The 288,358-nt window shown below is 44.4% G+C and overlaps 1 protein-coding gene across 3 annotated transcripts; it reads left to right on the forward strand.

The window, feature by feature from the left end:
• The first annotated feature begins 4,534 nt into the window (after positions 1 to 4,534).
• On the forward strand, positions 4,535 to 229,772 carry LOC139279963 (ETS homologous factor-like). 3 transcript variants are annotated; one of them, XM_070899326.1, is made up of 9 exons: positions 4,535 to 4,904; positions 22,854 to 22,959; positions 31,678 to 31,971; positions 39,931 to 39,990; positions 212,391 to 212,453; positions 212,558 to 212,626; positions 213,272 to 213,328; positions 224,941 to 225,136; positions 228,752 to 229,772. In XM_070899326.1, the coding sequence occupies exons 2-9, from the start codon at positions 22,857 to 22,859 to the stop codon at positions 228,849 to 228,851; spliced, it is 942 nt and encodes a 313-aa protein (XP_070755427.1). In that variant the 5' UTR covers positions 4,535 to 4,904; positions 22,854 to 22,856; the 3' UTR covers positions 228,852 to 229,772. The 3 variants fall into 3 exon arrangements, with proteins under 3 accessions (XP_070755427.1, XP_070755429.1, XP_070755428.1); XM_070899328.1 differs by having other exon boundaries at positions 224,941 to 225,168; positions 228,752 to 228,771; XM_070899327.1 differs by lacking the exon at positions 212,391 to 212,453.
• The last annotated feature ends 58,586 nt before the right edge of the window (positions 229,773 to 288,358 follow it).

Below are 288,358 nucleotides of genomic sequence, written 5' to 3' on the forward strand. Positions count from 1 at the left end.
GCAAAGCTAGGCAGGCGGGAGTGCTGCCCTGAGACATGCGATAGCTGGGTGTGTAATGGCAGTGAATGCAGGAAATCTGACACCATTGGGTAGAGTTTCGGCACAATCGACAATTCCGTTGCAAATTGCGCCCAAAACTGCGCCCATTTTCAAAAGTGTTCCCCCGCCCAAGTTTTCGCTCAAACTCATTTGCCCATCACTGAACGCAAAATCTGCCATGAACCAGTGCAATCGGGCAATGTTTTAAAATTATTTTTTTTTAAAATTTGCTTTAAAAAAAATTCCTTGATATATTTAAGTGGTAATTAGGTCAAGTTTGATGAAAACAGCTGCAAATGGGTTTATCAAAAAATATAAGCATTTAAACCAGTGTCAAACCACCACCTGTGAGTCATCATCATCATCATAGGCAGTCCCTCAAAATCGAGGAAGACTTGCTTCCACTCTAAAAGTGAGTTCTCAGGTGACTGAACAGTCCAATACAGAAATTACAGTCTCTGTCACAGGTGGGACAGACAGTGGTTGAAGGAAAGGGTGGGTGGGGAGTCTGGTTTGCCGCACGCTCCTTCTGCTGTCTACGCTTGGTTTCTGCATGCTCTCTGAGGGTGTCCTTGAAACGTTTCCTCTGCCCACCTGGGGCTTGCTTGACCTGTAGAAGTTCCGAGTAGAGCGCTTTGGGAGTCTTGTGTCAGGCATACCAACATCATCGAACTACAGTACACGGATGACGCTTGCGTCTGCGCACATTCAGAGACTGAACTCCAAGTTATAGCCAACCTCTTCATCGAGGCATATGAAAGCATGGGCCTTACACTAAACATCCATAAGACAAAGGTCTTCCACCAACCTGACCCCGCCACAAAGCACTGCCCCCCAGTCATCAAGATCCACGGCGCGGCCCTGGACAAGGTGGGTGACTTTCCATACCTCGGGAGCCTATTTTCAGCAAGGTCAGACATCGATGACGAGGTCCAACACTGCCTCCAGTGCGCCAGCACAGCCTTCGGTCACCTGAGGAAGAGAGTGTTCGAAGATCAGGCCCTCAAATCTGGCACCAAGCTTATGGTCTACAGGGCTGTAGTAATAACTGCCCTCCTGTATGGCTCAGAGACGTGGACCATATACAGTGGACACCTCAAATCGCTGGAAAAATACCACCAACGATGTCTCCGCAAGATCCTACAAATCCCCTGGGAGGACAGACGCACCACCTGTGATAAACGAGATTTTCAATTACTGAAAAAATATACAAGACTATTTGCAAGTTATATTGAAGAGTCAGTTCCTTCATATTTTTTTTAAAACTCATTGAAAACCTTTGAAAACTTACCGACTCGTGTACTTGTGCCCGAAAGATCTAGCTTAATTCTTGGAGCCTTCCCCAAGACCTGAAAACAGGTGCGATTAGTGGAAACTCCCCGTGGTGATTGAGTCATCCTGGGGGAGGAGCCGGCTTCTAGTGCCATGTTTTACAACCCAGTGCTAAAGATGGCGGAAACTCCAGTTGCACCAAACGCAATTTGCGCTTAAAATTCCACGACCTTTTGCGCTGGCTGTTCCGATATTGGGGAATTGTGCAATAAAAAACCAGCACAATCGAATGGAAAGTCCAGGCCCATACCTACCCTGATCATGGTGACTAGGTGCGTGATATGTAGCGCATTCTGCCACTGGGACATCGACACACTGTGCACAGGGCCTGATGGGCCTGGGGCAAACTGATCCAATGGGCCGACAGTTCTGTTTGTTCATGTTCATTGCATTATGGATATGATTCTGATTCTGAGTATATTCAACAATGAAAACATATATTCTGTATCAAGTAGGTATATATTCTGGTTCTGGTAACATTGCAATACTAGATTCCTATACATATATGCAAATTTCTCTCAATAACATGTGAAATAAAACAGGCTAGTCCATATTCTGTTTGTATATCGGTACATTAGTGTATATAAGTACTTCTGTAAATAGGTACATTAGTGTATATAGGTACTTCTGTATTTCAGTACATTAAGTACATAGAGCAAGTCGCAGGTCGGGGCTGCCACGCTGTCCAGGAGCCGCTCGCCGGCAGGGGCTGCTGCCCAGCGGCAGATCGGGGCTATAAAAGGAGCGGTGAGCACCCCCGGGGACAGTGTGGTGGCCATGACCACTGCAAGGTATAGTGCAAGCTGGTGCAGAAGGACTCCGGCAGAAAAGAGTGACATCATCAAGGTCCAGGTCAGTGATTGGAGCGTGGGCAGATACAGCAGGAGCGGCGAGATTGGGGCAAAGGAGTGGCAAGAGATTGTAGAGGGATGTGATCAGGGCCTGGGAGAGGCGTGAGTTTGAGGCCCAGAAGAGGTGAGGGCCCAGGGGCAACATGGGCCAGCCCACACTGCGATATGTGTGCACTAGGTCCGTGCAGCAGAGCTGGTCTCCAGTTGTCTTGGATAATCCTTGCCAATGGACCAAGACCTAGCTCTGTCAAGCCAGTGTGGTGGCTGGTGTGCAACGGCCATCACACGTTAAAAAAATCCACACATAGGTATCTTCCACCCTTCAAGATGTAATTCGGGATCTGGAATATTAGATCCTTCATTGAAATACCAATGAACTAATCCCTTTTTGCTGTGGAAGCAAGTCATCCTCATTTCGAGGGACTGTCTATGAAGATGACATAGAGCATGCAGAAAACAAGTACAGGCAGCGGAAGCAGTGTGCAGCAAACCTGTCCCACCCACACTTTCCTTCAACCACTGTCTGTCCCACTTGTGACAGAGACTGTAATTCCCGTATTGGACTGTTCAGTCACCTAAGAACTCACTTTTAGAGTGGAAGCAAGTCTTCCTCGATTTCGAGGGACTGCCTATGATGATGATGATGTATATAGGTACTTCTGTATTTCGGTATATTAGTGTATATAGGTACTTCTGTATATAGGTACATTAGTGTATATAGGTATTTCTGTATATAGGTATAAACAACTGTTTTCCTTGGTCTTGTTTTTCCTCTTATTGCCTATTCTACTTGGGAGGCCTTATATTTTTTTTCCTACATTTATTTGGTGTGTCTATGTTCTTTGGTGGGCCTGGGGCTGCAGCCCCATCCGCCCCTGCATGGTGATTAGTTTGTAAAGAATAGAACAGGCAATCCTCTCCTGACCTATCTGTGGATGTAGACTCTGACTTGGACAGATAAAAAGGTGGGAGTTTCAGCACCCTTGTTGCTCTGTTAGGGAATCGTCTGAATGATGTATCGGCTGCCTGTTCAGTTAATACAGAGAAACGTGGGCTGGAAAACAGGAGTCATCACTGCACCCGTTGGGAATTATGGGCCGCTGGACTGGCAGGTTATCTTTTGCTCCTGCTGCACTGTGATATACCCAACAGGGGCCGTTAGATCCACATCCTTATAGTGATTACTGCACACTGTTCACTCCTGTCACGCTAGTTCTAGTCATTCACCTCACTAACTTCTGGCCTGAAGACAAGTAAAATATTCACTTTTCTACATGATTGCAGAGCTGGGAGTGCTACCCAAGCACATTCGTCCTCTTAAAATGAGAAATTCAACAGTCCCTCCTTTTTTCATTGATATTCACGTGTGTTTGTTGTGTAATGACACAGAGCAGCACGGCTACAGGGAAAGGGCGGGGGAGTGGGACTAGCTGAGGTACTCTTGCAGAGAGCCGGCATGGGCTCGACGGGCCGAATGGCCTCCTTCTGTGCTGTAACCATTCTATGATTCACTACTACGGGGTAAATAGTGTTAGACTGGTCACACCCCAATGTTTGCTTCACTAAAATGAGTGCACAGGCGAAGATATGGTCCCGGGTGAGGGCAACACCAACTTGGTGCTATGGGAGGGGATGGCTGGGACATGGAACACATAGAATCAGAGGATGTTTACAGCATGCAAGGGAGCCATTCGGCCCGTCGAGCCTGTGCCGGCTGTCTGCAAGAGCACCTCAGCTAGCCCCGGAAATTTCGGCCAATCAGATGTGATGCTGGAGGGATAGTAGCCCGTCTCAATGAAGCCCTGCCCCGGGGGTCAACACCTTCTGGAGAGGAGTGGGGAGGGAGAACATGGGCAGAAAAAAGGAAAAGAGCAGAAAGAACCTAGCCATGTATGAAAGCACCTGTGAGGATCCTGCTTACCAGGGTCACTCACATCATATGGGAAGGGGATGGGGGGGGGGGCTCAAAGCAGGACTGAGAATGTTCACCCATCCACTTTTACCCCTCCCGATTTGAGGTCACCAGCTCACAGGAGGAACTGTATTTTTAATTAGAAATCTGACACCTATTTATTCCTTAATTCGAACATGACTCAGGCCAACCAGTCAGACGGGTTTTAATGTTGATACGGTGACAGGTTAACAATTAACCATTTGTAGTATTGCCACTGTAAAGATTTGAATAGTTAAGTCATTCCACATACACCTCAGGCACAGCCAACCCGTCTTTTTATTTTAATCACCTATTTCCTGCACAGGATATATATTTATTGAAGAAACTTCCTCCAGTGGAGCTTAGTGACGGAGCAGGAGGTTCGGCAACCTGTACTCAGTGGGCATGTCATGAACAGCAACTGCAGTGTTTGTGTTAACTAGCAGTTATATGTTTATGTAAAGCAAAGCACATGGAAATGAACAATTCCTTTTTGTTTAATTTATAACTGCAGCCAATTGAATGAAAAGGAAGTGAAAGTGGGGGAAGGCCCTCAGGAGTGGCAAAGTCCTTCACAGGCCTCCGAATTATTTAATTACTTCTGGCCCAAACATCGTGTGATCACAGAGAAACAGGGATAACTTTATTTATCAAACCACCTCCTCGCTCAGTGATAAGGGAGTTTCTCCGTCTGTCGTCTTACCCATTGCTCAGGCGCTGCTGGAGACACACATCTGGACCTGCGTCACGTAAGTCTGTAACTGTTTAATGGGGCTTTATCTGCCCACTCTTTTAGCTGTTCTGATGAACTGTTTGCTGGAGATTAATGTGCCAATATCCTTCATAATGCAATAGTCAAAAAAACATTTGAAATATTGAACACGTGTATAATAATAAAAGCTGGCTGAATATCTGGTTAGGAAAATGACTAAGGGCTTTGGCCATCAGTCGACTTCGAGATAATTATGTGTGGACCATGCTGCTTCCTCGGCTGCTGGATCATTGCAAATGTCTGGTCGAGAAAGGCGAGCCTTCATGGATGTGTAATATAGGTGGTAAAGAGAGGCATCCTCGGGCTCGGTTCATTTAACTTTGGGGCAGTGGGGCCCAGGGAGACATCTTGCAGACTATTTTCTCAGATAATTAAATCCATGCTATCAAGTCCACGCCAGGGGTGGATTGTATGCGGAAGGAATCTGTTTGAAGGGTCAAGTGGCATTTTCTCATTGCACTTTCCCGCACATTCTAAACTCTCCCAAAAGCAACTACAGTTTAGGATCTGGGGCCGATTGAACTCATGTCTTTGCTTGATTGAGCTTTGTCCCTCCATGGTACCTCGGATTCTGACCCTGGCTTCCCTACTATTGTCGCCAACCTATTCCCTGCCTCCAGGAAATAGGTATCCCAATAATCACTACATTTAACCAGTCCTGTGTAACCTGAGCTTTTTCCCTGTGTCCATTCGCATGTGCACTTTGGCTGCCATTCCGGACACGAGCCGTTCCATTTCTTTTTCCACTTTTCCTCCCCTTTATCCCCGCTATCCCTCCCTGACTATTCTCTCCTGTCGTCATGACTCCTCTCATCTCGGTTACTCTGCCTTCCCAAATCCCTACCCCAATCCTTCATTACTCTTTGACATTCCGACTCTCCTGCTACTGTTCCTGGTTTGACTCACTCCCAGATAAGCCAGCAGCTTCCCTCTGTGCCTCTCTTGGCATCCTCCGAAGAGCCCACGTCATTGCCTCCTTGCATGTCGCCACCCCAACTGTTCCACCCTATTCTCTCGCCAACCTTCCCGCCCAGCGTGCCCACTGGGAGCTAATCATGGCAATCTCCTCACCGTCCAACTAACTCCCCCACCGCCCCCCCCCCAACCACAACAAGGTTGGCCACCACTGACCCTGTCATCCATGAGCTTATCGGGGATGCTGGCATGGACATCATGGCCCGGACTAAAATTTGGCTGAGGGGTGATGACACCTTACCCCTAAATGAAGCCTCCCCGCCCAGCTCTACCTTCCACCACTTGCCCCTCCCTCCCAGACCGCCATGGTGACGGTGTGGTTCTCATCACCAAATCACACCTTGGTCTGCCCCCCTACTCCTCCGGCACTTTCTCTTCCTTTGAACATCTCACCTTATTCCACCCCTCTCGCCTCTCATTTAAAATTCTCGTTCTCTCCCACCCACCCAAGTACAATAAAAATATTCTCACCGAGATAGCTTCACTGTTTTCTTCCCTCAGCATTTGTACCGAGCAACTTCTCAAGCTTGGTCATTTCAACCTCCACTTCAATTCACCATGCTCTCTCTCCTCTGAGTTCACTGGTCTGCTATCCTCCCTTAATCTCTCCCTCCATGTAAACTCCCCAACTCATATTCACAGTCACCTCCTCGACCTTGCCATCTCTCGTGGTCTCACTACTCCCATCATGTCAATCACAGATAAGGCCATCTCTGACCACTTCCTCGTATCGCTCTCCATCCAGATCCACCTTCCCCTCCCAACCCTACTTCCTTCTGTGTCCACCCGTGGAAAACTCTCTCCCGACTCTCTTACAACTCCTGTGTTCGCCTTTGGAAAAAACTCTCTCCCAATTCACTGACAACTACACTATGAACTCCCAACTGTCCAGCCTTTGGCCCTCCATTCACCAGGAAAATTCTGCAGCCACCGATCTGCTCAACCATACCCTCAACACCACCTTCGATGCCCTAGTCCCTATTAAAACCATTACTCCCTCTCACCCTGGCCATTCCCCCTGGTACAGCCCTCATCTTCGCTCCCTTAAGTCCAAGGGGTGCAGACTTGGTGGACAACTGGTTTAGCCATTCACTGCCAGAACTGGCTAGACCACATAACCACATAAAGCATCATCGGGTCCTGCTCTCGTCTGACAAAACTGCTCATTACTCCAGGATCATTCTGGAATGCAAAGATAAATACCGGCTTCTATTCTCCACTGCCAGCAGTCTTCTTTAAACCCCTGCCCCAGTCTAGACCCTCACCTCCGACAATAAGTGCGAGGAGCTCATGGACTTCTTTATCTCTAAGATTGAGACCGTCTGTTCAGCTGCCTCTGTCTCCTCCCTTCCTTCCCCTAGCCCAGCGGGCTAAACTTCCTCTAAGGATCATCCCTATCCTAGCCCTGAATTCACATCTTCCTCCAGTTTCTCTCCAATCTACCCTATCAACCTTTCCATGCTCATCTTCTCCATGAGACCCACTTCCTGCTCCCTCGATCCTATTCCCACCAAACTGCTGACCACCCAACTTCCTTTTCTGGCTCCAAAGTTAGCTGACATTGTTAATAGTTCTCTCTCCTCAGGTACTGTCCCCCTCCCCTTCAAATCTGCCACCATCAACCCTCTCCTCAAAAAAATAACCCTTGGCCCTTTCGTCCTTGTAAATTACCGCCCCATTTCCAACCTCCCTTTCCTCTCCAAAGTCCTTGAACGTGTTGTCACCACGCAAATCTGTGCCCATCGTTCCAGCATCTCTATGTTTGAATCCCTCCAATCAGGTTCTGCACTTGTCACAGTATCAAACCCTCTCAAAGTTACAAATGACATAGAAACATAGAAAATAGGTGCTGGAGTAGACCATTCGGTCCTTCGAGCCTGTACCACCATTCAATAAGATCATGGCTGATCATTCACCTCAGTACCCCTTTCCTGCTTTCTCTCCATATCCCTTGAACCCTTTAGCTGTAAGGGCCATATCTAACTCCCTCTTGAATATATCCAACAAACTGGCATCAACAACTCTCTGCGGTAGGGAATTCCACAGGTTAACAACTCTCTGAGTGAAGAAGTTTCTCCTCATCTCAGTCCTAAATGGCTTACCCCTTATCCGTCGACTGTGTCCCCTGGTTCTGGACTTGACCAACATTGGGAACATTCTTCCTGCATCTAACCTGTCCAGTCCCATCAGAATTTTATATGTTTCTATGAGATCCCCTCTCATCCTTCTAAACTCCAGTGAATAAAGGCCCAGTCGATCCAGTCTTTCCTCATATGTCAGTCCAGCCATCCCGGGAATCAGTCTGGTGAACCTTCGCTGCACTCCCTCAATAGCAAGAACGTCCTTCCTCAGATTAGGAGACCAAAACTCAACACAATATTCCAGGTGAGGCCTCACCAAGGCCCTGTACAACTGCAGTAAGACCTCCCTGCTCCTATCCTCAAATCCCCTAGCAATGAAGGCCAACATGCCATTTGCCTTCTTCACCACCTGCTGTACCTGCATGCCAACTTTCAATGACTGATGTACCATGACACCCAGGTCTCGTTGCACCTCCCTTTTTCCTAATCTGCCGCCATTCAGATAATATTCTGCCTTTGTGTTTTTGCCCCCAAAGTGGATAACCTCATAGTTACCCACATTATACTGCATCTGCCATGCATTTGCCCACTCACCTAACCTGTCTAAGTCACCCTGCAGCCTTTGACACTGTTGACCACTCTATCCTTCTCCAACGCCTCTCCAGCATCATCCAGCTGGGTGGGACTGCACTCGCCTGGTTCCATTCTTATCTATCTAATTTTAGCCAGGGAATCACCTGCAACGGCTTCCCTTTCCGCTCCCACATCGTTACCTCTTGTGTCCCCCAAGGATCTATCCTTGGCCCCTCATATTTATATAAGAGCTAGGAGCAAAATTAGGCCATTTGGCCCTTCAAGTCTGCGCCGCCATTCAATAAGATCATGGCTGTCTTCTACCTCAACTCCACCTTCCCGCATTATCACCATATCCCTTAATTCCCTTAGTTCGCAAACACTTATCGACCTCTGCCTTGAACATACTCAACGACTGAGCATCTGCAGCTCTCTGTGGTAGAGACTTCCAAACATTCACAACCCATTGAGAGAAGAAATTTCTCATCACAGTCCTAAATGACCAACCCCTTATTCTGAGACTGTGACCCTGAGTTCTAGATTCCCCAGCCAGGGGGAAAATTTTCTCAGCATCAACCCTGTCAAACCCTTAAGAATTTTATATGTTTCAAATGGATTACCTCTCATTCTTCTAAACTCATGGGAATATAGGCATAGTCTACTCAATCTTTCCTCATACGACAATTCCCTCATCCCACGAACCTTCGTTGCACTTCCTTTATGGCCAAGTATGTCTTTCCTTGGGTAAGGAGACCAGAACTGTACACAGTACTCCAGGTGTGGTTTCACCAATGCTATGTATAATTGTAGTAAGACTTCTTGGGGCTGAAATTGCCCCTTCCGATAAGGCTGCCTGAAAGCGGCGGTCATAGGGCAGCGCGGAATGGCTGCTGACTCTCCGTGGAGGGGCTGCCATTTTGGAAATTGCCCTTTATGAGTTTTGGAGCGGTGCCTGGGAACGCCCTGTCCGTTTTCCCACCGCGGTGTGCACTCACCGACCCCTTAACAACTGGCGGGGAACCCCTCACCAAATTGCACTTTGGGAAATTCCCCCTTGGGAAATTGCCCTGTGGGAATGGCCCCGCCGATGATCGGTGCCCCCGACAGATTTTGCTGTCCGTACTCTCTCTGTGGCATGGTGGCCCAGCCATCAAGGCGCCGCAAATGAATGACAGCCTCAGCTACCCAACCCCGCCCACTTCCACCCCCCTATTTATAGCCACTCTGCCCCGCCCCCACTCCCCCCCCCCCCCATTTATGGCCACTCCGCCCCACCCCCATTTATGGCCAATTCCCCCACGCCCCCACTTCCCCCCCATTTATGGCCACTCCGCCCCGCTCCCACTCCCCCTCCCCCCCCCTCCCATTTATGGCTACTCCGCCCTGCCCCCACTCCCCCGCCCCATGATGAGGCCACTTCCGCCGCGCTCAGAAAAAATCCTCGAAGTGCTGAATTTCGCTGGTTAAGGGTGGCCAGAACACATCGAGATTGGTGGGGCCGCTCCGTTTCGGGCACTCGGCAATTTCACGTACCATTTGCTTTCCTAATTGCTTGCTGTACCTGCATGTTAATTTTCTGTGATTCATGTACAAGGACACACAGCTCCCCCATTTCTCATCTACATGGTGCCCCTTGACGACATTATCCAAAAACACAGTGCAGTTTCCACATGTATGCTGATGACACCCAGCTCTATCTCACCACCACTTCTCTCGACCCCTCCATGGGGCTAGAACCGCCACTTTTTTTGCCTGCTTAACACCCACTTAATACCTATTTAACCGATGAAATGACGTATAATGCCCCGATACAGACCATTTTGGCACAAAATGGAAACTCACGGGCTTTTTTAGGAGACTTATCGCCGAGCGCCATGTGCTTAACGCCGAGAAAAAATATTACTGCCCGCCCACTTTTTTGGGGCGGAATCAGCAGAATGGGCAATTTCAACGCACATAATATCGCCCAACGTTACTTAATGCAGAGATTCAACAATAACGTCCGGCGACTGTTTTTTGACGTAAAGAGCATATTTACCCAAACTAGTGGCCATGGAGATCGGCCACCATCAATTTCACCATCTCGCACACATATCGGCCACTCAAAAAACCATCCACAAAATGTGGAACTAACTGGGACGGACACCAGCGGTGTGGCTGGCATTTGTTAAATCCCACACTTACGTGAGGAGCTGATATCAGAAAGATTTGTCTGAAAGGGTGACAACGCTGACACACTGCTGTGTGTGTGCAACTCAGACATCAATGGTGCCCATCACCTTGGTGCCAGTTAAAGTTTATGTTGATTGGTGTTAAGTTGTATTTAACCCTTACACGGTAAGGAATCACCAGTGTGTAACGGTTCAGCTACAAGGTTATGTTCAATAACAGAAGTTTAATACCAACATTGGTCTGAAATCATATGTAACACAGCCAGTAATACCCAACCCCTGCCCACATCCCACTTTTTCCACCATTGACATCAATCACATGGTCAACATGTCCAGCAAAACAGAATACAAAGGCAAAACAGGGACGTGGTCCCCAGCCACCATACATTGCAACAAATTGCATACACCCAGATGGAGATATAACACAGCCATCACCTGCAGACATGCACCTCATTTTCCTTCCCCCCTCTCTTTCTGCACCCCACCTCTATCCCTTCCCCTCCTCGCTCCATGGTGCCTGGCCGAGGAGCTCCTCAGGCGGTGCCTCATTGGGGGGATGAAGGCAGACGCGGTGGTTGGACGGGTACGGGAGTGGGGGGTGCTGTGGGGGCAACATTCTCTGATGCAGAAGCAGGATCTTGGTCCTTGCTCTCATCTGTCATTCGCAGTGGTGGTGCAGAACCTAGGGGTGGAGTGCCGCGCTCGGGGACCACTGGGAGGGCTGTGGCAGCACTGTTCCTGGCTATCGCATCCAGGGACTCCGCCATGCATGGAATGTACTCGGCCATGATGGCCACGTGTCGGGATATGCCCCCCAAAGCTTCGATGAACTGGTCACCAATGTCTACAGTCCTCCTGGACAACTGAACCATCTCTCTGCTGCCATGTCGCGCTCGTGGAACAGACCTGCCGCGTCCACGAGGCCTCTGCGGGGTTGGTGCCGTACTGGGGACAAATGGGGTGCCCTATGGAGAGGTGCTTGGAGCCGGCACCTCCAGAGTGGAGACAGGAATGACCGGAGGCCCACTAGATGGCCTTGGGGTGGAATGGGTTCTGGAGCGTGGCGATGCAGGTTTTTCGAAGTCCGCGCTCTCATCCATCAAGAACAGACCCAGCGGATTGACGGGCGAGAATCGGAGCTCCTCAGCACCAGATGTAGTAGGATCGTCCGCCGACTCCTGCCCCGCGCCCCCACCTTCTGGCCTCTGTGGTCTTGCCTGGGGCCGCGCTGCTGGCTGAGCTGCAAGACACAAACGAGGTTATTAGAGGAGAAGGTGGTGCTAGGGTGACAAGGTGAGTCAAGCGCTACCCACCGCATATACACGACAAAAGCACCATCTCTCTCAAAATCATCGCAGACATCACATTTCATGACCATCAACACATTGTGGATTGCAGTGATTTTCATTAGGCCAGCATTATTTCTATGACACTTTTATAAATCATCTATCATATATGAATGGTCGGATATGATTTGGTGTGGCATCTATTGACTTTACATCACGCAATAGTGTAAGCTTTACACACATGGCATCATTTCAGGGTCTGCAGATGCGACCATGGCTGTCGGGGGTGCTTCCCCACGAGTGCGAGCACTCGCTCCTCCATCTCAGTGATGTCGCTGGGCACTGGTGGCCCCCGACCCGTTCGCCTCTGCACGGACCTCATCGTCGATAGCTCCTTCTGTAAAAGGTGACAGGATGACATGTCATGAGATCATTGCGTGATATCATTGTTAGGTACTGTCACAGAGACTGATACAACATATAACCGACAGATGTAATCATGATTATTATGATTATTATCATTCTTTACCTAAAGACGTAAACCATGACCGCAGGCTTTGTGTAAAACATTCCCGGTAAAAATGGAAGACCTCACATCTGCTGATAGTCTCTCATGACTCTTACAAATTAAATTATATAAATACATGAGTACATGTAAATCAATGTAATACTTACTCTTGTGGATCCCACAAGGTCGTTCCATTGTTTGCGGCATTGGTTGCCCTCACGCACTTCGTTGGTCGCCGACGAGACCACCTCTGCTATCTCGGCCCATATCCTCTGGTAGGCCTTTGGGGTGGGCTTCCCACACCCTCCCTGGGTCAAATCACCCCAGCGTAACTCGACCTCCTGCAGGAGAGAGGCATTTGCCTCGTCCGAGAACCTCCTGGCTCTTTTGCAGCCTCCAATGTGCTACTCTCCCAGCTCACTGCTCTCTCCAGCGTCAGTCTCCACAACATGCTGTGATGCCTCCTCCTCTCCCTCCATTATAGGGCAAATTCGGTCAAATATGTGGCTGTTAACAGCTACTTTTGGTTTGCCTACTTGCTGTAAAGCTCTAAAGTCTCCCTCCTTCCTCCCAAAGCAGCCACACTACACCCAGCCATGCCTTCAGTCCCTCTGAGCTCCCTCTCTCTCTGTCTCCTCTTCTGCGCATGTCATGGTGACCCTTGACCTCCTGAAACACGGGAATCGAACGTTGCCATGCCGTTGCTAAGAACGGCCACACCTTACGGCAGAAGGTCAAAAACATTTAATGCTACCGCCCATTTGATATCGCTCACGGTAACGTCTATTTTCAAAAATGTAAACTAGCTGTTTTGAGAATGAGCAAGAAGCCGGCGATCTGAAAACCCATTGTTACCACCCATGCCGGAAATAACGCCCCATTTTGGGCGATAACCACAAAAGTGGAGGTTTTAGCCTGTGTCTCTAAATTTGTAATCTGTTTGTCCGACATCCAGTTCTGGATAAGCAGAAATATTCTCCAATTAAATACTGGGTAGACTAAAGCCATTGTATTTGGTCCTCGCCACAAACACCGTTCCCTAGTTACTGACTCCAGCCCTCTCCCTAACATCTGTCTGAGGCTGAACCAGACTGTTCGCAACCTTGGTGCCATATTTGACCCTGAAATGAGTTCCTAACCACATATCCACGGCATAACTAAGACCGCCTATTTCCACCTCCGTAACATCACCCGTCTCTGCCCCTGCCTCAGCTCATCCGCTGCTGAAATCCTCATCTATGCCTTTGTTACCTCTAGACTTGACTATTCCAATGTACTCCTGGCTGGCTTCCCACATTCTACCCTACGTAAACTTGAGGCCATCTAAAACTCGGCTGCCTGTGTCCTAACTCGTACCAAGTCATGATCACCCATCACCCTGGTGCTCGTTGACCTACATTGCCTCCTGGTTAAGCAACACCTCAATTTCAAAATTCTCATCCTGGTTTTCAAATTCCTCCATGGCCTCACCCCTCCCTTCCTCTGTAATCTATTCTAGCCCCACAACTGCCCCCCTCTGCCGCCCCCCCCCCCCCCCCGGAAATATCTGCGCTCCTTTAATTCTGCCCTCCTGAGCAGTCCTGATTATAATCACTCCACCATTGGTGGCCGTGCCTCTGTTGCCTAGGCCCTAAGCTCCGGAATTCCCAATGTAAACCTCTCCATCTCTCTAATACAAAAGCAAAAGACTACGGATGCTGGAATCTGGACTAAAAACAGAAAATGCTGGAAATCTCAGCGGGTCAGGCAGCATCTGTGGAGAGAAACAGAGTTAACGTTTCAGGTCGATGACGCTTCGTCAGAACTGGAGAGTGTTCAAAAAGAATACACTCTTCACAAACACTGAAGGGGGGGGGGGGTAGAAAGAACAAAAGGGAAGGTCTGTGATAGGGTGGAAGGTAGGAGAGATTAGAGACAAAAGGGACGATGTCCTAAATTCAAATGGTAATGCCAGGAGTTAGAAAAACATTAGTCAAGATAGGGTGTGAATGGTGGGATAATGACCAGCTGCCATTAGAGGTGGGAGGGGGAGGGGGGGGGGGGGAGGGGCGGGGGGGGCGGAGGGGCGGGAGCCAAAGATTGGCAGCGGTTACGCTCTAAAATTGTTGAACTCGATGTTGAGTCCAGAACGCTGTAAAGTGCCTAAACAAAAAGATGAGGTGCTGTTCCTCGAGCTTGCGTTGAGCTTTGTTGGAACAGTGGAGGAGACCAAGGACAGAAAGGTCGGAGTGGGAATGCAATGGAGAATTAAAGTGACAGGTGACCGGAAGCTCAGGGTCACACTTGCGGACTGAACGGAGGTGCTCCGCAAAGCGGTCACCCAATCTACGCTTGGGCTCCCCAATGTAGAAGAGACCACATCATGAGAAGAACTCTCTCTCCCTCCTCCTTTAAGACGCTCCTTATAACCTACTTCTCCTGATTGAGGATGGGTTTCCTGTGCACATCAGTTAAAGGCATTGCAGTCAGAGAGCTATAGAAGGTTCATATTGGTATCACTGTTCCCCAGGCCACTTACTTCCTCCCCCTGCTACTGAGCAACCAAAAACAGTTGGGAAGAAGATTTTTATTTGACCAATTGCTGGAGGCCCTGGAACAGTTGCTGTGCATTATCGAAGAACCACTGCACAAAGTGCAGTGTTGCTAATATCTTCCCTTCGAAATGCTGCAGGTTACCAATAACTAACTACTGACACTACCAGACCCAACCACCGCTCCACATACTATTTACAATATATATCAATGATTTAGATGAAGGAATTGAGGGTAATAGCTCCAGGTTTGCAGATGACAGTAAGCTGGGTGGCGGTGTGAGCTGTGAGGAGGACGCTAAGAGGCTGCAGGGGGATTGGACAGGTTAGGTGAGTGGGCAGATGCATGCAGGTGCAGTATAATGTGGATGAATGTGAGATTATCCACTTTTGGTGGCAAAAACACGAAGACAGAATATTATCTGAATGGCTGCAGATTAGGAAAAGGGGAGGTGCAACGAGACCTGGGTGTCATAGTACATCAGTCACTGTAAGTTGGCATGCAAGTACAGCAGGCGGTGAAGAAGGCAACTGGCATGCTGGCCTTCATAGCTAGGGGATTTGAGCATAGGAGCAGGGAAGTCTTACTGCAGTTGTACAAGGCCTTGGTGAGGCCTCACCTGGAATATTGTGTTCCGTTTTGGTCTCCTAATCTGAGGAAGGAGATTCTTGCTATTGAGGGAGTGCAGCGAAGGTTCACCAGACTGATTCCCGGGATGGCAGGACTGACATATGAGGAGAGACTGGATCGACTGGGCCTGTATTCACTGGAGTTTAGAAGGATGAGAGGGGATCTCATAGAAACATATAAAATTCTGATGGGACTGGACAGGTTAGATGCAGGAAGAATGTTCCCAATGTTGGGCAAGTCCAGAACCAGGGGACACAGTCTAAGGATAAGGGGTAAGCCATTTAGGACCAAGATGAGGAGAAACTTCTTCACTCGGAGAGTTGTTAACCTGTGGAATTCTCTATCGCAGAGAGTTGTTGATGCCAGTTCATTGGATATATTCAAGAGGGAGTTAGATATGGCCCTTATGGCTAAAGGGATCAAGGGGTATGGAGAGAAAGTGGGAAAGGGGTACTGAAGTGAATGATCAGCCATGATCTTATTGAATGGTGGTGCAGGCTCGAAGAGCTGAATGGCCTACTCTTGCACCTATTTTCTATGTTTCTATACCCCCGCACTAAAGTAGTGCCAATTTGGCTCAGCAAGCTCAGTGTAGTCATAAACACTGAAAGCTGTCACCTCCTTACTGTGTCGACTTCTTACTCTGGCTCATAGAATCATAGAATAGCACAACACAGAAGGAGGCCATTCGGCCCATCAAGTCTGTGCCAGCTCTTTGAAGAGCGATCCAGTTAGATCCATTCCCCCACTCTCTCCCCATATCCCTGCAATTTTTTTTCCTTCAAGTATTTAACCAATTCCTTTTTGAAGGCTACTATTGAATCCACCACAATATCAGGCAGTGATTCCAAATACTAACCACTCGTTGCATTAAAACAAAGTTTTTCCTCATGTCGCCTCCGGTTCTTTTGCCAATCACCTTAAATCTGTGCCCTCTGGTTATCAACTCTTTCACGGCCATCGGACGTCCCATAAGTGCTTTACAGCCAATGTAGTCGCTGTTGTAGTGTAGGAAACGGCCCTACAGCCATTGGAAACAGTTTCCCCTTTATTTATTTAATCTAAATCTTTCATGATTTTAAACACCTCTATCAAATCTCCTCTTAGCCGTCTCTGCTCCAAGGAGAACAACCCCAGCTTCTCCAGTTAATACACGTAACTGTAATCTCTCATCCCTGGAACCATTCTGGTGAATCTCTTCTGTACCATTTCCAAAGCCTTCATGTCCTTCCGAAAGTGTGGTGCCCAGAATTGGACACAATACTCCAGCTGGGGTTGAACTAGTGTTTTATTCAGGTTTAGCATAACTTTCTGGCTTTTGTACTCTATGCCTCTATTAAAAAGCCCAGGGTCCCATATGCTTAATTAACTGCTTTGTTAACTTGTCCTGCCACCTTCAAAGATTTGTGCACAGCACCACCAGGTCTTGCACCCTCTCTAAAATTGTACAATTTAGTATGTATGGTCTCCTCATTCATCTTACCAAAATGTATCACCTCACACTTCGCATTGAATTTCATCTGCCCTATATCCGCCAGTTCTACCAGCCTGTCGATGTCTTCTTGAAGTCTTTTACTATCCTCTTCACTGTTTACTACACTTCCAAGTTACATGTCACCTGCCAATTTCCCATTCCAGGAATCGTAACTTGAAGGAAAGGGTTAACACCACAACTGTCGTAGTTCAATCTACAGCCGTATCGATCGAGTGGTGTTCAAGTAATTGGGGCCAGGACATGAGTCCGTCTACTAAGAGGCAATGAGGAGGGGAACCGTGTCATTGAAACTGGCTCATGGATTTAGATCTGGAGACTTGAGCCCGATTTTAACGTAACCCACTAGGCAGACACCACTGGTGGGTTTGGGCCAGTCGGCCATTTTACACCCCAACCAATCTACTCTCCATTCAATTCCTTTGAAAGTGAAGTCAGATGGGGCATAAAGCGGGAACCCAACTCAAACCTATCCCGCTCCGTTCTATTCCGCCAGGCGGGTTAGGATAAAATCGCGGTATCGCTGCCATCAAAGAGCTAGTGATGTTATTTTTCATGGTTTGAAGTTCCTGTTTATCCAAATGCAAATTATGTTTTGTGATTTTATTGCATCACGAGATGAAATCTACCCATGACTGATTTCTTTTTCACTCAATGCAATGAGATGAAAAACTGACAATGAACCGAACAAAAAGTCAGCCAATCGGCAGGTTGCTGTGCAGCGATTGGTCGGGTCAGCTTTACCATCGATACCCTATGGCACAGTGAGGGCCATTCGTCTTGCCTGGCCGATGGATTGGCAGCAACAGGCCCCTCCCCCAGATTTGAGAGGACGAGGAGAGTCTGCGGTACATCAGAACGTATGTTAAATAGCACACACAGACTTTCCCCACATCACCCGTTCGGGTAATGCTCTGCTCAATCACCTGATCATCAACCCTCTTTCCAGTCTCTGCATTTGTTTTGCTCCCAGTTTTTGGATAGTCTGGCAATTTAAAAAAAAATCCCAGCTGCATCCCTTTAAAGGCTGCTAACATGCTCAATAATCTGCCCGCCCCCCACCACCACTGCTCTCCCGTACAGTGTCAGCCATGGCTCAGTGGTAGCATTCACCTCCGAGTCAGAAGGTGATGGGTTCAAGTCCCATTGCAGAGACTTGAGCACGTCATCTATGCTGACACTCCAGTGCAGTACTGAGGGAGTGCTGCACGGTCAGAGGTGCCAGCTTTTGGATGAGACGTTAAAATGAGGCTCTGTCTGCCCTCTCAGGTAGGTGCAAAAGATCCTAGGGTACCAATCAAAGAAGAGCAGGGGAGTTCTCCCTAATAAACTGGCCAATACATATCCCCTAACCAATATCTAAAAAGCAGATTATCTGCTCCTGTTTGTTGCTATTTGTGGGAGCGTGCTTTCTGCAAATTGCTGGCTGCATTTCCTACATTCCAACAGCGATGACATAGAAACATAGAATCATAGAAAATAGGTGCAGGAGTAGGCCATCCGGCCCTTCGAGCCTGCACCACCATTCAATAAGATCATGGCTGATCATTCCTTCAGTACCCCGTTCCTCCTTTCTCTCCATACCCCTTGATCCCTTTAGCAGCAAGGGTCATATCTAACAATGACAATTCAAAAGTACTTCATTAGCTGTAAAGCATTTTGGAACCAAAGACCAAACTCAAACAGAAAGTGCCAGAAGCACTCAGCAGGTCAGGCAGTTCCCGTGGTGGAGAAGTGGCAGGCTGACGTTATCATGTTTGGATCCTTCATCAGAGAGGAAAGCCTGCTAGCTCACAGCCCTCACTCCTGTTGAATTCCTCATCCAAATTCTACAGTATTGGCTCTACACCATGTGTTGCCTCAAATGATTTCAGAAATCCACATAAAACCGAGGCGACACTTTCAAATAGGTACGGAATTGAAGCAGTTCAGTATTAAAGGAGAATCGTTTCTTGGTGTGATTGGCATCACTCTCCATTCTCTGCCCCCCACATCCCCTGCCCAAGAAATCAGCATAGACTGGGAATGGACATAGAGCACAGTGCACTCTCTGAGAAGTTGATCCGGAGTTGCCATCGATGACACTTACAAATAGAAAGGGTTGTAGTGTGACACAATGATCTCCAGGCCCATCCCACCCTTTCTGGCCCCATCTCAAGTTAAATATTCCAGGCTGTTGCAAGCTGCTGTCAGATTTAGCTTCTACCTATACTGAGTCACCCGAGATGTGAAACTGAAGCTATGCCAGTGCATTTTTGTATCATGACATTAGAAAACTGGCTGCACGACGATCCCCCAAAACCCCCCACCCTCTCTCGCGTGACGTGACGATTTCCAGGACCCTCCCGTGACTTGCTGATCACTGGACCCCCCCCCGTGACACAGTGATCCCCAGAACAACCCCCCCCCCCGTGGCACATTGATACCGAGACCCCCCCCCCCGTGACACAGTGATCCCCAGAACACCCCACCCCCCCCGTCACACAATGATCCCCAGAACAACCCCCCTCTCCGTGGCACATTGATCCCGAGACCCCCCCCCCCCCCTGTGACACAGTGATCCCCAGGACACACCCCCCCACCCCAATAACACAGTGATCCCCAGAACAACCCCCCCCCCTGCCCTGCCATGGCACATTAATCCCGAGACACCCCTGCCCCCCATGACACAGTGATCCCCAGACCCCCCCCGTGACACAGTGATCCCCAGACCGCCCCCCTTGCGTGATACAGTGAGGAACACTGTAAACCATTGTAAATATGTGCTGACATGGCGTGCAGGAGGAGCAGCAGATGACACGGTGTGTTGGGAGAACGGAGGGTAGAAGGGAGCCATCTCTGAGCCTCCTGATTCAGAGACCCGGACACTGAGCAAACATTGGTGCTCGCTCACGCTAGAAGATCCTGTCTGTGGCCTCTAATGATAGTGATTGTCCTTCAGCTTTTACTGCTTTATATTCCACACAAACAATGGAAATGTAAATAATGAATGAATGCCTTACTGTCTACAACCACTCCCTTTGTTATCTTTGGAAGTAGTACAGGTTATTACGCTGCTAAGCAGGTTCGTTTAACACCTTATTCCAGGGACTGGTGCAGTGAGTGCAAATGCCACAGTTCAGAGCTTTTTAACGACAGAGTGATCAGAATTAGAATCCTTGAGAACTGGGATGCACAGAGCCTGTACATGTGTGTGTAAAATGTAATTGTCCCATTTCAGGATTTTAGATCAAGCCATCATGGGAATGCTGTCATCATAGGCAGTCCCTCGAAATTGAGGAAGACTTGCTTCCACTCTAAAAGTGAGTTCTCAGGTGACTGAACAATCCAATACGGGAATTACAGTCTCTGTCACAGGTGGGACAGATAGTCGTTGAAGGAAAGGGAGTGTGGGACTGTTTGCTGCATGCTCCTTCCGCTTGATTTCTGCATGCTCTCGGTGACGAGACTCAAGGTGCTCAGCGCCCTCCCAGATGCTGTTCCTCCACTTGTGGCGGTCTTGGGCCAGGAATTCCCAGGTGCCGGTGGGGATGTTGCACTTTATCAAGGAAGCTTTGAAATGTTTCCTCTGCCCATCTGGGGCTCGCTTGCCATGTCAGAGCTTCGAGGAGCGCTTGCTTTGGGCATGCGGACGATGTGGCCCGCCCATCGGAGCTGGTCGAGTGTGGTCAGTGCTTCGATGCTGGGGATGTTGGCCTGAGCGAGAACACTGACATTGGTGTGTCTATCCTCCCAGTGGATTTGCAGGATTTTGCAGAGGCAGCGTTGGTGGTACTTCTCCAGTGCTTTGAGATGTCTACTGTATATTGGCCATGTCAAGCAGCTCCTTGCTGTAATATATGTTTAGAATGCTAATACTGAGCTAAACCTAGCTCTCGAGAGGTTAAGTCCACAAGACAGCAAGGCCAACAGCTAGATAAAGAGTCAGGCGGAACCTGAATCCTACAAATGATCAGAGATAATATGACATTCCAGTGACTGTTGGCATTCATTGCTGCTTTGTCACTTTGCCAATTTTATTCATTTGAATTGAGCAGAGGCTCATTGCCAAGATAGGCTGGTGGGCTAAAGTTCCTGGGTAGGGAAGAGCGAGTGGGATTTGACTGTAAACTGACACTGGAGTCAGGCTTTTAAATAAAGAGAGACACAGACACCAAAATGGCAGCCTGTTTTTAGAAATAGGATACAGAACAGTCGGGAGGCAGTAAGCTATGAAAGCTGGGAGTCTGCAAGGAAAGGAGGTTCTTCCCTGGGCTGTAGGACAGAAGCAAGGATCTTCCCACCCACATCCATGAGTCTTCCGATGCCCCCCTCCACTTTAACAGTTTCCTGACCCCAACCGTCTCCTTTTCACTATGGACGTCCAATCCCTCTACACTTCCATCCCCCACCAGGACGGCCGGAGGGTGCTCCGCTTCTTCCTCGAGCAGAGGCCCAACCAGTCCCCATCCACCTCCACCCTCCTCCGCCTGGCTGACCCTGTTCTCACATTGAACAACTTCTCCTTTGACTCCACTCATGTCCTCCAAATTAAAGGTGTTGCTATGGGAACTCCTGGCTATGCCTGCCTTTTCGTGGGATGTGTGGAACATTCTTTGTTCCAGTCCTACTCGGGTCCCCTTCCTCGCCGCTTTTTCCGGTACATTGATAACTATCGGTGACGTTTCCTGCTCTCGCCCTGAACTAGAAAATGTCATTCACTTTGCATCCAACAATGTTCCAATGAAGGTCAACGCAAGCTCGAAGAACAGCACCTCATCTTTCGTTTAGGCACTTTACAGCCTTCTGGACTCAACATCGAGTTCAACAATTTCAGAGCATAACCACTGCCCATATTTTTTTTTGTTTTTTCTGTTTTTTCTCTCTTTCCCACAGCAGCTGTTGATGACTCTGCCATCTCCATTCACACCCTATCTAGATTCATCTTTTGTTTCTTAACTTGTCCCATTACCATCTCCTTTTGCCTTGCACCATCATCCCTTAATCTCTCTTAATCACTCCTGCCCTCCACCCTATCACAGACCTTCCCTTTTATTCTTTCCTCCCTTCCCCACTTTCCCTGCCACTACACCTGCTTAAAAACCTGTTACAGCTCTAACTTTTTCCAGTTCTGACGCAGGGTCATCGACCTGAAACATTAAATCTGTTTCTCTCGCCACAGATGCTGCCTGACCGGCTGAGTATTTCCAGCATTTTCTGTTTTTATTTCAGATTGCAGCATCTGCAGTGTTTTGCTTTTGAAGAGGGTTTATTCGATGGGTCGTTACTGTGAATTACATAGAAATACCTGGCACAGAAACAGGCCGTTTGACTCAACCAGTTGCGCAGTGTGTATACACCACACGAGCCTCATCCTCGAATTAACTCTTCCCACCCTTTCTTCCTCACGTTGCTTACCGAATTGAACCAAGCCTCATCTCATCTAACTTGTTCTGTCATTAGTGAGATTAAAGAAATACACTGTTCCTTATCCCACTGTTAACAATTTAAAATCGCCTTAAGCAAATGTTGGGAAGAAAGATATCCATTCTTTGCTGTGTTCTTCTGACCTGCAGCCAGAATGTTACAATTGCCCTCTGTTTGACTGCATGAGTTTACAAGCAACTACAAATCACTTCCCTTTTGATTGCCTTAACTTTAAGCTTGTTAATGAGATCATTATTTCCCTCCGTTTCCAGATCATGATTCTGCAGGACAGAAGTGTAATGAATGCTCAGTTCAGAAGCCACCCTGTACCTCAGCAATTACCACCCACATGGAGCACCCTCGGCCCTGAAAGCAACGGTAAGATTTAGAGATGACATTTACAAAAATGCACATTTAAAAACGGCGGGGGTAGATTTTGATTTTGTCTCATGGTGTAAAATGTGTCTGTTTTCATTTCTATCAATTAGCCCGTTATACATCGTTCCCAATTAGCCCATTATACATCGCTCGCTACCAGTTAGCCTGTTATACATCTCTCCCAATTTCTAGTTCCATTGAATTCAATTTCTGTTGGAAATAATTATTGGGAGAGATGTAAAACAAGTTGCTAACTCCCCTGTTTTACACAAGCGCACAAAGTCAAGATCTACCCCAGGCAATTTTAGAAACAGAAAATGGACATTAGGTCCACAAAGCCACCCTTTTCAGTGACCAACCCACCTTCTCCCCTTATCCTTCAATCCCTCTTTGTCAAAACACATCTTTTCAACTCATTTATACTTCTGCGTTTGCTTTTCCTTATAGTCTATTATACAGTCAGCACATTGGCCATAACAATTCAAAGATAAGGGCTCATCATCATCATAGGCAGTCCCTCGAAATCGAGGAAGACTTGCTTCCACTCTAAAAGTGAGTTCTCAAGGTGATTGAACAGTTCAATACGGGAATTACAGTCTCTGTCACAGGTGGGACAGACAGTGGTTGAAGGAAAGGGTGGGTGGGGAGTCTGGTTTGCTGCACGCTCCTTCCGCTGTCTGCGCTTGATTTCTGCATGCTCTCGGTGACAAGACTCCAGGTGCTCAACGCCCTCCCGGATGCTCTTCCTCCACTTTGAGCGGTCTTGGGCCAGAGATTCCCAGGTGTCGGTGGGGGTGTTGCACTTTATCAAGGAGGTTTTGAGGGTGTCCTTGAAATGTTTCCTCTGCCCACCAGGGGCTCACTTGCCGTGAAGGAGTTCCGAGTAGAACGCTTGGTTTGGGAATCTCGTGTCGGGCATGCGGACGATGTGGCCCGCCCAACGGAGCTGATCAAGTGTGGTCAGTGCTTCGATGCTGGGGATGTTGGCCTGAGCGAGAACACAGACGTTGGTGCGTCAATCCTCCCAGTGGATATGCAGGATTTTGCGGATCAGCTGCTCTGCTTTCTATAAGAGGGGATCTCATAGAAACATATAAGATTCTGACAGGATTGGACAGGTTAGATGCAGGAAGAATGTTCCCAATGTAGGGGAAGTCCAGAACCAGGGGTCACAGTCTAAGGATAAGGGGTAAGCCATTTAGGACCGAGATGAGGAGAAACTTCTTCACCCAGAGAGTTGTGAACCTGTGGAATTCTCTACCACAAAAAAAGTTGTTGAGGCCAGTTCATTAGATATATTCAAAAGGGAGTTAGATGGGGCCCACACGGCTAGAGGGATCAAGGGATATGGAGAGAAAGCAGGAATGGGGGACTGAAATGCATGATCAGCCATGATCATATTGAATGGTGGTGCAGGCTCGAAGGCCGAATGACCTACTCCTGCACCTATTTTCTATGTTTCTATGACCAATAATCACACAAGGATATGAAGCTGAAGCATCATGAAGTCAAACGTACAACAGCTTTACTAAATGTGTCAGTATGTCAACTTTTGAAAAGCCAATGACAATGTTTCTGCTTTAAAGAAACTACCGACTATGGGATTATCTGCTTAGAAGGGCCGAATGGCCTACTCCTGCACCTATTTTCTATGTTTCTATGAAATGCAGAGTGATCTACTCTGACACCATAAGATAGACAAACTTTAGTGCACATTTCCTACCTGTTCTCACACTGCACACAATAGGACAAATCTATGTCACACTTTGAAAGGTAGGCAATTCAAATGTGCAGAAAAACTCTCCGGTGGCCGCTGTTAAGTTGCCTCCTTTATCCGGAAACAGTTGGTGCGAGGAATTAAAATCGTCAGACTCCATTTACCAGCCCAAGGCCGAACTGCCCCGCTCGACGACATATTGGCCCTGAAATAGCGGCCTCTCCGGGTGCGTACGATGTGCGCATGCGCCCGAAGAGGCCCCGCAAAATCCGGGTTTAGGCACGCAAAGCACATGCACCTGAACCCGGCTCTTGTGACCTTTTGACAGATTGTTGCATCCCCAGGAGAAGGGCCTTCGTGGGCGGAGAGTTGGGGTATTTGCCCAACTTTTTCCCAGCGAATGTCCTTCAAACTCTTACACCTGGTAAAAACAGGCGCAGGGCCTGGATTTACCAGTGTAAGAGTTTTAATAGATCGAAAAAATAAATGTTATTACTTATTTTTATATTAAAAACCCTGTGTATAAAGGCAAGTTTATTTTTCACACTATTAAAACATTTTTTTTAAAATTCAAAAAAATAAATTTTTCTCTAAAACATTTAATTTAATGCAATTTCTATTATTTTTTTAAAAGTGAAGTGTTTTTTTAAATTTATGTTTGTGATTTATTTGATTTTGAGTGTATTCTCATTGATAGTAACAGAGCTCCCATTACTATGAATGCAAATACTACATTGTGATTGTTGGGCCAAGCCCATGTGATCCCAGGATGCACTGGGTTGTGCATCTCGGCCTCGGAGAGCAAGTGCTCATTCTTCTGGGATCACCAGTTACTTACATTAAAAACATTTTGGTCAGAGGCATCTGTCCGCGGGAAGCCTCCAACCGCAATTTTTTGCCCCTTACCTTTGCCGACTTTGAAGTTGTCTGAGGCCCCTGTTGAAGGCAAGAGGGAGCCTGTTGAATGCGATGCTAATCGGATCCGATCATGTGATTGGGATCCCGAAGCTAACACACAAAGTCCCGCCCATTGGCCAGCTCGTTAGGGGAAACCTGATGGGAGTGATGTAGAGTCAATAGTCTGAAGGATTAGAAGTGATCATGAGTTACAGGCACTCAGATCAGCTATGTGTGATTGTGACTGAGCTTGTTGGATTATAGAGTGATCTGCAACTTAACTAATCGGTGATTTTGGACATTGACTTCCATTTGAAGGGACTTCCGGTTACTTGCCCTCAAAGCAGGAAAACCTCAGGATGGGTGATGCTCTGGCTACACTGTACTGGCTACAGGAGGAGCATGAGCAGCAATTACAGGAGCAGCATGTCCAAAAACCTGGGGGACACCTTATCCCCTCCTTGCAGCCATTGCCTAGAAGCACCAAAGTAATTACGGAAGCCGAAAGCAGTCTCGGAATTGAGTAAATGCCACTCCTTTAGGAGGAACATTCACCCTTTAAATAATGGCCTGGGAGTCCTGTTGGAAATTGCACGTCCTAGGTGGGGGGTGGGCTTGCTGCCAATTTGATTGACCAACCAGGCCGCCAATCTCCAGCCAGTCCTCGCCAGCTTTACGATGTCCTGGTGCGCTGCCTGATTTGGGGGCCCTCACGTCCCGATCCCATCCCAAGTTAAAATCGACCCCAGATTGTCTGCATCGTCTAAAATGACTTAAATTAACAGAGCCACGAGTCTGAGCAGCAATTAACCTCTGAATCTTCTTCTTTCGTACGGTAGTAGCAAATCAAATATCAGTATCTAAGCTGGAGATCCAGGCCAGAGCTCCCGGTGTAACCTCTGAATGAACTCACCGATGTTTCTTTATCAATTAGAACTTGGTGGAGTTAAAGGAACTCGTACCCACGCTTCATCACCACAGTACGACACTTGTCCCTATAATGCAGCACATTCTTCCTATGAGGAGCCTCACTGCAGATTATATATATTTTGTGATGCAGCAACACCACTAGGTAAACCTCTGTCACACTTGGAAAAAAGATTGCTGGTTTCTCCAGCTACCAATATACATAGAATGTTCTCCATTAATTGTCCTCAGCACATAACTAACAGCTTCTAATTCGCTTCAGGTCGTGCCTATTTATAACAATTAGATGTTGACTTAAAGGGAGAGGGCAGGTTATAAACAGCATCCACCCTGAACAAAAAGAAAAGAAAAAGCGCTTTGGGTGTGAAAGGCGCTATATAAATGCAAGTCTCTCTCTCAACTTAGCAGCAGAATAATACAATGTGTATCATTTGAACTAATGTTCTTGAATTCTGTGGCTGTCTTGCCAAACTTCTGTTGCAAGTTCAATGGGAGCTTCAAACGTGGTTGGGACCCAGATGCACTGGGGCCGAAATTCAGCCTCCTGAAAAGGCCTCTTAATGCCAGAAAGTGGCGGCCAAGCGGCAGAGTCCATGGGCTGCCGATTTGGAGTCGACTGGCCGCCGCTAGCGAAGTTCACCTTGCTGGATGTTCCGGCGGTTCCCATTTCTGCCCCGCTGCTGCCAACCGGTCCCAAGTGCGTAATCAAAGCGCACACCGCTGTCTAAATTCAGCTTGATAACTCTTCGCTCCGCCGCTCGGTGCCCCCAACAGCCTTTTCTGTCAGTGCACCCTGTTGTGTGTGTGTGGGACATGGCTGAGCCGCGGTCATTCAAGGGGAGGGCACACTGTCGCGGCTGCCATTTTTTTTTTTTGCCAGCCCACTTCCAGATTGGCCGGACAATTATGCCCCCGGGTTCGGCCGGGCCGCCAACAGGCAGTCCGGCACCCTCTCTTTGGGTGCCAGGTGGGTGGCCTGGCTGAAACCCTCCCTGGTGGCCGGGTGGACCTAACTAAAATCTTCGCAGAGCGCACAGCGGCCCTCCCCTTTAAGTGAAGGGGGGGTGAGACGTGGTGGCGCACAAGCCTCATGACATCATCACTGCTCTGCTGATGACTGACAGCAGCGGAGACTCTGTCCTACCTCCAGCTCCGCCTCCTTATCAATCTTCTGCTCTCCGCCCCACTTCCACCCCCATCATCAGCGACTTCCGCTCCACTTCAAAAAAAACAACAAAGAGCTGGATTTCACAAAAGAGGCCACCTCATCCGATGCGGCGGGAAAAACACTTCAGCAGCGGTACGTGCGACCTGTTTCGGGTGGACCTGAACTTTTACCCCACCAGGTTTCGGCCTTGCACTGCAGTTTTAGGGATGGCTTTGTGGTGGTGGAGTCTCTGCTCCTCTCCACAAGACCATTGACATAAGGGGGTCGGTCCAGGGGCAGGGACTGCCTGTGGCAAGCGTTCCTGCCTCTGAGCCCTCACGTTGGGACCCAACATACGATCGGCACAGGTTTCCCGGCATCAGTGGGGCTCACCTGTCAGCATCGGGTAAGGTGATCAAAGGGATTACCCAGCTTACACGTCTGGGGGCAGGGGGGGCGGAAAGGGAGGCATCTGACGACCCCCCCATGGTCAGCCAGCTACCACCTGTGCTCCTTGTGTTTTGTAACGGGGTCCGCCACAGGTGCACCCCACTCATGCAGAACCCTCTCCTGGACACCATGAATTTCATTGGTGTCAGTGAAGCAGTTCTGCAACAGATCCATGGCAAAGGAGTGGCAAGAGATTGTAGAGCGATGTGATCGGGGCCCAGGAGAGGCGGAAGAGGCATGGGCCCAGGGGCAGTACAGGCCAGCCCACGCTGCGATATGTGTGCACACTGGGTCCGTGCAGCAGAGCTGGTCTCCAGTCATCTTGGGTGATCCTTGCCACTGGACCAAGACCTAGCTCTGTCAAGCGCCATGGCCACCACATGTTAAAAAAATCCACGCACAGGCATCTTCCACCCTTCAAGATTTAGTTCGGGATCTGGAATATTAGGTCCTTCATTGAACACCTGTGAACTCATCCCTTTTTGGCGTGGAAGCAAGTCATCTTAGACTCGAGGGACTGCCTATGATGATGATGATCTGCAACAGATGCGAACCCCTATAGCATGCTGAACCCATGGCCCCATAGAATATCTATGCCAATGTTCTTGTCATTACAAAACACATGTCCACCAAATTATCCCATGGCAGATGATGTATTGGTGATGTGCACCACAGTTAGGCATCATTATTCATAGAATATAGATTTTAGGCCAATATTGGGACATCTCATCAGTCATATTGAGATTTGGTATTTTGATAATGTGCCTATCACAGTACAAAAGATTTAATATTTCCAGGATGTGAAAACAAAAGTTAACATGCTACATTTCATGAAATTAATTCAAGTCCCCTCTAATATGCAGCACTGTAAAGGAAACATTTCAGCCATCCCAATGGCAAGGAACACCTTGAGGCTCTCACTATGCAAGGTCACTGAACCAATCCCAGACCACTCTGCAAGGTCATTGAACCAATCCCAGACCATGCTGCAAGGTCACTGAACCAATCCCAGACCACTCTGCAAGATCATTGAACCAATCCCAGACCACTCTGCAAGGTCATTGAACCAATCCCAGACCACTCTGCAAGGTCACTGAACCAATCCCAGACCACTCTGCAAGGTCACTGAACCAATCCCAGACCACTCTGCAAGGTCATTGAACCAATCCCACACCACTCTGCAAGGTCATTGAACCAATCCCAGACCACTCTGCAAGGTCACTGAACCAATCGCAGACCACTCTGCAAGGTCACTGAACCAATCGCAGACCATGATTTTGCTGGACAGCACGGCGGCTAAAGAACCAAGACTGGTCTCCACGTGTTGATAATTTTAGCAAAATAGTCAGCTTGAGCACAAAATGCTCACTGTGAGAACCCAATTTTAAAGGGGATTTATCACTGATTCAGCACGGAAAGAAGTTAGAATAAAATGTTATTTTACAGCACGTATAGAAAGAAAGACGTGAATTTATATAGCACCATTCACAACCTCAAGATGTCCCGAAGCACTTTACAGCCAATGAAGTATTTTTTGAAGAGTAGTCACTGTTGTAATTTCAGAAACGTGACAGCCAATTTGCGCACAGCAAGCTCCCACAAAAGCAGTGAGATACATGACCAGTTAATCTGTTTTAGTGATACTCTTTGAGGAATAAATTCTGACTAGACTAAGGAGGACTCTCCTGGTCTTCTTCAAATATTGCCCTTGGGGTCTACCTGGGAGAGCAGACAAAGCCTCAGTTTAACATCTCATCTGAAAGATGGCACCTCCGACAGTGCAGCACTCCCTCAGCACTGTAATAAAGTGTCAGCCGAGATAGTGTGCTGAGGTGTCTGGATCATGACTTGAATCCATGACTGTCTGATTCAGAGGTGAGAGTGCTACCATTGAACCAAGGCTAACACCAATAAAATTAACTATGGACTGCTGGACAGTGCTGGAACATTTTTACACTGCTATTCCAGCACGTCTAACATCATACTGTTCCTTATCAATTGATTTTTGTTTTAAATCTATTTTCATTTAAATAGTAAGAGCTGCTGACTTCACTGGGGCTGCTGGCTTGGAGCAGATCCTGAGATTGAGGCTGGGGATAGACTTGAATTGGCAGCTACAGTGAAAGAAATCCTGCCTGGTTCAGCCACTAATATCTCCGATGAGCCAGTACCTCAAAAACAGCATCAGAACTCACCATTCAAAATAAAAATCAGTTCAAAAATTCAACAAAATGCAGCAGAAGCAAACAAAAAGCACATGTTGATAAAGGGAAACTACTTCATGCTCCGCCAGCCTTTGTTACGGATTTCTCAACACTCATCAGCTGATGCTTTGAGGAGTCCTATTAGCGGCATCCCAGTAGATGTTTGCTTTGACGGGAATGTCCCATCATAGTGTCATGGAAGGAAGCAGTTGGTTGGTGGCAGCATTCACACCTGGTGTCGCCAAGCAGAGCAGAATTTCACCGTCCTACCTCAGCAGGAAAGAAAGACTTGCATTTATATAGCGCCTTTGACGACCTCAGGACATCCTAAAGTGCTCTATAACCAATGAAGTACTTTTGAAGTGTTGTAATGTAGGAAATGCAGCAGCCAATTTGGGCACAGCAAGCTCCCACAAACACCAATGTGATCAGGACCATATTTAAGGAAGGATATACTTGCATTGGAGGCTGTTCAGAGAAGGTTCACTAGGTTGATTCCAGAGATGAGGGGGTTGACTTATGAGGAAAGGTTGATTAGGTTGGGCTGATACACATTGCAGTTCAGAAGGAACCCTAACCCTAACCCTAAATACCGAGATCTTATTGAAACTTATAAGATAATGAGGGGGCTCAACAAGGTGGATGCAGAGAGGATATTTCCACTCACAGGGGGAACTAAAGCTAGGGGACATAGTCTCAGAATAAGGGGCTGCCCATTTAAAACTGAGATGAGGAGGAATTTCTTCTCTCAGAGGGTTGCAAATCTGTGGAATTCTCTGCCCCAGACAGCTGTGGAGGCTGGGTCATTGAATATATTTAAGGTGGAGATAGACAGATTTTTGAACGATAGGGCAATAAAGGATTATGGGAAGTGGGCAAGGAAGTGGAGCTGATTCCATGATCAGATCAGCCATGGTCTAATTGAATGGCGGAGCAGGCTCGAGGGGCTAAATGGCCTACTCCTGCTCCTATTTCTTATGTTCTTATGACCAGAGAATCTGCTTTTAGTGATGTTGATTGAGGGATACTTATTGGCTAGGACACTGGGGATAACTCCCCTGCTTTTCTTCAAAATAGCACCATGGGGTCTTTTACATCCACCCGAGAGGGCAAACAGGGACCTCCGTTTAACGTCTCATCCAAAAGACAGCACCTGCAACAGTGCAGCACTTGTCAGTATTGCGACTGGAGTGTCAGCCTAGATTTATGTGCTCACATACCTGGGGTGGGACTTGAAGCCAGAATCTCCTGACTCAGAGGCAAGAGTGCTACCCACTGAGCCATAGCTAACACAGCGCTAAGCGCGCAGTGACTCTGCTTCTATTACAGACTCTGACTTTTGCCGTAACCATTCACGTTATTTTTGTATCCTCCAGCTTCAGGTGGGTATGGTGGAGGCTCATGGCATCACACTCTCCCACATCTGTGGACCAAGTACCATGTGTGGGCGTGGCTCCAGCACACGCTGGACGCCAATCAGTTGGACGCTAATTGCATTCGCTTTCATGATTTTGACGTCACCGGGGAACAGCTATGTGCCATGTCTTTCCAGGACTTCAATCAGGTGACCGGCCCTCTGGGTCCGCTTCTCTTCGCCAACCTCGAGAGCTTAAAATGGAGCAGCAAGTACCTGCAGCCAATTGAACAGCCCTTGATGACGGTGCAGAGAGGCAAGTACCTTTGTGACAGATTCCTCTAATCTTACTTACACACTCGGTGCCGGGTAACTAAAGAGTACGGCCACTGGACTGGATGGGGGTAGTTTTATTAACCTACTTAAACTTAAATGTTACTACCAGTTTCAAGTAGTAATATAAGGCAGACATAGCTTTAAGCAACACAACCTCAGTAACTGTGCCAGGACACAAAGTAGATCAGACTTCCTCCTATCAGCACTGAGATCACGAAGCATCGTGAGAATTCTGCCGACCTGGGGGCTTGGCTTTTCCTTTACTGGATTTTTCGGCATGTCTTACACAATTACCCACCCCACCTTTTTGGCCCAATACAGTATTATTCTTTCGTATGGGGATGTTTGTCTTATCTGGAACACTGTGTACTGGGACTGGAGGCATGAAGATCTCACCCACCAGGTCAATGAAACCTAACAACCAAATGGTCTGCTTGTTACAAATAGTATTCATTCAGTTAAGTTACAGAGAACAGATCTTGAGCTGATAACACATCAGATATCCCTACCTTTTTGTATAAGATACTGGGTTGGCAGCTAAAAACTGGTGGGTTTAGTCACATGCCCCACACATGAGCCTTTGCTGTCCAATTTGGTGTATTTTCCCAAAGCATGCTGGATAAAGGTACCGGATTCCTGTCTCACACTCTGTGGCCATCTTTAGTCAGCAGTTGGAGAATGATCAAAATGGATGAGGGCAGTGGGCAAGATCAGTGGAGCTGGGAATGCAGATCAATCTTACGATTCAGTTGTAACCCAGAGCGGGTTTCAGGTGGAAGGAGGGCGGGGAGAATGCGGCATGCTGATCCTGCAGCCCTTGGTACCCACCAGCTTTCAGGTAAGTGGTGGGGGTGGGGAGGTGGGGGGGGAGTGCAGTGTCGCACAGGAGTGGGGGGGGGGGGGTCTGTAGGGCCACACAGGAGTGGGGTGATGGGGGGACTGCAGGAGGGTGGGGTGAGGGTCTGCAGGGTCGCACAGGAGTGTGGTGGGGGGGTCTGTAGGGTCTCGCAGGAGTGGGGTGGGGAAGGGAGGTTCTGTTGGAGTGGCATTCCTGGCCTCACTTACCTGACTTACCTGGAGTGCATCTTTGGTCTTCCCACTAGCTGTTGGCCTGTCGGGAAAGTTGCGGAGGCTTCCCCACTCAGGCCCTGGTTAACATCTCATCGGGGTCCTATTGACATCATCAGTGGACACCTCATCCCCCACCAAAACCGGAGAGCGGCGGGCACAGAACGACAAATGGAGCAGGTGCAACTTAACAGATGGCCTGGTCCTGCTCTGCGGGAAAAGTTAAAATTCCCCAGTAGGTTTTGTTTAATATATGCTGGACAGAGTGTGGAATGATGCCACTGGTCAGACATTTTGTCATTTGGGGCAGAATTAAATATTCTCAGGTCAACCACAACATGGGTTAGATGTTTGTTCTCCCAATTCACAACGCACATAAACAACGCCCAATGACTGCCTATTATGATATGTCATTTTGTGGTCCTTTTCAGTAACCTTGTTGAATTGATGCCCATCCTTACCAATGTTTAGGGAGATTTGAGTCATTCACCTGCAGACAGGTCTAACCTGTTCAGAATCATTTTCTGGTTGTGTACAGCTATGAGAAATGGACAGGCATTTCATGGAATCGATTGCTCAGAGTATTTTATATTGAGGTACCAAGGTCCTACTTGCACTAATACAGGCTTCAGTAACCCTGCTTCAGTGTGAGATGGCTCACTTTGCATCTGTACACCAGACACAAGAACATAAGGAAAAATGAAACGAGAATTGGCCCATCAAGCCAATTCCTCCCACAAACCTTCCACAATCTGCCCCATCACTGTATCTACCCAACCCATTAAATGTCCTGAGGAAAACATAAGGACATAAGAAATTGGAGCCCCTCGAGCCTGCTCCGCCACTTGATAAGATCACAGCTGATCTGATCTTGGGCTCAGCTCCACTTCCCTGCCCGCTCCCCATAACCATTTACTTTTTTATCGTACAAAAATCTGTCTATCTCCACCTTAAATTTATTCAATAACCCAGCTTCCACAGCTTTCTAGGGCAGAGAATTCCACAGATTTACAACCCTCTGAGAAAAGAAATTCCTCCTCATCTCAGTTCTAAATGGGCAACCCCTTATTCTTAAACTATGCCTCCTAGTTCTAGATTGTCCCACGAGTGGAAACATGCTCTCTGCATCTACCTTGTCAAGCCCCCTCAGTATCTTATAAGTTTCAATAAAATCATCTCTAATTCTTCTAAATTCCAATGAGGAGAGACCTAATCTGCTCAAACTTTCTTCATAATTCAATCTCTTCATCTCAGGAATCAACCTAGTGAACCTTCTCTGAACTGCCTCCAATGCTAGTATATACTTCCTTAAATAAGGAGACCAAATACGCAGTACTCCAGATGTCGTCTCACCAATACCTATACAGTTGGAGCAGGATTTATCTGATTTTATACTCCATCCCCCTTGCAATAAAGGCCAGCATTCCATTTGCCTTCCTGATTACTTGCTGTACCTGCATACTAACTTTTTGTATTTCATGCACAAGGACCCCCAGATCCCTTTATACTGCAGCATTTTGTAATTTCTCCATTGAAGTAATTATTTGCTTTTTTATTTTTCCTGCGAAAGTGGATAACCTCACACTTTCCCACATTTTACTCCAACTGCAAAATGTTTGCCCACTCACTTAGCCTGTCTATATCCCTTTGCAGATTCTTTGTGTCTTCCTCACAACTTGCTTTCCCACCCATGTTTGTATCATCAGCAAACTTGGCTACATTACACTCGGTCCCTTCATCTAAGTCATGAGAAACATAGAAACATAGAAAATAGGTGCAGGATTAGGCCATTCGGCCCTTCTAGCCTGCACCGCCATTCAATGAATTCATGGCTGAACATGCAACTTCAGTACCCCATTCCTGCTTTCTCACCATACCCCTTGATCCCCCTAGTAGTAAGGACTTCATCTAACTCCTTTTTGAATATATTTAGTAAATTGGCCTCAACAACTTTCTGTGGTAGAGAATTCCACAGGTTCATCACTCTCTGGGTGAAGAAGTTTCTCCTCATCTCGGTCATAAATGGCTTACCCCTTATCCTTAGACTGTGACCCCTGGTTCTGGACTTCCCCAACATTGGGAACATTCTTCCTGCATCTAACCTGTCTGAACCCATCAGAATTTTAAACGTTTCTATGAGGTCCCCTCTCATTCTTCTGAACTCCAGTGAATACAAGCCCAGTTGATCCAGTCTTTCTTGATAGGTCAGTCCCGCCATCCCGGGAATCAGTCTGGTGAACCTTCGCTGCACTCCCTCAATAGCAAGAATGTCCTTCCTCAAGTTGGAGACCAAAACTGTACACAATACTCCAGGTGTGGCCTCACCAAGGCCCTGTACAACTGTAGCAACACCTCCCTGCCCCTGTACTCAAATCCCCTCACTATGAAGGCCAACATGCCATTTGCTTTCTTAACCGCCTGCTGTACCTGCATGCCAACCTTCAATGACTGATGTACCATGACACCCAGGTCTCTTTGCACCTTCCCTTTTCCTAATCTGTCACCATTCAGATAATAGTCTGTCTCTCTGTTTTTACCACCAAAGTGGATAACCTCACATTTATCCACATTATACTTCATCTGCCATGCATTTGCCCACTCACCTAACCTATCCAAGTCACTCTGCAGCCTCATAGCATCCTCCTCGCAGCTCACACTGCCACCCAACTTAGTGTCATCCGCAAATTTGGAGATACTACATTTAATTCCCTCGTCTAAATCATTAATGTACAGTGTAAACAGCTGGGGCCCCAGCACATAACCTTGCGGTACCCCACTAGTCACTGCCTGCCATTCTGAAAAGTACCCATTTACTCCTACTCTTTGCTTCCTGTCTGACAACCAGTTCTCAATCCATGTCAGCACACTACCCCCAATCCCATGTGCTTTAACTTTGCACATTAATCTCTTGCGTGGGACCTTGTCGAAAGCCTTCTGAAAGTCCAAACATACCACATCAACTGGTTCTCCCTTGTCCACTCTACTGGAAACATCCTCAAAAAATTCCAGAAGATTTGTCAAGCATGGTTTCCCTTTCAGAAATCCATGCTGACTTGGATCTATCATGTTACCTCTTTCCAAATGCGCTGCTATGACATCCTTAATAATTGATTCCATCATTTTACCCACTACTGAGGTCAGGCTGACCGGTCTATAATTCCCTGTTTTCTCTCTCCCTCCTTTTTAAAAAAGTGGGGTTACATTGGCTACCCTCCACTCCATAGGAACTGATCCAGAGTCAATGGAATGTTGGAAAATGACTGTCAATGCATCCGCTATTTCCAAGGCCACCTCCTTAAGTACTCTGGGATGCAGCCCATCAGGCCCTGGGGATTTATCGGCCTTCAATCCCATTAATTTCCCCAACACAATTTCCCGACTAATAAGGATTTCCCTCAGTTCCTCCTCCTTACTAGACCCTCTGACCCCTTTTATATCCGGAAGGTTGTTTGTGTCCTCTTTAGTGAATACCGAACCAAAGTACTTGTTCAATTGGTCTGCCATTTCTTTGTTCCCCGTTATGACTTCCCCTGATTCTGACTGCAGGGGACCTACGTTTGTCTTTACTAACCTTTTTCTCTTTACATATCTATAGAAACTTTTGCAATCCGTCTTAATGTTCTCTGCACGTTTCTTCTCGTACTCCATTTTCACTGCCCTAATCAAACCCTTTGTCCTCCTCAATATATAGATTGTAAATAGTTGAGGATCCAGCACCTATCACTGTGGCACTAGTTACTGTTTGCCAACCGGAAAATGACTTATTTATCCGTACACGCTGTTTTCTGTTAGTTAGCTAATCCTCTATCCATGCTGATATATTATTAACAACCCCGTAAGCTCTTATCTTGTGCAGTAACCTTTTATGCGGCACCTTACCGAATGTCTTCTGGAAATCCAAATACACTACATCCTCTGGTTCCCCCTTATCCACCCTGTTCGTTACATCCTCAAAGAACTCCAGCAAATTTGTCAAACATGATTTCCCTTTCATAAAACCATGCTGACTCTGCTTGACTGCATTATGCTTTTCCAAATGTCCTGCTCCTGCTTCATTAATAATGGACTGCAGTATTTCCCAACAACAGATGTTAGGCTAACTGGTCTATAGTTTCCTGCTTTCTGTCTCCCTCCTTTTTTAAGTAGGGGTGTTACATTTGCAGTTTTCCAATCCGCTGGGACCTCTCCAGAATCCAGGGAATTTTGGTAGATTGCGACCAATTCATCCACTATATCTGCAGCCACTTATTTTAAGATCCTAGGATGCAGGCCATCAGGTCCACCTTTAGTTCCATTATTTTAGAATACTTTTCCTTTAGTGATAGTGATTGTTTTAAGTCCTCCCCCCACCCCACCATCCATAGCCCCTTGATTGTCTGTTTTAGAGATGTTTTTAATGTTTTCTACCATGAAGACCGATACAAAATATGTGTTCAAAGTCTCTGCCATTTCCCCGTTCCCCATTATTAATTCCCCAGTCTCATCCTCTAAGGGACCAATGTTTATTTTAGCTACCCTCTTCCTTTTTATATACCTACAGAAGCTATTACTATCTGTTTTTTATATTTCTTGCTAATTTACTCTCATAATCCATCTTCTCTTTCTTATTTTTTTAGTCATCCTTCGCTGGTTTTTAAAAATTTCCCAATCCTCCCACTAATCTTGGCCACATTGTATGCCATTGTTTTCAATTTGATACCATCCTTTACTTCCTTAGTTAGCAACAAATGGTTCTCCCTTCTCTTAATGTCTTTCCTTCTCACTGGAATATATTTTTGTTGAGAGTTATGAAATATCACCTTAATGTGTGCCACTGCTCATCAACTGTCTTACACTTTAATCTATTTTCCCAGTCCACTTTAGCCAACTCTGTAATCGCCCTTATTTAAGCTCAGGACCCTGGTTTGAGACCCAACTTTCTCACCCTCCAACTGAATTTGAAATTCAACCATGCTATGATCACTCTTTCCTAGAAGATCCTTGACTATAAGATTATTTATTAATCCTGTATTACACAGTACCAGTTCTAAGATAGCATGCTCCCTGGTTAGTTCCACAACGTACTTTTCAAGGAAATCATCCCGGATACACTCTATGAACTCTTCCTCAAGGCTACCTTGGCCAATTTGATTTGTCCAATCAATATGAAGATTAAAATCACCCATGATTATTGCCATACCTTTCTTACAAGCCTCCATTATTTATTGATGTATATTCTGTCCAACAATGTAGCTACTGTTAGGGGGCCTATAGACTACGCCCACCAGTGACTTCTTCCCCTTATTATTTCTTATATGTATCCAAACTGATTCTACATCTTGATCTTCTGAGCCAATATCGTTTCTCGCTAATGCACTGATCTCATCCTTTATTAACAGAGCTATCCCACCTCCTTTACCTTTCTGTCTACCCTTCCGAATTGTCAAATACCCCTGAATATTGCAACCACGTCTCTCTAATGGTTAAAAGGTACTACCTGAAAGGTTCTGCAGTATCTCCTCACCTCCCCCAACCAAACCTTTCACATTCTGAAAGAAAAGAAACAAAAATAGAAGTCTTTCACATCCTCATGACATCTCACAGTGCTTCACAGCCAATGAAATACTTTTGACGTGTAGTCACTTTGTAATGTAGGAAACGTAGCAGACAATTTGCACACGGCAAGGTCCCATAAACAGAAATGTGGTAATGACCAAACAAAACTGTATTAGTGATGTTGGTTGAGGGATGAGTTTTAGCCAGAACACCAGGAGAAGTCCCCTGTTATTCTTCAACATAGTGCCGTGGAACCTTGTGCAAGAACCTGATAGGTTAACATCTCATTTGAAAGACGCACCTCTGACAATGAAGCACTCCCTCAATAGTGCTCTGGAGTCAGTCTAGATTTTTACCCAAGTTTATAAAGTGGGCCTACGAACCCACAACCTTCTGACCCCGAGGCTAGAGAGCTAGCACTGAGTAAAGTTCCCTCGTCATTCAGGATCAGCCATCATTTGTTGCTCAGCATAATGAACAATGTTTGATCATTGTCAATAAATTTATCCAATGTATTTTTAAAAAACCTTTCCAACAAAGATACATATCCATGGGTCACTGTATTGTCAATTTGAAATCTTGTTGGTTCTGCTAGGGAACGAGGAAATGCCAAGTGGAAGCTGCTTGCTCACAATAGGCAGGAGGAAATATTGGTAGGCCGGTCAGTTCTCACTTATCTCTGAGGCAAGAACCTCAAAAATAGCCCGAACTGCGCCTGAGTGACGTCTCCCTGTGGCAATTCAGAGGCAGCAGGAATGTGAATGAACTGAGCTCTTCGCCAGAATGAAATGCTTGGATGATTGTTTTTTTCACATTTTCCGTGATATAAGCAGACAAAGGACACAAAGTCAGAGCAAATATTTTCTGGTGATTTTCAATATAAAATGGTTAAAGCTTGACGTGGAGATTGTTATCCAGCTGTAAGAGAGAGATGTTCATCCAGGTTGTAGTTGAACCTGGACCCAATATTGAACCTACTTCACATGCAACATGTCTGGATAATCTATATCCAAGGACCCTATTCTTCCTGCATATTTCAAATAATCGGGTACCTATGACCTCTGGAGCGATGATTCATGCCCGAAGATGTGTACTGCCCATCACCAGCAGTGAAACTGTCAGCTTCTCTGGTGTTCACCCTGTTCTGGTACCAAGTGTGGAAAGCCTCTGCACAAGAGAATTGATCACAGCAATGACTTGGAACCTATTATTACGATCATTTTAACAAAGGACCAATTAGTGTTATGATTGAGATCATGGATTTACTTCAAGACATGACTAACGTTGTCCCAAAGCTGGGAGAAACAAGGAAATAATTTCTTTATCTTACCTTTAGGTTCCTTTATCACTGATATGCTCCTCCCAGTCAATGCCACTGTTAAATCTCAGGCAATCGGTAAGTACCTGGTCAATCGGCCATGTCATTTTGAGTTACATATTCAATTCTCGTTTATCATCCCCGCCCAAACACAACCATCTCCTCAATCCAACCATAACAATCTTCCCAATCAACAAGAATAACTTGTATTTATATAGCGCCTTTAACATAGTAAAACATTCAAAGGTGCTTCACAAGAGCGTTATAAAACAAAATTTGACACCAAGCCACATAAGTTGTTATTAGGCAGATGACCAAAAGCTTGGTCAAAGAGGGAGGTTTTAAGGAGCGCCTTGAAGGAGGAAAGGGAGATAGAGAGGCGGAGATATTCAGGGAGGGAGTTCCAGAGCTTGGGATCGAGGCAGCTGAAGGCACGGTAACCAATGGTGGAGCGATTAAAATCGGGGATGTTCAAGAGGGCAGAATGAGAGCAGCGCAGACATCTCGGAAGATTGTGGGGCTGGAGGGGATTACAGAGATAGGGAGGGGTGAGGCCATGGAGCAATTGGAAAACAAGGATGAGAATTTTAAAATTGAGGAATTGCTTAACCGGGATCCGGGAAGTACACAGCTTATGAGTAAATGGGACTTGTTGCGCATTAGGACAAAGGCAGAAGAGTTTGGGATGAGATCAAGTTTAGGGAGGGTAGAACGTAAGAAGCTAGCCATCTCCTCACCTCAAACAAAACAAACTTCCCAATCCAAACACTATAATGTCCCCAATCCAAATGCAACGATCTCACCAGTCTCCACATGTCAACATCCCCAATCCAAACACTGCACTCACCCCAATCCAAACACTGAACTCATCCCAATCCAACCACTGAACTCATCCCAATCCACAAACAAAACTCATCCCAATCCAAACACTGAAATCATCCCAATCCACAAACTGATCTCATCCCAATCCAAACACTGAACACATCCCAATCCACAAACTGAACTCATCCCAATCCAAACATTGAACTCATCCCAATCCCAACACTGAACTCATCCCAATCCACAAACTGAACTCATCCCAATCCCAACACTGAACTCATCCCAATCCACAAACTGAACTCATCCCAATCCAAACATTGAACTCATCCCAATCCCAACACTGAACTCATCCCAAACCAAATACTGAACTCATCTCAATCCACAAACTGAACTCATCCCAATCCAAACACTGAACTCATCCCAATCTACAAACTGAACTCATCCCAATCCAAACACTGAACTCATCCCAATCCCAACACAGAACTCATCCCAATCCACAAATTGAACTCATCCCAATCCAAACACTGAACTCATCCGAATCCCAACACTGAACTCATCCCAATACAAACACTGAACTCATCGCAATCCACAAACTGAACTCATCCCAATCCTAACACTAAACTCGTCCCAAACCAAACACTGAACTCATCCCAATCCACAAACTGAACTCATCCCAAACCAAACACAGAACTCATCCCAATCCACGAACTAAACTCATCCCAATCCAAACACTGAACTCATGCCACTCCAAACTCTGAATGTGGTATATTTGGACTTTCAGAAGGCTTTCGACAAGGTCCCACACAAGAGATTAATGTGCAAAGTTAAAGCACATGGGATTGGGGGTAGTGTGCTGACGTGGATTGAGAACTGGTTGTCAGACAGGAAGCAAAGAGTAGGAGTAAACGGGTACTTTTCAGAATGGCAGGCAGTGACTAGTGGAGTGCCGCAAGGTTCTGTGCTGGGGCCCCAGCTGTTTACATTGTACATTAATGATTTAGACGAGGGGATTAAATGCAGTATCTCCAAATTTGCGGATGATACTAAGTTGGGTGGCAGTGTGAGCTGCGAGGAGGATGCTATTAGGCTGCAGAGTGACTTGGATAGGTTAGGTGAGTGGGCAAATGCATGGCAGATGAAGTATAATGTGGATAAATGTGAGGTTATCCACTTTGGTGGTAAAAACAGAGAGACAGACTATTATCTGAATGGTGACAGATTAGGAAAAGGGAAGGTGCAACGAGACCTGGGTGTCATGGTACATCAGTCATTGAAGGTTGGCATGCAGGTACAGCAGGCGGTTAAGAAAGCAAATGGCATGTTGGCCTTCATAGCGAGGGGATTTGAATACAGGGGCAGGGAGGTGTTGCTACAGTTGTACAGGGCCTTGGTGAGGCCACACCTGGAGTATTGTGTACAGTTTTGGTCTCCTAACTTGAGGAAGGACATTCTTGCTATTGAGGGAGTGCAGCGAAGGTTCACCAGACTGATTCCCGGGATGGCGGGACTGACCTATCAAGAAAGATTGGATCAATTGGGCTTGTATTCACTGGAGTTCAGAAGAATGAGAGGGGACCTCATAGAAACGTTTAAAATTCTGACGGGTTTAGACAGGTTAGATGCAGAAAGAATGTTCCCAATGTTGGGGAAGTCCAGAACCAGGGGTCACAGTCTGAGGATAAGGGGTAAGCCATTTAGGACCGAGATGAGGAGAAACTTCTTCACCCAGAGAGTGGTGAACCTGTGGAATTCTCTACCACAGAAAGTAGTTGAGGCCAATTCACTAAATATATTCAAAAGGGAGTTAGATGAAGTCCTTACTACTCGGGGGATCAAGGGTTATGGTGAGAAAGCAGGAAGGGGGTACTGAAGTTTCATGTTCAGCCATGAACTCATTGAATGGCGGTGCAGGCTAGAAGGGCTGAATGGCCTGCTCCTGCACCTATTTTCTATGTTTCTATGTTTCTATGTTTCATGCCACTCCAAACTCTGAACTCATCACATTCCACAAAGAACTCATCCCAATCCAAACACTGAACTCATCCCAATCCAAACACTGAACTCATCCCAATCCACAAACTGAACTCATCCCAAGCCACAAACTGAACTTATCCCATTCCAAGCACTGAACTCATCCCAATCCACACACTGAACTTATCCCGATCCACAAACTGAACTCAGCCCTATCCAAACACTGAACTCATTCCAATCCAAACACTGAACTCATCCCAATCCACAAATTGAACTCATCTCAATCCAAACACTGAACTCATCCCAATCCAAACACTGAACTCTTCCCAATCCAAACACTGAACTCTTCCCAATTGAAACACTGAACTCATCCCAATCCAAACAGTGAACTCATCCCAATCCACCAAGTGAACTCATCCCAATCCAGCACTGAACTCATCCCAATCCACAAAGAGAACTCCTCCCAATCCAACCACTGAAGTCATCCCAATCCAAATACTGAACTCATCCCAATCCCGAGACAGAGCTCATCCCAATCCAAGCACTGAACTAATCGCACTCCAAATACAGAACTCATCACAATCCAAACACTGAACACATCCCAATCCACAAACTAAACTCATCCCAATCCAGACACTGAACTCATCCCAATCGAGACACTGAGCTCATCCGAATCCAAACACTAAACTCATCCCAATCCAAACACGGAACTCATCCCAATCCACAAACTAAACTCATCCCAATCCAAACACTGAACTCATCACAATCTACAAACTGAACTCATCCCAATCCAAACACTGAACTCATCCCAATCCCTAAACTGAAGTCATCCCAATCCCGACACTGAACTCATCCCAATCCCGACACTGCACTCATCCCAATCCAAACACTGAACTCATCCCACTCGAGACAATGAACTCATCCCACTCCAAACACAGAGCTCATCACAATCCAAACACTGAACTCATCCCAATCCAAACACTGAACTCCTCCAATCCAGACACTGAACTCATCCCACTCCAAACACAGAACTCCTCCCAATACAAACACTGAACTCATCCCAATCCACAAACTGAACTCATCCCAATCCACAAACTGAACTCATCCCAATCCAAACATTGAACTCATCCCAATCCACAAATTTAATTCATCCCAATCCAAACACTGAACTCATCCCAATCCACAAACAGAACTCATCCCAATCCAAATACTGAAATAATCCCAATCCACAAACTGAACTCATCCCAATCCAAACACAGAACACATACCAATCCACAAACTGAACTCATCCCAATCCAAACACTGAACTCATCCCAATCCATAAACTGAACTCATCTCAATCCACAAAGTGAACTCATCCCACTCCCGACACTGAACTCATCCCCATCCCGACACTGAACTCATCCCAAATAAGATACTGAACTCATCCCAATCTAAACACTGAACTCATCCCAATCCAGACACTGAACGCATCCCAATCTAAACACTGAACTCAGCCCAATCCAAACATTGAACTCAGCCCAATTCAAGCCCTGAACTCATCCCAATCCAAAAACTGAACTCATCCCAATTCAGACCCTGAACGCATCCCAATCCAAAGGCTGAACTCATCCCAATTGAAACACTGAACTCATCCGAATCCAAACACTGAACTCATCCCAATCCACAAACTGAACTCATCTCAATCCAAACACTGAACTCGTCCCAGTCCACAAACTGAACTCAATCCCAATCCACAAACTGAACTCATTCCAATCCAAAGATTGAACTCATCCCAATCCCAACACTGAACTCATCCCAATCCACAAACTGAACTCATCCCAATCCAAACACTGAACTCATCCCAATCCCAACACTGATCTCAGCCCAATCCACAAACAGAACTCATCCCAGTCCAAACACTGAACTCATCCCAATCCACAAACTGAACTCATCCCAAACCAAACACAGAACTCATCCCAATCCACAAACTCAACTCATCCCAATCCAAACACTGAACTCATGTAAATCCAAACTCGGAACTCATCCCATTCCACGAATAACTCATCCCAATCCAAACACTGAACTCATCCCAATCCACAAACTGAACTAATCCCAATCCAAACACTGAACTCATCCCAATCCAAAATCTGAACTCATCCCAATCCAAACACTGAACTCAGCCCAATCCAAACACTGAACTCATCCCAATCCAAACACTGAACTCATCCCAATCCACCAACTGAACTCATCTCAATCCAAACACTGAACTCGTCCCAGTCCACAAACTGAACTCAATCCCAATCCACAAACTGAACTCATTCCAATCCAAAGATTGAACTCATCCCAATCCCAACACTGAACTCATCCCAATCCACAAACTGAACTCATCCCAATCCAAACACTGAACTCAGCCCAATCCAGAAACTGAACTCATCCCAAACCAAACACAGAACTCATCCCAATCCACAAACTCAACTCATCCCAATCCAAACACTGAACTCATGTAAATCCAAACTCGGAACTCATCCCATTCCACAAATAACTCATCCCAATCCAAACACTGAACTCATCCCAATCCACAAACTGAACTAATCCCAATCCAAACACTGAACTCATCCCAATCCAAAATCTGAACTCATCCCAATCCAAACACTGAACTCAGCCCAATCCAAACACTGAACTCATCCCAATCCACAAACTGAACTCATCCCAATCCACAAACTGAACTCATCCCATTCCAGGCACTGAATTCATCCCAATCCAAACACTGAACTCATCCCAATCCACAAACTGAACTCATCCCAATCCACAAACTGAACTCATCGCAATCCAAACACTGAACTCATCCCAATCCAAACATTGAACTCATCCCAATCCAAACATGGAACTCATCCCAAACCACAAACTGAACTCATCCTAATCCAAACACTAAACTCATCCCAATCCAAACACTGAACTCATCCCAATCCAAACACTGAACTCATCCCAATCCACAAACTGAACTCATCCTAATCCAAACATTGAACTTATCCCAATCCACAAACTGAACTCATCCCAATCCAAACACAGAACTCATCCCAATCGAAACACAGAACTCATCCCAATCCAAACACTGAACTCATCCCAATCCAAACACCGAACTCATCCCAATTGAAAGACTGAACTCATCCCAATCCAAACACTGAACTCATCCCAATCCACAAACCGAACTGATCCCAATCCACGAACTGAACTCATCCCATTCCAGACACTGAACTCATCCCAATCCATACACCGAACTCATCACAATCCAAACACTGAACTCAACATAATCCACAAACTGAACTCATCCCATTCCAAACACTTAATACCAACACTGAACTCATCCCAATACCAACACTGAACTCATCCTAATCCAAACACTGAACTCATCCCAATCCAAACACTGAACTAATCCCAATCCAAACACTGAACTACATCCCAATCGAATCACTGAACTCATCCCAATCCAAACACTGAAATCATCCCAAATCACCAAATGAAATCTTCCCAATCCAGATACTGAACTCATCCCAATCGAATCACTAAACTCATCGCAATCCACAAATTGAACTCATCCGAATCCAAACACTGAACTCTTCCCAATCAAGATACTGAACTCATCGCAATCCAAACACTGAACTCAACATAATCCACAAACTGAACTCATCCCAATCCAAACACTGAACTCATCCCAACACAAACCCTAAACTCATAACAATACAAACACTTAACTCATCCCAATCCACAAACTGAACTCATCCCAATCCAAACACTGAACTCATCCCAATCCAAACACTGAACTCATCCCAATCCAGCATTGAACTCATCCCAATCCAACCACTGAACTCATCCCAATCCAACCACTGAACTCATCCCAATCCAAACATTGAACTCATCCCAATCCAAACACTGAACTCATCCCAATCCACAAATTGAACATATCCCAAACCAAACACTGAATTCATCCCAATCCTAACACTGAACTCATCCCAATCTACAAACTGAACTCATCCCAATCCAAACACTCAACTCATCCCAATCCACAAACTGAACTCATCCCAATCTAAACACTGAACTCATCGCAATCCCAACACTGAACTCATCCCAATCCACAAACTGAACTCATCCCAATTCAAACACTGAACTCATCCCAATCCCAACACTGAAATCATCCCAAATCACCAAATGAAATCTTCCCAATCCAGATACTGAACTCATCCCAATCGAATCACTAAACTCATCGCAATCCACAAATTGAACTCATCCGAATCCAAACACTGAACTCTTCCCAATCAAGATACTGAACTCATCGCAATCCAAACACTGAACTCAACATAATCCACAAACTGAACTCATCCCAATCCAAACACTGAACTCATCCCAACACAAACCCTAAACTCATAACAATCCAAACACTTAACTCATCCCAATCCACAAACTGAACTCATCCCAATCCAAACACTGAACTCATCCCAATCCAAACACTGAACTCATCCCAATCCAGCATTGAACTCATCCCAATCCAACCACTGAACTCATCCCAATCCAACCACTGAACTCATCCCAATCCAAACATTGAACTCATCCCAATCCAAACACTGAACTCATCCCAATCCACAAATTGAACATATCCCAAACCAAACACTGAATTCATCCCAATCCTAACACTGAACTCATCCCAATCTACAAACTGAACTCATCCCAATCCAAACACTCAACTCATCCCAATCCACAAACTGAACTCATCCCAATCTAAACACTGAACTCATCGCAATCCCAACACTGAACTCATCCCAATCCACAAACTGAACTCATCCCAATTCAAACACTGAACTCATCCCAATCCCAACAGAGAACTCATTCCAATCCAGAAACTGAACTCAGCCCAATCCAAACACTGAACTCAGCCCAATCCACAAACTGAACTCATCCCAATCCGAACACTGAATTCATCCCAATCCAAACACTGAACTCATCCCAATTGAAACACTGAACTGATCCCAATCCAAACACTGAACACATCCCAATCCACAAACTGAACTCATCCCAATCCAAATACTGAACTCATCCCAATCCAAACACAGAACTCATCCCAACCCAAACAGTGAACTCATCCCAATCCACAAACTAAACTCATCCCAATCCAAATACTGAACTCATCCCAATCCACAAACTGAACTCATCCCAATTGAAACACTGAACTCATCCCAATACCAACACTGAACTCATCCCAATCGAAACACTGAACTCATCCCAATCGAAACACTGAACTCATCCCAATCCACAAACTGAACTCATCCCAATCCAGACACTGAACTCATCCCAATCGAGGCACTGAACTCATCCGAATCCAAACACTAAACTCATCCAAATCCAAACAGGGAACTCATCCCAAACCACAAACTGAACTCATCCCAATCCAAACACTGAACTCATCCCAATCCAAACACTGCACTCATCCCAATCTACAAACTGAACTCATCCCAATCCAAACACTGAACTCATCCCAATCCCAATACTGAACTCAGCCCAATCCAGAAACTGACTCAGCCCAATCCAAACACAGAACTCATCCTAATCCACAAACTGAACTCATCCCAATCCGAACACTGAATTCATCCCAATCCAAACACTGAACTCATCCCAATTGAAACACTGAACTGATCCCAATCCAAACACTGAACACATCCCAATCCACAAACTGAACTCATCCCAATCCACAAACTAAACTCATCCCAATCCAAACACTGAACTCATCCCAATCCACAAACTGAACTCATCCCAATCGAAACACTGAACTCATCCCAATACCAACACTGAACTCATCCCAATCCAAACACTGAACTCTTCCCAATCCACAAACTGAACTCATCCCAATCCAAACACTGAACTCATCCCAATCCAAACACTGCACTCATCCCAATCTACAAACTGAACTCATCCCAATCCAAACACTGAACTCATCCCAATCCCAACATTGAACTCAGCCCAATCCAGAAACTGAACTCAGCCCAATCCAAACACTGAACTCATCCTAATCCACAAACTGAACTCATCCCAATCTGAACACTGAATTCATCCCAATCCAAACACTGAACTCATCCCAATTGAAACACTGAACTGATCCCAATCCAAACACTGAACACATCCCAATCCACAAACTGAACACATCCCAATCCACAAACTGAACTCATCCCAATCCAAATACTGAACTCATCCCAATCCAAACACAGAACTCATCCCAACCCAAACAGTGAACTCATCCCAATCCACAAACTAAACTCATCCCAATCCAAACACTGAACTCATCCCAATCCACAAACTGAACTCATCCCAATCGAAACACTGAACTCATCCCAATACCAACACTGAACTCATCCCAATCCAAACACTGAACTCATCCCAATCCACAAACCGAACTCATCCCAATCCAGACACTGAACTTATCCCAATCGAGACACTGAACTCATCCGAATCCAAACACTAAACTCATCCCAATCCAAAAAGGGAACTCATCCCAAACCACAAACTGAACTCATCCCAATCTAAACACTGAACTCATCCCAATCCAAACACTGCACTCATCCTAATCTACAAACTGAACTCATCCCAATCCAAACACTGAACTCATTCCAATCCCTAAACTGAACTCATCCCAATCCCGACACTGAACTCATCCCAATCCTGACACTGCACTCATCCCAATCGAGACACTAAAATCATCCCAATCCAAACACTGAACTCATCCCACTCGAGACAATGAACTCATCCCTCTCCAAACACTGAACTCCTCTCAATTGAAACACTGAACTCATCCCAATCCACAAACTGAACTCGTCCCAATCCACAAACTGAACTCATCCCAATCCACAAACTGAACTCATCACAAACCAAACACTGAACTCATCCCAATCCAAACATTGAACTCATCCCAAGCTCAACACTGAACTCATCCCAATCCACAAATTTAATTCATCCCAATCCAAACACTGAACTCATCCCAATCCACAAACAGAACTCATCCCAATCCAAATACTGAAATCATCCCAATCCACAAACTGAACTCATCCCAATCCAAACACTGAACTCATCCCAATCCACAAACTGAACTCATCACAATCCAAACACTGAACACATACCAATCCACAAACTGAACTCATCCCAATCCAAACACTGAACTCATCCCAATCCATAAACTGAACTCATCTCAATCCACAAAGTGAACTCATCCCACTCCCGACACTGAACTCATCCCCATCCCGACACTGAACTCATCCCAAATAAGATACTGAACTCATCCCAATCTAAACACTGAACTCATCCCAATTCAAGCCCTGAACTCATCCCAATCCAAAAACTGAACTCATCCCAATCCACAAACTGAACGCATCCAAATCCAAAGATTGAACTCATCCCAATCCCAACACTGAACTCATCCCAATCCACAAACTGAACTCATCCCAATCCAAACACTGAACTCATCCCAATCCCAACACTGAACTCAGCCCAATCCACAAACTGAACTCAGCCCAATCCAAACACTGAACTCATCCCAATCCACAAACTGATCTCATCCCAATCCGAACACTGAATTCATCCCAATCCAAACACTGAACTCATCCCAATTGAAACACTGAACTGATCCCAATCCAAACACTGAACACATCCCAATCCACAAACTGAACTCATCCCAACCCAAACAGTGAACTCATCCCAATCCACAAACTGAACTCATCCCAATCCAAACACTGAACTCATCCCACTACCAACACTGAACTCATCCCAATCCAAACACTGAACTCATCCCAATCCACAAAGTGAACTCATCTCAATCCAAGCACTGAACTCATCCCAATCCAAACACTGAACTGATCCCAATCTACAAACTGAACTCATCCCAATCCAAACACTGAACTCATCCCAATCCCGACACTGAACTCACCCCAATCCCGATACTGCACTCATCCCAATCGAAACACTAAAATCATCCCAAACCAAACACTGAACTCATCCCAATCCACAAAGTGAACTCATCTCAATCCAAGCACTGAACTCATCCCAAACCCGACACTGCACTCATCCCAATTGAAACACTAAAATCATCCCAATCCAAACACTGAACTCATCCCACTCGAGACAATGAACTCATCCCACTCCAAACACAGAGCTCATCACAATCCAAACACTGAACTCATCCCAATCCAAACACTGAACTCCTCCCAATCCAGACATTGAACTCATCCCACTCCAAACACAGAACTCATCCCAATCCAAACACTGACCTCATCCCAATACAAACACTGAACTCGTCCCAATCCACAAACTGAACTCATCCCAATCCAAACATTGAACTCATCCCAAGCCCAACACTGAACTCATCCCAATCCACAAATTTAATTCATCCCAATCCAAACACTGAACTCATCCCAATCCACAAACAGAACTCATCCCAATCCAAATACTGAACTCATCTCAATCCACAAAGTGAACTCATCCCACTCCCGACACTGAACTCATCCCCATCCCGACACTGAACTCATCCCAAATAAGATACTGAACTCATCCCAATCTAAACACTGAACTGATCCCAATCCAGACACTGAACACATCCCAATCGAAACACTGAACTCAGCCCAATCCAAACATTGAACTCATCCCAATTCAAGCCCTGAACTCATCCCAATCCAAAAACTGAACTCATCCCAATTCAGGCCCTGAACGCATCCCAATCCAAAGACCGAACTCACCCCAATTGAAACACTAAACTCATCCGAATCCCAACACTGAACTCATCCCAATCCACAAACTGAACTCATCTCAATCCAAACACTGAACTCGTCCCAGTCCACAAACTGAACTCAATCCCAATCCACAAACTGAACTCATTCCAATCCAAAGATTGAACTCATCCCAATCCCAACACTGAACTCATCCCAATCCACAAACTGAACTCATCCCAATCCAAACACTGAACTCATCCCAATCCCAACACTGATCTCATCCCAATCCACAAACAGAACTCATCCCAATCCACAAACTGAACTTATCCCAATCCACAAACTGAACTCATCCCAATCCAAACACTGAACTCATCCCAATCCAAAGATTGAACTCAGCCCAATCCCAACACTGAACTCATCCCAATCCACATACTGAACTCATCCCAATCCAAACACTGAACTCATCCCAATCCCAACACTGATCTCATCCCAATCCACAAACAGAACTCATCCCAATCCACAAACTGAACTTATCCCAATCCACAAACTGAACTCATCCTAATCCAAACACTGAACTCATTCCAACCCCAACACTGAACTCATCCCAACCCAAACAATGAACTCATCCCAATCCACAAACTAAACTCATCCCAATCCAAACACTGAACTCATCCCAATCCACAAACAGAACTCATCCCAATCCAAATACTGAAATCATCCCAATCCACAAACTGAACTCATCCCAATCCAAACTCTGAACTCATCCCAGTCCACAAACTGAACTCATCCCAATCCAAACACTGAACACATACCAATCCACAAACTGAACTCATCCCAATCCAAACACTGAACTCATCCCAATCCATAAACTGAACTCATCTCAATCCACAAAGTGAACTCATCCCACTCCCGACACTGAACTCATCCCCATCCCGACACTGAACTCATCCCAAATAAGATACTGAACTCATCCCAATCTAAACACTGAACTCATCCCAATCCAGACACTGAACGCATCCCAATCTAAACACTGAACTCAGCCCAATCCAAACATTGAACTCATCCCAATTCAAGCCCTGAACTCATCCCAATCCAAAAACTGAACTCATCCCAATTCAGGCCCTGAACGCATCCCAATCCAAACACTGAACTCTTCCCAATTGAAACACTGAACTCATCCCAATCCAAACACAGAACTCATCCCAACCCAGTGAACTCATCCCAATCCACAAATTAAACTCATCCCAATCCAAACACTGAACTCATCCCAATCCACAAACTGAACTCATCCCAATCCACAAACTGAACTCATCCCAATCCAAACACTGAACTCATCCCAATACCAACACTGAACTCATCCCAATCCATAAACTGAACTCATCTCAATCCACAAAGTGAACTCATCCCACTCCCGACACTGAACTCATCCCAAATAAGATACTGAACTCATCCCAATCTAAACACTGAACTCATCCCAATCCAGACACTGAACGCATCCCAATCTAAACACTGAACTCAGCCCAATCCAAACATTGAACTCATCCCAATTCAAGCCCTGAACTCATCCCAATCCAAAAACTGAACTCATCCGAATTCAGGCCCTGAACGCATCCCAATCCAAAGACTGAACTCACCCCAATTGAAACACTGAACTCATCCGAATCCAAACACTGAACTCGTCCCAGTCCACAAACTGAACTCAATCCCAATCCACAAACTGAACTCATCCCAATCCAAAGATTGAACTCATCCCAATCCCAACACTGAACTCATCCCAATCCACAAACTGAACTCATCCCAATCCAAACACTGAACTCATCCCAATCCCAACACTGATCTCATCCCAATCCACAAACAGAACTCATCCCAATCCACAAACTGAACTTTTCCCAATCCACAAACTGAACTCATCCCAATCCAAACACTGAACTCATTCCAATCCCAACACTGAACTCATCCCAATCCAAACACTGAACTCATCCCAATCCACAAACTGAACTCATCCCAATTATAACACTGAACTCATCCCAATCCAAACACTGAACTCATCCCAATCCACAAACTGAACTCATCTCAATCCAAACACTGAACTTATCCCAATCCACAAACTGAACTCATAACAAGCCAAACACTGAACTCATCCCAATCCACAAACTGAACTCATCCCAAACCAAACACAGAACTCATCCCAATCCACAAACTCAACTCATCCCAATCCAAACACTGAACTCATGTAAATCCAAACTCGGAACTCATCCCATTCCACGAATAACTCATCCCAATCCAAACAGTGAACTCATCCCAATCCAAACACTGAACTCATCCCAATCCACAAACTGAACTCATCCCAATCCAAACACTGATCTCATCCCAATCCAAAATCTGAACTCATCCCAATCCAAACACTGAACTCATCCCAATCCAAACACTGAACTCATCCCAATCCACAAACTGAACTCATCCCATTCCAGGCACTGAATTCATCCCAATCCAAATACTGAACTCATCCCAATCCACAAACTGAACTCATCCCAATCCACAAACTGAACTCATCCCAATCCAAACACTGAACTCATCCCAATCCAAACATTGAACTCATCCCAATCCAAACACTGAACTCATCCCAATCAACAAACTGAACTCATCCCAATCCCAACACTGATCTCATCCCAATCCACAAACAGAACTCATCCCAATCCACAAACTGAACTCATCCCAATCCAAACACTGAACTCATTCCAATCCCAACACTGAACTCATCCCAATCCAAACACTGAACTCATCCCAATCCACAAACTGAACTCATCCCAAACCAAACACTGAACTCATCCCAATCCACAAACTGAACTCATCCCAAACCAAACACAGAACTCATCCCAATCCACAAACTCAACTCATCCCAATCCAAACACTGAACTCATGAAAATCCAAACTCGGAACTCATCCCATTCCACAAATAACTCATCCCAATCCAAACAGTGAACTCATCCCAATCCAAACACTGAACTCATCCCAATCCACAAACTGAACTCATCCCAATCCAAACACTGAACTCATCCCAATCCAAAATCTGAACTCATCCCAATCCAAACACTGAATTCATCCCAATCCAAACACTGAACTCATCCCAATCCACAAACTGAACTCATCCCAATCCACAAACTGAATTCATCGCAATCCAAACACTGAACTCATCCCAATCCAAACATTGAACTCATCCCAATCCAAAAACGGAACTCATCCCAAACCACAAACTGAACTCATCCCAATCCAAACATTGAACTCATCCCAATCCAAACATGGAACTCATCCCAAACCACAAACTGAACTCATCCAAATCCAAACACTAAACTCATCCCAATCCAAACACTGAACTCATCCCAATCCACAAACTGAACTCATGTCAATCCAAACACTGAACTCATCCCAATCCACAAACTGAACTCATCCCAATCCAAACATTGAACTCATCCCAATCCACAATCTGAACTCATCTCAATCCACAAACTGAACTCATCTCAATCCAAACACTGACCTCATCCCAATCCACAAACTGAACTCATCCTAATCCAAACATTGAACTCATCCCAATCCACAAACTGAACTCATCCCAATCCAAACACTGAACTCATCCCAATCGAAACACTGAATTCAAACCAATCCACAAACTGAACTCGTCCCAATCCAAACACTGAACTCATTCAAATCCAAACACCGAACTCATCCCAATTGAAAGACTGAACTCATCCCAATCCAAACACTGAACTCATCCCAATCCACAAACCGAACTCATCCCAATCCACGAACTGAACTCATCCGATTCCAGACACTGAACTCATCCCAATCCAAACACCGAACTCATCACAATCCAAACACTGAACTCAACATAATTCACAAACTGAACTCATCCCATTCCAAACACTGAACGCATCCCAATCCACACACTGAACTTATCCCGATCCACAAACTGAACTCAGCCCAATCCAAACACTTAATACCAACACTGAACTCATCCCAATCCAAACACTGAACTCATCCCAATGCAGCACTGAACTCATCCCAAGACACAAACTGAACTCTTCCCAATCCAGATACTGAACTCATCGCAATCCAAACACTGAACTAATCCCAATCCAAACATTAAACTCATCCCAATTGAAACACTGAACTCATCCCAATCCAAAAACTGAACTCATCGCAATCCAAACACCGAACTCATCCCAATCCCAATACTGAACTCATCCCAATCCACAAACTGAACTCATCCCAATCCAAACACTGAACTCTTCCCAATCCAGATACTGAACTCATCGCAATCCAAACACTGAACTAATCCCAATTCACAAATTGAAGTCATCCCAATCCAAAGACTGAACTCATCCCAACACAAACCCTAAACTCATCCCAATCCAAACACTGAACTCATCCCATTCCACAAACTGAACTCATCCCAATCCAAACACTGAACTCATCCCAATACCAACACTGAACTCATCCCAATCCATAAACTGAACTCATCTCAATCCACAAAGTGAACTCATCCCACTCCCGACACTGAACTCATCCCAAATAAGATACTGAACTCATCCCAATCTAAACACTGAACTCATCCCAATCCAGACACTGAACGCATCCCAATCTAAACACTGAACTCAGCCCAATCCAAACATTGAACTCATCCCAATTCAAGCCCTGAACTCATCCCAATCCAAAAACTGAACTCATCCGAATTCAGGCCCTGAACGCATCCCAATCCAAAGACTGAACTCACCCCAATTGAAACACTGAACTCATCCGAATCCAAACACTGAACTCGTCCCAGTCCACAAACTGAACTCAATCCCAATCCACAAACTGAACTCATCCCAATCCAAAGATTGAACTCATCCCAATCCCAACACTGAACTCATCCCAATCCACAAACTGAACTCATCCCAATCCAAACACTGAACTCATCCCAATCCCAACACTGATCTCATCCCAATCCACAAACAGAACTCATCCCAATCCACAAACTGAACTTTTCCCAATCCACAAACTGAACTCATCCCAATCCAAACACTGAACTCATTCCAATCCCAACACTGAACTCATCCCAATCCAAACACTGAACTCATCCCAATCCACAAACTGAACTCATCCCAATCCTAACACTGAACTCATCCCAATCCAAACACTGAACTCATCCCAATCCACAAACTGAACTCATCTCAATCCAAACACTGAACTTATCCCAATCCACAAACTGAACTCATCCCAAACCAAACACTGAACTCATCCCAATCCACAAACTGAACTCATCCCAAACCAAACACAGAACTCATCCCAATCCACAAACTCAACTCATCCCAATCCAAACACTGAACTCATGTAAATCCAAACTCGGAACTCATCCCATTCCACGAATAACTCATCCCAATCCAAACAGTGAACTCATCCCAATCCAAACACTGAACTCATCCCAATCCACAAACTGAACTCATCCCAATCCAAACACTGAACTCATCCCAATCCAAAATCTGAACTCATCCCAATCCAAACACTGAACTCATCCCAATCCAAACACTGAACTCATCCCAATCCACAAACTGAACTCATCCCATTCCAGGCACTGAATTCATCCCAATCCAAATACTGAACTCATCCCAATCCACAAACTGAACTCATCCCAGTCCACAAACTGAACTCATCGCAATCCAAACACTGAACTCATCCCAATCCAAACATTGAACTCATCCCAATCCAAACACGGTACTCATCCCAAATCCCAACACTGATCTCATCCCAATCCACAAACAGAACTCATCCCAATCCACAAACTGAACTCATCCCAATCCAAACACTGAACTCATTCCAATCCCAACACTGAACTCATCCCAATCCAAACACTGAACTCATCCCAATCCATAAACTGAACTCATCTCAATCCAAACACTGAACTCATCCCAATCCACAAACTGAACTCATCCCAAACCAAACACTGAACTCATCCCAATCCACAAACTGAACTCATCCCAAACCAAACACAGAACTCATCCCAATCCACAAACTCAACTCATCCCAATCCAAACACTGAACTCATGAAAATCCAAACTCGGAACTCATCCCATTCCACAAATAACTCATCCCAATCCAAACAGTGAACTCATCCCAATCCAAACACTGAACCCATCCCAATCCACAAACTGAACTCATCCCAATCCAAACACTGAACTCATCCCAATCCAAAATCTGAACTCATCCCAATCCAAACACTGAATTCATCCCAATCCAAACACTGAACTCATCCCAATCCACAAACTGAACTCATCCCAATCCACAAACTGAATTCATCGCAATCCAAACACTGAACTCATCCCAATCCAAACATTGAACTCATCCCAATCCAAAAACGGAACTCATCCCAAACCACAAACTGAACTCATCCCAATCCAAACATTGAACTCATCCCAATCCAAACACGGAACTCATCCCAAACCACAAACTGAACTCATCCAAATCCAAACATTGAACTCATCCCAATCCACAATCTGAACTCATCTCAATCCACAAACTGAACTCATCTCAATCCAAACATTGAACTCATCCCAATCCACAAACTGAACTCATCCTAATCCAAACATTGAACTCATCCCAATCCACAAACTGAACTCATCCCAATCCAAACACTGAACTCATCCCAATCGAAACACTGAATTCAAACCAATCCACAAACTGAACTCATCCCAATCCAAACACTGAACTCATCCCAATCCACAAACTGAACTCATCTCAATCCAAACACTGAACTCATCCCAATCCACAAACTGAACTCATCCTAATCCAAACATTGAACTCATCCCAATCCACAATCTGAACTCATCTCAATCCACAAACTGAACTCATCTCAATCCAAACACTGAACTCATCCCAATCCACAAACTGAACTCATCCTAATCCAAACATTGAACTCATCCCAATCCACAAACTGAACTCATCCCAATCCAAACACTGAACTCATCCCAATCGAAACACTGAATTCAAACCAATCCACAAACTGAACTCGTCCCAATCCAAACACTGAACTCATTCAAATCCAAACACCGAACTCATCCCAATTGAAAGTCTGAACTCATCCCAATCCAAACACTGAACTCATCCCAATCCACAAACCGAACTCATCCCAATCCACGAACTGAACTCATCCGATTCCAGACACTGAACTCATCCCAATCCAAACACCGAACTCATCACAATCCAAACACTGAACTCAACATAATTCACAAACTGAACTCATCCCATTCCAAACACTGAACGCATCCCAATCCACACACTGAACTTATCCCGATCCACAAACTGAACTCAGCCCAATCCAAACACTTAATACCAACACTGAACTCATCCCAATCCAAACACTGAACTCATCCCAATGCAGCACTGAACTCATCCCAAGACACAAACTGAACTCTTCCCAATCCAGATACTGAACTCATCGCAATCCAAACACTGAACTAATCCCAATCCAAACATTAAACTCATCCCAATTGAAACACTGAACTCATCCCAATCCAAAAACTGAACTCATCGCAATCCAAACACTGAACTCATCCCAATCCCAATACTGAACTCATCCCAATCCACAAACTGAACTCATCCCAATCCAAACACTGAACTCTTCCCAATCCAGATACTGAACTCATCGCAATCCAAACACTGAACTAATCCCAATTCACAAATTGAAGTCATCCCAATCCAAAGACTGAACTCATCCCAACACAAACCCTAAACTCATCCCAATCCAAACACTGAACTCATCCCATTCCACAAACTGAACTCATCCCAATCCAAACACTGAACTCATCCCATACAAACACTGAACTCATCCCAATTCAAACACGGAACTCATCCCAATTGAAACACTGAACAAATCGCAATCCATCACTGAACTCATCGCAATCCAAACACTGAACTAATCCCAATTCACAAATTGAAGTCATCCCAATCCAAACACTGAACTCATCCCAACACAAACCCTAAACTCATACCAATCCAAACACTGAACTCATCCCAATCCACAAACTAAACTCATCCCAATCCAAACACTGAACTCACGCCACTCCAAACTCTGAACTCATCCCATTCCACAAAGAACTCATCCGAATCCAAACACTGAACTCATCCCAATCCAAACACGGAACTCATCCCAAACCACAAACTGAACTCATCCCAATCCAAACACTGAACTCATCACAATCCACAAACTGAACTCATCCCAATCCAAACACTGAATTCATCCCAATCCTAACACTGAACTCATCCCAATCTACAAACTGAACTCATCACAATCCACAAACTGAACTCATTCCAATCCAAACACTGAACTCATCCCAATCCAGCACTGAACTCATCCCAAGACACAAACTGAACTCATCCCAATCCAAACACTCAACTCATTCCAATCCACAAACTGAACTCATCCCAATCCAAACACTGAACTCATCCCAATCCCAACACTGACCTCATCCCAATCCACAAACTGAACTCATCCCAATCCAAACACTGAACTCATCCCAATCCCAACACTGAACTCAGCCCAATCCACAAACTGAACTCAGCCCAATCCAAACACTGAACTCATCCCAATCCACAAACTGAACTCATCCCAATCCAAACACTGAACTCATCCCAATCCAAACATTAGCTCATCCCAATCCACAAACTGAACTCATCCCAATCCAAACACTGAACTCATCCCAATCCCAACACTGACCTCATCCCAATCCATAAACTGAACTCATCCCAATCCAAACACTGAACTCATCCCAATCCCAACACTGAACTCAGCCCAATCCACAAACTGAACTCATCCCAATCCCAACACTGAACTCATCCCAAATCAAATACTGAACTCATCCCAATCCACAAACTGAACTCATCCCAATCCAAACACTGAACTCATCCCAATCCCAACACAGAACTCATCCCAATCCACAAATTGAACTCATCCCAATCCAAATTCTGAACTCATCCCAATCCAAACACAGAACTCATCCCAACCCAAACAGTGAACTCATCCCAATCCACAAACTAAACTCATCCCAATACAAACACTGAACTCATCCCAATCCACAAACTGAACTCATCCCAATCCAAACACTGAACTCATCCCAATCCAAACACTGAACTCTTCCCAATTCACACATTTAAGTCATCCCAATCCAAACACTGAACTCATCCCAATCCACAAACTGAACTCATCCCAAACCAAACACTGAACTCATCCCAATCCACAAACTAAACTCATCCCAATCCAAACACTGAACTCATCCCAATCCACAAACTGAACTCATCCCAATCCAAACACTGAACACATCCCAATCCACAAACTGAACTCATCCCAATCCAAACACTGAACTCATCCCAACCCAAACACTGAACTCATCCCAATCCAACCACTGAACTTATCCCAATCCAAACGCTGAACTCATTCCAATCCAGCACTGAACTCATCCCAATCCACAAATTGAACATATCCCAAACCAAACAATGAATTCATCCCAATCCTAACACTGAACTCATCCCAATCTACAAACTGAACTCATCACAATCCAAACACTGAACTCATTCCAATCCAAACACTGAACTCATTCCAATCCAAACACTGAACTCATTCCAATCCAAACACTGAACTCATCCCAATCCACAAACGGAACTCATCCCAATCCAAACACTGAACTCATCCCAATCCCAACACTGAACTCATCCCAAACCAAATACTGAATTCATCCCAATCCACAAACAGAACTCATCACAATCCTAACACTGAACTCATCCCAATCCAAACACTGAATTCATCCCAATCCACAAACTGAACTCATCCCAATCCAAACACTGAACTCATCCCAATCCCAACACAGAACTCATCCCAATCCACAAATTGAACTCATCCCAATCCAAACACTGAATTCATCCCAATCCCAACACTGAACTCATCCCAATACAAACACTGAACTCATGACACTCCAAACTCTGAACTCATCCCATTCCACAAAGAACTCATCCCAATCCAAACACTGAACTCATCCCAATCCAAACACTGAACACATCCCAATCCACAAACTGAACTCATCCCAATCCAGACACTGAACTCATCCCAATCGAGACACTGAACTCATCTGAATCCAAACACTGAACTCATCCCAATCCAAACACGGAACTCATCCCAAACCACAAACTGAACTCATCCCAATCCAGACACTGAACTCATCTGAATCCAAACACTGAACTCATCCCAATCCAAACATGGAACTCATCCCAAACCACAAACTGAACTCATCCCAATCCAAACACTGAACTCATCACAATCCACAAACTGAACTCATCCCAATCCAAACACTGAATTCATCCCAATCCTAACACTGAACTCATCCCAATCTACAAACTGAACTCATCACAATCCACAAACTGAACTCATTCCAATCCAAACACTGAACTCATCCCAATGCAGCACTGAACTCATCCAAATCCACAAACTGAACTCATCCCAATCCAAACACTGAACTCATCCCAATCCCAACACTGACCTCATCCCAATCCACAAACTGAACTCATCCCAATCCAAACACTGAACTCATCCCAATCCCAACACTGAACTCAGCCCAATCCACAAACTGAACTCAGCCCAATCCAAACACTGAACTCATTCCAATCCAAACACTGAACTCATCCCAATCCAAACACTGAACTCATTCCAATCCAAACACTGAACTTATCCCAATCCACAAACTGAACTCATCACAATCCAAACACTGAACTCATCCCAATCCAAACATTAAACTCATCCCAATCCACAAACTGAACTCATCCCAATCCAAACACTGAACTCATCCCAATCCCAACACTGAACTCATCCCAAACCAAATACTGAACTCATCCCAATCCACAAACTGAATTCATCACAATCCTAACACTGAACTCATCCCAATCCAAACACTGAACTCATTCCAATCCACAAACTGAACTCATCCCAATCCAAACACTGAACTCATCCCAATCCCAACACAGAACTCATCCCAATCCACAAATTGAACTCATCCCAATCCAAACACTGAATTCATCCCAATCCCAACACTGAACTCACCCGAATACAAACACTGAACTCATCGCAATCCACAAACTGAACTTATCCCTATCTTAACACTAAACTCGTCCCAAACCAAACACTGACCTCATCCCAATCCACAAACTGAACTCATCCCAAACCAAACACAGAACTCATCCCAATCCACAAACTAAACTCATCCCAATCCAAACACTGAACTCATGCCACTCCAAACTCTGAACTCATCCCATTCCACAAAGAACTCATCCCAATCCAAACACTGAACTCATCCCAATCCAAACACTGAACACATCCCAATCCACAAACTGAACTCATCCCAATCCAGACACTGAACTCATCCCAATCGAGACACTGAACTGATCCGAATCCAAACACTGAACTCATCCCAATCCAAACACGGAACTCATCCCAAACCACAAACTGAACTCATCCCAATCCAAACACTGAACTCATCACAATCCACAAACTGAACTCATCCCAATCCAAACACTGAACTCTTCCCAATCCAGATACTGAACTCTTCCCAATCCAGATACTGAACTCATCGCAATCCAAACACTGAACTAATCCCAATTCACAAATTGAAGTCATCCCAATCTAAACACTGAATTCATCCCAATCCACGAACTGAACTCATCCCAATCCACAAACTGAACTCATCCCATTCCAGACACTGAACTCATCCCAATCCAAACACTGAACTCAACATAATCCACAAATTGAACTTATATCATTCCAAGCACTGAACTCATCCCAATCCACACACTGAATTTATCCCGATCCACAAACTGAACTCAGCCCTATCCAAACACTGAACTCATTCCAATCCAAACACTGAACTCATCCCAATCCACAAATTGAACTCATCTCAATCCAAACACTGAACTCATCCCAATCCAAACACTGAACTCATCCCAATCCACAAACTGAACTCATCCCAATCCAAACACTGAATTCATCCCAATCCAGCACTGAACTCATCCCAAGACACAAACTGAACTCATCCCAATCCAAACACTCAACTCATTCCAATCCACAAACTGAACTCATCCCAATCCAAACACTGAACTCATCCCAATCCCAACACTGACCTCATCCCAATCCACAAACTGAACTCATCCCAATCCAAACACTGAACTCATCCCAATCCCAACACTGAACTCAGCCCAATCCACAAACTGAACTCAGCCCAATCCAAACACTGAACTCATCCCAATCCACAAACTGAACTCATCCCAATCCAAACACTGAACTCATCCCAATCCAAACATTAGCTCATCCCAATCCACAAACTGAACTCATCCCAATCCAAACACTGAACTCATCCCAATCCCAACACTGAACTCATCCCAAATCAAATACTGAACTCATCCCAATCCACAAACTGAACTCATCCCAATCCAAACACTGAACTCATCCCAATCCAAACACTGAACTCATCCCAATCCCAACACAGAACTCATCCCAATCCACAAATTGAACTCATCCCAATCCAAACACTGAATTCATCCCAATCCCAACACTGAACTCATCCCAATACAAACACTGAACTCATCGCAATCCACAAACTGAACTTATCCCAATCCTAACACTAAACTCGTCCCAAACAAAACACTGAACTCATCCCAATCCACAAACTGAACTCATCCCAATCCAAAAACTGAACGCAACCCAATCCAAACACTGAACTCATCCCAATCCAGCATTGAACTCATCCCAATCCAACCACTGAACTCATCCCAATCCAACCACTGAACTCATCCGAATCCAAACACTGAACTGATCCAAATCCAAACACTGAACACATCCCAATCCACAAACTGAACATATCCCAATCCAAATTCTGAACTCATCCCAATCCAAACACAGAACTCATCCCAACCCAAACAGTGAACTCATCCCAATCCACAAACTAAACTCATCCCAATACAAACACTGAACTCATCCCAATCCACAAACTGAACTCATCCCAATCCAAACACTGAACTCATCCCAATCCAAACACTGAACTCTTCCCAATTCACAAATTGAAGTCATCCCAATCCAAACACTGAACTCATCCCAATCCACAAACTGAACTCATCCCAAACCAAACACTGAACTCATCCCAATCCACAAACTAAACTCTTCCCAATCCACAAACTGAACTCATCCCAATCCAAACACTGAACTCATCCCAACCCAAACACTGAACTCATCCCAATCCAACCACTGAACTTATCCCAATCCAAACGCTGAACTCATTGCAAGCCAGCACTGAACTCATCCCAATCCACAAATTGAACATATCCCAAACCAAACACTGAATTCATTACAATCCTAACACTGAACTCATCCCAATCTACAAACTGAACTCATCACAATCCAAACACTGAAATCATTCCAATCCAAACACTGAACTCATTCCAATCCAAACACTGAACTCATTCCAATCCAAACACTGAACTCATCCCAATCCACAAACGGAACTCATCCCAATCCAAACACTGAACTCATCCCAATCCCAACACTGAACTCATCCCAAACCAAATACTGAACTCATCCCAATCCACAAACTGAACTCATCACAATCCTAACACTGAACTCATCCCAATCCAAACACTGAATTCATCCCAATCCACAAACTGAACTCATCCCAATCCAAACACTGAACTCATCCCAATCCCAACACAGAACTCATCCCAATCCACAAATTGAACTCATCCCAATCCAAACACTGAATTCATCCCAATCCCAACACTGAACTCATCCCAATACAAACACTGAACTCATGACACTCCAAACTCTGAACTCATCCCATTCCACAAAGAACTCATCCCAATCCAAACACTGAACTCATCCCAATCCAAACACTGAACACATCCCAATCCACAAACTGAACTCATCCCAATCCAGACACTGAACTCATCCCAATCGAGACACTGAACTCATCTGAATCCAAACACTGAACTCATCCCAATCCAAACACGGAACTCATCCCAAACCACAAACTGAACTCATCCCAATCCAAACACTGAACTCATCACAATCCACAAACTGAACTCATCCCAATCCAAACACTGAATTCATCCCAATCCTAACACTGAACTCATCCCAATCTACAAACTGAACTCATCACAATCCACAAACTGAACTCATTCCAATCCAAACACTGAACTCATCCCAATGCAGCACTGAACTCATCCCAAGACACAAACTGAACTCATCCCAATCCAAACACTCAACTCATCCAAATCCACAAACTGAACTCATCCCAATCCAAACACTGAACTCATCCCAATCCCAACACTGACCTCATCCCAATCCACAAACTGAACTCATCCCAATCCAAACACTGAACTCATCCCAATCCCAACACTGAACTCAGCCCAATCCACAAACTGAACTCAGCCCAATCCAAACACTGAACTCATTCCAATCCAAACACTGAACTCATCCCAATCCAAACACTGAACTCATTCCAATCCAAACACTGAACTTATCCCAATCCACAAACTGAACTCATCCCAATCCAAACACTGAACTCATCCCAATCCAAACATTAAACTCATCCCAATCCATAAACTGAACTCATCCCAATCCAAACACTGAACTCATCCCAATCCCAACACTGAACTCATCCCAAACCAAATACTGAACTCATCCCAATCCACAAACTGAATTCATCACAATCCTAACACTGAACTCATCCCAATCCAAACACTGAACTCATCCCAATCCACAAACTGAACTCATCCCAATCCAAACACTGAACTCATCCCAATCCCAACACAGAACTCATCCCAATCCACAAATTGAACTCATCCCAATCCAAACACTGAATTCATCCCAATCCCAACACTGAACTCACCCCAATACAAACACTGAACTCATCGCAATCCACAAACTGAACTTATCCCTATCCTAACACTAAACTCGTCCCAAACCAAACACTGACCTCATCCCAATCCACAAACTGAACTCATCCCAAACCAAACACAGAACTCATCCCAATCCACAAACTAAACTCATCCCAATCCAAACACTGAACTCATGCCACTCCAAACTCTGAACTCATCCCATTCCACAAAGAACTCATCCCAATCCAAACACTGAACACATCCCAATCCACAAACTGAACTCATCCCAATCCAGACACTGAACTCATCCCAATCGAGACACTGAACTGATCCGAATCCAAACACTGAACTCATCCCAATCCAAACACGGAACTCATCCCAAACCACAAACTGAACTCATCCCAATCCAAACACTGAACTCAACATAATCCACAAATTGAACTTATCCCATTCCAAGCACTGAACTCATCCCAATCCACACACTGAATTTATCCCGATCCACAAACTGAACTCAGCCCTATCCAAACACTGAACTCATTCCAATCCAAACACTGAACTCATCCCAATCCACAAATTGAACTCATCTCAATCCAAACACTGAACTCATCCCAATCCAAACACTGAACTCATCCCAATCCACAAACTGAACTCATCTCAATCCACCAAGTGAACTCATCCCAATCCAGCACTGAACTCATCCCGATCCACAAATTGAACTCCTCCCAATCCAACAACTGAAGTCATCCCAATCCAAACACTGAACTCATCCCAATCCCGACACAGAGCTCATCCCAATCCAAACACTGAACTCATCCCAATCCAGTACTGAACTCATCCCAATCCTCAAACTGAACATATCCCAATCCAAGCACTGAACTCATCCCACTCCAAATACAGAACTCATCACAATCCAAACACTGAACACATCCCAATCCACAAACTGAACTCATCCCAATCCAGACACTGAACTCATCCCAATCGAGACACTGAACTCATCCGAATCCAAACACTGAACTCATCCCAATCCAAACACGGAACTCATCCCAAACCACAAACTGAACTCATCCCAATCCAAACACTGAACTGATCCCAATCTAAACACTGAACTCATCACAATCCACGAACTGAACTCATCCCAATCCAAACATTGAACTCATCCCAATCCACAAAGTGAACTCATCTCAATCCAAGCACTGAACTCATCCCAATCCAAGCACTGAACTCATCCCAATCCAAACACTGAACTCATCCCAATCTACAAACTGAATTCATCCCAATCCAAACACTGAACTCATCCCAATCCCTAAACTGAACTCATCCCAATCGAGACACTAAAATCATCCCAATCCAAACACTGAATTCATCCCACTCGAGACAATAAACTCAGCCCACTCGAAACACAGAGCTCATCACAATCCAAACACTGAACTCATCCCAATCCAAACACTGAACTCCTCCCAATCCAGACACTGAACTCATCCCACTCCAAACACAGAACTCATCCCAATCCAAAAACTGACCTCATCCCAATCCAAACACTGAACTCCTCCCAATTGAAACACTGAACTCATCCCAAGCCCAACACTGAACTCATCCCAATCCACAAATTTAATTCATCCCAATCCAAACACTGAACTCATCCCAATCCACAAACAGAACTCATCCCAATCCAAACACTGAAATCATCCCAATCCACAAACTGAACTCATCCCAATCCAAACACTGAACTCATCTCAATGCACAAACTGAACTCATCCCAATCCAAACACTGAACACATACCAAACCACAAACTGAACTCATCCCAATCCAAACACTGAACTCATCCCAATCCATAAACTGAACTCATCTCAATCCACAAAGTGAACTCATCCCACTCCCGACACTGAACTCATCCCCATCCCGACACTGAACTCATCCCAAATAAGATACTGAACTCATCCCAATCTAAACACTGAACTCATCCCAATCCAGACACTGAACGCATCCCAATCTAAACACTGAACTCAGCCCAATGCAAACATTGAACTCATCCCAATTCAAGCCCTGCACTCATCCCAATCCAAAAACTGAACTCATCCCAATTCATGCCCTGAAAGCATCCCAATCCAAAGACTGAACTCATCCCAATTGAAACACTGAACTCATCCGAATCCAAACACTGAACTCATCCCAATCCACAAACTGAACTCATCTCAATCCAAACATTGAACTCATCCCAATCCCAACACTGAACTCATCCCAATCCACAAACTGAACTCATCCCAATCCACAAACTGAACTCATTCCAATCCAAACATTGAACTCATCCCAATCCCAACACTGAACTCATCGCAATCCACAAACTGAACTCATCCCACTCCAAAGACTGATCTCATTGCAATCCACAAACTGATCTCATCCCAATCCAAAAACTGAACTCATCCCAATCCAAACACTGAACGCATTCCAATCCCAACACTGAACGCATCCCAATCCAAACACTGAACTCATCCCAATCCACAAACTGAACTCATCCCAATCCTAACACTGAACTCATCCCAATCCAAACACTGAACTCGTGCCAATCTACAAACTGAACTCATCTCAATCCAAACACTGAACTCATCCCAATCCACAAACTGAACTCATCCCAATCCTAACACTAAACTCATCCCAAACCAAACACTGAACTCATCCCAATCCACAAACTGAACTCATCCCAACCGAAACACAGAACTATCCCAATCCACAAACTCAACTCATCCCAATCCAAACACTGAACTCATGCCAATCCAAACTCAGAACTCATCCGATTCCACAAATAACTCATCCCAATCCAAACACTGAACTCATCCCAATCCAAAAACTGAACTCATCCCAATCCACAACCGGAACTCATCCCAATCCAAACACTGAACTCATCCCAATCCAAAATCTGAAGTCATCCCAATCCAAACACTGAACTCATCCCAATCCAAACACTGAACTCATCCCAATCCACAAACTGAACTCATCCCAATCCACAAACTGAACTCATCCCAATCCACAAACTGAACTCATCCCATTCCAGACACTGAATTCATCCCAATCCAAACAGTGAACTCATCCCAATCCAAACACAGAACTCATCCCAAACCACAAACTGAACTCATCCCAATCCAAATATTGAACTCATACCAATCCAAACACTGAACTCATGCCAATCTACAAACTGAACTCATCTCAATCCAAACACTGAACTCATCCCAATCCACAAACTGAACTCATCCGAATCCTAACACAAAACTCATCCCAAACCAAACACTGAACTCATCCCAATCCACAAACTGAACTCATCCCAACCGAAACACAGAACTCATCCCAATCCACAAACTCAACTCATCCTAATCAAAACATTGAACTAATCACAATCCCGACACTGAACTCATCCCAATCCAGACACTGAACTCATCCCACTCAAAATACAGAACTCATCCCAATCCAAACACTGAACTCATCCAAATCCAAACACCGAACTCATCCCAATCCAAGCACTGAACTCATCCCAATCCAAACACTGAACTCATCCCAATCTACAAACTGAATCCATCCCAATCCAAACACTGAACTCATCCCATTCCCTAAACTGAACTCATCCCAATCCCTAAACTGAACTCATCCCAATCGAGACACTAAAATCATCCCAATCCAAACACTGAATTCATCCCACTCGAGACAATGAACTCATCCCACTCGAAACACAGAGCTCATCACAATCCAAACACTGAACTCATCCCAATCCAAACACTGAACTCCTCCCAATCCAGACACTGAACTCATCCCACTCCAAACACAGAACTCATCCCAATCCAAACACTGACCTCATCCCAATCCAAACACTGAACTCCTCCCAATTGAAACACTGAACTCATCCCAAGCCCAACACTGAACTCATCCCAATCCACAAATTTAATTCATCCCAATCCAAACACTGAAATCATCCCAATCCACAAACTGAACTCATCCCAATCCAAACACTGAACTCATCTCAATGCACAAACTGAACTCATCCCAATCCAAACACTGAACACATAGCAAACCACAAACTGAACTCATCCCAATCCAAACACTGAACACATAGCAAACCACAAACTGAACTCATCCCAATCCAAACACTGAACTCATCCCAATCCATAAACTGAACTCATCTCAATCCACAAAGTGAACTCATCCCACTCCCGACACTGAACTCATCCCCATCCCGACACTGAACTCATCCCAAATAAGATACTGAACTCATCCCAATCTAAACACTGAACTCATCCCAATCCAGACACTGAACGCATCCCAATCTAAACACTGAACTCAGCCAAATGCAAACATTGAACTCATCCCAATTCAAGCCCTGCACTCATCCCAATCCAAAAACTGAACTCATCCCAATTCATGCCCTGAAAGCATCCCAATCCAAAGACTGAACTCATCCCAATTGAAACACTGAACTCATCCGAATCCAAACACTGAACTCATCCCAATCCACAAACTGAACTCATCTCAATCCAAACATTGAACTCATCCCAATCCCAACACTGAACTCATCCCAATCCACAAACTGAACTCATCCCAATCCACAAACTGAACTCATCCCAATCCAAAGACTGATCTCACCCCAATCCACAAACTGATCTCATCCCAATCCACAAACTGAACTCATCCCAATCCAAACACTGAACTCATTCCAATCCAAACACTGAACTCATGCCAATCTACAAACAGAACTCATCTCAATCCAAACACTGAACTCATCCCACTCCACAAACTGAACTCATCCCAATCCTAACACTAAACTCATCCCAAACCAAACACTGAACTCATCCCAATCCACAAACTGAACTCATCCCAACCGAAACACAGAACTCATCCCAATCCACAAACTCAACTCATCCCAATCCAAACACTGAACTCATGCCAATCCAAACTCAGAACTCATCCGATTCCACAAATAACTCATCCCAATCCAAACACTGAACTCATCCCAATCCAAAAACTGAACTCATCCCAATCCACAACCGGAACTCATCCCAATCCAAACACTGAACTCATCCCAAGCCAAAATCTGAAGTCATCCCAATCCAAACACTGAACTCATCCCAATCCAAACACTGAACTCATCCCAATCCACAAACTGAACTCATCCCAATCCACAAACTGAACTCATCCCATTCCAGACACTGAATTCATCCCAATCCAAACACTGAACTCATCCCAATCCAAACACAGAACTCATCCCAAACCACAAACTGAACTCATCCCAATCCACAAACTGAACTCATCCTAATCAAAACATTGAACTAATCACAATCCCGACACTGAACTCATCCCAATCCCGACACTGAACTTATCCCAATCCAAACACTGAACTCATCCCAATCCAATAACTGAACTCATCCCAATCCAGACACTGAACTCATCCCACTCAAAATACAGAACTCATCCCAATCCAAACACTGAACTCATCCAAATCCAAACACCGAACTCATCCCAATTGAAAGACTGAACATCCCAAACCAAACACTGAACTCATCCCAATCCACAAACCAAACTCATCCCAATCCACGAACTGAACTCATCCCATTCCAGACACTGAACTCATCCCAATCCAAACACCGAACTCATCACAATCCAAACACTGAACTCATCCCAATCCAAACACTGAACTCATCCCAATCCCAACACTGAACTCAGCCCAATCCACAAACTGAACTCAGCCCAATCCAAACACTGAACTCATCCCAATCCACAAACTGAACTCATCCCAATCCAAACACTGAACTCATCCCAATCCACAAACTGAACTCATCCCAATCCAAACACTGAACTCATCCCAATCCAAACACGGAACTCATCCCAATCCACAAACTGAACTCATCCCAATCCAAACACTGAACTCATCCCAATCCCAACACAGAACTCATCCCAATCCACAAATTGAACTCATCCCAATCCAAACACTGAATTCATCCCAATCCCAACACTGAACTCATCCCAATACAAACACTGAACTCATCGCAATCCACAAACTGAACTTATCCCAATCCTAACACTAAACTCGTCCCAAACCAAACACTGAACTCATCCCAATCCACAAACTGAACTCATCCCAAACCAAACACAGAACTCATCCCAATCCACAAACTAAACTCATCCCAATCCAAACACTGAACTCATGCCACTCCAAACTCTGAACTCATCCCATTATACAAGGAACTCATCCCAATCCAAACACTGAACTCATCCCAATCCAAACACTGAACTCATCCCAATCCAAACACTGAACACATCCCAATCCACAAACTGAACTCATCCCAATACAGACACTGAACTCATCCCAATCGAGACACTGAACTCATCCGAATCCAAACACTGAACTCATCCGAATCCAAACACTGAACTCATCCCAATCCACAAACTGAACTCATCTCAATCCAAACATTGAACTCATCCCAATCCCAACACTGAACTCATCCCAATCCACAAACTGAACTCATCCCAATCCACAAACTGAACTCATTCCAATCCAAACATTGAACTCATCCCAATCCCAACACTGAACTCATCGCAATCCACAAACTGAACTCATCCCACTCCAAAGACTGATCTCATTGCAATCCACAAACTGATCTCATCCCAATCCAAAAACTGAACTCATCCCAATCCAAACACTGAACGCATTCCAATCCCAACACTGAACGCATCCCAATCCAAACACTGAACTCATCCCAATCCACAAACTGAACTCATCCCAATCCTAACACTGAACTCATCCCAATCCAAACACTGAACTCGTGCCAATCTACAAACTGAACTCATCTCAATCCAAACACTGAACTCATCCCAATCCACAAACTGAACTCATCCCAATCCTAACACTAAACTCATCCCAAACCAAACACTGAACTCATCCCAATCCACAAACTGAACTCATCCCAACCGAAACACAGAACTATCCCAATCCACAAACTCAACTCATCCCAATCCAAACACTGAACTCATGCCAATCCAAACTCAGAACTCATCCGATTCCACAAATAACTCATCCCAATCCAAACACTGAACTCATCCCAATCCAAAAACTGAACTCATCCCAATCCACAACCGGAACTCATCCCAATCCAAACACTGAACTCATCCCAATCCAAAATCTGAAGTCATCCCAATCCAAACACTGAACTCATCCCAATCCAAACACTGAACTCATCCCAATCCACAAACTGAACTCATCCCAATCCACAAACTGAACTCATCCCAATCCACAAACTGAACTCATCCCATTCCAGACACTGAATTCATCCCAATCCAAACAGTGAACTCATCCCAATCCAAACACAGAACTCATCCCAAACCACAAACTGAACTCATCCCAATCCAAATATTGAACTCATACCAATCCAAACACTGAACTCATGCCAATCTACAAACTGAACTCATCTCAATCCAAACACTGAACTCATCCCAATCCACAAACTGAACTCATCCGAATCCTAACACAAAACTCATCCCAAACCAAACACTGAACTCATCCCAATCCACAAACTGAACTCATCCCAACCGAAACACAGAACTCATCCCAATCCACAAACTCAACTCATCCTAATCAAAACATTGAACTAATCACAATCCCGACACTGAACTCATCCCAATCCAGACACTGAACTCATCCCACTCAAAATACAGAACTCATCCCAATCCAAACACTGAACTCATCCAAATCCAAACACCGAACTCATCCCAATCCAAGCACTGAACTCATCCCAATCCAAACACTGAACTCATCCCAATCTACAAACTGAATCCATCCCAATCCAAACACTGAACTCATCCCATTCCCTAAACTGAACTCATCCCAATCCCTAAACTGAACTCATCCCAATCGAGACACTAAAATCATCCCAATCCAAACACTGAATTCATCCCACTCGAGACAATGAACTCATCCCACTCGAAACACAGAGCTCATCACAATCCAAACACTGAACTCATCCCAATCCAAACACTGAACTCCTCCCAATCCAGACACTGAACTCATCCCACTCCAAACACAGAACTCATCCCAATCCAAACACTGACCTCATCCCAATCCAAACACTGAACTCCTCCCAATTGAAACACTGAACTCATCCCAAGCCCAACACTGAACTCATCCCAATCCACAAATTTAATTCATCCCAATCCAAACACTGAAATCATCCCAATCCACAAACTGAACTCATCCCAATCCAAACACTGAACTCATCTCAATGCACAAACTGAACTCATCCCAATCCAAACACTGAACACATAGCAAACCACAAACTGAACTCATCCCAATCCAAACACTGAACACATAGCAAACCACAAACTGAACTCATCCCAATCCAAACACTGAACTCATCCCAATCCATAAACTGAACTCATCTCAATCCACAAAGTGAACTCATCCCACTCCCGACACTGAACTCATCCCCATCCCGACACTGAACTCATCCCAAATAAGATACTGAACTCATCCCAATCTAAACACTGAACTCATCCCAATCCAGACACTGAACGCATCCCAATCTAAACACTGAACTCAGCCAAATGCAAACATTGAACTCATCCCAATTCAAGCCCTGCACTCATCCCAATCCAAAAACTGAACTCATCCCAATTCATGCCCTGAAAGCATCCCAATCCAAAGACTGAACTCATCCCAATTGAAACACTGAACTCATCCGAATCCAAACACTGAACTCATCCCAATCCACAAACTGAACTCATCTCAATCCAAACATTGAACTCATCCCAATCCCAACACTGAACTCATCCCAATCCACAAACTGAACTCATCCCAATCCACAAACTGAACTCATCCCAATCCAAAGACTGATCTCACCCCAATCCACAAACTGATCTCATCCCAATCCACAAACTGAACTCATCCCAATCCAAACACTGAACTCATTCCAATCCAAACACTGAACTCATGCCAATCTACAAACAGAACTCATCTCAATCCAAACACTGAACTCATCCCACTCCACAAACTGAACTCATCCCAATCCTAACACTAAACTCATCCCAAACCAAACACTGAACTCATCCCAATCCACAAACTGAACTCATCCCAACCGAAACACAGAACTCATCCCAATCCACAAACTCAACTCATCCCAATCCAAACACTGAACTCATGCCAATCCAAACTCAGAACTCATCCGATTCCACAAATAACTCATCCCAATCCAAACACTGAACTCATCCCAATCCAAAAACTGAACTCATCCCAATCCACAACCGGAACTCATCCCAATCCAAACACTGAACTCATCCCAAGCCAAAATCTGAAGTCATCCCAATCCAAACACTGAACTCATCCCAATCCAAACACTGAACTCATCCCAATCCACAAACTGAACTCATCCCAATCCACAAACTGAACTCATCCCATTCCAGACACTGAATTCATCCCAATCCAAACACTGAACTCATCCCAATCCAAACACAGAACTCATCCCAAACCACAAACTGAACTCATCCCAATCCACAAACTGAACTCATCCTAATCAAAACATTGAACTAATCACAATCCCGACACTGAACTCATCCCAATCCCGACACTGAACTTATCCCAATCCAAACACTGAACTCATCCCAATCCAATAACTGAACTCATCCCAATCCAGACACTGAACTCATCCCACTCAAAATACAGAACTCATCCCAATCCAAACACTGAACTCATCCAAATCCAAACACCGAACTCATCCCAATTGAAAGACTGAACATCCCAAACCAAACACTGAACTCATCCCAATCCACAAACCAAACTCATCCCAATCCACGAACTGAACTCATCCCATTCCAGACACTGAACTCATCCCAATCCAAACACCGAACTCATCACAATCCAAACACTGAACTCATCCCAATCCAAACACTGAACTCATCCCAATCCCAACACTGAACTCAGCCCAATCCACAAACTGAACTCAGCCCAATCCAAACACTGAACTCATCCCAATCCACAAACTGAACTCATCCCAATCCAAACACTGAACTCATCCCAATCCACAAACTGAACTCATCCCAATCCAAACACTGAACTCATCCCAATCCAAACACGGAACTCATCCCAATCCACAAACTGAACTCATCCCAATCCAAACACTGAACTCATCCCAATCCCAACACAGAACTCATCCCAATCCACAAATTGAACTCATCCCAATCCAAACACTGAATTCATCCCAATCCCAACACTGAACTCATCCCAATACAAACACTGAACTCATCGCAATCCACAAACTGAACTTATCCCAATCCTAACACTAAACTCGTCCCAAACCAAACACTGAACTCATCCCAATCCACAAACTGAACTCATCCCAAACCAAACACAGAACTCATCCCAATCCACAAACTAAACTCATCCCAATCCAAACACTGAACTCATGCCACTCCAAACTCTGAACTCATCCCATTATACAAGGAACTCATCCCAATCCAAACACTGAACTCATCCCAATCCAAACACTGAACTCATCCCAATCCAAACACTGAACACATCCCAATCCACAAACTGAACTCATCCCAATACAGACACTGAACTCATCCCAATCGAGACACTGAACTCATCCGAATCCAAACACTGAACTCATCCCAATCCAAACACGGAACTCATCCCAAACCACTAACTGAACTCATCCCAATCCAAACACTGAACTCATCACAATCCACAAACTGAACTCATCCCAATCCAAACACTGAATTCATCGCAATCCTAACACTGAACTCATCCCAATCTACAAACTGAACTCATCACAATCCACAAACCGAACTCATTCCAATCCAAACACTGAACTCATCCCAATGCAGCTCTGAACTCATCCCAAGACACAAACTGAACTCATCCCAATCCAAACACTCAACTCTTCCCAATCCACAAACTGAACTCATCCCAATCCAAACACTGAACTCATCCCAATCCCAACACTGACCTCATCCCAATCCACAAACTGAACTCATCCCAATCCAAACACTGAACTCATCCCAATCCCAACACTGAACTCAGCCCAATCCAAACACTGAACTCATCCCAATCCAAACACTGAACTCATTCCAATCTAAACACTGAACTCATCCCAATCCACAAACTGAACTCATCACAATCCAAACACTGAACTCATCTCAATCCAAACATTAAACTCATCCCAATCCACAAACTGAACTCATCCCAATCCAAACACTGAACTCATCCCAATCCCAACACTGAACTCATCCCAAACCAAATACTGAACTCATCCCAATCCACAAACTGAACTCATCCCAATCCACAAACTGAACTCATCCCAATCCAAACACTGAACTCATCTCAATGCACAAACTGAACTCATCCCAATCCAAACACTGAACACATAGCAAACCACAAACTGAACTCATCCCAATCCAAACACTGAACACATAGCAAACCACAAACTGAACTCATCCCAATCCAAACACTGAACTCATCCCAATCCATAAACTGAACTCATCTCAATCCACAAAGTGAACTCATCCCACTCCCGACACTGAACTCATCCCCATCCCGACACTGAACTCATCCCAAATAAGATACTGAACTCATCCCAATCTAAACACTGAACTCATCCCAATCCAGACACTGAACGCATCCCAATCTAAACACTGAACTCAGCCAAATGCAAACATTGAACTCATCCCAATTCAAGCCCTGCACTCATCCCAATCCAAAAACTGAACTCATCCCAATTCATGCCCTGAAAGCATCCCAATCCAAAGACTGAACTCATCCCAATTGAAACACTGAACTCATCCGAATCCAAACACTGAACTCATCCCAATCCACAAACTGAACTCATCTCAATCCAAACATTGAACTCATCCCAATCCCAACACTGAACTCATCCCAATCCACAAACTGAACTCATCCCAATCCACAAACTGAACTCATCCCAATCCAAAGACTGATCTCACCCCAATCCACAAACTGATCTCATCCCAATCCACAAACTGAACTCATCCCAATCCAAACACTGAACTCATTCCAATCCAAACACTGAACTCATGCCAATCTACAAACAGAACTCATCTCAATCCAAACACTGAACTCATCCCACTCCACAAACTGAACTCATCCCAATCCTAACACTAAACTCATCCCAAACCAAACACTGAACTCATCCCAATCCACAAACTGAACTCATCCCAACCGAAACACAGAACTCATCCCAATCCACAAACTCAACTCATCCCAATCCAAACACTGAACTCATGCCAATCCAAACTCAGAACTCATCCGATTCCACAAATAACTCATCCCAATCCAAACACTGAACTCATCCCAATCCAAAAACTGAACTCATCCCAATCCACAACCGGAACTCATCCCAATCCAAACACTGAACTCATCCCAAGCCAAAATCTGAAGTCATCCCAATCCAAACACTGAACTCATCCCAATCCAAACACTGAACTCATCCCAATCCACAAACTGAACTCATCCCAATCCACAAACTGAACTCATCCCATTCCAGACACTGAATTCATCCCAATCCAAACACTGAACTCATCCCAATCCAAACACAGAACTCATCCCAAACCACAAACTGAACTCATCCCAATCCAAACATTGAACTCATACCAATCCAAACATGGAACTCATCCCAAACCACAAACTGAACTCATCCCAATCCACAAACTGAACTCATCCTAATCAAAACATTGAACTAATCACAATCCCGACACTGAACTCATCCCAATCCCGACACTGGACTTATCCCAATCCAAACACTGAACTCATCCCAATCCAATAACTGAACTCATCCCAATCCAGACACTGAACTCATCCCACTCAAAATACAGAACTCATCCCAATCCAAACACTGAACTCATCCAAATCCAAACACCGAACTCATCCCAATTGAAAGACTGAACATCCCAAACCAAACACTGAACTCATCCCAATCCACAAACCAAACTCATCCCAATCCACGAACTGAACTCATCCCATTCCAGACACTGAACTCATCCCAATCCAAACACCGAACTCATCACAATCCAAACACTGAACTCATCCCAATCCAAACACTGAACTCATCCCAATCCCAACACTGAACTCAGCCCAATCCACAAACTGAACTCAGCCCAATCCAAACACTGAACTCATCCCAATCCACAAAGTGAACTCATCCCAATCCAAACACTGAACTCATCCCAATCCACAAACTGAACTCATCCCAATCCAAACACTGAACTCATCCCAATCCAAACACGGAACTCATCCCAATCCACAAACTGAACTCATCCCAATCCAAACACTGAACTCATCCCAATCCCAACACAGAACTCATCCCAATCCACAAATTGAACTCATCCCAATCCAAACACTGAATTCATCCCAATCCCAACACTGAACTCATCCCAATACAAACACTGAACTCATCGCAATCCACAAACTGAACTTATCCCAATCCTAACACTAAACTCGTCCCAAACCAAACACTGAACTCATCCCAATCCAAACACTGAACTCATCCCAATCCCAACACTGACCTCATCCCAATCCATAAACTGAACTCATCCCAATCCAAACACTGAACTCATCCCAATCCCAACACTGAACTCAGCCCAATCCACAAACTGAACTCATCCCAATCCCAACACTGAACTCATCCCAAATCAAATACTGAACTCATCCCAATCCACAAACTGAACTCATCCCAATCCAAACACTGAACTCATCCCAATCCCAACACAGAACTCATCCCAATCCACAAATTGAACTCATCCCAATCCAAATTCTGAACTCATCCCAATCCAAACACAGAACTCATCCCAACCCAAACAGTGAACTCATCCCAATCCACAAACTAAACTCATCCCAATACAAACACTGAACTCATCCCAATCCACAAACTGAACTCATCCCAATCCAAACACTGAACTCATCCCAATCCAAACACTGAACTCTTCCCAATTCACACATTTAAGTCATCCCAATCCAAACACTGAACTCATCCCAATCCACAAACTGAACTCATCCCAAACCAAACACTGAACTCATCCCAATCCACAAACTAAACTCATCCCAATCCAAACACTGAACTCATCCCAATCCACAAACTGAACTCATCCCAATCCAAACACTGAACACATCCCAATCCACAAACTGAACTCATCCCAATCCAAACACTGAACTCATCCCAACCCAAACACTGAACTCATCCCAATCCAACCACTGAACTTATCCCAATCCAAACGCTGAACTCATTCCAATCCAGCACTGAACTCATCCCAATCCACAAATTGAACATATCCCAAACCAAACAATGAATTCATCCCAATCCTAACACTGAACTCATCCCAATCTACAAACTGAACTCATCACAATCCAAACACTGAACTCATTCCAATCCAAACACTGAACTCATTCCAATCCAAACACTGAACTCATTCCAATCCAAACACTGAACTCATCCCAATCCACAAACGGAACTCATCCCAATCCAAACACTGAACTCATCCCAATCCCAACACTGAACTCATCCCAAACCAAATACTGAATTCATCCCAATCCACAAACAGAACTCATCACAATCCTAACACTGAACTCATCCCAATCCAAACACTGAATTCATCCCAATCCACAAACTGAACTCATCCCAATCCAAACACTGAACTCATCCCAATCCCAACACAGAACTCATCCCAATCCACAAATTGAACTCATCCCAATCCAAACACTGAATTCATCCCAATCCCAACACTGAACTCATCCCAATACAAACACTGAACTCATGACACTCCAAACTCTGAACTCATCCCATTCCACAAAGAACTCATCCCAATCCAAACACTGAACTCATCCCAATCCAAACACTGAACACATCCCAATCCACAAACTGAACTCATCCCAATCCAGACACTGAACTCATCCCAATCGAGACACTGAACTCATCTGAATCCAAACACTGAACTCATCCCAATCCAAACACGGAACTCATCCCAAACCACAAACTGAACTCATCCCAATCCAGACACTGAACTCATCTGAATCCAAACACTGAACTCATCCCAATCCAAACATGGAACTCATCCCAAACCACAAACTGAACTCATCCCAATCCAAACACTGAACTCATCACAATCCACAAACTGAACTCATCCCAATCCAAACACTGAATTCATCCCAATCCTAACACTGAACTCATCCCAATCTACAAACTGAACTCATCACAATCCACAAACTGAACTCATTCCAATCCAAACACTGAACTCATCCCAATGCAGCACTGAACTCATCCAAATCCACAAACTGAACTCATCCCAATCCAAACACTGAACTCATCCCAATCCCAACACTGACCTCATCCCAATCCACAAACTGAACTCATCCCAATCCAAACACTGAACTCATCCCAATCCCAACACTGAACTCAGCCCAATCCACAAACTGAACTCAGCCCAATCCAAACACTGAACTCATTCCAATCCAAACACTGAACTCATCCCAATCCAAACACTGAACTCATTCCAATCCAAACACTGAACTTATCCCAATCCACAAACTGAACTCATCACAATCCAAACACTGAACTCATCCCAATCCAAACATTAAACTCATCCCAATCCACAAACTGAACTCATCCCAATCCAAACACTGAACTCATCCCAATCCCAACACTGAACTCATCCCAAACCAAATACTGAACTCATCCCAATCCACAAACTGAATTCATCACAATCCTAACACTGAACTCATCCCAATCCAAACACTGAACTCATTCCAATCCACAAACTGAACTCATCCCAATCCAAACACTGAACTCATCCCAATCCCAACACAGAACTCATCCCAATCCACAAATTGAACTCATCCCAATCCAAACACTGAATTCATCCCAATCCCAACACTGAACTCACCCGAATACAAACACTGAACTCATCGCAATCCACAAACTGAACTTATCCCTATCTTAACACTAAACTCGTCCCAAACCAAACACTGACCTCATCCCAATCCACAAACTGAACTCATCCCAAACCAAACACAGAACTCATCCCAATCCACAAACTAAACTCATCCCAATCCAAACACTGAACTCATGCCACTCCAAACTCTGAACTCATCCCATTCCACAAAGAACTCATCCCAATCCAAACACTGAACTCATCCCAATCCAAACACTGAACACATCCCAATCCACAAACTGAACTCATCCCAATCCAGACACTGAACTCATCCCAATCGAGACACTGAACTGATCCGAATCCAAACACTGAACTCATCCCAATCCAAACACGGAACTCATCCCAAACCACAAACTGAACTCATCCCAATCCAAACACTGAACTCATCACAATCCACAAACTGAACTCATCCCAATCCAAACACTGAACTCTTCCCAATCCAGATACTGAACTCTTCCCAATCCAGATACTGAACTCATCGCAATCCAAACACTGAACTAATCCCAATTCACAAATTGAAGTCATCCCAATCTAAACACTGAATTCATCCCAATCCACGAACTGAACTCATCCCAATCCACAAACTGAACTCATCCCATTCCAGACACTGAACTCATCCCAATCCAAACACTGAACTCAACATAATCCACAAATTGAACTTATATCATTCCAAGCACTGAACTCATCCCAATCCACACACTGAATTTATCCCGATCCACAAACTGAACTCAGCCCTATCCAAACACTGAACTCATTCCAATCCAAACACTGAACTCATCCCAATCCACAAATTGAACTCATCTCAATCCAAACACTGAACTCATCCCAATCCAAACACTGAACTCATCCCAATCCACAAACTGAACTCATCTCAATCCACCAAGTGAACTCATCCCAATCCAGCACTGAACTCATCCCAATCCACAAATTGAACTCCTCCCAATCCAACAACTGAAGTCATCCCAATCCAAACACTGAACTCATCACAATCCACAAACTGAACTCATCCCAATCCAAACACTGAATTCATCCCAATCCAGCACTGAACTCATCCCAAGACACAAACTGAACTCATCCCAATCCAAACACTCAACTCATTCCAATCCACAAACTGAACTCATCCCAATCCAAACACTGAACTCATCCCAATCCCAACACTGACCTCATCCCAATCCACAAACTGAACTCATCCCAATCCAAACACTGAACTCATCCCAATCCCAACACTGAACTCAGCCCAATCCACAAACTGAACTCAGCCCAATCCAAACACTGAACTCATCCCAATCCACAAACTGAACTCATCCCAATCCAAACACTGAACTCATCCCAATCCAAACATTAGCTCATCCCAATCCACAAACTGAACTCATCCCAATCCAAACACTGAACTCATCCCAATCCCAACACTGAACTCATCCCAAATCAAATACTGAACTCATCCCAATCCACAAACTGAACTCATCCCAATCCAAACACTGAACTCATCCCAATCCAAACACTGAACTCATCCCAATCCCAACACAGAACTCATCCCAATCCACAAATTGAACTCATCCCAATCCAAACACTGAATTCATCCCAATCCCAACACTGAACTCATCCCAATACAAACACTGAACTCATCGCAATCCACAAACTGAACTTATCCCAATCCTAACACTAAACTCGTCCCAAACAAAACACTGAACTCATCCCAATCCACAAACTGAACTCATCCCAATCCAAAAACTGAACGCAACCCAATCCAAACACTGAACTCATCCCAATCCAGCATTGAACTCATCCCAATCCAACCACTGAACTCATCCCAATCCAACCACTGAACTCATCCGAATCCAAACACTGAACTGATCCAAATCCAAACACTGAACACATCCCAATCCACAAACTGAACATATCCCAATCCAAATTCTGAACTCATCCCAATCCAAACACAGAACTCATCCCAACCCAAACAGTGAACTCATCCCAATCCACAAACTAAACTCATCCCAATACAAACACTGAACTCATCCCAATCCACAAACTGAACTCATCCCAATCCAAACACTGAACTCATCCCAATCCAAACACTGAACTCTTCCCAATTCACAAATTGAAGTCATCCCAATCCAAACACTGAACTCATCCCAATCCACAAACTGAACTCATCCCAAACCAAACACTGAACTCATCCCAATCCACAAACTAAACTCTTCCCAATCCACAAACTGAACTCATCCCAATCCAAACACTGAACTCATCCCAACCCAAACACTGAACTCATCCCAATCCAACCACTGAACTTATCCCAATCCAAACGCTGAACTCATTGCAAGCCAGCACTGAACTCATCCCAATCCACAAATTGAACATATCCCAAACCAAACACTGAATTCATTACAATCCTAACACTGAACTCATCCCAATCTACAAACTGAACTCATCACAATCCAAACACTGAAATCATTCCAATCCAAACACTGAACTCATTCCAATCCAAACACTGAACTCATTCCAATCCAAACACTGAACTCATCCCAATCCACAAACGGAACTCATCCCAATCCAAACACTGAACTCATCCCAATCCCAACACTGAACTCATCCCAAACCAAATACTGAACTCATCCCAATCCACAAACTGAACTCATCACAATCCTAACACTGAACTCATCCCAATCCAAACACTGAATTCATCCCAATCCACAAACTGAACTCATCCCAATCCAAACACTGAACTCATCCCAATCCCAACACAGAACTCATCCCAATCCACAAATTGAACTCATCCCAATCCAAACACTGAATTCATCCCAATCCCAACACTGAACTCATCCCAATACAAACACTGAACTCATGACACTCCAAACTCTGAACTCATCCCATTCCACAAAGAACTCATCCCAATCCAAACACTGAACTCATCCCAATCCAAACACTGAACACATCCCAATCCACAAACTGAACTCATCCCAATCCAGACACTGAACTCATCCCAATCGAGACACTGAACTCATCTGAATCCAAACACTGAACTCATCCCAATCCAAACACGGAACTCATCCCAAACCACAAACTGAACTCATCCCAATCCAAACACTGAACTCATCACAATCCACAAACTGAACTCATCCCAATCCAAACACTGAATTCATCCCAATCCTAACACTGAACTCATCCCAATCTACAAACTGAACTCATCACAATCCACAAACTGAACTCATTCCAATCCAAACACTGAACTCATCCCAATGCAGCACTGAACTCATCCCAAGACACAAACTGAACTCATCCCAATCCAAACACTCAACTCATCCAAATCCACAAACTGAACTCATCCCAATCCAAACACTGAACTCATCCCAATCCCAACACTGAACTCAGCCCAATCCACAAACTGAACTCAGCCCAATCCAAACACTGAACTCATTCCAATCCAAACACTGAACTCATCCCAATCCAAACACTGAACTCATTCCAATCCAAACACTGAACTTATCCCAATCCACAAACTGAACTCATCCCAATCCAAACACTGAACTCATCCCAATCCAAACATTAAACTCATCCCAATCCATAAACTGAACTCATCCCAATCCAAACACTGAACTCATCCCAATCCCAACACTGAACTCATCCCAAACCAAATACTGAACTCATCCCAATCCACAAACTGAATTCATCACAATCCTAACATTGAACTCATCCCAATCCAAACACTGAACTCATCCCAATCCACAAACTGAACTCATCCCAATCCAAACACTGAACTCATCCCAATCCCAACACAGAACTCATCCCAATCCACAAATTGAACTCATCCCAATCCAAACACTGAATTCATCCCAATCCCAACACTGAACTCACCCCAATACAAACACTGAACTCATCGCAATCCACAAACTGAACTTATCCCTATCCTAACACTAAACTCGTCCCAAACCAAACACTGACCTCATCCCAATCCACAAACTGAACTCATCCCAAACCAAACACAGAACTCATCCCAATCCACAAACTAAACTCATCCCAATCCAAACACTGAACTCATGCCACTCCAAACTCTGAACTCATCCCATTCCACAAAGAACTCATCCCAATCCAAACACTGAACACATCCCAATCCACAAACTGAACTCATCCCAATCCAGACACTGAACTCATCCCAATCGAGACACTGAACTGATCCGAATCCAAACACTGAACTCATCCCAATCCAAACACGGAACTCATCCCAAACCACAAACTGAACTCATCCCAATCCAAACACTGAACTCAACATAATCCACAAATTGAACTTATCCCATTCCAAGCACTGAACTCATCCCAATCCACACACTGAATTTATCCCGATCCACAAACTGAACTCAGCCCTATCCAAACACTGAACTCATTCCAATCCAAACACTGAACTCATCCCAATCCACAAATTGAACTCATCTCAATCCAAACACTGAACTCATCCCAATCCAAACACTGAACTCATCCCAATCCACAAACTGAACTCATCTCAATCCACCAAGTGAACTCATCCCAATCCAGCACTGAACTCATCCCGATCCACAAATTGAACTCCTCCCAATCCAACAACTGAAGTCATCCCAATCCAAACACTGAACTCATCCCAATCCCGACACAGAGCTCATCCCAATCCAAACACTGAACTCATCCCAATCCAGTACTGAACTCATCCCAATCCTCAAACTGAACATATCCCAATCCAAGCACTGAACTCATCCCACTCCAAATACAGAACTCATCACAATCCAAACACTGAACACATCCCAATCCACAAACTGAACTCATCCCAATCCAGACACTGAACTCATCCCAATCGAGACACTGAACTCATCCGAATCCAAACACTGAACTCATCCCAATCCAAACACGGAACTCATCCCAAACCACAAACTGAACTCATCCCAATCCAAACACTGAACTGATCCCAATCTAAACACTGAACTCATCACAATCCACGAACTGAACTCATCCCAATCCAAACATTGAACTCATCCCAATCCACAAAGTGAACTCATCTCAATCCAAGCACTGAACTCATCCCAATCCAAGCACTGAACTCATCCCAATCCAAACACTGAACTCATCCCAATCTACAAACTGAATTCATCCCAATCCAAACACTGAACTCATCCCAATCCCTAAACTGAACTCATCCCAATCGAGACACTAAAATCATCCCAATCCAAACACTGAATTCATCCCACTCGAGACAATAAACTCAGCCCACTCGAAACACAGAGCTCATCACAATCCAAACACTGAACTCATCCCAATCCAAACACTGAACTCCTCCCAATCCAGACACTGAACTCATCCCACTCCAAACACAGAACTCATCCCAATCCAAAAACTGACCTCATCCCAATCCAAACACTGAACTCCTCCCAATTGAAACACTGAACTCATCCCAAGCTCAACACTGAACTCATCCCAATCCACAAATTTAATTCATCCCAATCCAAACACTGAACTCATCCCAATCCACAAACAGAACTCATCCCAATCCAAACACTGAAATCATCCCAATCCACAAACTGAACTCATCCCAATCCAAACACTGAACTCATCTCAATGCACAAACTGAACTCATCCCAATCCAAACACTGAACACATACCAAACCACAAACTGAACTCATCCCAATCCAAACACTGAACTCATCCCAATCCATAAACTGAACTCATCTCAATCCACAAAGTGAACTCATCCCACTCCCGACACTGAACTCATCCCCATCCCGACACTGAACTCATCCCAAATAAGATACTGAACTCATCCCAATCTAAACACTGAACTCATCCCAATCCAGACACTGAACGCATCCCAATCTAAACACTGAACTCAGCCCAATGCAAACATTGAACTCATCCCAATTCAAGCCCTGCACTCATCCCAATCCAAAAACTGAACTCATCCCAATTCATGCCCTGAAAGCATCCCAATCCAAAGACTGAACTCATCCCAATTGAAACACTGAACTCATCCGAATCCAAACACTGAACTCATCCCAATCCACAAACTGAACTCATCTCAATCCAAACATTGAACTCATCCCAATCCTAACACTGAACTCATCCCAATCCACAAACTGAACTCATCCCAATCCACAAACTGAACTCATTCCAATCCAAACATTGAACTCATCCCAATCCCAACACTGAACTCATCGCAATCCACAAACTGAACTCATCCCACTCCAAAGACTGATCTCATTGCAATCCACAAACTGATCTCATCCCAATCCAAAAACTGAACTCATCCCAATCCAAACACTGAACGCATTCCAATCCCAACACTGAACGCATCCCAATCCAAACACTGAACTCATCCCAATCCACAAACTGAACTCATCCCAATCCTAACACTGAACTCATCCCAATCCAAACACTGAACTCGTGCCAATCTACAAACTGAACTCATCTCAATCCAAACACTGAACTCATCCCAATCCACAAACTGAACTCATCCCAATCCTAACACTAAACTCATCCCAAACCAAACACTGAACTCATCCCAATCCACAAACTGAACTCATCCCAACCGAAACACAGAACTATCCCAATCCACAAACTCAACTCATCCCAATCCAAACACTGAACTCATGCCAATCCAAACTCAGAACTCATCCGATTCCACAAATAACTCATCCCAATCCAAACACTGAACTCATCCCAATCCACAACCGGAACTCATCCCAATCCAAACACTGAACTCATCCCAATCCAAAATCTGAAGTCATCCCAATCCAAACACTGAACTCATCCCAATCCAAACACTGAACTCATCCCAATCCACAAACTGAACTCATCCCAATCCACAAACTGAACTCATCCCAATCCACAAACTGAACTCATCCCATTCCAGACACTGAATTCATCCCAATCCAAACAGTGAACTCATCCCAATCCAAACACAGAACTCATCCCAAACCACAAACTGAACTCATCCCAATCCAAATATTGAACTCATACCAATCCAAACACTGAACTCATGCCAATCTACAAACTGAACTCATCTCAATCCAAACACTGAACTCATCCCAATCCACAAACTGAACTCATCCGAATCCTAACACAAAACTCATCCCAAACCAAACACTGAACTCATCCCAATCCACAAACTGAACTCATCCCAACCGAAACACAGAACTCATCCCAATCCACAAACTCAACTCATCCTAATCAAAACATTGAACTAATCACAATCCCGACACTGAACTCATCCCAATCCAGACACTGAACTCATCCCACTCAAAATACAGAACTCATCCAAATCCAAACACTGAACTCATCCAAATCCAAACACCGAACTCATCCCAATCCAAGCACTGAACTCATCCCAATCCAAACACTGAACTCATCCCAATCTACAAACTGAATCCATCCCAATCCAAACACTGAACTCATCCCATTCCCTAAACTGAACTCATCCCAATCCCTAAACTGAACTCATCCCAATCGAGACACTAAAATCATCCCAATCCAAACACTGAATTCATCCCACTCGAGACAATGAACTCATCCCACTCGAAACACAGAGCTCATCACAATCCAAACACTGAACTCATCCCAATCCAAACACTGAACTCCTCCCAATCCAGACACTGAACTCATCCCACTCCAAACACAGAACTCATCCCAATCCAAACACTGACCTCATCCCAATCCAAACACTGAACTCCTCCCAATTGAAACACTGAACTCATCCCAAGCCCAACACTGAACTCATCCCAATCCACAAATTTAATTCATCCCAATCCAAACACTGAAATCATCCCAATCCACAAACTGAACTCATCCCAATCCAAACACTGAACTCATCTCAATGCACAAACTGAACTCATCCCAATCCAAACACTGAACACATAGCAAACCACAAACTGAACTCATCCCAATCCAAACACTGAACACATAGCAAACCACAAACTGAACTCATCCCAATCCAAACACTGAACTCATCCCAATCCATAAACTGAACTCATCTCAATCCACAAAGTGAACTCATCCCACTCCCGACACTGAACTCATCCCCATCCCGACACTGAACTCATCCCAAATAAGATACTGAACTCATCCCAATCTAAACACTGAACTCATCCCAATCCAGACACTGAACGCATCCCAATCTAAACACTGAACTCAGCCAAATGCAAACATTGAACTCATCCCAATTCAAGCCCTGCACTCATCCCAATCCAAAAACTGAACTCATCCCAATTCATGCCCTGAAAGCATCCCAATCCAAAGACTGAACTCATCCCAATTGAAACACTGAACTCATCCGAATCCAAACACTGAACTCATCCCAATCCACAAACTGAACTCATCTCAATCCAAACATTGAACTCATCCGAATCCCAACACTGAACTCATCCCAATCCACAAACTGAACTCATCCCAATCCACAAACTGAACTCATCCCAATCCAAAGACTGATCTCACCCCAATCCACAAACTGATCTCATCCCAATCCACAAACTGAACTCATCCCAATCCAAACACTGAACTCATTCCAATCCAAACACTGAACTCATGCCAATCTACAAACAGAACTCATCTCAATCCAAACACTGAACTCATCCCACTCCACAAACTGAACTCATCCCAATCCTAACACTAAACTCATCCCAAACCAAACACTGAACTCATCCCAATCCACAAACTGAACTCATCCCAACCGAAACACAGAACTCATCCCAATCCACAAACTCAACTCATCCCAATCCAAACACTGAACTCATGCCAATCCAAACTCAGAACTCATCCGATTCCACAAATAACTCATCCCAATCCAAACACTGAACTCATCCCAATCCAAAAACTGAACTCATCCCAATCCACAACCGGAACTCATCCCAATCCAAACACTGAACTCATCCCAAGCCAAAATCTGAAGTCATCCCAATCCAAACACTGAACTCATCCCAATCCAAACACTGAACTCATCCCAATCCACAAACTGAACTCATCCCAATCCACAAACTGAACTCATCCCATTCCAGACACTGAATTCATCCCAATCCAAACACTGAACTCATCCCAATCCAAACACAGAACTCATCCCAAACCACAAACTGAACTCATCCCAATCCAAACATTGAACTCATACCAATCCAAACATGGAACTCATCCCAAACCACAAACTGAACTCATCCCAATCCACAAACTGAACTCATCCTAATCAAAACATTGAACTAATCACAATCCCGACACTGAACTCATCCCAATCCCGACACTGGACTTATCCCAATCCAAACACTGAACTCATCCCAATCCAATAACTGAACTCATCCCAATCCAGACACTGAACTCATCCCACTCAAAATACAGAACTCATCCCAATCCAAACACTGAACTCATCCAAATCCAAACACCGAACTCATCCCAATTGAAAGACTGAACATCCCAAACCAAACACTGAACTCATCCCAATCCACAAACCAAACTCATCCCAATCCACGAACTGAACTCATCCCATTCCAGACACTGAACTCATCCCAATCCAAACACCGAACTCATCACAATCCAAACACTGAACTCATCCCAATCCAAACACTGAACTCATCCCAATCCCAACACTGAACTCAGCCCAATCCACAAACTGAACTCAGCCCAATCCAAACACTGAACTCATCCCAATCCACAAACTGAACTCATCCCAATCCAAACACTGAACTCATCCCAATCCACAAACTGAACTCATCCCAATCCAAACACTGAACTCATCCCAATCCAAACACGGAACTCATCCCAATCCACAAACTGAACTCATCCCAATCCAAACACTGAACTCATCCCAATCCCAACACAGAACTCATCCCAATCCACAAATTGAACTCATCCCAATCCAAACACTGAATTCATCCCAATCCCAACACTGAACTCATCCCAATACAAACACTGAACTCATCGCAATCCACAAACTGAACTTATCCCAATCCTAACACTAAACTCGTCCCAAACCAAACACTGAACTCATCCCAATCCACAAACTGAACTCATCCCAAACCAAACACAGAACTCATCCCAATCCACAAACTAAACTCATCCCAATCCAAACACTGAACTCATGCCACTCCAAACTCTGAACTCATCCCATTATACAAGGAACTCATCCCAATCCAAACACTGAACTCATCCCAATCCAAACACTGAACTCATCCCAATCCAAACACTGAACACATCCCAATCCACAAACTGAACTCATCCCAATACAGACACTGAACTCATCCCAATCGAGACACTGAACTCATCCGAATCCAAACACTGAACTCATCCCAATCCAAACACGGAACTCATCCCAAACCACTAACTGAACTCATCCCAATCCAAACACTGAACTCATCACAATCCACAAACTGAACTCATCCCAATCCAAACACTGAATTCATCGCAATCCTAACACTGAACTCATCCCAATCTACAAACTGAACTCATCACAATCCACAAACCGAACTCATTCCAATCCAAACACTGAACTCATCCCAATGCAGCTCTGAACTCATCCCAAGACACAAACTGAACTCATCCCAATCCAAACACTCAACTCTTCCCAATCCACAAACTGAACTCATCCCAATCCAAACACTGAACTCATCCCAATCCCAACACTGACCTCATCCCAATCCACAAACTGAACTCATCCCAATCCAAACACTGAACTCATCCCAATCCCAACACTGAACTCAGCCCAATCCAAACACTGAACTCATCCCAATCCAAACACTGAACTCATTCCAATCTAAACACTGAACTCATCCCAATCCACAAACTGAACTCATCCCAATACAGACACTGAACTCATCTCAATCGAGACACTGAACTCATCCGAATCCAAACACTGAACTCATCCCAATCCAAACACGGAACTCATCCCAAACCACTAACTGAACTCATCCCAATCCAAACACTGAACTCATCACAATCCACAAACTGAACTCATCCCAATCCAAACACTGAATTCATCGCAATCCTAACACTGAACTCATCCCAATCTACAAACTGAACTCATCACAATCCACAAACCGAACTCATTCCAATCCAAACACTGAACTCATCCCAATGCAGCTCTGAACTCATCCCAAGACACAAACTGAACTCATCCCAATCCAAACACTCAACTCTTCCCAATCCACAAACTGAACTCATCCCAATCCAAACACTGAACTCATCCCAATCCCAACACTGACCTCATCCCAATCCACAAACTGAACTTATCCCAATCCAAACACTGAACTCATCCCAATCCCAACACTGAACTCAGCCCAATCCAAACACTGAACTCATCCCAATCCAAACACTGAACTCATTCCAATCTAAACACTGAACTCATCCCAATCCACAAACTGAACTCATCACAATCCAAACACTGAACTCATCTCAATCCAAACATTAAACTCATCCCAATCCACAAACTGAACTCATCCCAATCCAAACACTGAACTCATCCCAATCCCAACACTGAACTCATCCCAAACCAAATACTGAACTCATCCCAATCCACAAACTGAACTCATCCCAATCCACAAACTGAACTCATCCCAATCCAAACACTGAACTCATCTCAATGCACAAACTGAACTCATCCCAATCCAAACACTGAACACATAGCAAACCACAAACTGAACTCATCCCAATCCAAACACTGAACACATAGCAAACCACAAACTGAACTCATCCCAATCCAAACACTGAACTCATCCCAATCCATAAACTGAACTCATCTCAATCCACAAAGTGAACTCATCCCACTCCCGACACTGAACTCATCCCCATCCCGACACTGAACTCATCCCAAATAAGATACTGAACTCATCCCAATCTAAACACTGAACTCATCCCAATCCAGACACTGAACGCATCCCAATCTAAACACTGAACTCAGCCAAATGCAAACATTGAACTCATCCCAATTCAAGCCCTGCACTCATCCCAATCCAAAAACTGAACTCATCCCAATTCATGCCCTGAAAGCATCCCAATCCAAAGACTGAACTCATCCCAATTGAAACACTGAACTCATCCGAATCCAAACACTGAACTCATCCCAATCCACAAACTGAACTCATCTCAATCCAAACATTGAACTCATCCCAATCCCAACACTGAACTCATCCCAATCCACAAACTGAACTCATCCCAATCCACAAACTGAACTCATCCCAATCCAAAGACTGATCTCACCCCAATCCACAAACTGATCTCATCCCAATCCACAAACTGAACTCATCCCAATCCAAACACTGAACTCATTCCAATCCAAACACTGAACTCATGCCAATCTACAAACAGAACTCATCTCAATCCAAACACTGAACTCATCCCACTCCACAAACTGAACTCATCCCAATCCTAACACTAAACTCATCCCAAACCAAACACTGAACTCATCCCAATCCACAAACTGAACTCATCCCAACCGAAAGACAGAACTCATCCCAATCCACAAACTCAACTCATCCCAATCCAAACACTGAACTCATGCCAATCCAAACTCAGAACTCATCCGATTCCACAAATAACTCATCCCAATCCAAACACTGAACTCATCCCAATCCAAAAACTGAACTCATCCCAATCCACAACCGGAACTCATCCCAATCCAAACACTGAACTCATCCCAAGCCAAAATCTGAAGTCATCCCAATCCAAACACTGAACTCATCCCAATCCAAACACTGAACTCATCCCAATCCACAAACTGAACTCATCCCAATCCACAAACTGAACTCATCCCAATCCACAAACTGAACTCATCCCAATCCACAAACTGAATTCATCCCAATCCAAACACTGAACTCATCCCAATCCAAACACAGAACTCATCCCAAACCACAAACTGAACTCATCCCAATCCAAACATTGAACTCATACCAATCCAAACATGGAACTCATCCCAAACCACAAACTGAACTCATCCCAATCCACAAACTGAACTCATCCTAATCAAAACATTGAACTAATCACAATCCCGACACTGAACTCATCCCAATCCCGACACTGAACTTATCCCAATCCAAACACTGAACTCATCCCAATCCAATAACTGAACTCATCCCAATCCAGACACTGAACTCATCCCACTCAAAATACAGAACTCATCCCAATCCAAACACTGAACTCATCCAAATCCAAACACCGAACTCATCCCAATTGAAAGACTGAACATCCCAAACCAAACACTGAACTCATCCCAATCCACAAACCAAACTCATCCCAATCCACGAACTGAACTCATCCCATTCCAGACACTGAACTCATCCCAATCCAAACACCGAACTCATCACAATCCAAAAACTGAACTCATCCCAATCCAAACACTGAACTCATCCCAATCCCAACACTGAACTCAGCCCAATCCACAAACTGAACTCAGCCCAATCCAAACACTGAACTCATCCCAATCCACAAACTGAACTCATCCCAATCCAAACACTGAACTCATCCCAATCCACAAACTGAACTCATCCCAATCCAAACACTGAACTCATCCCAATCCAAACACGGAACTCATCCCAATCCACAAACTGACCTCATCCCAATCCAAACACTGAACTCATCCCAATCCCAACACAGAACTCATCCCAATCCACAAATTGAACTCATCCCAATCCAAACACTGAATTCATCCCAATCCCAACACTGAACTCATCCCAATACAAACACTGAACTCATCGCAATCCACAAACTGAACTTATCCCAATCCTAACACTAAACTCGTCCCAAACCAAACACTGAACTCATCCCAATCCACAAACTGAACTCATCCCAAACCAAACACAGAACTCATCCCAATCCACAAACTAAACTCATCCCAATCCAAACACTGAACTCATGCCACTCCAAACTCTGAACTCATCCCATTATACAAGGAACTCATCCCAATCCAAACACTGAACTCATCCCAATCCAAACACTGAACTCATCCCAATCCAAACACTGAACACATCCCAATCCACAAACTGAACTCATCCCAATACAGACACTGAACTCATCCCAATCGAGACACTGAACTCATCCGAATCCAAACACTGAACTCATCCCAATCCAAACACGGAACTCATCCCAAACCACTAACTGAACTCATCCCAATCCAAACACTGAACTCATCACAATCCACAAACTGAACTCATCCCAATCCAAACACTGAATTCATCGCAATCCTAACACTGAACTCATCCCAATCTACAAACTGAACTCATCACAATCCACAAACCGAACTCATTCCAATCCAAACACTGAACTCATCCCAATGCAGCTCTGAACTCATCCCAAGACACAAACTGAACTCATCCCAATCCAAACACTCAACTCTTCCCAATCCACAAACTGAACTCATCCCAATCCAAACACTGAACTCATCCCAATCCCAACACTGACCTCATCCCAATCCACAAACTGAACTCATCCCAATCCAAACACTGAACTCATCCCAATCCCAACACTGAACTCAGCCCAATCCAAACACTGAACTCATCCCAATCCAAACACTGAACTCATTCCAATCTAAACACTGAACTCATCCCAATCCACAAACTGAACTCATCACAATCCAAACACTGAACTCATCTCAATCCAAACATTAAACTCATCCCAATCCACAAACTGAACTCATCCCAATCCAAACACTGAACTCATCCCAATCCCAACACTGAACTCATCCCAAACCAAATACTGAACTCATCCCAATCCACAAACTGAACTCATCACAATCCTAACACTGAACTCATCCCAATCCAGACACTGAACTCATCCCAATCGAGACACTGAACACATCCGAATCCAAACACTGAACTCATCCCAATCCAAACACTGAATTCATCCCAATCCACGAACTGAACTCATCCCAATCCACAAACTGAACTCATCCCATTTCTGACACTGAACTCATCCCAATCCAAACACTGAACTCAACATAATCCACAAATTGAACTTATCCCATTCCAAGCACTGAACTCATCCCAATCCACACACTGAATTTATCCCGATCCACAAACTAAACTCAGCCCTATCCAAACACTGAACTCATTCCAATCCAAACACTGAACTCATCCCAATCCACAAATTGAACTCATCTCAATCCAAACACTGAACTCATCCCAATCCAAACACTGACCTCTTCCCAATTGAAACACTGAACTCATCCCAATCCACAAACTGAACTCATCTCAATCCACCAAGTGAACTCATCCCAATCCAGCACTGAACTCATCCCAATCCACAAAGTGAACTCCTCCCAATCCAACCACTGAAGTCATCCCAATCCAAACACTGAACTCATCCCAATCCCGACACAGAGCTCATCCCAATCCAAACACTGAACTCATCCCAATCCAGTACTGAACTCATCCCAATCCTCAAACTGAACATATCCCAATCCAAGCACTGAACTCATCCCACTCCAAATACAGAACTCATCACAATCCAAACACTGAACACATCCCAATCCACAAACTGAACTCATCCCAATCCAGACACTGAACTCATCCCAATCGAGACACTGAACTCATCCGAATCCAAACACTGAACTCATCCCAATCCAAACACGGAACTCATCCCAAACCACAAACTGAACTCATCCCAATCCAAACACTGAACTGATCCCAATCCAAACACTGAACTCATCACAATCCACGAACTGAACTCATCCCAATCCAAACATTGAACTCATCCCAATCCACAAAGTGAACTCATCTCAATCCAAGCACTGAACTCATCCCAATCCAAACACTGAACTCATCCCAATCTACAAACTGAATTCATCCCAATCCAAACACTGAACTCATCCCAATCCCTAAACTGAACTCATCCCAATCCCTAAACTGAACTCATCCCAATCGAGACATTAAAATCATCCCAATCCAAACACTGAATTCATCCCACTCGAGACAATGAACTCATCCCACTCGAAACACAGAGCTCATCACAATCCAAACACTGAACTCATCCCAATCCAAACACTGAACTCCTCCCAATCCAGACACTGAACTCATCCCACTCCAAACACAGAACTCATCCCAATCCAAACACTGACCTCATCCCAATCCAAACACTGAACTCCTCCCAATTGAAACACTGAACTCATCCCAAGCCCAACACTGAACTCATCCCAATCCACAAATTTAATTCATCCCAATCCAAACACTGAACTCATCCCAATCCACAAACAGAACTCATCCCAATCCAAACACTGAAATCATCCCAATCCACAAACTGAACTCATCCCAATCCAAACACTGAACTCATCCCAATCCACAAACTGAACTCATCCCAATCCAAACACTGAACGCATACCAATCCACAAACTGAACTCATCCCAATCCAATCACTGAACTCATCCCAATCCATAAACTGAACTCATCTCAATCTACAAAGTGAACTCATCCCACTCCCGACACTGAACTCATCCCCATCCCGACACTGAACTCATCCCAAATAAGATACTAAACACATCCCAATCTAAACACTGAACTCATCCCAATTCAAGCCCTGAACTCCTCCCAATCCAAAAACTGAACTCATCCCAATTCATGCCCTGAAAGCATCCCAATCCAAAGGCTGAACTCATCCCAATTGAAACACTGAACTCATCCGAATCCAAACACTGAACTCATCCCAATCCACAAACTGAACTCATCTCAATCCAAACACTGAACTCGTTCCAATCCACAAACTGAACTCAATCCCAATCCACAAACTGAACTCATTCCAATCCAAACATTGAACTCATCCCAATCCCAACACTGAACTCATCCCAATCCACAAACTGAACTCATCCCAATCCAAAGACTGATCTCATCCCAATCCACAAACTGATCTCATCCCAATCCACAAACTGATCTCATCCCAATCCAAACACTGAACTCATCCCAATCCTAACACTGAACTCATCCCAATCCAAACACTGAACTCATGCCAATCTACAAACTGAACTCATCTCAATCCAAACACTGAACTCATCCCAATCCACAAATTGAACTCATCCCAATCCTAACACTAAACTCATCCCAAACCAAACACAGAACTCATCCCAATCCACAAACTCAACTCATCCCAATCCAAACACTGAACTCATGCCAATCCAAACTCAGAACTCATCCGATTCCACAAATAACTCATCCCAATCCAAACACTGAACTCATCCCAATCCAAAAACTGAACTGATCCCAATCCACAACCTGAACTCATCCCAATCCAAACACTGAACTCATCCCAATCCCAACACAGAACTCATCACAATCCAAACACTGAACTCAACATAATCCACAAACTGAACTCATCCCATTCCAAACACTGAACGCATCCCAATCCACACACTGAACTTATCCCGATCCACAAACTGAACTCAGCCCAATCCAAACACTGAATACCAACACTGAACTCATCCCAATACCAACACTGAACTCATCCTAATCCAAACACTGAACTCATCCCAATCCAAACACTGAACTCATCCCAATCCAAACACTGAACTCATCGCAATCGAATCACTGAACTCATCCCAGTCCAAACCCTGAAATTATCCCAAACCACCAAATGCAATCTTCCCAATCCAGATACTGAACTCATCCCAATCGAATCACGAAACTCATCGCAATCCACAAACTGAACTCATCCCAATCCACAAATTGAAGTAATTCCAATCCAAACACTGAACTCATCCCAATCCAAACATTAAACTCATCCCAATCCAAGCACTGAACTCATCCCAATCCACAAACTGAACTCATCCCAATCGAAACACTGAACTCATCCCAATTGAAACACTGAACTCATCCCAATCCAAAAACTGAACTCATCGCAATCCAAACACTGAACTCATCCCAATCCCAATACTGAACTCATCCCAATCCACAAACTGAACTCATCCCAATCCAAACACTGAACTCTTGCCAATCCAGATACTGAAGTCATCGCAATCCAAAAACTGAACTAATCCCAATTCACAAATTGAAGTCATCCCAATCCAAACACTGAACTCATCCCAACACAAACCCTAAACTCATCCCAATCCAAACACTGAACTCATCCCAATCCCAACACTGACCTCATCCCAATCCACAAACTGAACTCATCCCAATCCAAACACTGAACTCATCCCAATCCCAACACTGAACACATCACAATCTACAAACTGAATTCAGCCCAATCCAAACACTGAACTCATCCCAATCCCTAAACTGAACTCATCCCAATCCCTAAACTGAACTCATCCCAATCCCTAAACTGAACTCATCCCAATCCCGACACTGAACTCATCCCAATCCCGACACTGAACTCATCCCAATCCCGACACTGAACTCATCCCAATCCCGACACTGAACTCATCCCAATCCCGACACTGAACTCCTCCCAATCCATACACTGAACTCATCCCACTCCAAACACAGAACTCATCCCAATCCAAACACTGACCTCATCCCAATCCAAACACTGAACTCATCCCAATCCAGCACTGAACTCAACCCAAGACACAAACTGAACTCATCCCAAACCAAACACTCAACTCATCCCAATCCACAAACTGAACTCATCCCAATCCAAACACTGAACTCATCCCAATCCCAACACTGAACTAATCCCAATTCACAAATTGAAGTCATCCCAATCCAAACACTGAACTCATCCCAATCCCAACACTGACCTCATCCCAATCCACAAACTGAACTCATCCCAATCCAAACACTGAACTCATCCCAATCGAAACACTGAACTCATCCCAATTGAAACACTGAACTCATCCCAATCCACAAACTGAACTCATCCCAATCCAAACACTGAACTCTTGCCAATCCAGATACTGAAGTCATCGCAATCCAAACACTGAACTAATCCCAATTCACAAATTGAAGTCATCCCAATCCAAACACTGAACTCATCCCAACACAAACCCTAAACTCATCCCATTCCAAACACTGAACTCATCCCAATCCCAACACTGACCTCATCCCAATCCACAAACTGAACTCATCCCAATCCAAACACTGAACTCATCCCAATCCCAACACTGAACACATCCCAATCTACAAACTGAATTCATCCCAATCCAAACACTGAACTCATCCCAATCCCTAAACTGAACTCATCCCAATCCCTAAACTGAACTCATCCCAATCCCGACACTGAACTCATCCCAATCCCGACACTGAACTCATCCCAATCCCGACACTGAACTCATCACAATCCAATCACTGAACTCATCCCAATCCAAACACTGAACTCCTCCCAATCCATACACTGAACTCATCCCACTCCAAACACAGAACTCATCCCAATCCAAACACTGACCTCATCCCAATCCAAACACTGAACTCATCCCAATCCAGCACTTAACTCAACCCAAGACACAAACTGAACTCATCCCAATCCAAACACTCAACTCATCCCAATCCACAAACTGAACTCATCCCAATCCAAACACTGAACTCATCCCAATCCCAACACTGAACTAATCCCAATTCACAAATTGAAGTCATCCCAATCCAAACACTGAACTCATCCCAATCCCAACACTGACCTCATCCCAATCCACAAACTGAACTCATCCCAATCCAAACACTGAACTCATCCCAATCCCAACACTGAACTCAGCCCAATCCACAAACTGAACTCAGCCCAATCCAAACACTGAACTCATCCCAATCTAAATACTGAACTCATCACAATCCAAACACTGAACTCATCCAAATCCAAACACCGAACCCATCCCAATTGAAAGACTGAACTCATCCCAATCCAAACACTGAACTCATCCCAATCAACAAACCAAACTCATCCCAATCCACGAACTGAACTCATCCCATTCCAGACACTGAACTCATCCCAATCCAAACACCGAACTCATCACAATCCAAACACTGAACTCAACATAATCCACAAACTGAACTCATCCCATTCCAAACACTGAACGCATCCCAATCCACACACTGAACTTATCCCAATTCACAAACTGAACTCAGCCAAATCCAAACACTGAATACCAACACTGAACTCATCCCAATACCAACACTGAACTCATCCTAATCCAAACACTGAACTCATTCCAATCCAAACACTGAACTCATCCCAATCCAAACACTGATCTCATCCCAATCGAATCACTGAACTCATCCCAATCCAAACACTGAAATCATCCCAAACCACCAAATGAAATCTTCCCAATCCAGATACTGAACTCATCCCAATCGAATCACGAAACTCATCGCAATCCACAAACTGAACTCATCCCAATCCACAAATTGAAGTAATTCCAATCCAAACACTGAACTCATCCCAATCCAAACATTAAACTCATCCCAATCCAAGCACTGAACTCATCCCAATCCACAAACTGAACTCATCCCAATCCAAACACTGAACTCATCCCAATTGAAACACTGAACTCATCCCAATTGAAACACTGAACTCATCCCAATTGAAACACTGAACTCATCCCATTCCAAAAACTGAACTCATCGCAATCCAAACACTGAACTCATCCCAATCCCAATACTGAACTCATCCCAATCCACAAACTGAACTCATCCCAATCCAAACACTGAACTCTTCCCGATCCAGATACTGAACTCATCGCAATCCAAACACTGAACTAATCCCAATTCACAAATTGAAGTCATCCCAATCCAAACATTGAACTCATCCCAACACAAACCCTACGCTCATCCCAATCCAAACACTGAACTCATCCCAATCCCAACACTGACCTCATCCCAATCCACAAACTGAACTCATCCCAATCCAAACACTGAACTCATCCCAATCCCAACACTGACCTCATCCCAATCCACAAACTGAACTCATCCCAATCCAAACACTGAACTCATCCCAATCCCAACACTGAACTCATCCCAATCCCAACACTGAACTCAGCCCAATCCACAAACTGAACTCAGCCCAATCCAAACACTGAACTCATCCCAATCTAAATACTGAACTCATCCCAATCCAAACACAGAACTCATCCCAACCCAAACACTGAACTCATCCCAATCCACAAACTGAACTCATCCCAATCCAAACACTGAACTCATCCCAATACCAACACTGAACTCATCCCAATCCAAACAGCAACTCATCCCAATCCAAACACTGAACTCATCCCAATCCACAAACTGAACTCATCCCAATCCAAACACTGAACTTATCCCAATCCAAACACTGAACTTATCCCAATCCACAAACTGAACTCATCCCAATCCAAACATTGAACTCATCCCAATACCAACACTGAACTCATCCCAATCGAAACACTGATCTCATCCCAATCCAAACACTGAACTCATCCCAATCCACAAACTGAACTCATCCCAATCCAAAGAATGAAATCATCCCAATCTACAAACTGAACTCATCACAATCCACAAACTGAACTCATTCCAATCCAAACACTGAACTCATCCCAATCCAGCACTGAACTCATCCCAAGACACAAACTGAACTCATCCCAATCCAAACACTCAACTCATCCCAATCCACAAACTGAACTCATCCCAATCCAAACACTGAACTCATCCCAATCCCAACACTGAACTAATCCCAATTCACAAATTGAAGTCATCTCAATCCAAACACTGAAGTCATCCCAATCCCAACACTGAACTCAGCCCAATCCACAAACTCAACTCAGCCTAATCGAAACACTGAACTCATCCCAATCTAAATACTGAACTCATCACAATCCAAACACAGAACTCATCCCAACCCAAACACTGAACTCATCCCAATTCACAAACTGAACTCATCCCAATCCAAACACTGAACTCATCCCAATACCAACACTGAACTGATCCCAATCCAAACACTAACTCATCCCAATCCAAACACTGAACTCATCCCAATCCACAAACTGAACACATCCCAATCCAAACACTGAACTTATCCCAATCCAAACATTGAACTCATCCCAATACCAACACTGAACTCATCCCAATCGGAACACTGAACTCATCCCAATCCAAACACTGAACTCATCCCAATCCAAACACTGAACTCATCCCAATCCAAACACAGAACTCATCCCAACCCAAACAGTGAACTCATCCCAATCCACAAACTGAATTCATCCCAATCCACAAACTGAACTCATCCCATTCCAGACACTGAATTCATCCCAATCCAAACACTGAACTCAACATAATCCACAAACTGAACTTATCCCATTCCAAGCACTGAACTCATCCCAATCCACACACTGAACTTATCCCGATCCACAAACTGAACTCAGCCCTATCCAAACACTGAACTCATTCCAATCCAAACACTGAACTCATCCCAATCCACAAATTGAACTCATCTCAATCCAAACACTGAACTCATCCCAATCCAAACACTGAACTCTTCGCAATTGAAACACTGAACTCATCCCAATCCAAACACTGAACTCATCCCAATCCACAAACTGAACTCATCTCAATCCACCAAGTGAACTCATCCCAATCTAGCACTGAACTCATCCCAATCCACAAAGTGAACTCCTCCCAATCCAACCACTGAAGTCATCCCAATCCAAACACTGAACTCTTCCCAATCTACAAATTGAATTCATCCCAATCCAAACACTGAACTCATCCCAATCCCTAAACTGAACTCATCCCAATCCCTAAACTGAACTCATCACAATCCAAACACTGAACTCACCCCAATCCAAACACTGAACTCCTCCCAATCCAGACACTGAACTCATCCCACTCCAAACACAGAACTCATCCCAAACCAAACACTGACCTCATCCCAATCCAAACACTGAACTCCTCCCAATTGAAACACTGAACTCATCCCAAGCCCAACACTGAACTCATCCCAATCCACAAATTTAATTCATCCCAATCCAAACACTGAACTCATCCCAATCCACAAACAGAACTCATCCCAATCCAAACACTGAAATCATCCCAATCCATAAACTGAACTCATCCCAATCCAAACACTGAACTCATCCCATTCCACAAACTGAACTCATCCCAATCCAAACACTGAACACATACCAATCCACAAACTGAACTCATCCCAATCCAAACACTGAACTCATCCCAATCCATAAACTGAACTCATCTCAATCCACAAAGTGAACTCATCCCACTCCCGACACTGAACTCATCCCCATCCCGACACTGAACTCATCCCAAATAAGATACTGAACTCATCCCAATCTAAACACTGATCTCATCCCAATCCAGACACTGAACGCATCCCAATCTAAACACTGAACTCAGCCCAATCCAAACATTGAACTCATCCCAATTCAAGCCCTGAACTCATCCCAATCCAAAAACTGAACTCATCCCAATTCATGCCCTGAAAGCAGCCCAATCCAAAGACTGAACTCATCCCAATTGAAACACTGAACTCATTCCAATCCAAACATTGAACTCATCCAAATCCCAACACTGAACTCATCCCAATCCCAACACTGAACTCATCCCAATCCACAAACTGAACTCATCCCAATCCAAAGACTGATCTCATCCCAATCCACAAACTGATCTCATCCCAATCCACAAACTGAACTCATCCCAATACAAACACTGAACTCATTCCAATCCCAACACTGAACTCATCCCAATCCAAACACTGAACTCATCCCAATCCAAACACTGAACTCATCCCAATCCACAAACTGAACACATCCCAATCCTAACACTGAACTCATCCCAATCCAAACACTGAACTCATGCCAATCTACAAACTGAACTCATCTCAATCCAAACACTGAACTCATCCCAATCCACAAACTGAACTCATCCCAATCCAAACACTGAACTCATGCCAATCCAAACTCAGAACTCATACGATTCCACAAATAACTCATCCCAATCCAAGCACTGAACTCAGCCCAATCCAAACACTGAACTCATCCCAATCCACAAACTGAACTCATCCCAATCCACAAACTGAACTCATCCCAATCCAAACATTGAACTCATACCAATCCAAACATGGAAGTCATCCCAAACCACAAACTGAACTCATCCCAATCCAAACACTGAACTCATCCCAATCCACAGACTGAACTCATCCTAATCCAAACATTGAACTCATCCCAATCCCGACACTGAACTCATCCCAATCCCGACACTGAACTCATCCCAATCCAAACACTGAACTCATCCAAATCCAAACACCGATCTCATCCCAATTGAAAGACTGAACTCATCCCAAACCAAACACTGAACTCATCACAATCCACAAACCAAACTCATCCCAATCCACGAACTGAACTCATCCCATTCCAGACACTGAACTCATCCCAATCCACACACTGAACTTATCCCGATCCACAAACTGAACTCAGCCCAATCCAAACACTGAATACCAACACTGAACTCATCCCAATACCAACACTGAACTCATCCTAATCCAAACACTGAACTCATCCCAATCCAAACACTAAACTCATCCCAATCGAATCACTGAACTCATCCCAGTCCAAACCCTGAAATCATCCCAAACCACCAAATGCAATCTTCCCAATCCAGATACTGAACTCATCCCAATCGAATCACGAAACTCATCGAAATCCACAAGCTGAACTCATTCCAATCCACAAATTGAAGTAATTCCAATCCAAACACTGAACTCATCCCAATCCAAACATTAAACTCATCCCAATCCAAGCACTGAACTCATCCCAATCCACAAACTGAACTCATCCCAATCCAAACACTGAACTCATCCCAATTGAAACACTGAACTCATCCCAATCCAAAAACTGAACTCATCGCAATCCAAACACTGAACTCATCCCAATCCCAATACTGAACTCATCCCAATCCACAAACTGAACTCATCCCAATCCAAACACTGAACTCTTCCCAATCCAGATACTGAAGTAATCGCAATCCAAACACTGAACTAAACCCAATTCACAAATTGAAGTCATCCCAATCCAAACACTGAACTCATCCCAATCTACAAACTGAACTCATCCCAATCCAAACACTGAACTCATCCCAACACAAACCCTAACCTCATCCCAATCCAAACACTGAACTCATCCCAATCCACGAACTGAATTCATCCCAATCCAAACACTGAACTCATCCCAATCTACAAACTGAACTCATCCCAATCTAAACACTGAACACATACCAATCCAGATACTGAAGTAATCGCAATCCCAACACTGACCTCATCCCAATCCACAAACTGAACTCATCCCAATCCAAACACTGAACTCATCCCAATCCCAACACTGAACTCATCCCAATCTACAAACTGAATTCATCCCAATCCAAACACTGAACTCATCCCAATCCCTAAACTGAACTCATCCCAATCCCTAAACTGAACTCATCCTAATCCCGACACTGAACTCATCCCAATCCCGACACTGAACTCATCCCAATCGAGACACTAAAATCATCCCCATCCAAACCCTGAACTCATCCCACTCGAGACAATGAACTCATCCCACTCCAAACACAGAGCTCATCACAATCCAAACACTGAACTCATCCCAATCCAAACACTGAACTCCTCCCAATCCAGACACTGAACTCATCCCACTCCAAACACAGAACTCATCCCAATCCAAACACTGACCTCATCCCAATCCAAACACTAAACTCCTCCCAATTGAAACACTGAACTCATCCCAATTGAGACACTGAACTCATCCCAATACAAACACTGAACTCATCTCAATCCACAAACTGAACTCGTCCCAATCCACAAACTGAACTCATCCCAATCCACAAACTGAACTCATCGCAAACCAAACACTGAACTCATCCCTCTCCAAACATTGAACTCATCCCAAGCCCAACACTGAACTCATCCCAATCCACAAATTTAATTCATCCCAATCCAAACACTGAACTCATCCCAATCCACAAACAGAACTCATCCCAATCCAAACACTGAAATCATCCCAATCCACAAACTGAATTCATCCCAATCCAAACACTTAACTCATCCCAATCCATAAACTGAACTCATCTCAATCCACAAAGTGAACTCATCCCACTCCCGACACTGAACTCATCCCCATCCCGACACTGAACTCATCCCAAATAAGATACTGAACTCATCCCAATCTAAACACTGAACTCATCCCAATCCAGACACTGAACGCATCCCAATCTAAACACTGAACTCAGCCCAATCCAAACATTGAACTCATCCCAATTCAAGCCCAGAACTCATCCCAATCCAAAAACTGAACTCATCCCAATTCATGCCCTGAACGCATCCCAATCCAAAGACTGAACTCATCCCAATTGAAACACTGATCTCATCCGAATCCAAACACTGAACTCATCCCAATCCACTAACTGAACTCATCCCAATCCCAACACTGAACTCATCCCAATCCAAACACTGAACTCATGCCAATCTACAAACTGAACTCATCTCAATCCAAACACTGAACTCATCCCAATCCACAAACTGAACTCATCCCAATCCTAACACTAAACTCATCCCAAACCAAACACTGAACTCATCCCAATCCACAAACTGAACTCATCCCAACCGAAACACAGAACTCATCCCAATCTACAAACTCAACTCATCCCAATCCAAACACTGAACTCATGCCAATCCAAACTCAGAACTCATCCGATTCCACAAATAACTCATCCCTCTCCAAACATTGAACTCATCCCAAGCCCAACACTGAACTCATCCCAATGCACAAATTTAATTCATCCCAATCCAAACACTGAACTCATCCCAATCCACAAACAGAACTCATCCCAATCCAAACACTGAAATCATCCCAATCCACAAACTGAATTCATCCCAATCCAAACACTGAACTCATCCCAATCTACAAACTGAACTCATCCCAATCTAAACACTGAACACATACCAATCCACAAACTGAACTCATCCCAATCCAAACACTGAACTCATCCCAATCCATAAACTGAACTCATCTCAATCCACAAAGTGAACTCATCCCACTCCCGACACTGAACTCATCCCCATCCCGACACGGAACTCATCCCAAATAAGATACTGAACTCATCCCAATCTAAACACTGAACTCATCCCAATCCAGACACTGAACGCATCCCAATCTAAACACTGAACTCAGCCCAATCCAAACATTGAACTCATCCCAATTCAAGCCCTGACATCATCCCAATCCAAAAACTGAACTCATCCCAATCCTAACACTAAACTCATCCCAATCCCGACACTGAACTCATCCCAATCCAAACACTGAACTCATCCAAATCCAAACACCGATCTCATCCCAATTGAAAGACTGAACTCATCCCAAACCAAACACTGAACTCATCACAATCCACAAACCAAACTCATCCCAATCCACGAACTGAACTCATCCCATTCCAGACACTGAACTCATCCCAATCCACACACTGAACTTATCCCGATCCACAAACTGAACTCAGCCCAATCCAAACACTGAATACCAACACTGAACTCATCCCAATACCAACACTGAACTCATCCTAATCCAAACACTGAACTCATCCCAATCCAAACACTAAACTCATCCCAATCGAATCACTGAACTCATCCCAGTCCAAACCCTGAAATCATCCCAAACCACCAAATGCAATCTTCCCAATCCAGATACTGAACTCATCCCAATCGAATCACGAAACTCATCGAAATCCACAAGCTGAACTCATTCCAATCCACAAATTGAAGTAATTCCAATCCAAACACTGAACTCATCCCAATCCAAATTAAACTCATCCCAATCCAAGCACTGAACTCATCCCAATCCACAAACTGAACTCATCCCAATCCAAACATGAACTCATCCCAATTGAAACACTGAACTCATCCCAATCCAAAAACTGAACTCATCGCAATCCAAACACTGAACTCATCCCAATCCCAATACTGAACTCATCCCAATCCACAAACTGAACTCATCCCAATCCAAACACTGAACTCTTCCCAATCCAGATACTGAAGTAATCGCAATCCAAACACTGAACTAAACCCAATTCACAAATTGAAGTCATCCCAATCCAAACACTGAACTCATCCCAATCTACAAACTGAACTCATCCCAATCCAAACACTGAACTCATCCCAACACAAACCCTAACCTCATCCCAATCCAAACACTGAACTCATCCCAATCCACGAACTGAATTCATCCCAATCCAAACACTGAACTCATCCCAATCTACAAACTGAACTCATCCCAATCTAAACACTGAACACATACCAATCCAGATACTGAAGTAATCGCAATCCCAACACTGACCTCATCCCAATCCACAAACTGAACTCATCCCAATCCAAACACTGAACTCATCCCAATCCCAACACTGAACTCATCCCAATCTACAAACTGAATTCATCCCAATCCAAACACTGAACTCATCCCAATCCCTAAACTGAACTCATCCCAATCCCTAAACTGAACTCATCCTAATCCCGACACTGAACTCATCCCAATCCCGACACTGAACTCATCCCAATCGAGACACTAAAATCATCCCCATCCAAACCCTGAACTCATCCCACTCGAGACAATGAACTCATCCCACTCCAAACACAGAGCTCATCACAATCCAAACACTGAACTCATCCCAATCCAAACACTGAACTCCTCCCAATCCAGACACTGAACTCATCCCACTCCAAACACAGAACTCATCCCAATCCAAACACTGACCTCATCCCAATCCAAACACTAAACTCCTCCCAATTGAAACACTGAACTCATCCCAATTGCGACACTGAACTCATCCCAATACAAACACTGAACTCATCTCAATCCACAAACTGAACTCGTCCCAATCCACAAACTGAACTCATCCCAATCCACAAACTGAACTCATCGCAAACCAAACACTGAACTCATCCCTCTCCAAACATTGAACTCATCCCAAGCCCAACACTGAACTCATCCCAATCCACAAATTTAATTCATCCCAATCCAAACACTGAACTCATCCCAATCCACAAACAGAACTCATCCCAATCCAAACACTGAAATCATCCCAATCCACAAACTGAATTCATCCCAATCCAAACACTTAACTCATGCCAATCCATAAACTGAACTCATCTCAATCCACAAAGTGAACTCATCCCACTCCCGACACTGAACTCATCCCCATCCCGACACTGAACTCATCCCAAATAAGATACTGAACTCATCCCAATCTAAACACTGAACTCATCCCAATCCAGACACTGAACGCATCCCAATCTAAACACTGAACTCAGCCCAATCCAAACATTGAACTCATCCCAATTCAAGCCCAGAACTCATCCCAATCCAAAAACTGAACTCATCCCAATTCATGCCCTGAACGCATCCCAATCCAAAGACTGAACTCATCCCAATTGAAACACTGAACTCATCCGAATCCAAACACTGAACTCATCCCAATCCACTAACTGAACTCATCCCAATCCCAACACTGAACTCATCCCAATCCAAACACTGAACTCATGCCAATCTACAAACTGAACTCATCTCAATCCAAACACTGAACTCATCCCAATCCGCAAACTGAACTCATCCCAATCCTAACACTAAACTCATCCCAAACCAAACACTGAACTCATCCCAATCCACAAACTGAACTCATCCCAACCGAAACACAGAACTCATCCCAATCCACAAACTCAACTCATCCCAATCCAAACACTGAACTCATGCCAATCCAAACTCAGAACTCATCCGATTCCACAAATAACTCATCCCTCTCCAAACATTGAACTCATCCCAAGCCCAACACTGAACTCATCCCAATGCACAAATTTAATTCATCCCAATCCAAACACTGAACTCATCCCAATCCACAAACAGAACTCATCCCAATCCAAACACTGAAATCATCCCAATCCACAAACTGAATTCATCCCAATCCAAACACTGAACTCATCCCAATCTACAAACTGAACTCATCCCAATCTAAACACTGAACACATACCAATCCACAAACTGAACTCATCCCAATCCAAACACTGAACTCATCCCAATCCATAAACTGAACTCATCTCAATCCACAAAGTGAACTCATCCCACTCCCGACACTGAACTCATCCCCATCCCGACACGGAACTCATCCCAAATAAGATACTGAACTCATCCCAATCTAAACACTGAACTCATCCCAATCCAGACACTGAACGCGTCCCAATCTAAACACTGAACTCAGCCCAATCCAAACATTGAACTCATCCCAATTCAAGCCCTGACATCATCCCAATCCAAAAACTGAACTCATCCCAATCCTAACACTAAACTCATCCCAAACCAAACACTGAACTCATCCCAATCCACAAACTGAACTCATCCCAATCCAAAGACTGATCTCATCCCAATCCACAAACTGATCATATCCCAATCCACAAACTGATCTCATCCCAATCCAAACACTGAACTCATCCAAATCCAAACACCGATCTCATCCCAATTGAAAGACTGAACTCATCCCAAACCAAACACTGAACTCATCCCAATCCACAAACCAAACTCATCCCAATCCATGAACTTAACTCATCCCATTCCAGACACTGAACTCATCCCAATCCAAACACCAAACTCATCCCAATCCCAACACTGAACTCATCCCAATCCACAAACTGAACTCATCCCAATCCAAAGACTGATCTCATCCCAATCCACAAACTGATCTCATCCCAATCCACAAACTGAACTCATCCCAATACAAACACTGAACTCATTCCAATCCCAACACTGAACTCATCCCAATCCAAACACTGAACTCATCCCAATCCACAAACTGAACTCATCCCAATCCTAACACTAAACTCATCCCAAACCAAACACTGAACTCATCCCAATCCACAAACTGAACTCATCCCAACCGAAACACAGAACTCATCCCAATCCACAAACTCAACTCATCCCAATCCAAACACTGAACTCATGCCAATCCAAACTCAGAACTCATCCGATTCCACAAATAACTCATCCCAATCCAAACACTGAACTCATCCCAATCCAAAAACTGAACTCATCCCAATCCACAACCGGAACTCATCCCAATCCAAACACTGAACTCATCCCAATCCAAAATCTGAACTCATCCCAATCCAAACATTGAACTCAGCCCAATCCAAACACTGAACTCATCCCAATCTACAAACTGAACTCATCCCAATCCACAAACTGAACTCATCACATTCCAGAAACTGAATTCATCCCATTCCAAACAGTGAACTCATCCCAATCCAAACACGGAACTCATCCCAAACCACAAACTGAACTCATCCCAATCCAAACATTGAACTCATACCAATCCAAACATGGAACTCATCCCAAACCACAAACTGAACTCATCCCAATCCAAACACTGAACTCATCCCAATCCACAAACTGAACGCATCCTAATCCAAACATTGAACTCATCCCAATCCCGACACTGAACTCATCCCAATCCCGACACTGAACTCATCCCAATCCAAACACTGAACTCATCCCAATCCAAACACTGAACTCATCCCAATCCAATAACTGAACTCATCCCAATCCAGACACTGAACTCATCCCACTCAAAATACAGAACTCATCCCAATCCAAACACTGAACTCATCCAAATCCAAACACCGATCTCATCCCAATTGAAAGACTGAACTCATCCCAAACCAAACACTGAACTCATCCCAATCCACAAACCAAACTCATCCCAATCCACGAACTGAACTCATCCCATTCCAGACACTGAACTCATCCCAATCCACACACTGAACTTATCCCGATCCACAAACTGAACTCAGCCCAATCCAAACACTGAATACCAACACTGAACTCATCCCAATACCAACACTGAACTCATTATAATCCAAACACTGAACTCATCCCAATCCAAACACTGAACTCATCCCAATCCAAACACTAAACTCATCCCAATCGAATCACTGAACTCATCCCAGTCCAAACCCTGAAATCATCCCAAACCACCAAATGCAATCTTCCCAATCCAGATACTGAACTCATCCCAATCGAATCACGAAACTCATCCCAATCCAAGCACTGAACTCATCCCAATCCACAAACTGAACTCATCCCAATCCAAACACTGAACTCATCCCAATTGAAACACTGAACTCATCCCAATCCAAAAACTGAACTCATCGCAATCCAAACACTGAACTCATCCCAATCCCAATACTGAACTCATCCCAATCCACAAACTGAACTCATCCCAATCCAAACACTGAACTCTTCCCAATCCAGATACTGAAGTAATCGCAATCCAAACACTGAACTAATCCCAATTCACAAATTGAAGTCATCCCAATCCAAACACTGAACTCATCCCAACACAAACCCTAACCTCATCCCAATCCAAACACTGAACTCATCCCAATCCCAACACTGACCTCATCCCAATCCACAAACTGAACTCATCCCAATCCAAACACTGAACTCATCCCAATCCCAACACTGAACTCATCCCAATCTACAAACTGAATTCATCCCAATCCAAACACTGAACTCATCCCAATCCCTAAACTGAACTCATCCCAATCCCTAAACTGAACTCATCCCAATCCCGAGACTGAACTCATCCCAATCGAGACACTAAAATCATCCCCATCCAAACACTGAACTCATCCCACTCGAGACAATGAACTCATCCCACTCCAAACACAGAGCTCATCACAATCCAAACACTGAACTCATCCCAATCCAAACACTGAACTCCTCCCAATCCAGACACTGAACTCATCCCAATCCACAAACAGAACTCATCCCAATCCAAACACTGAAATCATCCCAATCCACAAACTGAATTCATCCCAATCCAAACACTGAACTCATCCCAATCCACAAACTGAACTCATCCCAATCTAAACACTGAACACATACCAATCCACAAACTGAACTCATCCCAATCCAAACACTGAACTCATCCCAATCCATAAACTGAACTCATCTCAATCCACAAAGTGAACTCATCCCACTCCCGACACTGAACTCATCCCCATCCCGACACTGAACTCATCCCAAATAACATACTGAACTCATCCCAATCTAAACACTGAACTCATCCCAATCCAGACACTGAACGCATCCCAATCTAAACACTGAACTCAGCCCAATCCAAACATTGAACTCATCCCAATTCAAGCCCTGAACTCATCCCAATCCAAAAACTGAACTCATCCCAATTCATGCCCTGAACGCATCCCAATCCAAAGACTGAACTCATCCCAATTGAAACACTGAACTCATCCCAATCCCAACACTGAACTCATCCCAATCCAAACACTGAACTCATGCCAATCCAAACACTGAACTCATCCCAATCCACAAACTGAACTCATCCCAATCCTAACACTAAACTCATCGCAAACCAAACACTGAACTCATCCCAATCCACAAACTGAACTCATCCCAACCGAAACAAAGAACTCATCCCAGTCCACAAACTCAACTCATCCCAATCCAAACACTGAACTCATGCCAATCCAAACTCAGAACTCATCCGATTCCACAAATAACTCATCCCAATCCAAACACTGAACTCATCCCAATCCAAAAACTGAACTCATCCCAATCCACAACCTGAACTCATCCCAATCCAAACACTGAACTCATCCCAATCCAAACACTGAACTCATCCCAATCCAAACACTGAACGCATCCCAATCCACAAACTGAACTCATCCCAATCCACATAATGAACTCATCCCATTCCAAACACTGAATTCATCCCAATCCAAACACTGAACTCATCCCAATCCAAACACGGAACTCATCACAAACCACAAACTGAACTCATCCCAATACAAACATTGAACTCATACCAATCCAAACATGGAACTCATCCCAAACCACAAACTGAACTCATCCCAATCCAAACACTGATCTCATCCCAATCCACAAACTGAACTCATCCTAATCCAAACATTGAACTCATCCCAATCCCGACACTGAACTCATCCCAATCCAGACACTGAACTCATCCCAATCCAAACACTGAACTCATCCCAATCCAATAACTGAACTCATCCCAATCCAGACACTGAACTCATCCCACTCAAAATACAGAACTCATCCCAATCCAAACACTGAACTCATCCAAATCCAAACACCGATCTCATCCCAATTGAAAGACTGAACTCATCCCAAACCAAACACTGAACGCATCCCAATCCACACACTGAACTTATCCCGATCCACAAACTGAACTCAGCCCAATCCAAACACTGAATACCAACACTGAACTCATCCCAATACCAACACTGAACTCATCCTAATCGAAACACTGAACTCATCCCAATCCAAACACTGAACTCATCCCAATCCAAACACTAAACTCATCCCAATCGAATCACTGAACTCATCCCAGTCCAAACACTGAAATCATCCCAAACCACCAAATGCAATCTTCCCAATCCAGATACTGAACTCATCCCAATCGAATCACGAAACTCATCGAAATCCACAAACTGAACTCATCCCAATCCACAAATTGAAGTAATTCCAATCCAAACACTGAACTCATCCCAATCCAAACATTAAACTCATCCCAATCCAAGCACTGAACTCATCCCAATCCACAAACTGAACTCATCCCAATCCAAACACTGAACTCTTCCCAATCCAGATACTGAAGTTATCGCAATCCAAACACTGAACTAATCCCAATTCACAAAGTGAAGTCATCCCAATCCAAACACTGAACTCATCCCAACACAAACCCTAAACTCGTCCCAATCCCAACACTGAACTCATCCCAATCCCAACACTGACCTCATCCCAATCCACAAACTGAACTCATCCCAATCCAAACACTGAACTCATCCCAATCCCAACACTGAACTCATCCCAATCTACAAACTGAATTCATCCCAATCCAAACACTGAACTCATCCCAATCCCTAAACTGAACTCATCCCAATCCCTAAACTGAACTCATCCCAATCCCGACACTGAACTCATCCCAATCGAGACACTAAAATCATCCCCATCCAAACACTGAACTCATCCCACTCGAGACAATGAACTCATCCAACTCCAAACACAGAGCTCATCACAATCCAAACACTGACCTCATCCCAATCCAAACACTGAACTCCTCCCAATCCAGACACTGAACTCATCCCAATCCACAAACAGAACTCATCCCAATCCAAACACTGAAATCATCCCAATCCACAAACTGAATTCATCCCAATCCAAACACTGAACTCATCCTAAACCACAAACTGAACTCATTCCAATCCAAACACTGAACACATACCAATCCACAAACTGAACTCATCCCAATCCAAACACTGAACTCATCCCAATCCATAAACTGAACTCATCTCAATCCACAAAGTGAACTCATCCCACTCCCGACACTGAACTCATCCCCATCCCGACACTGAACTCATCCCAAATAACATACTGAACTCATCCCAATCTAAACACTGAACTCATCCCAATCCAGACACTGAACGCATCCCAATCTAAACACTGAATCAGCCCAATCCAAACATTGAACTCATCCCAATTCAAGCCCTGAACTCATCCCAATCCAAAAACTGAACTCATCCCAATTCATGCCCTGAACGCATCCCAATCCAAAGACTGAACTCATCCCAATTGAAACACTGAACTCATCCGAATCCAAACACTGAACTCATCCGAATCCACAAACTGAACTCATCCCAATCCCAACACTGAACTCATCCCAATCCACAAACTGAACTCATCCCAATCCAAAGACTGATCTCATCCCAATCCACAAATTGATCTCATCCCAATCCACAAACTGAACTCATCCCAATCCTAACACTGAACTCATCCCAATCCAAACACTGAACTCATCCCAATCTACAAACTGCACTCATCTCAATCCAAACACTGAACTCATCCCAATCCACAAACTGAACTCATCCCAATCCTAACACTAAACTCATCCCAAACCAAACACTGAACTCATCCCAATCCACAAACTGAACTCATCCCAACCCAAACACAGAACTCATCCCAATCCACAAACTCAACTCATCCCAATCCAAACACTGAACTCATGCCAATCCAAACTCGGAACTCATCCCATTCCACAAATAACTCATCCCAATCCAAACACTGAACTCATCCCAATCCAAACACTGAACTCATCCCAATCCAAACACTGAACTCATCCCAATCCACAAACTGAACTCATCCCATTCCAGACACTGAATTTTTCCCAATCCAAACACTGAACTCATCCCAATCCAAACACGGAACTCATCCCAAACCACAAACTGAACTCATCCTAATCCAAACATTGAACTCATACCAATCCAAACATGGAACTCATCCTAAACCACAAACTGAACTCATTCCAATCCAAACACTGAACACATACCAATCCACAAACTGAACTCATCCTAATCCAAACATTGAACTCATCACAATCCACACACTGAACTCATCCCAATCCCGACACTGAACTCATCCCAATCCAAACACTGAACTCATCCCAATCCAATAACTGAACTCATCCCAATCCAAACACTGAACTCATCCCAATCCACAAACTGAACGCATCCTAATCCAAACATTGAACTCATCCCAATCCCGACACTGAACTCATCCCAATCCCGACACTGAACTCATCCCAATTAAAACACTGAACTCATCCCAATCCAAACACTGAACTCATCCCAATCCAATAACTGAACTCATCCCAATCCAGACACTGAACTCATCCCACTCAAAATACAGAACTCATCCCAATCCAAACACTGAACTCATCCAAATCCAAACACCGATCTCATCCCAATTGAAAGACTGAACTCATCCCAAACCAAACACTGAACTCATCCCAATCCACAAACCAAACTCATCCCAATCCACGAACTGAACTCATCCCATTCCAGACACTGAACTCATCCCAATCCACACACTGAACTTATCCCGATCCACAAACTGAACTCAGCCCAATCCAAACACTGAATACCAACACTGAACTCATCCCAATACCAACACTGAACTCATTATAATCCAAACACTGAACTCATCCCAATCCAAACACTGAACTCATCCCAATCCAAACACTAAACTCATCCCAATCGAATCACTGAACTCATCCCAGTCCAAACCCTGAAATCATCCCAAACCACCAAATGCAATCTTCCCAATCCAGATACTGAACTCATCCCAATCGAATCACGAAACTCATCGAAATCCACAAGCTGAACTCATTCCAATCCACAAATTGAAGTAATTCCAATGCAAACACTGAACTCATCCCAATCCAAACATTAAACTCATCCCAATCCAAGCACTGAACTCATCCCAATCCACAAACTGAACTCATCCCAATCCAAACACTGAACTCATCCCAATTGAAACACTGAACTCATCCCAATCCAAAAACTGAACTCTTCCCAATCCAGATACTGAAGTAATCGCAATCCAAACACTGAACTAATCCCAATTCACAAATTGAAGTCATCCCAATCCAAACACTGAACTCATCCCAACACAAACCCTAATCTCATCCCAATCCAAACACTGAACTCATCCCAATCCCAACACTGACCTCATCCCAATCCACAAACTGAACTCATCCCAATCCAAACACTGAACTCATCCCAATCCCAACACTGAACTCATCCCAATCTACAAACTGAATTCATCCCAATCCAAACACTGAACTCATCCCAATCCCTAAACTGAACTCATCCCAATCCCTAAACTGAACTCATCCCAATCCCGACACTGAACTCATCCCAATCCCGACACTGAACTCATCCCAATCGAGACACTAAAATCATCCCCATCCAAACACTGAACTCATCCCACTCGAGACAATGAACTCATCCCACTCCAAACACAGAGCTCATCACAATCCAAACACTGAACTCATCCCAATCCAAACACTGAACTCCTCCCAATCCAGACACTGAACTCATCCCACTCCAAACACAGAACTCATCCCAATCCAAACACTGACCTCATCCCAATCCAAACACTAAACTCCTCCCAATTCAAACACTGAACTCATCCCTCTCCAAACATTGAACTCATCCCAAGCCCAACACTGAACACATCCCAATCAACAAATTTAATTCATCCCAATCCAAACACTGAACTCATCCCAATCCACAAACAGAACTCATCCCAATCCAAACACTGAAATCATCCCAATCTACAAACTGAACTCATCGCAATCTAAACACTGAACACATACCAATCCACAAACTGAACTCATCCCAATCCAAACACTGAACTCATCCCAATCCATAAACTGAACTCATCTCAATCCACAAAGTGAACTCATCCCACTCCCGACACTGAACTCATCCCCATCCCGACACTGAACTCATCCCAAATAAGATACTGAACTCATCCCAATCTAAACACTGAACTCATCCCAATCCAGACACTGAACGCATCCCAATCTAAACACTGAACTCAGCCCAATCCAAACATTGAACTCATCCCAATTCAAGCCCTGAACTCATCCCAATCCAAAAACTGAACTCATCCCAATTCATGCCCTGAACGCATCTCAATCCAAAGACTGAACTCATCCCAATTGAAACACTGAACTCATCCCAATCCCAACACTGAACTCATCCCAATCCAAACACTGAACTCATGCCAATCTACCAACTGAACTCATCTCAATCCAAACACTGAACTCATCCCAATCCACAAACTGAACTCATCCCAATCCTAACACTAAACTCATCGCAAACCAAACACTGAACTCATCCCAATCCACAAACTGAACTCATCCCAACCGAAACAAAGAACTCATCCCAGTCCACAAACTCAACTCATCCCAATCCAAACACTGAACTCATGCCAATCCAAACTCAGAACTCATCCGATTCCACAAATAACTCATCCCAATCCAAACACTGAACTCATCCCAATCCAAAAACTGAACTCATCCCAATCCACAACCTGAACTCATCCCAATCCAAACACTGAACTCATCCCAATCCAAAATCTGAACTCATCCCAATCCAAACACTGAACTCATCCCAATCCACAAACTGAACTCATCCCAATCCACATAATGAACTCATCCCATTCCAAACACTGAATTCATCCCAATCCAAACACTGAACTCATCCCAATCCAAACACGGAACTCATCCCAAACCACAAACTGAACTCATCCCAATCCAAACATTGAACTCATCCCAATCCAAACATGGAACTCATCCCAAACCACAAACTGAACTCATCCAAATCCAAACACTAAACTCATCCCAATCCAAATACTGAACTCATCCCAATCCAAACACTGAACTCATCCCATTCCACGAATAACTCATCCCAATCCAAACACTGAACTCATCCCAATCCACAAACTGAACTCATCCCAATCCAAACACTGAACCCATCCCAATCCAAAACCCAAACTCAGCCCAATCCAAACACTGAACTCATCCCAATCCACGAACTGAACTCATCGCAATCCACAAACTGAACTCATCCCAATCCAAACATTGAACTCATCCCAATCCAAACACGGAACTCATCCCAAACCACCAACTGAACTCATCCCAATCCACAAACTGAACTCATCCCAAACCAAACACAGAACTCATCCCAATCCACAAACTCAACTCATCCCAATCCAAACACTGAACTCATCGCATTCCACGAATAACTCATCCCAATCCAAACACTGAACTCATCCCAATCCACAAACTGAACTCATCCCAATCCAAACACTGAACTCATCCCAAGCCAAAATCCGAACTCATCCCAATCCAAACACTGAACTCAGCCCAATCCAAACACTGAACTCAGCCCAAACCACAAACTGAACTCAGCCCAATCCACAAACTGAACTCAGCCCATTCCAGACACTGAATTCATCCCAATCCAAACACTGAACTCATCCCAATCCACAAACTGAACTCATCCCAATCCACAAACTGAACTCATCCCAATCCAAATATTGAACTCATCCCAATCCAAACATGGAACTCATCCCAAACCACAAACTGAACTCATCCAAATCCAAACACTAAACTCCTCCCAATCCAGACACTGAACTCATCCCACTCCAAACACAGAACTCATCCCAATCCAAACACTGACCTCATCCCAATCCAAACACTAAACTCCTCCCAATTCAAACACTGAACTCATCCCTCTCCAAACATTGAACTCATCCCAAGCCCAACACTGAACACATCCCAATCAACAAATTTAATTCATCCCAATCCAAACACTGAACTCATCCCAATCCACAAACAGAACTCATCCCAATCCAAACACTGAAATCATCCCAATCTACAAACTGAACTCATCGCAATCTAAACACTGAACACATACCAATCCACAAACTGAACTCATCCCAATCCAAACACTGAACTCATCCCAATCCATAAACTGAACTCATCTCAATCCACAAAGTGAACTCATCCCACTCCCGACACTGAACTCATCCCCATCCCTACACTGAACTCATCCCAAATAAGATACTGAACTCATCCCAATCTAAACACTGAACTCATCCCAATCCAGACACTGAACGCATCCCAATCTAAACACTGAACTCAGCCCAATCCAAACATTGAACTCATCCCAATTCAAGCCCTGAACTCATCCCAATCCAAAAACTGAACTCATCCCAATTCATGCCCTGAACGCATCCCAATCCAAAGACTGAACTCATCCCAATTGAAACACTGAACTCATCCCAATCCCAACACTGAACTCATCCCAATCCAAACACTGAACTCATGCCAATCTACCAACTGAACTCATCTCAATCCAAACACTGAACTCATCCCAATCCACAAACTGAACTCATCCCAATCCTAACACTAAACTCATCGCAAACCAAACACTGAACTCATCCCAATCCACAAACTGAACTCATCCCAACCGAAACAAAGAACTCATCCCAGTCCACAAACTCAACTCATCCCAATCCAAACACTGAACTCATGCCAATCCAAACTCAGAACTCATCCGATTCCACAAATAACTCATCCCAATCCAAACACTGAACTCATCCCAATCCAAAAACTGAACTCATCCCAATCCACAACCTGAACTCATCCCAATCCAAACACTGAACTCATCCCAATCCAAAATCTGAACTCATCCCAATCCAAACACTGAACTCATCCCAATCCATAAACTGAACTCATCCCAATCCACATAATGAACTCATCCCATTCCAAACACTGAATTCATCCCAATCCAAACACTGAACTCATCCCAATCCAAACACGGAACTCATCCCAAACCACAAACTGAACTCATCCCAATCCAAACATTGAACTCATCCCAATCCAAACATGGAACTCATCCCAAACCACAAACTGAACTCATCCAAATCCAAACACTAAACTCATCCCAATCCAAATACTGAACTCATCCCAATCCAAACACTGAACTCATCCCATTCCACGAATAACTCATCCCAATCCAAACACTGAACTCATCCCAATCCACAAACTGAACTCATCCCAATCCAAACACTGAACCCATCCCAATCCAAAACCCAAACTCAGCCCAATCCAAACACTGAACTCATCCCAATCCACGAACTGAACTCATCGCAATCCACAAACTGAACTCATCCCAATCCAAACATTGAACTCATCCCAATCCAAACACTGAACTCATCCCATTCCACGAATAACTCATCCCAATCCAAACACTGAACTCATCCCAATCCAAATACTGAACTCATCCCAATCCAAACACTGAACTCATCCCATTCCACGAATAACTCATCCCAATCCAAACATGGAACTCATCCCAAACCACAAACTGAACTCATCCAAATCCAAACACTAAACTCATCCCAATCCAAACACTGAAATCATCCCAATCTACAAACTGAACTCATCGCAATCTAAACACTGAACACATACCAATCCACAAACTGAACTCATCCCAATCCAAACACTGAACTCATCCCAATCCATAAACTGAACTCATCTCAATCCACAAAGTGAACTCATCCCACTCCCGACACTGAACTCATCCCCATCCCTACACTGAACTCATCCCAAATAAGATACTGAACTCATCCCAATCTAAACACTGAACTCATCCCAATCCAGACACTGAACGCATCCCAATCTAAACACTGAACTCAGCCCAATCCAAACATTGAACTCATCCCAATTCAAGCCCTGAACTCATCCCAATCCAAAAACTGAACTCATCCCAATTCATGCCCTGAACGCATCCCAATCCAAAGACTGAACTCATCCCAATTGAAACACTGAACTCATCCCAATCCCAACACTGAACTCATCCCAATCCAAACACTGAACTCATGCCAATCTACCAACTGAACTCATCTCAATCCAAACACTGAACTCATCCCAATCCACAAACTGAACTCATCCCAATCCTAACACTAAACTCATCGCAAACCAAACACTGAACTCATCCCAATCCACAAACTGAACTCATCCCAACCGAAACAAAGAACTCATCCCAGTCCACAAACTCAACTCATCCCAATCCAAACACTGAACTCATGCCAATCCAAACTCAGAACTCATCCGATTCCACAAATAACTCATCCCAATCCAAACACTGAACTCATCCCAATCCAAAAACTGAACTCATCCCAATCCACAACCTGAACTCATCCCAATCCAAACACTGAACTCATCCCAATCCAAAATCTGAACTCATCCCAATCCAAACACTGAACTCATCCCAATCCATAAACTGAACTCATCCCAATCCACATAATGAACTCATCCCATTCCAAACACTGAATTCATCCCAATCCAAACACTGAACTCATCCCAATCCAAACACGGAACTCATCCCAAACCACAAACTGAACTCATCCCAATCCAAACATTGAACTCATCCCAATCCAAACATGGAACTCATCCCAAACCACAAACTGAACTCATCCAAATCCAAACACTAAACTCATCCCAATCCAAATACTGAACTCATCCCAATCCAAACACTGAACTCATCCCATTCCACGAATAACTCATCCCAATCCAAACACTGAACTCATCCCAATCCACAAACTGAACTCATCCCAATCCAAACACTGAACCCATCCCAATCCAAAACCCAAACTCAGCCCAATCCAAACACTGAACTCATCCCAATCCACGAACTGAACTCATCGCAATCCACAAACTGAACTCATCCCAATCCAAACATTGAACTCATCCCAATCCAAACACTGAACTCATCCCATTCCACGAATAACTCATCCCAATCCAAACACTGAACTCATCCCAATCCAAATACTGAACTCATCCCAATCCAAACACTGAACTCATCCCATTCCACGAATAACTCATCCCAATCCAAACATGGAACTCATCCCAAACCACAAACTGAACTCATCCAAATCCAAACACTAAACTCATCCCAATCCAAATACTGAACTCATCCCAATCCAAACACTGAACTCATCCCATTCCACGAATAACTCATCCCAATCCAAACACTGAACTCATCCCAAACCACAAACTGAACTCATCCCAATCCAAAACCCAAACTCAGCCCAATCCAAACACTGAACTCATCCCAATCCACGAACTGAACTCATCGCAATCCACAAACTGAACTCATCTAAATCCAAACATTGAACTCATCCCAATCCAAACACGGAACTCATCCCAAACCACCAACTGAACTCATCCCAATCCAAACATTGAACTCATCCCAATCCACAAACTGAACTCATCCCAATCCAAACACAGAACTCATCCCAATCGAAACACAGAACTCATCCCAATCCAAACACGGAACTCATCCCAAACCACAAACTGAACTCATCCCAATCCAAACATTGAACTCATCCCAATCCAAACATGGAACTCATCCCAAACCACAAACTGAACTCATCCAAATCCAAACACTAAACTCATCCCAATCCAAATACTGAACTCATCCCAATCCAAACACTGAACTCATCCCATTCCACGAATAACTCATCCCAATCCAAACACTGAACTCATCCCAATCCACAAACTGAACTCATCCCAATCCAAACACTGAACCCATCCCAATCCAAAACCCAAACTCAGCCCAATCCAAACACTGAACTCATCCCAATCCACGAACTGAACTCATCGCAATCCACAAACTGAACTCATCCCAATCCAAACATTGAACTCATCCCAATCCAAACACGGAACTCATCCCAAACCACCAACTGAACTCATCCCAATCCACAAACTGAACTCATCCCAAACCAAACACAGAACTCATCCCAATCCACAAACTCAACTCATCCCAATCCAAACACTGAACTCATCGCATTCCACGAATAACTCATCCCAATCCAAACACTGAACTCATCCCAATCCACAAACTGAACTCATCCCAATCCAAACACTGAACTCATCCCAAGCCAAAATCCGAACTCATCCCAATCCAAACACTGAACTCAGCCCAATCCAAACACTGAACTCAGCCCAAACCACAAACTGAACTCAGCCCAATCCACAAACTGAACTCAGCCCATTCCAGACACTGAATTCATCCCAATCCAAACACTGAACTCATCCCAATCCACAAACTGAACTCATCCCAATCCACAAACTGAACTCATCCCAATCCAAATATTGAACTCATCCCAATCCAAACATGGAACTCATCCCAAACCACAAACTGAACTCATCCAAATCCAAACACTAAACTCATCCCAATCCAAACACTGAACTCATCCCAATCCCAAACTGAAATCATCCCAATCCACCAACTGAACTCATCCCATTCCAGACACTGAATTCATCCCAATCCAAACAATGAACTCATCCCAATTCAGGCACTGAACGCATCCCAATCCAAAGACTGAACTCATCCCAATTGAAACACTGAACTCATCCGAATCCAAACACTGAACTCATCCCAATCCACAAACTGAACTCAATCCCAATCCACAAACTGAACTCATCCCAATCCAAACATTGAACTCATCCCAATCGCAACACTGAACTCATCCCAATCCACAAACTGAACTCATCCCATCCAAACACTGAACTCATCCCAATCCCAACACTGATCTCATCCCAATCCACAAACTGAACTCATCCCAATCCACAAACTGAACTCATCCCAATTCAAACACTGAACTCATTCCAATCCCAACACTGAACTCATCCCAATCCAAACACGGAACTCATCCCAATCCACAAACTGAACTCATCCCAATCCTAACACTGAACTCATCCCAATCCAAACACTGAACTCATCCCAATCCACAAACTCAACTCATCTCAATCCAAACACTGAACTCATCCCAATCCACAAACTGAACTGATCCCAATCCTAACACTAAACTCATCCCAAACCAAACACTGAACTCATCCCAATCCACAAACTGAACTCATCCCAAACCAAACACAGAACTCATCCCAATCAACAAACTCAACTCATCCCAATCCAAACACTGAACTCATCGCAATCCAAACACTGAACTCATCCCAATCCAAATATTGAACTCAGCCCAATCCAAACACTGAACTCATCCCAATCCACAAACTTAACTCATCCCAATCCACAAACTGAATTCATCCCAATCCAAACACTGAACTCATTCCAATCCCAACACTGAACTCATCCCAATCCAAACACTGAACTCATCCCAATCCACAAACTGAACTCATCCCAATCCACAAACTGAACTCATCGCAATCCAAACACTGAACTCATCCCAATCCAAACATTGAACTCATCCCAATCCAAACACGGATCTCATCCCAAACCACAAACTGAACACATCCCAATCCAAACATTGAACTCAGCCCAATCCAAACATGGAACTCATACCAAACCACAAACTGAACTCATCCAAATCCAAACACTAAACTCAGCCCATTCCAAACACTGAACTCATCCCAATCCCAAACTGAAATCATCCCAATCCACAAACTGAACTCATCCAAATCCAAACACTAAACTCATCCCAATCCAAACACTGAACTCATCCCAATCCCAAACTGAAATCATCCCAATCCACCAACTGAACTCATCCCATTCCAGACACTGAATTCATCCCAATCCAAACAATGAACTCATCCCAATTCAGGCACTGAACGCATCCCAATCCAAAGACTGAACTCATCCCAATTGAAACACTGAACTCATCCGAATCCAAACACTGAACTCATCCCAAACCACAAACTGAACTCAATCCCAATCCACAAACTGAACTCATCCCAATCCAAACATTGAACTCATCCCAATCCCAACACTGAACTCATCCCAATCCACAAACTGAACTCATCCCATCCAAACACTGAACTCATCCCAATCCCAACACTGATCTCATCCCAATCCACAAACTGAACTCATCCCAATCCACAAACTGAACTCATCCCAATTCAAACACTGAACTCATTCCAATCCCAACACTGAACTCATCCCAATCCAAACACGGAACTCATCCCAATCCACAAACTGAACTCATCCCAATCCTAACACTGAACTCATCCCAATCCAAACACTGAACTCATCCCAATCCACAAACTCAACTCATCTCAATCCAAACACTGAACTCATCCCAATCCACAAACTGAACTGATCCCAATCCTAACACTAAACTCATCCCAAACCAAACACTGAACTCATCCGAATCCAAACACTGAACTCATCCCAAACCACAAACTGAACTCAATCCCAATCCACAAACTGAACTCATCCCAATCCAAACATTGAACTCATCCCAATCCCAACACTGAACTCATCCCAATCCACAAACTGAACTCATCCCATCCAAACACTGAACTCATCCCAATCCCAACACTGATCTCATCCCAATCCACAAACTGAACTCATCCCAATCCACAAACTGAACTCATCCCAATTCAAACACTGAACTCATTCCAATCCCAACACTGAACTCATCCCAATCCAAACACGGAACTCATCCCAATCCACAAACTGAACTCATCCCAATCCTAACACTGAACTCATCCCAATCCAAACACTGAACTCATCCCAATCCACAAACTCAACTCATCTCAATCCAAACACTGAACTCATCCCAATCCACAAACTGAACTGATCCCAATCCTAACACTAAACTCATCCCAAACCAAACACAGAACTCATCCCAATCAACAAACTCAACTCATCCCAATCCAAACACTGATCTCATCGCAATCCAAACACTGAACTCATCCCAATCCACAAACTGAACTCATCCCAATCCAAACATTGAACTCATCCCAATCGCAACACTGAACTCATCCCAATCCACAAACTGAACTCATCCCATCCAAACACTGAACTCATCCCATCCAAACACTGAACTCATCCCAATCCCAACACTGATCTCATCCCAATCCACAAACTGAACTCATCCCAATCCACAAACTGAACTCATCCCAATTCAAACACTGAACTCATTCCAATCCCAACACTGAACTCATCCCAATCCAAACACGGAACTCATCCCAATCCACAAACTGAACTCATCCCAATCCTAACACTGAACTCATCCCAATCCAAACACTGAACTCATCCCAATCCACAAACTGAACTGATCCCAATCCTAACACTAAACTCATCCCAAACCAAACACTGAACTCATCCCAATCCACAAACTGAACTCATCCCAAACCAAACACAGAACTCATCCCAATCAACAAACTCAACTCATCCCAATCCAAACACTGAACTCATCGCAATCCAAACACTGAACTCATCCCAATCCAAATATTGAACTCAGCCCAATCCAAACACTGAACTCATCCCAATCCACAAACTTAACTCATCCCAATCCACAAACTGAATTCATCCCAATCCAAACACTGAACTCATTCCAATCCCAACACTGAACTCATCCCAATCCAAACACTGAACTCATCCCAATCCACAAACTGAACTCATCCCAATCCACAAACTGAACTCATCGCAATCCAAACACTGAACTCATCCCAATCCAAACATTGAACTCATCCCAATCCAAACACGGATCTCATCCCAAACCACAAACTGAACACATCCCAATCCAAACATTGAACTCAGCCCAATCCAAACATGGAACTCATACCAAACCACAAACTGAACTCATCCAAATCCAAACACTAAACTCAGCCCATTCCAAACACTGAACTCATCCCAATCCCAAACTGAAATCATCCCAATCCACAAACTGAACTCATCCAAATCCAAACACTAAACTCATCCCAATCCAAACACTGAACTCATCCCAATCCCAAACTGAAATCATCCCAATCCACCAACTGAACTCATCCCATTCCAGACACAGAATTCATCCCAATCCAAACAATGAACTCATCCCAATTCAGGCACTGAACGCATCCCAATCCAAAGACTGAACTCATCCCAATTGAAACACTGAACTCATCCGAATCCAAACACTGAACTCATCCCAAACCACAAACTGAACTCAATCCCAATCCACAAACTGAACTCATCCCAATCCAAACATTGAACTCATCCCAATCCCAACACTGAACTCATCCCAATCCACAAACTGAACTCATCCCATCCAAACACTGAACTCATCCCAATCCCAACACTGATCTCATCCCAATCCACAAACTGAACTCATCCCAATCCACAAACTGAACTCATCCCGATTCAAACACTGAACTCATTCCAATCCCAACACTGAACTCATCCCAATCCAAACACGGAACTCATCCCAATCCACAAACTGAACTCATCCCAATCCTAACACTGAACTCATCCCAATCCAAACACTGAACTCATCCCAATCCACAAACTCAACTCATCTCAATCCAAACACTGAACTCATCCCAATCCACAAACTGAACTGATCCCAATCCTAACACTAAACTCATCCCAAACCAAACACTGAACTCATCCGAATCCAAACACTGAACTCATCCCAAACCACAAACTGAACTCAATCCCAATCCACAAACTGAACTCATCCCAATCCAAACATTGAACTCATCCCAATCCCAACACTGAACTCATCCCAATCCACAAACTGAACTCATCCCATCCAAACACTGAACTCATCCCAATCCCAACACTGATCTCATCCCAATCCACAAACTGAACTCATCCCAATCCACAAACTGAACTCATCCCAATTCAAACACTGAACTCATTCCAATCCCAACACTGAACTCATCCCAATCCAAACACGGAACTCATCCCAATCCACAAACTGAACTCATCCCAATCCTAACACTGAACTCATCCCAATCCAAACACTGAACTCATCCCAATCCACAAACTCAACTCATCTCAATCCAAACACTGAACTCATCCCAATCCACAAACTGAACTGATCCCAATCCTAACACTAAACTCATCCCAAACCAAACACAGAACTCATCCCAATCAACAAACTCAACTCATCCCAATCCAAACACTGAACTCATCGCAATCCAAACACTGAACTCATCCCAATCCAAATATTGAACTCAGCCCAATCCAAACACTGAACTCATCCCAATCCACAAACTTAACTCATCCCAATCCACAAACTGAATTCATCCCAATCCAAACACTGAACTCATTCCAATCCCAATACTGAACTCATCCCAATCCAAACACTGAACTCATCCCAATCCACAAACTGAACTCATCCCAATCCACAAACTGAACTCATCGCAATCCAAACACTGAACTCATCCCAATCCAAACATTGAACTCATCCCAATCCAAACACGGATCTCATCCCAAACCACAAACTGAACACATCCCAATCCAAACATTGAACTCAGCCCAATCCAAACATGGAACTCATACCAAACCACAAACTGAACTCATCCAAATCCAAACACTAAACTCAGCCCATTCCAAACACTGAACTCATCCCAATCCCAAACTGAAATCATCCCAATCCACAAACTGAACTCATCCCAATCCAAACACTGAACTCATCCCAATCCCAAACTGAAACCATCCCAATCCACCAACTGAACTCATCCCATTCCAGACACTGAATTCATCCCAATCCAAACACTGAACTCATCCCAATCCACAAACTGAACTCATCCCAATCCACAAACTGAACTCATCGCAATCCAAACACTGAACTCATCCCAATCCAAACATTGAACTCATCCCAATCCAAACACGGAACTCATCCCAAACCACAAACTGAATTCATCCCAATCCAAACATTGAACTCATCCCAATGCAAACATGGAACTCATCCCAAACCACAAACTGAACTCATCCCAATCCAAACACTGAACTCATCCCAATCCCAAACTGAAATCATCCCAATCCACCAACTGAAATCTTCCCAATCCAAACAATGAACTTATCCCAATCCAAACAGTGAACTCATCCCAACACAAACACTGAACTCATCCCAATCCAAACACTGAAATCATCCCAATCCAAGCACTGAACTCATTCCAATCCAGCACTGAACTCATCCCAATCCACAAATTGAACATATCCCAAACCAAACACTGAATTCATCCCAATCCTAACATTGAACTCATCCCAATCTAAAAACTGAACTCATCCCAATCCAAACACAGAACTCATCCCAATTCAAACACTGAACTCATCCCAATCCACAAACTGAAGTCATCCCAATCCAAACACTGAACTCATCCCAACCCAAACCCTAAACTCATCCCAATCCAAACACTGTACTCATCCCAATCCACAAACTGAACTCATCCCAATCCAAACACGAACTCATCCCAATCGAAACACTAAACTCATCCCAATCCAAACACTGAACTCATCCCAATCCAAACACTGAACTCAACCCAATCCACAAACTGAACTCATCCCAATTCACAAACTGAACTCATCCCAATCCAAACACAGAATTCAGCCCAATCGAAACATTAAACTCATCCCAATCCAAACACTGAACTCATCCCAATCCAAACACTAAACTCATCCCAATCCAAACACTGAACTCATCCCAATCCAAACACTGAACTCATCCCAATTGAAACACTGAACTCATCCCAATCCAAACACTGAACTCATCCCAATCCCTAAACTGAACTCATCCCAATCCCGACACTGAACTCATCCCAATCCCGACACTGAACTCATCCCAATCGAGACACTAAAATCATCCCAATCCAAACACTGAACTCATCCCACTCGAGACAATGAACTCATCCCACTCGAGACAATGAACTCATCCCACTCCAAACACAGAGCTCATCACAATCCAAACACTGAACTCATCCCAATCCACAAACTGAGCTCGTCCCAATCCACAAACTGAATTCATCCCAATACACAAACTGAACTCATCGCAAACCAAACACTGAACTCATCCCAATCCAAACATTGAACTCATCCCAAGCCGAACACTGAACTCATCCCAATCCACAAATTTAATTAATCCCAACCCAAACACTGAACTCGTCCCAATCCACAAACTGAACTCAATCCCAATCCACAAACTGAACTCATCTCAATCCAAACACTGAACTCATCCCAATCCACAAACTGAACTCATCCCAATCCTAACACTAAACTCATCCCAAACCAAACACAGAACTCATCCCAATCCACAAACTCAACTCATCCCAATCCAAACACTGAACTCATCCCAATCCACAAACTGGACTCATCCCAATCCAAACACTGAACTCATCCCAATCCAAAATCCAAACTCATCCCAATCCAAACACTGAACTCATCCCAGTCCCCAAACTGAACTCATCCCAATCCACAAACTGAACTCATCCCATTCCAGACACTGAATTCATCCCAATCCAAACACTGAACTCATCCCAATCCACAAACTGAACTCATCCCAATCCACAAACTGAACTCATCCCATTCCAGACACTGAATTCATCCCAATCCAAACACTGAACTCATCCCAATCCACAAACTGAACTCGTCCCAATCCACAAGCTGAACTCATCGCAATCCAAACACTGAACTCATCCCAATCCAAACATTGAACTCATCCCAATCCAAACATGGAACTCATCCCAAACCACAAACTGAACTCATCCAAATCCAAACACTAAACTGATCCCAATCCAAACATTGAACTCATCCCAATCCAAACACTGAACTCATCCCATTCCACGAATAACTCATCCCAATCCAAACACTGAACTCATCCCAAACCACAAACTGAACTCATCCCAATCCAAAACCCAAACTCAGCCCAATCCAAACACTGAACTCATCCCAATCCACGAACTGAACTCATCGCAATCCACAAACTGAACTCATCTAAATCCAAACATTGAACTCATCCCAATCCAAACACGGAACTCATCCCAAACCACCAACTGAACTCATCCCAATCCAAACATTGAACTCATCCCAATCCACAAACTGAACTCATCCCAATCCAAACACAGAACTCATCCCAATCGAAACACAGAACTCATCCCAATCCAAACACGGAACTCATCCCAAACCACAAACTGAACTCATCCCAATCCAAACATTGAACTCATCCCAATCCAAACATGGAACTCATCCCAAACCACAAACTGAACTCATCCAAATCCAAACACTAAACTCATCCCAATCCAAATACTGAACTCATCCCAATCCAAACACTGAACTCATCCCATTCCACGAATAACTCATCCCAATCCAAACACTGAACTCATCCCAATCCACAAACTGAACTCATCCCAATCCAAACACTGAACCCATCCCAATCCAAAACCCAAACTCAGCCCAATCCAAACACTGAACTCATCCCAATCCACGAACTGAACTCATCGCAATCCACAAACTGAACTCATCCCAATCCAAACATTGAACTCATCCCAATCCAAACACGGAACTCATCCCAAACCACCAACTGAACTCATCCCAATCCACAAACTGAACTCATCCCAAACCAAACACAGAACTCATCCCAATCCACAAACTCAACTCATCCCAATCCAAACACTGAACTCATCGCATTCCACGAATAACTCATCCCAATCCAAACACTGAACTCATCCCAATCCACAAACTGAACTCATCCCAATCCAAACACTGAACTCATCCCAAGCCAAAATCCGAACTCATCCCAATCCAAACACTGAACTCAGCCCAATCCAAACACTGAACTCAGCCCAAACCACAAACTGAACTCAGCCCAATCCACAAACTGAACTCAGCCCATTCCAGACACTGAATTCATCCCAATCCAAACACTGAACTCATCCCAATCCACAAACTGAACTCATCCCAATCCACAAACTGAACTCATCCCAATCCAAATATTGAACTCATCCCAATCCAAACATGGAACTCATCCCAAACCACAAACTGAACTCATCCAAATCCAAACACTAAACTCATCCCAATCCAAACACTGAACTCATCCCAATCCCAAACTGAAATCATCCCAATCCACCAACTGAACTCATCCCATTCCAGACACTGAATTCATCCCAATCCAAACAATGAACTCATCCCAATTCAGGCACTGAACGCATCCCAATCCAAAGACTGAACTCATCCCAATTGAAACACTGAACTCATCCGAATCCAAACACTGAACTCATCCCAATCCACAAACTGAACTCAATCCCAATCCACAAACTGAACTCATCCCAATCCAAACATTGAACTCATCCCAATCGCAACACTGAACTCATCCCAATCCACAAACTGAACTCATCCCATCCAAACACTGAACTCATCCCAATCCCAACACTGATCTCATCCCAATCCACAAACTGAACTCATCCCAATCCACAAACTGAACTCATCCCAATTCAAACACTGAACTCATTCCAATCCCAACACTGAACTCATCCCAATCCAAACACGGAACTCATCCCAATCCACAAACTGAACTCATCCCAATCCTAACACTGAACTCATCCCAATCCAAACACTGAACTCATCCCAATCCACAAACTCAACTCATCTCAATCCAAACACTGAACTCATCCCAATCCACAAACTGAACTGATCCCAATCCTAACACTAAACTCATCCCAAACCAAACACTGAACTCATCCCAATCCACAAACTGAACTCATCCCAAACCAAACACAGAACTCATCCCAATCAACAAACTCAACTCATCCCAATCCAAACACTGAACTCATCGCAATCCAAACACTGAACTCATCCCAATCCAAATATTGAACTCAGCCCAATCCAAACACTGAACTCATCCCAATCCACAAACTTAACTCATCCCAATCCACAAACTGAATTCATCCCAATCCAAACACTGAACTCATTCCAATCCCAACACTGAACTCATCCCAATCCAAACACTGAACTCATCCCAATCCACAAACTGAACTCATCCCAATCCACAAACTGAACTCATCGCAATCCAAACACTGAACTCATCCCAATCCAAACATTGAACTCATCCCAATCCAAACACGGATCTCATCCCAAACCACAAACTGAACACATCCCAATCCAAACATTGAACTCAGCCCAATCCAAACATGGAACTCATACCAAACCACAAACTGAACTCATCCAAATCCAAACACTAAACTCAGCCCATTCCAAACACTGAACTCATCCCAATCCCAAACTGAAATCATCCCAATCCACAAACTGAACTCATCCAAATCCAAACACTAAACTCATCCCAATCCAAACACTGAACTCATCCCAATCCCAAACTGAAATCATCCCAATCCACCAACTGAACTCATCCCATTCCAGACACTGAATTCATCCCAATCCAAACAATGAACTCATCCCAATTCAGGCACTGAACGCATCCCAATCCAAAGACTGAACTCATCCCAATTGAAACACTGAACTCATCCGAATCCAAACACTGAACTCATCCCAAACCACAAACTGAACTCAATCCCAATCCACAAACTGAACTCATCCCAATCCAAACATTGAACTCATCCCAATCCCAACACTGAACTCATCCCAATCCACAAACTGAACTCATCCCATCCAAACACTGAACTCATCCCAATCCCAACACTGATCTCATCCCAATCCACAAACTGAACTCATCCCAATCCACAAACTGAACTCATCCCAATTCAAACACTGAACTCATTCCAATCCCAACACTGAACTCATCCCAATCCAAACACGGAACTCATCCCAATCCACAAACTGAACTCATCCCAATCCTAACACTGAACTCATCCCAATCCAAACACTGAACTCATCCCAATCCACAAACTCAACTCATCTCAATCCAAACACTGAACTCATCCCAATCCACAAACTGAACTGATCCCAATCCTAACACTAAACTCATCCCAAACCAAACACTGAACTCATCCGAATCCAAACACTGAACTCATCCCAAACCACAAACTGAACTCAATCCCAATCCACAAACTGAACTCATCCCAATCCAAACATTGAACTCATCCCAATCCCAACACTGAACTCATCCCAATCCACAAACTGAACTCATCCCATCCAAACACTGAACTCATCCCAATCCCAACACTGATCTCATCCCAATCCACAAACTGAACTCATCCCAATCCACAAACTGAACTCATCCCAATTCAAACACTGAACTCATTCCAATCCCAACACTGAACTCATCCCAATCCAAACACGGAACTCATCCCAATCCACAAACTGAACTCATCCCAATCCTAACACTGAACTCATCCCAATCCAAACACTGAACTCATCCCAATCCACAAACTCAACTCATCTCAATCCAAACACTGAACTCATCCCAATCCACAAACTGAACTGATCCCAATCCTAACACTAAACTCATCCCAAACCAAACACAGAACTCATCCCAATCAACAAACTCAACTCATCCCAATCCAAACACTGATCTCATCGCAATCCAAACACTGAACTCATCCCAATCCACAAACTGAACTCATCCCAATCCAAACATTGAACTCATCCCAATCGCAACACTGAACTCATCCCAATCCACAAACTGAACTCATCCCATCCAAACACTGAACTCATCCCAATCCCAACACTGATCTCATCCCAATCCACAAACTGAACTCATCCCAATCCACAAACTGAACTCATCCCAATTCAAACACTGAACTCATTCCAATCCCAACACTGAACTCATCCCAATCCAAACACGGAACTCATCCCAATCCACAAACTGAACTCATCCCAATCCTAACACTGAACTCATCCCAATCCAAACACTGAACTCATCCCAATCCACAAACTCAACTCATCTCAATCCAAACACTGAACTCATCCCAATCCACAAACTGAACTGATCCCAATCCTAACACTAAACTCATCCCAAACCAAACACTGAACTCATCCCAATCCACAAACTGAACTCATCCCAAACCAAACACAGAACTCATCCCAATCAACAAACTCAACTCATCCCAATCCAAACACTGAACTCATCGCAATCCAAACACTGAACTCATCCCAATCCAAATATTGAACTCAGCCCAATCCAAACACTGAACTCATCCCAATCCACAAACTTAACTCATCCCAATCCACAAACTGAATTCATCCCAATCCAAACACTGAACTCATTCCAATCCCAACACTGAACTCATCCCAATCCAAACACTGAACTCATCCCAATCCACAAACTGAACTCATCCCAATCCACAAACTGAACTCATCGCAATCCAAACACTGAACTCATCCCAATCCAAACATTGAACTCATCCCAATCCAAACACGGATCTCATCCCAAACCACAAACTGAACACATCCCAATCCAAACATTGAACTCAGCCCAATCCAAACATGGAACTCATACCAAACCACAAACTGAACTCATCCAAATCCAAACACTAAACTCAGCCCATTCCAAACACTGAACTCATCCCAATCCCAAACTGAAATCATCCCAATCCACAAACTGAACTCATCCAAATCCAAACACTAAACTCATCCCAATCCAAACACTGAACTCATCCCAATCCCAAACTGAAATCATCCCAATCCACCAACTGAACTCATCCCATTCCAGACACAGAATTCATCCCAATCCAAACAATGAACTCATCCCAATTCAGGCACTGAACGCATCCCAATCCAAAGACTGAACTCATCCCAATTGAAACACTGAACTCATCCGAATCCAAACACTGAACTCATCCCAAACCACAAACTGAACTCAATCCCAATCCACAAACTGAACTCATCCCAATCCAAACATTGAACTCATCCCAATCCCAACACTGAACTCATCCCAATCCACAAACTGAACTCATCCCATCCAAACACTGAACTCATCCCAATCCCAACACTGATCTCATCCCAATCCACAAACTGAACTCATCCCAATCCACAAACTGAACTCATCCCAATTCAAACACTGAACTCATTCCAATCCCAACACTGAACTCATCCCAATCCAAACACGGACCTCATCCCAATCCACAAACTGAACTCATCCCAATCCTAACACTGAACTCATCCCAATCCAAACACTGAACTCATCCCAATCCACAAACTCAACTCATCTCAATCCAAACACTGAACTCATCCCAATCCACAAACTGAACTGATCCCAATCCTAACACTAAACTCATCCCAAACCAAACACTGAACTCATCCGAATCCAAACACTGAACTCATCCCAAACCACAAACTGAACTCAATCCCAATCCACAAACTGAACTCATCCCAATCCAAACATTGAACTCATCCCAATCCCAACACTGAACTCATCCCAATCCACAAACTGAACTCATCCCATCCAAACACTGAACTCATCCCAATCCCAACACTGATCTCATCCCAATCCACAAACTGAACTCATCCCAATCCACAAACTGAACTCATCCCAATTCAAACACTGAACTCATTCCAATCCCAACACTGAACTCATCCCAATCCAAACACGGAACTCATCCCAATCCACAAACTGAACTCATCCCAATCCTAACACTGAACTCATCCCAATCCAAACACTGAACTCATCCCAATCCACAAACTCAACTCATCTCAATCCAAACACTGAACTCATCCCAATCCACAAACTGAACTGATCCCAATCCTAACACTAAACTCATCCCAAACCAAACACAGAACTCATCCCAATCAACAAACTCAACTCATCCCAATCCAAACACTGAACTCATCGCAATCCAAACACTGAACTCATCCCAATCCAAATATTGAACTCAGCCCAATCCAAACACTGAACTCATCCCAATCCACAAACTTAACTCATCCCAATCCACAAACTGAATTCATCCCAATCCAAACACTGAACTCATTCCAATCCCAACACTGAACTCATCCCAATCCAAACACTGAACTCATCCCAATCCACAAACTGAACTCATCCCAATCCACAAACTGAACTCATCGCAATCCAAACACTGAACTCATCCCAATCCAAACATTGAACTCATCCCAATCCAAACACGGATCTCATCCCAAACCACAAACTGAACACATCCCAATCCAAACATTGAACTCAGCCCAATCCAAACATGGAACTCATACCAAACCACAAACTGAACTCATCCAAATCCAAACACTAAACTCAGCCCATTCCAAACACTGAACTCATCCCAATCCCAAACTGAAATCATCCCAATCCACAAACTGAACTCATCCCAATCCAAACACTGAACTCATCCCAATCCCAAACTGAAACCATCCCAATCCACCAACTGAACTCATCCCATTCCAGACACTGAATTCATCCCAATCCAAACACTGAACTCATCCCAATCCACAAACTGAACTCATCCCAATCCACAAACTGAACTCATCGCAATCCAAACACTGAACTCATCCCAATCCAAACATTGAACTCATCCCAATCCAAACACGGAACTCATCCCAAACCACAAACTGAATTCATCCCAATCCAAACATTGAACTCATCCCAATGCAAACATGGAACTCATCCCAAACCACAAACTGAACTCATCCCAATCCAAACACTGAACTCATCCCAATCCCAAACTGAAATCATCCCAATCCACCAACTGAAATCTTCCCAATCCAAACAATGAACTTATCCCAATCCAAACAGTGAACTCATCCCAACACAAACACTGAACTCATCCCAATCCAAACACTGAAATCATCCCAATCCAAGCACTGAACTCATTCCAATCCAGCACTGAACTCATCCCAATCCACAAATTGAACATATCCCAAACCAAACACTGAATTCATCACAATCCTAACATTGAACTCATCCCAATCTAAAAACTGAACACATCCCAATCCAAACACAGAACTCATCCCAATTCAAACACTGAACTCATCCCAATCCACAAACTGAAGTCATCCCAATCCAAACACTGAACTCATCCCAACCCAAACCCTAAACTCATCCCAATCCAAACACTGTACTCATCCCAATCCACAAACTGAACTCATCCCAATCCAAACACTGAACTCATCCCAATCGAAACACTAAACTCATCCCAATCCAAACACTGAACTCATCCCAATCCAAACACTGAACTCAACCCAATCCACAAACTGAACTCATCCCAATTCACAAACTGAACTCATCCCAATCCAAACACAGAATTCAGCCCAATCGAAACATTAAACTCATCCCAATCCAAACACTGAACTCATCCCAATCCAAACACTAAACTCATCCCAATCCAAACACTGAACTCATCCCAATCCAAACACTGAACTCATCCCAATTGAAACACTGAACTCATCCCAATCCAAACACTGAACTCATCCCAATCCCTAAACTGAACTCATCCCAATCCCGACACTGAACTCATCCCAATCCCGACACTGAACTCATCCCAATCGAGACACTAAAATCATCCCAATCCAAACACTGAACTCATCCCACTCGAGACAATGAACTCATCCCACTCGAGACAATGAACTCATCCCACTCCAAACACAGAGCTCATCACAATCCAAACACTGAACTCATCCCAATCCACAAACTGAGCTCGTCCCAATCCACAAACTGAATTCATCCCAATACACAAACTGAACTCATCGCAAACCAAACACTGAACTCATCCCAATCCAAACATTGAACTCATCCCAAGCCGAACACTGAACTCATCCCAATCCACAAATTTAATTAATCCCAACCCAAACACTGAACTCGTCCCAATCCACAAACTGAACTCAATCCCAATCCACAAACTGAACTCATCTCAATCCAAACACTGAACTCATCCCAATCCACAAACTGAACTCATCCCAATCCTAACACTAAACTCATCCCAAACCAAACACAGAACTCATCCCAATCCACAAACTCAACTCATCCCAATCCAAACACTGAACTCATCCCAATCCACAAACTGGACTCATCCCAATCCAAACACTGAACTCATCCCAATCCAAAATCCAAACTCATCCCAATCCAAACACTGAACTCATCCTAGTCCCCAAACTGAACTCATCCCAATCCACAAACTGAACTCATCCCATTCCAGACACTGAATTCATCCCAATCCAAACACTGAACTCATCCCAATCCACAAACTGAACTCATCCCAATCCACAAACTGAACTCATCCCATTCCAGACACTGAATTCATCCCAATCCAAACACTGAACTCATCCCAATCCACAAACTGAACTCGTCCCAATCCACAAGCTGAACTCATCGCAATCCAAACACTGAACTCATCCCAATCCAAACATTGAACTCATCCCAATCCAAACATGGAACTCATCCCAAACCACAAACTGAACTCATCCAAATCCAAACACTAAACTGATCCCAATCCAAACATTGAACTCATCCCAATCCAAACACTGAACTCATCCCATTCCACGAATAACTCATCCCAATCCAAACACTGAACTCATCCCAAACCACAAACTGAACTCATCCCAATCCAAAACCCAAACTCAGCCCAATCCAAACACTGAACTCATCCCAATCCACGAACTGAACTCATCGCAATCCACAAACTGAACTCATCCCAATCCAAACATTGAACTCATCCCAATCCAAACACGGAACTCATCCCAAACCACCAACTGAACTCATCCCAATCCAAACATTGAACTCATCCCAATCCACAAACTGAACTCATCCCAAACCAAACACAGAACTCATCCCAATCCACAAACTCAACTCATCACAATCCAAACACTGAACTCATCGCATTCCACGAATAACTCATCCCAATCCAAACACTGAACTCATCCCAATCCACAAACTGAACTCATCCCAATCCAAACACTGAACTCATCCCAAGCCAAAATCCGAACTCATCCCAATCCAAACACTGAACTCAGCCCAATCCAAACACTGAACTCAGCCCAAACCACAAACTGAACTCAGCCCAATCCACAAACTGAACTCAGCCCATTCCAGACACTGAATTCATCCCAATCCAAACACTGAACTCATCCCAATCCACAAACTGAACTCATCCCAATCCACAAACTGAACTCATCCCAATCCAAACATTGAACTCATCCCAAACCACAAACTGAACTCATCCAAATCCAAACACTAAACTCATCCCAATCCAAACACTGAACTCATCCCAATCCCAAACTGAAATCATCCCAATCCACCAACTGAACTCATCCCATTCCAGACACTGAATTCATCCCAATCCAATCAATGAACTCATCCCAATTCAGGCACTGAACGCATCCCAATCCAAACACTGAACTCATCCCAATCCACAAACTGAACTCAATCCCAATCCACAAACTGAACTCATCCCAATCCAAACATTGAACTCATCCCAATCCCAACACTGAACTCATCCCAATCCACAAACTGAACTCATCCCATCCAAACACTGAACTCATCCCAATCCCAACACTGATCTCATCCCAATCCACAAACTGAACTCATCCCAATCCACAAACTGAACTCATCCCAATTCAAACACTGAACTCATTCCAATCCCAACACTGAACTCATCCCAATCCAAACACTGAACTCATCCCAATCCACAAACTGAACTCATCCCAATCCTAACACTGAACTCATCGCAATCCAAACACTGAACTCATCCCAATTCTCAAATTGAAGTCATCCCAATCCAAACACTGAACTCATCCCAATCCAAACATTAAACTCATCCCAATCCTAACACTGAACTCATCCCAATCCACAAACTGAACTCGTCCCAATCCAAACACTGAACTCATCCCAAGTGAAACACTGAACTCATCCCAATCAAAACACTGAACTCATCCCAATCAAAACACTGAACTCATCCCAATTGAAGTACTGAACTCATCCCAATTGAAGTACTGAACTCATCCCAATTGAAACACTGAACTCATCCCAATCCAAACCCTAAACTCATCCCAATCCAAACACTGAACTCATCCCAACCCACACCCTAAATTCTTCCCAATCCAAACACTGAACTCATCCCAATCCAAACACTAAACTCATCCCAATCCAAACACTGAACTCATCACAATCCACAAACTGAACTCATCACAATCCAAACACTGAACTCAACCCAATCCACAAACTGAACGCATCCCAATCCACAAATTGAACTCATCCCAATCCAACCACGGAACTCATCCCAATCCAAACACAGAACTCATCCCAAACCACCAACTGAGCTCATCCCAATCCACAAACTGAACTCATCCCAAACCGAACAGTGAACTCTTCCCAATTGAAATACTGAACTCATCCCAATTGAAGCACTGAACTCACCCCAATTGCAACACTGAACTCATTCCAATCCAAACACTGAACTCATCCCAATTGAAACATTGAACACATCCCAATCCATCACTGAACTCATCCCAATCCATCACTGAACTCATCCCAATCCGAACACTGAACTCATCCCAATCCAAACACTAAACTCATCCCAATCGAAACACTGAACTCATCCCAATCCATCACTGAACTCATCCCAATCCGAACACTGAACTCATCCCATTCCACAAACTGAACTCATCTCAATCCAAACACTGAACTAATCCCAATTCTCAAATTGAAGTCATCCCAATCCAAACACTGAACTCATCCCAATCCACAAACTGAACTCATCCCAATCCAAACACTGAACTCATCCCAATTGAAACACTGAACTCATTCCAATCCAACAACTGAACTCATCCCAATTCAAACACTGAACTCATCCCAATTGAAATACTGAACACGTCCCAATCCATCACTGAACTCATCCCAATCCAAACGCTGAACTCATCCCAATCCAAACAATGAACTTATCCCAATCCAAACACTGAACTCATCCCAACACAAACACTGAACTCATCCCAATCCAAACACTGAAATCATCCCAATCCAAGCACTGAACTCATTCCAATCCAGCACTGAACTCATCCCAATCCACAAATTGAACATATCCCAAACCAAACACTGAATTCATCCCAATCCTAACATTGAACTCATCCCAATCTAAAAACTGAACTCATCCCAATCCAAACACAGAACTCATCCCAATTGAAACACTGAACTCATCCCAATCCAAACACTGAACTTGTCCCAATCCACAAACTGAAGTCATCCCAATCCAAACACTGAACTCATCCCAACCCAAACCCTAAACTCATCCCAATCCAAACACTGAACTCATCCCAATCCACAAACTGAACTCATCCCAATCCAAACACTGAACTCATCCCAATCGAAACACTAAACTCATCCCAATCCAAACACTGAACTCATCCCAATCCAAACACTGAACTCAACCCAATCCACAAACTGAACTCATCCCAATCTAAACACTGAACTCATCCCAACCCACACACTGAACTCATCCTGATCTACAAACTGAATTCAGCCCAATCGAAAAATTAAACTCATCCCAATCCAAACACTGAACTCATCACAATCCAAACATTAAACTCATCCCAATCCAAACACTGAACTCATCCCAATCCAAACACTGAACTCATCCCAATTCACAAACTGAACTCATCCCAATCCAAACACTTAACTCATCCCAACACAAACACTGAACTCATCCCAATCCAACCACTGAAATCATCCCAATCCAAACACTGAACTCATTCCAATCCAGCACTGAACTCATCCCAATCCACGAATTGAACATATCCCAAACCAAACACTGAATTCATCCCAATCCTAACATTGAACTCATCCCAATCTAAAAACTGAACTCATCCCAATTGAAACACTGAACTCATCCCAATCCAAACACTGAACTCATCTTAATCCACAAACTGAAGTCATCCCAATCCAAACACTGAACTCATCCCAACCCAAACCCTAAACTCATCGCTATCCAAACACTGAACTCATCCCAATCCACAAACTGAACTCATCCCAATCCAAACACTGAACTCATCCCAATCCTAACACTAAACTCATCCCAAACCAAACACTGAACTCATCCCAATCTACAAACTGAACTCATCCCAAACCAAACACAGAACTCATCCCAATCAACAAACTCAACTCATACCAATCCAAACACTGAACTCATGCCAATCCCAACTCGGAACTCATCCCATTCCACGAATAACTCATCCCAATCCAAACAGTGAACTCATCCCAATCCACAAACTGAACTCATCCCAATCCAAACACTGAACTCATCCCAATCCAAAATCCGAACTCATCCCAATCCAAATACTGAACTCAGCCCAATCCAAACACTGAACTCATCCCAATCCACAAACTGAACTCATCCCAATCCACAAACTGAATTCATCCCAATCCAAACACTGAACTCATCCTAATCCACAAACTGAACTCATCCCAATCCACAAACTGAACTCATCGCAATCCAAACACTGAACTCATCCCAATCTAAACATTGAACTCATCCCAATCCAAACACGGAACTCATCCCAAACCACAAACTGAACACATCCCAATCCAAACATTGAACTCATCCCAATCCAAACATGGAACACATACCAAACCACAAACTGAACTCATCCAAATCCAAACACTAAACTCATCCCAATCCAAACACTGAACTCATCCCAATCCAAACACTGAACTCATCCCAATCCACAAACTGAACTCATCCCAATCCAAACATTGAACTCATCCCAATCCAAACACAGAACTCATCCCAAACCACCAACTGAACTCATCCCAATCCAAACATTGAACTCATCCCAATCCACAAACTGAACTCATCCCAAACCAAACACAGAACTCATCCCAATCCACAAACTCAACTCATCACAATCCAAACACTGAACTCATCGCATTCCACGAATAACTCATCCCAATCCAAACACTGAACTCATCCCAATCCACAAACTGAACTCATCCCAATCCAAACACTGAACTCATCCCAAGCCAAAATCCGAACTCATCCCAATCCAAACACTGAACTCAGCCCAATCCAAACACTGAACTCAGCCCAAACCACAAACTGAACTCAGCCCAATCCACAAACTGAACTCAGCCCATATCAGACACTGAATTCATCCCAATCCAAACACTGAACTCATCCCAATCCACAAACTGAACTCATCCCAATCCACAAACTGAACTCATCCCAATCCAAACATTGAACTCATCCCAATCCAAACATGGAACTCATCCCAAACCACAAACTGAACTCATCCAAATCCAAACACTAAACTCATCCCAATCCAAACACTGAACTCATCCCAATCCCAAACTGAAATCATCCCAATCCACCAACTGAACTCATCCCATTCCAGACACTGAATTCATCCCAATCCAATCAATGAACTCATCCCAATTCAGGCACTGAACGCATCCCAATCCAAACACTGAACTCATCCCAATCCACAAACTGAACTCAATCCCAATCCACAAACTGAACTCATCACAATCCAAACATTGAACTCATCCCAATCCCAACACTGAACTCATCCCAATCCACAAACTGAACTCATCCCATCCAAACACTGAACTCATCCCAATCCCAACACTGATCTCATCCCAATCCACAAACTGAACTCAATCCCAATCCACAAACTGAACTCATCCCAATCCAAACATTGAACTCATCCCAAGCCCAACACTGATCTCATCCCAATCCACAAACTGAACTCATCCCAATCCACAAACTGAACTCATCCCAATCCAAACACTGAACTCATTCCAATCCCAACACTGAACTCATCCCAATCCACAAACTGAACTCATCCCAATCCTAACACTGAACTCATCCCAATCCAAACACTGAACTCATCCCAATCCACAAACTCAACTCATCTCAATCCAAACACTGAACTCATCCCAATCCACAAACTGAACTCATCCCAATCCTAACACTAAACTCATCCCAAACCAAAGACTGAACTCATCCCAATCTACAAACTGAACTCATCCCAAACCAAACACAGAACTCATCCCAATCAACAAACTCAACTCATACCAATCCAAACAGTGAACTCATCCCAATCCACAAACTGAACTCATCCCAATCCAAACACTGAACTCATCCCAATCCAAAATCCGAACTCATCCCAATCCAAATACTGAACTCAGCCCAATCCAAACACTGAACTCATCCCAATCCACAAACTGAACTCATCCCAATCCACAAACTGAATTCATCCCAATCCAAACACTGAACTCATCCTAATCCACAAACTGAACTCATCCCAATCCACAAACTGAACTCAGCCCAATCCACAAACTGAACTAAGCCCATATCAGACACTGAATTCATCCCAATCCAAACACTGAACTCATCCCAATCCACAAACTGAACTCATCCCAATCCACAAACTGAACTCATCCCAATCCAAACATTGAACTCATCCCAATCCAAACATGGAACTCATCCCAAACCACAAACTGAACTCATCCAAATCCAAACACTAAACTCATCCCAATCCAAACACTGAACTCATCCCAATCCCAAACTGAAATCATCCCAATCCACCAACTGAACTCATCCCATTCCAGACACTGAATTCATCCCAATCCAATCAATGAACTCATCCCAATTCAGGCACTGAACGCATCCCAATCCAAACACTGAACTCATCCCAATCCACAAACTGAACTCAATCCCAATCCACAAACTGAACTCATCCCAATCCAAACATTGAACTCATCCCAAGCCCAACACTGATCTCATCCCAATCCACAAACTGAACTCATCCCAATCCACAAACTGAACTCATCCCAATCCAAACACTGAACTCATTCCAATCCCAACACTGAACTCATCCCAATCCACAAACTGAACTCATCCCAATCCTAACACTGAACTCATCCCAATCCAAACACTGAACTCATCCCAATCCACAAACTCAACTCATCTCAATCCAAACACTGAACTCATCCCAATCCACAAACTGAACTCATCCCAATCCTAACACTAAACTCATCCCAAACCAAAGACTGAACTCATCCCAATCTACAAACTGAACTCATCCCAAACCAAACACAGAACTCATCCCAATCAACAAACTCAACTCATACCAATCCAAACAGTGAACTCATCCCAATCCACAAACTGAACTCATCCCAATCCAAACACTGAACTCATCCTAATCCAAAATCCGAACTCATCCCAATCCAAATACTGAACTCAGCCCAATCCAAACACTGAACTCATCCCAATCCACAAACTGAACTCATCCCAATCCACAAACTGAATTCATCCCAATCCAAACACTGAACTCATCCTAATCCACAAACTGAACTCATCCCAATCCACAAACTGAACTCATCGCAATCCAAACACTGAACTCATCCCAATCTAAACATTGAACTCATCCCAATCCAAACACGGAACTCATCCCAAACCACAAACTGAACACATCCCAATCCAAACATTGAACTCATCCCAATCCAAACATGGAACTCATACCAAACCACAAACTGAACTCATCCAAATCCAAACACTAAACTCATCCCAATCCAAACACTGAACTCATCCAAATCCAAACACTGAACTCATCCCAATCCACAAACTGAACTCATCCTAATCCAAACATTGAACTCATCCCAATCCACAAACTGAACTCAGCCCATTCCAAACACTGAACTCATCCCAATCCCAAACTGACATCAACCCAATCCACAAACTGAACTCATCCCAATCCAAACACTGAACTCATCCCAATCCCAAACTGAAACCATCCCAATCCACCAACTGAACTCATCCCATTCCAGACACTGAATTCATCCCAATCCAAACAGTGAACTCATCCCAATCCACAAACTGAACTCATCCCAATCCACAAACTGAACTCATCCAAATCCAAACACTAAACTCATCCCAATCCAAACACTGAACTCATCCCAATCCCAAACTGAAATCATCCCAATCCACCAACTGAACTCATCCCATTCCAGACACTGAATTCATCCCAATCCAATCAATGAACTCATCCCAATTCAGGCACTGAACGCATCCCAATCCAAAAACTGAACTCATCACAATCCACAAACTGAACTCAATCCCAATCCACAAACTGAACTCATCCCAATCCAAACATTGAACTCATCCCAATCCCAACACTGAACTCATCCCAATCCACAAACTGAACTCATCCCATCCAAACACTGAACTCATCCCAATCCCAACACTGATCTCATCCCAATCCACAAACTGAACTCAATCCCAATCCACAAACTGAACTCATCCCAATCCAAACATTGAACTCATCCCAAGCCCAACACTGATCTCATCCCAATCCACAAACTGAACTCATCCCAATCCACAAACTGAACTCATCCCAATCCAAACACTGAACTCATTCCAATCCCAACACTGAACTCATCCCAATCCACAAACTGAACTCATCCCAATCCTAACACTGAACTCATCCCAATCCAAACACTGAACTCATCCCAATCCACAAACTCAACTCATCTCAATCCAAACACTGAACTCATCCCAATCCACAAACTGAACTCATCCCAATCCTAACACTAAACTCATCCCAAACCAAAGACTGAACTCATCCCAATCTACAAACTGAACTCATCCCAAACCAAACACAGAACTCATCCCAATCAACAAACTCAACTCATACCAATCCAAACAGTGAACTCATCCCAATCCACAAACTGAACTCATCCCAATCCAAACACTGAACTCATCCCAATCCAAAATCCGAACTCATCCCAATCCAAATACTGAACTCAGCCCAATCCAAACACTGAACTCATCCCAATCCACAAACTGAACTCATCCCAATCCACAAACTGAATTCATCCCAATCCAAACACTGAACTCATGCTAATCCACAAACTGAACTCATCCCAATCCACAAACTGAACTCATCGCAATCCAAACACTGAACTCATCCCAATCTAAACATTGAACTCATCCCAATCCAAACACGGAACTCATCCCAAACCACAAACTGAACACATCCCAATCCAAACATTGAACTCATCCCAATCCAAACATGGAACTCATACCAAACCACAAACTGAACTCATCCAAATCCAAACACTAAACTCATCCCAATCCAAACACTGAACTCATCCAAATCCAAACACTGAACTCATCCCAATCCACAAACTGAACTCATCCTAATCCAAACATTGAACTCATCCCAATCCACAAACTGAACTCAGCCCATTCCAAACACTGAACTCATCCCAATCCCAAACTGACATCATCCCAATCCACAAACTGAACTCATCCCAATCCAAACACTGAACTCATCCCAATCCCAAACTGAAACCATCCCAATCCACCAACTGAACTCATCCCATTCCAGACACTGAATTCATCCCAATCCAAACAGTGAACTCATCCCAATCCACAAACTGAACTCATCCCAATCCACAAACTGAACTCATCCAAATCCAAACACTAAACTCATCCCAATCCAAACACTGAACTCATCCCAATCCCAAACTGAAATCATCCCAATCCACCAACTGAACTCATCCCATTCCAGACACTGAATTCATCCCAATCCAATCAATGAACTCATCCCAATTCAGGCACTGAACGCATCCCAATCCAAACACTGAACTCATCCCAATCCACAAACTGAACTCAATCCCAATCCACAAACTGAACTCATCCCAATCCAAACATTGAACTCATCCCAATCCCAACACTGAACTCATCCCAATCCACAAACTGAACTCATCCCATCCAAACACTGAACTCATCCCAATCCCAACACTGATCTCATCCCAATCCACAAACTGAACTCAATCCCAATCCACAAACTGAACTCATCCCAATCCAAACATTGAACTCATCCCAAGCCCAACACTGATCTCATCCCAATCCACAAACTGAACTCATCCCAATCCACAAACTGAACTCATCCCAATCCAAACACTGAACTCATTCCAATCCCAACACTGAACTCATCCCAATCCACAAACTGAACTCATCCCAATCCTAACACTGAACTCATCCCAATCCAAACACTGAACTCATCCCAATCCACAAACTCAACTCATCTCAATCCAAACACTGAACTCATCCCAATCCACAAACTGAACTCATCCCAATCCTAACACTAAACTCATCCCAAACCAAAGACTGAACTCATCCCAATCTACAAACTGAACTCATCCCAAACCAAACACAGAACTCATCCCAATCAACAAACTCAACTCATACCAATCCAAACAGTGAACTCATCCCAATCCACAAACTGAACTCATCCCAATCCAAACACTGAACTCATCCCAATCCAAAATCCGAACTCATCCCAATCCAAATACTGAACTCAGCCCAATCCAAACACTGAACTCATCCCAATCCACAAACTGAACTCATCCCAATCCACAAACTGAATTCATCCCAATCCAAACACTGAACTCATGCTAATCCACAAACTGAACTCATCCCAATCCACAAACTGAACTCATCGCAATCCAAACACTGAACTCATCCCAATCTAAACATTGAACTCATCCCAATCCAAACACGGAACTCATCCCAAACCACAAACTGAACACATCCCAATCCAAACATTGAACTCATCCCAATCCAAACATGGAACTCATACCAAACCACAAACTGAACTCATCCAAATCCAAACACTAAACTCATCCCAATCCAAACACTGAACTCATCCAAATCCAAACACTGAACTCATCCCAATCCACAAACTGAACTCATCCTAATCCAAACATTGAACTCATCCCAATCCACAAACTGAACTCAGCCCATTCCAAACACTGAACTCATCCCAATCCCAAACTGACATCATCCCAATCCACAAACTGAACTCATCCCAATCCAAACACTGAACTCATCCCAATCCCAAACTGAAACCATCCCAATCCACCAACTGAACTCATCCCATTCCAGACACTGAATTCATCCCAATCCAAACAGTGAACTCATCCCAATCCACAAACTGAACTCATCCCAATCCACAAACTGAACTCATCCCAAACCAAACACAGAACTCATCCCAATCAACAAACTCAACTCATACCAATCCAAACAGTGAACTCATCCCAATCCACAAACTGAACTCATCCCAATCCAAACACTGAACTCATCCCAATCCAAAATCCGAACTCATCCCAATCCAAATACTGAACTCAGCCCAATCCAAACACTGAACTCATCCCAATCCACAAACTGAACTCATCCCAATCCACAAACTGAATTCATCCCAATCCAAACACTGAACTCATCCTAATCCACAAACTGAACTCATCCCAATCCACAAACTGAACTCATCGCAATCCAAACACTGAACTCATCCCAATCTAAACATTGAACTCATCCCAATCCACAAACTGAACTCATCCCAAACCAAACACAGAACTCATCCCAATCCACAAACTCAACTCATCACAATCCAAACACTGAACTCATCGCATTCCACGAATAACTCATCCCAATCCAAACACTGAACTCATCCCAATCCACAAACTGAACTCATCCCAATCCAAACACTGAACTCATCCCAAGCCAAAATCCGAACTCATCCCAATCCAAACACTGAACTCAGCCCAATCCAAACACTGAACTCAGCCCAAACCACAAACTGAACTCAGCCCAATCCACAAACTGAACTCAGCCCATATCAGACACTGAATTCATCCCAATCCAAACACTGAACTCATCCCAATCCACAAACTGAACTCATCCCAATCCACAAACTGAACTCATCCCAATCCAAACATTGAACTCATCCCAATCCAAACATGGAACTCATCCCAAACCACAAACTGAACTCATCCAAATCCAAACACTAAACTCATCCCAATCCAAACACTGAACTCATCCCAATCCCAAACTGAAATCATCCCAATCCACCAACTGAACTCATCCCATTCCAGACACTGAATTCATCCCAATCCAATCAATGAACTCATCCCAATTCAGGCACTGAACGCATCCCAATCCAAACACTGAACTCATCCCAATCCACAAACTGAACTCAATCCCAATCCACAAACTGAACTCATCCCAATCCAAACATTGAACTCATCCCAATCCCAACACTGAACTCATCCCAATCCACAAACTGAACTCATCCCATCCAAACACTGAACTCATCCCAATCCCAACACTGATCTCATCCCAATCCACAAACTGAACTCATCCCAATCCACAAACTGAACTCATCCCAATTCCAACACTGAACTCATTCCAATCCCAACACTGAACTCATCCCAATCCAAACACTGAACTCATCCCAATCCACAAACTGAACTCATCCCAATCCTAACACTGAACTCATCCCAATCCAAACACTGAACTCATCCCAATCCACAAACTCAACTCATCTCAATCCAAACACTGAACTCATCCCAAACCACAAACTGAACTCATCCCAATCCTAACACGAAACTCATCCCAAACCAAACACTGAACTCATCCCAATCCACAAACTGAACTCATCCCAAACCAAACACAGAACTCATCCCAATCAACAAACTCAACTCATATCAATCCAAACACTGAACTCATGCCAATCCCAACTCGGAACTCATCCCATTCCACGAATAACTCATCCCAATCCAAACACTGAACTCATCCCAATCCACAAACTGAACTCATCCCAATCCAAACACTGAACTCATCCCAATCCAAACTCCGAACTCATCCCAATCCAAATATTGAACTCAGCCCAATCCAAACACTGAACTCATCCCAATCCACAAACTGAACTCATCCCAATCCACAAACTGAATTCATCCCAATCCAAACACTGAACTCATCCCAATCTACAAACTGAACTCATCCCAATCCACAAACTGAACTCATCGCAATCCAAACACTGAACTCATCCCAATCCAAACATTGAACTCATCCCAATCCAAACACTGAACTCATCCCATTCCACGAATAACTCATCCCAATCCAAACACTGAACTCATCCCAATCCACAAACTGAACTCATCCCAATCCAAAACCCAAACTCAGCCCAATCCAAACACTGAACTCATCCAAACCAACGAACTGAACTCATCGCAATCCACAAACTGAACTCATCCCAATCCAAACATTGAACTCATCCCAATCCAAACACGGAACTCATCCCAAACCACCAACTGAACTCATCCCAATCCAAACATTGAACTCATCCCAATCCACAAACTGAACTCATCCCAAACCAAACACAGAACTCATCCCAATCCACAAACTCAACTCATCACAATCCAAACACTGAACTCATCGCATTCCACGAATAACTCATCCCAATCCAAACACTGAACTCATCCCAATCCACAAACTGAACTCATCCCAATCCAAACACTGAACTCATCCCAAGCCAATATCCGAACTCATCCCAATCCAAACAATGAAATCAGCCCAATCCAAACACTGAACTCAGCCCAAACCACAAACTGAACTCAGCCCATTCCAGACACTGAATTCATCCCAATCCAAACACTGAACTCATCCCAATCCACAAACTGAACTCATCCCAATCCACAAACTGAACTCATCCCAATCCAAACATTGAACTCATCCCAATCCAAACATGGAACTCATCCCAAACCACAAACTGAACTCATCCAAATCCAAACACTAAACTCATCCCAATCCAAACACTGAACTCATCCCAATCCCAAACTGAAATCATCCCAATCCACCAACTGAACTCATCCCATTCCAGACACTGAATTCATCCCAATCCAATCAATGAACTCATCCCAATTCAGGCACTGAACGCATCCCAATCCAAACACTGAACTCATCCCAATCCACAAACTGAACTCAATCCCAATCCACAAACTGAACTCATCCCAATCCAAACATTGAACTCATCCCAATCCCAACACTGAACTCATCCCAATCCACAAACTGAACTCATCCCATCCAAACACTGAACTCATCCCAATCCCAACACTGATCTCATCCCAATCCACAAACTGAACTCATCCCAATCCACAAACTGAACTCATCCCAATTCAAACACTGAACTCATTCCAATCCCAACACTGAACTCATCCCAATCCAAACACTGAACTCATCCCAATCCACAAACTGAACTCATCCCAATCCTAACACTGAACTCATCGCAATCCAAACACTGAACTCATCCCAATTCTCAAATTGAAGTCATCCCAATCCAAACACTGAACTCATCCCAATCCAAACATTAAACTCATCCCAATCCTAACACTGAACTCATCCCAATCCACAAACTGAACTCGTCCCAATCCAAACACTGAACTCATCCCAAGTGAAACACTGAACTCATCCCAATCAAAACACTGAACTCATCCCAATTGAAGTACTGAACTCATCCCAATTGAAACACTGAACTCATCCCAATCCAAACCCTAAACTCATCCCAATCCAAACACTGAACTCATCCCAACCCACACCCTAAATTCTTCCCAATCCAAACACTGAACTCATCCCAATCCAAACACTAAACTCATCCCAATCCAAACACTGAACTCATCACAATCCACAAACTGAACTCATCACAATCCAAACACTGAACTCAACCCAATCCACAAACTGAACGCATCCCAATCCACAAATTGAACTCATCCCAATCCAACCACTGAACTCATCCCAATCCAAACACAGAACTCATCCCAAACCACCAACTGAGCTCATCCCAATCCACAAACTGAACTCATCCCAAACCGAACAGTGAACTCTTCCCAATTGAAATACTGAACTCATCCCAATTGAAGCACTGAACTCACCCCAATTGCAACACTGAACTCATTCCAATCCAAACACTGAACTCATCCCAATCCATCACTGAACTCATCCCAATCCGAACACTGAACTCATCCCAATCCAAACACTAAACTCAGCCCAATCGAAACACTGAACTCATCCCAATCCATCACTGAACTCATCCCAATCCGAACACTGAACTCATCCCATTCCACAAACTGAACTCATCTCAATCCAAACACTGAACTAATCCCAATTCTCAAATTGAAGTCATCCCAATCCAAACACTGAACTCATCCCAATCCACAAACTGAACTCATCCCAATCCAAACACTGAACTCATCCCAATTGAAACACTGAACTCATCCCAAATGAAACACTGAACACGTCCTAATCCATCACTGAAATCATCCCAATCCAAACGCTGAACTCATCCCAATCCAAACAATGAACTCATCCCAATTCAAACACTGAACTCATCCCAATTCAAACACTGAACTCATCCCAATTCAAACACTGAACACATCCCAATCCATCACTGAACTGATCCCAATCCAAACGGTGAACTCATCCCAATCCAAACACTGAACTCATCCCAATCCAAACACTGAACTCATCCCAATCCAAAAACTGAACTCATCCCAATCCACAAACTGAAGTCATCACAATCCAAACACTGAACTCATCACAATCCAAACACTGAACTCATCCCAATCCACAAACTGAACTCATCCCAATCCAAACACTGAACTCATCCCAATCCAAACACTGAACTCATCCCAATCCACAAACTGAAGTCATCCCAACCCAAACCCCAAACTCATCCCAATCCAAACATTGAACTCATCACAGTCCAAACACTGAACTCATCCCAATCCACAAAGTGACCTCATCCCAATCCAAACACTTAACTCATCCCAATCTCAACACAGAGCTCATCCCAATCCAAACACTGAACTCATCCAGTACTGAACTCATCCCAATCCCGACACAGAGCTCATCCCAATCCAAACACTGAACTCATCCCAATCCAGTACTGAACTCATCCCAATCCACAAACTGAACATATCCCAATCCAAACATTGAACTCATCCCAATCCACAAACTTAACTCATCACAATCCACAAAGAGAACTCATCCCAATCCAACCACTGAACTCATCCCAATCCAACCACTGAACTCATCCCAATCCAAACACGGAACTCATCCCAATCCACCAACTGAACTCACCCCAATCGACAAACTGAACTCATCCCAATCCAAACAGTGAACTCTTCCCAATTGAAACATTGAACTCATCCCAATTGAAGCACTCAACTCATCCCAATTGCAACACTGAACTCATCCCAATCCAAACACTGAACTCATCCCAATCCAAACACTGAATTCTTCCCAATTGAAACACTGAACACATCCCAATCCATCAATGAACTCATCCCAATCCGAACAATGAACTCATCCCATTCCACAAACTGAACTCATCGCAATCCAAACACTGAACTAATCCCAATTCTCAAATTGAAGTCATCCCAATCCAAACACTGAACTCATCCCAATCCAAACACTGAACTAATCCCAATTCTCAAATTGAAGTCATCCCAATCCAAACACTGAACTCATCCCAATCCAAACACTGAACTCATCCCAATCCACAAACTGAACTCATCCCAATCCACGAATTGAACTCATCCCATTCCAGACACTGAACTCATCCCAATCCAAACACAGAACTTTACCCAATCCACAAATAACTCATCCCAATCCACAAACTGAACTCATCGCAATCCAAACACTGAACTCATCCCAATCCAAACATTGAACTCATCCCAATCCTAACACTGAACTCATCCCAATCCATGAACTGAACTCGTCCCAATCCAAACACTGAACTCATCCCAATTGAAACATTGTACTCATGCCAATCAAAACACTGAACTCATCCCAATTGAAGCACTGAACTCATCCCAATTGAAACACTGAACTCATCCCAATCCAAACCCTAAACTCATCCCAATCCAAACACTGAATTCATCCCAACCCAAACCCAAAACTCATCCCAATCCAAACACTGAACTCATCCCAATCCAAACACTAAACTCATCCCAATCCAAACACTGAACTCATCACAATCCAAACACTGAACTCATCACAATCCACAAACTGAACTCATCCCAATCCAAACACTGAACTCATCCCAATCCACACACTGAACTCATCCCGATCCACAAACTGAATTCAGCCCAATCAGAACACTGAACTCATCCCAATCCAAACATTGAACTCATTCCAATCCACAAACTGAATTCATCCCAATCCAAACACTGAACTCTTCCCAATTCTCAAATTGAAGTCATCCAGATACAAACACTGAACTCATCCCAACACAAACCCGAAACTCATCCCAATCCAAAGACTGAACTCATCCCAATCCACAAACTGAACTCATCCCATTCCAGACACTGAACTCATCCCAATCCAAACACAGAACTTTACCCAATCCACAATTAACTCATCCCAATCCACAAACTGAACTCATCGCAATCCAAACACTGAACTCATCCCAATCCAAACATTGAACTCATCCCTAGCCCAACACTGAACTTATTCAAATCCACAAACTGAACTCATCACAATCCACAAATTGAACTCATCCCATTCCAGACACTGAACTCATCCCAATCCAAACACAGAACTTTACCCAATCCACAATTAACTCATCCCAATCCACAAACTGAACTCATCGCAATCCAAACACTGAACTCATCCCAATCCAAACATTGAACTCATCCCAAGCCCAACACTGATCTCATCCCAATCCACAAACTGAACTCATCCCAATCCACAAACTGAACTCATCCCAATCCAAACACTGAACTCATTCCAATCCCAACACTGAACTCATCCCAATCCAAACACTGAACTCATCCCAATCCACAAACTGAACTCATCCCAATCCTAACACTGAACTCATCCCAATCCAAACACTGAACTCATCCCAATCCACAAACTCAACTCATCTCAATCCAAACACTGAACTCATCCCAATCCACAAACTGAACTCATCCCAATCCTAACACTAAACTCATCCCAAACCAAACACTGAACTCATCCCAATCTACAAACTGAACTCATCCCAAACCAAACACAGAACTCATCCCAATCAACAAACTCAACTCATACCAATCCAAACACTGAACTCATGCCAATCCCAACTCGGAACTCATCCCATTCCACGAATAACTCATCCCAATCCAAACAGTGAACTCATCCCAATCCACAAACTGAACTCATCCCAATCCAAACACTGAACTCATCCCAATCCAAAATCCGAACTCATCCCAATCCAAATACTGAACTCAGCCCAATCCAAACACTGAACTCATCCCAATCCACAAACTGAACTCATCCCAATCCACAAACTGAATTCATCCCAATCCAAACACTGAACTCATCCTAATCCACAAACTGAACTCATCCCAATCCACAAACTGAACTCAATCCCAATCCACAAACTGAACTCATCCCAATCCAAACATTGAACTCATCCCAAGCCCAACACTGATCTCATCCCAATCCACAAACTGAACTCATCCCAATCCACAAACTGAACTCATCCCAATCCAAACACTGAACTCATCCCAATCTAAACATTGAACTCATCCCAATCCAAACACGGAACTCATCCCAAACCACAAACTGAACACATCCCAATCCAAACATTGAACTCATCCCAATCCAAACATGGAACTCATACCAAACCACAAACTGAACTCATCCAAATCCAAACACTAAACTCATCCCAATCCAAACACTGAACTCATCCAAATCCAAACACTGAACTCATCCCAATCCACAAACTGAACTCATCCTAATCCAAACATTGAACTCATCCCAATCCACAAACTGAACTCAGCCCATTCCAAACACTGAACTCATCCCAATCCCAAACTGACATCATCCCAATCCACAAACTGAACTCATCCCAATCCAAACACTGAACTCATCCCAATCCCAAACTGAAACCATCCCAATCCACCAACTGAACTCATCCCATTCCAGACACTGAATTCATCCCAATCCAAACAGTGAACTCATCCCAATCCACAAACTGAACTCATCCCAATCCACAAACTGAACTCATCCAAATCCAAACACTAAACTCATCCCAATCCAAACACTGAACTCATCCTAATCCAAACATTGAACTCATCCTAATCCACAAACTGAACTCAGCCCATTCCAAACACTGAACTCATCCCAATCCCAAACTGAAATCATCCCAATCCACCAACTGAAATCTTCCCAATCCAAACAATGAACTTATCCCAATCCAAACACTGAACTCATCCCAACACAAACACTGAACTCATCCCAATCCAAACACTGAAATCATCCCAATCCAAGCACTGAACTCATTCCAATCCAGCACTGAACTCATCCCAATCCACAAATTGAACATATCCCAAACCAAACACTGAATTCATCCCAATCCTAACATTGAACTCATCCCAATCTAAAAACTGAACTCATCCCAATCCAAACACAGAACTCATCCCAATTGAAACACTGAACTCATCCCAATCCAAACACTGAACTTGTCCCAATCCACAAACTGAAGTCATCCCAATCCAAACACTGAACTCATCCCAACCCAAACCCTAAACTCATCCCAATCCAAACAATGAGCTCATCCCAATCCACAAACTGAACTCATCCCAATCCAAACACTGAACTCATCCCAATCGAAACACTAAACTCATCCCAATCCAAACACTGAACCCATCCCAATCCAAACACTGAACTCAACCCAATCCACAAACTGAACTCATCCCAATCTAAACACTGAACTCATCCCAACCCACACACTGAACTCATCCCGATCTACAAACTGAATTCAGCCCAATCGAAACATTAAACTCATCCCAATCCAAACACTGAACGCATCCCAATCCAAACATTAAACTCATCCCAATCCAAACACTGAACTCATCCTAATCCACAAACTGAACTCATCCCAATTCACAAACTGAACTCATCCCAATCCAAAAACTTAACTCATCCCAACACAAACACTGAACTCATCCCAATCCAACCACTGAAATCATCCCAATCCAAACACTGAACTCATTCCAATCCAGCACTGAACTCATCCCAATCCACGAATTGAACATATCCCAAACCAAACACTGAATTCATCCCAATCCTAACATTGAACTCATCCCAATTGAAACACTGAACTCATCCCAATCCAAACACTGAACTCATCTTAATCCACAAACTGAAGTCATCCCAATCCAAACACTGAACTCATCCCAACCCAAACCCTAAACTCATCCCAATCCAAACACTGAACTCAACCCAATCCACAAACTGAACTCATCCCAATCCAAACACTGAACTCATCCCAATCCAAACACTAAACTCATCCCAATCCAAACACTGAACTCATCCCAATCTAAACATTGAACTCATCCCAATCCAAACACGGAACTCATCCCAAACCACAAACTGAACACATCCCAATCCAAACATTGAACTCATCCCAATCCAAACATGGAACTCATACCAAACCACAAACTGAACTCATCCAAATCCAAACACTAAACTCATCCCAATCCAAACACTGAACTCATCCCAATCCAAACACTGAACTCATCCCAATCCACAAACTGAACTCATCCTAATCCAAACATTGAACTCATCCCAATCCACAAACTGAACTTAGCCCATTCCAAACACTGAACTCATCCCAATCCCAAACTGACATCATCCCAATCCACAAACCAAACTCATCCCAATCCAAACACTGAACTCATCCCAATCCCAAACTGAAACCATCCCAATCCACCAACTGAAATCTTCCCAATCCAAACAATGAACTTATCCCAATCCAAACACTGAACTCATCCCAACACAAACACTGAACTCATCCCAATCCAAACACTGAAATCATCCCAATCCAAGCACTGAACTCATTCCAATCCAGCACTGAACTCATCCCAATCCACAAATTGAACATATCCCAAACCAAACACTGAATTCATCCCAATCCTAACATTGAACTCATCCCAATCTAAAAACTGAACTCATCCCAATCCAAACACAGAACTCATCCCAATTGAAACACTGAACTCATCCCAATCCAAACACTGAACTTGTCCCAATCCACAAACTGAAGTCATCCCAATCCAAACACTGAACTCATCCCAACCCAAACCCTAAACTCATCCCAATCCAAACACTGAACTCATCCCAATCCACAAACTGAACTCATCCCAATCCAAACACTGAACTCATCCCAATCGAAACACTAAACTCATCCCAATCCAAACACTGAACTCAACCCAATCCACAAACTGAACTCATCCCAATCTAAACACTGAACTCATCCCAACCCACACACTGAACTCATCCCGATCTACAAACTGAATTCAGCCCAATCGAAACATTAAACTCATCCCAATCCAAACACTGAACTCATCCCAATCCAAACATTAAACTCATCCCAATCCAAACACTGAACTCATCCCAATCCACAAACTGAACTCATCCCAATTCACAAACTGAACTCATCCCAATCCAAACACTTAACTCATCCCAACACAAACACTGAACTCATCCCAATCCAACCACTGAAATCATCCCAATCCAAACACTGAACTCATTCCAATCCAGCACTGAACTCATCCCAATCCACGAATTGAACATATCCCAAACCAAACACTGAATTCATCCCAATCCTAACATTGAACTCATCCCAATCTAAAAACTGAACTCATCCCAATTGAAACACTGAACTCATCCCAATCCAAACACTGAACTCATCTTAATCCACAAACTGAAGTCATCCCAATCCAAACACTGAACTCATCCCAACCCAAACCCTAAACTCATCCCAATCCAAACACTGAACTCAACCCAATCCACAAACTGAACTCATCCCAATCCAAACACTGAACTCATCCCAATCCAAACACAAAACTCATCCCAATCCAAACACTAAACTCATCCCAATCCAAACACTGAACTCAACCCAATCCACAAACTGAACTCATCCCAATCCAAACACGGAACTCATCCCAACCCACACACTGAACTCATCCCGATCTACAAACTGAATTCAGCACATTCTAAACACTGAACTCATCCCAATCCAAACACTGAACTCTTCCCAATCGAAACACTGAACTCTTCCCAATCCACAATCTGAACTCATCCCAATCCAAACACTGAACTCATCCCAATCCAGCACTGAAATCCTCCCAATCCAGAAGCGGAACTCATTCCAATCCAACACTGAACTCATCGCAATCCACAAACTGAACTCATCGCAATCCAAACACTGAACTCATCCCAATCCACAAACGGAACTCATCCCAATCCACAAACTGAACTCATCCCAATCCAAATATTGAACTCATCCCAATTGAAACACTGAACTCATCCCAATCCAAACACTGAACTTGTCCCAATCCACAAACTGAAGTCATCCCAATCCAAACACTGAACTCATCCCAACCCAAACCCTAAACTCATCCCAATCCAAACACTGAACTCATCCCAATCCACAAACTGAACTCATCCCAATCCAAACACTGAACTCATCCCAATCGAAACACTAAACTCATCCCAATCCAAACACTGAACTCATCCCAATCCAAACACTGAACTCAACCCAATCCACAAACTGAACTCATCCCAATCTAAACACTGAACTCATCCCAACCCACACACTGAACTCATCCCGATCTACAAACGGAATTCAGCCCAATCGAAACATTAAACTCATCCCAATCCAAACACTGAACTCATCCCAATCCAAACATTAAACTCATCCCAATCCAAACACTGAACTCATCCCAATCCACAAACTGAACTCATCCCAATCCACTAATTGAACATATCCCAAACCAAACACTGAAATCCTCTCAATCCAGAAGCGGAACTCATTCCAATCCAGCACTAAACTCAGCGCAATCCACAAACTGAACTCATCGCAATCCAAACACTGAACTCATCCCAATCCACAAAAGTAACTCATCCCAATCCACAAACTGAACTCATCCCAATCCAAATATTGAACTCATCCCAATTTAAACACTGAACTCATCCCAACCAAACACTGAACTCATCCCAACCAAACACCGAACTCATCCCAATCCACAAACTGAACTCATCCCAATCCCAACACTGAACTCATCCCAATCCAAACATTAAACTCATCCCAATCCAAACACTGAACTCATCCCAATCCACAAACTGAACTCATCCCAATTCACAAACTGAACTCATCCCAATCCAAACACTTAACTCATCCCAACACAAACACTGAACTCATCCCAATCCAACCACTGAAATCATCCCAATCCAAACACTGAACTCATTCCAATCCAGCACTGAACTCATCCCAATCCACGAATTGAACATATCCCAAACCAAACACTGAATTCATCCCAATCCTAACATTGAACTCATCCCAATCTAAAAACTGAACTCATCCCAATTGAAACACTGAACTCATCCCAATCCAAACACTGAACTCATCTTAATCCACAAACTGAAGTCATCCCAATCCAAACACTGAACTCATCCCAACCCAAACCCTAAACTCATCCCAATCCAAACACTGAACTCAACCCAATCCACAAACTGAACTCATCCCAATCCAAACACTGAACTCATCCCAATCCAAACACTAAACTCATCCCAATCCAAACACTGAACTCATCCCAATCTAAACATTGAACTCATCCCAATCCAAACACGGAACTCATCCCAAACCACAAACTGAACACATCCCAATCCAAACATTGAACTCATCCCAATCCAAACATGGAACTCATACCAAACCACAAACTGAACTCATCCAAATCCAAACACTAAACTCATCCCAATCCAAACACTGAACTCATCCCAATCCAAACACTGAACTCATCCCAATCCACAAACTGAACTCATCCTAATCCAAACATTGAACTCATCCCAATCCACAAACTGAACTCAGCCCATTCCAAACACTGAACTCATCCCAATCCCAAACTGACATCATCCCAATCCACAAACTGAACTCATCCCAATCCAAACACTGAACTCATCCCAATCCCAAACTGAAACCATCCCAATCCACCAACTGAAATCTTCCCAATCCAAACAATGAACTTATCCCAATCCAAACACTGAACTCATCCCAACACAAACACTGAACTCATCCCAATCCAAACACTGAAATCATCCCAATCCAAGCACTGAACTCATTCCAATCCAGCACTGAACTCATCCCAATCCACAAATTGAACATATCCCAAACCAAACACTGAATTCATCCCAATCCTAACATTGAACTCATCCCAATCTAAAAACTGAACTCATCCCAATCCAAACACAGAACTCATCCCAATTGAAACACTGAACTCATCCCAATCCAAACACTGAACTTGTCCCAATCCACAAACTGAAGTCATCCCAATCCAAACACTGAACTCATCCCAACCCAAACCCTAAACTCATCCCAATCCAAACACTGAACTCATCCCAATCCACAAACTGAACTCATCCCAATCCAAACACTGAACTCATCCCAATCGAAACACTAAACTCATCCCAATCCAAACACTGAACTCAACCCAATCCACAAACTGAACTCATCCCAATCTAAACACTGAACTCATCCCAACCCACACACTGAACTCATCCCGATCTACAAACTGAATTCAGCCCAATCGAAACATTAAACTCATCCCAATCCAAACACTGAACTCATCCCAATCCAAACATTAAACTCATCCCAATCCAAACACTGAACTCATCCCAATCCACAAACTGAACTCATCCCAATTCACAAACTGAACTCATCCCAATCCAAACACTTAACTCATCCCAACACAAACACTGAACTCATCCCAATCCAACCACTGAAATCATCCCAATCCAAACACTGAACTCATTCCAATCCAGCACTGAACTCATCCCAATCCACGAATTGAACATATCCCAAACCAAACACTGAATTCATCCCAATCCTAACATTGAACTCATCCCAATCTAAAAACTGAACTCATCCCAATTGAAACACTGAACTCATCCCAATCCAAACACTGAACTCATCTTAATCCACAAACTGAAGTCATCCCAATCCAAACACTGAACTCATCCCAACCCAAACCCTAAACTCATCCCAATCCAAACACTGAACTCAACCCAATCCACAAACTGAACTCATCCCAATCCAAACACTGAACTCATCCCAATCCAAACACTAAACTCATCCCAATCCAAACACTGAACTCATCCCAATCCAAACACTGAACTCAACCCAATCCACAAACTGAACTCATCCCAATCCAAACACTGAACTCATCCCAACCCACACACTGAACTCATCCCGATCTACAAACTGAATTCAGCACATTCTAAACACTGAACTCATCCCAATCCAAACACTGAACTCTTCCCAATCGAAACACTGAACTCTTCCCAATCCAAACACTGAACTCATCCCAATCCACAATCTGAACTCATCCCAATCCAAACACTGAACTCATCCCAATCCAGCACTGAAATCCTCCCAATCCAGAAGCGGAACTCATTCCAATCCAACACTGAACTCATCGCAATCCACAAACTGAACTCATCGCAATCCAAACACTGAACTCATCCCAATCCACAAACGGAACTCATCCCAATCCACAAACTGAACTCATCCCAATCCAAATATTGAACTCATCCCAATTGAAACACTGAACTCATCCCAATCCAAACACTGAACTTGTCCCAATCCACAAACTGAAGTCATCCCAATCCAAACACTGAACTCATCCCAACCCAAACCCTAAACTCATCCCAATCCAAACACTGAACTCATCCCAATCCACAAACTGAACTCATCCCAATCCAAACACTGAACTCATCCCAATCGAAACACTAAACTCATCCCAATCCAAACACTGAACTCATCCCAATCCAAACACTGAACTCAACCCAATCCACAAACTGAACTCATCCCAATCTAAACACTGAACTCATCCCAACCCACACACTGAACTCATCCCGATCTACAAACGGAATTCAGCCCAATCGAAATATTAAACTCATCCCAATCCAAACACTGAACTCATCCCAATCCAAACATTAAACTCATCCCAATCCAAACACTGAACTCATCCCAATCCACAAACTGAACTCATCCCAATCCAACCACTGAAATCATCCCAATCCAAACACTGAACTCATTCCAATCCAGCACTGAACTCATCCCAATCCACTAATTGAACATATCCCAAACCAAACACTGAAATCCTCTCAATCCAGAAGCGGAACTCATTCCAATCCAGCACTAAACTCAGCGCAATCCACAAACTGAACTCATCCCAATCCAAATATTGAACTCATCCCAATTTAAACACTGAACTCATCCCAACCAAACACTGAACTCATCCCAACCAAACACCGAACTCATCCCAATCCACAAACTGAACTCAAGCCAATCCAAACACTGAACTCATCCTAATCCAAACACTGAACTCTTCCCAATCCAAACACTGAATTCATTCCAATCCACAAACTGAACTCATCCCAATCCAAACACTGAAATCATTCCAATCCACAAACTGAACTCATCCCAATCCCAATACTGAACTCTTCCCGATCCACAAACTGCACTCATCCCAATCCCAACACTGAACACATCACAATCCAAACACTGAACTCATCCCAATCCAAACACTGAACTCATCCCAATCCACAAACTGAACTCATCCCAATCCAACTCTGAACTCATCCCAATCCAGAAACTGAACTCATCCCAATCCAAACACTGAACACATTCCAATCCAAACACTGAACTCATCCTAATCTAAACACTGAATTCGTCCCAATCCAGAGACTGAACTCATCCCAGTCCAAACACTGAACTCATCCCAATCCACAAACTGAACTCATCGCAATCCAAACACTGAACTCATCCCAATCCATAAACTGAACTCATCCCCACCCAAACATTGAACTCATCCCAATCCCAACACTGAACTCTTCCCAATCCACAAACTGAACTCATCCCAATCCACAAACTGAACTCCTCCCAATCCAACTCTGAATCATCCCAATCCAGAAACTGAACTCATCCCAATCCAAACACTGAACTCATCCCAATCCAAACACTGAACTCATTCCAATCCACAAACTGAACTCATCTCAATACAAACACTGAACTCATCCCAATCCACAAACGGAACTCATCCCAATCCACAAACTGAACTCATCCCAATCCAAATATTGAACTCATCCCAATCCCAACATTGAACTCATGCCAATCCAAACACTGAACACATCCCAATCCAAATACTTAACTCATACCAATGCTCAAACTGAACTCATCGGAATCCACAAACCGAACTCATCCCTATCCACAAACTGAACTCATCCCAATCCCAACACTGAACTCATCCCAATCCCAACACTGAACTCATCCCAATCTAAACACTGAGCTCATCCCAATGCAAACACTGAACTCATTCCAATTTAAACACTGAACTCATCCCAACCAAACACTGAACTCATACCAACCAAACACCGAACTCATCCCAATCCACAAACTGAACTCAAGCCAATCCAAACACTGAACTCATCCGAATCCAAACATTGAACTCTTCCCAATCCAAACACTGAACTCATTCCAATCCACAAACTGAACTCATCCCAATCCAAACACTGAAATTATACCAATCCCAACACTGAACTCATCCCAATCCCAACACTGAAATCTTCCCGATCCACAAACTGCACTCATCCCAATCCCAACACTGAACACATCGCAATCCAAACACTGAACTCATCCCAATCCACAAACTGAACTCATCCCAATCCAAACACTGAACTCATCCCAATCCCAACACTGAACTCATCCCAATCCACAAACTGAACTCATCCCAATCCACAAACTGAACTCCTTCCAATCCAACTCTGAACTCATCCCAATCCAGAAACTCAACTCATCCCAATCCAAACACTGAACACATCCCAATCCAAACACTGAACTCATCCTAATCGAAACACTGAATTCGTCCCAATCCAGACACTGAACTCATCCCAGTCCAGCTCTGAACTCATCCCAATCCACAAACGGAAATCATCCCAATCCACAAACTGAACTCATCCCAATCCAAATATTGAACTCATCCCAATCCCAACATGGAAGTCATGCCAATCCAAACACTGAACACATCCCAATCCAAATACTGAACTCATACCAATGCTCAAACTGAACTCATCGGAATCCACAAACCGAACTCATCCCTATCCACGAACTGAACTCATCCCAATCCCAACACTGAACTCATCCCAATCCCAACACTGAACTCATCCCAATCCCAACACTGAGCTCATCCCAATGCAAACACTGAACTCATCCCAATTTAAACACTGAACTCATCCCAACCAAACACTGAACTCATCCCAATCCACAAACTGAACTCAAGCCAATCCAAACACTGAACTCATCCTAATCCAAACACTGAACTCTTCCCAATCCAAACACTGAACTCATCCCAACCAAACACCGAACTCATCCCAATCCACAAACTGAACTCATCCCAATCCCAACACTGAACTCATCCCAATCCAAACATTAAACTCATCCCAATCCAAACACTGAACTCATCCCAATCCACAAACTGAACTCATCCCAATTCACAAACTGAACTCATCCCAATCCAAACACTTAACTCATCCCAACACAAACACTGAACTCATCCCAATCCAACCACTGAAATCATCCCAATCCAAACACTGAACTCATTCCAATCCAGCACTGAACTCATCCCAATCCACGAATTGAACATATCCCAAACCAAACACTGAATTCATCCCAATCCTAACATTGAACTCATCCCAATCTAAAAACTGAACTCATCCCAATTGAAACACTGAACTCATCCCAATCCAAACACTGAACTCATCTTAATCCACAAACTGAAGTCATCCCAATCCAAACACTGAACTCATCCCAACCCAAACCCTAAACTCATCCCAATCCAAACACTGAACTCAACCCAATCCACAAACTGAACTCATCCCAATCCAAACACTGAACTCATCCCAATCCAAACACTAAACTCATCCCAATCCAAACACTGAACTCATCCCAATCTAAACATTGAACTCATCCCAATCCAAACACGGAACTCATCCCAAACCACAAACTGAACACATCCCAATCCAAACATTGAACTCATCCCAATCCAAACATGGAACTCATACCAAACCACAAACTGAACTCATCCAAATCCAAACACTAAACTCATCCCAATCCAAACACTGAACTCATCCCAATCCAAACACTGAACTCATCCCAATCCACAAACTGAACTCATCCTAATCCAAACATTGAACTCATCCCAATCCACAAACTGAACTCAGCCCATTCCAAACACTGAACTCATCCCAATCCCAAACTGACATCATCCCAATCCACAAACTGAACTCATCCCAATCCAAACACTGAACTCATCCCAATCCCAAACTGAAACCATCCCAATCCACCAACTGAAATCTTCCCAATCCAAACAATGAACTTATCCCAATCCAAACACTGAACTCATCCCAATACAAACACTGAACTCATCCCAATCCAAACACTGAAATCATCCCAATCCAAGCACTGAACTCATTCCAATCCAGCACTGAACTCATCCCAATCCACAAATTGAACATATCCCAAACCAAACACTGAATTCATCCCAATCCTAACATTGAACTCATCCCAATCTAAAAACTGAACTCATCCCAATCCAAACACAGAACTCATCCCAATTGAAACACTGAACTCATCCCAATCCAAACACTGAACTTGTCCCAATCCACAAACTGAAGTCATCCCAATCCAAACACTGAACTCATCCCAACCCAAACCCTAAACTCATCCCAATCCAAACACTGAACTCATCCCAATCCACAAACTGAACTCATCCCAATCCAAACACTGAACTCATCCCAATCGAAACACTAAACTCATCCCAATCCAAACACTGAACTCAACCCAATCCACAAACTGAACTCATCCCAATCTAAACACTGAACTCATCCCAACCCACACACTGAACTCATCCCGATCTACAAACTGAATTCAGCCCAATCGAAACATTAAACTCATCCCAATCCAAACACTGAACTCATCCCAATCCAAACATTAAACTCATCCCAATCCAAACACTGAACTCATCCCAATCCACAAACTGAACTCATCCCAATTCACAAACTGAACTCATCCCAATCCAAACACTTAACTCATCCCAACACAAACACTGAACTCATCCCAATCCAACCACTGAAATCATCCCAATCCAAACACTGAACTCATTCCAATCCAGCACTGAACTCATCCCAATCCACGAATTGAACATATCCCAAACCAAACACTGAATTCATCCCAATCCTAACATTGAACTCATCCCAATCTAAAAACTGAACTCATCCCAATTGAAACACTGAACTCATCCCAATCCAAACACTGAACTCATCTTAATCCACAAACTGAAGTCATCCCAATCCAAACACTGAACTCATCCCAACCCAAACCCTAAACTCATCCCAATCCAAACACTGAACTCAACCCAATCCACAAACTGAACTCATCCCAATCCAAACACTGAACTCATCCCAATCCAAACACTAAACTCATCCCAATCCAAACACTGAACTCATCCCAATCCAAACACTGAACTCAACCCAATCCACAAACTGAACTCATCCCAATCCAAACACTGAACTCATCCCAACCCACACACTGAACTCATCCCGATCTACAAACTGAATTCAGCACATTCTAAACACTGAACTCATCCCAATCCAAACACTGAACTCTTCCCAATCGAAACACTGAACTCTTCCCAATCCAAACACTGAACTCATCCCAATCCACAATCTGAACTCATCCCAATCCAAACACTGAACTCATCCCAATCCAGCACTGAAATCCTCCCAATCCAGAAGCGGAACTCATTCCAATCCAACACTGAACTCATCGCAATCCACAAACTGAACTCATCGCAATCCAAACACTGAACTCATCCCAATCCACAAACGGAACTCATCCCAATCCACAAACTGAACTCATCCCAATCCAAATATTGAACTCATCCCAATTGAAACACTGAACTCATCCCAATCCAAACACTGAACTTGTCCCAATCCACAAACTGAAGTCATCCCAATCCAAACACTGAACTCATCCCAACCCAAACCCTAAACTCATCCCAATCCAAACACTGAACTCATCCCAATCCACAAACTGAACTCATCCCAATCCAAACACTGAACTCATCCCAATCGAAACACTAAACTCATCCCAATCCAAACACTGAACTCATCCCAATCCAAACACTGAACTCAACCCAATCCACAAACTGAACTCATCCCAATCTAAACACTGAACTCATCCCAACCCACACACTGAACTCATCCCGATCTACAAACGGAATTCAGCCCAATCGAAATATTAAACTCATCCCAATCCAAACACTGAACTCATCCCAATCCAAACATTAAACTCATCCCAATCCAAACACTGAACTCATCCCAATCCACAAACTGAACTCATCCCAATCCAACCACTGAAATCATCCCAATCCAAACACTGAACTCATTCCAATCCAGCACTGAACTCATCCCAATCCACTAATTGAACATATCCCAAACCAAACACTGAAATCCTCTCAATCCAGAAGCGGAACTCATTCCAATCCAGCACTAAACTCAGCGCAATCCACAAACTGAACTCATCCCAATCCAAATATTGAACTCATCCCAATTTAAACACTGAACTCATCCCAACCAAACACTGAACTCATCCCAACCAAACACCGAACTCATCCCAATCCACAAACTGAACTCAAGCCAATCCAAACACTGAACTCATCCTAATCCAAACACTGAACTCTTCCCAATCCAAACACTGAATTCATTCCAATCCACAAACTGAACTCATCCCAATCCAAACACTGAAATCATTCCAATCCACAAACTGAACTCATCCCAATCCCAATACTGAACTCTTCCCGATCCACAAACTGCACTCATCCCAATCCCAACACTGAACACATCACAATCCAAACACTGAACTCATCCCAATCCAAACACTGAACTCATCCCAATCCACAAACTGAACTCATCCCAATCCAACTCTGAACTCATCCCAATCCAGAAACTGAACTCATCCCAATCCAAACACTGAACACATTCCAATCCAAACACTGAACTCATCCTAATCTAAACACTGAATTCGTCCCAATCTAGAGACTGAACTCATCCCAGTCCAAACACTGAACTCATCCCAATCCACAAACTGAACTCATCGCAATCCAAACACTGAACTCATCCCAATCCATAAACTGAACTCATCCCCACCCAAACATTGAACTCATCCCAATCCCAACACTGAACTCTTCCCAATCCACAAACTGAACTCATCCCAATCCACAAACTGAACTCCTCCCAATCCAACTCTGAATCATCCCAATCCAGAAACTGAACTCATCCCAATCCAAACACTGAACTCATCCCAATCCAAACACTGAACTCATTCCAATCCACAAACTGAACTCATCTCAATACAAACACTGAACTCATCCCAATCCACAAACGGAACTCATCCCAATCCACAAACTGAACTCATCCCAATCCAAATATTGAACTCATCCCAATCCCAACATTGAACTCATGCCAATCCAAACACTGAACACATCCCAATCCAAATACTTAACTCATACCAATGCTCAAACTGAACTCATCGGAATCCACAAACCGAACTCATCCCTATCCACAAACTGAACTCATCCCAATCCCAACACTGAACTCATCCCAATCCCAACACTGAACTCATCCCAATCTAAACACTGAGCTCATCCCAATGCAAACACTGAACTCATTCCAATTTAAACACTGAACTCATCCCAACCAAACACTGAACTCATACCAACCAAACACCGAACTCATCCCAATCCACAAACTGAACTCAAGCCAATCCAAACACTGAAATTATACCAATCCCAACACTGAACTCATCCCAATCCCAACACTGAAATCTTCCCGATCCACAAACTGCACTCATCCCAATCCCAACACTGAACACATCGCAATCCAAACACTGAACTCATCCCAATCCACAAACTGAACTCATCCCAATCCAAACACTGAACTCATCCCAATCCCAACACTGAACTCATCCCAATCCACAAACTGAACTCATCCCAATCCACAAACTGAACTCCTTCCAATCCAACTCTGAACTCATCCCAATCCAGAAACTCAACTCATCCCAATCCAAACACTGAACACATCCCAATCCAAACACTGAACTCATCCTAATCGAAACACTGAATTCGTCCCAATCCAGACACTGAACTCATCCCAGTCCAGCTCTGAACTCATCCCAATCCACAAACGGAAATCATCCCAATCCACAAACTGAACTCATCCCAATCCAAATATTGAACTCATCCCAATCCCAACATGGAAGTCATGCCAATCCAAACACTGAACACATCCCAATCCAAATACTGAACTCATACCAATGCTCAAACTGAACTCATCGGAATCCACAAACCGAACTCATCCCTATCCACGAACTGAACTCATCCCAATCCCAACACTGAACTCATCCCAATCCCAACACTGAACTCATCCCAATCCCAACACTGAGCTCATCCCAATGCAAACACTGAACTCATCCCAATTTAAACACTGAACTCATCCCAACCAAACACTGAACTCATCCCAATCCACAAACTGAACTCAAGCCAATCCAAACACTGAACTCATCCTAATCCAAACACTGAACTCTTCCCAATCCAAACACTGAACTCATTCCAATCCACAAACTGAACTCATTCCAATCCACAAACTGAATTCATCCCAATCCAAACACTGAAATCATTCCAATCCCAACACTGAACTCATCCCAATCCCAACATTGAACTCTTCCCGATCCACAAACTGCACTCATCCCAATCCCAACACTGAACACATCGCAATCCAAACACTGAACTCATCCCAATCCAAACACTGAACTCATTCCAATCCAAAAACTGAACTCATCCCAATCCCAACACTGAACTCATCCCAATCCACAAACTGAACTCATCCCAATCCAAACACTGAACTCATCCCAATCCCAACACTGAACTCATCCCAATCCCAACACTGAACTCATCCCAATCCACAAACTGAACTCATCCCAATCCACAAACTGAACTCCTTCCAATCCAACTCTGAACTCATCCCAATCCAGAAACTGAACTCATCCCAATCCAAACACTGAACACATCCCAATCCAAACACTGAACTCATCCTAATCTAAACACTGATTTCGTCCCAATCCAGACACTGAACTCATCCCAATCCACAAACTGAACTCATCCCAATCCACAAACTGAACTCCTCCCAATCCAACTCTGAATTATCCCAATCCAGAAACTGAACTCATCCCAATCCAAACACTGAACTCATCCCAATCCAAACACAGAACTCATCCCAATCCAAACACTGAACTCATTCCAATCCACACACTGAACTCATCTAAATCCAAACACTGAACTCTTCCCAATCCAAACACTGAACTCATTCCAATCCACAAACTGAACTCATCTCAATACAAACACTGAACTCATTCCAATCCACAAAATGAACTCATCCCAATCCAAACACTGAAATCATTCCAATCCCAACACTGAACTCATCCCAATCCTAACACTGAACTCTTCCTGATCCACAAACTGCACTCATCCCAATCCCAACACTGAACACATCACAATCCAAACACTGAACTCATCCCAATCCAAACACTGAACTCATCCCAATCCCAACACTGAACTCATCCCAATCCACAAACTGAACTCATCCCAGTCCAGCACTGAACTCATCCCAATCCAAACACTGAACTCATCCCAATCCACAAACTGAACTCATCGCAATCCAAACGCTGAACTCATCCCAATCCATAAACTGAACTCATCCCCATCCAAACATTGAACTCATCCCAATCCCAACACTGAACTCTTCCCAATCCACAAACTGAACTCATCCCAATCCACAAACTGAACTCCTCCCAATCCAACTCTGAATCATCCCAATCCAGAAACTGAACTCATCCCAATCCAAACACTGAACTCATCCCAATCCAAACACTGAACTCATCCTAATCCACAAACTGAACTCATCCAAATCTAAACATTGAACTCTTCCCAATCCAAACACTGAACTCATTCCAATCCACAAACTGAACTCATCTCAATACAAACACTGAACTCATCCCAATCCACAAACGGAACTCATCCCAATCCACAAACGGAACTCATCCCAATCCAAATATTGAACTCATCCCAATCCCAACATTGAACTCATGCCAATCAAAACACTGAACACATCCCAATCCAAATACTGAACTCATACCAATGCTCAAACTGAACTCATCCCAATCTAAACACTGAGCTCAACCCAATGCAAACACTGAACTCATCCCAATTTAAACACTGAACTCATACCAACCAAACACTGAACTCATACCAACCAAACACCGAACTCATCCCAATACACAAACTGAACTCAAGCCAATCCAAACACTGAACTCATCCTAATCCAAACACTGAACTCTTCCCAATCCAAACACTGAACTCATTCCAATCCACAAACTGAAATCATCCCAATCCAAACACTGAGCTCATCCCAATGCAAACACTGAACTCATCCTAATCCAAACACTGAACTCTTCCCGATCCACAAACTGCACTCATCCCAATCCCAACACTGAACACATCGCAATCCAAACACTGAACTCATCCCAATCCACAAACTGAACTCATCCCAATCCCAACACTGAACTCATCCCAATCCACAAACTGAACTCATCCCAATCCACAAACTGAACTCATCCCAATCCACAAACTGAACTCCTTCCAATCCAACTCTGAACTCAACCCAAACCAGAAACTGAACTCATCCCAATCCAAACACTGAACACATCCCAATCCAAACACTGAACTCATCCTAATCGAAACACTGAATTCCTCCCAATCCAGACACTGAACTCATCCCAGTCCAGCTCTGAACTCATCCCAATCCACAAACTGAACTCATCCCAATCCAAACACTGAACTCATCCCAATCCAAACACTGAACTCATCCCAATCCATAAACTGAACTCATCCCCATCCAAAGATTGAACTCATCCCAATCCAAACACTGAACTCATCCCAATCCACAAACTGAACTCATCCCAATCCCAACACTGAACTCATCCCAATCCAAACACTGAACTCATTCCGATCCACACACTGAACTCATCCACATCCAAACACTGAACTCTTCCCAATCCAAACACTGAACTCATTCCAATCCACAAACTGAACTCATCTCAATACAAACACTGAACTCATCCCAATCCACAAACGGAACTCATCCCAATCCACAAACTGAACTCATCCCAATCCAAATATTGAACTCATCCCAATCCCAACATTGAACTCATGCCAATCCAAACACTGAACACATCCCAATCCAAATACTGAACTCATACCAAAGATCAAACTGAACTCATCGGAATCCACAAACCGAATTCATCCCTATCCACAAACTGAACTCATCCCAATCCCAACACTGAACTCATCCCAATCCCAACACTGAACTCAACCCAATCTAACCACTGAGCTCATCCCAATTCAAACACGGAACTCATCCCAATTTAAACACTGAACTCATCCCAACCAAACACAGAACTCATACCAACCAAACACCGAACTCATCCCAATCCACAAACTGAACTCAAGCCAATCCAAACACTGAACTCATCCTAATCCAAACACTGAACTCTTCCCAATCCAAACACTGAACTCATTCCAATCCACAAACTGAACTCATCCCAATCCAAACACTGAAATCATTCCAATCCCAACACTGAACTCATCCCAATCCCAACACTGAACTCTTCCCGATCCACAAATTGCACTCATCCCAATCCCAACACTGAACACATCGCAATCCAAACACTGAACTCATCCCAATCCAAACACTGAACTCATTCCAATCCACAAACTGAACTCATCCCAATCCCAACACTGAACTCATCCCAATCCACAAACTGAACTCATCCCAATCCAAACACTGAACTCATCCCAATCCCAACACTGAACTCACCCCAATCCACAAACTGAACTCATCCCAATCCAAACACTGAACTCATCCCAATCCAAACACTGAACTCTTCCCAATCTACAAACTGAACTCTTCCCAATCCAAACACTGAACTCATCCCAATCCAAACACTGAACTCACCCCAATCCATAAACTAAACTCATCCCCATCCAAACATTGAACTCATCCCAATCCCAACACTGAACTCTTCCCAATCCACAAACTGAACTCATCCCAATCCAAACACTGAACTCATCCCAATCCCAACACTGAACTCAACCCAATCCACAAACTGAAGTCATCCCAATCCACACACTGAACTCATCCCAGTCCAAACACTGAACTCATCCCAGTCCAAACACTGAACTCATCCCAATCCACAATCTGAACTCATCCCAATCCAAACACTGAACTCATCCCAATCCAGCACTGAAATCTTCCCAATCCAGATACGGAACTCATTCCAATCCAGCACTGAACTCATCCCAATCCACAAACTGAACTCATCCCAATCCAAACACTGAACTCATCCCAACCCAGCACTGAACTCATCCCAATCCACAAACTGAACTCATCCCAATCCAAACACTGAACTCATCCCAATCCAAACACTGAACTCACCCCAATCCATAAACTGAACTCATCCCCATCCAAACATTGAACTCATCCCAATCCCAACACTGAACTCTTCCCAATCCACAAACTGAACTCATCCCAATCCAAACACTGAACTCATCCCAATCCCAACACTGAACTCAACCCAATCCACAAACTGAAGTCATCCCAATCCACACACTGACCTCATCCCGATCCACAAACTGAATTCAGCCCAATCGAAACACTGAACTCATCCCAATCCAAACATTGAACTCATCCCAAACCACAAACTGAACTCATCCCAGTCCAAATACTGAACTCATCCCAGTCCAAACACTGAACTCATCCCAATCCACAATCTGAACTCATCCCAATCCAAACACTGAACTCATCCCAATCCAGCATTGAAATCTTCCCAATCCAGATACGGAACTCATTCCAATCCAGCACTAAACTCATCGCAATCGACAAACTGAACTCATCCCAATCCTAACGCTGAACTCATCCCAATCCACAAACTGAACTCGTCCCAATCCAAACACTGAACTCATCCCAAGTGAAACACTGAACTCATCCCAAGTGAAACACTGAACTCATCCCAATCAAAACACTGAACTCATCCCAATCGAAGCACTGAACTCATCCCAATTGAAACACTGAACTCATCCCAATCCAAACCCTAAACTCATCCCAATCCAAACACTGAACTCATCCCAATCCAAACACTAAACTCATCCCAATCCAAACACTGAACTCATCACAATCCAAACACTGAACTCAACCCAATCCACAAACTGAACTCATTCCAATCCAAACACTGAACTTATCCCAATCCACAAACTGAGCTCATCCCTAATCCAAACACTGAACTCATCACAATCCACAAACTGAAATCACAATCCAAACACTGAACTCATCCCAATCCACACACTGAACTCATCCCGATCCACAAACTGAATTCAGCCCAATCTAAACACTGAACTCATCCCAATCCAAACATTGAACTCATTCCAATCCACAAACTGAACTCATCCCAATCCAAACACTGAACTCTTCCCAATTGAAACACTGAACTCATCCCAATTGAAACACTGAACACATCCCAATCCATCACTGAACTCATCCCAATCCGAACACTGAACTCATCCCATTCCACAAACTGAACTCATCGCAATCCAAACACTGAACTAATCCCAATTCTCAAATTGAAGTCATCCCAATCCAAACACTGAACTCATCCCAACACAAACCCTAAAGTCATCCCAATCCAAACACTGAACTCATCCCAATCCACAAACTGAACTCATCCCAATCCACGAATTGAAACTCATCCCATTCCAGACACTGAATTCATCCCAATCCAAACACAGAACTTTACCCAATCCACAATTAACTCATCCCAATCCCGACACAGTGCTTATCCCAATCCAAACACTGAACTCATCCCAATCCAGTACTGAACTCATCCCAATCCACAAACTGAACATATCCCAATCCAACCACTGAACTCATCCCAATCCACAAAGTGAACTCATCCCAATCCAACCACTGAACACATCCCAGTCCAAACACTTGACTCATCCCAATCCCGACACAGAGCTCATCCCAATCCAAACACAGAACTCATCCCAATCCAAACACGGAACTCATCCCAAACCACCAACTGAACTCATCCCAATCCAGGAACTGAACTCATCCCAATCCAAACAGTGAACTCTTCCCAATTGAAACATTGAACTCATCCCAATTGAAGCACTGAACTCATCCCAATCCAAACACTGAACTCTTCCCAATTGAAAGACTTTACTCATCCCAATTGAAACACTGAACAAATCCCAATCCAAACACTGAACTCCTCCCAACACAAACCCTAAACTCATCCCAATCCAAACACTGAATTCATCCCAATCCACAAACTGAACTCATCCCAATCCACGAATTGAACTCATCCCATTCCAGACACTGAACCCATCCCAATCCAAACACAGAACTTTACCCAATCCACAATTAACTCATCCCAATCCACAAACTGAACTCATCACAATCCAAACACTGAACTCATCGCAATCCAAACATTGAACTCATCCCAATCCAAACACTGAACTCATCCCAGTCCACAAACTGAACTCATCCCAATCCAAACACAGAACTCATCCCAATCTAAACACTGAACTCATCCCAACCCAAACGCTAAACTCATCCCAATCCACAAACTGAACTCATTCCAATCCAGCATTAAACTCATCCCAATCCAAACACTGAACTCATCCCGATCCACAAACTGAATTCAGCCCAATCTAAACACTGAACTCATCCCAATCCAAACATTGAACTCATTCCAATCCACAAACTGAACTCATCCCAATCCAAACACTGAACTCTTCCCAATTGAAACACTGAACTCATCCCAATTGAAACACTGAACACATCCCAATCCATCACTGAACTCATCCCAATCCCAACACTGAACTCACCCCAATCCACAAACTGAACTCATCCCAATCCAAACACTGAACTCATCCCAATCCAAACACTGAACTCTTCCCAATCTACAAACTGAACTCTTCCCAATCCAAACACTGAACTCATCCCAATCCAAACACTGAACTCACCCCAATCCATAAACTGAACTCATCCCCATCCAAACATTGAACTCATCCCAATCCCAACACTGAACTCTTCCCAATCCACAAACTGAACTCATCCCAATCCAAACACTGAACTCATCCCAATCCCAAAACTGAACTCAACCCAATCCACAAACTGAAGTCATCCCAATCGACACACTGACCTCATCCCGATCCACAAACTGAATTCAGCCCAATCGAAACACTGACCTCATCCCAATCCAAACATTGAACTCATCCCAATCCACAAACTGGACTCATCCCAGTCCAAACACTGAACTCATCCCAGTCCAAACACTGAACTCATCCCAATCTACAATCTGAACTCATCCCAATCCAAACACTGAACTCATCCCAATCCAGCACTGAAATCTTCCCAATCCAGATACGGAACTCATTCCAATCCAGCACTGAACTCATCCCAATCCACAAACTGAACTCATCCCAATCCAAACACTGAACTCATCCCAATCCAGCACTGAACTCATCCCAATCCAAACACTGAACTCATCCCAATCCAAACACTGAACTCATCCCAATCCAAACACTGAACTCACCCCAATCTATAAACTGAACTCATCCCCATCCAAACATTGAACTCATCCCAATCCCAACACTGAACTCTTCCCAATCCACAAACTGAACTCATCCCAATCCAAACACTGAACTCATCCCAATCCCAACACTGAACTCAACCCAATCCACAAACTGAATTCAGCCCAATCGAAACACTGAACTCATCCCAATCCAAACATTGAACTCATCCCAATCCACAAACTGGACTCATCCCAGTCCAAACACTGAACTCATCCCAGTCCAAACACTGAACTCATCCCAATCCACAATCTGAACTCATCCCAATCCAAACACTGAACTCATCCCAATCCAGCACTGAAATCTTCCCAATCCAGATACGGAACTCATTCCAATCCAGCACTGAACTCATCCCAATCCACAAACTGAACTCATCCCAATCCAAACACTGAACTCATCCCAATCCAGCACTGAACTCATCCCAATCCAAACACTGAACTCATCCCAATCCAAACACTGAACTCATCCCAATCCAAACACTGAACTCACCCCAATCTATAAACTGAACTCATCCCCATCCAAACATTGAACTCATCCCAATCCCAACACTGAACTCTTCCCAATCCACAAACTGAACTCATCCCAATCCACACACTGACCTCATCCCAATCCACAAACTGAATTCAGCCCAATCGAAACACTGAACTCATCCCAATCCAAACATTGAACAAATCCCAAACCACAAACTGAACTCATCCCAGTCCAAATACTGAACTCATCCCAGTCCAAACACTGAACTCATCCCAATCCACAATCTGAACTCATTTCAATCCAAACACTGAACTCATCCCAAACCAGCACTGAAATCTTCCCAATCCAGATACGGAACTCATTCCAGCCCAACACTGAACTTATCCCAATCCACAAACTGAACTCATCGCAATCCAAACACTGAACTCATCCCAATCCTAACGCTGAACTCATCCCAATCCACAAACTGAACTCATTCCAATCCAGCATTAAACTCATCCCAATCCAAACACTGAACTCATCCCAATCCCAACACTGAACTCAACCCAATCCACAAACTGAAGTCATCCCAATCCACACACTGACCTCATCCCGATCCACAAACTGAATTCAGCCCAATCGAAACACTGAACTCATCCCAATCCAAACATTGAACTCATCCCAAACCACAAACTGAACTCATCCCAGTCCAAATACTGAACTCATCCCAGTCCAAACACTGAACTCATCCCAATCCACAATCTGAACTCATCCCAATCCAAACACTGAACTCATCCCAATCCAGCATTGAAATCTTCCCAATCCAGATACGGAACTCATTCCAATCCAGCACTAAACTCATCGCAATCCACAAACTGAACTCATCCCAATCCTAACGCTGAACTCATCCCAATCCACAAACTGAACTCGTCCCAATCCAAACACTGAACTCATCCCAAGTGAAACACTGAACTCATCCCAAGTGAAACACTGAACTCATCCCAATCAAAACACTGAACTCATCCCAATCGAAGCACTGAACTCATCCCAATTGAAACACTGAACTCATCCCAATCCAAACCCTAAACTCATCCCAATCCAAACACTGAACTCATCCCAATCCAAACACTAAACTCATCCCAATCCAAACACTGAACTCATCACAATCCAAACACTGAACTCAACCCAATCCACAAACTGAACTCATTCCAATCCAAACACTGAACTTATCCCAATCCACAAACTGAGCTCATCCCTAATCCAAACACTGAACTCATCACAATCCACAAACTGAAATCACAATCCAAACACTGAACTCATCCCAATCCACACACTGAACTCATCCCGATCCACAAACTGAATTCAGCCCAATCTAAACACTGAACTCATCCCAATCCAAACATTGAACTCATCCCAATCCACAAACTGGACTCATCCCAGTCCAAACACTGAACTCATCCCAGTCCAAACACTGAACTCATCCCAATCCACAATCTGAACTCATCCCAATCCAAACACTGAACTCATCCCAATCCAGCACTGAAATCTTCCCAATCCAGATACGGAACTCATTCCAATCCAGCACTGAACTCATCCCAATCCACAAACTGAACTCATCCCAATCCAAACACTGAACTCATCCCAATCCAGCACTGAACTCATCCCAATCCAAACACTGAACTCATCCCAATCCAAACACTGAACTCATCCCAATCCAAACACTGAACTCACCCCAATCTATAAACTGAACTCATCCCCATCCAAACATTGAACTCATCCCAATCCCAACACTGAACTCTTCCCAATCCACAAACTGAACTCATCCCAATCCAAACACTGAACTCATCCCAATCCCAACACTGAACTCAACCCAATCCACAAACTGAATTCAGCCCAATCGAAACACTGAACTCATCCCAATCCAAACATTGAACTCATCCCAATCCACAAACTGGACTCATCCCAGTCCAAACACTGAACTCATCCCAGTCCAAACACTGAACTCATCCCAATCCACAAACTGAACTCATCCCAATCCAAACAATGAACTCATCCCAATCCCAACACTGAACTCACCCCAATCCACAAACTGAACTCATCCCAATCCAAACACTGAACTCATCCCAATCCAAACACTGAACTCTTCCCAATCTACAAACTGAACTCTTCCCAATCCAAACACTGAACTCATCCCAATCCAAACACTGAACTCACCCCAATCCATAAACTGAACTCATCCCCATCCAAACATTGAACTCATCCCAATCCCAACACTGAACTCTTCCCAATCCACAAACTGAACTCATCCCAATCAAAACACTGAACTCATCCCAATCCCAACACTGAACTCAACCCAATCCACAAACTGAAGTCATCCCAATCGACACACTGACCTCATCCCGATCCACAAACTGAATTCAGCCCAATCGAAACACTGACCTCATCCCAATCCAAACATTGAACTCATCCCAATCCACAAACTGGACTCATCCCAGTCCAAACACTGAACTCATCCCAGTCCAAACACTGAACTCATCCCAATCTACAATCTGAACTCATCCCAATCCAAACACTGAACTCATCCCAATCCAGCACTGAAATCTTCCCAATCCAGATACGGAACTCATTCCAATCCAGCACTGAACTCATTCCAATCCACAAACTGAACTCATCCCAATCCAAACACTGAACTCATCCCAATCCAGCACTGAACTCATCCCAATCCAAACACTGAACTCATCCCAATCCAAACACTGAACTCATCCCAATCCAAACACTGAACTCACCCCAATCTATAAACTGAACTCATCCCCATCCAAACATTGAACTCATCCCAATCCCAACACTGAACTCTTCCCAATCCACAAACTGAACTCATCCCAATCCAAACACTGAACTCATCACAATCCCAACACTGAACTCAACCCAATCCACAAACTGAATTCAGCCCAATCGAAACACTGAACTCATCCCAATCCAAACATTGAACTCATCCCAATCCACAAACTGGACTCATCCCAGTCCAAACACTGAACTCATCCCAGTCCAAACACTGAACTCATCCCAATCCACAATCTGAACTCATCCCAATCCAAACACTGAACTCATCCCAATCCAGCACTGAAATCTTCCCAATCCAGATACGGAACTCATTCCAATCCAGCACTGAACTCATCCCAATCCACAAACTGAACTCATCCCAATCCAAACACTGAACTCATCCCAATCCAGCACTGAACTCATCCCAATCCAAACACTGAACTCATCCCAATCCAAACACTGAACTCATCCCAATCCAAACACTGAACTCACCCCAATCTATAAACTGAACTCATCCCCATCCAAACATTGAACTCATCCCAATCCCAACACTGAACTCTTCCCAATCCACAAACTGAACTCATCCCAATCCACACACTGACCTCATCCCAATCCACAAACTGAATTCAGCCCAATCGAAACACTGAACTCATCCCAATCCAAACATTGAACAAATCCCAAACCACAAACTGAACTCATCCCAGTCCAAATACTGAACTCATCCCAGTCCAAACACTGAACTCATCCCAATCCACAATCTGAACTCATTTCAATCCAAACACTGAACTCATCCCAAACCAGCACTGAAATCTTCCCAATCCAGATACGGAACTCATTCCAGCCCAACACTGAACTTATCCAAATCCACAAACTGAACTCATCGCAATCCAAACACTGAACTCATCCCAATCCTAACGCTGAACTCATCCCAATCCACAAACTGAACTCATTCCAATCCAGCATTAAACTCATCCCAATCCAAACACTGAACTCATCCCAATCCCAACACTGAACTCAACCCAATCCACAAACTGAAGTCATCCCAATCCACACACTGACCTCATCCCGATCCACAAACTGAATTCAGCCCAATCGAAACACTGAACTCATCCCAATCCAAACATTGAACTCATCCCAAACCACAAACTGAACTCATCCCAGTCCAAATACTGAACTCATCCCAGTCCAAACACTGAACTCATCCCAATCCACAATCTGAACTCATCCCAATCCAAACACTGAACTCATCCCAATCCAGCATTGAAATCTTCCCAATCCAGATACGGAACTCATTCCAATCCAGCACTAAACTCATCGCAATCCACAAACTGAACTCATCCCAATCCTAACGCTGAACTCATCCCAATCCACAAACTGAACTCGTCCCAATCCAAACACTGAACTCATCCCAAGTGAAACACTGAACTCATCCCAAGTGAAACACTGAACTCATCCCAATCAAAACACTGAACTCATCCCAATCGAAGCACTGAACTCATCCCAATTGAAACACTGAACTCATCCCAATCCAAACCCTAAACTCATCCCAATCCAAACACTGAACTCATCCCAATCCAAACACTAAACTCATCCCAATCCAAACACTGAACTCATCACAATCCAAACACTGAACTCAACCCAATCCACAAACTGAACTCATTCCAATCCAAACACTGAACTTATCCCAATCCACAAACTGAGCTCATCCCTAATCCAAACACTGAACTCATCACAATCCACAAACTGAAATCACAATCCAAACACTGAACTCATCCCAATCCACACACTGAACTCATCCCGATCCACAAACTGAATTCAGCCCAATCTAAACACTGAACTCATCCCAATCCAAACATTGAACTCATCCCAATCCACAAACTGGACTCATCCCAGTCCAAACACTGAACTCATCCCAGTCCAAACACTGAACTCATCCCAATCCACAATCTGAACTCATCCCAATCCAAACACTGAACTCATCCCAATCCAGCACTGAAATCTTCCCAATCCAGATACGGAACTCATTCCAATCCAGCACTGAACTCATCCCAATCCACAAACTGAACTCATCCCAATCCATACACTGAACTCATCCCAATCCAGCACTGAACTCATCCCAATCCAAACACTGAACTCATCCCAATCCAAACACTGAACTCATCCCAATCCAAACACTGAACTCACCCCAATCTATAAACTGAACTCATCCCCATCCAAACATTGAACTCATCCCAATCCCAACACTGAACTCTTCCCAATCCACAAACTGAACTCATCCCAATCCAAACACTGAACTCATCCCAATCCCAACACTGAACTCAACCCAATCCACAAACTGAATTCAGCCCAATCGAAACACTGAACTCATCCCAATCCAAACATTGAACTCATCCCAATCCACAAACTGGACTCATCCCAGTCCAAACACTGAACTCATCCCAGTCCAAACACTGAACTCATCCCAATCCACAATCTGAACTCATCCCAATCCACAATCTGAACTCATCCCAATCCAAACACTGAACTCATCCCAATCCAGCACTGAAATCTTCCCAATCCAGATACGGAACTCATTCCAATCCAGCACTGAACTCATCCCAATCCACAAACTGAACTCATCCCAATCCAAACACTGAACTCATCCCAATCCAGCACTGAACTCATCCCAATCCAAACACTGAACTCATCCCAATCCAAACACTGAACTCATCCCAATACAAACACTGAACTCACCCCAATCTATAAACTGAACTCATCCCCATCCAAACATTGAACTCATCCCAATCCCAACACTGAACTCTTCCCAATCCACAAACTGAACTCATCCCAATCCACACACTGACCTCATCCCAATCCACAAACTGAATTCAGCCCAATCGAAACACTGAACTCATCCCAATCCAAACATTGAACAAATCCCAAACCACAAACTGAACTCATCCCAGTCCAAATACTGAACTCATCCCAGTCCAAACACTGAACTCATCCCAATCCACAATCTGAACTCATCCCAATCCAAACACTGAACTCATCCCAAATCAGCACTGAAATCTTCCCAATCCAGATACGGAACTCAATCCAGCCCAACACTGAACTTATCCCAATCCACAAACTGAACTCATCGCAATCCAAACACTGAACTCATCCCAATCCTAACGCTGAACTCATCCCAATCCACAAACTGAACTCGTCCCAATCCAAACACTGAACTCATCCCAAGTGAAACACTGAACTCATCCCAATCAAAACACTGAACTCATCCCAATCGAAGCACTGAACTCATCCCAATTGAAACACTGAACTCATCCCAATCCAAACCCTAAACTCATCCCAATCCAAACACTGAACTCATCCCAAACCAAACACTGAACTCATTCTAATCCAAACACTGAACTCATCCCAATCCACAAACTGAGCTCATCCCTAATCCAAACACTGAACTCATCCCAATCCACACACTGAACTCATCCCAATCCTAACACTGAACTCATCCCAATCCACAAACTGAACTCATCCCAAGTGAAACATTGAACTCATCCCAATTGAAGCACTGAACTCATCCCAATTGAAACACTGAACTCATCCCAATCCAAACACTGAACTCATCCCAATTGAAACACTGAACTCATCCCAATCCACAAAGTGAACTCATCCCAATACAACCACTGAACACATCCCAATCCAAACACTTGACTCATCCCAATCCCGACACAGAGCTCATCCCAATCCAAACACAGAACTCATCCCAATCCAGTACTGGACTCATCCCAATCCAATAACTGAACTCATCCCAGTTCAAACACTGAATTCATCCCAATTGAAACACTGAACACGTCCCAATCCATCACTGAACTCATCCCAATGCAAACGCTGAACTCATCCCAATCCAAACGCTGAACTCATCCCAATCCACAAACTGAACTCATCCCAATCCAAACACTGAAATCTTCCCAATCCAAACACTGAACTCATCCCAACCCAAACCCTCAACTCATCCCAATCCAAACACTGAACTCATCCCAATCCACAAACTGAACTCATCCCAATCCAAACACTGAACTCATCCCAATCCAAACACTGAACACATCACATTCCAAACACTGAACTCAACCCAATCCACAAACTGAACTCATCCCAATCCAAACAGTGAATTCATCCCAATCCAAACACGGAACTCATCCCAAACCACAAACTGAATTCATCCCAATCCAGACACTAAACTCTTCCCAATTGAAACACTGAACTCATCCCAATCCAAACACTGAACTCTTCCCAATTGAAAAACTGAACCCATCCCAATTGAAACACTGAACTCATCCCAATTGAAACACTGAACTCATCCCAATCCAAACACTGAACTCTTCCCAATTGAAAAATTGAACCCATCCCAATTGAAAAACTGAACACATCCCAACCCATCACTGAACTCATCCCAATCCAAACGCTGAACTCATCCCAATCCAAACGCTGAAATCTTCCCAATCCAGATACGGAACTCATTCCAATCCAAACACTGAACTCATCCCAATCCACAAACTGAACTCATCGCAATCCAAACACTGAACTCATCCCAATCCAAACACTGAACTCATCCCAATCCAAACACTGAACTCATTCCAATCCACAAACTGAACTCATCCCAATCCCAACACTGAACTCATCCCAATCCAAACACTGAACTCATCCCAATCCACACACTGAACTCATCCAAATCCAAACACTGAACTCTTCCCAATCCAAACACTGAACTCATTCCAATCCACAAACTGAACTCATCTCAATACAAACACTGAACTCATCCGAATCCACAAACGGAACTCATCCCAATCCACAAACTGAACTCATCCCAATCCAAATATTGAACTCATCCCAATCCCAACATTGAACTCATGCCAATCCAAACACTGAACACATCCCAATCCAAATACTGAACTCATACCAATGCTCAAACTGAACTCATCGGAATCCACAAACCGAACTCATCCCTATCCACAAACTGAACGCATCCCAAACCCACCACTGAACTCATCACAATCCCAACACTGAACTCAACCCAATCTAAACACTGAGCTCAACCCAATGCAAACACTGAACTCATCCCAATTTAAACACTGAACTCATCCCAACCAAACACTGAACTCATCCCAATCCAAACACTGAACTCATCCCAATCCAAACACTGAACTCATTCCAATCCACAAACTGAACTCATCCCAATCCCAACACTGAACTCATCCCAATCCAAACACTGAACTCATTCCAATCCACAAACTGAACTCATCACAATCCCAACACTGAACTCAACCCAATCTAAACACTGAGCTCATCCCAATGCAAACACTGAACTCATCCCAATTTAAACACTGAACTCATCCCAACCAAACACTGAACTCATCCCAACCAAACACCGAACTCATCCCAATCCACAAACTGAACTCAAGCCAATCCAAACACTGAACTCATCCTAATCCAAACACTGAACTCTTCCCAATCCAAACACTGAACTCATTCCAATCCACAAACTGAACTCATCCCAATCCAAACACTGAAATCATTCCAATCCCAACACTGAACTCATCCCAATCCCAACACTGAACTCTTCCCGATCCACAAACTGCACTCATCCCAATCCCAACACTGAACACATCGCAATCCAAACACTGAACTCATCCCAATCCAAACACTGAACTCATTCCAATCCACAAACTGAACTCATCCCAATCCCAACACTGAACTCATCCCAATCCACAAACTGAACCCATCCCAATCCAAACACTGAACTCATCCCAATCCCAACACTGAACTCATCCCAATCCACAAACTGAACTCATCCCTATCCACAAACTGAACTCCTTCCAATCCAACTCTGAACTCATCCCAATCCAGAAACTGAACTCATCCCAATCCAAACACTGAACACATCCCAATCCAAACACTGAACACATCCCAATCCAAACACTGAACTCATCCTAATCTAAACACTGAATTCGTCCCAATCCAGACACTGAAGTCATCCCAGTCCAGCACTGAACTCATCCCAATCCACAAACTGAACTCATCCCAATCCAAACACTGAACTCATTCCAATCCACAAACTGAACTGATCCCAATCCATCAACTGAACTCATCCCCATCCAAACATTGAACTCATCCTAATCCCAACACTGAACTCTTCCCAATCCACAAACTGAACTCATCCCAATCCAAACACTGAACTCATCCCAATCCCAACACTGAACTCATCCCAATCCATAAACTGAACTCATCCGCATCCAAACATTGAACTCATCCCAATCCCAACACTGAACTCTTCCCAATCCACAAACTGAACTCTTCCCAATCCAAACACTGAACTCATCCCAATCCACAAACTGAACTCATCCCAATCCACAAACTGAACTCCTCGCAATCCAACTCTGAATCATCCCAATCCAGAAACTGAACTCATCCCAATCCCAACACTGAACTCTTCCCGATCCACAAACTGCACTCATCCCAATCCAAACACTGAACTCATCCCAATCCAGCACTGAACCCTTCCCAATCCACAAACTGAAATCATCCCAATCCAAACACTGAACTCATCCCCATCCAAACATTGAACTCGTCCCAATCCCAACACTGAACTCTTCCCAATCCACAAACTGAACTCATCCCAATCCAAACACTGAACTCAACCCAATCCACAAACTGAACTCATCCCAATCCAAACAGTGAACTCATCCCAATCCAAACACGGAACTCATCCCGAACCACAAACTGAATTCATCCCAATCCAGACACTGAACTCTTCCCAATTGAAACACTGAACTCATCCCAATCCAAACACTGAACTCTTCCCAATTGAAAAACTGAACCCATCCCAATTGAAACACTGAACTCATCCCAATTGAAACACTGAACTCATCCCAATCCAAACACTGAACTCTTCCCAATTGAAAAATTGAACCCATCCCAATTGAAAAACTGAACACATCCCAATCCATCACTGAACTCATCCCAATCCAAACGCTGAACTCATCCCAATCCAAACGCTGAAATCTTCCCAATCCAGATACGGAACTCATTCCAATCCAAACACTGAACTCATCCCAATCCAAACACTGAACTCATCCCAATCCAAACACTGAACTCATCCAAATCCAAACACTGAACTCATTCCAATCCACAAACTGAACTCATCCCAATCCCAACACTGAACTCATCCCAATCCAAACACTGAACTCATTCCGATCCACACACTGAACTCATTCAAATCCAAACACTGAACTCTTCCCAATCCAAACACTGAACTCGTTCCAATCCACAAACTGAACTCATCTCAATACAAACACTGAACTCATCCCAATCCACAAACGGAACTCATCCCAATCCACAAACTGAACTCATCCCAATCCAAATATTGAACTCATCCCAATCCCAACATTGAACTCATGCCAATCCAAACACTGAACACATCCCAATACAAATACTGAACTCATACCAATGCTCAAACTGAACTCATCGGAATCCACAAACCGAACTCATCCCTATCCACAAACTGAACGCATCCCAATCCCACCACTGAACTCATCACAATCCCAACACTGAACTCAACCCAATCTAAACACTGAGCTCATCCCAATGCAAACACTGAACTCATCCCAATTTAAACACTGAACTCATCCCAACCAAACACTGAACTCTTCCCAACCAAACACCGAACTCATCCCAATCCAAACACTGAACTCATCCCAATCCATAAACTGAACTCATTCCCATCCAAACATTGAACTCATCCCAATCCCAACACTGAACTCATCCCAATCCACAAACTGAACTCATCCCAATCCACAAACTGAACTCAAGCCAATCCAAACACTGAACTCATCCAAATCCAAACACTGAACTCTTCCCAATCCAAACACTGAACTCATTCCAATCCACAAACTGAACTCATCCCAATCCAAACACTGAAATCATTCCAATCCCAACACTGAACTCATCCCAATCCCAACACTGAACTCTTCCCGATCCACAAACTGCACTCATCCCAATCACAACACTGAACACATCGCAATCCAACCATGAACTCTTCCCAATCCAAACACTGAACTCATTCCAATCCACAAACTGAACTCATCCCAATCCCAACACTGAACTCATCCCAATCCACAAACTGAACCCATCCCAATCCAAACACTGAACTCATCCCAATCCCAACACTGAACTCATCCCAATCCACAAACTGAACTCATCCCTATCCACAAACTGAACTCCTTCCAATCCAACTCTGAACTCATCCCAATCCAGAAACGGAACTCATCCCAATCCAAACACTGAACACATCCCAATCCAAACACTGAACACATCCCAATCCAAACACTGAACTCATCCTAATCTAAACACTGAATTCGTCCCAATCCAGACACTGAAGTCATCCCAGTCCAGCACTGAACTCATCCCAATCCACAAACTGAACTCATCCCAATCCAAACACTGAACTCATCCCCATCCAAACATTGAACTCATCACAATCCCAACACTGAACTCTTCCCAATCCACAAACTGAACTCATCCCAATCCAAACACTGAACTCATCCCAATCCAAACACTGAACTCATCCCAATCCATAAACTGAACTCATTCCCATCCAAACATTGAACTCATCCCAATCCCAACACTGAACTCATCCCAATCCACAAACTGAACTCATCCCAATCCACAAACTGAACTCATCCCAATCCAACTCTGAATCATCCCAATCCAGAAACTGAACTCATCCCAATCCCAACACTGAATTCGTCCCAATCCAAACACTGAACTCATCCCAATCCAGCACTGAACCCTTCCCAATCCACAAACTGAAATCATCCCAATCCAAACACTGAACTCATCCCCATCCAAACATTGAACTCGTCCCAATCCCAACACTGAACTCTTCCCAATCCACAAACTGAACTCATCCCAATCTAAACACTGAACTCATCCCAATCCAAACACTGAACTCACCCCAATCCATAAACTGAACTCATCCCCATCCAAACATTGAACTCATCCCAATCCCAACACTGAACTCTTCCCAATCCACAAACTGAACTCAACCCAATCCACAAACTGAACTCATCCCAATCCACACACTGAACTCATCCCGATCCACACACTGAAATCAGCCAAATCGAAACACTGAACTCATCCCAATCCAAACATTGAACTCATCCCAATCCACAAACTGAACTCATCCCAGTCCAAACACTGAACTCATCCCAATCCAGCACTGAAATCTTCCCAATCCAGATACGGAACTCATTCCAATCCAGCACTAAACTCATCGCAATCCACAAACTGAACTCATCGCAATCCAAACACTGAACTCATTCCAATCCAAACATTGAACTCATCCCAAGCCCAACACTGAACTTATCCCAATCCACAAACTGAACTCGTCCCAATCCAAACACTGAACTCATCCCAAGTGAAACACTGAACTCTTCCCAATCAAAACACTGAACTCATCCCAATTGAAGCACTGAACTCATCCCAATTGAAACACTGAACTCATCCCAATCCAAACCCTAAACTCATCTCAATTGAAACACTGAACTCATCCCAATCCAAACACTAAACTCATCCCAATCCAAACACTGAACTCAACCCAATCCACAAACTGAACTCATCCCAATCCAAACACTGAACTCATCACAATCCACAAACTGAACTCATCCCTAATCCAAACACTGAACTCATCCCAATCCACACACTGAACTCATCCCAATCCTAACACTGAACTCATCCCAATCCACAAACTGAACTCATCCCAATCCACAAACTGAACTCATCCCAATTGAAGAACTGAACTCATCCCAATTGAAATACTGAACTCATCCCAATCCAAACACTAAACTCATCCCAATCCAAACACTGAACTCATCACATTCCAAACACTGAACTCATCCCAATCCACACACTGAACTCATCCCGATCCACAAACTGAATTCAGCCCAATCTAAACACTGAACTCAACCCAATCCACAAACTGAACTCATCCCAATCCAAACACTGAACTCATCCCAATCCACACACTGAACTCATCCCGATCCACAAACTGCATTCAGCCCAATCTAAACAATGAACTCATCCCAATCCACAATCTGAGCTCATCCCAATCCAGCACTGAAATCTTCCCAATCCAGATACGGAACTCATTCCAATCCAGCACTAAACTCATCGCAATCCACAAACTGAACTCATCGCAATCCAAACACTGAACTCATTCCAATCCAAACATTGAACTCATCCCAAGCCCAACACTGAACTTATCCCAATCCACAAACTGAACTCGTCCCAATCCAAACACTGAACTCATCCCAAGTGAAACACTGAACTCTTCCCAATCAAAACACTGAACTCATCCCAATTGAAGCACTGAACTCATCCCAATTGAAACACTGAACTCATCCCAATCCAAACCCTAAACTCATCCCAATTGAAACACTGAACTCATCCCAATCCAAACACTAAACTCATCCCAATCCAAACACTGAACTCAACCCAATCCACAAACTGAACTCATCCCAATCCAAACACTGAACTCATCCCAATCCACAAACTGAACTCATCCCTAATCCAAACACTGAACTCATCCCAATCCATACACTGAACTCATCTCAATCCTAACACTGAACTCATCCCAATCCACAAACTGAACTCATCCCAATCCACAAACTGAACTCATCCCAATTGAAGCACTGAACTCATCCCAATTGAAATACTGAACTCATCCCAATCCAAACACTAAACTCATCCCAATCCAAACACTGAACTCATCACATTCCAAACACTGAACTCATCACATTCCAAACACTGAACTCATCACATTCCAAACACTGAACTCATCACATTCCAAACACTGAACTCATCACATTCCAAACACTGAACTCATCCCGATCCACAAACTGAATTCAGCTCAATCTAAACACTGAACTCAACCCAATCCACAAACTGAACTCATCCCAATCCAAACACTGAACTCATCCCAATCCACACACTGAACTCATCCCGATCCACAAACTGCATTCAGCCCAATCTAAACACTGAACTCATCCCAATCCAAACATTGAACTCATCCCAATCCACAAACTGAACTCATCCCAATCCAAACACTGAACTCATCACAATCCAAACACTGAACTCTTCCCAATTGAAACACTGAACTCATCCCAATTGAAACACTGAACACATCCCAATCCATCACTGAACTCATCCCAATCCGAACACTGAATTCATCCCATTCCACAAACTGAACTCATCGCAATCCAAACACTGAACTAATCCCAATTCTCAAATTGAAGTCATCCCAATCCAAACACTGAACTCATCCCAACACAAACCCTAAAGTCATCCCAATCCAAACACTGAACTCATCCCAATCCACAAACTGAACTCATCCCAATCCACGAATTGAACTCATCCCATTCCAGGCACTGAATTCATCCCACTCCAAACACAGAACTTTACCCAATCCACAATTAACTCATCCCAATCCCGACACAGTGCTCATCCCAATCCAAACACTGAATTCATCCCAATCCAGTACTGAACTCATCCCAATCCACAAACTGAATATATCCCAATCCAACCACTGAACTCATCCCAATCCAACCACTGAACTCATCCCAATCCAAACACGGAACTCATCCCAAACCACCAACTGAACTCATCCCAATCCAGAAACTGAACTCATCCCAATCCAAACAGTGAACTCTTCCCAATTGAAACATTGAACTCATCCCAATTGAAGCACTGAACTCATCCCGATCCAAACACTGAACTCTTCCCAATTGAAAGACTGAACTCATCCCAATTGAAACACTGAACAAATCCCAATCCATCACTGAACTCATCCCAACCCATCACTTAACTCATCCCAATCCGAACACTGAACTCATCCCATTCCACAAACTGAACTCATCGCAATCCAAACACTAAACTCCTCCCAACACAAATCCTAAACTCATCCCAATCCAAACACTGAACTCATCTCAATCCACAAACTGAACTCATCCCAATCCACGAATTGAACTCATCCCATTCCAGACACTGAACCCATCCCAATCCAAACACAGAACTTTACCCAATCCACAATTAACTCATCCCAATCCACAAACTGAACTCATCCCAATCCACAAACTGAACTGATCCCAATCCAAACACTGAACTCATCCCAATCCTAACACTGAACTCATCCCAATTCACAAAATGAACTCGTCCCAATCCAAACACTGAACTCATCCCAAGTGAAACACTGAACTCATCCCAATCCAAACAAAGAACTTTACCCAATCCACAATTAACTCATCCCAATCCACAAACTGAACTCATCACAATCCAAACACTGAACTCATCCCAATCCAAACACTGAACTCATCCCAAGTCCAACACTGAACTTATCCCAATCCACAAACTGAACTGATCCCAATCCAAACACTGAACTCATCCCAATCCTAACACAGAACTCATCCCAATCCACAAACTGAACTCGTCCCAATCCAAACACTGAACTCATTCCAAGGGAAACACTGAACTCATCCCAATCTAAACACTGAACTCATCCCAATTGAAGCACTGAACACATCCCAATCCATCACTGAACTCATCCTAATCCAAACACTGAAATCTTCCTAATCCAGATACAGAACTCATTCCAATCCAGCAGTAAACTCAAAGCAATCCACAAACTGAACTCATCGCAATCCAAACACTGAACTAATCCCAATCCAAACACAGAACTCATCCCAATCCACAAACTGAACTCATCCCAATCCAAACACAGAACTCATCCCAATCCAAACACTGATCTCATCCCAACCCAAACCCTAAACTCATCCCAATCCAAACACTGAACTAATCCCAATCCAAACACTGAACTCATCCCAATCCACAAACTGAACTCATCCCAATCCACACACTGAACTCATCCCAATCCTAACACTGAACTCATCTCAATCTACAAACTGAACTCATCCCATGTGAAACACTGAACTCATCCCAATTGAAGCACTGAACTCATCCCAATTGAAACACTGAACTCATCCCAATCCAAACACTAAACTCATCCCAATCCACAAACTGAACTCATCACAATCCAAACACTGAACTCATCCCAATTGAAACACTGAACACATCCCAATCCATCACTGAACTCATCCTAATCCAAACACTGAAATCTTCCTAATCCAGATACTGAACTCATTCCAATCCAGCAGTAAACTCATCTCAATCCACAAACTGAACTCATCGCAATCCAAACATTGAACTAATCCCAATCCAAACACTGAACTCATCCCAGTCCACAAACTGAACTCATCCCAATCCAAACACAGAACTCATCCCAATCCAAACACTGAACTAATCCCAATCCAAACCCTAAACTCATCCCAATCCACAAACTGAACTCATTCCAATCCAGCATTAAACTCATCCCAATCCAAACACTGAACTCATCACAATCCAAACACTGAACTCAAACAATCCACAAACTGAACTCATCCCAATCCACAAACTGAACTCATCCCAATCCAAACACTGAACTGATCCCAATCCAAACACTGAACTCATCCCAATTGAAACACTGAACTCATCCTAATCCAAACACTGAACTCATCCCAATTCTCAAATTGAGGTCATCCCAATCCAAACACAGAACTCATCCCAATCCAAACATTGAACTCATCCCAAGCCCAACACTGAATTTAACCCAATCCACAAACTGAACTGATCCTAATCCAAACACTGAACTCATCCCAATCCTAACACTGAACTCATCCCAATCCACAAACTGAACTCGTCCCAATCCAAACACTGAACTCATCCCAAGTGAAACACTGAACTCATCCCAATCCAAACACTGAACTCATCCCAATCCAAACACTGAACTCATCCCAATTGAAACACTGAACACATCCCAATCCATCACTGAACTCATCCTAATCCAAACGCTGAAATCTTCCTAATCCAGATACTGAACTCATTCCAATCCAGCATTAAACTCATCTCAATCCACAAACTGAACTCATCGCAATCCAAACACTGAACTAATCCCAATTGAAACAGTGAACTCATCCCAATCCAAACACTGAACTCATCCCAATTCAAACACTGAACTCATCCCAATCCACAATCTGAACTCATCCCAATCCACCAACTGAACTCATCCCAATATAAACACTGAACTCATTACAGTCCAAACACTGAACTCATCCCAATCCACAAAGTGAACTCATCCCAATCCAACCACTGAGCACATCCCAATCCAAACACTTGACTCATCCCAATCCCGACACAGAGCTCATCCCAATCCAAACACAGAACTCATCCCAATCCAGTACTGGACTCATCCCAATCGAAAAACTGAACTCATCCCAGTTCAAACACTGAATTCATCCCAATTGAAACACTGAACACGTCCCAATCCATCACTGAACTCATCCCAATGCTAACGCTGAACTCATCCCAATCCAAACGCTGAACTCATCCCAATCCACAAACTGAACTCATCCCAATCCAAACACTGAAATCTTCCCAATCCAAACACTGAAATCTTCCCAACCCAAACCCTAAACTCATCCCAATCCAAACACTGAACTCATCCCAATCCACAAACTGAACTCATCCCAATCCAAACACTGAACTCATCCCAATCCAAACACTGAACACATCACATTCCAAACACTGAATTCAACCCAATCCACAAACTGAACTCATCCCAATCCAAACAGTGAACTCATCCCAATCCAAACACAGAACTCATCCCAAACCACAAACTGAATTCATCCCAATCCAGACACTGAACTCATCCCAATTGAAACACTGAACTCATCCCAATTGAAACACTGAACTCATCCCAATCCAAATACTGAACTCATCCCAATTGAAAAACTGAACCCATCCCAATTGAAACACTGAACTCATCCCAATTAAAACACTGAACTCATCCCAATCCAAACACTGAATTCATCCCAATCCAAACACTGAACTCTTCCCAATTGAAAAATTGTACCCATCCCAATTGAAACACTGAACACATCCCAATCCATCACTGAACTCATCCCAATCCAAACGCTGAACTCATCCCAATCCAAACGCTGAAATCTTCCCAATCCAGATACGGAACTCATTCCAATCCAAACACTGAACTCATCCCAATCCACAAACCGAACTCATCCCTATCCACAAACTGAACTCATCCCAATCCCACCACTGAACTCATCACAATCCCAACACTGAACTCAACCCAATCTAAACACTGAGCTCATTCCAATGCAAACACTAAACTCATCCCAATTTAAACACTGAACTCATCCCAACCAAACACTGAACTCATCCCAACCAAACACCGAACTCATCCCAATCCACAAACTGAACTCAAGCCAATCCAAACACTGAACTCATCCTAATCCAAACACTGAACTCTTCCCAATCCAAACACTGAACTCATCCCAATCCAAACACTGAACTCACCCCAATCCATAAACTGAACTCATCCCCATCCAAACATTGAACTCATCCCAATCCCAACACTGAACTCTTCCCAATCCACAAACTATACTCATCCCAATCCAAACACTGAACTCATCCCAATCCCAACACTGAACTCATCCCAATCCATAAACTGAACTCATCCCCATCCAAACATTGAACTCATCCCAATCCCAACACTGAACTCTTCCCAATCCACAAACTGAACTCTTCCCAATCCAAACACTGAACGCATCCCAATTCAAACACTGAACTCATCCCAATTCAAACACTGAACTCATCCCAATCCACAATCTGAACTCATCCCAATCCACCAACTGAACTCATCCCAATATAAACACTGAACACATCCCAATCCAAACACTTGACTCATCCCAATCCCGACACAGAGCTCATCCCAATCCAACCACTGAACACATCCCAATCCAAACACTTGACTCATCCCAATCCCGACACAGAGCTCATCCCAATCCCAACACTGAACTTTTCCCGATCCACAAACTGCACTCATCCCAATCACAACACTGAACACATCGCAATCCAACCTAGAACTCTTCCCAATCCAAACAATGAACTCATTCCAATCCACAAACTGAACTCATCCCAATCCCAACACTGAACTCATCCCAATCCACAAACTGAACCCATCCCAATCCAAACACTGAACTCATCCCAATCCCAACACTGAACTCATCCCAATCCACAAACTGAACTCATCCCTATCCACAAACTGAACTCCTTCCAATCCAACTCTGAACTCATCCCAATCCAGAAACGGAACTCATCCCAATCCAAACACTGAACACATCCCAATCCAAACACTGAACACATCCCAATCCAAACACTGAACTCATCCTAATCTAAACACTGAATTCGTCCCAATCCAGACACTGAAGTCATCCCAGTCCAGCACTGAACTCATCCCAATCCACAAACTGAACTCATCCCAATCCAAACACTGAACTCATCCCCATCCAAACATTGAACTCATCGCAATCCCAACACTGAACTCTTCCCAATCCATAAACTGAACTCATTCCCATCCAAACATTGAACTCATCCCAATCCCAACACTGAACTCATCCCAATCCACAAACTGAACTCATCCCAATCCACAAACTGAACTCCTCGCAATCCAACTCTGAATCATCCCAATCCAGAAACTGAACTCATCCCAATCCCAACACTGAATTCGTCCCAATCCAAACACTGAACTCATCCCAATCCAGCACTGAACCCTTCCCAATCCACAAACTGAAATCATCCCAATCCAAACACTGAACTCATCCCAATCCAAACACTGAACTCACCCCAATCCATAAACTGAACTCATCCCCATCCAAACATTGAACTCATCCCAATCCCAACACTGAACTCTTCCCAATCCACAAACTGAACTCAACCCAATCCACAAACTGAACTCATCCCAATCCACACACTGAACTCATCCCGATCCACACACTGAAATCAGCCAAATCGAAACACTGAACTCATCCCAATCCAAACATTGAACTCATCCCAATCCACAAACTGAACTCATCCCAGTCCAAACACTGAACTCATCCCAATCCAGCACTGAAATCTTCCCAATCCAGATACGGAACTCATTCCAATCCAGCACTAAACTCATCGCAATCCACAAACTGAACTCATCGCAATCCAAACACTGAACTCATTCCAATCCAAACATTGAACTCATCCCAAGCCCAACACTGAACTTATCCCAATCCACAAACTGAACTCGTCCCAATCCAAACACTGAACTCATCCCAAGTGAAACACTGAACTCTTCCCAATCAAAACACTGAACTCATCCCAATTGAAGCACTGAACTCATCCCAATTGAAACACTGAACTCATCCCAATCCAAACCCTAAACTCATCTCAATTGAAACACTGAACTCATCCCAATCCAAACACTAAACTCATCCCAATCCAAACACTGAACTCAACCCAATCCACAAACTGAACTCATCACAATCCACAAACTGAACTCATCCCTAATCCAAACACTGAACTCATCCCAATCCACACACTGAACTCATCCCAATCCTAACACTGAACTCATCCCAATCCACAAACTGAACTCATCCCAATCCACAAACTGAACTCATCCCAATTGAAGAACTGAACTCATCCCAATTGAAATACTGAACTCATCCCAATCCAAACACTAAACTCATCCCAATCCAAACACTGAACTCATCACATTCCAAACACTGAACTCATCCCAATCCACACACTGAACTCATCCCGATCCACAAACTGAATTCAGCCCAATCTAAACACTGAACTCAACCCAATCCACAAACTGAACTCATCCCAATCCAAACACTGAACTCATCCCAATCCACACACTGAACTCATCCCGATCCACAAACTGCATTCAGCCCAATCTAAACAATGAACTCATCCCAATCCACAATCTGAGCTCATCCCAATCCAGCACTGAAATCTTCCCAATCCAGATACGGAACTCATTCCAATCCAGCACTAAACTCATCGCAATCCACAAACTGAACTCATCGCAATCCAAACACTGAACTCATTCCAATCCAAACATTGAACTCATCCCAAGCCCAACACTGAACTTATCCCAATCCACAAACTGAACTCGTCCCAATCCAAACACTGAACTCATCCCAAGTGAAACACTGAACTCTTCCCAATCAAAACACTGAACTCATCCCAATTGAAGCACTGAACTCATCCCAATTGAAACACTGAACTCATCCCAATCCAAACCCTAAACTCATCCCAATTGAAACACTGAACTCATCCCAATCCAAACACTAAACTCATCCCAATCCAAACACTGAACTCAACCCAATCCACAAACTGAACTCATCCCAATCCAAACACTGAACTCATCCCAATCCACAAACTGAACTCATCCCTAATCCAAACACTGAACTCATCCCAATCCATACACTGAACTCATCCCAATCCTAACACTGAACTCATCCCAATCCACAAACTGAACTCATCCCAATCCACAAACTGAACTCATCCCAATTGAAGCACTGAACTCATCCCAATTGAAATACTGAATTCATCCCAATCCAAACACTAAACTCATCCCAATCCAAACACTGAACTCATCACATTCCAAACACTGAACTCATCACATTCCAAACACTGAACTCATCACATTCCAAACACTGAACTCATCACATTCCAAACACTGAACTCATCCCGATCCACAAACTGAATTCAGCTCAATCTAAACACTGAACTCAACCCAATCCACAAACTGAACTCATCCCAATCCAAACACTGAACTCATCCCAATCCACACACTGAACTCATCCCGATCCACAAACTGCATTCAGCCCAATCTAAACACTGAACTCATCCCAATCCAAACATTGAACTCATCCCAATCCACAAACTGAACTCATCCCAATCCAAACACTGAACTCATCACAATCCAAACACTGAACTCTTCCCAATTGAAGCACTGAACTCATCCCAATTGAAACACTGAACACATCCCAATCCATCACTGAACTCATCCCAATCCGAACACTGAACTCATCCCATTCCACAAACTGAACTCATCGCAATCCAAACACTGAACTAATCCCAATTCTCAAATTGAAGTCATCCCAATCCAAACACTGAACTCATCCCAACACAAACCCTAAAGTCATCCCAATCCAAACACTGAACTCATCCCAATCCACAAACTGAACTCATCCCAATCCACGAATTGAACTCATCCCATTCCAGACACTGAATTCATCCCAATCCAAACACAGAACTTTACCCAATCCACAATTAACTCATCCCAATCCCGAGACAGTGCTCATCCCAATCCAAACACTGAACTCATCCCAATCCAGTACTGAACTCATCCCAATCCACAAACTGAACATATCCCAATCCAACCACTGAACTCATCCCAATCCAGCCACTGAACTCATCCCAATCCAAACACGGAACTCATCCCAAACCACCAACTGAACTCATCCCAATCCAGAAACTGAACTCATCCCAATCCAAACAGTGAACTCTTCCCAATTGAAACATTGAACTCATCCCAATTGAAGCACTGAACTCATCCCAATCCAAACACTGAACTCTTCCCAATTGAAAGACTGAACTCATCCCAATTGAAACACTGAACAAATCCCAATCCATCACTGAACTCATCCCAATCCATCACTGAACACATCCCAATCCGAACACTGAACTCATCCCATTCCACAAACTGAACTCATCGCAATCCAAACACTGAACTCCTCGCAACACAAACCCTAAACTCATCCCAATCCAAACACTGAACTCATCCCAATCCACAAACTGAACTCATCCCAATCCACGAATTGAACTCATCCCATTCCAGACACTAAACCCATCCCAATCCAAACACTGAACTCATCCCAATCCAAACATTGAACTCATCCCAAGCCCAACACTGAACTTATCCCAATCCACAAACTGAACTGATCCCAATCCAAATACTGAACTCATCCCAATCCTAACACTGAACTCATCCCAATTCACAAACTGAACTCGTCCCAATCCAAACACTGAACTCATCCCAAGTGAAACACTGAACTCATCCCAATCCACAAACTGAACTCATCGCAATCCAAATACTGAACTCATCCCAATCGAAACATTGAACTCATCCCAAGCCCAACACTGAACTTATCCCAATCCACAAACTGAACTGATCCCAATCCAAACACTGAACTCATCCCAATCCTAACACAGAACTCATCCCAATCCACAAACTGAACTCGTCCCAATCCAAACACTGAACTCATTGCAAGTGAAACACTGAACTCATCCCAATCTAAACACTGAACTCATCCCAATTGAAACACTGAACACATCCCAATCCATCACTGAACTCATCCGAATCCAAACACTGAAATCTTTCTAATCCAGATACTGAACTCATTCCAATCCAGCAGTAAACTCAAAGCAATCCATAAACTGAACTCATCGCAATCAAAACACTGAACTAATCCCAATCCAAACACTGAACTCATCCCAGTCCACAAACTGAACTCATCCCAATCCAAACACTGAACTCATCCCAACCCAAACCCTAAACTCATCCCAATCCACACACTGAACTCATTCCAATCCAGCATTAAACTCATCCCAATCCAAACACTGAACTCATCACAATCCAAACACTGAACTCAATCCAATCCACAAACTGAACTCATCCCAATCCAAACACTGAACTCATCCCAATCCAAACATTGAACTCATCCCAAGCCCAGCACTGAATTTAACCCAATCCACAAACTGAACTGATCCCAATCCAAACACTGAACTCATCCCAATCCTAACACTGAACTCATCCCAATCCACAAACTGAACTCGTCCCAATCCAAACACTGAACTCATCCCAATTGAAACACTGAACTCATCCCAATCCAAACACTGAACTCATCCCAATTGAAACACTGAACTCAACCCAATTGAAACACTGAACACATCCCAATCCATCACTGAACTCATCCTCATCCAAACGCTGAAATCTTCCTAATCCAGATACTGAACTCATTCCAATCCAGCATTAAACTCATCTCAATCCACAAACTGAACTCATCGCAATCCAAACACTGAACTAATCCCAATCCAAACACTGAACTCATCCCTGTCCACAAACTGAACTCATCCAAATCCAAACACAGAACTCATCCCAATTGAAACAGTGAACTCATCCCAATCCAAACACTGAACTCATCCCAATTCAAACATTGAACTCATCCCAATTGAAACACTGAACACATCCCAATCCATCACTGAACTGATCCCAAGCCAAACGCTGAAATCATCCCAATACAAACACTGAACTCATCCCAATCCACAATCTGAACTCATCCCAATCCACCAACTGAACTCATCCCAATAGAAACACTGAACTCATCCCAATCCACAAAGTGAACTCATCCCAATCCACCAACTGAACTCATCTCAATCCAAACACTGAACGCATCCCAATCCACAAACTGAACTCATCCCAATCCAAACACTGAACTCATCTCAATCCAAGCCCTGAACTCATCCCAATCCAAGCCCTGAACTCATCCCAATCTGAGCCCTGAACTCATCCCAATCCAAGCCATGAACTCATCCCAATCCAAACACTGAACACATCCCAATCCAAACACTGAACTCATCCCAATTCAAACACTGAACTCATCCCAATTGAAACACTGAACTCATCCCAATCCAAACACTGAACTCATCCCGATCCAAGCCCTGAACTCATCCCAATCCAGACACTGAACTCATCCCAATCCAAACACTGAACTCACCCAATCCAAACACTAAACTCATCCCAATCCAAACACTAAACTCATCCCAATCCAAACAGAACCTCCGAATTTCACAGCTTTAATCCTCCTATCCACAGCAACAATCGCCCCAAATCCACACAATAATGTCACCATCCAAATAGAACTACCTCACCATAATATTTTCAAATACAACCTCACCAATTTACATACATCAGCTCGCGCAGTCCAACAGAAGAGCCTGAGCAATTTAATCAGAACAGCCTCACAAATGAATCCACATCCTTCACTGTTTTGCAATAACAAACATCAAAGGTTACTAACGCACTGTTCACTGTTTCATTTGAGTTGTGGGCATCTCTCCTCATTTGTCTCAAATCTTTTATGATTCACCCAGTCCAGAAATGGACAACTGTTACACATCAACGTTGGAGGACTCCCGAGCAGGCATGTGACCAGTCCCACCCACTAACCATCAGCCAGAGCTCCTCGACGGTTGTCACACACTAACCATCACCAGTCTGTCTGAGCTCTCCGATGGTTGTCACACAGTAACCATCACCGGCCTGCCTGAGCTCTCCGATGGTTGTATCACACTAACCATCACCGTCTGCCTGAGCTCTCTGACTGTTGTCACAAACTAACCATTGTCTGTTCTAGTAAGAGAGGATATAAGTAACCAAAATCAATCAGTGGAGATTTTATGCTTAGAATTGAGGGATAGGAGAGGACTTAAAACTGTAATGGGAGTTGCCTACATGCCTCTTGATAGAAGCAATGAAATGTCAGAATGTATTAACTCCAAGATTAGAGAGGCTTGATTAAAAGCAGAGTTGTTTTAATGGGAGACTTTTTCATATAGATTAGGACGAACAGAGTAGCTCAAGTCAGAAAGGTTGTCAATGTCTTGAGTACATTCACATGATTGCTTTCTGGAGCAATGTAACAGGCCATACTTAATTTATAAGCCAGACTTACTCAATAGTCTAACAGTAAGGGGAAAAAGTTCTACTTGCCATAAACAGCCATGGTCGATGAAAGAGGTGAGAGATAACATAAAACTAAAAAGTGCAAAGAATAGTGTAGCTCCAGGGGACTGCGAGAGATATAAAGAACAGCAAAGGAAGACAAGATAGTAAGAGCTGCAAAAAGGAACACGAACAGAAACTTGAGAGCAATATCAAGATTAACACAAAAAGGTTTTACAATTTTATTAGAAGCAAAAGGGTATTCAAGGATAATGTGGGCCGTTTAAAAACCGATGTGGGTAATATTGCAAATGAAAATAAGGAAATGGCAGACTTGTTGAATAATGACTTTGTGTCAGTCTTCACAGTAGAGGAAGAGGATAATATACCTGACATTCCAGGGCAACTAGTAATGAATCAAGGAATGGAACTCACTAAGCTTAGCGTGAGCAAGGAAACAGTATTAGAAAAAAATAATGGCGCTAACGACGGACAAACCCCCAGGAATAGATGGTCTCCACCCCAGGGTTTTAAGGGAAGGAGATGAGCACATTGCAGATGCTTTAGCCATAATCTTCCCAAGCTCTCTTAATTCAGGAACTGCTCTTTAGATTGGAAAACTGCAAATGTAACTCCATTATTTAAGAAAGGTGAGACAGAAAAATTAGGAAATTATAGACTTGTTCGTCTAATGTTTGTTCTGGAAAAGTTACTGCAATCTATAATTAAGGTCAGAGTGACTCTGCACTTAGAGAAATTTGAGCTGATTAGAGAGAGCCAACATAGATTTGTAATAGGTTAGCTTTAACAAACCTAATATAATTTTTTTCAGGAAGTAACTTAAGTAGTTGACAGAGGAATGCCTCTGGATAGTTTATATTAGCATCCAGAAGGCAAATTAGAAGATTGGCTCGGCAGTAGAAGACAGAGCATAGGGTGCTAGAGGCCACACCATCTTCGGGCCTTTTCTCTATCGTGTTACAAGGTCTTACCGTCTTGGAGCCTTTATTTCCTTTACAATCCAATTTCCAAACACCTTCTTTCAATGCACATTACACAAAGCAAGATCACACAATACGCCTGTTAGCACAGTCTCTCTCCCACTGAGCTCAGTCTTTCTCTCACTCACTAATCCCCCTTCAACCCTCACTGAACCTCTCATCAACTTCTCTCAATACGCACTTCTTTCTCACTGACGGAAACCTAATCTCACCTCCCTCCTCCCTCTTCTTCCTGCCCCTCCCTCCTTCTCTTCTTCCTCCCCCCTCCCCTCCTCTTCTTCCTCCCCCCCAACTAGTGAAAAGCTAGGAACACTGGAGGTCCAAAGAGATTTAGGGGAACACTAAAATATAGTCGAGTACAAAACAAAATCAACAAAACTAATGGAATGTTAGCCTTTATAACTGGAGAGCTGGAATAATAAGGGAAGTTTTGCTCCAGCCATACAAACCCTAGTTAGACCACATCTGGAATGATATGTACAGTTCTGGGCACCACACCATAGAAAGGATATCCTGGCCTTGGAAGGAGTGAAACCCAGATTCACCAGAATGTTATCAAGGGGTGATTTGATTGAGGTTTTTAGAATATTGAAAGGAATTGATAGAGTAGATAAAAATAAACTTTTTCCATTTGTAAGGCAGTCCAGGACAAGGGGACATAACCTAAAGCTTAGGGGCCAGGCCATTCAGGAGAGAAGTTAGGAAACACTTCTTCATGCAAAGGGTGGTAGAAATGTGGAACCCTCTCCCACAAAAAGCAATAGATGCTCACTCACTTAATTATTTTAAATCTGAGATTGACAGATTTCTGCTAGCCACGGGTATAAAAGGATATGGATCCAAGGCAGGTGGATGGAGTTAGGATACAGATTAGCCATGATCTCCCTGAATGGCAGGACAGGCTGGAGGGACTGAATGGCCTACCCCTTGTCCTATGTTCCTATCAGCCTGTCAGAGCTCACTGCCTGTTGCCATGCACTGACCACCATTAGATCTTTAGACCTCTATTTCTGGCACTATTATCAGCCATGTACTGCTCTTACCTCTCCAACTGGGTCACCAATAACATCTATGATGAATGGCTTGCAGCACCTACTAGTCAACCCTTTTTGCTTGCTACGCACAGGAACCCAGCAATCTCTTGGGTGACAATACATTAGCAGCAAGCACATACCAAAAATATAAATCTTTGTATCACTGCTAATCCTGCTGCACCGACCTACTGCCGAAACAAAACTCAGTAAGTTGTTCGATGCACAAGTGACAAGAGAATGTGCATCATTTACTGCTCATAGGTTATGTAGTCAGCTCACTAGATGAATACTTACATTATCGGATTCATTCATGCTGCATGTCAGAAAACCATAAGGTAGATGTAGATGAGGAAGAAAATTCAGGCCATTCTAACCACTACCCAGAATACAACAGTCCCGCCCATCACCGCATCCAGCTGTCTCTTAAATGATTCCAGGTTTTTGTCTCCCCTACTCCTCCCAGAAATGAATCCTATGTGTTGATCACCCATCAGTGACCTTACGACCCAGCGGAGAGCCATACCTAAAGGGAAAGTGCGTTGGGCTACAACGCTGTCACACCAATTCTCCGATCTCAGTTCTTTCCAAACACAGCTCAGCACTGGGACAGTGGGATTGGAGAATTTACCCTTTTGTGTGAGGAATATCTGAAAATCAGTCTTAAATTTGCCTTTTCTTAGTTTGAACTTGGTTCAGTTTGAAATGATGCTCTTGATTCACCTTTACTGTACAGTTAACTCTCTTAGGTCCCTTCTCATTCACTTCCTTTCAAAGCTAAAAAGCCCAACTTTCTCTATTCTTGCCTGATAACTCAGCCCTCTGATACAAGGGATCAGCCTGGGCTTGAAATGTTTCATGTGTCTCGATGTCCAAACTGGGCAAAGTATTCAAATTGCAGTCGAACCAGAGCACTGTATAGTTTCGTACTTTTTTTTTGCCTGTTTAGTTCAGTATTCTATTTGTCTTCCTCTATATGTGTTAAAAACAATAACGACTTGGTTCTTAAAATGGGGCCCAGTGCAACATAATACAATGCAATGCTACTTAATACAACAATGTTGTGCTACAGATTGCAATGCAACATGTTCCAAATTAAAACAACACAGTTTCAGGTTCAAGTCTGACTTATTTGCAAATGTCCTACCATGGCTATTTGACTAAATAGCGTCATGGTTAAACCTTGTTTGTTCAGTTAAATTATGGATTACATTAAAGATGATCAGATACTCGCAAAGCATTTCCACACTTCGCCCAATGATAAAAGACTGTAAGCAAATATGGAGTAAAAGGGCTAGGACACTGGATCACAATATATATGCTTTGTTCCTACATCAATCACTTTTTTGGGCCTTTTTCAGATTTGTCAACTGTCAACAATGCATGGAAGGAAGATGAATATGTGTTTGAAAGTAACTATGAAAGTATGGCCTTATTTATTGTTTGGAGAGCATATCTTATTTCTGGTTCTCCATCCTGCAAGGCTTGGCACTCAGACTGAAATCCTGTCTTCTCCTCTTTGTTTCAGATGGTGCTGACGGTAGCGAGGTGGGGAGGGCAGCGATTGCGGCAAAGACTGACCCTTGGGACGCTCCAGGTAATACCACTTCAGGACACTGATTGGTTTGATTGTGAAATCTCTTCTTCATCTGCAGTTAGGAAAGCAGTGAGAGCTGGCTGGTTATAACTTAAGGTCCACATTGGAATAATTGACCTCAGTGTCCAGCTGGAAGCCGGCAGGAATGATGTTGAGGCCGAGGGCAGGAGTGTGAGCTGGAGCGAGAGACAGCCGCTGCCTGGGGCCAAAGGGAAGGGGCCCTGGCGTGAAGTAAATGCTGGGTGGTGGGGGTTGTACCGAGATCCCAAACAGATGCCGGTGAGGGTGGGAGAGGGGGTACGAGGAAACGCAAGGCTTTCTTCCTGATCCTCCGATGAATATAAAAGTCGGACTTACCTTGGCCCCTCCACTGCTTCCCACCAGGGCTCTCTGGCAGGTCAGGCCTCGCCTCGCCCTAAGTCATTGTGAAAATCAGGCTGACATCATCATTTCCATAGGCCCGGACTTGCCCGCAGCAGGAGCCTTGGTCAACCCCAAAGTCTGAAGATTAAATATCGCCGGGCTGGAACGGCCTCAGGCTGGTTCTTCATTATTCACAATCGTTAGGCTGCAGCTCGGGATTATCGATTTGAAAAATAATTCAAACAATGACAGTGCTGCCTATTGTCCTCTCTGTCCTTTTAGATTCTCAAGATAAGAAAAAGCACGTCCAGTCCCAGAATTCAAATGGAAAAAAGAGCAGTAAGTAAATGCCTAAAATGGAACCATTCTTTAAGAACATAAGAATTAGGAGTAGGCCATTCGGCCCCTCGAGCCTGCTCTGCCATTCAGTAAGATCATGGCTGATCTTCTACCTCAACTCCATTTTCCTGCACTATCCCCATATCCCTTGATTCCCTTAATACCCAAAACTATCAATCTCTGCCTTGAATATACTCAAAGGCTGAGCATCCACAGGCCTCTGGGGTAGAGAATTCCAAAGATTCACCACCCTCTGATTGAAGAAGTTTCTCCTCATCTCAATCCTAAATAGGCACCCTCTTATACTGAGACTGTGACCCCTGGTTCTAGATTCCTCAGCCAGAGGAAACATCCTCCCTGCACCTAGCCTGTCAAGCCCTGAAAGAATTTTGTATGTTTCAATGAGATTACATCTCATTCTTCTAAATGCTAGAGAATATAGGCCTAGTCTACTCAATCGCTCCTCATAGGGAAATCCCCCCATCCCAGGAATCAGTCTGGTGAACCTTAATTGCACTCCCTCAAAGGCAAATATATCCTTCCTTGGGTAAGGAGACCAAAACAGTACACAATACAATTAAGTAGAAGAATCTCTATTTCAAAATGCCCGATTATTGAATGGGTTCATCAGACACTGACTGATACATCCCACAGAGAAAATGTGAGAAATCTGAGGGTAATTGCTCCTGGGACCATTCTCAGTGTAGCTCCTCACAGCAGTTTCAGCACAACTAGTGGCACCGGTCACTTCCTGGCCATCTGGGCTGGGGTAGCAGTGTATTGGTGTGGTTGATGAGGCTGTGATCTTGTGAAGAATGTCTGGCTGAGGCCATGAACTGTTCATCAGCATCACCCCAGGTTGGCCAGCCTCACAGCTTCCATAATCTCAGCTCATCCAACCTCTGCTCCCCATCTCACCAAGTCCCACTCACCCATCAGCCCTGGTCTCACTGACCTACATTGGCTCCGAGTCTGGCAACTCCTCAATTTTAAAATTCTTGCCCTTAATTTGAAATCCTTCTATAGCTTTGCCCCTCCCTGACTCTGTAACCTCCACCAGCCCTACAACCCTACAAGATCTCTGCACTCCTCCAATTCTGCCCTCTAAAGCGTCCCCAATTTTCATCGCTCCACCAATAGTGACCGTGCCTTCAGCTGCCTAGGCTCTGGAACTCTGGAATTTCCTCCCTAAACCTCTCCACCTCTCTACTCCTGTAAAGATGCTAATTAAAACCTATCACTTTGACCAAGCTTTTGATCACCTGTCCTAACATCTCCTTGTATGTCTCGGTGTCAACACTCCTGTGAAGTGCCTTAGGACGTTTCACTATATTGAAGGCACTATACAAATGCACGTTGTTATTCCGGAACCACTCTTCTCTCTAACCTGCGCTGGGTAGTCAATTGTTCGTTTATGTAAACCAGAATTTGTGATCATGCAGATTGGGCCACCTGCTGCAAAGGCAACCACATCGGGAACGGTAGCACAGTGGTTAAGTTACAGGACTAGTAATCCATAGGCCGGAACTAATAATCTGGAGACATGGGTTTAAATCGCACCATGCCAGCTGTGGAATTGAAATTCAATTAATTAAATAAATCTGGAATTTTTAAAAAGCCAGTATCAGTAATGGTGACCATGAAACTACCGGATTGTCGGAAAAACCCATCTGTTCACTAATGTCCTTGAGGGAAGGAAATCTGCCGTCCTTACCCAGTCTGGCCTATATGTGACTCCAGACCCACAGCAATGTGGTTGACTCTTAACTGCCCTCTGAAATGGCCTGGCAAGCCATTCAGTTGCAAAAAATAGCTAACAGAAAAAATAGGAAGAATAAAACCGGATGGACCACCCGGCATCAAGCTCGGCACTGGCTTCGGACACAACAACGTCACACCCATCCCAGTCGACCCTGCAAACTCCTGCTGCTAACATCTGGGGACTTGTGCCAAAATTGGGAGAGCTGTCCCACAGACTAGTCAAGCATAGTCATACCTTTCAGCCATTCTCCCAGACTCCTCCATCACCATCCCTGGGTATGTCCTGTCCCACTGGCAGGACACACCAACCCAAGGTGGCGGCACAGTGGTACACAGTCAGGGGGGCGGCGGGGGGGGGGGGGGTCCGGGTTGACTGGCCCTAGGAGTCCTCGACATTGACTCCAGACCCCATGAAGTCTCATGACTTCAGCTCAAGCCTGGGCAAGGAAACCTCCTGCTGATTACCACCTACTGCCCTCCCTCAGCTGATGAATCAGTACTTCTCCATGTTGAACACCAATTGAAAGAAGCACTGAGGGTAGAAAGGGCATAGAATGTACTCTGGATGGGGGACTTCAATGTCCATCACCAAGAGTGGCTCGGGAACACTACTGGTCGAGTCCTGAAGAACTGCAGCAGGTGGTGACAGAACTAACATGAGGGAAAAACCTATTTGACCTCATCCTCACCAATCTACCTGTCGCAGATGCATCTGTCCATGACAGCATTGGTAGTAGTGACAATTGTGGTTCCTCAGGGCAGTGTCCTTGGCCCAACCATCTTCAGCTGCTTCATCAATGACGTTCCCTCCATCATAAGGTCAGAAGTGGGGATGTTCGCTGATGATTGCACAGTGTTCAGTTCAATTCGCAACTCCTCAGATAATGAAGCAGCCCATGCCCACATGCAGCAAGATCTGGATGACATTCAGGCTTGGGCTGATAAATGGCAAGTAACATTAGCGCCACACAAGTACCGGTCAATGACCATCTCCAACAAGCAAGAGTCTAACCACCTCCCCTTGATATTCAACGGCATTATCATCGCCGAATCCCCCAATGTCAATATACTGGGGGTCACCATTGACCAGAAACTTAACTGGACCAGCCACATAAATATTGTGGCAACAAGAGCAGGTCAGAGGCTGGGTATTCTGTGGTGAGTGTCTCACCTCCTGACTCCCCAAAGCTTTTCCACCATCTACAAGGCACAAGTCAGGAGTGTGATGGAATACTGCCCACTTGCCTGGATGAGTGCAGCTCCAACAAAACACTAGAAGCTCAACATCATCCAGGACAAAGAAGCCCACTTGATTGACACCCCATCCACCACATTAAACATTCACTCCCTTCACCACAGTTGCTGCAGTGTGAACCATCTACAAGATGTGCTGCAGCAACTCGCCATGGCTTCTTCGGCAGCACCTCCCAAACCTGCGACCTCTGCCATCTAGAAGGACAAGGGCAGCAGGAGCAGGGGAGAACCAGCACCTCTAATTCTCCTCCAAGTCACACACCATCCTGACTTGGAAGTATATTACCATTTCCTCATCGTCGCTGGGTCAAAATCCTGGAACTCCATTCCTAACAGCACTGTGGGAGCACCTTCATCTCACGGACTGCAGCGGTTCAGGAAGGCAGCTCACCATCACCTTCCAAAGGGCAATTAGTGATGGGCAATAAATGCCGGCCTTGCCAGCGACATCCACATCCCAGAACGAATAAAAAAAATTAGGGAGTAGATAACCCAATGGGACACCAATAAATAGCAGTTTAACGGAGGCTGAAATGTGATAAAGCTGTGTTACGAAGAGGCATGTGCACAGTTTCTAAACATTCTTTAGAAATTGCGAGACATGTTCTGGAACACTGGCAGTGTGCCTTTCTAAACATTAAGCAGTTTCCAGAAACTCTAGACCCAAAAATTCCAATGGTTTCTCTGGTAACTCAGAAGATCTATCTGGGGACGGGCTGCGAATGTGGGGGAGAGAGAATCCAGAGGCTTTATGCCCCATTTAAGTTCTAATCTAAATTCCTCTGGGAGTAAGGAGCAGTGGAATATGTGCCTTACCGAGGCTAAGTTGCAGCCATGCAAGTGATGAGTTTCTGCCAGGATGATGTCATCTGTCCTAAATTACATAGAATTATGTAGAATTTATAGCACAGAAACAAATCATTTGTTCCAATGGGTCTATGCTGGTGTTTATGCTCCACATAAGCCAACTTCCACCTTATTCCATCTAACCCTGTCTAGATATCCTTAAATCCTGTTTCACTGTCCAAACCTCCAATCTAATTTATGCTGTCATAAAACAGGGATATCTTTGACCAGCAACTGAAGAAGGCTGATGCTGGAATCGTAATGGTCAATTGCTGTGTTTATTTGTGCAGTTACATTGCGCGGCCAAAATTGTCCCCCTCTAAGAGACGGTAATGGGGCGGTAAATCTTTCCGACCGGGGGCTGGCCTGGGTGCCGCCGCCACACCGTACCCCCGATTGCTTTTCCCGGCGGGAAGCTGCCAGTGGCTGGGCGGCGTGCCTACCCTTAAAGGGAAGGGCGCACTGCCGGGGGCCGCCATTTTATTTTAATTGTCGGCTGACTCTGAAGTCGGCCCGTCAATGGCAGCCACGGGTCTGGGCGGGCCAGCAGCCCCCTGTTGGGTGCCGGGCCGCTGGCCCTCACTGGTGGCCCAATGGGCGCCACTAAAGTGGACGCAGAGCTCGCAGCGGCCCTCCCCTTTAATTGAAGGAGAGGGGCCTTGCTAGCCGTCAGCTCGGCGCTGATGACACCGCCTGCTTTCCGCGCCACTCCCGACGCACTTCCGCCATCGGACACCCCAAATACCGCCGCAACGAATTGATAAAATGAAAGAGGCCAATTTCCCCCCGTGGATTCGGGCGAAGAATATTTATTTAATTCAAATTATCTACCCCATTTGGGATGGGGGACAATTTCTAACCCAGAGACTCTTAACTTTACTTTGGATTGTTATTGACAAAAAATAGTGCCGAAATATTTTTGAGGTTTCCAGCTTCATTTCAAAGTTTCTCCCAGGATTGTTTTCTGTTTAGAACATTTCTATAAAATATAACATTTGGGAGTCCCTCAGCATTCTGCAATCCTGTTTTTGTCATTTCACCTCTGCTGATTTTCCCCAGCCAGTTCCTCAAAACACAGCTTACTCTATTAAATCTGTTTCCACTGGCAGGAGGATCGGTAGCCAGAGGACGCAGATGTAAAATAATTGGCAACAAAGCTAGGTGGGAGATCAGATGAGTGGTTCTGGTCTGGAATGCACTGCCTGGAAGGGTGGTGGAAGCAGATTCAATAGTAACTTTCAATAGGGAATTGGATACTTATTTAAAAAAAGAAAAGTTTCCAAGGCTGTGGGGAAAGAGTAGGGCAGCGGGAATCATTGGCGAGCTCTTTCAGAGTCGGCACAGGCACAATGGGCTGAATAGCCTCCTTCTGTGTTCGGATTCTAAAAGCAGAAATCGTATGAAGACCCTAAGGCCACAAATACCTTGTTTCAATGCCAGTGGCAATCTTGAACATTATCCAAGTTTGTCAAACTGCAACAATTTCAAAAGTTTGTGCATGTGAAAAATGTTAAACTGCTCAGAATAACTACTGTGCACCCACTTTGTGACATTCTGCTTTTTCTTTGATCTACTCGAACACTGCTTCAAATTGGCACCCAAAGATCTGAGGTCCGAGACATGGACTGCTGCACAACATGTCTAGGAGCCTCTTGGGACAGAGATGGTTCGTCTTCAGGGCCAGAGTCCTGGGATGGACCTGAGACGGACCGGGCTTGGAATCTCGGCAGCCTTGGTCTTTTAACTTCTTTCCACATATGAAGGCATGCGAGGGGAATTAACTCTCTGGTGCTGCTGTCCGGGGGTGGGCAGAATCCTCAGAGCCATCTCTTGCTCTACTCACATAGAATTAGGATTTTGGTTGCTACTGATCAAGCAAAATAACTTCTATTTTGCCTATGAAATGGTGCCCCAGAGATTTTGTAATCCTATATTTTATATATAATGCACTCTACATTCTCTCCATTACACCATCCAAGGCCTGAATGCCACGTGTCAGAGAATACACTTTTGGAGGTGATGGGCCTCTGGGCCTTTGTGTTTTGTGGACCATGAGTTGAGGCTCCTGGAGCTGCCACTCACACCAGGGTGCTCGGCACTGTTGATAAGCCCTCTCTGGTATTGCTGCAAAGGATGGTGCTGGATCTTGGTCACCATCCCTGCCGTCTGCCACTCATTTTCCGACATACGTTGCGGCGTCTTGATGTGAGTTTGCTGCTCTGTGAGCATCCTTCTTCTCATGGCTGGAGTTGCCTTTTCCTTCGTGAACAACATTGCCCACTTCCACTATCACGCTCTCTGGCTTCCTCCTGTGCTGTGCATCACCCAATGCCCACTCCTCATCTAAACTCTGTCACCCTCAGTGAGTCAGTCTGGACTGGTGTGTGAGTAAGAGGGTGATTGAGGGTATGGGTAAAGCTCTGCTGCCAGACCTGCTGTCGGTCTTTCTATCTGCTTTTACTTTCTTGCTGCCAGCTCCCGCAGAGCCAAAAAGACAGAGACCAGCACTGCGATTCCTTACTGTCCGCTACTGTAAGGGTCTCTTCATACTTTGAATTTCGGGCAGCTGTGGTTTTCTTTCTCTATCTCAACAACGCTCCCCACACAAGCCCTCCCATGAATGCTTCCGCTATTATCTCTGCAGAGTGGTATGCCGATATCTCCTTAGCATCCTCCTGTGGCTTGTTTAATAGACAGACCTGTCCCTCCTCCTGTCGCTCATTGCTCACCTCAATCATGGAGCAATTGGTCCTGCATAGAAATGGAAACCTGTTACTTTCAGGAACAGACAACTATTAAGGAATTATTATCGTCTCCTTTATGGTCCCATTGAGAAAATGAGGCTTTAATGGTCATTCTTGCACTTCAGGATTCGACGGTCAAATAATTGACATCTTCCATGTGAAGGAGTATTAGAAAGACTTACATTTATACCTTAACATTTATGCCTTCAGCTTACTTTTGCTGACCTTGTAAGCTCAAGTAAACTTCTCCCTGCATTGGAGGAGGGCCCTGGAGAGTTGCCACTCAATGCCTGTCACCTCCTTTCACATGGTCCTGCCTGCTGTGTTGGCAGGCCCCTTGTCACCCACTCCCCTTATGGCACACCCCCTCTCCCCTGCCCACATGCCTCATTTCAGTAAGAAGACTATTTATAACACTCGCTCAGAAGTTCTCATCTCTCCTTTAATTTGTTCTTATTGGAGTCCTTTCTTCCGCTCGCCTCCTCCTGGTTCTACTTTAAGAACAGCCCAGCTTTAAACCTTGCAGCTGCATTCTCGTATTTACTTCCTGTATCCCCATGAACTTCCTGGGCCTCCTAGGGCCAGTATACCAATTGCAGGTGGTATTTGTGCTATGGTCCCATCCAGCAATAATAATCCAGCTGACCCTATGGTTTCTGGTAGGATCACTGACTGGACTAGTAGGATTGCCAGCTCTGGTATTCTAGGAGCTTCTGTCACATGATTTCCTGCCTCCAACTACCACACTTCTGTCACTGATGATCCAATATGTCAATCAGTCAACAATGGTGACTATAATACCCACAATGCCATGCACTCTAGAAACTGCTCTATCCATTTTATGGTTTGAATCAATCCTGGTCGTGTTGGGACCCTGCTGTTTGTTGTGAGTTTAACCAGAGCAAAACTCGAGAAGAAAATGTCCCTATGATTTTCTATCCCCCCTCAGTATTTGCAGGAGCATCTGGGTGATTAATCTTTAATTCCGGGAGACTGCAGGACAATCAGGGAGGGTTAGCAATCCTAGGCAGAAGTCCCATCCTACTGCAAAAGGCCGGACTTGGAACTTCAATTCCTTCATGTCTGCCTCACACAGGCATAGTGCTTGACCAGTGCAGCTGACATGTATAACATACATCTTCAATTAGAGTGTCCTACTTCAGGCCCCAGTGAGGACTGGAGCGTTACATAAACTGCTTAATATTAATCTTGTTTTTAAAAAGTCTCTGATCATTTTGAAACAACACCTGCGCTTCACATACTTAATTATTTTTAAAGAGCGGTGATATGTCTGTGGGCATATATTGATTTTATTGCACCTGCTAATTGAATTGGCATCAACACCCATCATGTTGGCTGCTCCTGCACACTTTCAACCTTGCCATCCTCGTCTGCCGTCCGGACACGTCATGGTGCACCATCTTGCCATCCGGAGGAGGCGGGGGTCCCCAATGGAGTGCACTCTATGCGGGAGTCCTCCCACTATTTATCAGGACATGGCCTGGAGGGTGGTGCACGGAGCAGTCCCGTGCAATAAATTTTAAAGTCGGTTCACGGGCTCCCAGACCGCCTGCAATTTCTGCGGTCTGGAAGAGTCAGTGTTCCACGTTTTTATTGAATGTACGAGGTTGCAGCCCCTGTTCCATTATTTAAAGGGGCTGCTCCTCAATTTCTGGTTTCACTTCAGTCCCACACTCCTGATCTTTGGGCACCCTGTGCGGAGGGCAGCGGGTAGGTCCGAAGGCCTCCTTGTAGGACTGCTCCTGGGCACGGCCAAGGATGCCATCAGCCTGTCCAGGCAGCGGGTGGTCGAGGGGGTCGTTCAGCCCGACTGCCTGCCTCTCTTCCGCGCCTACATCCGGGCCAAGGTATCCCTAGAGATGGAGCACGCGGTGTCCACCGGTACGCTCATGGCCTTCCGCGAGAGGTGGGCGCCGGAGGGACTGGAGTGCATCGTTACCCCCAGCGACCAAATTTTAATTTGATTTTATATGTTTTAAAGTTTAATTTGTTTTAATTGTCAGTTTTAGTGTCCCCCTCCTCTTTTATAGGGGGCATTTGTAAAATATATGGTTTTAATGCCCCCCCCCAAAAAAAAACACAAAAAAAAACACAAAAAAAAACACCCATCATGTTTGTCTAGTTAAGTGGGACAGGTTGTGTAATGTATTTCATCAGTTTTCAATGAGCCAGATTGCTGAATTAGGGCCTGAGGATTAAAGTGAAACCAGTTAAACACAGTCATACCCCGGCCAAAAATGTCAAATATGAATTTTGCAGACATGGGAGGAGGAGAAGGATATTAAGTACTGTGATTCAGTTTCAAATGGTACGATTGGGACACTTCCATGTCACCAAGTAAGTTACATAGGAAAGGCTTTAGATACTGGACAGAACAGATACCATTTTAATAAAGCAAGAATCACCAACTCTTTAATACACACTATGTGATGAGAGCCATATGTCAAGTTGGATTTTTGAGAAAAGAAAGACTTGCATTTACATAATGCCTTTCACGACCTCAGGATGTCCCAAAATACTTCACAGCCAATTAGGTACTTTTGAAGTGTAGTCTTTCTGTAATGTAGGCTATGCGGCAGCCAATTTGAGCACAGCAAGCTTTCATGAACAGCATTGTGATAATGACCAGATAATCTGTGTTTTAGTGATGTTGGTTGAGGATAAATACTGGCCAGGACACCGGAGATAACTCCCCTGCTGTACTTCGGATAGGGTCATGTGATCTTTTACGTCCACCTGAGAGGGCAGATGGGGCCTCGGTTTAACATCTCATCCGAAAGACGGTGCCTCCCTAGTGCCAGCCTAGATTTTGTGCTTAAGTCTCTGGAGTCGGGCTTTAACCCACAACCTTTATTATAGTTGCTAAACTTGTTTGTTACAACCACCGTGTCCTCCAGCTGATTATGTGTCAGTGTTTTTAACTGTTCACAAACCAAAGGCCAGGCAGCTACACTGCTGAAGTTCCTGATTTTATTTTTGATAAGCACCCTGGGCAAACGATTATAGTTCCATGCTGCACAGAGGAGCTGCAACTACGCTATGAAATGGGTAAAAAATGATTTGAATAATTATTTTGCATTAACACGCAAATGTTCAACTGTGCCCTTCCTCCAAAATGCAATACGCAATTCTCCACTCAAAATAATTCTTTTCTTGGATCTCGAGTGTAGAACCCCTTACCTCCTTTAATCTTTCCTTCCTCCTGTAATCTACAGGCATTTAAACCCAAGCTAACCAATGCTGCTCTCCCTTCCCCAAAGCCTGCTGAAGAGCCTCTGAATTGCCCTCCACTTACTCTGAACCACCATATTAAAGGTGATTTACTTTGTCCCGACATGCCCCTGTGCAGGAACACACCTTGGGAGGGACCACGTGCCCAGAGGTGAGAGATTAAAATCCACCACTGCCACAGCCTGACAGATTTGCAGCAGCTTGCTTTTATATCTAGAGGACTAGCATACAAGGGGGTAGAAGTTATGCTTTAGTTATTCAAAGCCCTGGTGAGACCACACCTGGAGTACTGTGTCAGTTCTAGGCCCCACACCTTAGGAAGGATATATTGGCCGTGGAGGGAGTGCAGTGTAGGTTTGCCAGAATGATACCCGGACACCCAAGGGTTAAATTACATGGGGAGATTACCCAAACTAGTGTTGTATTCCCTGGAATTTAGAGGGTTAAGGGGTGAGTTGATCAAAGTTTTCAGGATATTAAGGGGTAGGTAGGAAAAAAACTATTTCTGCTGGTTGGGGAGTCGAGGATGAGGAGACATAGCCTATAAATTAGAGCTAGATCTTTCAGGAGTGAAATTAAGAAGCACTTTTATACACAAAGGATGGTAGAAGTTTGGAACTCTCTTCTGCAAATGGCAGTTGATGCTAGGTCAATTGTTCATTTTAAATCGGAGATTGATAACTTTTTTGTCAACCAAAGCTATGAAGGGATATGAGCCAAAGGCGGGTAAATGGAGTTAGGTTTTTTAGATCAGCCATGATCTCATTGAATGGCGGAAGAAGCTTGAGGGACTGTATGGCCTACTCCTGCTCCCTTGTTCCTAATGGCCAACAGCTCTGGGGCTCTCTGGCTGCTGTCCAAGAACAGCATCCCCCAAGCGGAAAGCAGAGAAGAATCAGCCCCATCTTATCCCTTCAATTATTACTTCCAACCTTAGTGGGTCCTGGATCATGGATCATGGTAATCGCTTCATCTGGATCTTGCAATAATTTAAACATTTGTGAGGAGATTGGATAATTAATATATTGAATTGTTTCAAAATTAATGTTGCTAGGCCAGGAGTGGTATGCAAGCTGCAGATTATAACATCGTGATCCAGGCTGGGCTAGGCCAAGCCAGGCGAATATGGAAAATTTCAGTCCATTCAGGATTCTAAGTCACAAGTTGATCTTTCCTCCAAGTGTCTAGTCGAACTCTCTCTGCCTAATTAAAATGTAGTGTTTAACATGTTGTCCCTCACAAAGGCTTAATAATGGAATTGTAATTAACTTCTTTTTATGTCCTGGCATTTAAAACCAACCGCATTACTACTTGCAGTTGCATATGCTGACTCAAAACTCATTTGTCTTTATTGACCCTAATTGCCACCAGAGAGCAGAGGCAATCGCTCCCTTTATGTGTGACTTCGATCTGAAGGCAAGTCCTGGAAGTGAACATACGACTTTCTGACACACAACCATTCCAAATCACAATTTGGTTTTCAAATGTTACCTCAGGAGACTTTACAAAAGTAGATCCTGCTCTCTTCCTGGTCAATATTTATCCTCAAGCAACATCTAAGGCACATGATTCGGCCAGTTATTTCATTGCTGTTTGTAAGATCTTTTGTCAGTGCGTTTCCGACATTTACAACAGTATACTTCAAAAGTATTTAATTGGCTGTAAAGCACTTTGGGATGGTCGGAGGTGGTGAAAGGCGCTATATAAATGCAAGTCTTTCGTTCTTTCAGTTATTCTGTGTACTTTTCTGTTCAGGTCCTCGAGGGACGCACCTGTGGGAGTTTATTCGCGATATCCTCCTGGACTCAGACAAGAACCCTGGACTTATAAAGTGGGAGGACAGATCTGAAGGAGTTTTTCGTTTCCTCAGGTCCGAAGCTGTTGCTCAGCTCTGGGGGAAGAAGAAAAACAACAGCAGTATGACGTACGAGAAGCTGAGCCGAGCAATGAGGTAGGAGATTCCTGCACCAAGTTTGTCTCTTCGTACGTATTCATTTTAGCGATCAGAACCCCCTACACCTAGCCCTGATATTCAATGTGGGGTCAGCACCACCACCAACAATGCAATGCTCAGGTCACTGGTGCATTCACCACAGTCTCGGAACCAGACGCCATTTTCTCCCTTCAGCAGGAAGTAGGTCTGAGTGAAAATTGCTGTAATGTTAGTGAAAACGCTGTGTGCTCTTTGCCCAGGACTGGCACTGCTCTGAGAACTCCCCCCCCACCACCCATCAAACATGAACCTGTGCAGCAATCTTAGGCTGCACAGTCAAATCAAAACATGAATACTTCCTCCAGGTCAGAGCTATCATCGGTAAGGTTTATGAAAGGGAAGATCTCACAATGTCCCCACCACTGAGATAGAAGTGGATAGTACAAACCGTAAAGGGAAGGAGAGGGGAGGTTTATCAATGGGAACATTTCACAACGCCCACACGGCAGTTGCCAGGATTAGCTCAGTTTCCATGTACAGGATGAGATTAAGACTAAACTACGATCTTCTGGTGTGACACCATCACATGCTGCTTTAGCACACCGTACACATTACAGAACCCAATTTATATTTTATAAAATCCATTGTTCTATGAAATGAAACTCCAAACCCGAATAATCCTGTCATTGTTTGCAAATTGGTTGTGAAATACATAAAGCTGATTTTAGAAAAGATTCATAAGCAGATTAGGTTGCAGTCATTAGCTAGTTATAAAATTAGAACATTTTCTTCACTGCATGATATGGTCAAAAATAAACACAAGAAATCTGGATCTACTATGTACTACCTAAAAACATACGATTCAAATGAAATATGAATAATGATGATCAATTTTTTTTTAATTCCTTCTTGAGATTGTGGGCATTGCTAGCAAGTCCGGCATTTATTTCCCATCATTAGTTGCCCTTGAGAAGGTGGTAGTGGGCCTTATAATTGAACCACTGCAGGCAACGTGCTCCCACAGAGCTGTTAGGAAGGGAGTTCCAGGATTTTTACCCAGCGATGATGAAGAAACAGCGATATATGTCCAACTCAGGATGGTGTGTGACTTGGAGGGGAACGTGGAGAGGATGACATTCCCAGGCACCTGATGCCCTTGTCCTGCTAGCTGGTGGAAGTCATGCATCTCCAACTGAACTTAGAGACTTATTATATGGTCTTGTATGAACTTTATCAAGATTAAAGTTTAATGTGTATCTGTGACAGACATGTTTCAAATTATAGTTGAGCTTTCATTTTGCAGTCATGCATACTATGTTACTCCAATAAAGACATATTTATCAATATGTTCAGGATGTGTATTTAACAAATAATTGAAATTGCAGCTTTCCTCCTTTATGCCACTTCTACAGAATTTCTACCGGTTACAAATTCTATTCGGCATATTGAACCTGGGTTTAAGTAGTTTTTTTTAAATAACAAGAACCTGTAACTCTGCAGCACTCCACAGATATCAGAGCAGGAGGAGAAAAAGGGGTGAGGGGTTAGTTGTGGACAAAAGCATGAAGATAGAAGAGAATCTACACAAGACTTTTGAAAGCAGAGAGAGAGGTGGCAAGATAGATATGCTGAGTGAGTTCCAGGGGGCAACAGCAAGATGGCTGAAAGGTCAGCAACCAAAAGAGGAGTGGAGGGAGCGGTAATTTAGCAGTAGGTCGGAGCCAGAAGATTGGAAGAGATTGTGGAAGTAGGCAGGGGCCATGACATGGAGGGGTTTGAAGGCGAGGGCAGAGGTCTTAAAGTAGATTCAATGGACCACAGAAACCCAGTGGAGCCTAGCAAGGTCTGGGGTTAATGACAGTGGTGGCACTAGTCTGGGTGAGGTCATGCACAACAATGCTAATAGTTTATGGAAGGTGAAGGTGGAAAGGTCAGAGAGGAGAATGTTGGAGGATCCAAGGTCACTAAGGCATGGATTAGGGTTTCAGGAATACAGATGGCTGATGTTTCGGAGGTGAAAGAACGTGGTCCCAGTAGCTGTTAGGATGTGGAGAGAAAGCTGAGCTTGGGGCTGAACAGGTAGCCAAGGTTCCATACTGGAATCAATCCGAGATGGCAGCAAGGTTGGTGATGGAGCTGAGGCTGGTGCCACTAATAAATGATGAACATTTATTTGGTTCACACTAACAGTGAGGAAGTACAACTGAAGCAATGTTTTAGATGTTACCAACAGTGCAAAGAATATCAGTGATAGTTGCTTAATGTCTAAACCTTCACATATCTTTCAATCGTTTTTTATTAGGAACATAGGACTAGGAGTAGGCCATTCAGCCCCTCAAATCTGTTCCGTCATTCAATGAGTTATTGGCTGATCTGTATCCTCACTCCATTTACCCAGCTTGGTTCCGTAACCATTAATACCCTTGCCAGACAAAAATCTGTCAATCTCAGTTTTAAAGTTTCAATTGACCCTCAGCCTCAACAGCTTTTTGGGGGAGATCGTTTCAAATTTCCACTATTCTTTGTGTGAAAACGTGGTTCCTGACATCACCCTTGAATGGTCTAGCTTTAACTTTAAGGTTTGTTCTGGACTCCCCCACCAGAGGAAATAGTTTTACCCTATCCAATCTTTTAATAATCATAAACAGCTCAATTAGATCACCCCTTAATCTTCTATACTTAACGAGATATCTTTATTACACTGAATTATGGCTTCAATAATCCATTGTCACCATTACCAGTGAGTTATTACATTTTAATTCATACAATTAGATCACAAGCCAACAAGTTTCTATCCACATCACTTGGAATTTCCCTCTCATTTTCCATCAATGTCTTTTATGGGGGTGCGGAGTGGGAGGAGATGAGAGATAATGGTCTCTGTGACTCCAGGACAGACTAGAGCGCACGGAGATGTTCCTCCTTCCCCTCCTAAGTGTAGAAATGGTGATGGAGCTGTACAGTCAGCTGTATCTGGGGCACAGATTATAGATGGTGTATTCGGAAAGGACAGTGTAGCACAGTCCAACTGGGCACTGGAATTATCATCAAGGTAATGTGGAAATTACTCATGTAAAAGGCAGTGCTTCCTAAAGCTTCAGTCAACAGGACATTCTTGAAGTTGAAATCTCCCTCTCCAACTCCCGCCAATAGAATATAATGGCTGCACTATAGATATTGACCGATCTTGATGTAACCAAATTCCCTCCAACATTTCATAGAATCATAGAATCCTACAGCACAGAAAGGAGGCATATGTGCTGGAAGAATCCAGGCAAAGCCTGTGCACGCTCAAAGCCAAAGATATACAAGTCTGCCTAATGCTGTAACCATCCAAGCCCCAATGGGAAGTGTTGAATTGTATGGCAAAGTGGATCACAAACACCCCTCCGTCCCACACCCAAACTAGCACTGCATTGAATACTTCGGGCTTTTATTCTTGTTATATTACTTTTTCATCAGTACAAATGCCGACTGAATGGATTCCCTCCAGTTCCTGTTGAAATGAATGACTGTGAAGTTATTAGTGCAGGTTGAAGAAATGATTCACCTTCGATCACTGTACAATTCTATATCCAGTGTGTATGACACTAAGACCGCTGCACTACTTGATATGGCCATTTTGTGTGACAGGTACTATTATAAACGGGAGATCCTGGAGCGAGTGGACGGCCGCAGATTGGTCTATAAATTTGGAAAGAATGCTCGAGGTTGGAGAGACAATGACCAATAATATGAATTCTTGGAGATCACCGTGGAAATGATTTCCACCTCATCAAAAAGATGCCAACATGGTTGTTATTATTTATATGTATAGAAAAATCAAACAGTAATAATGCTGGTCACTAACCCTTTCCATTTGTTTAATGACTGCCACCCACCCTCTTGTTGCCCAGAAATGACCGAGACCCTCAGAATCCCAGCAAATAGAAATCCTGAAAACCAATATTCACAGGGCGCTGTTGGGTGTGTGTGTCTGCTGTGCAGACAGATGTGTGGCAGTCATATAGGAAGGAGTGAGCAAAGTATTTTCCCCAAAAAATGAAAGCAACAATTTGATCACCAGCCCAAAAGGCAAGAAAGTCTGTCATTTCAATTTCTGTTAAGATGCAACAATTTTCATTTACATAGAGCATTTAACATTAAACAAATGTCCCAAAGTGCTTCACAGGAGCGTAATCAAACAACATTTGAACGCAAGACACATAAGAAGATATTAGGACAAGTGACCAAAAGCTTGGTCAAAGAGGTAGGTTTTAAGGAGTGCCTTAAAGGAGGACAGAGGTGGAGAGGTTTAGGGAGGGAGTTCCAGAGCTTGGGACCTTGCCTGCTGAAGGCACAGCTGCCGATGGTGGGATGACAGAAGTCATGATGCACAAGAGGCCAGAAGTGGTGAGCTTCTTCCTGCTGCCACACGCACTACATAGAGTCAGGCTAACAGTTCACATGAAGTAAGTGGATGGAAGGTGGTTCCTGCTGTGCGTGACTTACCATCGCACTTGTCTGCTGGGTGTCCAATGCAGAACTGTAGTGCTGCTCAGCCGCTGTGAGGGTTACTTTCTCCTTCTCCTAAAGATCAAATCATTGAGCGATCATCCCGATAATTTATGGCTAGAAATCCAATGGTTGAATTTTTATTTTATAGAAATAGCATACGGCAAAGTTCATTGTGAACGATTTTGATTCTAATATCTTGTAACAAATGGAAATGGTTAAAATCTTTTAATTCTGAAGAATCCTTGTAAATATATAACATTCCTGTAATGAAAGTAGTTTTAAAATCATCTTTTATATATTTGTAAACTAATTTAATTTGTATTGTATTCTGTGTTGATTTGAGCTCTCACTTGGCTGTGTGTTCCTTGAACTATGTGGAGAAGAATGATGTAAGATGTTTAAATGTGACAATGTGTTACTCGTTCATGTCGGTGGAACATGTACACAGGGTTCCATGATGTGCTTTGCACTACAAACTACAGCCAGCTAGCTTTCTGACAGAGGAAGTCAGTCCCATTCTCTGCTGGGAGACCACTTGCAAGAGGTATCTTGCAGGGATCATTCTTGGGCTCTTTGCATAAATGATTTGATGATAACCCCATTCACTTTGAGGTTTCAGCAGATTTTAGAAGTGGCTGGCTTGGAGTGTATTATTCCTCAGCAAATCGGCGTTGCGTTTATCAGAATAACACTGCAACATGGGAAATGGAATCTACTCTCCTTAACGGATTCCTTTGGACTAAGGATAGCTCCTGAGTTAGAATTCAATCTGTTGTGTGGGTCTGCGCTTATATATGTAATCAGGAAATAAACAGCCCTCAGAAAGGGGAGGGATATATGGTCTGCTGCAAAAGAAATCTGCACCTGCAGTTTGGTGCATCAATAGACACAACATAATAATGTGTACATTTAGGGCCTCGGATGATTTGGCAATGTGGGGGCTCCACTTGATGTTCCTTCCTTGAACCATCATGGAAAGCTGTTCATTAAAAGATGCTCACAATTACCACGAAGATGTTTAAGTTCCAATGGGATGTAGGTCTCCTCCCTTTCTCTCAGAGGAATGATCCCTTTACCCTCTGGACCAGAATTTGAATCCACCCCAAACTGATGAGATGGAAGTCTCCTGTCAGCTGCACCAGACGGGTAACGAATTTCCCCAGTGAATCATTTGGACCAGGAGGCTCTCTGGTCTGGACTGAGTTAGCTGATTGCTGCCAGATCTCAGCACTGCTGGGTTCAAATGTGCCAGGCGTCCCTCCCCTGATCCTGCTGGAAAAGGCATGTGTGTGGACAAGACCAAACATGGCCTTGATGCACCTCAAGGTTGAATGGCCTGCTGCCTTATAATAATGGGCACTTGGGTGAGGTAACAGAAGGCAGCTAATGCACCCGGCGCTGCACCCCAGGACAATGAGTTTGCAAGAAAAGAGAAAATAAGTAAACGATGAATTTTCAGCCTAGTTCCCAGTGTGTGAGCCTACATCACAGCTGGTAATCTCTCTTGGGCAGGTAACATCATCGGTGTTGAGCCACATAAGGCTGAGTTCTGGATCTGACCAGTGCTTTCAGAGCACATGAGAGTGGGTGAGGAAAGTTCGAAAATCTGCCTTCCCCAGAGCTGATTTGAGAAGCGCACTAATGGTTGTAAAAACATTTTTACAAATATTCCAGCGAAGCACTCTGAGCTGCCAACATTATCTTCAAGCTTCTCCAGTAGAGGTGCAGGTTCCTGCCAATCTCAGCGTCCCAGAGCGGAGGTCAGGAGCTCGAGTACACAAACTGGCACTGGCGTCTGCTGGTGAAACCTGAATACTTTCAACACGGGAAGAAAATAGACCTGCACGTAGATTGCAGCCATTTAACAGTGTACAGCTCCAGGGTGCACCACTTAACGGTATGTCGGTGACAGGTCAGCGGGTCTGTTTAAACCTTTCACTCAAGCAATCATTTGGCACTAGAATCTGGTAGGAGGCATTAGTCCCATGTGCAATTTTATTATACTGACAACCTTTTGGAAGTTTTTATAAATTGCATTAATTTTGTTCAGAAAATGTGGCTAATTTTCGGAAATCTGACAAGGGGCTTGGCTCGCACTCGCTGTGCTGTACAACTTGCAGGTTTGTGCAAGTGTAAAATGATTGAAGGATTAAAAGTGCAGTGCCGAAATTAAAAGCTTTTCTCAGCCTTGTGTTTTTTGTCTGTTGGCAAACCCGCGACGTAAACAGGATGAATGCACCACTATGTCACTCACACACGATGAAATCATGTCACACACAGCACCTAACTCTTCCAAGAAAAGGATTGTCAAAGATTTCTGAATAAAGACGTCGTCCCATTAATATCCCAGCGTGAGAGTCGAACCAGCGTCACCCTCTGTCACCTCAGCTGTCTCACACTGTCTGGCCCTGTAATTATTTCATGGTACCATTTAATAAATGTGTTTGTAATGACACTGCCCTGTGTGTGCTTCTGTTCAGTAGACAGCCTTACAAAGTGTCTGAGAAAAGTAAAAAGGATCAAACTTAGAATTATATAGCATCTTTCACAACGTCCTAAAGCACTTTACAGCCAATTATGTACTTTTGAAGTGTATTCACTGTAATGTAGGAAAATACAGTCGGCAATTTGTGCACAGCAAGCTCCCACAAACATCAATGAGCTAAATGACTAGTTAATCTGTTTTTGGTGGTTTTGGTTGAGGGGTAAAAATTGGCCAGGATACCGGGGAGAAGACACCGGGAAGAACTCCCCTGCTTTTCTTCGAAATAGTCCCATGGGGTCTTTTACGTCCACCTGAGAGGGCAGATGTTTCACCCGAAAGGTGGAACTTGCCTCAGTTCTGCACTGGAGTGTCAGCCTGCATTATATGCTCAAGTGTGTGAAGCAGGGCTGGAACCCACAACTTTCTGACTCAGAGCCCAGAGTGCTACCACTGAGCCTTGTAACTGACAAAACAACGCTTTTCCAATCTCCTCCTATTTGCATAAAACACGCAACAGACAGATACACATTCGGGTTGAATTTCCTCTCTGGATACCCGGCAGGCGCAGTATGTCTCGGGTGACAGTTGTGACTGAGCGGACATAGCAGACTCATTCCCCACCTGTAGCCCCCTGGCTGGGCCGTGTGCCAAACAGCACAGGAACAAATGCGAGTGAAGCTCTATCTCTCTCAGGTCTGTGACTGCACATTGGGCTGTGGAGAACAGACCCCAGGCCACTGAGGGAGATCAGCAGCCAAAAGTTCCATGGGTCTTCCAATCACCCTCATGTGTAGGGGAGGGGCATGGCGGAGACAGACGTTCCTTTAAAAATCATTGAGTTGCCTCCCCCACCCACCCCCCACAAAAAAAACCATTAAAACTTCCAGTCTGCAGGGGTTCAGGAGCAGGCCAGAGCACCAAGCACTGATGGGTGCCTTTGTGCTGGGAAGCCACGGAATAGCCAGGTCTTGCTCAGTAATATAGCAATGCGAGGGAGCACTTGCAAATCACAAAGAGGCCTGATGTAAAGGGAGTCTGCCTTTTGTTCCCCTAACCTGTGCCTGGGAAACACCAATACTGATATTGACAAACAGTAAGTCCAGCAAATATAGTCCTGGATCACATTGCTGTTTGTGGGAGTTTGCTGTGCGCAACATGGCTGCCGTGTTTCCTACATTACAACAGTGACTATTGGTTGTAAAGCAGTTTGGGATGTGCTGTGGTGGTGAAAGGCGCTATAGAAATGCAAGTTCTTTCATTATTCCTGCAGCACCAGACAGTATAGTGGCGGAGGAAAAAAAAACGGATAGGAAAGCGTGGAACAGGCCGAGGTTGACCCACTGAGTTGGGCAATGGAGGGGAGGTGTTGAACAAAAATGGCGTCAAAGGCTGCAGCGAGTTGAGTGACTTTAATTAGGACTATTGCATTGCTGTGGCAGGAACGGAAACTTGATTGGATAGGTTTAAGCATGAGTAGTGGGAAAGGTGATCATGGATTTGGGAGGCAATAACATTCAAGGACTGTAGAGAGGAAATTGGAGCTGGGGCAGTGGTTTATAAGGACAGAAGGATCGTGGGCTACTTGCTTGATGACGGCTGTTTTGAAAGGAATCAGAGAATGATACAGCACAGAAGGTGGCCACCGTACCTGTGCCGGCTCTTTGAAAGAGCGATCCAATTAGGCCCACTCCCCCGCTCTTTCCCCATAACCCTGTAAATGTTCCCACTTCAAGTATTTATTCCATTCCCTTTTGAAATACACTATTGAATCTGCCTCCACTGCCCTTTCAGGCAGCGCGTTCCAGATCATAACCACTCGCTGCGTAAAAACATGTTTTCCTCATGTCGCCTCTGGTTATTTGTTAATTACTTTAAATCTCTGTCCTCTGAATATCAACCCTTCTGCCACTGGAAACAGCTTCTCCTCATTTACTCTACCAAAACCCTTCATGATGTTGAACACTTTTACCAAATCTCACCTTAACCTTCTGTGCTCTCAGGAGAACAGCCTCAACTTCCCAAGTCTCTTCACGTAACTGAAGTCTTTCATCCCTAGCACCATTCCAGTAAATCTCCCTGCACCCTCTCTAAGGTCTTGACATCCTTCCTAAAGTGTGGTGCTCAGAATTGGTCACACTACTCCAGCTGGAACTTAATCAGTCTTTTATAAATGTTCAGCATAACTTCCTTGCTTTTGCACTCTTTTGGGTTCCCATTTATGGTACCTGCTAATCTATTCTCATACACTCTCTTTGCCCTTCTTATTAGCTTTTTCAGTTCTCCTCTGTATAGTGTCAGCTGTGGCTCTGTGGGTAACACATGACCTCTGAGTCAGAAGTTGTGGACACAAATCCCCCTCCAGGGACATGACCACATAAAAAATGTCAGCTGACATGCCAGTGCAGTGCTGAGGGAGTGCTGCACTGTTGGAGGTGCCGTCTTTCGGATGAGACGTTAACCCCTCTCAGGTGGACATAAAAGATCCCATGGCACTATTTCGAAGAAGAATAGGGGAGTTACCACCGGTGTCCTGGCCAATATTTATTCCTCAATCAACATCACAAAAATCAGATTATCTGGTCATTATCACATTGCTGTTTGTGGGAGTTGCTTGTGCGCAAATTGGCTGCTGCATTTCCCACATTATAACAGTGACTAGATTGTACATTCATTGGCTGTAAAGCACTTTGAGACATCCAGTGGTCATGAAAGGCGCTATATAAATGCAAGTCTTTCTTTCTTGATCTTAATTTCTGTATTCAGTTTATTCCCTACTGTATTATTAAGCCTATTGTTTCTGTTTCATTTTAATCTCTATATCTTTAGTTATTCAGGGAGCTCTGTCTTTGGATGCTCTTCCTTTCCCTCTCATGGAAATGTCTCTAGTCTGTACCCAAACCAGATAGTCTTGGAGGGCCTCCATTTGCTCATTTATTGTTTTACCAGCCAATCTTTAATTCCAATTCTCCTGAGCCAGATCCCTTTCCAACTCACTGAAACTAACCCTCCTCCAGTTGAGTATTGTCACATTTGATTTTTCATTGCCCTTTTTCATAACTACTCTAACCCTAATGATATTGGAATTACAGTTTCTCAAACGCTCTCCCACTGAAACATGCACCACTTGCTCCACTTACTCCCCAGAATTAGATCCAGCACTGCTTCCTTCCTCGTTGGACTGGAAACGTACTGATCAAGGAACGGGCACATTTCCTGAGGAGAGGGAACAATTTACAATCAGCCAACATGGGGGCCAGGAAGGGAAGTTGGATGGTCATCATTTTCGTGGGAATGGGGCTGAGAGCAGGAGATGGGCTTAGAGACAAGATGAGCTTAGAGACAGCATGATGGACAGCAGAGAAAACTAGAGTTAGGCATGGGATCAGGGCTAGGGCAGAGGGAGCCTGTCCTAATTTTAAAATATTGGCAACACAATCAGACAGAGACAGCAACATGCAAATGAGGCCTTTGCAAACTTTAGAATGGGTCTCTAATTATTCTGAAAGGATCGTAATTTGCAATGGAAAACTTTAGTGCTTCTGTATACATGAGTCACGTCAGCTTCCATAGCAGTGATAAACGAAGCATAACAAGCATAGGTATCTCTCTACTAGATGAAGACCCCTGTGATTCACTAAAATTCAGCCACACTGAGCTACCTGACCCAATTGGAGCCATGTTTGGGAGCTGCAGAGTAGCTTGTGCTAAATTACAATATCCACTTCACAGAATGAGAGATTCGTTATTAGAACCCCTGTGCTTAAGTACGACTAGAAACCAGGCGGTAACAGTAAATTCCTGATCGTAGGGACACTGGGTCCGCTTACGGGAGAGACCAGCAATGCCGGAGAAAATATCTAGTGCAGACCTGAAATTTGTAGTAGAGACCCTGGCTCCAACTTTCAGGAGTGAAGTGTTGCCAAGTTTGACATGCTGGGGGAGCCACGATGACAGGCCTCACTCTGCTCAGTGACATTCCGCCGACCATTCTGCAGGAATGCCCAGCACCTGGTACATGAGAGGAGACAGGACAGAAGAGGCAATCTCCTCCTGGGGTGATTATATGACTCACCACAGTCCAAACTGATCTCTCAAAAGACTGGCGAAGTGCCAGTTAGTGGGCAGGTGTTGACAGATACTGCCTCATTGGACAAGGCTCCAGCTGTAGAACAACCATACACCCAGAGATATGACATACCACCCCAATCTCTTGAGGCCCATATTGAACAGCAGGCAACCCTGCCCACACACCTACTCCTCCCACTCAAACAACACTTAGGTATAGCACCAGGTCAGGAAATAGGAGATGGGAACCTTAAGGGACTGGATTTTTGGCTTTGCTGATTTCGGGGCGGTAAAGGCAGCGGGACAGTAAAGTTTTCGCCCGGGACCAGATTGCACCTCAGTCATCAAAATTGGGCAGCTAGGCCCTGAGTGTGGGGTGCAGCGCTAAGGGAGGCGTTGTATACTTCCCTTTGGGCGCTAGGCCGGCTGAACATGGGAAAATTCCGAGCTAAAGAGTCAACCCGGGAACACTCCGAGAGGGGCCTGGGGAGAAAAAAAAAGAACCTGAAAAAAATCCCCACAAAAAATTCCCACGCCACCACAACATAAATCGCAAAACAAATTAAAAGAAAAAGCAGTCACACTGACCTGAGATGGACATCACTTACCTCACTGCAGCCGATATAGGTCAGACGGCATGTTTTTCCGGTGGTCACAGCAGGGCCGCTGTGGGGTGTACGGGTTGGGCGAGAGTCCAAAAGCGAGCCGGTGTCGCAACCAGGGTTATTGCACACCGGCGTAACTCTTCCAGGCACTACTACTCGGCACTGCCGCAATAACCGGCCCCGAAACCCCGGCGGGGCGCTGGAAGCCTCACCGCTGCCATTGCCGCCCCTCCCAGGTGAAAAACAGAGCACCGGAGACCAGAAAATCCACCCCCTTATCAAGGTAACTGTGATTTAATGGACCTTTATTTGGAAGTACAATGTTGTAAATTTGCTACACTTTATTTTTCTTTTGTGAGGAACAGTTTATGTTGGGATCGGCCATGTTAAGATGCCAATTGATCACTGGAAGCTATAAGTTGATAGTTAAGGTACCTTGCCCTATCCCTGAACTTGCACTTTATCTAATTTTTCTCCAATCTCCCCATATGCTCTTTCCGAACACACTTTGCCCATAAGACCCACTTCATGTTTCCTTGACCCTATGCTCACCAAGTTGCTGGTCAGAAAGTGCCACGAGTGTAAATTCAGGCCCGTAGTGCCATTCTAATCCTCAGCAGTCTGATCCCTAGTAATCTTATGCAATCAAATCCCCAGCAGTCTCAATGGGCCTGATTTAGCACCATTCTTGCACTTGTCCATAGACTTTAATAAAGTTTTGCACTGGGTTAGTGAGCCAAAAAGTGCAGCGTCCTCTGCAGAGCATCTGAGGCCTGAATGAACAGGACTTAACCAATCAGAATGAAGAATGGTTAATGAGCAGCACAAAATCCGAACGAGGGAGCTTCAGTTACAATAGTCACAATCTTAAATCAGGTACAGAAAACAGAATAAGGAGAGGGAAGGAAAGGTTGCTTTACAAGAGATAGATAAAAGAGGCAGAGAGGTTGCTCGGCAGTAATTAAGACTTACTGCACCATTAGAAGGGTACTTACTGGAAAGGACAAGCCCGAACTTTTTCTGGTAAGTTTAGTTCATAAGAATCTGTTTCCAGGCAATCTCACCAGATTCTGATTCCAGTGTATTGTGAAAATTTTATGTGAACACAGTATATTTTTGAAAAAAAAAGATTTTGATTCCAGTCAGTCACACAGGGATCTTATTGCCAGTAGTCGCATTGTGAGCTGATTCCCGGCAGTCTCACTGAGTTCAATGACGGGAACGGGAGCATAGTCATATTGTTATGGGACTAGTACCCCAAAGATCCGGACTAATTATCCAGAGACATGAGTTCAAATCCCACCACGCCAGCTGTGGAAATTCAATTCAATTAATTAAATAAATCTGGAATTAAAAGCCAGTATCAGTAATGGTGACCATGAAACTACTGGATTGTCGTAAAAACCCATCTGGTTCACTAAGGTCCTTTAGGGAAGGAAATCTGCCATCCTTACCTGGTCTGACCTATATGTGACTCCAAACCCATAGCAATGTGATTGACCCTTAACTGACCTCTGAAATGGCCTAGCTAGCTACTCAGTTGTAACAAACCGCTACAAGAATCAATAATAAGAATAAAACCGGACGGACCAACCAACATCGACCTCGGCACCGGCTTCAGACATGACACATCACACCCAGCCCAGTCGGCCCTCATGGCTTCAGGTCAAACATGGGCAAAGACACCTCCTGCTGATTACCACCTACCGCCCTCCCTCAGCTGATGAATCAGTACTCCTCCATGTTGAACACCACTTGGAAGAAGCACTGAGGTTAGAAAGGGCACAGAACATACTCTGGGTGGGGGACTTTAATGTCCATCACCAAGAGTAGCTCGGTAGCACCACTACTGACCGAGCTAGCCAAGTCCAGAAGGAAATAGCTGCCAGACTGGGCCTGCAACAGGTGATGAGAGAACCAACACGAGGGAAAAACCTACTTGACCTCGTCCTCACCAATCTACCTGCTGCAGATGCATCTGTCCATGACAGCACTGGCAGCAATGACCACCGCACAGTCCTTGTGGAGACAACGTCCCGTCTTCACACTGACGACACCCTCCATCGTGTTGTGTGGCCCTACCATCGTGCTAACTGGGATAGATTCAGAACAGATCTAGCAGCTCAAAACTGGGCATCCATGATGTGCTGTAGGCCATCAGCAGCAGCAGAATTGTATTCCACCACAATCTGGAACCTCATGGCCCGGCATATACCGTACTCTACCATTACCATCAAACCAGGGGACCAACCTGGTTCAATGAGGAGTATAGAAGAGCATGCCAGGCGCAGAATCAGGCATACCTAAAAATGAGATACCAACCTGGGGAAGCTGCAGCACAGGATTACATGCATGCTAAACAGTGGATGTAGCATGTTATATACAGAGGTAAGCGATCCCACAATCAGCGGATCAGATTAAAGCTCTGCAGACCTGCCACATCCAGTCGTGAATAGTGGTGGATCATTAAACAACTAACGGGAGGAGGAGGCTCCAGGAATGTCCCCTTCCTCAATGATGGCGGAGTCCAGCATGAGTACAGAAGACAAGGCTGAAGCGCTTACAACCCTCTTCAGCCAGAAGTGCCGAGTGGATGATTCATATCTGCCTGATCCTGAGGTCCCCACCATCACAGAAGCCAATCTTTAGCCAATTTGATATCAAGAAACGACTGAGCGCACTGGATACAGCAAAGCCTATGAGCCCTGACAACATCCCGACTATCGTGTTGAAGACTTGTGCTCCAGAACTAACCACGCCTCTAGCCAAGCTGTTCCAGTACAGCTACAACACTGGCATCTATCCGACAATGTGGAAACTGCCCAGGTATATCCTGTCATCAAAAAGCAGGACAAATCAAATCAGGCCAATTACCACCGCATCAGTCTACTCTCAATCATCAGCAAAGTGATGGAAGGTGGCGTCGGCAGCACTTACTCACCAATAATCTGCTTACTGATGCCCAGTTTGGGTTCCACCAGGACTGCTCGGCTCCAGACCTCATTACAGCCTCAGTCCAAACATGGACAAATGAGCTGAATTCCAGAGGTGAGGTGAGAGTGACTGCCCTTGTCATCAAGGCAGCATTTGACCGAGTGTGGCATCAAGGAGCCCGAGTAAAACTGAAGTCAATGGGAATCAGGAGGAAAACTCTCCACTGGCTGGAGTCATACCTAGAACAAAGGAAGATGGTTGTGGTTGTCGGACGTCAATCATCACAGCCCCAGGATATCGCTGCTGGAGTTCCTCAGGACAGTGTCCTAGGCCCAACCATCTTCAGCTGCTTCATCAATGACCTTCCCTCCATCATACGATCAGAAGTGGGGATGTTAGCTGATGATTGCACAGTGTTCAGTTCCATTCACAACTCCTGAGATAATGGAGCAGTCCATGCCTACATGCAGCAAGACCTGGATGACCATCAGGCTTGGGCTATGCCTCACCACCACTTTCACAAGGGCAATTAGGGATGGGCAATAAATGCCAGCCTTGGCAGCAACGCCCACATCCCAGAACGAATAAAAAATAAATCTGTTTGCCAGCCTCAGAATTACGAACAGAAAATAAATGCATTCACACAGCACCTCATCGTGCCCTCAGGTGATCCCAAACACTCCACAACCAGCGACTGGTAAGCAAAGTACAACTTGTTTGATATCAGCAATAACAACTTGTATTTATATAGCGCCTTTAACATAGCAAAAACGTCCCAAAGCGCTTCATAGGAGCGTTTGCATGGACCTGCTGTTAAAAATGGTAGTGTCCTGCAAATAAGAACATAAGAACATAAGAAATAGGAGCAGGATTAGGCCATTTGGCCCCTCGAGCCTGCTTTGCCATTTAATAAGATCATGGCTGATCTGATCATGGACTCAGCTCCACTTCCCTGCCCGCTCCCCATTACCCTTTATTCCCTTATCGCTCAAAAATCTGTCCATCTCCGCCTTAAATATATTCAATGCCTCCACAGCTCTCTGGGGACAGAGAATTCCATAGATTTACAAGCCTCTGAGAGAAGAAATTTCTCCTCATCTCAGTTTTAAATGGGCGGCCCCTTATTCTGAGACTATGCCCCTTAGTTTTAATTTCCCCTAAGATGGAAATATCCTCTCTGCATCCACCTTGTCGAGCCCCCTCGTTAACATATGTTTCGATAAGATCACCTATCCTTCCTTAAATACAGAGACCAAAACTGTACGTAGTACTCTAGGTGTGGCCTCACCAATACCCTGTACAGTTGTAGCAGGACTTTCTGCTTTTATACTCCATCCCCCTTGCAATAAAGGCCAACATTCCATTTGCCTTCCTGATCACTTGATGTACCTGCATACTAACTTTTTGTGTTTCATGCACAAGGACCCCCAGGTTTCTTTGTACTACAGCACTTTGCAATTTTTCTCCATTTAAATTACAATTTGCTTTTCTATTTTTTCTACCAAAGTGGATAACCTCATATTTTCCCACATTGTACTCCATCTGCCAAATTTTTACCCACTCACTTAGCCTGTCTATATCCTTTTGCAGATTTTTGTGTGTTCTCCTCACAATTTGCTTTCCCACCCATCTTTGTATCATCAGCAAACTTGGCTACATTACACTCGGTCCCTTCATCCAAGTCATTAATATAGATTGTAAATAGTTGAGACCTGTGGCACCCCACTAGTTAGTGTTTGCCAACCGGAAAATGACCCACTTATCCCGACTCTCTGTTTTCTGTTAGTTAGCCAATCCTCTATCCATGCTAATATATTACCCCAACTCCGTGAGTTTTTACCTTGTGCAGTAACCTCTTATGTGGCACCTTATCGAATGCCTCCTAGAAATCCAAATACACCACATCCACTGCTTCCCCCTGATCCACCCTGCTCATTACATCCTCAAAGAACTCCAGAAAATTTGTCAAACATGATTTCCCTTTCATAAAACCATGCTGACTCGGCTTGATTGAATTATGCTTTTCCAAATGTCCTGCTACTGCTTCCTTAATAATGGACTCCAGCATTTTCCCAACCGCAGATGTTAGGCTAACATTTATGGGGGGTTCCCAAAATGTGTAATCTGTAGCTTTCCCCGGGGTCTATCACACATCTTACTCACTGAGCTACTGAACCAATTGCCAGGAACTGAATAGACGAGCCAGTTGCTGGAAAGCTATGATTGACGTCGGCAACCCTGGGTTAGGCAGGGGGAAATCAGTCAGGTTTCCTTGCTTTGCTGATATCAGTGCTCCCTGCTGGATAATGCATGTATCGCTGCTGGGTGACTTGGCTGTATTGCTCTACACAGTCAAATAGTCTGCCGCGTGTGAAGAATGATTATTTGTCTGATAGAATTGTAGCCAGCAGGGATGCACCTTCAGGAGAAGATGGAAGAAAAGTCAACAAAAGTTGAGGAGAAATAAATAATGTCAAAGTAGATCTGATAACTGCTGCAGTAATGGTGACTAGAAGCATAGGATGTACTTCGATGTTCTATTGAAAATCCTTTTCAAGGTCAAACAACAACTCCAGGCTCCAAACAACTTGAATTTGATACACAGGCATTCATTTCATCTTGTTTTCTCAATGTCAAACTCAGTTCACCCAGACTGGGAAAACATGTTTCAAGATTTTTGAATGATAAGGGAGTCAAGGATTATGGGGAGCGGACAAGGAAATGGAGTTGAGACCAAGATCAGATCAGCCATGATCTTATTGAATGGCGGAGCAGACTCAGGGGCCAAATGGCCTACTCTGCTCCTATTTCTTATGTTCTTATAGAAGGTGAATGGTGTGCACGGACCGAGAGCTGCCATTGATGTGGAGAGATTACTGGCAGCTATGTTGCATCACATTGCTCAAGTTTCATGGATACTGCGGAATTCTGGGTCACCGAACTTTTGTAACCAGTTAGAATACTGAATTGGGTTTTGGTCTCTTCACATGGTGAGCAATATTGAGGCTTGGGAACATGCAGAGGAGAGCCACAAGATTATTTCCCAGTTTAAAACACCTTAATTACTCAGATAGGCTCAAAGAGCTGGGTCTCTATACATTCAGAAAATCGTAGACTGAAGAGAGATTTGATCGAAGCTTATAAAATAATGAAAGTACTAGATTGTGTTTATGTGGACCAATTATTTCAACAGGATAGGTTAGGGAGGACTAGGGGTCACGTTTACTGGTTACGTAAGGGTAAAACTAGGGTGGTTCGTCCTTCAAGAGAGGCTGTTTCTGGCTTGGGCAGAGATCTATAATCCTAGCTATACTCCTAGAGCATAAATCAGGAGCAATGTGATCTCCTGGGCTAATTTCGATCGCCTAAAGAGATCAGAGAGGAATTTTCCAGGTTTTTGTCCCTATGTCCTACATGGCCTCTGCTTTTATATGAGTTTTCACCTTTCCCAGGAAATTACATGGCTCCAGGTGGGTGTGTCGTGTATGTATCGTGTTGCACAATATGGGACAGGCTGGTTGGACCAGTGAGTCTTTTTTGTCTGTCGTTTTCATATGTGCGTAAGTATGTTAGTAAAAGATGGCAATACAGAGGAGGCATAATTGCCCTTTTTATAGCCCCCCTGAACGCCTCCGCAAGACAGTTTCCGTCCGGGCGCTACCGTCTCCCAGGAAATTGACCGGGAGTTTGCAGAGGCCCTTTGCTGCCCCGCGGGGGAAATTGCCCCACAGGCCGTGAGGTTGGCACGGGCGGATTTCAACGCCAACTTCCCAGGTTGCGAAGTTGGCCGACGTCCACTCTCAGGGCGGTAAATAAACGGGAGAGTGCCAGTGCCCCAGGGTGCCATCTTTTTTTGCCAGCTGACTCTCGGCTCGGCTCGACGATGGCAGCCCTAGTATGGCCCCGCTCACCATCGAGAAACCTGGCTCTCCGTCTCAGGTGCCAGGCTGCTGGCCCGGTCGCACACTGCCCTGCTGGCCCAGTGGAGGCCATCAGAGGCCGTGCAGAGTGTGCAGCGGCCCTCCCCTTTAAGCGAAGACACGGGGCATTAAAGCACATCTGTGCTACACAGAGCGTCTGCGTAGTGCTTGACTCCCTGCCCCACCGGAAGGTTATGGCCCTGGTTACTGCCCCCAAAGGAAGTGGAGTGTGGGAGAGTGCGTCCCTTTCAAGGGCGGTAAAGGCAATTCCGCGGTGGGGGCGAGTCTTCCACACTGGGTGCTAAAAGTCCCAGCACCAGCGTTACCGCCTCCAATCAGGGCAAGTCCGTGTTTAATCACATGTTAAACAGAATGTTTTAATTAAATCTAATGTTGACATTTGACATTGGTTGTTCCGTGTTACAGGTAAAATTAAACAGAGTAAATGGACATTGTTGATTGTGTTTGAGCATTGCTCTGTAACGTCTCTCAACAAGGACTCATGACTCACCATCATTTACATTCTACGAGGAAGAGATAAAGTGAAATACTGTTGGCCTTAGACCAGGTTCACCTGAAAGTCCCAGCCTTGAACAGTGCAAGAGCTGACAGCTGTTGAGTAAAAATGAGGGTCGTTTACTTTCCCTGCTCGCTGGACTAATTGGAAGGGCAGTAAATTTTAAGATGCTGATAGTACACATGTTTAGTTACTCGTATAAGCAGTCAGAGCAACTTATATTTACTGACCATTTTGATCAAATCACCATAGGGTATAGAAATTTGAAGGGTGGAAGATGCCTGTGCGTGAGTTCTTTTAACGTGGGGTGGCCATTGCACACCAGCTACCACACAGGCTTAGTAGTGGGAGGTCTTGGTCCAGTAGCAAGGGGGTCCGAGACGACTGGAGACCAGGCTCTACTGTATGGGCCTAGTTGCCTCCGGTGGGATGCAAGCCATAAGCTCGGCACTGAGCAGCGCCCTTCGGTGAGGTGGTGAAAAAACCGAGGCCTAGCTGAGGGCAGGCATTGGGATGGTCACAGGTCCACTTTGTGGAAGGAGGAGAGGACAAATAGTGCCCACTTGTCACCTGAACTGGATATTCATCCACAAGAACTTACATTTATAGCGCGCTTTTAACATAGAAGAAAGTCCCAAGAAACTTGACAGAAGCATAAATGCCTCAGGATGTTTTTCTACATTAATGATGTTATATAAATTAAAGTTGTGTTGTAGTCAGACAAAAATAAAGGTCGAGTTGGAGAAGGAGATATTCAGAGGGGTGAACAAAAGCATGGGTGGGTTTTATGGAGGGTCTGAAAGGAAGAGAGAGGTGAAGCAGTGGAGGGGGATGCACAAGGGGAGGATCCACAAAGGCCAGAGTTAGAGGAGTGCAGAGCTCTGAAGAGGGAGAGGGTACAGGGAGGGCACAGAGATAGGGAGGAAGGGACCATGATGCGACATTATTACAAGGGTCAGAATTTTCAATGGGACCTTGAACCAGTGTAAGTCAGCATGGCCAAGCATGGTAGGTGAGCGTAGGGGCAGCAACGCTTTGGATGGGCTGAAGTTTACAGGGGGCGGATGATGGAAAGCCAGGATTGAGGAACTATATTCAAACAGGTGAGTCTGGAGGCAGCAAAGGCATGAATGAGAGTTTCAGCAGCAGGTGGGCTGAAGCTAGCAATGTTATGGATGTGGAAGTAGGTGATCTTTGTGGGAGAGAATACGGGGTGCGATGTTTAGCTCGATGTTCAATAGGATGCCCAGATTGTGAACTGTCTGATCCAAGCAGAGACACTGGCCAGCTGTGGGGTCGAATTGGTGGCGAGGATATGGAGTTTGTAGCGGAGCCCGATGATGATGGCTTCAGTCTTCCCAATGGTTAACTGAAGAAAATTATGGCTCATCCAAGACTGGATGTCGGCATGCAATCTGACTGTGCAGACGCAGGGTCGAGAGAGCTCGTGAAGAAGTCGAGCTGGGTGTTATCATCGTACATGTGAAAGCTGACCCCATATCTTTGTATGATATCGCCAAGCGGCAGCATGTAGACAAAGAAGAAAAGGAAGCCAAGGATAGATCCTTGGGGGACTGCAGAAATAATCGTGCAGGGTTGAAAGAGAAGCCATTGCTGGAGAAGCTGTGGATAGGTCAGAGTGGAACCAAGTTAGGGTAGTTCCACTCAGCTGGGCAATGGAGGAGAAGCGTTGCAGGAGGGTGGTGTGATCGATCATGTCACAAACTGCAGTGTGGTGAAGAAAGACAAGCAGGGATAATGTACCATGGTCACAGTTGCAGAGGATGTCATTCATTATACTTCTTTCAGTGCTGTGGCGGGAGCAGGAATCTGATTGGAGAGATTCAAACATTGAGTTGCTGGAAAGATTAGCATGGATTTGGGAAGCAACAATACATTCAAGGACTAATTGTGTCTTTTGTGCATGTGCTTCTTCAATCTCTTTGAAAGGTGGATCTAAGAAACACTTGGTGGGACAGGCCAGGTTTGCTTCCTTCACAATTTGTGAGCATACGGAACGATGGTTAATATTGATTCCACATTATTCAATCAGTACAGCTTGTCTTCAGGTAATAATACAAAATAATGAACATTAGTAGCATGTCTTGCTTTTCATAAACAAAATAAATTCTGCATTCTAAAACTTTTAGAAAGACAAAAGATTATTTAAAAAGAACTGTGTAAAGTCCTGACCCTGCAGTACACGAGGCATATGCTGAAGTCAAGGTCACTCTGGACCTGCACCTTTATTTCACAGCTCTCGAGTGCCACACTTGCCTGAGACCTGCCTTTATATACCTGTGTGAAACAGGTATGCAGTGTCTCCTGCACCTGCACCCCTGGTGGTAAGGTATGCTTGTGGTTACAAGTCATGTCTAGTTACAGTCATGTATAGCATGGTAAGGTACAGTTATATACAGTAGTGTGAGATACATGACATCACCCTCCCCCAAGGTCTTATTGTCTTTATAGATTTAGTCTCTCAGGTGGTCTACGTTCTGGCGTGGAGCGTCTTAGTTGTGGTTCAGTTCTTTGCCTTGGTGCCTGTTTTTCTTTCGGTGTGATTGCTGGTATCTCGCCTGGGCTGTCTGTTTCGTTCAGTATGATTGCTGGTATCTCACCTGGGCTGTCTGTTGAGACTGCACTTTCCTCAGGTTGTTTCCTCTGTCTGTCCACCAGGTGTGGTGTGAGTTCCACATTGCAGTCTATCTCTGGTTCTGCAGTGTTGTTGGTGAATCTACTTTTTACTTGGTCGACATGCCTCCGGCAGGTTTGGCCATTGTCCATTTGTACAACCAGTAGCCTGTTTCCTTCCTTGCCTGTTACTGTCCCTGCAAGCCATTTGGGAACCCTGCCATAGTTTAGCACAAACAGTTTGTCCCCTATCTCATTCCACCACCCCCTCGAATTTCGGTCATGGTACTCAGTTAGCTTCCGGCGCTTTGCGTCAACAATTTCATGCATGTCTGGGAGGATTAACGAGAGCCTAGTCAAAAAAGGCTAAAACACTGTTGGAACATAGAAGGTTGCGTGCCTTATTGAAGGCGCGTTCTTGGGCGTCCCCCAAAACCAATCGCACCCCTTTCTGAGTAGCACGTGGAGAGGCTCCAGCAGCGTGCTCAAGTTCTGCATAAAGTTCCCAAAGTAATTGAGTAGCCCGAGAAAGGCGCGCAGTTCCGAGACATTCCGGGGCCTAGGTGCCAGACAAATTGCTTCGGTTTTGGATTCTGTTGGGCGGATTCCATCAGCGGCAATCCCTCTGCCCAAAAATTCAACCTTGGGCGCAAGAAACAGACACTTGGATTTCTTAACTCTTAGGCCTATCCTATCCAATCGACTTAGTACTTCCTCCAAATTGCGAAGATGGGAGTCAGTGTCCCTGCCCGTGATGAGTATGTTGTCTTGAAACACAACCGTCCCCGGAATGGACATGAGCAGATTCTCCATGTTGCGCTGGAATATAGCAGCTGCCGACCTGATGCCGAATGGGCATCGATTGTACATAAAAAGGCCTCGATGTGTGTTGATGGTGGTGAGTAGCTTAGACTCTTCGGTCAGTTCTTGCGTCATATACGCAGATGTGAGATCTAGTTTCGAGAAAAGTTTTCCTCCAGCCATCGTGGCAAATAAGTCCTCCGTTCTAGGCAGCGGGTATTGGCCCTGTAGGGAGACTCTGTTTATGGTAGACTTGTAATCCCCACAGATTCGTACGGATCCATCAGGCTTCATGACGGGGACATAGAAATAAAAAAGGGAAAGTGGCTCAACCGTGGCTATCAAGGGAAATCAGGGATAGTATTAAAGCCAAGGAAGTGGCATACAAATTGGCCAGAAATAGCAGCGAACCTGGGGACTGGGAGAAATTTAGAACTCAGCAGAGGAGGACAAAGGGTTTGATTAGGGCAGGGAAAATGGAGTATGAGAAGAAGCTTGCAGGGAACATTAAGACGGATTGCAAAAGTTTCTATAGATATGTAAAGAGAAAAAGGTTAGTAAAGACAAATGTAGGTCCCCTGCAGTCAGAATCAGGGGAAGTCATAACGGGGAACAAAGAAATGGCGGACCAATTGAACAAGTACTTTGGTTCGGTATTCACGAAGGAGGACACGAACAACCTTCCGGTTATAAAAGGGGTCGGGGGGTCTAGTAAGGAGGAGGAACTGAGGGAAATCCTTATTAGCCGGGAAATTGTGTTGGGGAAATTGATGGGATTGAAGGCCGATAAATCCCCAGGGCCTGATGGACTGCATCCCAGAGTACTTAAGGAGGTGGCCTTGGAAATAGTGGATGCGTTGACAGTCATTTTCCAACATTCCATTGACTCTGGATCAGTTCCTATGGAGTGGAGGGTAGCCAATGTAACCCCACTTTTTAAAAAAGGAGGGAGAGAGAAAACAGGGAATTATAGACCGGTCAGCCTGACATCGGTAGTGGGTAAAATGATGGAATCAATTATTAAGGATGTCATAGCAGTGCATTTGGAAAGAGGTGACATGATAGGTCCAAGTCAGCATGGATTTGTGAAAGGGAAATCATGCTTGACAAATCTGGAATTTTTTGAGGATGTTTCCAGTAGAGTGGATAAGGGAGAACCAGTTGATGTGGTATATTTGGACTTTTAGAAGGCGTTCGACAAGGTTCCACACAAGAGATTGATGTGCAAAGTTAGAGCACATGGGATTGGGGGTAGTGTACTGACATGGATTGAGAACTGGTTGTCAGACAGGAAGCAAAGAGTAGGAGTAAATGGGTACTTTTCAGAATGGCAGGCAGTGACTAGTGGGGTACCGCAAGGTTCTGTGCTGGGGCCCCAGCTGTTTACACTGTACATTAATGATTTAGATGAGGGGATTAAATGTAGTATCTCCAAATTTGCGGATGACACTAAGTTGGGTGGCAGTGTGAGCTGCGAGGAGGATGCTGTGAGGCTGCAGAGCGACTTGGATAGGTTAGGTGAGTGGGCAAATGCATGGCAGATGAAGTATAATGTGGATAAATGTGAGGTTATCCACTTTGGTGGTAAAAACAGAGAGACAGACTATTATCTGAATGGTGACAGATTAGGAAAAGGGGAGGTGCAAAGAGACCTGGGTGTCATGGTACATCAGTCATTGAAGGTTGGCATGCAGGTGCAGCAGGCGGTTAAGAAAGCAAATGGCATGTTGGCCTTCATAGCAAGGGGATTTGAGTACAGGGGCAGGGAGGTGTTGCTACAGTTGTACAGGGCATTGGTGAGGCCACACCTGGAGTATTGTGTACAGTTTTGGTCTCCTAACCTGAGGAAGGACATTCTTGCTATTGAGGGAGTGCAGCGAAGGTTCACCAGACTGATTCCCGGGATGGCGGGACTGACCTATCAAGAAAGACTGGATCAACTGGGCTTGTATTCACTGGAGTTCAGAAGAATGAGAGGGGACCTCATAGAAACATATAAAATTCTGACGGGGTTAGACAGGTTAGATGCAGGAAGAATGTTCCCAATGTTGGGGAAGTCCAGAACCAGGGGTCACAGTCTAAGGATAAGGGGTAAGCCATTTAGGACCGAGATGCGGAGGAACTTCTTCACCCAGAGAGTGGTGAACCTGTGGAATTCTCTACCACAGAAAGTTGTTGAGGCCAATTCACTAAATATATTCAAAAAGGAGTTAGATGAGGTCCTTACTGCTAGGGGGATCAAGGGGTATGGTGAGAAAGCAGGAATGGGGTACTGAAGTTGAATGTTCAGCCATGAACTCATTGAATGGCGGTGCAGGCTAGAAGGGCCGAATGGCCTACTCCTGCACCTATTTTCTATGTTTCTATGTTTCTATGTTTCTACGATGGGACTTACCCAGTCGCTAAATTCCATGGGTGAGATAATGCCTTCCCGCAGAAGCCGGTCCAGTTCATATTCAATCTTTTCCCTCATCACATATGGCACAGCTCTAGCCTTGTGATGGACCGGTCTGGCATTCTGTGTGATGTAGATTCTAACTTTAGCCCCTTTGAAGGTGCCCACACCTGGCTGAAAGAGATGTTCAAAACGACTTAGAACTGTTGAGCAGGAGGTCCATTCCTCTGACGACATGGCGTGAACATCATCCCATTTCCAATTTAGTTTTGCCAGCCAGCTTCTCCCCAACAGTGCTGGGAGAACCCCGGGGACAATCCATAGGGGAAAGTCGGTTCACCGTCTCTTTGTGTGTGACTGAGAGCATGGTGCTGCCAAGGACTGGGACGATTTCTTTGGTATAGGTCCTTAGTTTGGTGTCAATCCTTATGAGTTTTGGTCTGTTGCTTTTGTGCGGCCACAGCTGTTCAAATTGTTGGACGCTCATGAGAGATTAACTAGCTCCCGTGTCCAGTTCCATGTTGATGGGTATCCCGTTGAGTTGGACCCTCATCATTATTGGAGGCGTCTTGTTGTAAGAACAGTGGACATTGATCGTGTTGACCCGCTGTACCTCGGCGTCCCGTACACTGTCCCCACCGTCTTCTGGTCCGCTTTCCAACCCTTCCGATTCGTATGCCAGCCAAGCTGCTGTTTTTCTGCACATGCGAGCCAGATGCCCTGTATAGTTGCAATTTCTGCAAACAGCATGCTGAAATCGACATCCCCTTGTTGAGTGCCTTCCCTCACATCTCCAGCACAGACCGCTTCCATTGTTTCTGAAGGATGAGCTGCGTCTGGCTGATCTCTCTTGAGCTTCTCTCAGTCTGTAGTTGATTGCTCTCATTGTGGGTTGATGAGGTGTGAACGGCCGTTCATGTGGCCCTTGATGGCTTCTGGCGCCTCTGCCTGCTGTTGAAGACCTGCTCTCCTGCCTTTGTCTGTGTGTGGGGGTAGCGGCTTGTTTCATGCTGTGAACCCTTTGTTCCGATGTTTCGTTACTTGCCGTACTCGCAGTATAGATCAACCTTGTTTTTCCTTCTCCTGCCAAGAATGTCCGTGCAACCAGTGCTGCTGCCTCTAGGGTCAAGTTCTTGGTCTCTATAAGCTTTCGGAATATGCCTGCGTGGCCTAATCCTTCAATAAAAAAGTCTCTCAGTACTTCTTTCCTTAGTTCATTGGAGAACTCACATAAACTAGCCAGCCTCCGAAGTTCTGCCACAAAGTAGGGTATGCTCTGGCCCACACAGCATCTGTAGTTGTAGAACCTGTGTCTGGCCACGTGTAGGCTGCTCACTGGCTTCAGGTGGTCTCTCACCAGTGTGCTCAACTCCTCAAATGACTTGCTTGCTGGTTTCTCGGGTGCCAGCAGGTCCTTCATTAAGGCGTATGTTTTCGAGCCACAACTGGTCAAGAGATGGGCTCTTCTCTTGTCTGCCTTATCGTCGCCCAACCAGTCTTTGGTTACAAAGCTTTGCTGGAGCCTTTCTATAAAGTCCTCACAATTGTCTCCAGCATTGTATTTCTCATCTGAGCTGTTGGTAGCCATTCTGTGGATTCTGTGATCCCGTAACTCGTCGCCACTGTAAAGTCCTCACCCTGCAGTACAGACTTACACGAAGCACATGCTGAAGTCAAGGTCACATTGGACCTGCACCTTTATTTCACAGCTCTCGAGTGCCACACTTGCCTGAGACCTGCCTTTATATACCTGTGTGGGACAGGTGTGCAGTGTCTCCTGCAAGTGCACCCCTGGTGGTAAAGTATGCTTGTGGTTACAGGTCATATCTAGTTACAGTCATGTATAGCATGGTAAGATACAGTTATATACAGTAGTGTGAGATACATGACAAACTGGGCTTCTATGTTTCTGTTCCTAGTTTATCAATCTGACAAGAGTCCTTCTAGCAAACATACAAGTGAGCTGCTGCCTGCCACACTGCTTTACTTTCTAAAGGGCCTCCTGGTGGAAGATGTCTGTGAACAATGGGGCATCAGACTGATGAACAAGAGCAGCACACAATGGATGCAGAGGGCAACCTTGGCAGGACAAGTTGACCAGACTGTTAAAAACATATGGTCTCCTGGGCTTTATTAATAGAGGCATAGAGTACAGAGAAACATAGAAAATAGGTGCAGGAGTAGGCCATTCGGTACAAAAGCAAGGAAGTTATGATGAACCTGTATAAAACACTGGTTCAGCCACAACTGGAGTATTGTGTCCGATTCTGGGCACCGCAGGATGTGAAGGCCTTAGAGAGGGTGCAGAAAAGATTTACAAGAATGGTTCCAGGGATGAGGGACTTCAGTGACATGGATAGACTGGAGAAGCTGGGGTTGTTCTCCTTAGAGCAGAGAAGTTTGTGAGGAGATTTGATAGAGATGTTCAAAATTATGAGGGGTCTGAATAGAGTAGATAGAGAAAAACTGTTCCCATTGGTGGAATGGTCGAGGACGCAGATTTAAGGTGATTGGCAGAAGAACGAAAGGCGACGTAAGGAAAACTTTTTTACGCAGCGAGTGGTTAGGATCTGGAATGCACTGCCTGAGAGGGTGGTGGAGGCAGAATCAATCGTGACTTTCAAAAGGAAATTGGATAAGTATCTGAAGGAAAAAAAATTGTAGGGTTACAGGGAATGAGCGGGGGAGTGGGATTAGCTGAGGTGCCCTTGCAGAGAGCTGGCACAGGCTCGATGGGCTGAATGGCCTCCTTCTGTGCTGTAACCATTCTATGATTCTATGATTATAGGCACCAGCATCCGCATCCCAACAGCCATCCCTTTTATTTTCTTTGAATGTAGGCACATCTCCTCACGTCTTCTGAATTTACATTCAATTAAAAAAGTAAATCTCGGTTAAAGCAATTCATCACCAGCAGATTCATTCCTGGTTGTTAATCCATTCCAACCCGATTATTTTTGTGATCCTGCTTGCAAACATGTGTAAAAATAGCCCCATAAAGACTGGAAAATAGCTACTGTTTTTTTCATTAACACAAAAATTAATCGTGTACCATTAATAGTTCATCTGTTTGCACTTTCAGCTCTTGCCTAGATACAATACAGGATCTTGCGGAGGCAGCGCTGGTGGTACTTCTCCAGCGCTTTGAGGTGTCTGCTGTATATAGTCCACATCTCAACCATAGAGGAGGGCAGGTATCACTACTGCCCTGTAGACCATGAGCTTGGTGCCAGGTTTGAGGTCCTGGTCTTCAAACATTCTCTTCCTCAGGCGACCGAAGGCTGCACTATCATACTGAAGGTGGTGTTGGACCTCGCCATGTCTGCCCTTGTTGACAGTAGGCTCCCGAGGTATGGGAAATGGTCCACATTGTCCAAGGCCTCGTTGTAGATTTTGATAATCGGGAGGCAGTGCTATGTGGTGGGATCAGGTTGGTAGAGGACCTTTGTCTTACGGATGTTTAGCATAAGGCCCATGCTCTCGTACGCCTCGGTGAAGGTGTTGATGATGGTTTGGAGTTCAGCCTCCGAGTGTGCGCAGACACAGGCATCATCGGCATACTGTAGTTCAATGACAGCAGTGCTGCCTCCGCAAGATCCTGCAAATCCACTGCCAGGACAGACGTACCAACATCAGTGTCCTCACTCAGGCCAACATCCCCAGCATCGAAGCAGCTCCATTGGGCAGGCCACATCGGCCGCATGCCCGACACGAGACTCCCTAAGCAAGCGTTCTATGCGGAGCTTCAACATGGCAAGCGAGCCCCAGGTGGGCAGAGAAAACGCTTCAAGGACACCCTCAAAGCCTCGTTGATAAAGTGTAACATCCCCACCGACTCCTGGGAAGCCCTGGCCAAAGATCGCCCAAAGTGGAGGAAGAGAATCCAGGAGGGACCTCGAGTCCCATCGCTGAAAACATCAGAAACCAAGTGCAGACAGCGGAAGGAGCATGTGTCAACCCAGGCTCCCTGACCACCCTTTGTTTCAACCACTGTCTGCCCCAGCTGTGACAGAGACTGTAAGTCCCGCATTGGAGTTTCAGTCACGTGAGGACTCACTTTTAGAGTGGAAGCAAGTCATCCTCGATTCCGAGGGACTGCATATGATGTTGATGATGGGTGCAATACGTTGCTTTGTGGGACAGTTCAGAGGATTGAGCCAGAGACAAAGGTGTCAGAATGTTCGGAAAGTGAGAGAGTTGTGTCAAGGCAGTGTGGCAGCGTGCGGCAATGCCTGTTATTGTCTATGGATATTTCCCCAGCACTCACCAGCTTGCTCAAGGTGCGCAAGGACACGGTTTGAACACTCGCAGACTCGATCCCTCGGGTTAAAGCGAGTGCGAAGAGGCAGACAACTTTGAACCCACCCCGACCTGCACTTAGCAGCTTTCTGCAAACGCTTCACCCCTCAGTGCCCGTTCGTAATAGCAGAGCTGGCAGAAGCGAGTGAGGAGGGTGGGGCTCTGAGTGGGAGGGGGGAAAGGATCAGAATGTTTTTTATAACAGTCAAAACAACAAAATATAGTGGCTGTATTTAGAGCAAAAGTTAGTGGAGAGGGATGGGTGCTGACTGGTGTAACGTGTGCACAAGAGAGGCGGCTGGAGGCAGTTACAGGGCAACGTTGAGGGAGAGAGCGACATGGATACAGGCATTGCACAAGTCCGCAGCCACCTCCTCCTCATTTGCGGCAAATAACCCCGGCAGCTCGGTCTGACCAACAATGACCAACCGAGACAGGCAGGATTTAATTTCTTTTTGGGGGCTGGGTGAGTGGGTGGGTAAACGTGTTTTGTGTCTTTTTTTTTTCTTCCTTCATCCCCTTTTAAAATCCAACATTAGGATTGGGCCAGTATATTTGCAGGGAGGATTGTCACTGCTGATTATATATACCCAGCCCCATCAAGGGTCTGGACAGGGATGGATTAAGGGTGCCTCGGGCCCAGGGCAGTACCCCGGTCATGGCCCCCTACTCCCATTCACATCCTGCAGTAAATGACAGTAGTGAGCTAAGTCACAGGGCACTATACTGAGTATGCATCAGGTCAAGGTCAGATCAGGTCTACATCGCAGGTTATGTTCTCATTGATACTATGACGACACTCATTTAATATTTGATTATGTTTCCAAATAATTAAACTGATACCTTGATGTAACCCTGTATCAACAGTAAACAACACCATAATTTTTTTAAGTCCTTACATTTTGAAACTAAGTCGACGATGACAACAGTTTAGAACAAGACAGTGCAATTTTTGTCGACTAAACTCGCTAATGATTTTCAAGAAGTCAAGTCCTCTCAGTACTTTGCTCTTGATGTTTATAATTGAAAGACTATTAAGTTGTTCTTGTCCCATTCGGTTCCTGACCTCATCCTTGATGCGTTTTAGTTTTGAGAAGGACCGCTCACCACTGCAATTTAATACCATTGTCCAGATATATCCGAAGAGCTATTTCAATGTTAGAAAAGCTTTGAGTGAGGGCGTGTATATGGAGGAATTGGTATATTCTCAGCTCTGCTAACTTAGTTTGCTTGAAACAAATTAAGGTTTGAAGCTCTGTTGAGGATGCCACCAAGTTAGAAAACTGAATGAATTCATTTTCAATCACAGGTTCCAGATCTTTGGGATAGAAGTGGGCAAGATTTGCTGTGGCTTGCTTGATCTCATGAGTTAATAGAGCGGCTACCTTGGACAGGAATCCAAACTTACAGTTGATTTCCTTGTATGCTTCAAGTCAGTATTTCAAGGTACTGATTAGTTGATCAATGATGACAGGAACACTTCAGTTTTGAATTTCTCCTTGGGTGACAGCACTGTGTTTTCAGCATTTCCATCGTCATAGCGACGGTTGCATACCCGGACATGCCTCTGAGCTGAATTGTACTCGTGTGGCCACACAATTTAATCCCGAGATCTTCGAAGTCCTCAAACTCTGTCCACTGGGTCTTGACAAAATCGACAAGCAACTCGAGAAAGGCCACCATGACATTCAGATTCAAGCCAGTTTCTTGAAGTGAGAGATTGGTCAAGTGAAAGCGTTTCAAATAACAACGAGAATCGCTGAATCCAGTTCCCCCAGTTTGTCAAGGATTGACTGAGCTTCATTTCGGCATTCAAATTTCTATTCCATGTCAGTTGCCAGGGATCCAACACTTTGTATATGGGAGTGTAACCTTTGAGCAGAGCTTACACTGCTTCATACCTTGCTGACCATCGAGTAGCAGAAAGCTGTTTGACGACAGACAGCCCTAAAGCTTTAGTTTTTCATAAAGCAGTTGCCAGCGATACGCTGATGCAGAGAGAAAAGTGTACAACTTTTGTACAATGTCAAAAAATCTGACGATCACTGGGCTGCACTCGGCACTGTTTTTCCCCACAAGGTTGAATGAGTGCACTGTGCATGGTATAAACGTCACATATGGACATTGCTCTTTGATGATAGTTTGGACACCAATGTATTTCCCACTCATATTTGAAACATTATCATAAGATATGTCGATCTCGTTCTCATCCAGAAAGGCCAGTATTATTTCTGCTATTTCTTGTCCAGGTATGACCGATTATTGGCAAGAACGTTAGGAACCTTTCCTCAGGACCAGTCGGTAGAACATAGCGAATGACAAATGTCAGCTGATCTGTGTGTGTAACATCTTGCCTTGAATTGACAGATATTGAATGGAACTTCACTGATTACAATTCCTGGATAATCGTCTCAAATACTTTGCCACCCATCAGACTAATCAGTTCTTCACAAGTGGTGGAAGACAAGTATGAAGTATGCCCCTTGCCTTTGTTGGCAAACCGCTTGATGTGTTCAGCAAGAAATGCATCGTAGTTTGAGAGAACCTCCAACACACACCAATACTTGGAGAACCAGAGATTTCATCTCTGCCTTGCAATGACAGCCCTCGTTCACAGAGAAACGTTATCACACAGACAGCCCGCTCTAGCACCCTGGGCCAGTACTGCCGTTCAATTTTCAAACTGGAAGACAATAGGACCATCCACACACCCAGTGCCTGCTTGTCTAGTGCACATTACTACCATGCTTCTCTATGCTGCTGGCTGTTTTCGGGAGATGAAATCCTCTCATCGCCATGCTTCTAGTCATTAAACCCATGAGTAAAGTGGCTACTTGTTCGTGCTGTGACCTTGCAAGCAAAGCAGTTTGAAGGTGAATAACAGAGCTACGTTCACTCCACACATTCCCCTGCCAGCGGGTGCACACGTGTGAAGAAGGACTTTGAGCTGTATCGGCGGCATCCTTCCTTTGCATGAATCATGCCGGAGTTTTGGAAGTTTTTAATCACAGTTTGGGCAGTCCTCACTACCTCTTGCAATCCAATGGCTTTGCATGTCTTCTGAGATATTGTCTGCCCACAGCCCAATGTCACTCGTAAGTTGCGCCTCCTTCAGCTCAGTATGCGCCAGTTGGTTTTCATCTTCTTCAACTTTTTGGACTTGGAGCTCCAACTCGGCCAACTGTGGGTCTGGTGCCACTTGTGGGTCCGGTGCCACTAGTGGTTTCATTGTTGACGTTGACTGCACAGTCATCTTGGCCTTCATCTTCATGATCTTGAGTTTTTAGTTGGAAAAAAATATCTAGTTTAAGCAGTTTAGCTACATCTCGTCTCTTTTGCTCCTCATGTAGCTGGTGCTCTTTCCTTTTTACGCCCCTGATTTGTGTGTAGAATACATCAAGTCGAGAATAACATTTGCCTGAGCCCTCGCGAATTCGCCCCGCTCTTGCTACATCACTTATCTCAATACTGTTTACCCTTACCCTTAATCCCACCCTGTCTGGACCCCACTCGAGGCTTGGGCCCCGGGTGACCAACACATCCGTCCCCCCTTAATCCGACCCTGAGTCTGGATGATTCTTTTTCTGAATTCAGAGCGAATGAGATGACCAGTGTTCCCTTTAAACTATGTATAAAGTAATTGGTAGAAGGATTGGAGGGAAGCTGAGGAGAACTTGTTTTTACCCAGAGGGTGGTGGGGGTCTGGAACTCACTGCTTGAAAGGGTGGTAGATGCAGAGACCCTCATCATGTTTGTACTTCGATATACACCTGAATCTACAAGGCTACGGATCAAAAGCTGGAAAGTGGGATTAGGCTGGATAGCTCTTTTTTGGGCAGCACAGTCATGATGGGCTGAATGGCCTCCTTCTGTGCCGTAGATTTTAATGATTCAATCTATTTCCTTTTTTGGCCAAAAAAAAGTGAGGGAGCTGAAAGTGATATGCATAAAATCCGAAATTTAAGTAAAACAACATTGTGCACTTAAAACCCAAGTGCATGCCAGATCACCTTGAGGAAACACATTTTTAAAATAGTAAAACTGATTTGCATGTGCCTATTGCATAGAATGCATCCTAAACCGACCCTGAAAATAAAAGGCAACGTTTTTAATAAATCTCAAAAATTGTTACTAAACTTGAAAAATGATGTGATATTCTATTCCCGCCGTATGTTCCTAACAAATAGAGCTGCCGATCGCTTTGCGGCGACCTTGCTTGTTCAGAAAAATGGGTTTCTCCTATCTCCTTTCTGTTAATGCAGATAAGAGTAAGGGAGGTGTATGACAGCTAAATGTGTATGAGATCTGTGTCAATTTTGACATCAACAAATTAGAATCAACTGGTTTTTAATGAGGGAGACACATCATGTGTGTAATAAAATCAAGCTTTAAGAGGAGACTGTTCCGATTATTAAACACATAACAATAGAATTTATCGGTGCAGAATCATTTTATTTGGCTGAAGTGAATGAAATTCGAAGTTTCAAGAACAGTCTCCATTCATCATTTGCAAATTGATCAACTTTAATCATCTAGTTCTGCAAGTCACAGATTAACCAGCCCTGTGGCACAGCTTACTATTAATATTGTACAGTCGTATACATGCACTTTCCTTTGTTTAAAACTATGATTTAATCTATTACAACAACTTACTTCATATAAACTAAATGCAATCATTGATAATGTATTATTGAAAAGTTCATTGTTATGCAAGGAGTTATTTCTGCAACAGCCTGACAATTGTACTGTAATTATTTTCAGATAATGTATGTGTATGGCGCTTTCTTTGTTTAATTAATGTTTTCAAAGAGAGGAGAGCAAGACTGGGACCAGTAGAAGATAGGTAGATTAGAACGTGTGAGAGGAGAGGTAGAATGGAAAGTGTGAGAGGAGAGGTAGAATGGAAAGTGTGAGAGGAGAGGTAGAATGGAAAGTGTGAGAGGAGAGGTAGAATGGAACGTGTGAGAGGAGACCGGTTAGCCTGACATCAGTAGTAGGGAAAATGCTAGAGTTTATTATAAAGGATGTGATAACGACACACTTGGATAATATCAATAGGATTAGACAAAGTCAACATGGATTTATGAAAGGAAAATCATGTTTGACAAACCTACTGGAGTTTTTTGAGGATGTAACTGATAGAATAGATCATCATCATCATAGGCAGTCCCTCAGAATTGAGGAAGACTTGCTTCCACTCCTTTGGTGGCTGAACAGCCCAATACGAGAGCCATCGACTCTGTCACAGGTGGGACAGATAGTCGTTGAGCAAAGGGGTGGGTGGGACTGGTTTGTCGCACACTCTTTCTGCTGTCTGCGCTTGATTTCTGCATGCTCTCGGCGTTGAGACTCGAAGTGCTCAGCACCCTCTCGGATGCACTTCCTCCACTTAGGGGGGGGTCTTGGGCCAGGGACTCCCAGGTGTCAGTGGGGATGTCGCATTTTATCAGGGAGGCTTTGAGGGTGTACTTGTAGCGTTCCCGCTGCCCACCTTTGGCTCGTTTGCCACGAAGGAGCTCCGAGTAGAGCACTGCTTTGGGAGTCTCGTGTCTGGCATGCGGACTATGTGGCCTGCCTAGCGGAGCTGATCAAGTGTGGTCAGTGCTTCGATACTGGGGATGTTAGCCTGAATGAGGACGCTGATGTTGGTGCGCCTTTTCTCCCAGGGGATTTGTAGGATCTTGCGGAGACATCGTTGGTGATATTTCTCCAGCAACTTGAGGTGTCTACTGTACATGGTCCATGTCTCTGAGCCATACAGGAGGGCGGGTATCACCACAGCCCTGTAGACCATGAGCTTGGTGACAGTTTTGAGGGCCTGGTCTTCAAACACTCTTTTCCTCAGGCGACCGTAGGCTGCACTGGCGGTGTTGGATCTCGTTGACGATGCCTGCTCTTGTTGATAGGAGGTTCCCGAGATATGGGAAGTGGTCCACAGTGTCCAGGGCCACGCCGTGGATCTTGATGACTGGAGGACAGTGCTATGCGGTGAGGACAGGCTGGTGGAGGACCTTTGTCTTACCGATGTTTAGTGTAAGGCCCATGCTTTTGCACACTTCAGTAAATACATCGACTATGTCCTGGAGTTCGGCCTCTGTATGTGCGCAGACGCAGGCATCATCCGCGTACTGTAGCTCGACGACAGAGGTTGGGGTGATCTTGGATCTGGTCTGGAGACGGCGCAGGTTGAACAGGTTCCCACTGATTCTGTAGTTTAGTTCCACTCCAGCGGGGAGCTTGTTGACTGTGAGGTGGAGCATGGCAGCGAGAAATATTGAAAAGAGGGTTGGGGCGATGACGCAGCCCTGTTTGACTCCAAGAGAGAACCAGTGGATGTAGTGTATTTGGATTTTCAGAAGGTCTTTGATAAAGTCCCATAAGAAGTTAGTGTGCAAAGTTAAAGCACACAGTGTTGTGTATGCAGAAAGAGTCAGACTGAACACTGTGAGCTCAAAGTAAAATGTGACCTTAGTCTTTTATTGCAGGTTTCCAGAGTGCCTCTCCAACCTGTGAAGCCTCCTTAAATACCTGTGCTCCCAAGGGATTATGGAATCCCTTGGGACTCCAGGGGATGAGCCCTCGGGTGGCTGTACAGAGTAAATACAAGTTTACATATATAACAACACTCCCCTCCCCCTCCCCGCACTATTTACAATGTGAGTCGATCTGGGGCCCTTCTTGCCCTGGTTGATTGACTCGGTGTGACAGCTGGTGTTATTGAATCATTTGTTGGGCCCTCGCTGGACTGCTGTGCAGCTGGCCTTGCTGGGCTGTTTATTGTGTTGGGTCCTGCTGGGCTGCTGTGGATAATGGGTTCTGCTTCGTGGTCAACCATGGTGCCGGTTGTGTATGTTGGGGGATAAAAAAAGGTAAGGTCCAAAGTGGGTTGCTCAGGATAGTCCGTGAATCTGAGTTTGATTTGGTCCAAGTGTTTCCGGTGAATGAGTCCATTTAAAAGTTTGACCCGAAATACCCTGCTCCCTTCTTTGGCCACGATAGTGCCGGGAAGCCACTTGGGACCTTGTCCATAATTCATTACAAACACAGGATCATTGATTTCAATCACGCGTGACACATTTGCACTATCATGGTATGTTCATTGTTGAAGCCGTCTGCTCTCTACCTGTTCATGTAGATCAGGGTGAACTAACAAGAGCCTTGTCTTAAGTGCTCTTTTCATGAGCAGTTCAGCAGGTGTGATTCCAGTGAGTGAGTGGGGTCTTGTGTGGTGGCTAAGCAGGACTCGGGATAGGCGCGTCTGCAGTGAGCCTTCAGTTACCCTCTTCAAGCCTTGCTTGATGGTTTGCACTGCTCTCTCTGCCTGACCATTGGATGCTGGTTTAAACGGGGCAGATGTGACATGTTTGATCCCGTTATGGGTCATGAATTCTTTGAACTCAGCACTGGTAAAACATGGTCCATTGTTGCTCACCAGGACATCGGGTAGGCCATGTGTGGTAAACATGGCCCGCAGGCTTTCAGTAGTGGCAGCGGACGTGCTTGCCGACATTATCTCACATTCAATCCACTTGGAGTACGCGTCTACAACCACAAGGAACATTTTACCCAAGAAAGGGCCTGCATAGTCGACATGTACCCTAGACCACGGTTTGGAGAGCCAAGACCATAAACTTAGCGGCGCCTCCCTGGTTACATTGCTTAACTGCGAGCATGTATTACATCGGTGAACGCAGAGCGCATCGATACCGGGCCACCACACGTGGGATCTGGCTATCGCTTTCATCATTACGATGCCTTGGTGGGTACTGTGAAGGTCATTGATGAAGGTGTCTCTGACCTTCTTGGGGACCACTAGTTAATTGCTCCACAGAAGGCAGTCTGCCTGTGTAGACATTTAATCTTTGCGCCGCTGGAACTGCTTTATTTCTTCCTGCATTTCCACTGGGACACCGGACCAGCTCCCGTGAAGCACACAGCTTTTGACTAGTGATAATAAGGGGTCCTGGCTTGTCCAGGTTTTAATCTTCTGGGCAGTGACGGGTGATTGCTCACTCTCAAATGCTTGCATAACCATGGCTAGATCTGCAGGCTGCACCATTTCACCCCCGTGGTGGGCAATGGCAGCCTACTGAGAGCATTGGCGCAGTTTTCTGTGCCTGGCCTATGACGGATGGCGTAGCTGTATGCGAACAACGTGAGCGCCCATCTCTGGATGCGGGCCGATACATTGGTATTTATCCCTTTACTCTCGGAGAACAAGGATATAAGTGGCTTATGATCAGTTTCCAATTCGAATTTTAGCCCAAACAGGAATTGATGCATTTTCTGTACCCCATAAACACACGCTAACGCTTCTTTCTCAATCATGCTGTAGGCTCTCTCAGCCTTAGACGGACTCCTGGATGCAGAAGTAACCAGTTGCAGTTTCCTGAAATCATTAGCTGGTTGCAATACACACCCGACGCCATATGACGACGCATCACATGCTAGTACCAAACACTTACACGGATCATACAACACAAGCAATTTGCTTAAGCATAACAATTTTCTCGCTTTTACAAAGGCATTTTCTTGGCTTTTGCCCCAAACCCATTCGTCCCCTTTTCGTAGTAAGACATGCAGTGGTTCTAACAGTGTGCTGAGACCTGGTAAGAAGTTACCAAAGTAGTTCAGGAGTCCCAGAAACAACTGCAGCTCCGTCATGTTCTGTGGTCTCGGTGTGTTCTCGATTGCCTCCGTTTTCGCGTTGGTGGGCCTGATGCCGTCCACCGCAATCCTCCTTCCCAGGAACTCCACTTCAGGCACCAGGAAAACCCACTTTGAGCGTTTTAACGGGAGCCCCACGCGGTTGAGTCGACTAAGAACCTCCTCCAGGTTCTGTAGATGCTCGACTGTGTTCCGACCTGTGACCAAGATGTCGTCCTGGAAGACCACGGTGTGCGGGACCGACTTCAGTAAACTTTCCATGGAATATCGCCGCGGCTGATCGAATCCCAAATGGGCATCTGTTGTAAATGAAGAGACCTTTGTGCGTGTTGATGCAGGTGAGGTCCTTCGATGATTCCTCCAGCTCCTGCGTCATGTAGGCCGAGGTCAAGTCCAGCTTCGCGAACGCTTTTCCTCCCGCCAGCGTCGCAAATAGGTCGCCTGCCTTTGGTAGCAGGTATTGATCCTGCAGGGAGAAACGATTGATAGTTACTTTGTAATCACCACAGATTCTGACGGTGCCGTCTCCCTTGAGGACTGGGACGATAGGACTGGCCCACTGGTTGAGCTCGATCGGGGAAATGATGCCCTCTCTTTGCAGCTGGTCCAGCTCGATCTCTACCCTTTCTCTCATCATGTACAGTACTGCTCTCGCTTTGTGATGGATGGATCGCGCCCCCAGAATTAGGTGGATCTGCACTTTTGCTCCTTGGAATTTCCCGATGCCTGGTTCGAACAGCGAAGGAAATTTGTTTAGACCTGGACACACAAAGTGTCATCAGCGGGCGGTTCCAGCATATCTTTCCTAGCCAGCTCCTTCCGAGCAGCGTTGGACCATCACCCGGTATCACCCAGAGTGGTAGCTTGTGCACCGCTCCATCGTAGGAGACCTTTACCATAGCACTGCCGATTACAGGAATCAGTTCTTTCGTGTAAGTTCTTAGTTTCGTGCGAACTGGAATTAAGACTGACCTTGAGGCCTTGTTGCACCCCAACCTTTCGAAAGTCTTTTTGCCCATGATGGACTGGCTCACACCCGTGTCCAGCTCCATTGACACCGGGAGTCCATTTAGTTCAACAAGCAGCATTATCGGGGGACAATTTGTGGTGAATGTATGCACCCCATATACCTCTGCCTCCTCTATCTGAGGCTCTGGTTCATCGTGATCCTCCATGGATCTGTCCTCCTCTGCAACATGGTGGTTTGCAGCTGTAACAGGCTTTGCAGCTCGCCTGCACACTCGTTGGAGGTGTCCCATTGTTCCATAGCCCTTGCAAACATACTCTTTGAATCGGCATGAATGGAAATGATGATCACCCCCGCAGCGCAAACAAGGTGTTAATGGCCTTGCATTCATCACCCTTAATGGTGGACTCTGAGATAACTGCGGATGTGTAGCTGCAGGTATGTGTGACCTGCCCTGTATGTTACGACTCGAAAACAACATCACTTTGTTCACAGTACTGGTAGCAGCACTTGTGTGCTGAGAGATTTGCTTCATATTGTCACTGGTGGCAATGAACGCCTGGGCTATCGCTATGGCCTTACTCAAGGTTGGGGTCTCTACAGTCACAAGTTTGCGAAGTATGGTTTCGTGGCTAATGCCAAGTACGAAAATATCTCTGAGAATGTGCTCCAAATGTCTTTCAAATTCGCAATGTCCTGCAAGGCGTCTTAACTCGGCGACATAACTTGACACTTCCTGGCCTTCAGACCTTTTGTAGGTGTAGAACCAGTACCTCGCCATCAGAACGCTTTCCTTTGGGTTCAAATGCTCCCAGACCAGTGTGCACAAATCATCGTATGATTTCTCCATGGGTTTCGGTGGAGTGAGCAGATTCTTGTTGAGGCCACACGTTCATTTGGCAGCACTCTGTTCCCCATCTAGCTCGTTGGCCACGAAGTATTGGTCGAGTCGCTCCACAAAATTTTCCCAATCATCTCCCTCCGAGAATTTCTCCAGGATGCCCACTGTTCTCTGCATCTTTGGGTTCACTATCTGTATCTCATCGCCAGTTGTTGTGTATGGAGAAAGAGTCAGACTGAACACTGTGAGCTCGAAGTAAAGTGTGACCGTAGTCTTTTATTGCAGGTCTCCAGAGTGCCTTTCCAACCTGTGAAGCCTCCTTAAATACCTGTGCTCCCAAGGGATTATGGGATCCCTTGGGACTCCAAGGGATGAGCCCTCTGGTGGCTGTACAGAGTAAGTACAAGTTTACATATAAACACATAGGATTGGGGGTAATGTATTGGCATGGATTGAAAATTGGTTAACTGACAGGAAACAGAGAGTTTTTCAGGGTGGTGGGCAGTGACTAGTGGGGTACCACAGGGATCAGTGCTCGGGCCCCAGCTAATCACAATATACATAAATGGTTTGGATGAGGGAACCAAATGTAATATTTATAAGTTTGCTGACGACACAAATCTAGGTGGGATTGTGAGTTGTGAGGAGGATGCAAAGACTCTGCAAGGCAATTTAGATAGGTTGAGTGAGTGGGCAAACACATAGCAGATGCATTATAATGTGGATAAATGTGTAGTTATCCACTTTGGTAGGAAAAACATAAAGACAACGTATTATTTAAATGGTGATGGCTTGGGAAACATCGATGTACAAAGGGACCTGGGTGTCCTTGTACACCAGTCATTGAAAGCAAACATGCAGGTGCAGCAAGCAGTTAGGAAGGCAAATGGTATGTTGGCCTTCATTGCAAGAGGATTTGAGTACAGGAGCAAGGATGTCTTACTACAGTTATACAGGGCCTTGGTGAAACCACACCTGGAGTATTGTGTGCATTTTTGGTCTCCTTACCTAAGAAAGGATATAGTTGCCATCAAGGGAGCGCAGCAAAGGTTCACCAGACTGATTCCTGGGATGGCAGGACTGTCTTATGAGGAGAGATTGGGTCAACTAGGCCTGTATTCACTGGAGTTTAGAAGAATGAGAGGGGATCTCATTGAAACCTATAAAATTCTGACTGGGTTGGATAGACTGGCTGGGAACAAGTGGTCACAGTCTTAGGATATGGGGTAGGAAATTTAGGACCGAGATGAGGAGAAATCTTTTCACTCAGAGGGTGGTGAACCTGTAGAATTCTCTACCACAGAAAGCTGTGGCGGCCAAGTAACTTAATATATTTAAGAATGAGATAGATAGATTTCTAGACACAAAAGTAATCAAAAGGAGAAAAGCGGGAATATAGCGTTGAAATAGAGGATCACCCATGGTCATATTGAATGGCGGTGCAGACTCGAAGGGCCGATTGGCCTACTACTGCTCCGATTTTCTATGTTTCTATGGGATAGATTTTACACTTTTGTGCAGATTGTCCCAAAATGGGCATTATTTCCGGCGTGGGCAGTAAAAATGAGTTTTCAGATCGTCGACTTGTCGCCCATTTTCAAAGCCCCTAGTCTCCATTTTAATAACTGGGCGTTACCACGAGCGATCTGAAATGGGCGTTAGAGTTAAATCTCTCCGATCTTCTGCCATAAAGTGTCGCCGTCCTTAGCAACAGCATGGCAACACTCGATTCCCACGATTTAGGAGGTCAAAGGTCATCATGACATGCGCATAAGAGGAGACAGAGTGAGAGGGAGCTGAGGGGGTGTGGTGTGGTTGCTTTTGATGTTTCGAGCTTTATAGAAAATTGTGGAAAAAAAATTAGTTGTTACCAGCCAGATATTTGCCCGAATTTGTTGCCTATAATGGAGGGAGAGGAGGAGGCATCACAGCACGCTGTGGAGACTGACGCTGGAGAGAGCAGTGAGGTGGGAGAGGAGCACATTGGAGGCCGCAAAAGAGCCAGGAGGTTCTCGGACAAGGCAAATGCCTCCCTCCTGCAGGAGGTCGAGTCACACTGGGGTGATTTAACACAAGGAAGGCGTGGGAAGCCCACCCTAAAGGCCTACCAGAAGATATGGGCCGAGATAGCAGAGGTGGTCTCGTCGGCGACCAACGAGGTGCGTGAGGGCAACCAATGCCGCAAACGATGGAATGACTTTGTGGGATCTGCAAGAGTAAGTATTACATTTATTTACATGTACTTATGTATTTATATAATTTGAGTTGTAAGAGTCATGAGTGACTATCATCAGATGTGAGGTCTTTCACTTTTACTGGGAATGTTGTACTCAAAGCCTGCGGTCACGGTGCACGTCTTTAGGTATAGAGTAATAATTATCAGAATAATCATGATTACATCTGTCGGTTATGTGTTGTTTCAGTCTCTGTAACAGTACCTAGCAATGATATCACGCAATGATCTCATGCCATGTCGTCCTGTCACCTTTTACAGCAGAAGATATCGACGATTAGGTCTGAGCAGAGGCGAATGGGTGGGGGGTCACCAGTCCCCAGCGACATCACTGAGATGGAGGAGCGGGTGCTGACACTCGTGGGGAAGCACCCCTGGACGGAAATGCAGCCAGCTGCAGACCCTGAAGAGAAGCCACGTGAGTGAAGCTTACACCATTGCGTGATCTAAAGTCAATCGATGCCAGACCCACTCATCGCCGAACAATAATGGCCCAAAAATTCCGACGTCCCAGGCCCGTACGAAATTTCTAAGGACGCAGGAAGGCATCGGAAAAGCCAGCTTTCAGCGCACAATGCACATGCTCTGAAAACCGGCTTTTCCGACCTGTCAACCTGGAGCTTGACAAATCCTACACATATGGGGAGCGAGGATGGCATCTTGGGAGTGAGGACAGTTGTACGGGCAAGATTGCAGTATTTACCCATATCTTGCCCGGCAAATGTCCTCAAAATTCTTGCGTCTGAAAACCTTGCCGCACAGCCTACTTTTACAGGCGCAAGTGTTTAAAATCACACAAAAACACAATAAAATAAAATAAACCCAGTGCATTGTTAAAAACTCTGCCACTAAAGTAAGTTTATTTTTAACCCGAATTACAAAACTTTAAAAAAATCGGAAATATATTGTTTTTTTCTAAGGCATTTATTAACTTTAATTTCAATTAATTTTAATTATGTGAGGTCTGGTTTTTATTTTTTATTAGTGTGTGTTTGTTTTTTTCCCTATTTATAGCACTGAGAACTCGTAGATACGCGAGACTCAGTGGTATTAATGGGAACCTGCGAACTGCCTACCTGATTGACTGAGCAGTCACACATGACTACATCTTCTGTGTGGGAATCTCCGGACGGGATCACGCTTTGCAGTGCGGGAAGAGAAGGCATCCCCACTGGAATCCAGGGTGTCTCCTGGACCACCAGGTAGATTCGTAAAACATCTCCGGTCGGAGGCGATTGCCCACGGGAAGACCTCCAGAGGAATTTCTGGCCCAATACATGATCGATGGTTTCTAAAATTGTCCTATAAATAATGCTGGCCTCATGAGAATCATTGCAATGCACAATATGTTGATGGTCATGAAATGTGATGTCTGCGATGATTTTGATAGCGGTGGTGCTTTTGTTCTGCATATGCTGTGTGTAGCGCTTGACTCACCTTGTCACCTGAGCACCCGCTTCTCCTCTAATAATCTCATTTGTGTTTTGCAGCTCAGCCAGTAGCACAGCCCCAGGCAAGACCACAGAGACCAGAAGGTGGGGGCGCGGGGCCCGACTCGGCGGACGATCCAACATCTGCCTTGTACAGGACCTTGGTGAGGCCTCACCTGGAATATTGTGTGCAGTTTTGGTCTCTTAATCTGAGGAAGGACATTCTTGCTATTGACGGAGTGCAGCGAAGGTTCACCAGACTGATTCCTGGGATGGCGGGACTGACATATGAGGAGAGACTGCATCAACTGGGCCTTTAGATACTGGAGTTTAGAAGGATACGAGGGGATCTCATAGAAACGTATAAGATTCTGACGGGACTGGACAGGTTAGATGTGGGAAGAATGTTCCCAATGTTGGGGAAGTCCAGAACCAGGGGACACAGTCTTAGGATAAGGGGTAGGCCATTTAGGACTGAGATGAGGAGAAACTTCTTCACTCAGAGAGTTGTTAACCTGTGGAATTCCCTACCGCAGAGAGTTGTTGGTGCCAGTTCATTGGATATATTCAAGAGGGAGTTAGATATGGCCCTTACGGCTAAAGGAATCAAGGGGTATGGAGAGAAAGCAGGAAAGGGGAACTGAGGGAATGATCAGCCATGATCTTATTGAATGGTGGTGCAGGCTCAAAGGGCCGAATGGCCTACGTCTGCACCTATTTTCTATGTTTCTATGCTGCTGAGGATATCCAATTCTCGCAGTCAGTCCTCTGGGTCTGTTCTCTACGGATGAGAGCACGGACTTTGAGGAGTCTGCATTGCCAGGCTCCAGAAAGCATTTCACCCCAAGGCCATCTAATGCTCCTCCGGCCATTCCCACCTCCACTCTGGAGGTACCAAGCCTAAGCACCTCGCCACAGGGCACACAATTTGTTCCCAGGACGGCACCGACCCCGCGGAGGTTTCGTGGACGCTGCAGGTCTGTTCCACGAGTGCTACATGACAGCAGAGAGATGGTACAGTTGTCCAGGAGAACTGTAGACATTGGTGACCAGATCCTAAATGCAGTGGGGGGGCATATCCCGACAGCTGGCCAGCATCTCCAGCACCATGACGGCGTATGTTCCGCGGATGGCGGAAGCCCTGGAGGCGATAGCCAGGAACACTGGTGGCACAGGCCTCTCAGCGTGGCACTCCATCCCTACATTCTGCACCACCACTGCCAATGGCAGATGAGAGGCAGGACCAAGATCCTGCTTCTGGATCAGAGAATGTTCCCCCCTCGGCACCCCCGCTCACGTACCCGTGCAACCACCGGCTCTGCCTTCACCCCCCCCCAAGCCTGAGGAGCTCCTCGGCCAGGCGGCTTGGAGCGAGGAGGCGAAGGGGTAGAGGTGGGGAGAAGAAGGGGAGGGGGGAAGGAAAGTGAGGTGCATGTCCGCAGGTGATGGCTGTGTTATATCTCCATCTGTGTGTATGCAATTTGTTGTAATGTATGGGGGCCACCCTCCTGCTTTGCATTTGTGTTCTGTGTTGCTGGACATGTTGAACATTTGATTGATGTCAATGGTGGAAAAAGTGGGGTCGGAGTGGTGTGTTTTTTCCCCCGAGATATTTATGATTTCAGACCAATGGTTATATTAAATTTATTTTATTCAACATAACCTTGTTGCGCATTGTCTCAGATAGCTGGACTATTACACACTGGTGATTCCTTAACATGAAAGGTATAATTAAACTTAACTTGAATCAATTTAAACTTTAACTGGCACCAAGGTGATGCCCATCAGTGTGTCAGCTTTGTAAATTACAGCAACGTTCTTTCAGGCAAATCGCTCATTTATGAGCTCCTGACGTAAGAGTCTTGCAGCTATGTAGCCACCACGGGCCTTTTCCTGCGATCTGGAGGGGTAGTGGGCATGGTTGCATAGCCAGCCTGATTGTCTGGCCCTAGGTCAGTATCCAGCCCCTCGGACTCCTCTTCCTCTCTCTCCTGAGGTGGACCATCAGTCCCTTTTGGCAATTTTGGTCCCCTCCTGATAGCTAGGTTGTGCAGCATGGAGCTTACAACCATGAATTGAGCCACATGCTCAGTGTGGTATTGTAGCTCCCCTCCTGAGTGCTCCAGGCATCTAAAGTGCTGCTTAAGCACACTAATTGTTTTCTGGACCACATTGCGTGTGGCTCTGTGGCTCTCATTGTATCGCTTCTCAGCCTCGGTGTGGGCGTCATGCAGTGGGGTCATCAGCCATATGGCTAGGCTATATTGTTTGTCACCAAGCATCCAACATTGTCCTTGTGGCTGACTCGGAAATATGTCAGAGACAGCGCTCTCACGCAGAATGTGAGCCTCATTGAAGCTGCCCGGACATTTGGCATTCACTGCCATAATTATTTGATTGTGGTCGACCACTAATTGGACCTTCAGGTAGTGAAATCATTTCCAGTTGTGGAAAACCTCTGGATCCTGAGAAGGTTCCCGCGTGGCGATGTGAGTACATTGCATTGTTCCGTGCACCCTGGGGAACTTAGCAATGCGGTAGAATGCTCCAGCCCTGTCAGTCTGAGTCTCCGTGGTCATAGGGAAGCTGATAAAGTCCATCCTATGCACCTCCATGACCTGTCTAATGCAGCAATGTGTGAGACAGAGGAGAAATGTCGACCGTGGAAGCCCGAAAGGAACCAGACACGTAGAACGACAGTGACGCGGTGACCTTGACCTCGACAGACACTGATGTCTTGAAGGTGCTGGCAGGCTGCAGATCTGCTCTGATGAGCTGGCATATTTCACTGATCACCACTTTGTGGAAGCGCAGTCTCCGAAGGCAGGTGTTCTCGGATACGTCGCGGTAAGACCATTTCTCCCTGTAAATGCGGGGTGTGTATGGTCTAGACCTCCTACTCAGTCTGGCATGTCTTAGATTGGGCACTCTGCAGCATCTGCGTAGTAATCAATGCAGGCTGAGAAATGGCTGGCCCCATTCCAATAAAAGTATAATGTCGATTGTTCACAAGCAATAAATTTCATCACTAAAAGATACCTACAGTAAAACCCAATAGTCCACAGTCTGAAAAGATGCCTGTTCAAATGGTCACTTTACCTGAGAAGAACTCCAGAGTCAATCCAAACTCCCCCAAAGTTGAAACGGTCTTTTCAATGAAGCGACCTGCGATTTGAAAAATGGCGTCCACACCGCTGGGATTAGTTCAGAACAGTTTTACTTTTTCAGAGCAGTGTTTTGGGTGAGCGAGATTGTGGGCGAGATGTGTGCGAGGTGGTGAATGTGACTCTGGGCGATATACTGGGCGTTAGTTTCAGCAAATGTAATCTTCACGACAAAATAAGTGGGTGGGAGGTATTACTGAATCTCAGCATTAATTACGTGCCGAAAGTAACGCTGGGCGATAAATGTCTGAAAAATGGGCGTCAGTTTGCATTTTGTGGCTAAATGTGCGATATCTGGGCGTTACACCTCATTTCAGCAGTAAAATGAACGTTAAGTGTGCGTTATGCATGCAAAAATAATGGAAAATCTAGCCCCATGTTTCTCGAATGGAACGTGTGAGAGGAGAGGTAGAAGGGAACGTGTGAGAGGAGAGGTAGAATGAAACGTGAGAGAGAAGAGGTAGAATGGAACGTGTGAGAGGAGAGGTAGAATGGAACGTGTGAGAGGAGAGGTAGAATGGAACGTGTGAGAGGAGAGGTAGAATGGAACGTGTGAGAGGAGAGGTAGAATGGAACGTGTGAGAGGAGAGGGAGAATGGAACATGTGAGAGGAGAGGGAGAATGGAACGTGTGAGAGGAGAGGTAGAATGGAACGTGTGAGAGGAGAGGTAGAATGGAACGTGTGAGAGGAAAGGTAGAATGGAACGTGTGAGAGGAGAGGTAGATTGCAAAGTGTGAGAGGAGAGAAAGATTGGAACGTGTGAGAGGAGAGATAGAATGGAATGTGTGAGGAGAGATAGAATGGAACGTGTGAGAGGAGAGGTAGAATGGAACGTGTGAGAGGAGAGGTAGAATGGAACGTGTGAGAGGAGAGGTAGAATGGAACGTGTGAGAGGAGAGGTAGAATGGAACGTGTGAGAGAGATAGATTGCAACGTGTGAGAGGAGAGAAAGATTGGAACGTGTGAGAGGAGAGATAGAATGGAATGTGTGAGAGGAGAGGTAGAATGAAATGTGTGAGAGGAGAGGTAGATTGGAACATGTGAGAGGAGAGATAGAATGGAACGTGAGAGAGGAGAGATAGAATGGAACGTGTGAGAGGAGAGGTAGAATGGAATGTGTGAGAGAGATAGATTGCAACGTGTGAGAGGAGAGAAAGATTGGAATGTGTGAGAGGAGAGATAGAATGTAACGTGAGAGAGGAGAGGTAGAATGGAAGTTGTGAGAGGAGAGGTAGAATGGAAGTTGTGAGAGGAGAGGTAGATTGGAACATGTGAGAGGAGAGGTAGAAGGGAACGTGAGAGAGAAGAGGTAGAATGGAACGTGAGAGAGGAGAGGTAGAATGGAACGTGTGAGAGGAGAGGTAGAATGGAACGTGTGAGAGGAGAGGTAGAATGGAACGTGTGAGAGGAGAGGTAGAATGGAACGTGTGAGAGGAGAGGTAGAATGGAATGTGTGAGAGGAGAGATAGAATGGAATGTGTGAGAGGAGAGATAGAATGGAATGTGAGAGAGGAGAGGTAGAATGGAAGTTGTGAGAGGAGAGGTAGATTGGAACGTGTGAGAGGAGGGGTAGAAGGGAACGTGTGAGAGGAGGGGTAGAAGGGAACGTGTGAGAGGAGAGGTAGATTGGAACGTGTGAGAGGAGAGGTAGAAGGGAACATGTGAGAGGAGAGGCAGAATGGAATGTGTGAGAGGAGAGATAGAATGGAATGTGAGAGAGGAGAGGTAGAATGGAAGTTGTGAGAGGAGAGATAGAATGGAATGTGTGAGAGGAGAGGTAGAAGGGAACGTGTGAGAGGAGGGGTAGAAGGGAACGTGTGAGAGGAGAGGTAGATTGGAACGTGTGAGAGGAGAGGTAGAAGGGAACGTGTGAGAGGAGAGGCAGAATGGAACGTGTGAGAGGAGAGGTAGAATGGAACGTGTGAGAGGAGAGGTAGAATGGAACGTGAGAGAGGAGAGGTAGAATGGAATGTGTGAGAGGAGAGGTAGAATGGAACGTGAGAGAGGAGAGGTAGAATGGAACGTGTGAGAGGAGAGGTAGAATGGAACATGTGAGAGGAGAGGTAGAAAGGAACATGTGCGAGGAGAGGTAAAATGGAATGTGTGAGAGGAGAGGTAGAATGGAACGTGTGAGAGGAGAGGTAGAATGGAACGTGTGAGAGGAGAGGTAGAATGGACCGTGTGAGAGGAGAGGTAGAATGGAACTTGTGAGAGGAGAGGTAGAATGGATTGTGAGAGAGGAGAGGTAGAATGGAACGTGTGAGAGGAGAGGTAGAATGGAATGTGAGAGAGGAGAGGTAGAATGGAATGTGAGAGAGGAGAGGTAGAATGGAACGTGTGAGAGGAGAGGTAGAATGGAACGTGTGAGAGGAGAGGTAGATTGGAACGTGTGAGAGGAGAGGTAGAATGGAACGTGTGAGAGGAGAGGTAGATTGGAACGTGTGAGATGAGAGGTAGAAGGGGACCAGTGAGAACAGTGGGAGATGGGAATGTGTGAGGGTAGATGTATAATGTGACCTCTGTGCTTTAAGTTGATGTAAAACTTGCCAACATACAAAAAAGTTGCGCTCAGAGGAGTTCCTAACCTGCTCAATACAAATAAAAATTAAAGGGAACATTGCTTATGCTGTAGCTTATTGACAGTTTATGTGTGATTTCATCGCATGAAATGGAAGAGAAGGTGAATGTCAGGATGAAATTGCAGTTGGGAGCAGTGCTCCGACTTCTGTCTCCAACTCCTGTACTTTAGGAGTTTACATTAGCAAGTATATTAGTGTCTATTCCAAGGCCTCTGTGAAGGTAAACTGGCACTGCTGATTAGTCAGGAATGCCATGATCTGTATTAACACAATGATAGGCTAGCACAACTTTTTATCCTCTCCCCCAGCATACTCAATAACAATATCACTTTGGGATAATTAATTGTGTTGCACTCTGCCCAAGTTCTGCTCTAACTAATGTCAAGCCAGATTCAAGAACTGTTCCAAATTCTTGTGAAAAATTTGCACTTATTTGATAACAAACTAGTTTGGGTCATGTAAATCTGTATGAAAACGTCTTAGGAGATCTAATGACAAGAATGAACTTGGAGCTGGGATTTCTACCATGATATTAACAACTACAACTTGCGCCTTTAATGCAATAAAAATGTCCCAAGGCACTTTACAGAGGAGTCATCAGAAATAAATGGATGCTGAGCCAAAGAAGGAGGGGTGATCAAACCCTTGGTCAAAGAGTTGAGTTTTAGGAGAGTTTTAAAGGAGGAGAGGTGGAGAGGCATTGGAGTATATGGATAGAAGTCCCCAATAATTCCACATTATTAATCAGATAACCATTAAGTTATATGACCTAGTTCCCATACTGTGACTGAAGAAAGTAAAATTTGAATTTATATAGCCCTATCTTGACCTTAGGCATCCCAAAATGCTTTACAGCTAATTTAGTATAGTCACTGTTTGTAAAGCATAACTAATGGTTTTATTACTGGAATACGATCTCTAAAATACAAAATCGAACATGCAAGCTATTTCAATGATAATAAAGATTGAAGCATTTTACATGTGTTCCTTCTGTTGCTCCTTTTTTACCACCATCCTCTCCTTGTTCTTTACTTTTTAAACTTTAAATTTACTCCTTTTTCTAGCTACCATATACACTGATGTGCCAATTCTACATTTTTAACTTAAAATCTTATACTTCCCATTATTATTTTTTGAAATTTGCACACAGCAATGTGATAACGACCAGATACTCAGTCAGAGAGCTTGAACCGAGAGCTTGAACCGAGTGCTTGAACCGAGAGCTTGAACCGAGAGCTTGGACACAGAGCGTGGACACAGAGCGTGGACACAGAGCGTGGACACAGAGCTGGGACACAGACGCTGGACACAGACGCTGGACACAGAGCTTGGACACAGAGCTTGGACACAGAGCTTGGACACAGAGCTTGGACACAGAGCTGGGACACAGACGCTGGACACAGAGCTTGGACACAGAGCTTGGAAATAGAGCTTGGAAATAGAGCTTGGACACAGAGCTTGGACACAGAGCTTGGACACAGAGCTGGGACACAGACGCTGGACACAGAGCTTGGACACAGAGCTTGGACACAGAGCTTGGACACAGAGCTTGGACACAGAGCTTGGACACAGACGTTGGACACAGACGTTGGACACAGACGTTGGACACTGACGTTGGACACGGAGCTTGGACACAGAGCTTGGACACAGAGCTTGGACACAAAGCCGGGGGAGTCACAATCAGAGTCGAAGAACTTGGTGATGGTAGGAATTTGCTGGAGAGGCGGAAGGCAGTTTATCACGTACAACTCAATAGGAGGATTCTAAGTTAAGTATCTCAATATCTAGGGGGAGAAATTGGACTACTTTGCGCCACTTGTTAGAACAGGGTGTAAATCAATTTGCGACCAGGCGCGGCAGGTACAGCAGCTCCCGTTAAATTCGGTGGTAGGTTTGTGGCAGCGATAATACATAGCGCCCCGCTCTGCTGCACCCAGCGATGCTGACATCATCACCGTGCACAGCACCCCAAAACAACACCTCCGAAACAAGCGCCTTACTCAGAGCTCCGACACGGCAAGTGAGCCCAAGGTGGGCAGAGGAAACGCTTCAAGATTAGCCTCAAAGCCTCCTTGAAAAAGTGCAACATCCCCACTGACACGTGGGAATCCCTAGCCCACGACCGCCCAAAGTGGAGGAGGAGCAACCGGGAGGGCACTGAGTACCTCGAGTCTCTTCACCAGGAGCACGGAGATTCCAAGCGCAAACAGCGGAAGGAACGCACGGCAACTAAGGCACCCCACCCACCCGTCCCTCCAATCACTGCCTGTCCCCCCCTGTGACAGAGACTGTAGCTCCCGCATTGGACTCTTCAGTCACCTGAGAACTCTTTTAGTGTGGAAGCAAGTCATCCTCGACTCCGAGGGACTGCCGAAGAAGAAGACAAGACACAGTGCCCCATTAGCGCCCGGAACCAAATTGGTCCCTACCACCTGGTTTAGCGCCTGATGCTGACAACGACAGCTTCAGCAGTCGAGTTTCAGTCAGATGTGGGCTGAAGGAGCGCTGTTTAAAGGCACCAGCATCCGGTGAATTTTAGTCAACCAATGTTTCCTTCTTAGTTTCACAAAGGCAGACAGACATTTCCCCCGATTTGAACGATTTGCAGTTGAAGGCGTGTTCTGGCTGTAAAAGATTCCTGACTTTCATTGAGGGCAAATTTGAAACTGTAACATTTACATCGTTCCATGGGGGCTGTGCTGGCACTGGACCTCGCGCTGCAGCGTCACTGTCGGAGGCAACTGAGGCAGAGAGAAAGAGTGCAAACTGTGGCCAGAGGGAGGAAGGCCAACAGGAGGCCTCACCCTCCCAGGGTACTGCAGCAGCAGTTCTCCAACATCAATTTCACTGAGTGACAGTGTGTTCGAAGGCTGCGCTTCAGCAAGGACGTGGTCACAGAGCTCTGCCACCTCCTGCAACCAGACCTCGAGCCTCAGACCAGGGTGAGGACAGCTCTCTCAGTGGCAGTTAAGATCACCATCGCGCTCAATTTCTATGCCAGTGGATCCTTCCAGTGTGCAATAGGGGACATCTCCAACATCTCCCAGTCTCATGCATTGCTGAATCCGCGAGGTCACAGGCGCTCTCTACAGAAGGAGGAGGGACTACATCTCCTTCCCCATCACCAGACAGAAGCAGCACGAACGTGCGTGTGTCTTTGGCTGGATAGCGGGCTTTCTCATGGTGCAGGGCGCCATTCACTGCATCCATGTCACTTTGCGGGCACCGTATCACAATTCGGAGGTATTCTGTAACGGCAAAGGCTTCCACTCACTGAATGTGCAGTTGGTGTGCGACCACACACGCAGAATCCTCATTATCAATGCCCGCTATCCTGGCAGCAGCCACGATGCATTCATCCTGCACCAGCTCTCTTCCAGCCACCACATCAAGCCTCTCCACCTGGCACGAATCTTTATAGAGCTAGTTCACTCCTTCAACTGCAATTCACTCAAATCGGTCAAAAGGCCTGTCTACTTGTGTGAAACTAGGAAGGAACCATTATTGGCCGACTAAAAGAAAACCGGATGCTGGCGCCTTTAATTCGCGCACCTCCTGCCGACATCCGACTGAAACCCGGTTGCTGAAGCTGTCAGGCACACAACCAGGGGGCGACAGCCAACTTCTGTTTGGGGGCGCTGCCGTAGCACTGCGTACGGTGATGACGGAGCGCAACATCTTACTGCCGCTGCAAAACTCCCACAGAATTTAGCGGGAGGCGCTGTTCTCGCTGTTCTCACTGCCCCCGATCACAAACTGGGGCACTAACGGGAGGCACAAAATAGTCCAATTTATCCCCCTTTATGTTTAGTATCCCAATGGTTCTTGTTAAATTTTAATAAATAATTTTGCCTCTTTTCTCCTTAAGTTAGGGCAGTGGGTTAAACTAAGACATTTAGTTAGTAGTCTAATAAATAGAGGCATGGCAGTCCCGTCGAATGCACATCCTGTGCCATGTGGGAAGTTTAGGATGCTTCCCATGTCCTGGACAACCACGTGTACAGTAAATGTCGACAGCTAGAGGAGCTTGAGCTCCGGGTTTTGGAGCTTGAGCAGTGGCTGACGTCGTTGCTGAGAGCTGCATGGATAGCAGGTTTCAGGAGGTGGTCACCTCATAGCTTAAGCATTTGCAGACAGAGAGGAAATGGATGACCACCGGACAGACAAGGATGACCAGGCAGGTAGTGCAGGAGTACCCTGAGTGTACCTCGCTCTCTAACTGGTATTCAGTGATGAAGGCGATGGTTCCTCTGGGGAGTAGAGCCAGAGCCAGTTCTGGATGGCTCAGCTGAACAGAGGGGGGGGGAGGAGGAAGGTCAGAAAAGCAATAGTGATAAGGGATTCAATAGTTAGGGCAACAGACAAGCATTTCTGCGGCCGCAGACGTGACTTCAGGATGATATGTTGCCTCCCTGGTGCCAGGGTCGAGGATGTCACCGAGCGATTGCTAGAAATTCTGAAGGGGGAGGGTGAACAGCCAGAGGTTGTGGTTTTAGGGAGCTAGGAAAGAGATTAATAAGCAGGACCTCAAAGGCAGTAATCTATGGATTACTCCCGGTGCCATGTGCTTGTGAGTATAGAAATAGGACGAGAGAGCAGATGAATATGTGGCTGCAGAGATGATGCAGGAGGGAGGACTCCAGATTCCTGGGGCATTGGGACCAGTTTTGGGAAAGGTAGGGCCTGTACAGGTCGGACAGGTTGCATCTCAACAAGGCCGGAACCAATACCCTCACGGTTTGCTAGTGCTGTTGATGAGGGTTTAAACTAGCTTGGCAGCGGGTTGAGAATCTGAGAGTAGATTCAGAAGGGAGAGAATGCAAGCTGGAAATGGAAGGCAGTAAATTAGTTAGTGAGTTTGGAAGGCAGAGGAAACATAGGCTAAAAAATAGACAACAAAGGGGTTTGGCAGTGCTTAATATACTTCAATACAAGGAGTCTAGTAAATAAGGCAGATGAGCTTGTAGAAGTATGATATTATAGCTATTACTGAAACATGGCTGAAAGAAGGGCAGGTATGGCAGCTCAACATTCCTGGTTACAGGGGTTTCAGATGGGATAGAGAGGGGGGGTACAAAAGAAGGGGGGTTGCAATAGTGGTTAAGGAAATAATTACAGCTGTGAAGAGGGATAATATGTTAAAAGGATCATCAAATGGGGCCATATGGGTTGAACTGAAGAACAAAAAAAGGGCAATCACACAGCTGGGAGTGTGCTATTGACCCCCAAATAGTCAGAGGGAGATAGAAGAGCAAATATGTAGACACATTTCTGAGAAGTGCAAAAACAATAGGACAGTAATAGTAGGGGATTTGAACTAACCGAATATTAATTGGGTGTAAAAGGTTTAGAGGGCACAGAATTCCTAAACTGCATTCAGGAGAACCTTTTTAACGTCGCAAGTTTAACAAGAGAGGGGGCTTTTCTGGACTCAGTTTTAGGGAATGAAGCTGGGCAGGTGGAAGGGGTATTAGTGGGAGACCATTTTGATGGTAGTGATCATAATTCCGTTAGATTTGGCATAGTTATGGAAAAGGACAAAGATAGACCAGGAGTAAAGTTCTCGATTGGGGAAAGGCCAATTTTACTAAGCTGAGATGGGATTAAGCAAGAGTGGACTGGAAAACAACTACTTGAAGGTAAATCAGCGTCAGAGCAATGGGAGGCATTCTAGGAGAAGATCCTGAGGGTCCAGAGCAAATATATCCCCACAAAGAAAAAGGTTGGAACTACCAAATCTAGAGTCCCCTGGATGTCAAGGAGCATACTGGGCTTGATGAGGCAAAGAAAGGAAGCTTCCGTCAGATACCGAGGGCTAAATACTTCAGAAAGCCTAGAGGAGTATAGAAAGTGCAGGGGTGAAACTGAAAAGGAAATTAGGAAAGCAAAGTGAAAACATGTAAAAATATTGGCATGTAACATAAAGGAAAACCCAAAGATATTTTATGAAGCATAAAAGGATAACTAAAGAAAGAGTAGGGCCTATTTGAGACCAAAAAGGTAACCTGTGTGTGGAGTTGGAAGATGTGGGTCTGGTTCTTAATGAATACTTTGCATCTGTCTTCACAGAAGAGGAGGACGATTCAGATATTGTAGTTAAGGAGGAGGAGTGTGAAATATTAGATGAGATAAACATAATGAGAGAGGAAGTATTAAAGGATTTAGCATCTTTGAAAGTAGATAAATCGTCAGGCCTGGATGAAATGCTTCCCAGGCTGTTAAGAGAAGTAAGGGAGGAAATAGAGGCTCTGACCATCATTTTCCAATCCTCTCTGGCTACAGGTGTGGTGCCGGAAGACTGGAGGACTGCTAACGCTGTACCATTGTTTAAAAAGGGAGAATGGGATAGATAGAATCATTACAGGCCAGTCAGTCTAACCTCGGTGGTGGGAAAAGTATTGGAAAATATTCCAAGGGACAGTATTAATCATCATTTAGAAAGGCACAGACTAATCAGGACATTCAACATGGATTTGTTCCAGTCCGACTCAGCTCCACTCACTCCCATCTTTTTCCAGTACTGTATTGCTGCCGTTTCCTAATCTCGCCCTGAACTGGAAAATTTCATTCACTTTGCTTCCAATTTACACCCTTCCCTCACCTTCACATGGTTCATCAACGACTCTTCCTTTCCCTTCCTCAACAACAACAACTTGTATTTATATAGCGCCTTTAACATAGAAAAACATCCCAAGGCGCTTCACAGAAATGTTATAAGACAAAAAATAATTGACAATAAGCCACGTAAGGAGAAATTACCACAGGTGACCAAAAGCTTGGTCAAAGAGGTAGGTTTTAAGGTGCGTCTTAAAGGAGGAAAGAGAGGTAGAGAGGCGGAGAGATTTAAGGAGGAAGTTCATCAGGGATGTTCAAGAGGGCAGAATTTGAGGGGCACAGACATCTCGGGGGGTTGTGAGACTGAAGGAGATTACAGAGATAGGGAGGCGTGAGGCCATGGAGAGATTTGTAAACAAGGATGAGAATTTTGAAATTGAGACGTTGCTTAACCGGGAGCCAATGTAGGTCAGCGAGCACAGGGGTGATGGGTGAACGGGACTTGGTGCGAGTTAGGACACGATCTGCCGAGTTTTGGATGACCTGCGCCTCAGTGGGTTCAAGTCCCACTCCAGGGACTTGAGCACATAAATCTAGGCTGACACTCCAATGCAGCACTGAGGGAATGCTGTACTGTCGGAGGAGCCTTTTTTCGGATTTAATGTTAAATCCCCGTCTGCTCTCTCAGGTGGATGTAAAAGATACCATGGCACTATTTCGAAGAAGAACAGAGGAGTTATCCTGGTTAATATTTATCACTCAATCAACATAACAAAAACAGATTATCTGGTCATTATCATATTGTTGTTTGTGGGAGCTTGCTGTGTGCAAATTGACTACTCGTTTCCCACATTACAACAGTGACTGCACTCCAAAAGTACTTCATTGGCTATAAAGTACTTTGAGACGTCCGATGGTCGAGAAAGGCACTATATAAATGCAATTCTTTCTTTCATACCTTTTGTCTTTTAATCACTCCTGCCTTCCACCCTATCTCAGACATTCCCTTTTGTTTTTTCTCCCCTCCCCTCTTTTCCTACCCCTGTATTTGCTAAAAATCTTTTACAACTCTAACTTTTTCCAGTTCTGACGAAAGGTCATCGACCTGAAATGTTAACTCTGTTTCTCTCTCCACAGATGCTGCCTGACCTGCTGAGTATTTCCAGCATTTTCTGTTTTTATTATGGATTTGTTAAGGGAAGGTCATGTCTGACTAATTGATTGAATTTTTTGAAGAGGTAACAAGGAGGGTGGATGAGTGTAGCTCATTTGATGTAGTCTGCATGGATTTTTAGCACGGCTTTTGACAAGGTCCCACATTGCAGAATAGTCAGTAAAGTAAAAGCCCATGGGATCCAAGGGAAAGTGACAAGTTGGATACAAAATTGGTTCAGTGGCAGAAAGCAAAGGGTAATGGTCGACGGGTGTTTTTGTGACTGGAAGGTTGTTTCCAGTGGGGTTCCACAGGGCTCAGTACTAGGTCCCTTGAATTTTGTGGTATATATCAATGATTTAGACTTCAATGTGGGGGCATGATAAATAAGTTTGCAGGTGATACAAAAATTGGCCGTGTGATTGATAGTGAGGAAGAAAGCTGTAGACTGCAGGAAAATATTAATGGACTGGTCAGGTGGGCAGAACAGTGGCAAAAGGAATTCAATCCGGAGAAATGTGAGGTAATGCTTTTGGGAAGGAAATACATAATAAAAGGTAGGATACTGAGAAGTGTACGGGAACAAAGGGACCTTGGAGTGCAGATCCACAGATCCCTGAAGGTAGCAGGCCAGATAGATAAGGTGGTTAAGAAGACATATGGGATACTTTCCTTTATTAGCCGAGGCATAGAATATAAGAGCAGAAAGGTCATACTTGAACTGTATAAAACACTAGTTAGGCCACAGCTAGAGTACTGCGTGCAGTTCTGGTCACCAAATTACAGGAAGGATGTGATTACACTAGAGAGGATACAGAGCAGATTTACGAGGATGTTGCCAGGATGGTAGCATTTTAGCTACAAGGAAAGATTGGATAGGCTGGGGTTGTTTCCTTTGGAACAGAGGAGATTGAGGGGAGACTTAATTGATATGCATAAAATTATGAGGGGCCGTGATAAAGTGGATAGGAAGGACCTATTTCCCTCAGCAGAGAGGTCAAGAACCAGGGGGCATAGATTTAAAGTAATTGGTAGAAGAATTAGAGGGGAGTTGAGGAGAACCATGTTCACCCAGAGGGTGGTGAGGGTCTGGAGCTCACTACCTGAAAGTGTGGTAGAGGCAGAAACCCTCATCACATTTCAAAAGTACTTGGATATGCACTTGAAGTGCTGTAACCTGCAGGGCTACGGATCAAGAGCTGGAAAGTGGGATTAGGTTGGTTAGCTCTTTTTTGGCCGACACAGACACGATGGGCCGAAAGGATCTCCTTCTGTAACGTAAATTTCTGTGATTCTATGATATTGCTGTAGGGATAAATATTAGCCGAAGAGAACTCTCCTGCTCCTGCTCAAAATAGCATCATGGGAGCTTTCACATCCATCTGAGAGGGCAGATGAGGCCTCAGTTCAACATCTCATCCGAAAAGCAGCACTTCTCAACACTACATTGGAGTATCAGCCTGGATTTTGTACTTCAAGATTTGAACCCCAACCTTCTGACTCAGCAGGCGAGAAGTGCTGCCATTGAGCCACGGCTGACACCTATTCCATGGTCATACCCTATAGTCATCATCATCATTATAGGCAGTCCCTCGGAATCGAGGAACACTTGCTTCCACTCTTAGAATGAGTCCTTAGGTGGCTGAACAGTCCAATACGAGAGCCACAGTCCCTGTCACAGATGGGGCAGACAGTCGTTGAGGGTAAGGGTGGGTGGGACAGGTTTGCCGCACGTTCTTTCCGCTCCCTGTGCTTGTTTTCTGCATGCTCTCGGCGATGAGACTTGAGGCGCCCTATAGTATTTCCTATATATCTCCCCTGCAGTTAACCTGATTGACTCGGAGCCCATTCTTATTACTATGGCAACTAGTACTATGGATGATGCAATAATCCTGTACTCAGCATGTGCTTAGAAGCATAGTGGTAAAGTATGTACTAATTGTGTGAGTGATATCTAGTGCCAGTGCAATAATACTGCACCACTTGCAATACTTATTACATTGACAGATTGGTCAGAATGGACACCCTTGTTGCTTTCCATCAGGTCTACTTGGAATGTAGACACATGTCCCTTGGGCATTTGGACATGTGTCTAGATCTAACACTGGAGTAGACTGTATTCAGTACTTTAAGTAAATGGATTTTAATTACCTGCTATATAGGAGTTTCATTCTGGTTTGAACAATGAATACTAATGTAAATTCATCTGGTATTGCCTCCGGCAGAGTTTATTTTCATTTTCTAGCTGACAAGACAGGTGCACCCAGTCCTATTGAATTTCTTCTATGATTACAGGTGTAGTAACAGAATGTCTTTGAATCAATGCCTGTAATAACAAAATTCAGCACGCAATCCATTCCTAAACAGCAATGGGATGAAAGGTTACATTAGAGAATGAGAGGCCACCATTTTAAACCGAGGAAAGCAATGGGTTCAATGGTAGAGGCCTATAAAAGGCACAGCAGGCAGTCCGGGGCCCAGCGTCAGAGGTGCGTGGAGGAGGCAGTCGGGACTTCGGAGAGAGGCCTATAAAAGGCACAGCAGGGAGTCCGGGGCCCAGCATCGGAGGTGCGTGGAGAGGCGTGGCTTGTGCAGCTACAGGGAGAAGGCAAAAAAGTAGAAAGAAACAGAAAGGTGATGTCACAGCCAAGGGGGTAAGTGATTGGCTGGTGATTGGTGAGTAGTTTTTCTTTTTTCTCTTCTATAACAGTGAGTAAACTTTAGCATTGTTGTTGCCAATTTAAGTGTATCTAAGGGTTAAGTCATGGCAGGAGAGCTCGGTCACGTGATATGCTCCTCCTGTACCATGTGGGAACTCAGGGACGTTTCCGGTGTCCCTGACGACTACATGTGCGGGAAGTGTGTACGCCTCCAGTTCCTGATGGTCTGCGTTGCGGAATTGGAGCAGAGGGTGGATTCACTCTGGAGCATCCATGATGCTGAGAATGACGTGAGTAGCACGTGTAGCGAGTTGGTCTTACCGCAGGTGAAGGGGCCACAGCCAGTGAAGGAATGGAAGACCAGCAGGAAGAGCAGTGCAAGGAAGGTAGTGCAGGGGTCCCCTGCGGTCATCCCCCTGCAAAACAGATACACCGCTTTGAGTACTGTTGAGCGGGATGACTCATCAGGGGAGGGCAAGTTCATGGCACTGTGGCTGGCTCTGCTGCACAGGAGGGCAGGAAAAAGAGTGGGAGAGCGATAGTAATAGGGGATTTAATCGTAAGGGGAATAGATAGGCGTTTCTGCGGCCGCAACCAAGACTCCAGGATGGTATGTTGCCACCCTGGTGCAAGGGTTAAGGATGTCTCGGAGCGGGTGCAGGACATTCCGAAAAGGGAGGGTGAACAGCCAGTTGTCGTGGTGCACATTGGTACCAACGATATAGGTAAAAAAAAGGGATGAGGCCCTACGAGACGAATTTAAGGAGCTAGGAGCTAAATTAAAACGTAGGACCTCAAAAGTAGTAATCTCGGGATTGCTATCAGTGCCACGAGCTAGTCAGAGTAGGAATCACAGGATAGCTCAGATGAATACGTGGCTTGAGCCGTGGTGCAGCAGGGAGGGATTCAAATTCCTGGGGCATTGGAACTGGTTCTGGGGGAGGTGGGACCAGTACAAACCGGACGGTTTGCACCTGGGCAGGACCAGAACCAATGTCCGAGTGGGAGTGTTTGCTAGTGCTGTTTGGGATGAGTTAAACTAATATGGCAGGGGGATGGGAACCAATGCAGGGAGACAGAGGGAAACAAAATGGAGACAAAAGCGAAAGACAGAAAGGAGATGAGTAAAAGTGGAGGGCAGAGAAACCCAAGGCAATAAACAAAAAGGGCCACTGTACAGCAAAATTCTAAAGGGTCAAAGTGTAATAAAAAGGCAAGCATGAAAGCTCAGTGCCTCAATGCAAGGAGTATTCGGAACCCAGGAGAGGGCTCTGAGCTAGTTAGAGTGGGCGAGAACTCAAATGAACAGGACCCCAAGAAAGAATGCAAAAGGCAGGAGGCAACAGAGCACAGTAGCACTGGGGTAAGTGTAAGCCACAAGGTGACAGGAAGGGACAATATGTATGAATATAAAGGGGCTGCAGGAGGGGTCAATACTAAAAATCATGGTTTAAAAACTAGTATTAAAACACTCTACCTAAACGCACGCAGCATTCGAAATAAAGTAAATGAGTTGATGGCACAAATCATTACAAATGGGTATGATTTCGTGGCCATTACAGAAACGTGGTTGCAGGTTGGCCAAGACTGGGAATTAAACATACAGGGGTATCTGACAATTCGGAAAGATAGAAAAAGGGGAAAGGAGGTGGGTAGCTCTCATAATAAAGGATGATATCAGGGCAGTTGTGAGAGACGATATTGGCTCTAATGAACAAAATGTTGAATCATTGTGGGTGGAGATTAGAGATAGTAAGGGGAAAAAGTCACTGGTGGGCGTAGTTTATAGGCCGCCAAATAATAACTTCATGGTGGGGCGGGCAATAATCAAGGGAATAATGGAGGCATGTGAAAAAGGAACAGCAGTAATCATGGGGGATTTTAACCTACAGATCGACTGGTCAAATCAAATCGCACAGGGTAGCCTTGAGGAGGAATTCATAGAATGCATAAGGGATTGTTTGTTAGAACAGTATGTTACAGAACCTACAAGGGAGCAGCTATCTTAGATCTGGTCCTGTGTAATGAGACAGGTAAAATAAACGATCTCCCAGTAAAAGATCCTCTCGGAATGAGTGATCACAGTATGGTTGAATTTGTAATACAGATTGAGGGTGAGGAAGTAGTGTCTCAAACAAGCATACTATGCTTAAACAAAGGGGACTACAGTGGGATGAGAGCAGAGTTGGCTAAAATAGACTGAAAACGCAGACTAAACGGTGGCACAATTGAGGAACAGTGGAGGACTTTTAAGGAGCTCTTTCATAGTGCTCAACAAAAATATATTCCAGTGAAAAAGAAGGGCGGTAAGAGAAGGGATAACCAGCCATGGATAACCAAGGAAATAAGGGAGAGTATCAAATTAAAAACCAATGTGTATAAGGTGGCCAAGTTAATGGGAAACTAGAAGATTGGGAAAATTTTAAATGACAGCAAAGAATGACTAAGACAGCAATAAAGAAAGGAAAGATAGATTACGAAAGTAAACTTGCGCAAAACATAAAAACAGATAGTAAAAGCTTTTACCGATATATAAAACGGAAAAGAGTGACTAAAGTAAATGTTGGTCCCTTAGAAGATGAGAAGGGGGATTTAATAATGGGAATTGTGGAAATGGCTGAGACCTTAAACAATTATTTTGCTTCGGTCTTCACAGTGGAAGACACAAAAACCATGCCAAAAATTGCTGGTCACGGGAATGTGGGAAGGGAGGACCTTGAGATAATCATTATCACTAGGGGGGTAGTGCTGGATAGGCTAATGGGACTCAAGGTAGACAAGTCCCCCAGTCTGGATGAAATGCATCCCAGGGTATTAAAAGAGATGGCGGAAGTTATAGTAGATGCATTCGTTATAATCTACCAAAATTCTCTGGACTCTGGGGAGGTACCAGTGGATTGGAAAGCAGCTAATGTAGCGCCTCTGTTTAAAAAAGGGGGCAGACAAAAGGCAGGTAACTGTAGGCGGGGGAGAATGCTTGAAGCTATCATCAAGGAAGAAATAGCGGGACATCGAGATAGGAATAGTGCAATCAAGCAGACGCAACATGGATTCATGAAGGGGAAATCATGTTTAACTAATTTACTGGAATTCTTTGAGGATATAACGAGCATGGTGGATAGAGAAGTACCGATGGATGCAGTGTATTTAGATTTCAAAAACGCATTCGATAAGGTGCCACACAAAAGGTTACTGCAGAAGATAAAGGTACGCGGAGTCAGAGGAAATGTATTAGCATGGATAGAGAATTGGCTGGCTAACAGAAAGCAGAGAGTCGGGATAAATGGGTCCTTTTCGAGTTGGAAATCGGTGGTTAGTGGTGTGCCACAGGGATCGGTGCTGGGACCACAACTGTTTACAATATACATAGATGACCTGGAAGAGGGGATACAGTCTAGTGTAACAAAATTTGCAGATGACATAAAGATTAGTGGGAAAGCGGGTTGTGTAGAGGACACAGAGAGGCTGCAAAGAGATTTAGATAGGTTAAGCGAATGGGCTAAGGTTTGGCAGATGGAATACAATGTCGGAAAATGTGAGGTCATCCACCTTGGAAAAAAAAACAGCAAAAGGGAATATTATTTGAATGGGGAAAAATTACAAATTACAACATGCTGCGGTGCAGAGGGACCTGGAGGTCCTTGTGCATGAAACACTTTTGAGTTTACCTGAAAAAAAAACATAAAAATTAAACCATGCCACCCGCCTGGGTGACACGGCAGACATTTTCAAGGCCCCTTTTTTTTTTCCTTTTTTTGTGTTTTTTTTTTGTTGTTCTTTTTTTGGGGGTTTTTTTTTGGGTGCTAAAATCACATTTTTCCAAGTGCCCCCTATAAAA

The sequence above is a fragment of the Pristiophorus japonicus genome, chromosome 14 (genome assembly GCF_044704955.1).
Source record: "Pristiophorus japonicus isolate sPriJap1 chromosome 14, sPriJap1.hap1, whole genome shotgun sequence".
Classification (NCBI taxonomy): Eukaryota; Metazoa; Chordata; class Chondrichthyes; family Pristiophoridae; genus Pristiophorus; species Pristiophorus japonicus.

Excerpts from the sequence above, each read along its gene's own strand:
- LOC139279963 (XM_070899326.1), top strand. The coding sequence starts at position 22,857 with ATGATTCTGCAGGACAGAAGTGTAATGAATGCTCAGTTCAGAAGCCAC. Across the intron at positions 22,960-31,677 it reads CCTCGGCCCTGAAAGCAACG|CTTCAGGTGGGTATGGTGGA; the intron begins GTAAGATTTAGA and ends TGTATCCTCCAG. Across the intron at positions 225,137-228,751 it reads AAGCTGAGCCGAGCAATGAG|GTACTATTATAAACGGGAGA; the intron begins GTAGGAGATTCC and ends TTTGTGTGACAG.